At 46.9% G+C, this 250441-nt stretch overlaps 3 protein-coding genes and 2 long non-coding RNA genes across 17 annotated transcripts; 3 read left to right on the top strand and 2 right to left on the bottom strand.

Annotated features, from left to right (window-relative positions):
• The first annotated feature begins 14672 nt into the window (after window positions 1-14672).
• On the top strand, window positions 14673-77958 carry LOC120978736 (laminin subunit beta-2-like). Of its 2 annotated transcripts, none has more exons than XM_040407048.1 (35): window positions 14673-14879; window positions 28908-29011; window positions 40959-41134; window positions 42354-42477; window positions 44755-44828; window positions 44943-45131; window positions 45228-45291; window positions 45525-45727; window positions 46260-46380; window positions 46472-46660; window positions 46844-47023; window positions 47457-47569; window positions 47651-47730; window positions 47811-47967; window positions 50346-50498; window positions 53019-53180; window positions 55079-55200; window positions 55521-55641; window positions 58709-58901; window positions 59584-59727; window positions 60099-60330; window positions 60690-60853; window positions 62156-62380; window positions 62459-62673; window positions 63485-63581; window positions 64740-65118; window positions 66329-66513; window positions 67529-67770; window positions 68658-68861; window positions 68993-69137; window positions 69258-69465; window positions 71420-71561; window positions 72778-72954; window positions 75315-75471; window positions 76686-77958. In XM_040407048.1, exons 2-35 carry the CDS (start codon window positions 28957-28959, stop codon window positions 76817-76819), a joined length of 5526 nt encoding a protein of 1841 aa, XP_040262982.1. In that variant the 5' UTR covers window positions 14673-14879; window positions 28908-28956; the 3' UTR covers window positions 76820-77958. The 2 variants fall into 2 exon arrangements, with proteins under 2 accessions (XP_040262982.1, XP_040262981.1); XM_040407047.1 differs by lacking the exon at window positions 14673-14879 and adding an exon at window positions 25648-26081 and having other exon boundaries at window positions 76686-76825.
• Window positions 72715-120033, bottom strand: LOC120978741. The gene is made up of 3 exons (XR_005774181.1): window positions 119896-120033; window positions 116653-116781; window positions 72715-72840 (listed from the first exon to the last, which is right to left on the bottom strand). It is a non-coding gene; the product is annotated as an uncharacterized LOC120978741 (long non-coding RNA).
• LAMB2 (laminin subunit beta 2) lies at window positions 80648-151122 on the top strand. Of its 4 annotated transcripts, XM_040407050.1 has the most exons (36): window positions 80648-80951; window positions 83857-83994; window positions 95968-96140; window positions 98039-98174; window positions 104510-104583; window positions 104782-104970; window positions 105386-105449; window positions 115583-115785; window positions 116669-116789; window positions 118490-118678; window positions 119903-120082; window positions 121211-121323; window positions 122684-122763; window positions 123711-123846; window positions 124074-124232; window positions 125002-125129; window positions 125896-126016; window positions 126744-126936; window positions 127248-127391; window positions 127478-127709; window positions 128217-128380; window positions 130525-130554; window positions 132746-132811; window positions 133748-133972; window positions 135109-135326; window positions 136585-136681; window positions 137726-138098; window positions 138632-138816; window positions 138903-139144; window positions 141966-142169; window positions 142974-143118; window positions 143447-143654; window positions 144661-144802; window positions 145141-145317; window positions 148655-148814; window positions 150030-151122. In XM_040407050.1, exons 2-36 carry the CDS (start codon window positions 83967-83969, stop codon window positions 150164-150166), a joined length of 5436 nt encoding a protein of 1811 aa, XP_040262984.1. In that variant the 5' UTR covers window positions 80648-80951; window positions 83857-83966; the 3' UTR covers window positions 150167-151122. The 4 variants fall into 4 exon arrangements, with proteins under 4 accessions (XP_040262984.1, XP_040262985.1, XP_040262986.1 ...); XM_040407051.1 differs by lacking the exon at window positions 132746-132811; XM_040407052.1 differs by lacking the exons at window positions 130525-130554; window positions 132746-132811 and having other exon boundaries at window positions 80649-80951.
• A 24364-nt stretch (window positions 151123-175486) lies between these two features.
• On the top strand, window positions 175487-247580 carry USP19 (ubiquitin specific peptidase 19). Of its 9 annotated transcripts, none has more exons than XR_005774176.1 (28): window positions 175487-175746; window positions 179660-179937; window positions 201987-202115; window positions 202267-202403; window positions 204092-204556; window positions 208759-209077; window positions 211776-211932; window positions 212191-212262; window positions 212341-212456; window positions 216855-217069; window positions 217981-218170; window positions 218326-218459; window positions 219234-219392; window positions 219665-219775; window positions 225238-225348; window positions 225509-225610; window positions 227246-227386; window positions 228841-228959; window positions 229199-229336; window positions 230334-230695; window positions 231208-231318; window positions 231480-231696; window positions 232828-232980; window positions 233761-233924; window positions 234008-234186; window positions 236693-237999; window positions 238082-238155; window positions 239191-239427. XR_005774176.1 is itself a non-coding variant. In XM_040407055.1 (26 exons), exons 2-26 carry the CDS (start codon window positions 179796-179798, stop codon window positions 247085-247087), a joined length of 4281 nt encoding a protein of 1426 aa, XP_040262989.1. In that variant the 5' UTR covers window positions 175487-175746; window positions 179660-179795; the 3' UTR covers window positions 247088-247580. The 9 variants fall into 9 exon arrangements, 2 of the variants coding, with proteins under 2 accessions (XP_040262989.1, XP_040262988.1); XR_005774174.1 differs by lacking the exon at window positions 239191-239427 and adding an exon at window positions 238412-238791 and having other exon boundaries at window positions 238082-238196; XR_005774178.1 differs by lacking the exon at window positions 239191-239427 and adding an exon at window positions 238366-238483 and having other exon boundaries at window positions 216861-217069; window positions 238082-238196.
• On the bottom strand, window positions 238433-241026 carry LOC120978740. The gene is made up of 2 exons (XR_005774180.1): window positions 239732-241026; window positions 238433-239499 (listed from the first exon to the last, which is right to left on the bottom strand). It is a non-coding gene; the product is annotated as an uncharacterized LOC120978740 (long non-coding RNA).
• Window positions 247581-250441: the final 2861 nt, after the last annotated feature.

Genomic DNA, 250441 nt, shown 5'->3' with positions numbered 1-250441 from the left:
AAACACTGGAGCATGAAGGCCCCCATTTGCGCTAAACTGGAAGCGGTGGAGCGCCCTGGCTCCTGCTCATCGCCCAGGAGAATGTCGTCCTCGGTCTCCTCTCCCCAGCCACGGACAACACCAGGGATCCCCGAAATGTTTAAAGCCTGCACTTCTTGCTCCTCCTCCTCCACCCAGGCACCATCCTCCTCTGACTCCTCTTCAGACTCCTGCTGACTTGTCTCAGATGGAGTAGCCCCCCCCCCTGGGAATTCATTCAGCATTGCGACTTCCTCATCTTCCAGCTCCTGCTCCTCGACGGCTTGATCAATGACACGACGCTATGCACGCTCCAGAAAGAAGGCGTAAGGTACAATGTCACTGATGGCGCCCTGGCTGAGACTGACCAGTTTGGTGATCTCTTCAAATGGCCGCAGAAGTCTGCATGTGACGCGCATGAACAGCCACTGGCGCGGTGAAAAGAAACCAAGCTCCCCAGAACCTGTCCTGCCGCAGAGTTTGTACAGGTAGTCATTAATGGCACGTTTCTGCTGGAGCAGCCCATCAAGCATATACAAGGTGGAGTTCCAGCACATCGGGCTGTCACAAATCAGACGTCTGACGGGCAAGTGGTGTCGCCGATGAACGTCAGCAAGGCGAGCCATGGCCGTGTAAGATCTTCTAAAATGGGCAGAGATTATCCTGGCCTGCTGCAGGACGTCCTGGACCCCGGGGTATTTTGCAACGAATCGCTGGAAGGTGGAGTGGAGGACAAATGGGAGGACAAGGAGAAGAGGCAGGATGTGGAGCGCCGGGAGTGTGGCTTTGTGGGTTCTGACGGCGTTGCTCCCACTGGGCTCGGTGATGGGAGGCCAGGTGCCTTCTTAAGGCCATCGTCCCTAGGTGAGTGTTGTGCTTATCGCGACTTATGCGTTGACAGCACAGGCTGCAGATGGCAACACTATTGTCAGCAGCTGACACGTAAAAAAATGCCCGCACTGTGGAGCCATGTGCCGGCATCCTGGGAGCGCCAGAAGTGACCGTGCATGGTGGATGGCTCGCTCCAGATACATTTGCAGTCTGCTTTTTGCCTCCTGTGCCCTGCGAGCTCTGCCTGCTTCTCCTCCCTCTCTGCTGCTCCGTCTCTCCTTCTGAACTCCCCTCCTCTTCCTCACTTGGGGGCACCCACGTGACGTCCATCGACACGTCATCATCGTCACCTTCACGACTACTGACATTAGAGATCTCGGAGTAGGCAGCAACAGCGGGGACCACCCTCCTTGGGCTGATCTGGGTACTGCCGTCAGACCGCTGGGTGGCGGCCGTTGCTACCTCCTCTTCCTCATCCGATGCCAAGAATGGCTGCGCATCGGTAAGGCCTGGGAATGGATGGGAGAATAATTCCTCTGACTCGAGCGGAGGGGCTATGGTGGTGGTGGTGTCTTTGGGGGTGCACAGCAGAGAGTTTTTTGGGGGAGCAACTGGTAAATCACACCAGTAGAAATTATTTGTTCCAATAGCGTTTGTCCCTCTAAATAGCTGCGGTATCGCAGCAGAACCGCACACAACTGCTGCACAATACAAATGCACTATAATATACTTTCTATGTTAGAAAGTATATTATAAGTATATCGCACCCCTCAGTATATCACACCTATCGATAGCACACCTATACCAGTCCTTTAAAGGACTTTTGTGGCCCTATTAGCTAGCGTTTGGTGTCCCTAACAGTCTGTCCCTGCTCCACACAGCAACCTCTCCCTACACTGGCAAAAGACTGAATGTAAAATGGCGGCCAGATCGGGTTTATTTATAAGGTAGGGGGGTGTCCATGTGCTGAAACGTCTCAATTGGCTGTCCTGTCCCACCTGATGGATGCGTCATGGGTCAAAGTTCTTCACAATGTAAAAGAATATGGCGCCGGCAGACATTTCTATATGTTCGCCCGTTTGGCGAACCGCGAACGAGCAAAGTTCGCCGCGAAACGACCACCGGACGAACCGCAAAGCCATCTCTAGTCACTTGTTTCTTTGTTAAATCCTTGGCTTTGCTCTTTGTCCTGTGGTCATGATTGGGTTAATGCGTTGTGAAACCCTTGGGACATTTAATATGTTCACGCCATAATTAGGTCCTCACTGCAGGTACCTCCACGTTGTGCAATCCCGTAACATGTGATGAAACGCCTTTATGTGCGAGACCCGAGAAACTCCCATCTTTGTATCAGCCATTTATATGTAATGTGAGGCCGGAGTCCCTGGACTTCACATTCCTACACAGAGGAGTAATGGACGCTTAAGGTAGGTGCTGTCGACGGCCATGGTTCCCCAGCAGCATCCAACTTGCCCCCATTGCCAGGCACAGTACTAGCATCCAGTGCCCCCATTGCCAGGCACAGGTCCTCCAGCAGCATCTAAGTTGCCCCTATTGCCAGCCACAGTGCCCACATTGCCAGACACAGGTTCTCCAGTAGCATCCAGTGCCCCCATTGCATTTGCCAGACGCCAGACACAGGGCTGGCCTCCAGTGCCCCCACTGCCAGACAGGGCCTCCAGTAGCATCCAGTGCCCCCACTGCCAGACAGGGCCTCCAGTGGCATCCAGTGCCCCCACTGCCAGACAGGGCCTCCAGTGGCATCCGGTGCCCGCATTGCTAGCCCCAGTAGTACCAATAGTGCCCCCATTGCCAAACACAGGTCCTCCAGTAGCATCCAGTGCCCCCATTGCCAGACACGGGTTCTCCAGTAGCATTCAGTGCCCCCACTACCAGAAAGGTCCTCCAGCACCATCCAAATTGCCCCTATTGCCAGCCACAGTGCCCCCATTGCCAGACACAGGCCCCCAGTAGCATCCAGTGCCCCCATTGCCAGACACAGGTTCTGCCTCCAGTAGCATCTGGTTCCCTCGTTGCTAGCCCCATTAGCACCCATAGGGCCCTCATTGCCAGACACAGGGCTTCCAGTAGCACCCACAGTGCCCCCATTGCTAGCCACAGTGCCTTCATAGTGCCCCCACCAAAAGCCAGTGTTTCCTGTGACAGGGAAGATGATTTACCACGTAGCTTCCTCCTTCATTCTCTGATTCCCTTGTAACTGCCCGGCCCTGTGCCAGTCTGCATAGGAGGCCCATAGTAATGCAGGACACTTAGAGGTCCGTCCGTCTGATTATTTATTTATTTATTTCATTTTATTTTCCCCAAATAAGTAGGACCAAGTCCTTAAAGGGCTTGTCCAATTAAAAAGAAAATACGTTTGTTCACCCTATTCAGAAATTCCCAGTTAATAAGAGGGGCGCCCCTTTGTTCAGGATCCTCATCAAATGGCCAGAGCGGTTACAAAGAGCGTCTCTCGCTCTGGAGGACCCGTCCTGTCCTGCATTACACAGACAACCTACTGATGTGAATGGACACTGTGCAACTCTTCATTTCACCTGTGGTGGCGCTGCAGGGAGATGGAACACATAACGCCAGGTTTCTGCACAGATTACAGCTGATCGCTGGAGGACCCCTTTAAATAAAAAATAACCCCCCCCCCTTTCTTGTTGTAAGAGTCTTCCCAGCTCTTCCCACCAGGATAGAATATGGCGGCTTTCCTCGGGAATAGGCAACGCTGACACTTATTCAACAATGCAAATATAAAGCAGATAGATGGAGCCGGTCTCCATTCCCAGAGGACTTGTGGACGGTGATTTAGAGGGTGATGAATGGGGCTGATTTTACAGCTCACCTATGTCCCCTTCACCGACCCTCTCCATTATTAGTGTGCCCCCCCGGCTGCTTTCCAGCTCAGCGGGGCAGAGAGACGCTGCCCGCTCTTAGAGATTTTATGTATATTAATAATTACCAGGGGAAAATGGGAGAACCATCTGAAGACAGAGGTCACTATGACAACCCTCCCTGGACAATATAAAAGAAGCGCTGTGTACTGTGATAACCACTGCGGCGGCACGGGGAGGTACAGAGAGCACATGGGGAGGGAAATCAGCAGCGCACGGAGAAAATCGGGTTCATCCATGTTCTTCTGATGGAAGGTAGTCATGGCCGGTTGTCAGGACTGGAGGCTGAGCCCTAAGCGGAAGATGTCTGTCCAAAGAAGGGATTCTGACAATAGCCCGTTCTGCCGCAGCGTCTGCGAAATGTTGCCGGAATCATCCGAAGAGGAGGATGAGGGTGATGGGTCGGGTGGAAATCTGACCTACGTGCAGCAGCTGCATCGGTAAGTGTCCCAAAAAAATCAGCCGAATATATATCACCCCATACGCAATAAATCATAAAAGGAATGAGTGCAAAATTTCAAGAGTAAAGAGGAAAATTTGTGTCAAAAGTAAGGACTGTCCCTTTAAATGTCAGACTTGGGAGGTATTCAAGTATAGTATGTGTCTAACACAAGGAAATCCAAGTGCCCCATTCTCCACCCAACAGGTTACTTTTAAATTAGTTTCATAGCCATACAGCCCCTACTTCCCTTTACAAAGCAAAGTTATAAAGCTCCCCGCAGCCACCACTAGAGGGAGCTCAGTGCATTCAGAGTTACACAGCTGGTATTGAACTCAATGGAAGCTGTAAAATTCTCTACGCATTGAGCTCCCCCTAGTGGGGTTTGCGATAAAATGCCACAATGTGCTCGGTGACAGAGGCTCCATAGTAGTTGCATGGTCTGCCTCTATGGAGGATATGCCACTAGTTAAAAGGAAAGTATAACTTATTCCAATTTAAAGGGAATGTGTCAGAAAATTGCAAATAGTTTAAATCAAGGTTTTACATTATTAAATATATTTTTTAAAAATCCTGAAAGTTTTCCCTCTGATCGCTGAGCCTAATAGTAGACTGATATTTCCTGTTCTGTAGAGATCACTTCTCAGCAGTCATCTCAATAGCATTAGAGGCAGTGTTACAATGACAGATAACACCTATATATAGATAACACAGTATTCGCCATTCACAATAGGGGATGACACATCTCACCTCCTCCCCCTCCCCGCACAGTGGCCACTGACACTTCCTGTGCTGTGGAGATCACATCTAAGCAGTCATCTCATTATCATGACAGACAGAATTACAATGATAGATAACTCCTATATATGTGTATAAATAACACAGGATCCACCATTCTCAATAGGTCATATCACATCTCGCCTTCTCCCCGTCCCTGCACAGAGGCCACTGAGCCTCAGAATAGGCTGACACTTCCTGTGCTGTGGAGATCACCTCTAAGCAGTCATCTCATTATCATGACAGACAGGATTGCAATGATAGATAACTCCTATATATGTGTATAGATAACACAGGATCCACCATTCTCAATAGGTCATATCACATCTCTCCTTCTCCCCGTCCCTGCACAGAGGCCACTGAGCCTCAGAATAGGCTGACACTTCCTGTGCTGTGGAGATCACCTCTAAGCAGTCATCTCATTATCATGACAGACAGAATTACAATGATAGATAACTCCTATATATGTGTATAGATAACACAGGATCCACCATTCTCAATAGGTCATATCACATCTCGCCTTCTCCCCGTCCCTGCACAGAGGCCACTGAGCCTCAGAATAGGCTGACACTTCCTGTGCTGTGGAGATCACCTCTAAGCAGTCATCTCATTATCATGACAGACAGGATTGCAATGATAGATAACTCCTATATATGTGCATAGATAACACAGGATCCACCATTCTCAATAGGTGATGTCGTCACAGCTTATCTGCTCACTCTCCCTGCACAATGACCTCTGCACAGGTCACAGAGCATGCCCACAACACTCTCCCATAGAAAATCAATGAGACATCTCCCGTCTAGAGGTCCCTATGGACACATGCGGCTGCAGCTCGGGCAGGATGGCCGCCCTCATCATGTTTGTCTATTATCCAAAACCATGCGGCAGTAATAAATCGGCTTTAATTTCTTTCCAAAGGATTCTGGGCCATGAAACGGCCGAATACTTCCTGCATCCTCCACCGATGGAGTTTCACATCAGCCCCTCACTGCGAAGCATCCTGGACCAGATGGAAGGTAAATTACCACAGACAACTCAAATTGTAAAATGTGCGTCGGAGCGAGGGGTCCTACACCATGTGCCATTGATAATACTGGTGTCTTCATATGTGGCAGAGGGATCTTTGGGCCCCTTTAGGCACCAGGGCCCGGGTATGAACCCCCTATGGCTCTGGCGCTGACACGCTCCCTGCATTGTGCGCCGCTGATCATTCATACCATTGCACGGGTGTCAGACCGGGCAGGACGTTGCACTTGGAGAGCCTGCCGTTGCTCCTCAGCCCTAGTATTAACATACCCGTTGGGGAGATTTTGTATTGGGACCAAAGACCCGCGGCCTTCCATGGCTGGCTGGATCAGTGGCCCACGTTTGTCCAGCTCCTTCGTCTCTTTTGCAGACACACCCGGAGCAGAAGAACTATGGAGAATCCTGCAGGAGAAATCCAAGGAGAAGCTGAAGGAGGAGTATGGAGAACCAATGTCACTGGACAAGGTGACTAGCTGAGTCAGTAAGGACTTGCTTTTAGTTTCCAGGAGCTGCAGTACTCAGTTTGTCCACCAGGTGGCAACGCCTCCTTTCACAAATGTGATTCTATCCGCTACATGTAACATGTATGTGCTGCTACAATGTCTCCCGCCAGTCAGCAATACCAGACTGTCAAGGATACTTCAAAGTTTCCTTTGGAACAAATCATGGTCACCAGTAGCACACCTTGACCCTGCCTTGTGTTAATATAATTTCTGTCCTCTGAATGTGAAAAAAATCTCTTTCCATTCACTGACATCTAGCAAAGCTCTTAGGCATTGAGCATTTATATCAGTGGCATGCTTTTAATGGCGCAAGACCACGCTACTGATAATGGGGCAAAGGGAGGAAGGAGGCGCCCAACTCCTTCTGTTCCCAATGTGAAAATACTGCATTTTCACACAGCCGCCACTAGGGGGAGCCTAGTGCAAAGAGATAACAGACAATGATAACTGTATAAACTCCTATGCTCTGAGCTCCCCCTAGTGGTGGCTGCACTCAGACATTTTTACAATATGTGAAGAGAAGCAGATTTATCAATGTCTAATATTAAATACATTGAGAAATACAGAGTTCAGAATGATTGCCATCATTTTGAAACACCAGTTACGCTTTTTCAGACGGCGACTTTTTTTATTACAATTTTTTTTCAATCTTATTAAAAAGATCGTAAATTGGTTGAAATTCCATTATGTTGCACTTTGAATTCCGCATTGCCTGGGAGTGTTTGTCGCATGCATACTGGGAAATTGGAGGTGCAGGGGGCCCATACTAAGTTAGCTGTGGGGCTCTTTGAGATCTCTGTACTCCCCTGATTTACATATTGCAAAGTTTCAGTGATTGAGCGTAATAATAATTGTGCCTTTTTGTTTTTTAAGATAAATCTGCTCAGAAACTTTACCCAGCGCCCAGCGATGCAAAAGGTGTCCATAAAACGCCGCCAGCTCATCTACATCAGGCAACTGCTGGAGTCTCAACAAGACCAGACCGACCTGCTGCTATCCACTAACCCATTCCCAGATGTAAATGATAGCCAAGGGGTAGAGCGGTGCACAAGATTTCTTCACCAGACTAGAGAATCTGATATACCTTAAATATGGTTTCTTAATATTTTTATTGCTCAGGTCTCCAAACCTCCGATATTGACATAGAAGTAAATGATAAAAAACTGCTTTACCTGCAGCCACCACCAGAGGGAGCTACGGAGCTGACTGCATACTGGAGTTCTATGCATAAACAGTATTCAGTATGCTCCCTCTAGTGGTGGCTGCAGGTAGTGTGGAATTTATACTTTAGTTATGTTGTGTCAATGCAAGGGATTTGGAGCTCTGGCATAGAAAAACGCTATAAAAATGTAGTAATAAATTAATCAAGACAGAACGTGGACCGAAAAACAACATGATGTTAAAAACTGATTATTGGGTTGAATCCATTCTGATTACTGCGTCACAGGAGTTTACAGATCACTCCCTCCTGCAAAGTCATCACACTCCTGAAATACTCTGTGTTGCTGTCATGATTATCACCATTAGAGATGAGCGAATTTCCGCTTATGAAATTCGCTTGGTGGTAAAAGGTGAATTGCGTTATGGATTCCGTTACCACGGACCATAGCGCAGTTCTATGACGGAATGCAAAACGAAATGCCTTTAGAGGCATTCCGTTATTCATGCCGTCATAATAGAAGTCTATGGCTGCACAACGGATCCGTCCGGTTTCCATTATGCAGTGGAGTCCTCCCCTGCATAACGGAAACGGGACGGATCCTTTTGCAGCCCATAGACTTCTATTATGACGGCATGAATAACGGAATGCCTCTAAAGGCATTTCGTTTTGCATTCCGTCATAGAACTGCGCTATGGTCCGTGGTAACGGAATCCATAACGCAATTCACCTTTTACCACCAAGCGAAGTGTGAAAGAATTTCATAAGCGGAAATTCGCTCATCTCTAATCACCATCTGATTGGTTACTGAGTATTTATTTGGCTCCCATTACTAAACGGGTGACCTATGGATAAACCAAAGATATTAACTTAAGCCATAACTGTTCTCATCGTCTTATTGATGGAGTCACCTCCCTCCCCTTTCCTTAGCCTGTCCATTGCTGCAGGGTCTCTGTAGATGGTCAAAAATGCCCTTGGTCCCCAAAAAATCTTTTAATATAAAACCGTGTGTAAAAAATGTGGAAAGGGGAGGAGGAGGGAGATGCAGCTGCAGTGTGTTTGTGAGAATGGATGCTGTGAGAGGGGGGAGGGAGCAGCCTAATATCTCACAGTATACATAAGTGAGAGGGGAAAACCCCAAAACAGCAGGTTACACTCAGGCTTGTATCTCAGGAGCTCTGGATCCACTGAGAATACAGGTCTGGGTCTGGAGAACCATTCCCCCATACATATGCATGATGGCCCCTTTGCACCCTCTAATGCAGGCATCCTCAAACTGCGGCCCTCCAGCTGTTGCAAAAACTACAACTCCCAGCATGCCCGAACAGCCTACAGGTATCAGCCTACAGCAGGGCATTGTGGGAGTTGTAGTTTTACAACAGCTGGAGGGCCGCAGTTTGAGGCCGCCTGCGTCTAATGCCTGATCAATGCAATCCTACTAACTTGTGTGATACCTGCGATTGCCCTGCAGGTGGCAGTATAATTCCGGCTACAATGAGAGCACCCTGTCAGTAATCGGGCGGCTGTGATGTAGTTTATCACGCTCAGTGCACCAGGCGCCTCTGGATAAGAAATGTACCCAGGACATGCCCAGACACAGCAAGGATCCGGAATCATTAGTGTCATGGAGGGGCAGTACCCATATTCAATTTATATTAGTGAATGGCAGCAATTGAAGCTTGAATTTAAAGGGATTGTCCAGATTTATGTAAATAAAGCTTAAAGGGCTAGTCCATGAAGTGCTGACCAATGATGAGCTGATCACATGCTGTCCTGCTGCTGGGACTCCCAGCGATCAGCTGTTATCTGCAGAAGAATCCGGCAGTAAGTGTTCGATTTCCCTGCAGCGCCTCCCCAGGAGAAATGGGGTATTACACCTTTCAGAGTTTGCACAAGGGCCCCTGCAGAGAAGTCACCCCCTGTATTTACATTAAACATGAGTACATTTCCGCCATAGGTGCAGCGCGCGGATCTCCGGCAGATGTTGGTACAAGTCGTGTGTTTGTCTTACACTATGTGCTCTCCGCCTTCCGCCATTGACGAGCCTCAGCCTTTGACAGACGGCACAAAGGAGAAATCCGCCTCCTACCTATTTACTAAGAGTTTCCCCGGGAACCGTCCATGAGGAGACGTCCTGTTAACCCCACCTGTGCCAGTTATCACACCTGCTGGTGACCACAACCGCCAACAATTTAGGGGGACAGAACTGGGGAGTCATTTTTTTTGACATCCATGATGACAGTTCTGTGAAGGGGCTTTCTATGGGACACGGGAAAGGTTCTTCAAAAAATAGCGCCACTGTTGTTCTTGGCTGTGTCTGGTATTGCAGGACTCAAGTGTAAGGAGATGAGCTGCAATACGTGTCATAGCCTTTGGAGCAGGGTGGCGCTGTTTGGAAAAGAAAAAAATATATATTATTTTTAAATAAAAGTCAAATTGGAAGAGCGAGCACTCACACTATGGCATCTGCTAATATTTATTGGAATAAAATAGGATAAAAATAGTTCTGTCTATTGGCTAAAATAGACTAGCACATAAAAACATATAATATCATAGAATAAAATGTATAAGATTTGATCAAATCAAGGCTAAAATACAAGCAATAATAATATACAATAGACCGCAACAATATAAGCAATAGGAATATGCAATGGACCGCAACAAATTAGCAGCAAGTAGCAACAAAATAACTTCTGATGAATGGAAACAATTGATGGTATAATAGTAGCCAGTGGTGTGCGCCACCAATAGAGACTGTATCTATTATGGTGCAATGTGCTATTAAATAAAGATATAAATATAAAGATAAAAATATAAAGTGCTCAAAGTGTAAAAATAATGATGGTGTCACTCAATCCCGGAATCCAAATCAGATGAAAGTGTCTCGATAATAGTAAAGAAATAATGAAAAAAGTTTTTTTCTGTGAAACTTTGTGTCACTGTGATTTAACCAGTGATAAAAACCACATAAATAAGTGTAAAAACAGCCTCTTTTGCGGCTATAAAGGATTATCACACCACTTGAATTGTCCCGTTTTATCAATTCATCCACACAGGATGATGAATAAGCGCTGCTTGAAGGACTCGTGTTTTTTTTAGACAAGATCCCAATCAGCAGTCCATATCGGACAGTCGAGCTGAATACGTGGATTATATAGAGTCCTTGAATAGGAGAAAATTCTTACCTCCTTCCACGTTTGGTTCAGGGTAAAGCTTCTGGCTATATGCCGATAGTACTCTGGAGACGCCAATGCGGCCTCGTTGTTCGTGTTGTACACTGCTCTCACCTGGATCTCGCGGTGATACAAGCAGGATTTCCGTCCGGTAAGCCGAATCACTTGGCTCAATTTAATCAGTTGATTATATCCAGAATGTTCCGATTTAGTATATCCCAAATGTGGAGTCTAGCATGGCCATGCAAAAACTAGTTGTAGTGGAGGTTTTACCAGAGAGTCCAATGTCCCAGACGCGTTTCGGGATGATTCCACATCCCTTCCTCAGTGGTCAATGACCACTGAGGAAGGGATGTGGAATCATCCCGAAACGCGTCTGGGACATTGGACTCTCTGGTAAAACCTCCACTACAACTAGTTTTTGCATGGCCATGCTAGACTCCACATTTGGGATATACTAAATCGGAACATTCTGGATATAATCAACTGATTAAATTGAGCCAAGTGATTCGGCTTACCGGACGGAAATCCTGCTTGTATCACCGCGAGATCCAGGTGAGAGCAGTGTACAACACGAACAACGAGGCCGCATTGGCGTCTCCAGAGTACTATCGGCATATAGCCAGAAGCTTTACCCTGAACCAAACGTGGAAGGAGGTAAGAATTTTCTCCTATTCAAGGACTCTATATAATCCACGTATTCAGCTCGACTGTCCGATATGGACTGCTGATTGGGATCTTGTCTAAAAAAACCACGAGTCCTTCAAGCAGCGCTTATTCATCATCCTGTGTGGATGAATTGATAAAACGGGACAATTCAAGTGGTGTGATAATCCTTTATAGCCGCAAAAGAGGCTGTTTTTACACTTATTTATGTGGTTTTTATCACTGGTTAAATCACAGTGACACAAAGTTTCACAGAAAAAAACTTTTTTCATTATTTCTTTACTATTATCGAGACACTTTCATCTGATTTGGATTCCGGGATTGAGTGACACCATCATTATTTTTACACTTTGAGCACTTTATATTTTTATCTTTATATTTATATCTTTATTTAATAGCACATTGCACCATAATAGATACAGTCTCTATTGGTGGCGCACACCACTGGCTACTATTATACCATCAATTGTTTCCATTCATCAGAAGTTATTTTGTTGCTACTTGCTGCTAATTTGTTGCGGTCCATTGCATATTCCTATTGCTTATATTGTTGCGGTCTATTGTATATTATTATTGCTTGTATTTTAGCCTTGATTTGATCAAATCTTATACATTTTATTCTATGATATTATATGTTTTTATGTGCTAGTCTATTTTAGCCAATAGACAGAACTATTTTTATCCTATTTTATTCCAATAAATATTAGCAGATGCCATAGTGTGAGTGCTCGCTCTTCCAATTTGACTTTTATTTAACTTCATTAATTGAGGTTGGGTGTCCTCAATCTGAGTTTGCAGCACCTTACCACCCACAATCAGCAGTGAGCCACTCCATTCTATTGATTACTTACGATATATTATTTTTAATATCAGAAACCCCTTTAAGGGAAAACTTAGGTGGCTTCTATAGGGTGGTCACCCAACGTTCCCAGGCTCATGAATGGCAGATTTACCCGTGGCACAGCGACGCATCCCCTGCCCCTGAATAGACAGGATTACAGGAATGGGGGAGCTGCACTGGCGGACATATTGGCTGTTTTCTGAGTCTCACCAGGTAGAACCCACAAATCTAGAACCTGACAGTAGAGGACGATTCAAGGACACAGATACTATGGGGATTTTAGGGGAATTTGCCGTCTGTGCCCGCTGCCCAGAATGTCCGGGATTCTGGGGTCACTTTTGCTGTCACTGTTATGGGGGCTCTATAGATGTCAGTTATGGGGGCTCTATAGATTTCATTGAAATGGGGGCACTGTGGTTGTCACTGTTATGGGGGCTCTATAGATGTCACTGTAATGGGGCTCTATAGCTGTCACTGGTTTGGGGGCTCTATAGATGTCACTGTTATGGGGGCTCTATAGATGTCACTGTTATGGGGGCTCTATATATGTCACTGTTATGGGGGCTCTATAGATGTCACTGTTATGGGGGCTCTATAGATGTCACTGTTATGGGGGCTCTATAGATGTCACTGTTATGGGGGCTCTATAGATTTTACAGATATGGGGGCTCGGTGGCTGTCATTGTTATGGGGGCTCTATAGATTTTACAGATATGGTGGCACTGTGGTTGTCACTGTTATGGGAGCTCTATAGCTGTCACTGTTATGGGGGCTCTATGGCTGTCACCATTATTGAAGCTCTATGGATGTCACTGCTATGGGGGCTCTATAGATTTTAAAGATATGGGGGCTCGATGGCTGTCACTGTTATGGGGGCTCTATAGATTTAACAGATATGGGGGCTCTATAGATGTCACTGTTATGGGGGCTCTATAGATGTCACTGTTATGGGGGCTCTATAGATGTCACTGTTATGGGGGCTCTATAGCTGTCACTGTTATGGGGGCTCTATAGCTGTCACTGTTATGGGGGCTCTATAGCTGTCACTGTTATGGGGGCTCTATAGATGTCACTGTTATGGGGGCTCTATAGATGTCACTGTTATGGGGGCTCTATAGATGTCACTGTTATGGGGGCTCTATAGCTGTCACTGTTATGGGGGCTCTATAGCTGTCACTGTTATGGGGGCTCTATAGCTGTCACTGTTATGGGGGCTCTATAGATTTAACAGATATGGGGGTTCTATAGATTTAACAGATATGGGGGCTCTATAGATGTCACTGTCATGGGGGCTCTATAGATGTCACTGTTATGGGGGCTCTATGGCTGTCACATTATTAAAGCTGTATGGATGTCACTGTTATGGGGGCTCTATAGATTTCACAGATATGGGGGCACTGTGGCTGTCACTGTTATGGGGGCTCTATAGATGTCACTGTTATGGGGGCTCTATAGATGTCACTGTTATGGGGGCTCTATAGATGTCAGTTATGGGGGCTCTATAGATGTCACTGTTATGGGGGCTCTATAGATGTCACTATTATGGGGGCTCTATATATGTCACTATTATGGGGGCTCTATAGATTTTCACTGTTATGGGGGCTCTATAGATGTCACTGTTATGGGGGCTCTATAGATTTCACTGTTATGGGGGCTCTATAGATATCACTGTTATGGGGGCTCTATAGATGTCACTGTTATGGGGGCTCTATAGATGTCACTGTTATGGGGGCTCTATAGATGTCACTGTTATGGGGGCTCTATAGATGTCACTGTTATGGGGGCTCTATAGATGTCACTATTATGGGGGCTCTATAGATGTCACTGTTATGGGGGCTCTATAGATGTCACTGTTATGGGGGCTCTATAGATGTCACTATTATGGGGGCTCTATAGATGTCACTATTATGGGGGCTCTATAGATGTCACTGTTATGGGGGCTCTATAGATGTCACTGTTATGGGGGCTCTATAGATGTCACTATTATGGGGGCTCGGTGGCTGTCACCATTATGGGGCAGCAGTAAATGGGGCGTGCCACATATTTAAAGGGATGGAGTATACATGTAGTTCTCCCAGAAATAATCTCTCACAATTAGTACAGTGCGGAATATTCTCCGGTAATCCGTCCTGACAACCCTGCGCATTCATGTCACATGTGGGTGAAATATGAGCCTCGGGACAATGGCCGCAATATCAAAGGTTAGAACTTACAAAAGCCGAAACCATACACCCGTGTTTGACTCTACACCCTGCCAAAGCAGCTGCAAACCCATCTGCTCCCTCCCAGTGCCCGCTGCAATCCCTGCAGAGGGAAAAGCAAGGGGTGTGGGCGCACGGTAATCACTGCGAGGGAATCAGGTAGGAAGCAGGTAATAATAACCGCAGGCAAACACCCTGACAGGTCTCGCCCACTTCACTACTTGGCAGCGGAGCAGCGCGCAGGAAACACCCCACAGCCATGAAAAAAATACATCAGCAAGAAGATAATCCTCAAGACTGAGAGGAGACGTCTTATTCCGGCCCCAGCTCCCCAGGCAGCAGGTGAGACTCAAACTTCCTCATTTCTGGCTCCTTCAAGACTTTGTCCCGGATGATAGACGCCCAGGGAACAGGTCATTGTCACCGCCACCTGCCACTGAAACGTCGCCTGGTACAGACGTAGCAGAGCTGAATTTGTCATTTAGCTCTTTGGGGTTGCATGGTCTGTGCTTTGTGGTAGTTCTTGCCGGCAAGATAATGCAGTCGGTTTACCTGCAGTCCTATGTAAAACTATGGATAAAACATCTGCAGCTGTGCCTAGGGGCAAACTCAGCCCTGCTACATCTCTATGACAGATCTGTTGGTTTGGCTGTATAAGGACAGCAATATTATTTTTTTTTGGTGTGTTTTGTGGTATTCTTATGAGTCACGATAAAGATGTCAGTTTAACTGCAGTCCTATGTAAAACCACAGATAACCCATCTTAGGCTGTGCTTGCTGACAAACTCAGCACTGCTACATCGTGATTGTCTGTGTAAGGACAGCACTTTTTGTGTTTTGTGATATCCTTATAAGTCAAAATAAGGCATTTGGTTTACCAGCAGTCCTATGCAAAACCACAGATAATAACCCGTCTTGAGCTGTGCCTTCTGACAAACTCAGCTTTGCTACATCTGTATAGCAGATCTGTGGGTTTGGCTGTATAAGCACAGCATTTCTGTGTTTTGTAATATCCTTACGAGTCAAAATAATGCATTTGGTTTACTAGCAGTCCTATGTAAAACCACAAACAACCCATCTTGGGCTGGGCCTACCTACAAACGCAGCCCTGCTACATCTGTATATCATATCTGTGGGATAGGCTATTTGAGGGCAGCATTTTTTTTGTGTTTTGCAGTATATTTATGACTAAAGATAATACAGTTGATTTACCTGCAGTCCTATGTAAGACCACAGATAAAACATCTCCAGCTGGGCCTAATGACATACTCATTTGTAGTACGCCTGTGTCACAATTTTTATAATGATAGTCTATGGTGTCTCACTGCGACTGCGACACGACAGTCGCAAAAAATCCATTTGAAATGGATTTTTCTGCGACTGTCGCATTGCAGTCGCAGCATGTCGCATGTCGAGGTGCGACACCCTAGATTATGATTATAAAAATTGTCGCGCGACATTGGTGCGACATCAATGTCGCGAGACACGTGTTGCAGTGTAGTTGTGCCCTATGTGTCGCGCGACTTATTGTCGCCGTGTAGCCCTAGCCTAATACCCGCAGTTTTATGTAACCAGGCCTACTGACAAACTCAATTCTGCTACATCCGTATAATAGATCATTAGAGGTAATAATCTGTGTAAGGCTTCATGCACACGACCGTGCTGCTTTTTACGGACCGCAAACCGCTGATCCGCAAAAAAAAACGAAAGCCGTCCGCGTGCCTTCCGCAATTTGCGGAACGGAACGGGCGGCCCATTGTAGACATGCCTATATGGACGCTCCCATTGGTGTGAAGTTTCCCATTCATTTCCTACAAGAACAAAGTGCATATTTGCAGAGAATTGTAATAATTCCTCTCTCCGGTCCGGTCTTGCGTGTTACACTGAATTGTGGGAGATCCGACGGGTATGTGTGTGCCAGGCCTGCCGGGACATGTGGCTGAGCTTGGCAACACCTGCCTGTTTTCACATGTATGTTTATCCTGGACAAAACATGTTCCATTCACACAGCTTTAAAAATCTGAATCACCGCTTTGTCATTTTAGATTCAAAATTGTATGCAGATTGATTTTTCAGTATAGCGCCATGGCGTTCGAAGGTTATACAGGTGATACAGAGCTCCAAATCCCCTGCATGGACATAGAGATCCATGATAACATTCAGTCTAAAGGCAGCCGCCACTAGAGGGAGCCCACTGCATACGGATTTAGGAATGAGTTCAATGTATGCAGTGAGCTCCCCCTAGTGGTGGCTGCAGGTGGACAGCATTTATCATTCTGCTTTAGGTGATGGAGAAAAATTGAGCTTTGGCCGCTATAATGCTGAGAGATTGACGCCTGGCAAGCGGATGTGCTGTCCCCCATGGCGCGACCTAGCGACCCCTCGTACTGACACCGTCACTGTAATGCCTTTGTCCTTGTTATAGCTCATTGTAGGAATCATCAGGTTTTGTTCACGTTAAGAATTGCAGCTCATTTCTGAGTAAGGTTTCTATTTTCCCCACCTGCGCCATGTTTGACGGGAACAACAACCGCCCCATTGGGCCTGCGCCAGTTACGTTATTATATAATGCAGTGTATACGACACATAGGATCCAGCCTTCCCCATACTGGGCGTGGATTGTGGACAGTATACCTGTGAAAAAAAAAGAAATTGTCAGTAAAAAAATCAATGAATGGAGTCAGATTCTGGATTCTGTCACCAAAAAGGTAGACTGTACCAAAAAAATTGTATTCTGCGTCACAAAACCCTGTTATTCCTTTTGGAAAATTCTATTTTGTGTCACAAAAGTCTGTTTCGTGTCAGAAAAGTGTGTTGTGTGTCACAAAAGTCTATTCCGTGAAACAATTTTTTTTTGTTCTGTATCACAAAATTCTATTCTGTGAAACAACATTCTGTTATTTACCAAAAAGCTTTATTCCAAGTCACAAAATTCTATTTTGTGAAAAACTAAATTGCCATTCTGCATGACCATATTAAAGGGGGTTGTCTCATCGTGGACAATGGGGGCAGATCGCTAGGATATGACCCCAATGTCTTATAGGTGGGACCCGCACCTATATCGAGAACGGAGCCCCGCAGAGTGGTGACTGGAGGAGTCTGGTCCGGCCGCCACCAAGCGCTCTTCCCATAGAAGAGCATGACCGGCCACCGCTCCCATTCACTTCTATGGGCCCTACGGAAATAGCCGAGCTCAGCTATTTTCGGTGGCCCAATAGAAATGAATTGAAGGTGGCGGCGCATGCACAGTGCCCCCTCCATAACTTTCAGGGCTCCGTTCTCTATATAGCCCCCCGTTCTCACCTATAAGACAACGGGGGCATATCCTAGCGATGTACCCCCATTGTCTGAGATAACCCCTTTAAATTCTGTCCCAAAGCAACAAACTCCCAAAATAAAAAAAAACGTATTACGCTCGCTACTTCACTGCTATTTGCTTGACCGGTATCATACCTGCAAGACTTTCAGAATAATTTCCGCAGACTGCCCACCCCTCAGCTGGTGTATCTAAAAGCCCCTCATGGGTGGTACTCTCGCGGGGGCCACATAGCTCCATATCCCTCATCACCTCCAGCATAGCAATTATAACCCAATAGTGACCAAGCGACGTACATGTCTGTCACGTAGATGAGGGCTTTAATCCCGTCTCATTTTAAATGTACCTTGAGGGAATCTGGTAGGAGGCAGGTTGGGTGCATGGTTGTCAGACTGGTTGTCACAGAACGAAGATTGAAGTCCACACCAATACCAACTGTCGCCATCGCCGCTCCATTCATCCAAGATTATACGTATTATATATCAAAATGACTAAAACTAAATAGGAAACCCATCCTTTCTTTTAGTTCAAAAATAAATAAATCGCAAATTTAAAGAATAAAGAACTATAAATTTAAACACTTTTTGTACCTATTTTATTTTTTTTAAAAAGGTATAAAACAGGAAAAAGGTCCATAAAACTACCATCGCTGAAAAGTAGTATATATAGGGGTTAACTACCTACAAACTAAATCCGTGCAAAACACACAATATGTGCAAATAGGAAATACAATAATGGATAGAGGGGGGTATAACAAGGACACGGAGAGAACCACATCAAAGGAGACTATCCCTTTAAAAAGCACTGACTCATAAGTAGTCATTACAATCGAGCGTGACATTCCTCCCATTCAGATTCCTATTATTATTATTTTTATGAGGAATTCAATTTAGGTTTTTCTGAAGAAGAAAAAAAAAAAAAAGAAAAGTGACAACCAGTTTTCCTAAGCCACAAATGTGCACAGGTCAGTTGTCACTTCCCTTCCCCCACTCCAGCTTACAGAAAGTACTAGACAAAAACTGTTTGCTCATGGTATAGCTATGGTGGCCGCACCTACATGCATCACACAGCAGGGGGCGACAATGAGCACAGGAGAAAAGGCTCCTCCTACTGGAAAGAGGATATAAAGAGCTTTTCTCTGTCCTGGGGCATGATGGGAGAACAAAATGTAGTCACCATTAGTTATACGCTCTCGAGCAGAGATATACATGGGAAGGGCCCCATGGCAAATATTAAAATAAGGGCCCCTATCTATGATTGACGGCTTACACCCATCATTGCAGGCGTGAAGAGTTTGGCTCATTCGCTACTATTAAATACATTGTTGCAAAAGTTTTTGCACACCAATGCATATTCTAGTCTAAGCCTTAGAATGATAATAGTTCTCATCAATCCGAACTGGATTTCGGCTGCGGAATCTGGGTCACAGGTCAATCACACAGCGAGCAAACTGTGATCAGGCTTCATTTATTCTTTTGAATAGGAAACGGCCATCGTGCAGAGGACAATGTACCCGCAAACCCCTGGCAAGGCGGGCATGTCTAATAGACGCACAATAGAGGGGTCAAGACAAGGGGGTGTTTTTAATTGGCTAGTGGGAAAACCCTTAAGTGTTATCATTCCATAGTATGTGGCTTTAAGGGGTTCAGGGGTTGCAGTCATACCCGGCCACAGGTTCCTGAAGAGGTCCAAATGCCATCAGCTCTATGGTAACAATGTTACAGTATAGAAAAGAGGCATCCATGTTCTTTATTTTAAACAGTGTATTTTGTCATCTAAAAATTTCTCTATATAAAATGATACCGCCATGAGGTGCCTAAATTATAGCTCCATACAGAATGCACAAAATACCCTCAGAGCCCTTCCATATTCTGCCATTCGGTGTCGTGTCCACTACCATATAGTGTCCACATAACACAGCCTATAGAGCATGCATAATACTACCACATAGATCTCCTTTTATGATGAGGATGTCACCTAAAGTGAGATCCTAACCAATGACCGATCTTTTGTTGTTTGTGGTCATGGTCTATCATAGCTGGACCTCACTGTATCTCCTGAGCAAGGATATAAAACTTCTATATATAATGTCACACGATACTTATTACTGACCTCACGCTTACTATAGCAAAATAGGTGTGAGGATAGGCTGCCGTACCCATGGCGGTGCCCAATTTCCTAAATGTTCAATTCACCTAACTTTCCGGGTCTTTATGCTATGGTTGCCACCAGTAACTAGTGAGGCCTTATGTTACATACTTTAACTTGGCTGAAGATTTTCTTTGGGCACCATAACCATCATTCCTGTTTCTAGAATAAGGGTCTACAGACTCTACTCCCTCTTTATATACAGTGAGACCCCTATCCTTTCATTGCTTGTAGTGAGGGTCTTTCATAGCTGGATGTTAGTCTCTCTTGTGAATGAGGGTCTGCAGCTCTTTTATATGAGGATGTCCTCCTTGACGTATGGGCTTCCATTGCTTTTGTACGCATGGCGGTGCCCGTTTTCCTAAATGTTCAATCCATCTAGCTTAACAGGTCTTTATGTTATGGTTGTCATCTAATAAACCCACCAGCAACTAATAAGGTATCATGTCCCATACTTTAAATTGGCTGAAGATTTTCTTTGGGCACCATAACCATCACTCTGTCTCCAGAATAAGGGCTCATGCACACGAACGTATTTTCTTTCCATGTCCGTTGGCGGACCGCATGCGGAACAATTCATTTCATTGGGTCCGCAGAAAAAAACAGAAGTTACTCCGTGTGCATTCAGTTTCCGTATGTCCAGTCCGCAAATGGATAGAACATGTCCTATTATTGCCCGCATTACGGACAAGGATAGTACTTTTCTATTAGGGGCCAGCTGTTCCGTTCTGCAAAATACGGAACGCACACGGACGTCATCCGTATTTTTTGTGGATCCGTTTTATGAGGACCGCAAAATACATACGGTTGTGTGCATGAGCCCTAAGGGTCTACAACCTCTTTATTTAAAGTGAGACCCTATAACTGTGTGCTGACAATCCTTTCATTGCTTGGAGTGAGGGTCTATCATGATGTCATGATATATAGCTTGATGTCAATCTGTCTTCTGTATGAGGGTCTACAGCACTTATATATTATGATGTCCTCATAGATGTATGGGCTCCCAGGGCTGCCGTACCCATGGCGGTGCCCAAATTCCTAAATGTTCAATCTATCAAGTTTGTAGAGTCTTTGTACTATGGTTGTCACCTCATAAACCCACCAGCAACTAGTGAGGCATCATGTTGCATTCTTTACCTTGGCTGAAGATTTTCTTTGGACACCATAACCATCGCTCTGTTTCCAGAATAAAGATCTTAAATGTCTTTGTTTAAAGTTAGACCCCTATCACCGGGTGCTACCAAGCCTACGATTGCTTGTAGTGAGGGTCTTTCATAGCTGGACATCAGTCTGTCTTCTGAATCAGGGTCTACTGCATTTTTCTAAATGATGATGTCACTTACAAAGGTATGGGCTTCCATGTCGTACCCATGGCAGTGCCTAATTTCCTAAATGTTCAATCCATCTAGCTTTCAAGCTCCATAGGAGGCATCATGTTACTGTAACCTGGCTGAACATTTCCTTTGGGCATGAATAATGACCCATTTTGTGTTCTTCAGGCCCTTCTTCACCTTACTAATTATTGGCCTCCAGGTAAGAGAAATTTTGCGGCATGAACTTTCCTAACAGGGTCATGTGTTGCTATTGTCTGCAAGGAAATATGATCCCTCTGATGCTGCATAGAGGATTATGTCAACAGGAAATATGAAATGGGATTGATGTTCCTTTTTAGAAAGATGATGCTATAACACAAATATGCATCAACACCCCAAAAGTAGCATGGTAGATAAATAAATCCGACATAAGACATGGACTCTTTAACGATGCTCCATAGTAGAGCCCCATAGTGCAGTTGTATTACATGAACACTATATGACATTATTATTTACATGACACCATTATACTGTATATTCACTATATGACACTTTTATATAGGCAATGTACATAATTTGATTATTTTAAAGTAATTATTAGGCACTATGACATTATAATATGAGTACGGTACTCTATAGTAATTATTAGTCACCTTATAACACATTATTTGGGCATTGTACAGTAAATATTATGCACCTTATAGCACTATTGTTTGGGCACTTTTTGGTATTGGTATTATTTTGGCACTATTATTCGGGCACTGTATGGTAATTGTTAGGCAACTTTGGCACTATTATTTGAGCACTATAGTAATTGTTAGGCACTTACGGCACTATTATTTGAGCACTATATAGTACTGTTACTGGCAATGTATGGTAATTATTAGGTACCTTAAAGGTGGGCTTACATGGGCCGAGCTAAAGGCGATTTTGGGGAAGGAGGCATTCCTTCGCTAGTTCAGTGAAGGAGACCACATCATTTACATGCATCGATCTCCTCCACGGTATGAAAACGAGCGGTCGCTATTGAGATTGCTCGTCCTCATACAGGTGCATTGTTTCTGGGCAGCAGATCACTGTTTGGACCGCACGATCTGCTGCTCAGAAACAGTAATTTAGGTGCCTGCAATAACGACATGATCCCCCGATGTATGAGCGTTTCGTTCGTTCATCGGGTGATCGGCGGCACATTTAGATGGGGAGATTGTCGGGAACGAGCATTTGTAGGAACAGTCGTCCTCAATAATCTGCCTGAAAATCGGGCTGTGTAAATCCACCTTTAGGCAATATTAGTTGGGCACTGTATGGCAATTATTAGTCCCTTATGGCACTATTCAGTGGGTACTGTATAGTAATAGACATCTTATGGCACTATAATTTGGAAACTGTATGGCACTTTTATTTTAGAACTGTGTAGTATTTACTAGGCAATAGGGGTGAGCGAGTCTAGCTTCGGATCCAAGATCCAAAGTCGATTCGTCCCCCAAACTTCGTTTCAATGCTTCATTTTAAAGCATTAAAATGTATTTTCTGCGGTGAGGCAAAATTTGCTAAGTCCGAAGTTGCACAAGACTTCGCTGAATAACATAGGGCTTCGATTCTACGATTTTAAAAACATTTTAAAACAGGAATCCGAAGTTGGCTTCGGTACTGGCTGGTACCTCGGTACCAAAGCCGACGTTGGATTACAGTTTAAATATGTTTTTAAGGTCGTAGAATCGAAGCCCTATGTTATTCAGCGAAGTCTTGTGCAACTTCGGAATTCATGAATTTTGCCTCGACGCAGCACATACATTTTAATGCTTTAAAATTAAACATGGAAACAAAGTTTGGGGGACGAATCAACTTTGGATCTTGGATCTGAAGCTAGACTCGTTCCCCCTACTAGGCACTTTATGGCACTGTAATTTTGGGCACTGTGTGGTTCTATTCTTTGGGCACTGTATGGTAATTGTTAGACACCTCTGGCAGTATAATTTGGACGCTGTATGGTTCTATTCTTTGGGCACTGTATGGTAATTGTTAGACACCTCTGGCAGTATAATTTGGACGCTGTATGGTTCTATTCTTTGGGCACTGTATAGTAATTGTTAGACACCTCTGGCAGTATAATTTGGACGCTGTATGGTTCTATTCTTTGGGCACTGTATAGTAATTGTTAGACACCTCTGGCAGTATAATTTGGACGCTGTATGGTTCTATTCTTTGGGCACTGTATGGTAATTGTTAGACACCTCTGGCAGTATAATTTGGACGCTGTATGGTTCTATTCCTTGGGCACTGTATAGTAATTGTTAGACACCTCTGGCAGTATAATTTGGACGCTGTATGGTTCTATTCTTTGGGCACTGTATAGTAATTGTTAGACACCTCTGGCAGTATAATTTGGACGCTGTATGGTTCTATTCTTTGGACACTGTATGGTAATTGTTAGACACCTCTGGCAGTATAATTTGGACGCTGTATGGTTCTATTCTTTGGACACTGTATGGTAATTGCTAGACACCTCTGGCAGTATAATTTGGACGCTGTATGGTTCTATTGTTTGGGCACTGTACAGTAATTGCTAGACACCTCTGGCAGTATATTTTGGACGCTGTATGGTTCTGTTGTTTGGGCTCTGTATGGTAATTGTTAGACACCTCTGGCAGTATAATTTGGACGCTGTATGGTTCTATTCTTTGGGCACTGTATAGTAATTGTTAGACACCTCTGGCAGTATAATTTGGACGCTGTATGGTTCTATTCTTTGGGCACTGTATAGTAATTGTTAGACACCTCTGGCAGTATAATTTGGACGCTGTATGGTTCTATTCTTTGGGCACTGTATAGTAATTGTTAGACACCTCTGGCAGTATAATTTGGACGCTGTATGGTTCTATTCTTTGGGCACTGTATAGTAATTGTTAGACACCTCTGGCAGTATAATTTGGACGCTGTATGGTTCTGTTCTTTGGGCGCTGTATGGTAATCTTTAGGCACTTTATGACAGTAATGTTTGGTCAGCATGATGATGGTACTACTCCTTCCATGACACAAGGCTGGGGCTCCTGCACATGTTTTCGCCCAGGGGCCCCCACTAACCATGACACAGCTGTTCCCCTCCCCCTTCAGCGCATGCACCCGGTACTATAGGAGCATCAGGACAATAGAATAATATACTCTGCAATTAACCCGACAAATTATAACGCGTCCTATAAAGGTCTCATTTGGTCTAATTACGAGGTGGGTTAATGATTCGCCCGGACCCCCACACGTCTGCTCCTCCCCCGGGTGGGACACATTCCCCTCACCGCTAATTAGCCCCTCTACAAGACACTGACGAGGACTTGGCGTTTCCTCTCCTATTCATCCGCCAATTTGTGCACAGTACCCACTTATAGATGGGACCTCTTCCAGCCCAGCCAACTGCGCCACCAACTAAATGGGGGAGGGGGGCATTAATATATACATTGTCTATCACTGCTGCGTTACACTGGGGGGATGGGAGGTGACGACTCAACATTGCGGTTGTAGTCTTGGAGCGGACACTGTGGTACAGCTATAAGCCATCATTTTAGAAACCGCACCACACCTGACCTGAGGTTGTGTGTGGTATTGCAGCCCCGAGCTCAACTGCAGTACCAGGCACAACCCATGGACGGGGTGGTGCTGTTTTTATAAAAAAAAAAAGGCAGCCATGTTGTTCTGATAGCAGAGCTGAGTTTGTCCTTCAGCTCTCTGCAGCTGAGCAGGATTGAATACAGACACAAGTGCAACATTTTACTTGGTAAATTTGGGGCACTTAAGCCCCACCCCTACATTATCTGTGAACACCCACATCTGGGCGGGGTTTACAGAAACCCCGGGTGTGTCACGGGTGTGTCCTTTCTGCTTCAACTTAGGGATGTGTCCTTTCTGCTGCAGATCACGGGTGTGTCCTTTCTGCTGCAGATCACGAGTGTGTCCTTTCTGCTGCAGATCACGGGTGTGTCCTTTCTGCTGCAGCTCTGTCCTTATAGCAGGTCAGGAGCCAATTCAGGGATGGAACCGAGCATGTGTGTCCATCTCAGCAAGATGGACAGAGAAATTGGGAAACGAATAAACAGCAGGTGGCGCTGTACAGTTGCATTTTATCCAATAGTTCAGTGACTATACAAAAATTTTAATGACATGCAATCACAAAAGTATTCAGATCCAGGTGCAGGTTTGAAAAGTGCAGAATATTTTTTGTGGGACAACCCCCTTTAAGCATGGGTTCACCCCCAGTTCATTGCCTGGAGTTTATAAGTTTATAAGGAGGCAATGAATATATTTGCCAGTCCTGTAAAACTTTCCAGCCGGCCTGTTCCAGGGAGCGGTGCTCCGTACGGTCCGAAATAAAAAAGCGATGGAGACTGCAGGCTTAGTGTATGACCCACGGAGCAGAAAAAACCCTGTCCCTGCATTCCTGTAGCCTGGAGACCATGCGCTCCCCTTTCAGCCCGCGCTCACCAGTGACAGTACCAATTTGAATAAGAATCACTCCATTTAGGATCAGGGTCGGAGGGAGGGAGCGCTGCCCCATCAGTCCCGCTCGCTCGCTGCACTATTACTTGTTTGTTTTCACATTGCTAGTGTTCTCACGCTGCACGTCAGTATAACACCCCCCCCCCCCCCCCCCATGCATCATTGGGGGGCCGGACCCAGAGATAAGATACTGAATTTTTGTCATTTAAGTTTCTGACGACTTTTAGTCCTTGGCATCAAGTTGTAGAAGATACGAGTGACAGTGACGTCAACTTCAAGGTAACCGACTTCACCTCGTATTTTATCTAGAAATAGATTTAGGTTGTTGGAATCAGACGTCGGAATAAAGGGGGTCGGGGTCAAGAAGACAAAATCAGCTGGACTTGTTAAAAGACCTTTAAGACGTCTGGAAACTTATCTGTGAGGCTTCAAAGTGCTTTCTATAACCAGTAGATATATCTGAATGAGTGGATGGACACATTACTTAGATAGATAGATAGATAGATATGAGATAGATAGATAGATAGATATGGGATAGATAGATAGATAGATAGATAATAGATAGATAGATAGATAGATAGATAGATAGATAATAGATAGATAGAAAGATAGATAATAGATAAATAGATAGATAGATAGATAGATATGAGATAGATAGATAGATAGATATAATAGATATGAGATAGATAGATAGATAGATAGATAGATAGATAGATAGATAGATAGATAGATAGATATGAGATAGATAATAGATAGATAGATAGATAGATAGATAGATAGATAATAGATAGATATGAGATAGATAGATATGAGATAGATAGATAGATAGATAGATAGATAGATAGATGATAGATAGATAGATAGATAGATAGATAAATAGGTGATAGATAGATAGATAGATAGATAGATAGATAGATAAATAGGTGATAGATAGATAGATAAATAGATAGATAGATAAATAGGTGATAGATAGATAGATAAATAGATAGATAGATAGATAGATAGATAATAGATAGATAGATAGATAGATAGATAGATAAATATGGGATAGATAGATAGATAATTTCAGACAAAACAGCTCCAAGGCCAAAAAAATAATACTTTGGAGTGCTGCATCCTTTCTTAGAAGATGGATGGATGTATAGACAGAAAGAAAGATAGATCGATCATATCTAAGTATCTCTTTATTTGCATATATTTCGTAGTGTGTATTTTCATTTTCTAGTTATCTATTTGCATTATCAATTTAATTACATTGTTTTTTATTTACATTTCATTCCATGTATCTAACGTAAAGAACATGTCTTGATTTGATTTCAAGTATATGTTCCTTTAAAAATTTCTGAATGGGTAAAATATACAGTAGCATAATAAATATAGATACAACTATATAATACAGTAATATAACTATACATACACCTATATAATGCAGAATATGAGAACTATACATATAACGATATAATACAGTAATATAATAACTACATATTGTATGCCTATATAATAATAGAATAGCTATACATATAACTATATAATACAGTAATATAATTACTATACATACACCTATATAATAAATAATATAATAACTACATATTGTATGCCTATATAATAATAGAATAGGTTGGATCATTTTCCGGCATTAGAGATCTCCTCTCAGGTCTTATTCGGTTCAGATACATTGATTAGATACAGCGGGGCTCATAGTGGGTGACATTTTTGGAAATATCTGTCTCTCTGTATAAATATTTTTGCTATGATTGAAAACTTTTTGGGATTTGTAAGGTTGTCTATGTTTGGTCCATAAATTGAGTTCATCTAGGGATCGGTACCTTATATCAGGACTGGTATCTGTCATAAGTGGGGGCACTGGCTCCCTGTCCATAGGGGGTGTCCATTTAAAAAAAATAATAATAATTATTACCGGAATTTAATTCAATTAAGAAAAAAATTGAAGTAAATAATTTTTTAAACATGTTAAAAAATGTGAAAACTGTGATTGTGACAGAACAGATTGTGACAATCTGGAAATTTGAGAATTTCTAAAGTTAACTCTTAAAAGAGGTGTTGGTAAATGTGGACCTCGCTGCGGTGTCCAAGCCTCTCACTGGGACTGGTGTTTCCATAAATGTATCTTTTAAATAGAAATTGTCACAATGAGAAGAGCCATTACCACGAGGGGTCCATGACCGCACCCTGCTGGGGGGGGAGGGGCGTTTACTGCGTGTGTGGCAAAATCATTCATTCAACCCGTATGTGATGACTTCACTTCTGGATAGTGATTAGCACCATATATTACTGAGCTCCCATACTGTCGATGGGGCCCTCAGGCCAGAAATATGGGCCAAAACTGTACAGCATCCCAAAGCAACCCCAGGGTTTGTAGACATCAGTATATACCCACTTATATGACTGGTTTACATGGCCAGATATATATTAATTTGAATGAGGCCTTAGCTGCAATACCAGACACAACCTATAGACAAGAGTGGCGCTGTTTAAAAAAAAAAAAAGAGCAGAGACATTTTTTGCTAACCCCGGAACTCCACTCCGCTGATCGGTGGGTGGTGGTCCCTGGTGTCGGACCCCCACTGATCAGATATTGACAACAGGCCATCAATACTCTATTAAAGGGGTTGTGCCAAGATTTGATAGGGGATAACTAACAGATCCGTGGGGGCCTGACCAATTCCAAGAACCAGGGTCCCGTTTCCCCAATCTGATGGAGCGGCAGGTCAGGCACGCACACTGCCACTCCATTCATTCTCTATGGCACTGCCAGAGCTAGCTGAGTCCAGTGCTTGGCTTTTTTCCAGATCTCCCATAGAGGTGAATGGAGCTGCAGTGTGAATGCTCGACCTGCTCCTCTGTTAATTTCGAGGGGTAAGGGGTCCCAGTTCTCATGATCCATGGGACCCCCACCGATCTAATGGTCATCCTCTATCCTGTGGATACAGGATAACTTGTAACAACCCCTTTAAGACAATTTTAATCTTGTCTTCATTAATCTTGTCTTCTTTAATCTTGTCTTCTTTAATCTTGTCTTCCTTAATGTTGTCTTCTTTGTTTATCATTTTTATTTTTAACTTTTTTTTAAAAACATTTTTTCAGGAGGAATACACTAGAATTTGCCAAGAAATCCTGAGACATTGAATTGCAGATGACGCGTTGGAAAATTATATGGCGGCATGGATTTTTGCCTCTCCTGATTTTGGGTAAGACTCTTGTTTTCTTATCAGTGTGAGCAGGACGCGTGATTGACAGAATATATATTTCCTATTAGACAAGTCGTCATCAGTTTAGTCATTTATAATGAGAGGGGATGTGTGGGCAATGCTCCTCTCAATGTCATTGGCTATCAGGAAGACCTGAGGGAGGGAAGGGGTGGGATCTGCTGGGGGAAAAGTCTGGGTCATAAAAAGCTTATTGGAAAATGAAAGGACCTGACATGTCTGCTATAGAACTCTGCGCTGTCCCTCTGCTACTCCTTCTGGTAATCTATCAATCAATTGACGGGCATTACCGCACAGTTGTCTAAGGCCCCTTTCACACGGGCGAGTATTCTGCGCAGATGCGATGCGTGAGTTGAACGCATTGCACCCGCACTGAATACCGACCCATTCATTTCTATGGGGCTGTTCACATGAGCGGTGATTTTCACGCATCACTTGTGAGTTGCGTGAAAATCGCAGCATGCTCTATATTCTGCGTTTTTCACGCAACGCAGGCCCCATAGAAATGAATGGGGTTGCGTGAAAATCGCAAGCATCCGCAAGCAAGTGCGGTCATCACATGATCCATCACATGATCTTTTACCATGGTGATGACCGGAGTGACGTCACCACAGGTCCTGTTCAGCAAAGAAGGAGACAGAAGAGATGCCGGCAGCGCCAGCAAGTGGATTAAGGTGAGTTAAATTATTTTTATTTATTTTCTAACCCCTCCAGCCCTATTGTACTATGCATTCTGTATTCAGAATGCTATTATTTTCCCTTATAACCATGTTATAGGGGAAATAATACAATCTACACAACCCCGATCCCAAGCCCGAACTTCTGTTTGGGTACCAAACATGCGCGATTTTTCTCACGCGAGTGCAAAACTCATTACAATGTTTTGCACCCGCACATTTTCCCGCAACGCCCGTCTGAAAGAGGCCTAAGTGTATGGGGACACGCCCTATTTACAAGGGAAATGGCAACATTCAATTTTTCGATTCATACATTTCCAGGAGGAACAACAGAGGATCAGCACAAAATTTATATTTTATGGGTAATGCAAGATTTTAAGTTAAACAGAAATGTCAGGAGAAGCTACATCCTCTTTTAGATTCCATTAGAAAAAATAAAAAAATCTCTTCTTTTCAGGAAACGGTGCCCCTCCTGTCCATAGACCATGCCTGGTATTGCAGCTCTGCTCCATGTATTTGTAGAGTAGCTGAACTGTAATACCTGGCACAGTCAGTGGCGCTGTTTCTGGAGTGAGAAAAATATCTCAGCACAGATGGGGTTAATGGCATAGCCGGGCAGTCAGCGCACCAGCTGTATACTGCACGATGTGAAGCAGGGAATATGTCTTGTGACTCCTGTGCGGTGCAGTGGATGGGAAAAGAATGCAGGTTTCCTTCACTGCTTGCTTCAGGAACACAATGTTCTGCACATCAGCGTGACGTCTCGGCAGGACAGTGCGCTCACCCACCATGGTGATTGCCTCCATCCAGGGGCATAGCTATAGGGTACAGAGATCGCAGTTGTGCATCAAAATTTTTAAAAACTTCAACACTGCTTAAAAATCCCTTACCGTTTTGTGTATGCAGCCGCGACGCAGAACTATGCATTTCCATGCTCACAGACCACAAACATAAACTGCGTGTAGGTTTCTTCTCTTCCATCCCCCCAAACAGCTCAAGGAGTGGAGGAACACAGGGCTGCAGGATCAGACAACACAGGTTTGTAGTCTGTAACCATGGAGACGCATGGTTCTGCAGAGTGCTGGTATGCAGAAAATGGTCATTTAAATAAAATTTAAAAAAACAAGTCTGTGTACAAAGTTGCTCTTTTTGGATGTATCGGGAAAATAAAAAAGGGTCGAAATGGTGGAAGAATCCTTTAACATAACGGAAATGTTCCCTTCTGTTGAGCAGAGGCGAAAATTTCTACGGGGTGAGATTCGCCACTTTGCAGGTGGAATTTACATTTCGGTTAAAGGCGTATTCCCATCTGGGACATCAATGGCATCGCTAGGATATGCCATTAATGTCAGAAAGGTGCAGGTCCCACCCTTGGGGCCAACTCCTATCTCCAGACCGGGCCCCCCGAAGTGAAGGAGAGGGCACCGCACATGCGCAGCTTTCATCCCATTCACTGCTATGGGACTTCTGAAAATATCAGAGCGAGCTCGGCTATTTTCAGAAGTTCCATGGTAGGTAATGGAGAGAAAGCTCAACCACCGCCAGCTCTCCGCTCACCGCTATGGGACTGCTGGAAATCGACAAGCCAGCGCATGCGCAGCTGCTTTCCCTTCCCATCCGAGGGGACCTCTGGAGCTAGGACCAACACCTGACTGACTAGCGATATGCCATCAATGTCTCAGATGGTATTACCCCTTTAAAAACTAAGATTATAAGGACATTATTTTAATTTATTTATCATTTTATATTTTATTTTTTATTTATTTTTGTTATTTTTATTATTTTAGTTCATTATTTTGCATGTATTACATGAAATAAAATTGGACCATACAGCACAGGCCGCTTCAGAAAATGCCAATGGGGAGAGAGGGTCGGGAGCAGGCGTCGGCGGTATTACATCCTGCTTAATTATTATTATTAGGTTATTATAATTTTATTCATTTATGTGTTCTTAAAGGGGAAAGCCCACTTTTTATTCCCATTAATATTTTTGCACATTTTAAATCTTCATCCTTTGATTATGGCTAGAACTTGGCCAGACTGAGCCGGGGCTGTCACTGCCAGCTGGCAGACAGGCGAATATTTGACGCTTCGTAGGACACTGGGTTACCACGGCAACGTCATTGTGTCCATAGTATCAGATGCTGCGGAATGTCACAAATGCAGAACTTATCAGAGAAATATCAGCAAACAGAGACGCTGGAAGAAGAGATTCTTCTGGGTCAGTTCATTCCTCCATTGTGGGTGCCGGCAGGGGAGACGCTGCCTATGAGTATGGGATTTCTGGAACCATGCTTTACACTTCTGTTGTTCTCTCAGGTCCACCATTAATGGCCAGAGATTATCATCGTCCCTGTTAGATCGCCTTATAATGTTGCATTAGGCATCGTGTACTGATCTTAAAGGGGTTGTCCGATCTGAATATTTATGGCATATCGATAGGACATATGCCATAAATTTGCAGATGGCACAACGTTAAGGCCTCTTTCACACGAGTGTGACGGATTGGCTCCGGATGCGTTCAGTGAAACTCGCACCATTTTGCAAGCAAGTTCAGTCAGTTTTGTCTGCGAATGCGTTTTGATACGTTTTTCACGCGCGTGATAGAAAACTGAAGGTTTGCAAACAACATCTCTTAGCAACCATCAGTGAAAAACGCATTGCTTCCGGATGCGATGCGTTTTTTTTCACTGAAGCCCCATTCACCTCTATGGGGCCAGGGCTGCGTGAAAAACGCAGAATATAGAACGTGCTGCGTTTTTCACGCAACGCAGAAGTGATTGCGTGAAAAGAAACGCTCATTGAAATGAATGGGTCAGGATTCAGTGCGGGTGCTGTGCGTTCACGCCGCGCATTGCATCCGCGCTGAAAACTCGCTCGTGTGAAAGGGGCCCAAGTTCTTAAGTCACTATTCACAGCCAAATCTGCATCAAATTTCTGCTCGCTGTTACCTAGAATTAGTAACATCTGTACTGTACACTGCCTAATGTATGCACTACACCTCCCATAATGCAATGCATCCAGTTCGTGGGGTAGCATGCAAATTAGCATCCTGGTGCACCCTCGCCTGGTGCACTCTCGCCTGGCGCACCCTCGCCTGGCGCACCCTCGCCTGGCGCACCGGGATACATCTGGTGTCCTCTGCTGATATTAGGTGATGGGTCTGGTCCTACAGTAGATAGGGTCCTGTCCTTGAGATGAGGTCCACGATCTGGGAGTGATTAACCCCTGCAGGACCATAAAGCCTCCATTGTCACCCTCGCCTCTCCTTAGCGCCTGTGTTTGCTGCCGCTCCTAGTACAGGGTAATGTTTAGCCCGATGCTCTCCAGCTCTTAACATTCCTCCCATTCCACGGCTGTGATTAACATGTCACTAAACAGGTAAGATCGTATTAAGATTAACCCCTGAAATGTGCCGCCATGGTGCCCGGTTGCATTGGTGAGGCGCGTGCCATTTTCTAGCGCCGTCATCGGACGGGCACCAGCTGTTCTTCTGTTGGCTGGGGCCACATTATATGGCAATGAGGGGGCTAGACCTGATGCCCGATGGGGGTCTAAAGGCTCCTCTGTCCCCTGAGAAGAGACCGGTATTATAAGTGGCACATGGCAGGTGGGCGCCTGGCTACATATTCTGCATTAGGACCCAGGAGCCATATTTCTAAATGAATCTGTTCAATAATAATGACCCAGAGATGTGACTGGGCCCCAATGCAAATTCTGTAACAGGGGCCCCCATCTACCAGGTGCCACTTATAATACTGGTGTCTTCTTATGTGGCAGAGAGGTTTTTGTAACCCCTTGGGCACCAAGGCTCGGGTCACACCGCCACCTCTGCACCCCCTGTAGAACGGGGTCCTGTAAGGGATTTAGTAACCGCGCAGGACGCCGGGAATTCTAGCTGCTCCTTGGCATCCTGGCACACAGTCCATGCACATTGGCGCCACATCCCATTTTTAAAGCATAGAATATCATTCTGTGAAAGGTTAGGTTTATTATTTTGTCCTATAGAATGACACAGAATATCATTTTGTAACAGAGTAAGACGTGTTGTGACACACGGGGGACATTTATCAATAATTATCAAAAATAAGTATGAAAAAATACTAACATCACAAATCAAAAGTGGCGATTTGTTTCACCTCATATGAAAAGGCGCACGCCACTTTTAAAATGTGACTTTTTTTAAATATAAACTTGATTATCCGCCTATTTTTTCAATTTGCAGCATTTTAACGCCAATAGCACTAAAATGTGCCATTTCAGCCTTGCACCTTTTGAAGCGAATTTGCGACTTTTGAAGCATATTTGCGGCATTTCCAGTGGTAAATTGCGGCTTTTGTCTCAGACTCAGGACATTTTTGTTATTGTTTTGTTTTTGTTGAATGTCAATTAAGGCTGTGTTCACATCACGTTTTTTTCATCCATTTAACGCAGTGATGCCTAACCTGCGGCCCTGCAGCTGTTCTAAAACTACAATTCCCAGCATCCCTGGACAGCTATCAGCTTATAGCAGGGCATTGTGGGAGGAGCAGCTGCGTGACGTAGTGAGTGCTATAGTTTAACCAAGCGCCCATGCCTGCACGTTACATATGAATACTATAGCCAGCGGGGCCCGGTGTAATAGAATACATTGAATGCACCGGGCCCCGCTGCCATTCCAATATCAGTTGCCGGCCCCCAGCCCCTGTATTGGGGGTCATTCACTATTTACACAGGGACTCTGTTATGGGGGGCAGATCTGTGGATGACACTGTTATGGGGGGGGGGGGAATCTGTGGATGACACATATATAGCATAAGATGCTATACTGTATATGTGTCATCCACAGATCCCCCCATAGCAGTGTCATCCACAGATACCCCCCATAACAGTATCATCAACAGATCCACCATAAGAGTGTCATCCACAGATCCCCCATAACAGTGTCATCCACAGATCCCTCATAACAGTGTCATCCACAGATCCCCCATAACAGTGTCATCCACAGATCCCCCATAATAGTGTCATCCACAGATCCCCCATAATAGTGTCATCCACAGATCCCCCATAACAGTGTCATCCACAGATCCCCCATAACAGTGTCATCCACAGATCCCCCATAACAGTGTCATCAACAGATACCCCATAACAGTGTCATCCACAGATCCTCCATAATAGTGTCATCCAAAGATCCCCCATAACAGTGTCATCCACAGATCCCCCATAACAGTGTCATCCACAGATCCCCCATAACAATGTCATCCACAGATCCCTCATAACAGTGTTATCCACAGATCCCCCATAACAGTGTCATCCACAGATCCTCCATAATAGTGTCATCCAAAGATCCCCCATAACAGTGTCATCCACAGATCCCCCATAACAATGTCATCCACAGATCCCCCATAACAGTGTCATACACAGATCCCCCATAACCGTGTCATACACAGATCCCCCATAACCGTGTCATCCACAGATCCCCCATAACCGTGTCATCCACAGATCCCCATAACAGTGTCATCCACAGATCCCCCATAACCGTGTCATCCACAGATCCCCCATAATAGTGTCTTCCACAGACCACCATTAGTTCAAAACCCACCAAAAGCACACCTTTTGGTGCAAAATATTTTGTTCTTATTTTTCTCCTCAAAAACCTAGGTGCGTCTTATAGGGCGAAAAATACAGCATTCTTCCCACGATTAGTTGATTTTTCTTTTCAGAAATTAGACTTTTTACACAAAACACCACCACATAAGCTGGCTTTATTGTCCGCAACAATTTGATAGCCCCGCCCACTTATAACTAGTTTATGGTGTGATGCAGTCTTTATGGTGAAAATTCTGGAGAAAACAGTTGATATATTTGGCGCAAATCAAAACACCATTCTTTTTGGTGCATTTTACAACATAAGGCCTCTTGCACACGGCCGTTGTGCTCCCGTGGCCATATTGCGAGGCAATGGCCTTGTGCATTCCGCGTCACGGATGCGGACCCATTCACTTGAATGGGTCCGCAAATCCGGAGATGCGGTGCGGTGCGGAACGGAAGCATGGAACGGAACCCCACGGAAGCACTACGGAGTGCTTCCATGGGGTTCCGATCCGTGCTTCCGTTCCCCCCAAAAATTGATCTTTTTGCGGAAAGGCCGGATCACGGACCCATTCAATTTGAATGGCTCTGGATCTGTCCTTGCCGCTGCGCAGAACGGAACCACAACGGCCGTGTGCAAGAGGCCTAATTCTGGTGCAACATTCTTAGAAAATGTCCCCCATAATATCATCTTTTTAAGACAGAATGACATTTTGTAACGTTTTTTTCTTTTTTAACACAGGATGGTATTTTGTGACTCATATCTCATATCATTTTGTAATGCAGAATTATGTGATATTTTTTGACACTTTTTTTTATAGCACAGAATTAGATATCATTTTTTAACACAAAGTGACATTTCGTGACACAGAATATAACTTTGTAACATGGATTGATATTTTGCAACACATAATACAGTTTACTGAGATGTCGCATGGTTTGCTTTTCATTCACAAGGTCCACAATATTTTCCTGGGTTTTTCCTGGGATCACGGGCACAGGGCATAGGATAAGACATAGGATTAGGCCTGAGGAGAGAGAAGAATAGGACGGCAGCAGTGTGACGAGGGGCTTTTGTGCAGCACAATTCAGAATCAGTCAGATGCACCGATCCGGCCTGGACGGTTAACACAGAATTACTGCAAATATCTCCTGCTCAGTCTAGCGAACATTGTAATGCTTCATATACACGGGTTCATATGGAAAGGTGGTAGTTTTAGGCCTCTTTCACACGGGCGTGTCCGGATTAGGTCCGGATGCGTCCCGGTGCATTGCGGCAAACCCGCGCGAGTAGGTACCCAATTGCAGTCAGTTTTGACTGCGATAGCGTTCCGATGTTCAGTTTTTATTGCGCGGGTGCAATGCGTTTTGCACGCGCGTGATAAAAAACCCGACTGTGGTACCCAGACCCGAACTTCTTTACAGAAGTTCAGGTTTGGGTTGAAGGTTCTGTAGATTGTATTATTTCCCCTTATAACATGGTTATAAGGGGAAATAATAGCATTCTGAATACAGAATGCATAGTACAATAGCGCTGGAGGGGTTAAAAAAAATAATAATAATAATTTAACTCACCTTAATCCACTTGTTCGCGCAGCCGGCATCTCTTCTGTCTTCTTCTGTGAGCAATAGGACCTTTGATGACGTCACTGCATTCATCACATGGTCCATCACATGATCCATCACCATGGTGATGGATCATGTGATGAGCGTAGTGACGTCATCAGAGGTCCTATTGCTCACAGATAAAGACAGAAGAGATGCCGGGCTGCGCGAACAAGTGGATTAAGGTGAGTTAAATTATTTATTATATTTTTTTAACCCCTCCAGCCCTATTGTACTATGTATTCTGTATTCAGAATGCTATTATTTTCCCTTATAACCATGTTATAAGGGGAAATAATAATGATCGGGTCTCCATCCCAATCGTCACATAGCAACCGTGCGTGAAAATCGCACCGCATCTGCACTTGCTTGCGGATGCTTGCGATTTTCACGCAACCCCATTCATTTCTATGGGGCCTGCGTTACGTGAAAAACGCACAAAGAGGAGCATGCTGCGATTTTCACGCAACGCACAAGTGATGCGTGAAAATCACCGCTCGTGTGCACAGCCCCATAGAAATGAATGGGTCCGGATTCAGTGCGGGTGCAATGCGTTCACCTCACGCATCGCATCCGCGCGGAATACTCGCCCGTGTGAAAGGGGCCTTACTCTTAGCAACCAATCAGATTCCAGCTGGGTAGAAAATAATGGGAGTGATGTCACTGGAGAAGCAAGGAGGACGGGGGAACGAGCTGGCTGGAACTTGTAGTTACCTCCTGGAGTGATGTAGATGTCATAGAGTACAATGTCTGCACTGGTTTTGGGCCGTGGGGTTGCACCTTTCCCAAGCAATGAAGCTTTCTTTTAAAGGGATTGTATAAAACTAGGAAAACATGGCTTTTCCCCCCAAAAAACTGTGCCACACCAGAGTACAAGTCGTTTGTGCAGCTTAAAGTTCATGTCCACCATTCATGAAGTATCTTTATATGGTTTTCTTTCAGTCATAGAACCAAATGATAAGATTCGGGCCTCTGCTGCCACCACTAGAGGGAGCTCACTGAGCATGATTTTTGCAGGAAAGCACCGAACTCAGTGTAAAAGTCTCTGTATACAGTGAGCTCCCCCTAGTGGTGATTATCGGCCAATGCTATGACTTTGAAATGGGAAGGAGAAAAAGTTCAGCATCAGGCTCTCCTCTCACCACCTCTACTGTAGGTACCACACAAATCCCTATTGTCTTCTCTGGACCTCCACTGATCACTTCCATCAAGTCAGGCTTTATTGCTTTATTTTAGTTAAGGAGATTGTGTCATCAGAAAATGATTTATAGATTGAATCACGTTTTTACGCTAATAATATCAATTAAGAATTTTGGTGATTTCTTTTAGTATCCCATGTCACTATTTGTATTAAAAATATCCTGAAATCTTGCGGTTTTCACCATCAGTCGTATAATTGGCTGATATTTCTTGTTCTGTAGAGATAGTTTCTCAGCAGTCATCCCATTATCATCACAGGCAGGATTACAACCACAAATAACAAAGGATTCTCCATTCACAATAGGTGATGTCACAGCTTATCTTCTGCCCCTCCCTACACAATGACCTCTGCGCAAGTCACAGAGCATGCCCACATCACACTCCCATTGAAGTCAATGAGTCATCTCCAGCCTACCGGTTCCTATGGTCCATGTGGCTGCTGTAGGCCATCAATATCAGATCGGTGGGAGTCCGACTCTCAGTGCCCCATGCTGATCAGCTGTTTGAACAGGCTGCAGCGCTCACGGGAGCGCAATGACCTCATAGTTGTCGGTACGATAAACCGCACGCCATCTACTTGGTAGCTGCAGGTAGACGGCCTCTTGTGAGCAATGAAGAGGCCGCAGCACTTGCACTAACGCTGCAGCCCTTTCACACAAGTGATCAGTGAAGGTGCTGAGAGTCAGACTCCCACTGATCTGATATTGACGGTCTATCCATAAGATAGCCCATCAGTATCCTGATCCTAGAAAACTCCTTTAAGCTGCACAGTATTTGACAAATTAGAGCAGCAGTTTATGCTCCAGAGCTGCTCTTCCCACTGTCAGTGAGACAAGAGGTTACACTGATGGGTGCGTCATCTATAATACTAGGGTCATTCTGTGTGGCAGAGTGGCCTTTGGACTCCCTCAGGACCCAAGTGTGACCGCCGCCTCTGCACCCCTATAACTACACTACACCCCTGGTTTCGACCCAGCAGTTTTTCACCCATGGATATGAGGTAACTCGGTATATAACGTGCAGACTGGTTGTTGGAAAGCCAGAGCTTTGCCTGATCCTGGCGGTGCCTCCTACACTACACCCCTGGTTTCGACCCAGCATCTTCTCACCCATGGATATGAGGTTACTAGGTATATAACGTGCAGACTGGTTGTTGGGAAGCCAGAGCTCTGCCTGATCCTGGTGGTGCCTCCTACACTACACCCCTGGTTTCGACCCAGCATCTTCTCACCCATGGATATGAGGTTACTCGGTATATCACGTGCAGACTGGTTGTTGGAAAGCCAGAGCTCTGCCTGATCCTGGTGGTGCCTCCTACACTACACCCCTGGTTTCGACCCAGCAGTTTTTCACCCATGTATATGAGGCTACTAAGTATATCACGTGCAGACTGGTTGTTGGGAAGCCAGAGCTCTGCCTGATCCTGGTGGTGCCTCCTACACTACACCCCTGGTTTCGACCCAGCAGTTTTTCACCCATGTATATGAGGCTGCTAGGTATATCCCGTGCAGACTGGTTGTTGGAAAGCCAGAGCTCTGCCTGATCCTGGTGGTGCCTCCTACACTACACCCCTGGTTTCGACCCAGCAGTTTTTCACCCATGTATATGAGGCTGCTAGGTATATCCCGTGCAGACTGGTTGTTGGAAAGCCAGAGCTCTGCCTGATCCTGGTGGTGCCTCCTACACTACACTCCTGGTTGCAACCCAGAAGTTTTGCACCCATGGATATGAGGTTACTAGGTATATAAAATGCAGACTGGTTTTTGGGAAAGCTGGAGCTCTGCCTGATCCTGGCGGTGCCTCGTACATCAGCAGCGTGACCTCATATGACTGAAATATTCAGAGGGGTGAATAAAGGACAACCACAGGAGGAGCAGAACCTGTTTTCTATAGACGGGAAGTAATAATTATGCATTAATAATGTAAGGAAATACATTCAGGTGTGCAGTCTTGTACAGACCGAGAATGACACGGGAAATCGCGCTTATAGAACTGCGCATGATATTAACGGACTGTGGAAAGCTGGGTGACCTTTGGGGTTGCGACCTGGTCACATTTCCAGCTGAAGTTATTCATTTAAGTGATACCATTTCCTAGTTTACCCCTCTGTATCCATTCCTCCAGGATCTCTGCTGGAATATCCCTTTAAAAATGGCTGAATAGAATATTAAAAGGCCAAAGACCATAGGAGAACTCAAGGATCTACTTGAAGAATATGTTGGGGGCCAATGATTCTGTAGTCATGTGTTACTCCCTGCCCCCTCTAAGGCCTCTTGCACACAAACGTTGCGCATTCATTCCATGCATTGGGGACTGCAACGTCCGTGCGGCGGCCGGGACGGATCGAGACCCATTCAGCTTGAATGCGTCCGTGATCCGTCCACACAAGTTCTATTTTTTTACGGTGCGGAGGCACGGACAGAAACACCATGGAAGCACTCCGTGGGGTTCCGATCCGTGCTTCCGTTCCGTATCTCCGTGAAGTGAATGGGTCCGCCTCCATGATGCGGAGTGCACACGGGCCGGTGCCCGTGTATTGTGGACCCACCCTATGCGGGCCACAATGTTCGTCTGCCAGTGGCCTTATATTGGAGATTTGCAGGAAGAGGGGGGGGGGGTCAATACAGGCACACAGAGCTGCAGGATCAGACCACATAGGGTTTATTTGTAGTCTGTAACCATGGAGACACATAGGTCTGAATAGCAGCTGTGTATACAAAACAATTGGAGACTTTTTTTTTTAAATCAAGACTATTTCCAAATTTGCTTAATTTTTATTTATTTTTTTTAGATACTTTCGAGCAATAAAAATGGATGCAAAATTCTACACACCCTCTATATAAAATCTTTAAAATATTGCCCCTGTCTCATTGCAGTGAAAGTTCTGGGGGCAGCAGCTGAGGAACCGGACTTGATCCACCATGGATGTACAGAGGGAGGGTGTTATCCAGCTACGGGAAATCTTCTCATTGGACGGGCTCAGAGTCTTACCTCCACCTCCACCTGCGGAATGGAGACCTCTCAGGAGTACTGCATCGTCAGCCATCTTTCGGTAGGATCAAAAGAGCAACAAAATGTCTAAACTATACCTCTGATCCCTGCTAAGATCCCCAGCAATTGGCGGCGATCTACAGGGAAGTGCAGGAGCAAGTGTTCAACTTTCCCTGCAGCGCCACCAGAGGGGAGAAGAAGTATTACATGGTGGTCATTAAAATTAATAGAATGTCCATGTAAAGCAGGCATGCTCAACCTGCTGCCCTCCAGCTGTTGCAAAACTACAACTCCCAGCATGCCCTTAATAGCTGTAGGCTGTCCAGGCATGCTAGGAGTTGTAGTTTTGCAACAGCTGGAGGGCCACAGGTTGAGTATCCCTGATGTAAAGCAGGGATCTGCTGGGTCCTCCACAGAGAGACAGGCACTGTTTATAAGAACTCACTGCTCCAACTAGTGGCTGGAGGTCCTAAATACCTCGCTGCATAGACATAATGAATGCCCATTATCGGGGCACAAAAATGTGGTCTGAGGCCTCACCTCACTGCCCGCTGACTCACAGCTTCCCTCTCAAGGCTCCTGTCCAGTATCTCAGTATGAACACACAAACCTTATTATAGTCTTGTCCTTGAAGGCAAATTCTGGGGTTGACTGTAATCAGGGAGATAACAGAAAAATGCCAAGGAACTGGGCCAAGCCTTTATCCGGGCTGCAGGGCACGGAGTCTCAGCCCTAACAATATGGCTTTGTTGTTTCTGGTGATACCTGAAGAACGTCAGTGAATAAAACCTCCAGAGCTTTTTAAAAAGAGGTTGTTCAGGAGTAAAAAAACATGGATGCTTTTTTGTTTTAAGAAACAGCGCCACACCTCTCTACAGGTTGCCTGCGGTATTGCAGCTCAGCTCCACTTCAATGGAGTTAAGCTGCAATACCATACACAACCTTTAATTAAGGGTGGCGCTGTTCGTGAAAGAACGAGGCCATGTTTTTCTAATCTCAGACACCAGCTGGAACCTCTCGGTGGCCCAGACTCTAATATAGCAATAGGGTCCCAACCACTAAAATGCCCATGGGGTCCAGCAGCTGACAACCCCATATTGAGTTAGTCGCCTACTGAGGAGGTTGTCACAAATGACCTGTTATATCGTACCCTAGATATGAGGTGCGCGGGTAATGAGACCGCAGGTACGTGACTACAAATAGAGGCTGGGGGTGTGCTGAGAGTTGTAGTTTCAGGCCGAAGGTGCAGCCCCACCCATGAGGCTCATGTATCATTACAGGAGTCAGAGAAGTGCTTCATCTGTGACTCGCGTGTCCCGCACCAGAGGGGGAGCCAAAGAATTCAAAATGTCATTTACCTGACAGGACTGGATGGAGAGAAGACATGGTGGCAGTCGGAAAATGGTGAGGAAATGGCAGTTAGCTGCGCTCGTGAATGATTCTCTGTATTTCACAAGGAAGAGCAGAAGTTTATACTTCAGAGCTGCTTTTCCAGCTAAGTGGTAACCACATTTTTTGGTCAGTATACAGACAGAGGTGTAACTCAGGGGTGGGGCTTGAAGGGGCGGGGATACAGCAGTTACACTCCCTCGAGGGGCCTGAATGCAGTAAAATAAATGCCACATGGTAGTAGCATGTTACAGATTTTGCAATGGGGCCCAGGAGCATCAGGTTTCAGCTCCTGGGCCCCTGAACTATCACTGGTCATTTAGAAATTCTCCTCATTGTAGTAAGGGGACCTACACTACACCTTCTATAGTCACAGACACATCTCTGCTCATGTCCACCTCACCACCCCTCATGTCATCCCCACTCGGATAAGTTCTCTACTCCGACACTTAGGACCGTCCACATGACAGCCCCCAGGGGCCAGCAATGTAGTCTCCTTCTCCCTAGGTTTTCATTCTTTTCAATGGAGCTTACACAGTGTTAGAATCCTGCTCTTGATTGTAGGCTGTGGTTTTGGCTACTGCATGGGAGCACTAGGTAGATGCAGGGCATGCTTGGCCTTGTAGTTCCATAGCTGCCGGGTGGACAGTCTGTGTGTTTCACCAGCTCCTTCCACCAACGTAAGCCACGTGAATGTTCGAAAATCCAGCGTGACCCGGACATCACTTAGCATTGTTACATGTTGGACTTAATTGCACTAAATCTCCCTATTAAATCCTCATTTGCATATATTTACATATCGTTAAGCAGCTGCCAGCACAGGGATACACACAGATGAGGAGTGAATGAGCAGGCGGCCCGCTGGCCCTGGCCCTCCGTCATGTCTCTCACCAAGAATAGATCCTGGGGCCAGAACCGCAGTAAATTACACAGCGCCAGCAGAGCCTTAAAGGGGCACTCCATTTCAAAAATTCTATTCAGTGGTTTCTCAGCTGTCTGTTATTAGAAAAGCTGGGTAATAACCAATATGGCCACCATCACATTACTAATGCTGCAGAACCATAAGAAAGTTGAGTAACCTCTTGTTATGGGACTTGTAATGGTGGACATATTGAGCTAGTAATGGGGTCCTGTGGCTGTCACTTTTAGGGGGGTCCTGTGTCTTTAACTGTTATGGAGGTCCTGTGTCTTTAACTGCTATGGGGGGTGTCCTTTGGCTATCACTGTTATGAGGTCCTGTTGGTGTCATTGTTATGGGGGTCCTGTGAGTGTCACTAATTGAGGGGTCCTGTGGCTGACATTATCACGGGGCCCTTTGACTATCATTGTTATGGTGGTCCTGTGGCTGTCACTGTTATGGGGGTCCTGTGGCTGTCACTGTATGAGGGTCTTATTGAGGTATTGTGACTTTTATCCATTGCTAAGAGGGTCCTGTGGTTGTCACTGTTAGGGGGTTCTGTGTCTTTACTGTTATGGGGGCCCTGTGAGTGTCACTGTTGAGTAGGGGGTTCTTGTGGCTGACATTATCATGGGGTTCTTTGGCTATCACTGTTATGGAGGTCCTGTGGGTGTCACTGTTAGGTGGATCCTGCAGCTGTAACTGTTGGGGGGGGGGGGGGGGTCCTATGGATATCACTGTTAGGGAATCCTGTGCTGTCACTGTTATGGGCGTTCTGTGGCTGTCACTCTTAGGGGGTCCTTTGGGTGTCACTGTTATGAGGTCCTGTTGGTGTCATTGTTATGGGGGTCCTGCGAGTGTCACTGTTGGGAGGGGGGTCCTGTGGCTGACATTATCATGGGGTCCTTTGGCTGTCACTGTTAGGGGGATCTTGTGTGTCCACTTTTATTGAGGTATTGTGACTTTCATGCCATTGTTAAGGGGGTCCTGCGACTGGCACTGTTATGGGGGTTCTGTGGCTCTCACTTTTATAGGGTCCTTTGGCTATCACTGTTATGGGGGTCCTGTGGCTGTCAGTCTTAGGGGGTCCTTTGGGTGTCACTGTTATGAGGTTCTGTTGGTGTCACTGTTAGGGGGTCCTGTGCTGTCACTGTTATGAGGGTCTTGTGTGTCCACTTTTATTGAGGTATTGTGACTTTCATGCCATTGTTAAGGGGGTCCTGCGACTGGCACTGTTATGGGGGTCCTGTGTCAGGCTTTCATGCTGCACCCACATGGGGACAGAAAATTACTGTATCTGCTGTAAATTGTTTGCATTTGGTGTTATACAGACATACTTACGGTATATTCACCGGTGGTGTAAGGCGTTATTGTCCTTGTGTCCATGTTTCTAGGGGTGGAGATGGTCAGCGTACGGCTGGACCTGGAGGCAGAATTTCACTTCACTCATCTCATCCTGAAGTTTAAGGTAAATTTCCTTTTATTTCCGTCTCTCTGACTGTGACCGAACTCAATGTGGTAAATGCAGCCTTCTTAAAGGGACAGCAGCATGTTTCACCATCCTTTCCCCGTTATTCTCTAGACGTTCCGGCCGGCCGCCATGTTGATAGAAAGATCTTCAGATTTTGGGCGCACCTGGAAAGCCTACCGTTACTTCTCCTATAACTGCACCAAGATGTTCCCCGGCGTCCCGGTCAATGCCCTCCATAAGAGTGATGATGTCATCTGTGATCAGAGGTACTCGGACATCGAGCCGTCCACTGAAGGAGAGGTCAGTACGGGGTCGCGACCCCGGGAATATTATTGTCCCATATTGTGATTGGATGTTGAATAGGATTGATTTGAACCCTGGATCCTCTGTTTGTAGGTGATTTTCAAAGTTCTGGATCCAGCCATTAAAGTGGAAGATCCTTATAGTTTGGAGATTCAAGGTCTGTATGATGAGATGATGGTTGGGTGTACAGATGATAAGGGGCGCCACAACCGGATGGTATTTTCATGGCAGCAGCTTATTTTCCTATCCCCATTGACAGCATATGCATGCTCATCTGTGCCAAGTGTGCATGTGTCTGGGCAGGTCGGCCGAACGCTTGCTATCTAAGGGAGTCTGATGTTGTTCGATGGCACACTAACCATGAGATTTACCAGATGTTCTCCTTTTCAGAACTTCTTCAGATTACGAATTTAAGAATAAACTTCACCAAGCTGCACACCTTGGGAGACAACCTGTTGGATCAGCGGGCAGAGGTCCTGCAGAAGTACTACTATGCTGTGTATGAGCTGGTGGTCCGCGGGAGCTGCTTCTGCTATGGCCATGCCTCTGAATGTACTCCTGTAGAAGGCATCGAAGGAGGAGTGGAGGGAATGGTAAATGCAACTTGGGCCCCATAATGTCGCATCTCCATCATCAAATGTGAACTTGACTGGGCCTGTTTGCTCTCCTCCTCTCTTCTCTCTTTCTTAACAGCAGGGAGGGGGAGAATGTTGCTCAAGGCAGATCAGAGTGTGGGGAGGGGGAAAAGCATCTACAAAGGGCATCTCACACAGGCTGTAAATAGGGAGTATAGCACACACACAAGGCAGTTTGCAGGGCGAGAGAGCAGCATCCTGGACACAAAGATCCAAAATGTATTACTGGAAAGGACACGTCCACATGAGAAAAACCTGAAACTAGAAGCAAATGTATGAAGGAATGAAGATTCCAGACTTAAACTTAGTGCAGTGTTTTTACTCAGGGTAACCACTAACATGTAGAAATATATATATTTTTAAAGCCAAAACTGTATAGTTTTCTATGGGTATGCAAAGCATGATGGAGGTCTAAAGAAGTCTACCTGGCTTCATGTATGCCTTGCAGATCACAACCCTATGTCTGTCTGATAATCTATCCTCTGAACAGATCCATGGCCGATGTGTCTGCAAACATCACACAACTGGCCTGAACTGCGAGCACTGCCAGGACTTCTACCATGATCTTCCATGGAGGCCGGCAGAACACAACAACCCTCACTCCTGCAAACGTAAGATGTCCGATGGGGTCTACCAGGCCTCCAGTCGTACACAACGGCTCCATATTCACAATAGATGACACTTTCGTTGACTCTCTTCTAGAATGCAACTGCAACAACCATTCCAGGAAGTGCCACTTTGACATGGCGGTGTACCTGGCCACCGGAGGGGTGAGTGGAGGGGTGTGTGATGATTGCCAGCACAACACCATGGGGCGCAACTGTGAGCAGTGCAAACCTTTCTACTACCTGAACCCCTGGTCAGATATCCGGGCAGACACCGCCTGCATCCGTGAGTGAACTTTTGCTTCTGTGACCATGTTGCATCATGTGAGGTGGACATCTTCTACCGACGGCTCTCCAACTAAAATTTCCAGTATAGTTGTCATTGTTTGCTGGGAGTTGTACTTCCTCAAGAGCCATAGGTTGAAGACCTCTTGATGACTGTACTGAAGATTGGACTTTCCTCCTGCAGCTTGTGACTGTGACCCAGTGGGTTCTTCGGACGGTGGTGTCTGTGATAGTCACACGAATGTCAACCTGGGGATGATCGCGGGTCAGTGTCGTTGTAAGGAGAACGTCAAGGGGGAACGATGTGACAGCTGCAAAGAGAACTTCTATGGACTCAGCAGAAACGACCCTGAGGGCTGCCAACGTAAGGAATGATACCCAATGTGAAATCTGTACCGGGGCCCCCCATTATACGTCATTCAGGTGGTCTCCTTAGATAGGTCAGAAGGACCTTTTGGGCTCCTTAGGCTTCAGGGCCTAAAGTGTCTCCTCCTTCTGCTGCCCTCATAGTGAATTTTCATGGGCTGGTACAAAGGGTCAACGTTTACCATGGTGGGTCATAATTTCATTCAGGTTCATTCTCATCTAATCAGGGGCGTATACAGATAAGCAGGGGTGGGCCACAGGAAAATTTAAAAAGGAAACGGGTCATCCTCCAACCCCATCCACCCACTAGGAAGGTACCAGCCAGACCTAGGCCCTCACACACCGTGATGGACCCCATAGCCACCATGGTCTTTATGGCACTTAATCCCTTCCCTTCTTTACTTCTGATTTGTTTAATGTTCTACCCCTAGCGTGCCGATGCGACCCCCGGGGGATCATAGCGGGAAGCACACCATGTGACCATATTAGCGGCGACTGCTACTGTAAGCGGTTTGTGACGGGACGATACTGTAACCAGTGTCTGGTAAGTGATTCTGCATCATCTGTCACTTCAAGATTTACGTAGGAAGCGTTTTATTACGTTGTTTTATTTATTTGGTAACAGCCCGAGTTTTGGGGTCTCAGTAACGACATGATGGGTTGCCGACAGTGCAATTGCGATTTTGGCGGAGCGTACAATAATAGGTAAGTCCGATTTATTTTAGCCCAATAAATGCCAAACCTGCAATCTACCTAAGTTCAAACCGTCTCTCCCCCCCCTACAGGTGCTCCTTTGAGGATGGTCAGTGCGACTGTCGTGCTAACGTCATAGGTCGGCAGTGTGACGACGTACAGCCCGGCTATTTCTGCATGCCTCTGGATTATTACACATACGAAGCGGAAAACGCCAGGGGGCTTTCACCCACAGACCCTCAAACACCGGTATGTTAGGAGTAGGCTGATCTCAATACCATCCAATACCAGGGATCAATGCCATAAAATGTCAGGCATGACTAGGGCACCCCTAAAAAAAGGTCCTTCAAAGGTCCTTAGGTGAACCCTGTTGTCTTAGTCCATAGGGTTTGTACTAGATTAGAAAAACATGGCTGCTTTCTTCCAGAAACAGCGCCATTCTGGTCCATGGGTTGCGTTTGGCATTGCGGCTCTGTTGAAATAAATGGAGCTGAGCTGCAATACCACACACAACTGATGGACAGGTGTGGCGCTGTTTCTGGAAGAAAGCTGCCATCTTTTTTCTGATTCTATACAACCCCTTTAAGTGCCCTGCACCAGTGCAAACATGCTCAGTTTTTCAGAACTTCTATTGAGCCTTGGACAGTAAAATGCATCATTAGGCATTTCCAGCATTCAAAAAGTTAAAGTGAATATCCACCCTTCATGTCCTGATCTATTTTTAGTGCTCAGAGCTGATTTTTCTAATACAGAGCGCCAAATCCCCAGCATAGACATAAATGCAAAAATTCAGGCTATCTGTAGCCACCAGTAGAGGGAGCTCACTGAATGTATGTTCATACATGGAAACCACACAGCATGCAGTGAGCTCCCTCTAGTGGTGAATGCTGACATTTACCACTATGTCTATGGAGGTTATTTTTGGAGCTCTGAATCATAAAATGGGAGCTTCAATTGCTATAAAAAAAATATATAAAAAATTACTCAGCACAGGGCATTGAACCCAGAAATCAACATAGGGTTTAAAGGGGCAGAATCATTTGAAAGGTTGTTTGTTAATTACATAGAAGCTGTGAAAGCCTTTGGAGGCATTATTTTTTTATTATTGCATTTTACTCATTTTGGCCTAACAATCATTTTTTCATTTGGTCTTTATTCAAAATTTTCAACAGTTTTTCTTCTACAGGGTTTACGTTTCAGTCTATATGCAGAGTATCTTAGTTTCAGTTTCAAACTGAGCCGTCAGGTTGCTGCTCTGATGGCATCTGTGTTGGTCCAATGTTCCTATGTGCCCGCATTACTGAGAAAAATGAGTTTTTTATATATGCAAATGAGCCTCTAGGAGCAACCGGGGCGTTGCTATTACACCTAGAGGCTCAGCTCTCTCTGCAACTGCCGCACCCTCTGCACTTTGATTGGCAGGACCAGGCAGTGTAAACATCATCACACCTTGCCCTGTCAATCAAAGTGCGGAGGGGGTGTCAGCTGCAGAGAGAGCAAAGCCTCTAGGTGTAACGGCAACGCCCCCGTTGCTCCTAGAGGCTCATTTGCATATAGTAAAATATCATTTTTCTCAGCAATGCGGGCACATATGAACATGGGACCAACACAGATGCCTTCAGCTGCCAAGCGCACACGTAACAGGTCAGCCGGAGTCATAGGTACAAAACTGCTGACAGATGCCCTTTAAGTGAGTGTTTATGAGCTGTCAGGAGTTCAGAGATGAGGACTAGACATCCTGACTGTTCAGTGTGAAGCTACGAGCAAGATACTCTGCAGATAGGCTGAAACTTTACTCTGTAGGACAAAAACTGTAGAATTTTTTTAAATAAAGACTAATTGAAAAAAAGATTTTTAGCCCAAAATGAGTAAAATGCATTGATAAAAAAAATACCTCCCAAGATGTTCATAACCTTAATGTAATTAACAAACTCTACAGCTTACAAATTTGCATATAAGACAGAACGAGGACTGTGTTTACTACAATAGAAAATGGCGCCATTGTGTGGGGTAGTCTCAATCTTCCTTCTAAATTACCAGCTATGCCGCGTTGGCAGCTTAAATTTATCTCGCTGCCCAATTAGTGACATGAAGAAATTTCACCTGCCCTGGAATCCTAAAAGGGCCTTTGTTAGAGGAAAGAAATGTGACTAAATAGGTGGCGGGCTGCCAGGGAGCGTACCTTCCCTCCTGCCCTCTGTGCCCCATTCAAATTCCTCAGGCTGGATTTCGCCTCTGCATTCCTAGATCTGTGCTCTATGATAATATATGTACCGTATCCGCCATAGAATTGTCTATGTTCTGCAGTCTGCGCACTAATCCTCAGTGTTTCTTCTAAAATTCCAATGCAAAAAAAGGTAAATGTGCTAAAACTGCACTTTTCAGGTCAAAAAATACCAATGAAATCAAAGGGGTTGTCCAGGATCAGAAAAAAAAACGGATTTTTTTTTTTCCAGAAATAGCGCCACTCTTGTGTAAAGGTTGTGCCTGGTATTGCATCCCCCATTCAAGTGAATGATGACACGGTTTATGGGCAGACAGGGGTTCCTGGGAATATCTGTGCATTCTGAACGGTATTGTGGCTCCATAGAGATGTCCGATTCATCCGTGTTCCTCATGTACTGTAGGGCGACCTCAAACCGGAAGCTCCGACGGACTGTGTGGAATACTACAATGGTATTCAGAATGGAAAGAAAGTTAGACTGCGCCGTCACCGGAGGACGATCCGTTTTCTCCAGCAGAGGTCGTCACACCGCAGAGCTCGACAGCTACAGCAGAAGGTACTGAGTTATTGGACACCACTACACATGTCAACTGCAATCTACATAAAATGAGGAAACAATTTGTACACTCCAGAGCTGCACTCACTATTCTGCTGGTGCAGTCACTGTATACATACATTACTTATCCTGTACTGATCCTGAGTTACATCCTGTATTATACTCCAGAGCTGCACTCACTATTCTGCTGGTGCAGTCACTGTGTACATACAATACATTACTTATCCTGTACTGATCCTGAGTTACATCCTGTATTATACTCCAGAGCTGCACTCACTATTCTGCTGGTGGAGTCACTGTTTACATACATTACTTATCCTGTACTGATCCTGAGTTACATTACATTACTGATCCTGTACTGATCCTGAGTTACACCCTGCATTATACTCCACAGCTGCACTCACTATTCTGCTGGTGGAGTCACTCTGTACAAACATTACATTACTTATCCTGTACTGATCCTGAGTTACATGCTGTATTATACTCCAGAGCTGCACTCACTATTCTGCTGGTGCAGTCACTGTGTACATACATTACTTATCCTGTACTGATCCTGAGTTACATCCTGTATTATACTCCAGAGCTGCACTCACTATTCTGCTGGTGCAGTCACTGTGTACATACCTTACATTACTTATCCTGTACTGATCCTGAGTTACATCCTGTATTATACTCCAGAGCTGCACTCACTATTCTGCTCGTGCAGTGATGAAAAATAGTTGTAGAGCAGCACAAAATGGACCTTCTGACCGATCCGGAATGCATCAGCCGTGATGGGACCACCGATCCACAGCCGTCCCACGAATAGTAGTAGATAACAAAATGGTTCACAGCAGCATATCCAGTGTGACTTTTTATTGGGAACCAAGAGTGCACACACAAAGCAATATGGCGCTTTGGCTACGCAGTAGCCTTTCTCAAGTATGAGAAAGGCTACTGCGTAGCCGAAACGTCTTTTGCTTTGTGTGTGCACTCTTGGTTCCCAATAAAAAGTCACACTGGATATGCTGCTGTGAACCATTTTGTTATTTACTACTATTCTGCTGGTGCAGTCACTGTGTACATACATTACTTATCCTGTACTGATCCTGAGTTATATCCTGTATTATACTCCAGAGCTGCGCTCACTATTCTGCTGGTGCAGTCACTGTGTACATACATTACTTATCCTGTACTGATCCTGAGTTACATCCTGTATTATACTCCAGAGCTGCACTCACTATTCTGCTGGTGCAGTCACTGTGTACATACATTACATTACTTATCCTGTACTGATCCTGAGTTACATCCTGTATTATACTCCAGAGCTGCACTCACTATTTTGCTGGTGCAGTCACTGTGTACATACATTACATTACTTATCCTGCTCTGATCCTCAGTTACATCCTGTATTATACTCAGAGCTGCACTCACTATTCTGCTGGTGCAGTCACTGTGTACATACATTACTTATCCTGTACTGATCCTGAGTTACATCCTGTATTATACTCCAGAGCTGCACTCACTATTCTGCTGGTGCAGTCACTGTGTACATACATTACATTACTGATCCTGCTCTGATCCTCAGTTACATCCTGTATTATACTCCAGAGCTGCACTCACTATTCTGCTGGTGGAGTCACTGCATGCATACATTACTTATCCTTTTCTGATCCTGAATTTCATCATGTGTTATACTGCTGAACTGCATTCACAAGAGTGCAGCTCTAGATTATAATAACACGGGATCAGTACAGGATAAGTAATGTAATGTATGTACACAGTAACTCCACCAGCAGAATAGTGAGCGCAGCTCTGGAGTAACACTAAGGCTACTTTCATACTTGCGTTGTTATTTTCCGGTATTGATAGCCAGCAGATGATCTCAATACTGGAAAAAAAACATTTCCGTTTAGTCTTCATGCATTCTGAATGGAAAGAGACCCGTTCAGGATGCATCAGGACGTCTTCCGTTCCGGCAGCATTCAGTTTTATGACTGGACACAAAACCACTGCAAGCTGCGGTTTTGTGTCCAGTCATAAAAACGGAAAAAAACGGATCCGGCCCTGTAAACAATGTAAGTCAATGGTGACAGATCCGTTTATTTAGAAGCCTAAAAATCCCGGATCCGTCACCCATTGACTTTGAATGTATTTAGTGAGGGATCAGTTTTTTTTTCCGTTTTGATTTCACACAACCGCATCCTAACGGAACGGATGCATCCTTATGTGCAAAATCAAAACGGATCCGTTTAATTCCGGTATTGAGATCCTCTGCCGGATCTCATTACCGGAATTAACCACGCAAGTGTGCAACACTTGGTACATGAACTTCTTTATATCTTTGGTATAAAGAACTTGTTGAAGCCGCGGCGGTTCCTCCGCGAGATGCGGTGTGAAATCTTTGGCAGCCAGGTGTTCAGCCAACGCCCCGATCTAATTGCCTGTAAATCCTCCGTGTCTTATGCACACAGAATGTCAGACAGATCTAAGCTCGTGTCAGGAGGCGATGCCATCATCTCTCCTTCATGTCGCCTGCAGCCAGACACGGAGATAATCCGCCGCGAACACTCGCCAGATCACATGATCACCTGGACTGGACCGGGGTTTGCCAGAGTCAGAGATGGAGCCGGTCTCTCGTTTCATGTCGACAACATCCCGTACCCGATGGACTATGACATCATGATCCGATACGAGCCGGAGGTAATGCCAGGGGTGGTGGCACCACATGGAGCACAGATGTCATGTCCTCTCCTGAGCTCACCATCACCCCCTGCTGGGCACGAGCTGCCAAGACAAAAGGGGGAGGGGAAGTGACTACTGCTCAGAGCCTATTTCTGTCTCCCAAATGTGGTTGTCACTTTTCAAGATTCTATTTGCGCCAGAAAAAGGTCACACATTTTGGCTCACCCACAGTTTTTACTTTCTTGTTGAAATTATCACCTATTTTGAAAAGTGGGTGTGGACATGGGCGTGGTTAAGTATGTTAATTAGACACACTTGTTAATAGACGGATAACACAACGTAAGGCCTCTTTCACACGAGCGTGTCCGGATTAGATCCGGATGCGTCCCGGTGTATTGCAGCAAACCCGCGCGAGTAGGTACCCAATTGCGTTCCGATGTTCAGTTTTTATCGCGCGGGTGCAATGTGTTTTGCACGCGCGTGATAAAAAACCGACTGTGGTACCCAGACCCGAACTTCTTCACAGAAGTTCAGGTTTGGGTTAGGCCTCATGCACACGACCGTTTTCTTTTGCGGTCCGCAAAACAGATTTCCGTTGGTCCGTGAACGTTTTTTCTTCCGTTGGTCTTCCTTGATTTTTGGAGGATCCACGGACATGAAAAGTGAAAAAAAAAACTAAGTCAAGTTTGCATTGAAAATGATAGGAAAAACGGACACGGATCACGGACACGGATCATGGACGCGGATGACTATCTTGTGTGCATCTGTGATTTTTCACGGACCCATTGACTTGAATGGATCCGTGAACCGTTGTCAGTTGTCAGGACAGGTCATATTTTTTTCACGGACTGGAAAAACGGATCACGGACGCGGAAGCCAAATGGTGCATTTTCCGATTTTTCCACGGACCCATTGAAAGTCAATGGGTCCGCGAAAAAAGACGGAAAACGGAACAATGGCCGCGGATGCACACAACGGTCATGTGCATGAGGCCTTATAAGGGCAAATAATAGCATTCTGAATACAGAATGCCTAGTATAATAGCGCTGGAGGGGTTAAAAAAATATTTAAAATAATTTAACTCACCTTAATCCACTTGCTCGCGCAGCCCGGCATCTCTTCTGTCTCCTTCTTTGCTGTGTGCAGTAACAGGACCTGTGGTGACGTCACTCCGGTCATCACATGGTCCATCACCATGGTAAAAGATCATGTGACGGACCATGTGATGACCGGAGTGACGTCACCACAGGTCCTTTTCCTGCACACAGCAAAGATGAAGACAGAAGAGATGCCGGGCTGCGCGAACTAGTGGATTAAGATGAGTTAAATTATTTTATTTTTTAACCCCTTCAGCCCTATTGTACTAAGCATTCTGTATTCAGAATGCTATTATTTTCCCTTATAACCATGTTACAGAACCCCGATCCCAAGGCGGAACTTCTGTGAAGAAGTTCGGGTTTGGGTACCAAACATGCCGATTTTTCTCACGCGCGTGCAAAACGCATTACAATGTTTTGCACTCGCGCGGAAAAATCGCGCATGTTCCCGCAACGCACCCGCACCTTTTCCCGCAACGCCCGTGTGAACTCAGCCTAACAGATTTAATATGGGTGACTGCCGACCGAATTTATTAGAAATGTGCTAATCTGAGCGAGCAGAGCTGCAGTGTAAAGCATGAGGGATATGCAAAGAGGTATCTCCTGAGAAATAAGAACCATCTCACCGGCGCCACCTTGTGGAAGTGGCTCATAATCCGACTTTTTGACAGAAACAAAGCAGAAACCCGAGCCTCTAGCGAGACAGGAACTGGATCTCAGACCACCTCTGACTCCAACAGACAATGTAGCTAAGCCAGAGTCACTTATCCTAGCCCTGGACAAAGCTTATATATGTATATTTCTATGTGCATTTTTCAGTCTGCCGAGGACTGGGAGGCGGTTGTCAGCGTGACCTCACAGACGTTACCCATGAGCCCGCGCTGCGGAAACGTCCTGCCTTTTGAGCAGCGGTACAAGGAAAAATTGCCTCATTCTGAAAGGTAAGAGTCCGGGTTTGAAGCCCTACAAATAATAGGTGCAAACTGTCAGGAGCCCATTGGCCCATCGATAATTTTAGGGTATTATGATAGGACCCCCCCCCCCACCCCAAAAAAAATGCAAAAAACTCCACATTCTCTGCGATGACCTTACCCCCTAACGAGCATACAGAGAGGGGTTGTCTATAGTCATTGTTTAATAATGTTCTGTTTGTAACTGACTTTATATTTCCATTTTCGACCATTTTTCAAGATCTCTGCTTGCTTTCAGTGAGTAGACACGCCCCCGGTTTACACGAAGTGCATTTGTCTTTTACATCCAGGTATATCGTCCTGCCCAAAGCCTTCTGCTTTGAGTCAAACAACCAGTATGAGGTAACCATCCGCCTCCAGAGGTTTCAGGCTGCGAACCGGCATCCCGGCAACTTTATCCTCATTGACTCGGTAATTTTGCAGTGCGATCTGTAGGCTGGGAGTAAACTCTGCGGTCGTCTAGTCAGACTGTCACATGAGGGGTTAACTTGCATCTGATGATTATATTCAGTTCACTGCATAAGGGTTTATTTACAGATGGGGCAAAAGGACTTAAAGGGGTTGTTTTCCTAAAGCCGGCTGAGGTCGGCATAAAACAAAATAAATCGAGGGATGCTCACCTTACCGTTCCCCCGTTTCAGCGCTTACTGTGTCCTCCTACACACAGGAAATGCCTGTGCAACCAATCACTGTCTCAGTGGAGACCCGCCCCCAGCCAGTGATTGGCTGAGCAGTCACTTCCTGTGTGTCAAGACTGGGCCAGGAAGTAGAAAGCAGTGGGAACCTCGAACGGTAAGTTGAGTACGGCCTATTTTATAGTTTATGACAATCTGAGGTCTTTTAAAAAAAATGTCACTGGCGAGTCGTGTTGAGCGCGAATATTCGAATCGCGAATTTTAATTGCGAATATCGCCGCTTCGAGAATTTTTAGAATATAGTGCTATATAGTCGGGAATATTGTTGAATATTCTAATCGCGAATTTATCGCAAAAATATTGCATTGCCGATCTTTCGCAATCAAGGAAACAATGACTGGAGATCACAAATTCTCAAATTTGCTAATTTATGGCGAATATTCGGCCAAAAATTTGCGAAATATCGCGAATTTGAATATTGTCTATGCCGCTCATCGCTACTGGCGAGAGGCCCCCTTTAAAGGGTCAGGAGAGGCCGCAAGCGAATGAAATGAAATATCTGGTCAGGCCCAGTTGGCAGAGGGAGAGCACCTGTGAGTGAGGCCTCCTGCACACGACCATTGTTGTGTTCCGTTCCGCAAAATTGGGTTCCGTTGTTCCGTCATCCGTTTCCGTGTGTCTTCCTTTATTTTTGGAGGATCACCAGAGATCATCTAAGTCAAGTTTGCCATGCAAATGATAGGAAAAAAACGGACGCGGACGCGAATGACAATCTTGTGTGCCTCCGTGTTTTTTCACGGTCCCATTGACTTGAATGGGTCCGCGAACCGTTTTCCGTGAAAAAAATATATTTTTTTGACGGACTAAAAACACGGTTTACGGACGCGGATGACAAACGGTGCATTAGCCGAGTTTTCAACGGACCCATTGAAAGTCAATGGGTCTGCAGAAAGTCACGAAAAACGGAACAACGGACACGGAAAAAAAAACAACGGTCGTGTGCATGAGGCCTGATGGGGACTGTGAAGGACTGAGACCTCCATGATGTCCAAAAAGTCATGTGGAATCGGGCAAATACCTCACTCATGTTAATCTACTAGTATTCTCCAGTCACAGCCAAAGCTACATTTACAATTCTGCTGGTTTCCATTGTGGGAGCTCAGGTGACCTTTACACCTTTCCAGCCAAACTCTTTCCTGACGAGGAAGCGGGCATCTAAAGGCGGACCACTCCCATGGGCGATCAATAGCGTTTCGAAAGCAGCTTTGGATGTGACTGGAGTAGAGTATAAGATAAGTACAAAATGAAGCGTTGTCCACCATGCGTGAAAGGAAGCGGATGCGCAGTGCCTGTGACAACAGGAGCTATCCCCCTTCCGCCACCTTCCGTGTGAGCACGCCTCAGCTGCGCTCGCTGGTGTCTGATTTTAAACCATCAAAGGGAAGCAAAAACACAATATCACTTCTTCCGCTCGAATAAACTGAAAGAGAGATAAAGAGGTTTCCCACGATGGCCGCCCCCGCCCTGGAGCGTCCGGTTACAGCGCAGGCTGCAGTCAGAAAAGGGATTACGTTTACCGCTTTACGGTTCAGTCTCAGCTGCCGAGAATTTAAAAAATAAAATTAAATTTCAAACATTTTTTTATTTTTATTGTACATTTATTTCTTAAAACGTCTGTTTATGGGGGGGCGGTGAGAACCCTACCCAGGGTGGCAGCAGTGGTACCCGCACTGATCCAGACAGAGAGGGGGTATCTAATTCAGGGATGCCCAACCTGCGGCCCTCCAGCTGTAGCAAAACGACAACTCCCAACATGCCCAGGTAGCTGTAGGCCGTCCAGGCATGATGGGAGTTGTAGTTTTTCAACAGCTGGGCACTTGTTTAATGGCTCATGCACACGAACGTGTGCGCCCCGTGCCCGTATTGCGGACAGCGGGTCTGCAATACACGGGCACCGGCCGTGTGCGCTCCGGATCACGGATGCGAACCCGTTGACTTGTATGGGTCAGCAATCCGCAGGATACGGAGCGGAGGCACGGATCGGATGTCCGCGAAAAGCACTGTGGAGCGCTTCCGAGGGATTTCGGTTCGTGCCTCTGCACCGCAAAAAAAATATAGAACATGTTTTATTTTTTTCCGGTGCAGACCGTCTCTTGCGGATCGTGGACCCATTCAAGTGAATAGGGCCACATCTGCAAACGCAATTTGTGGTCCGCAGCACGGGGCACACGTGTTCGTTCCTAAGGGCTAGTCCATCATTAGAAAAACATGGCTACCTCACTCCAAAAACAGCGCCACGCCTGTCCGCAGGTCCCTTGAAGTACTGCAGCTCAGCCCTTTTCACTTCTGTGGAGCTGAGCAGCAATACCACAAACAGCCTGTAGATGGGTGCGGCGCTGTTTTTGGATTCCAGCAGACATTTTTTTTCCAGTCCTGTACAGCCTTCTTCAGGGTCCTTCACACGTACCGTAAACTTCTGCTACTAAATCCATCTCAAAATCAATGCAACAGGTGAAATCTTTTTGCAGTCGATTTGTCCATAACAGAAAATTATGATACATATGAAGGCGCCCTTAAAGGGGTTCTCTACCCACTGTAAAGGGGCATTCGCATCTTAACCCTATTCAGTGTCTGTTTACAGAAGTAATTCACTGAACAGCTAGAGGTTAACAGAGCAACACTGCCACCAGCTGGCGAGCACTGGTACTGCAGATGGAATTCACCATGCAGATTCATGACCTGAGATGCAATGTAGTCTATTGCTAAGTATATACAGTAATACAATATTTTTTTTTATATATATTATTATATTGCATTTACGTTGACGTTCACGTCCCCTACAGCTCGTCCTCCTGCCAAAGTTTTCGGAACTGCCCGGTTTCTTTGGAAACGACCCCGTGTCTGTGCATCACCGAGAGGAGATGGAAAACTACAGGTGTTTGGAGTCCTTCAAGATGGCGACCATGCCGACCCTGGCAGAAATGTGCGTGAAGTTGATCTGCAGCATCTCGGCCATCGTCCACGACGGAGCATTATGTGAGTTCCGGGAAGATCGGGCTGAAAAGATGCGATTCCTGCCCTTAATGTTCACCTGTCGGCAGTTCTGTCCCTATGACACCGGCTGACCTGTTACATGTGAAGGCATCTGTGTTGGTCCCATGTTCCTATGTGCCCGCATTGCTGAGAAAAATGATGCTTTAATATATGCAAATGAGCCTCTAAGAGCAACGGGGGCGTTACCATTACACCTAGAGGCTCCGCTCTCTCTGCAGCTGCCGCGCCCTCTGCACTTTGATTATCAGGACCAGACAGTGTAAACATCATCACACCTGGTCCGGTCATTTAAAGTGCAGGGGGCATAAGTTGCAGAGAGAGCAGAGCCTCTAGGTGTAATGGTAACGCCCCCATTGCTCCTAGAGGCTCATTTGCATACAGTAAAACATCATTTTTCTCAGCGATGCGGGCACATAGGAACATGGGACCAACACAGATGCCTTCAGCTGCCATGGGCACATGTAACAGGTCAGCCAGTGTCATAGGTACAAAACTGCTGACAGATGCCCTTTAAGTTTGCCAGAGAACGCTTTGTACCAGAATGCCACCTGTAAGCAGATGTGGATATGGATTTACTTGTGACCATGTAGTTTGTATATACCTTGTAATTGCACATCTCACCATCAGAGGGCACCATGGTCCATCTTCTTTTTTCTTTTTGCAGCGTGTAACTGTAACCTCCAGGGTTCCCTCAGCGCAGTCTGTGACAAAATAGGAGGACAGTGCATGTGCAAGCCGAACGTGATTGGTCAGCGCTGCGATCAGTGTGCTCCCGGAACCTATGGATTTGGCCCCTATGGATGCAGCAGTGAGTGAACATCTGTTTCTTTTTGGGAAACTCTGTTAGGATGAAATATTAAGCAGAAACTTATCGAAGAACAGATACATGCTTTCATTTTATTCCCCTTTAAAAACAGGGGGCTCAACCTATAGTTTCCCCCGCCCCCTGAGCAGGAAGCCCCTCCCCTGAGGAACTGCATTGTTAGAAAACAAGGGGGGGGGATGTCCTGACAGTAAAGGAAATGGGGTGCAGGGAGAAACAATCAGTAGACCCTTCTCTCTTGGGTGTCAAAACCCAGCACCATAAAGTGGAGCCCATTCTGACCTTTGCTGTGCGGTCCCGTCTCTTCTATGTAGGCCATTGAATATGGACAACGTTCTCGCCTTTAATTTCCACAGAATGTGACTGTCACCCTCAAGGCTCCGCATCTCGATTCTGCAACCCCCTAACCGGGCAATGTCGGTGCCATGGCAATGTGGCTGGCAGACAGTGCGATCAGTGCTTGCCCGGGCAGTGGGGCTTCCCTAATTGTAAGCCTTGCCAATGCAACGGGCACTCCGAAGAATGTGACCCCAAGACTGGAACCTGCATCGCGTGTAGAGACTTCACAAGCGGCCGACACTGTGATAAGTAAGTTGTAGGATAGTGGGAGGCGGGAGTGTGTCAATGAGGCACAAGGCACACAATAGTATCACTATCTCAGAATAATAGCTTCCACCATAAGTAGGTAACATTTTAATTTTCTTCAGATTTAATACCTTCTTAAGTGAGTGACTATAAACGAAGCAGCTTGGAATTTGTCCTGATACATAATTGCAATGAATGCAGTACCACTTTTCACCACTGCTTTCCATAAACACTTTCCATAGAAACCAATGCAACAGCGCCCCCAGCTGTCTTTTTTTAAATTTTTTTTACCTGAAATGCATTAACTTTGGAATTTGTTACAGCTTTGTCAGTGTAAATTTTGTTAACTACATTTCCTTTAGGTGTTTGGATGGTTATTATGGAGACCCTATTCTTGGAACTGGCCAGCAGTGTCGCCCCTGCCCTTGCCCTGGGTATCCTGGCACTAAGAATTACCATGGCAGCTCTTGTTACGCCGACCGTGATTCTGGGCACATTGTTTGCCTTTGTGCACCTGGTTATACCGGTAAGAAAGACAATCTCGTGGTGGATCAGGAAACTTTCAAAAGCCAAGGGTCGAAAATTTGTCCATTCAATGCAGGGCCCTAAAATGAATGACCTGCCCTAAAGGGGTCGAAGTCGAACCATCTGGGACATTGATGGCATATCGCTAGGATATGCCATCAAGGTCAGATAGGTGCAGGTCCCAATCTTATCTCCAGAACGGGGCCCCTAAAGTGAACAGAGAGTACATGTGCGGCCACCCTCCATTCACTGCTATGGGATTTCCGAAAACAGTCCCAAAAGCAGAAGAGTGCGCTCGCTCAGCAATTTTCAGAACTCCCATAACAATGAAAAGGAAACAAACCATGCAGGCGCCGTGTATTTTCCTTCACTTCGAAGGCCTTATTGTGGAGATAGGTGCAGGTCCCACAGGTAGGACCCTCACCTATCTGCCACAGGCTTTAAAGGGCATCAACAGATTTGTACCTATGACACCGGCTGACCTGTTACATGTGCACTCGGCAGCTGAAGACATCCGTGTTGGTCCCATGTTCCTATGTGCCCGCATTGCTGAGAAAAATTATGTTTTAATATATGCAAATGAGCCTCTAGGAGCAACGGGGGCGTTACCATTACACCTAGAGGCTCTGCTCTCTCTGCAAATGCCGCCTTGATGGACAGGGTAAAGTGTGATGGTGTTTACACTGCCTGGTCCTGTCAATCAAAGTGCAGAGGGCCTGGCAGTTGCAGAGAGAGCAGAGCCTCTAGGTGCAATGGCAATGGCCCCGTTGCTCCTAGCGTCTCATTTGCATATACTAAAATATCATTTATCTCAGCAATGCGGGCACATATGAACATGGGACCAACACAGATGCCTTCAGCTGCCAAGCGCACATGCAACAGCTCAGCCAGTGTCATAGGTACAAATCTGCTGACAGATGCCCTTTAAGCCCTCTTTTTTTAAAAAGAAATTTGAGCTAATTAGTTTATTAATATACCTTTATAGTGATCATAGCGCTGATTTTCTGATACATAAATACAAATCCCCTGCATAGCCATAGAATCCAAGATAATATTCTGGTAACTAAAGCCACCACTAGAGGGAGCTCACTGCAATAATAAACCAGCAGGCAGAGAGCTCCCTCTAGTGGTGACTGCACATAGTCAGCGTATTACCAGTTGAAGCTGCGTCTATGCTGGGAATTTGGAGCTCTGTGTCAAGGAAACAAAGCAACTGGACTGAAAACATATGTGATGACAAAGGGTGGCGATTGCTTTAGGGGAATATTCTAATGCACTTTATGCACACTATCTTGTTGATCAGGTTCGCGGTGTGATAGTTGCTCCCCTGGATACTTTGGGAACCCTGACCGAGATGGAGGCGAGTGTCGCCCCTGCCAGTGCAACAACAACATCGACCCCAGCGACCCTGAGTCATGTGACTCCCGGACGGGCATGTGCTTGAAATGCCTGTACAACACAGACGGGCAACACTGCGGAGAGTGCAAAGCCGGTTACTTTGGGAGCGCCATCCTGCGCAACTGCCGCCGTACGTAGCTAGATTAAACCTCCGTGGCATCCATTGTGCCTGCTACGTACCCGGACTGCACATCTTCTTTTATTACAGGCTGTACGTGCAATGAGCTGGGTACGCTGCAATCGCACTGCTCCAGAGACACCTGCTACTGCGACAGAGCGACCGGACACTGCCCCTGCCGGGCACACGTCATTGGCAAGAACTGCGACCAATGTGCATCTAACTTCTGGAACTTTGGAGCAGATTTAGGCTGCGAGTCTTGTTCCTGTGTTCCCAGCCATTCCTTGAGACAGGACTGCAATGTGGTGAGTCTCCATGGCACCGGATGGGCACTTAAAGGGGTTGTCTCATCATGACACCCCCTTTCCATGTGCCCTGGCACAACATATGGACCTCAAAGAGGGGGAGGGGGTCCTATGCGTTTGACCCTCTCTAAGGCAGAATGGTGGACTCAAGCTGCTCTTAAATTACAAGGACGGCCATTAATCTGACCACTGCTTCCCCCAGCAAAATCAGCTGTTTGCAGGTGCTCGAAGTAGGACATAGGGGCATCAGCTGATCTTCTCAGGGACTGCATGGGATTTTCTATGATGAGACATGCCTTTTAAAGGGGTCCTGTACTTTTGGAAAATGTGGGTCATTAATTCTTAAAAAATATTTTGAATGATCGCAAATTTGCATTGGAGGTATAACAAGTGCTATCAAATGGGCCCATCGCCTTTCAAATGTCCTACGTCTGGGACCCACACATATATTGAGATTTGAGAGCGTCCAGACTCTCCCTAGTGGGGTAGCTGCCGCATCCAGAAGGCAAATGAACGCTGAGGTGTCTTCAATTCTGTCTGCCTGCAGCCACCACTAGGGGGAGCTTAGGAGATTACTGCATACTGTTGATAAATTGAACTAAGCTCCCTCTAGTGGTGGCTTCAGGTAGGACCGAATGTTATCATTTATGTCAATGCAGGAGATTTGGAGCTCTGTATTAGAGAAACTGAGCTCCAACTTCTATAAACATGTACATTATTAAGAGTCCGCACAGAATTTACTTTACTATATATACACAAAGTGCATTTGTAAAACATTAGATTTTGAGCCTGTCTACTTTGCCTCCTTCAGTACACAGGCCAGTGTTATTGTCGGCCGGGTTTTGGAGGCAGAGTCTGCTCTCATTGCCAAGAAAATTACTGGGGAGACCCACAGCGGAAATGTGAAGGTACGATGACCGCGGGATATTTTATTGCAAGTCCTAACCCTAATCCCACTAATTTCATTAATGCAGCGCCCCCTACTGATAAGTCCTCTGCCGTGATTAGCTGCAAGGAGCAGAGGTGTACCTTAAAGGGGTTTTCTAGGATCTGGATACTGGTGGCCTATATTCAGGATAGGCTATCAGTATCAGAACGATGGGGGTCCGACTCTTGTGCATCGATATCCTGAGTCCAGAAAATCCCTTAAAGCTCCTGGGGACCCCTAAATGTCACATTGCAGTTATAGCAGTGCTGCCGTCTTTAACCAATGATAGACTATGTTGCTGCTGTAACCGCTAGAGTAAGGCTAGGTCTTCACGACGACATGTGTCGCGCGACAGATAGGGCACAACTACACTGCAACATTTGTCGCGCGACATTTTGCCGCACCAATGTCGCGCAACAATTTTTATAACGGCAGTCTATGGTGTCGCAATGCGACATGCTGCGACTGTGACGCGACAGTCGCAGAAAAATCCATCTCGAATGGATTTTTTGCAACTGTCGCGTCGCAGTCGCGGCATGTCGCGGCATGTCGCAGTGCGACACCATAGACTGCCATTATAAAAATTGTTGCATGACATTGGTGCGACAAATGTCGTCGTGTAGACCTAGCCTAAGGCTATGGACATCTTTGGGGCAATTTGTTTATAATTACATTTTACTCATTTTGGGCTAAAAATTTTTTTTTCAATTGCTCTTTATTAAAAATGTTAAGCCATTTTTTAGAAACAGGGGTTAAACAATCAGTCTCCTTCCAGAGTTCTCAGTCCTGTCAGATGAAGCCTTATCTTTGATCTCCTGACCTCGTAAAAATTTATTATCGCTAAACTCTTATCAAACTGATAAGAATGTGGCCTAAATAAGTGTTTATGAGGCAAAAAGACTGATTTTTTTTTAACCCCTGTAACTAAAAAATGGCTGAACATTTTTTTATAAAGACCAATTAAAAAAAGAAGATTTTTAGCCCAAAATGGGTAAAATGCTATCATAAAAAACTTTGTCCCAAAGGTGTACATAGCCTTTAAGGATATAGATACAGCAATGGGGGAGGGGAGGCATTACTCATTTACTTGCCACTTGTCCATAAGGTTGATGAGAGTCTTACCTGTTTTCCTCCTCAGCTTGTAACTGTGACGCATACGGCTCTGAGATCCAGCAGTGCGACCACCTGACCGGTGTGTGCCGATGCCGGAAAGGGTTCACCGGGCGGCGGTGCGACCAATGTGCCAGGGGTTTCCGGGACAACTTCCCCAGGTGCTCCGCCTGCCACCAGTGCTTCTATCAGTGGGACAGTATAATCAGCCAGCTCCAGAGCCAGCTCCGAGGCATCCAGAAGAAGGTGTCCGACCTGCAGGAAGGAGGAGAAGCTCCGGAGATCAGCCAGAGCCTCATCCGAGAACTGGACGATAAACTGCGGAGCGTGAAACAGATCATCGGAGACGGAGGCGTCGAGGGGACACGCATGCTGGAGCAGATGAACAAACTGGTGAACAAAATAAGGTACAACATTTCTAATATATTTTGCCATTTAATTCCTCACCATGTTCAAAATCTCTGCTTGCTGCCATTGAATGGCGACATTCGTGCTTTGTTTCAGAGGCTAAGAACTTGTACAGACCTAACGGCGGATTCACACACGGCAGATTTGATGCAGAAATTTCTGTGACTGATACATTTTACCTGCCTTCATACATTGTTGAAAACTGGAAAGAAAAGGAGTGAAATTCTTGATTCTGATCTGTTTGGATCACAGATATTCGTCTAGTCTGGATGCAATTGTAGCAAACCATCAGCTTTGAGAAGTATTAGTTCTATATGAGTTTAAGCCTAATTAACAATTACCGACAGCATGCAGAGATCTTGACAATGGTAATGGATTGAAACAGACGGAGAAACTTCTATCTGCATAAGAACTGTATGCACAAAATAGTAAAAAAAAAAAAAAAAAATACGCATATTGTATAAAGGGGTTTTCTGGAACTAAGATATCAATGACCTAACCTCACCCGGCACCCCCACCAATCAGCCGGTGCCAGGGACTGTACAGTTGACAGAACCGGAAGCAGAAGGTTCAAGCAAATGGAAGCCAATTCCATCCATTGTGTATTTTCCGATGCTGGTGGCTGTCGAAAACAGCTGATTAGTTGGTGTGCTGGATATCATCATGTCATTTTTAGGCCCCAAATTTTGTCCTGATTAATTTCTTACTATATCTTTATTGTGGTTGGAGCTTCATTTTTCTAATACAGAGCTCCAAACCCCCTGCCTAGTCAAAGTTAAATGATGAAATGCCCACAGTCACCACTAGGGGGAGCTCAAGAGCTTACTGCATACTGTGAATACATTGAACTCCATAATAAACCAGTACGCAGTAAGCATCCCCTCTTGTGGATTTGGATTTGAAGCTCCACATCAGAAAACCCCCCAATAAAGCTATGTTATGAAACAAATCAGCACACAACGTTGGGGCTAAAAAGTACGGAATTCACCCCTCCTATTCCAAGTTTAATAATGGCATCTAATCTGTGGGAGGCCATCATTAGTCATCCTCTCGGGGACAGGAAGGCTCAGCATGGCATTAGGACAGAGTTAAATATAGACGTCCTCTGTTTATAATGGCGGTGAGCGGCAGCACTATTTATAGCTGAGCGCTTGTGATGGCGGGGTGTTAATCCGGCCGTCTAACGCTTTGTTTTCCTCCTCTCTCCAGGACGGAGGTGGCTCAGCTCTCCTACCAGCTCCATTCTCAGGAGAAAAAAATGAACGAGACTCAAAGCAAAGACCGAAAGCAAAAAGGAAAACTGGAGAAGCTGACTCTGGACCTGATCCTGGTCAATGACACCGTGCACATTCTGAAAACTCAGATAGAAGCCATAGCATCTTCAGGCTTCAATGGTAAAGAGATGAGCATGTCAGGGGGTTCCCGAGACTATAGTACTTGGGATAGGTCATCAATATCAGATCAGGCCCCTACTGATTGGCCAAGCTCCACGTCCTCTTCGTTGCTTACCAGGAACAGCTCCAGACATTTGGTTGTGGAGGTTCTTGGTATTGCAGCTTACTGCAAATCAGCATGGGACTGAGCTGCAGTTCTAGGCACAACCACTACAAAAACACTGGCGCTAAGCCAGGTAAACAGTAGAGTTAGATGATCAGTGGAGGTACTAGGAGCCAGACCCCCACTGATCACATAGTGATGGCCTATCCGGAGAATAGCATGGCAGTTTTGCAGTCCCTGAAAACCATTTTAACCAAACCTTGCAGTGCCAACAACTCTATGGTTGCAACTTCCAGCGTGGGGCCTAACAACTCAGGGGCCCCGACTTTGTTGTTAAAGGAGACTTAGAACAGGAGAGGGATGTTGCCGATAGTGGTATGGAGACCACAAAAAGGGTGAAAGGAAACTAGAGAGGTTGAAATTCTTGAACACACTCACTTCTGATGGTGGCTTGTGGAGTGGGGCCCTTTTTTGTCATGCCCTATGGTTACTTCCCTGGATACCTGACTTCATAATACCATAAAAACAAAGAACAGATGTAAAATTAAGGCCTATGTGAGACCACTGATCATTTGATCAGAACATGTCCTGAAGACCACCCATGCCCAAGACCAAATATTTTCAATCCCCTATATACTCTCTATAGACATGAGAAAGGGTCAAGCCATTGTTATCTCCTACAAGAAAGAGAGAAAACAAGCTGCCCCCTCTATGCTTCAGACCCCACGTTGATGCTTGCCGTGGAGCTACCATCTTATATCTCCAAGGTGGTTCCACATGGGACGATCTGTGCCTTGGACAAACACGGTCAATAAAAACAGATTATTACACATTAGAAAGGTCTGTCTTCTCCATTCTTGCCTTGTACTGAACCGATAAGATCTGTGACCAGTTTGTTTCTCTAATTTGCAGAGACCTACAACAGTATCTTGAGGTCCTACCTACATTCTATAGATGCTGAGAAGGTGGTCAATGGTTCGGTATATGGAGATGGCAGCCCCGTATTCCAATCCAGAAAGACAAGGATGGAGACAGAGAGACTTTTAAAGGACAATCTGGAAAGCTACCGCAGGAATATGACCGCGCAGAGGACATCCCTCAAGGAAATTCAGAAGAAAGTTAAGGATCTAAATGTCTTCCAGATCAACGAGAAGGTAATGAGAACTGATGTACTGTACATGGTCCTAGGGTGGATTTGCTCTAGGTTCCTCACCACATACACTCATCAGACTTGACATTAAATTCACTGACGAGTGTCAGGAATAACAAATGATCAGTCAGGTCTTGAAGTTAAAGTGTTGGAAGCAGAAAAAATGAGCATAAGCGTAAGCACAAGGGCTCTGACAATGGCCAAATTGTGATCTCTTGACGACTAGGTCATTAAATCTCTGATATGTAGTGCTTAGTACCTACCAAAAGTATTCAAGGAAGGATAACCCATGATTGTGACGTGGTTATGGGCACCCAAGGCTCATTGATGCATGAGGAGTAAAGGCAAGCCCGCCTGGTCCGATTCCTCAGAAGAGCTACTATAGAGAAAACTGCAGAAAAAATGAATGCTGGACACCGGTATTATCTCAACAGGTCAGAGCTGTTAGGGAGGTATGACGAGGGCCTACACAATATTAGGCACGTGTTTTATTATATGGTTAATCTTTACATTAAAGGTTGGTCTTTGACCATAATACACCTTAGGCACCGTTTAAGGCTCTTCTACACTAGGCTGGTCTTCCAAGTGGAACTTATCTGAGCTCCACAAATGGTGTTCAGATAGGTTGTCTCTTTTAATTTATTATGGTTGTCCATGAATGAAGAGAAAGGACATAGGCCAAGCCTAGAAATTTAAAAAAGAGCTAAGCCAAACTGTGAACACCAAATTTATTGTCCAATATGCACAAACCATGCCAAGGGTGAGCCCGTTTCTGGTAGAACACTTTCCATTACAGTCACAAAAACCTATCTTGCAAAACTCGCGAACAGTCATAAGGAGCTGTGTCCTAATTAGGCTCACGTGACTAAATTTGGGTATCTTATTTGGAAGATTTGTGGTGCCCCTGGGGACAAACCCTGTGATGAGTCTCCCTGCGGTGGAGCAAACTGCAGAGATGACCAAGGCCTAAGGAAATGTGGTGGAGAAAACTGTAATGGAGCAGTGCCTATCTCAGCCAAGGCCCTAATGACCGCACAGGATGTAAAACAGGACCTGGAAACCATGGCGAATCAACTCAATGACATCTCGCAGAAGGTACGTGGACATTTTTACCCTTAATAATAATTCTAATGGTCATATGGAGACATTCAATGCTGCCTACTGGTGCTTTATGTGCTTCTGATTGGCATTGACCATGTAAGCTCCATATGTTTACGTCCCCACAGATTCAAGCTGTCCAGGGAATTGCGCAAGAAGCAAAGTTACAAAGTGAGTCCACACTGAGAAAAGCCAAGGACACAAAGAGACGGATTGAAGACTCCACCGAGAAATTACGAACTTTTATTGGCAAGATTAAAGACTTCCTGACTGGTAAGAATGCACCTTCAACAGACCGGTGGTTTTCTTGTATATGGAGATAAAAAAAAGTAGGAAAAGTAGGAGGCATCCAAATTAAAATTTTGTAGCTGATCACTTGGTTTCTGTCTTTAGAGGAAGGAGCCGACCCGGAGAGCATTGAGTACGTGGCCACACAGGTGCTGAAAATCTCTCTTCCCGCCAGCCCCAATGATATCGCCACACTACTCACGCAAATCAAGGAGACCATCGGTAACCTCAGTGGGGTGGATGCGATCATCAATACTACCTCTGAGGACCTAGCCAAAGCCAAAGACCTACTACAACAAGCCGACGAAGCCAGGTAAGTGATGTTGGATTACATGGTCGGCCTAGCCCTGCTGACAAATGTCCGAATTGCAAGCAATGGTGTATTTAGAACAAAAGGGGGTCCATTTCGAGGAGTAACGTAGGGCCCCCTGACTGGTGTTGGTTCATGACATCAAACTCCACCTTTCCAAAACTTGTGAGAAATCCCCAGTGGAGAGTTCAGTTTTGGAAAATACCTAGAATTTTTCCAGCAGTGGAGAAGTTTATTTATTAGACTCTGATGTACTTTTTTGGAATTTTTGATGAACCTTTTACCCAGGGAGTGTGTTGATCATTTTTACGGACTGCAAAATTAATTGAGAAGCCACTGGGTACAGAGGGCCTCGGCGTACGTTCCAGATGTAGACACACATGTTCCCTGAGTACTTACAGCACGAGCTGCTTATTATTTTACAGATTTGACAAACGCCGCGCTCGGGACACTTGTAACTGAGCTGAGAACAGGTCACACACTTCCCCCTGTAAACTCCTATTACTTATGTAACCAGGATTGGTTTTTTTATTTCTCCAAACCAAGATCAAGAATTTCCAAATTCAGGGATAATTTAATTAACCCCCTCACTGCCCTAGACCATCAGAGATACTGTAATTAGCCCTATTCACTGCCCTAGACCACTAGAGATACTGTAATCTACCCCTTCACTGCCATAGACTGCCATGCCTCACGCAGATCTTTACATTTACCCTTTCACTGCTTGGGATGATCAAAGATATTGGAATCGCCGTATTTTTTTTACCCTTTAAGATGCAACGGCCCATAAGACGATGCACCTAGGTTTTAGAGGAGGACAATAAGAATTTTCTTTTTTTTCATTAGACCTCAGGTCAGACCCCCAATGTTAATCAGAACTCAGCTGACAGCCCCAATCAGACCCCCAATGTTAATAAGACCCCAATAAGACCTCAGATCAGACTTCCAATCAGACCTCAGCTCAGACCCCAATGTGAATGACCCCCAATCAGACCTCAGATAAGAGCCCCAAAATAAATCGGACTCCAGATCAGAACTTATATCAGCCCCCATGCCTCTCATCATCAGCCCCCCAGCCTCATATCATATAAAATAAAAAAACACTTTCCTCTCCTGCTCCGGACGCCGCCGTTCCTCACCTCCAGCGATCTTCTTCCTTCTGCCGTCGGCTGTGCTGTGACCCGACGCGCATAGCGTGAGGTCATAGAGCGCCCTCATGCTGTGCGCTGCCACAGCACAGTCGACTGCAGAGGATCGGGAAGCAGTGAGTACAGAGTCTTCACCGCTTCCCGGTCCTTCAATACTAATGGAAGCGCTCATTAGTATTCGCTCCATAAGACGCTGGGACATTTTCCCCCCACTTTGGGGGGGGGGGAAATGCATCTTATGGGTGAAAAATACACTAATGCCTTGAAGTTCCTAGACGGCAAGGTATACTGATATTAACTCCTTTCACTGCCCTAGACCACCAGGAATATTAACATTATCCCTCTCACTGACATAGACCACCAGGCATATAGCCATTAAGCACTTTACCTTCCTAGACCATCAGGCATATACCCCTTCAAAACCCTAGACCTCTAGGGATACAGGTCCTAAAGGGTCCTGCTCACTAGCTAAAAGGCTTAGAGGGAAGTTGCGAACTTGACCATAAGGACCCTATTTGCAGTTGTATTACTAGAGACCAGTATATTTAGGTTACGCTTGCACTAGGTGTGGCCATCATGAAAAGCCCGGAATATATACAGCGCTGTCATCCAGCTTTCCCAGGCCCCTGAACAGTAGCTCTAGTTGTGTAATCACCCATCACATAAATTTGCTATTCAGAAGTCTTAGGTCCTAGAAACCATCAGTATTGCCATAAACCAGAATGTAAAGTGCTAGTCCTTACTGGTATCATATAAGCCCAGTACATATGGTTCCTTCCTGCCATTACTTCATCTTTCTATCCACACAGGGAACGGGCTGATGGGGTGAGCGAGAACATCGCTGAGGCCAAAATCCTTGTGGATGAAGCCGGGGACAAAGCAAAGGCCGCAGAGAAAGCTGTAAATGATGTCAAGCAGACGGTGAACAGGCTGAAGAACAGCGTGGAAAAGGTGACCATAGAAACATACAATGTGTCGGCAGATATGAACCATTTGGCCCATCTAGTCTGCCCAATATACTGAATACTATGGATAGCCCCTGGCCCTATCTTATATGAAGGATGGCCTTATGCCTATCCCATGCATGCTTAAACTCCTCCACTGTATTTGCAGCTACCACTTCTGCAGGAAGGCTATTCCATGCATCCACTACTCTCTCAGTAAAGTAATACTTCCTGATATTACTTTTAAACCTTTGCCCCTCTAATTTAAAACTATGTCCTCTTGTGGTAGTTTTTCTTCTTTTAAATCTTCTCTCCTCTTTTACCTTGTTGATTCCCTTTATGTATTTAGCAGTTTCTATCATATCCCCTCTGTCTCGTCTTTCTTCCAAGCTATACATGTTAAGGTCCTTTAATCTTTCCTGGTAAGTTTTATCCTATCTATCTATCTATCTATCTATCTATCTATCTATCTATCTATCTATCTATCTATCTATCTATCTATCTATCTATCTATCTATCTATCTATCTATCTATCTATCTATCTATCTATCTATCCCATATCTATCTATCTATCTATCTATCATCTATCTATCTCATATCTATCTATCTATCTATCTATCTATCTATCTATCTATCTATCTATCTATCTATCTATCTATCTATCTATCTATCTATCTATCTATCTATCTATCTATCTATCTATCTATCTATCTATCTATCTATCTTTCTTTCTTTCTTTCTTTCTTTCTTTCCATCTACATGGGGTCAGGTCTAGGAGCACAAGTATCTGTCTGGGGCTTAGTGTTGGATTCCCAGTTACTTGCAGTTGCTGGTTTGTTGTCATTGTACTGGTCTTGAGCAGAGACTAATAACAGACATATCTGCAGGTTGGACCTATCATCATGGTGCAATCATTTGGCTTCTTCTGACACTGGAATTTTAGTGCTACGTTGACAATACCCCCCCCCCCCCCCCAAAGTTTTCGGGGTATTACAGTAACATATTCTTTATATCATTATAAGTCGCTGCAGCAGGTTTTCCTCCCCGGTTTCTCTACGTACATTTATTTACTGCTCCAACAAAACAAAAATGAGGCAATTTTACCCATTGTGTCTACAGCTCCTCTGTAGATCTATGTGTCTCCATGGTTACAAGCGGCGTCTTCTGCCTAAAACGCATGACGCCATATGGTATAGTGATGCGTTACATGTTTCTGCTTTCAGTCCAAGAACAAAATGGCCGCAGTGGAGGAGAAGGAGATGTTCATCATGAATCGCTTGGGAAATCTGTCGAAGGAAGTGGAAGAATTAATTAAGAAAGTGGAGGCCAACAGAGGGTTGGCCACGGAAGCCAGCGAAATGGCGAACAAAGCGCTCACCACCACCGACGGACTTGAAGGGGTACAAACTCAATTTATAACACAAAGGTCTGAAAGTTCTGAGGGCACATACGTTGCTTTACCCATCTTGCGGTACATCATATCTTCTTCTCCAGTCACATCCAGAGCTGCATTCAGATGACCTCTGACTTCCACCCGCAACAAGCCTAAGGCCTCTTTCACACGGGCGTGTCCGAATTAGGTCCGGATGCATCCCGGGTGCATTGCGGCAAACCCGCGCGAGTAGGAACGCAATTGCAGTCAGTTTTGACTGCGATTGCGTTCCGATGTTCAGTTTTTATCGCAGGTGCAATGTGTTTTGCACGCGCGTGATAAAAACCGACTGTGGTACCCGGACCCGAACTTCTTCACTGAAGTTCAGGTTTGGGTTCAGTGTTGTGTAGATTGTATTATTTCCCCTTATAACACGGTTATAAGGGACAATAATAGCATTCTTAATACAGAATGTGCATAGTACAATAGCGCTGGAGGGGTTAAAAAAAATAAAAAAAAATTTAACTCACCTTAATCCACTTGTTCGCGTAGCCGGCATCTCTTCTGTCTTCTTTTGTGAGGATCATGTGATGAGCGTAGTGACGTCATCAAAGGTCCTATTGCTCACAGGTGAAGACAGAAGAGATGCTGGCTGCGCGAACAAGTGGATTAAGGTGAGTTAAAAATTTTTTATTTTTTTTTAACCCCTCCAGCGCTATTGTACTATGCATTCTGTATTCAGAATGCTATTATTTTCCCTTATAACCATGTTATAAGGGGAAATAATAATGATCGGGTCTCCATCCCGATCGTCTCCTAGCAACCGTGCGTGAAAATCGCACCGCATCCGCACTTGCTTGCTGATGCTTGCGATTTTCACGCAGCCCCATTCACTTCTATAGGGCCTGCGTTACGTGAAAAACGCACAAAGAGGAGCATGCTGCGATTTTCACGCAACGCACAAGTGATGAGTGAAAATCACCGCTCGTGTGCACAGCCCCATAGAAATGAATGGGTCCGGATTCAGTGCGGGTGAAAGGGGCCTAAGAGTTAAGTCATGGCCCTGTCATTCACTGTGTGGTGCCTGGACCAGAAGGATGTATTGGGATCCTGAACAGGTTTGGATGCAGCTTCGGGTGTGAATGGAGCATAAAGTATGATGTATCTGCTAAGGTATAAATATATAGCAAACTATGTGCAATATTACTTAATACTAATACATTTATTTAATATTATAGGGAGATTAAATCCCCAAAAAGTCACAGTCAAACGCCAAACTGTAGCCTGTTGCCAGCATGTTGTCTACGTGTGGTCCTGCGGATACAAGGCATATACTAGTCACAAGGGGTTAAAGGGGTTACCCCATGATTAATGTAAAAAATTAAAATCCGACATCATATATAGAGATGAGCGAATTTCCAGAATCCATAACGCAATTCACCTTTTACCAGTTAACGAAGCGTGAGCGAATTTCAGAACCGGAAATTCGCTCATCGCTAATAATATGGTACATGACAGTCACTTTATAACAAACTCAGAACCAACCCTCACATGGATCCAGAGATCTCCTCATTCATTAGATTTATTTCAAGCTGGCAGCTCAGCGGGCGTGCACTCTCAGGGGGCGTGTCCTCTCTCCTGCAGCTGGTGGCAGTTGAAGGATGGGACTGAGCATGCGCTTCCATCTCAGTGAGCAGCAGGTGGCGCTGTGCAGATAGCTTTCAGTGAATAACTCCGAGGCTACACTAATTTGTTAATTACATGCAAATACAAAAGTATTCAGGTGCTGGTTTTGAAAAATGTAGAATATTTTTGGGGGACAACCACGTTAAACTTGTCACTTCTAGGGGTCCCCTGGTTTGTACCACTTCAGATAGTGAGTTTCCCAAGGAAATCCGATTTATTAGGTCTCGCGTACACTGCACAGAGCGTGTACGGCGCCATCTATAGTTCCCGTGGCTTTATAGTACAGAGTTGTTGGCACTATGTGCCGCCCTATGGTCGCGAACTCTTAAAGGGGTAGTCCAGTATTAGAAAATCAAGGCTGTTTTTTTTTTTTCTAGAAACTAGTCTATGGGTTCTGTCTGATATTGCAGCTTGGCTCCATTGAAGTAAATGGAGCGGATCAGCAACACCAGTAACAACCTGTGCACAGGTGTGGCGCTGTTTTCGAAAAAATAAAATCAGTTATTTATTAAACCCCATTTAATGTGAGCTAGTCTGCTCATAGACCAGTGAACATAAAGATCCAATAACAGCTATAAGTGAGGTCCACCACTGTCCTCCATGGGTGGCCAGGACCTCAGGCATTGCCAAGATGTGAGAAGAGCCTGCAATGACCCGATCTGTCTTCTTCTGCCTAGTCATCCCTCCATTCTGATTTTCTAGGAGATGGATGAAGTTAAGAAGAAATATCAGGAGCTGAAGGACAAGGTTGGAGGAGTGGACACGTCATCGGGGACGGCCATGCAGAAGGTGAAGCGCATCACAGACGAAGCTCAGGATTTACTGAAGAAAGCAACTGATGCGAAGGAAAAGCTGGACGGTGAGTGACCACCATGGGGTTCCCAGGAGGCTTCCAGGGCCCAAGTGCAAAATCTGGAACAGGTTCTCACCTACCAAGTGCCATTTATGAAACTTAGGTGGCAGAGGAGACTTTAGGCCCCCTCAGACACCATGGCTCAAATGTGACTACAGCCTCTGCACCCGCTATAGCTACACCCCGATATGCCTGTTCCCTACCTGTAGGGCAGACTACAAGCAAAGGGCTCATGCACACAAACACATTTTCTTTCCGTGCCCGTTCCGTTCTTTTTGCGGATATTCATTTCAATGGATCCACACAAAAAACAACGGAAATTACATCCGGTTTTCGTATGTCCATTCCGCAAAGTAATAGAACATGTCCTATTATTGTGTGCATTACAGACAAGGATAGGACGGTCTTATTAGGGGCCAGCTGTTCCGTTCCGCAAAATCCGGAATGCAAAACGGACATCATCCGTATTTTTTGCAGGCGGCAAAATACATACGGCCGTGTGCATGAGCCCAAATCCTGTGTAGTCTGATCCTTCTTATCTGACCTAAAAACAGTAAGAGAGAGACTAGCGGAAGTAAAGTGACCCATAACTGCTGGATCAGACTACACAAGGTTTGTTTGTAGTCTGTAACCATGGCGACACATTGGTCTACAGAGTAGCTGTATACGCAAAGCAATAAGACATTTTCTATCAAATGGATCTGCAGATTTGCTTCATTTTAAATAAAGTGAGACAAGAAATAATTGATTGAAAAAGGTGAACATACCCTTTAAGAAGAAAGTTTTATAACAATCCAGGTTCAGTTTATCCAGCATCTCGGTCTCCATACATCCACAGATCACATTATCACTGGTCAGGTTGAGGACTGAATCTCGGTTATTAGTTGGACCCTAGGGTCCACCATCCTAGTAATTAGCTACAATCATGTCTGGAGGACCGAGTATGTCCATACATTACTCAGGAATCCAAGTGAAAAACGTGTAATACCTCATTTCTCCTGTGGAGGCACTGTAGAGAAATTGAACAATGGTGCCAGGTTCCACCACCGATCACAGCTGATCAATCCTGGTACAAGCTGCAGGACACCCTGGGAGCAGATTATTGTTGGCAACCCTTCTGATAACTTGTCCAAAGTGGAGAACCCCTTTAACAGGAAGTAACCATGGGGCCCCCGTAGTGTTAGCTCGCACTGACCTCATTTACTTCTTCTATGTTTCAGATCTGGAGGAAAAGTTTATATCTAATGAAGAAGAGATTAAGTCAAAAATATTACAACTTCAGGAGCTGGAGAATAAAACCTCCGGTCTTCTCGAGGACATCAGAGAAAGATCCGTCATATATTCGACTTGTTAACAACTACTCCCATCATCAGACACATCATTCACCCACCTCCCGGGATGGATAGATACAGTGGTGAGCCCTCAGAGGAACACCATGCCTCTTTCTTACGGTTGTTATACTTGTTCCCGGGAAAGCTGAGTGACAACCAATATGGCCGCCATTACCTCTCCCATAGGGGTCTGTGTGGGCAGCCATATTTATTGTCACCCAGCTTTCTCGGAGACAGATGTAACAGAAATCATGACTGTAAGATTATATAACACTAGGTATAGGCCTAGTAGTTACAAGTATGGAGAACGCAACGTCAAGATAAGTGTCCTTCATGGATAGAAGCGCTCCCATGTATCCTGACACACTGTAACGAACACCACAGCCCAAAACCTGACCTTCTAGTGGAGGTTTGCTATGTTTGTACACGTCATGCGGATGTATTAAAATATATCATGCAAAACTTCTCTCTGTGTGCTTTCCTTATGAACTGAACTTATGAACTAATTTCAATTATTTCCACCCAATATTCCCTGGAAAATAGGAGGTTGTGAGAAGCGTGTAATACCTCATTCTGCCTGTAGGGGAGCTGCAGGGGGAGCTGAACACTTCCAGGTTTCTCCGGCGATCACAGCCGATCACTAAAGGCTTCTGAAGCTGGATAGCTTTCATCTACTTATTTTTGTTGGACCCTTCAAACAAAAAAGGTATTCCCCAAATGTGTGACAACTTGTATGGAGACTAAAACAGGGGTCATATGGGTTGTCACTCTGTCCAGAAAAACACATAACTAAGGGTCGGCCTTTCTCACTGGAGTTTGAAAGTTAATGTGACAAGCTCCTATGTAAACTGAAGAGGAGCAACGTGGCCCCTTCATTGTGCTGATCGCCGGGGGGTCCCGAAACGTCGGACCGATCAAACATTCATGGTCTATCCTGAGGAATATTCCTTTAACAAGCGTGTCTCCTCCTGGCTCAGGTGTGTGTACTGCGAGCTCCTCGCCAGTAGGAGGCAGTATGTGCTCTGCTAATAATAGGCAGTAACACTGGGCGTTTACTGACACGGACGCTGCCGTTATTTCAGGCTGATCCCCAACAACACGTTGCAGTGCATTGTGGGGGATTTCTGCTCTATCCTGGACTAATGTACAGCACCTGAAATAAAAACACCACAGCAAAGACTGCGCTATAGATACAGCAGAGAAATGTGAGGCTCTGCAGCCCGGGAGCGATGAGCAGCAGGTCTGTAAATGCAGCTCAGGATGTAACTGGAGCATGAGACATCATGATATCACTAATCGATTATACAGAGAAAAGCGACGCCGGGTACTGCTGATCTCTTCCTGTAAAGGAAACATCAATACACATATCAGCTGCTGCAGAACCTCATAATACACACCTCAGCTGCTGGAGAACCTCATAATGCACACCTCAGCTGCTGCTCAACCTCATAATACACACCTCAGCTGCTGGAGAACCTCAAAATACACACCTCAGCAGCTGCAGAACCTCATAATACACACCTCAGCTGCTGCACAACCTCATAATACACACCTCAGCTGCTGGAGAACCTCATAATGCACACCTCAGCAGCTGCAGAACCTCATAATACACACCTCAGCTGCTGAAGAGCCTCATAATACACACCTCAGCTGCTTCAGAACCTCATAATACACACCTCAGCTACTGCAGAACCTCATAATACACACCTCAGCTGCTGGAGAACCTCATAATACACACCTCAGCTGCTGCACAACCTCATAATACACACCTCAGCTACTGCAGAACCTCATAATACACACCTCAGATGCTGGAGAACCTCATAATACACACCTCAGCTGCTGCAGAACCTCATAATACACACCTCAGCTGCTGGAGAATCTCATAATACACACCTCAGCAGCTGCAGAACATCATAATACACACCTCAGCTGCTGCAGAACCTCATAATACACACCTCAGCAGCTGCAGAACCTCATAACACACACCTCAGCTGCTACTCAACCTCATAATACACACCTCAGCTGCTACTCAACCTCATAATACACACCTCAGCTACTGCAGAACCTCATAATACACACCTCAGCTGCTGGAGAACCTCATAATACACACCTCAGCTGCTTCAGAACCTCATAATACACACCTCAGCTACTGCAGAACCTCATAATACACACCTCAGTTGCTGGAGAACCTCATAATACACACCTCAGCAGCTGCAGAACATCACAATACACACCTCAGTTGCTGCAGAACCTCATAATACACACCTCAGTTGCTGCAGAACCTCATAATACACACCTCAGCTGCTTCACAACCTCATAATACACACCTCAGCTGCTGCAGAACATCATGATATACACAACACTTGCTGCAGAACCTCATAATACACACCTCAGTTGCTGCAGAACCTCATAATACACACCTCAGCTGCTGCAGAACATCATGATATACACAACACTTGCTGCAGAATGTCTTCACCAAATCAGTTAGGGAGTTTTATATCATTCAATGCTGGACAGGAATCTCTATTGTATTTTTCAAAAAGAGGTTCTGCAGCAGCTAAGTTGTATACAAAGAAGAATAATGTGCCTCCTTCTATAAATTCTAAGAATATTGGTAGTCACTTTGGAGTCAGGTGACTGTGACTTGTATAAATGAATTGGACCTGTGATCAGGGAGCTGTCCCACAAAAAATATTCTACTCCAGCGCCTCCATCCGAATACTTTTGTAATTGCATGTAATTAAAAATTTAGCATAACTACTGAGTTATTCAATAAAATGTATCTGTATAGCGCCACCTGCTGTTTGTTTTTTTCTTTATTTCTCCATCCGCTTCCCAGAGGGGGTCGCACATGCTCAGTCTATCCTTCAACTGCCTACTGTTAGAAGCTGTGAGTTACAGGGGGAGAGCTGGAGCAGAAAGAGATGCCCCTGGGCTGTGTGAGAGAGAGAGAGAGAGAGAGCTGCAGCAGACAGGACACACCCCCCTGAAGTGTTATAGGGAGAGAGCTCCCTTGAGACTCTCCCTTGAGAAAGGACATATCCCCCGAGCTGTGACACAGGGACACAGGGAGAAAGCTGCAGCAGAAAGGATACAACCCCTAAGCTGTGATAGGGAGAGAGCTGCTGCAGAAAAGCCCCCCTCCCCGAAGATATGATTGGAAGAGAGCTGCAGCAGAAAGGACACATCCCCTGAGAAAGGGCAAACCCCCTGAGCTGTTATAGGGAGAGTTGCAACAGAAAGGACACACCCCTGAACTGTTACAGGGAGAGATCTGCAGCAGACCTAGGAGATGCCCCTGGGCTGTGTGAGATAGAGAGAGAGCTGCAGCAGACAGGACACACCCCCTGAAGTGTTATAGGGAGAGAGCTGCAGCAGACAGGACACCCCCCCCCCCTGAACTGTTATAGGGAGAGAGCTGCAGCAGAAAGGACAGACCCCTGAGAAAGGGAAACCCCCCTGAGCTGTTATAGGGAGAGCTGCAGCAGAAAGGACACACTCTCTGAGCAGCCAGCTCAGGGCTGGTTCTGGCTTTGTTAGAAAGAGATTGTCATGTACTGTGTGATGTCTGATTATCACTTTTCACATTAATCATGGGATAACCCCTTTAAATAAATCTTTTTATATGAGAGACCTGCAGCCAGGCACAATGATGAGGGTGATACATGCGGGCATCACACAACAACCACCACAAGGCGGCCCCTTTCATGGCAGATGAGTCTGTGCCCCTCCACCTTTATTATTGTTATAGTTTTCCCGGGGGGGGGGGGGGGGGGCATTACTATATATTGTATATATATATATATATATATATACACAGTATGCAGTCAGTGACATCAGTCCCGGGGGGCACCGCACAACATGCCAGTGTCATACCAGTGTGTATAATGGGAGTGTAACCCGAGTGCCTGCGGGATTAGTACCACCCTCACATCAGCGCTGGGAACACTCCGGCTTTGTATGTGCAGTTACTGGCGGTGTCTGCAGTCAGGGCCCAGTGTGTGGAAAATCTCCTCCTCCCCAATCACAGAACTTTCCTCTGACACAAGACTCTGGCTAGAAATAACTGACGACTCCGATGAAGCAGCCTGAAGGGAGCGAGCACATGGGGGGCTGCTGACAGCCGGGACCCCAAACCTGCCACACTGCGAGCTGGTAAGTGCCAGGACCCCCAGAGACATAGACAGCTTCCAGTAATCATCTATCTATCTTTATTACTATTAATTGATACAGAAAAATCATCTTTTTTCGCACTTTCCATAGCACTAAATTGGGGTAACACCTTGAAACTATTTCACGTAACATAGATACTCAGATAAACTTTGGTTGGAGCCCCAACAGTCTATCTATCTATCTATGTAATCTCTATCTATAGAATTATCTATCTATCCTCGAAAAATGATGCATCACTCCAAACTATTTTTTGGCGTTATAGCTAGCAAGACATTGGCCTCGTGTCTTGGGGTGATAGCACCCAATTCTGATCTATCTATCTATCTATCTATCTATCTATCTATCTATCTATCTATCTATCTATCTATCTATCTATCTATCTATCCATCTACCTACCTAATATCTGTATATCTAAACATCTAACTATTTACCTAGTTTGTATCTTTCATGGAATGTCCTGACAGGTGTTATTCACAGGTCGTAGACCCTGATACTTGTGCGGTTTATTCGGAATATTCTAGATATCCTCTTCCTCTCACCTGCTGTCTCCATGCTATATATTCTGATACATGAAATCGTGTGAGCGCAGATACTAGGGTATCCGCCAGCGAGGAGGGAAGTAGCATTCTGGAAGGAGAACTAGGATTCTTCTAGTGACACTGCCAGGGACAAACATTTTCCAAAGGAATTCTTGAAGACCCCCGAGGCGGTGATGAAAATTAGGAACAGTTGGTTGGCAGCTAAAAGTCAGAGACAGAACAGAAGATCGTGTCCCATGTCGGGGAACAACACATTAATATTTACTGCTGCCTGCAATAATTTCTCCAGACTTATGAATGATGAGTGTTAAAGGAGAACTCCACCTAAAAACCTCAGCCCCCCACCCATTACTACTGTCACTAATGCTCTGTTCACACTGACATTGCTCCCTTGCATTGCATTCCTGGGAATTGGAAACCCCCCTCTGAGTCCTCTATGAGAAGCAGAGTTTAATGATCATATTCATTCAGCCACTACTAGAGAGAGCTCACTGTACTGTAGGTGGAGTTTTTAATGCTTTTAATGGGAGCTCCCCCTAGTGGTGGTAGCAGGCAAACTGAATTTATTACCTGTTCTTGTTTCAGGTGACTTCAGGATTGGCTGTTATAACACTTTATCTGACCATTACATGACTTGTATTCGGCATTTTCACTCGTTTTTCTCTCTGCAGGCTCCATCTTTAATTGTGAGTCTTGCTTGAGCTGGTGGGTGTAGGCTAGCTGCTATGATGTCTCCTATACACTGCTCCCCTATCTCTTTGTAGCACCCCCATCTCCCCGGAAAAGCATGGAGAACATTATACAACAATACTGAGAAGGGTAGCGGTGAATCCAGCTCTGGGGTGCTATAGAATACTTGAAGAAACTGCACATTTGGGGTGGGTGCTTCTGCTGCAAATTCGGAAGCACATTTTACTGCATATCAGCAATACAATCCCAATTTCATCACTCTACACTTTAAGAGGAGAACTCTACAGTGAAAATCTGTAGCAGAACTTGACATGCTGTACTAAGCAGTGTAGCTGTGAATCCAGCACTGGGGTGTAGGCTAGCTTCTATGAAGTCTCCCATGCACTGCACAGAAAGGAGATCCTGCTCCCCTATCTCTTTGTTGCACCCCCATGTCCCAGGAGCAGCATGGAGAACATTATACAACAATACTATGAAGTGTAGCTGTGAATCCAGCTCTGGGGTGCTATAGAATACTTAAAGAACCTGCATATTTGGGGTGGGTGCTTCTGTTGCAAATCCAGCAGCACTTTTTACTGCATATCAGCAGTACAATCCCCATTTCATCACTCTACACTTAAAAGGGTGAACTCTACAGCGAAAATCTGTAGCAGAAATTGACATGCAGTGGATTTTAAAAAAATCAGCACCGCAGGTCAATTTCTACATAGCTTGTACGGTAACACACCTTGGAAAATCCACAGCAGACACACGACATGTTCAGGTAGCCTTACTAGAAGCAACTCCGCTTTTGCGCATTTCTCTGCCTCTAGCAGCTCCCACCTCCCCTCCCCTCCACAGACAGCAACTGCAACCTGATCTCTTAGCGAGCCTTAACCTGTCTTCATTGAGGACGGAAGTTAGTAGTGAATTGAGAGTGAGTGATCAGTCTAGATGGTGGTATGAGGGGATGATGTGACTGATAAGTGGAGAAAGAGGCATTTTTCTGCAATGAGATATATTACAAAGATTCTTATCTTCACTTTTTCTACTTATTTATAAAAAAAAGGACTAAAACAACAGTTAGTCCTTAAAAAAGCACCTGCCTTGGGAATTAGTGCAACTGATACAATACAGGTGTCATTTTAATCAGCAGGATCAACCTTACCAGGCAGTATGACTGGTGGTGTGATGGAGTTGATCATGCTGACAGGTGCCCCTCAAAGGGGTTTTCCCAAGACGAATACTGATGACCTATCCTCTGGTGGGCAACAATTTCCACGCTGATAAATTTAGGGGAATTGGCCTCACATATCCATATCCTTGTTGCCCATAGCAACCAATCAGAGTTTCGCTTTCATTTTCTAAACTGCACTAGTGAAATGTGTCCTGTTGCCAGGGCAACAGAGACATCATACATACAAGGCTTATAGTGGACGACAGGGCAGCGGTTGCCCGGGGAGATGGCAACCCATGCGATGACAATTTTCATTCTACTCCCCCCCCCCCCTAAAAAAAGATACTGCAACCTGATTGGCTGCTATGGGTGACAACTGCCTGTTTTTAGAGTTTATACCTGGGTCTCAGCCAGTACAAAAACAGCAACAGAAAAATATTTCCCTCGCAGACAGTGCCGGTCGCCGGAGCCAAATTTACAATTAATTCCATCCTTCTTTCAGCGCTGCCATATTTACTGAAGTGGACACGGCTTTTACAAACTCGTCCTGACTGAAATAACACGAAGCGTTCCCCTAGGCTGCCGCTGAGAACTGCACCCGTCCCGTCCGCCATGCTGCCCGCTGTCATTATAATAACCGGTAAGTTGTGCCTTTAACGCATTCAATTCATTTTCTCCGACTTAAAGGGTTTTTCCAGAAATTTGTGCAAGACTGTAACCGAATCCTACACAGGGCGGGACCGGGATCTGACGAGGAGCCCCTATTTTACCTCAGCCATATTGACCTAATATACTTACCAACGTTTCAGTTGGTAAAATCAGGACATATAAGTCCCACCTCTGGGAATGTCCCGACCCCACCCGCGAACACCCATTTATGGGCGGAGATTGTGCTAACTACGCCCGTTTTCGGCCCGGGACATTGTGAACTTGCCAAAAATCAGGGACAGTTCCGCCAAATTCGAGACAGTTGGCAACTATGACCTAAGCAGGTGGAGAAGCTAGCTACTTCCTCCCTCGCTGATGTCACCACCGATCTAGACTTCCCAGCATTCCTTGTTTTTAGGCAAAGATTCGAGAGGGAGGGGACTGTGTGATTGGACTGACAGGAAGAACTATGAGAGGAAAATGGAGGACACTGCGTATTGGGTGACAGGAAAGAAAGTCACGTGACCACCAATATGGCTGCCGGTGGGGGCGGCTACTTCCTTTCCAGAAACTAAAGGCACGCCCGAACCAGTAACTATATGTCCTCGAAAAGATGGCTGACCACCAATATGTCCATAGGGACTGTCATCAAGGTTTTCCACACACCTGAACGGCAAATATGTCCAATTCTACTGCAGGGTTAGCTCACTATATAATCCACAAATTTACCAGTCAGAGAAAGCTGGGTGACAACACTTTTGGGAGCTGAAATGGCAGCCATATTGGTTGTCACAGTCACCGCCTACTAAGTATTGCTTAAAGGGATAAACCAGGCACACTGCCGTATAGGGTAGCTCAGCTGAATGTAATGATGCCTTTCAATTAGCGATCCATTGCTTCATTCTGGAGAAAAACTGCTTTAAATCCATATGCAAATGAGCAGTTCCTCAGGGGTGGATCCAACCACTCTGTACAACCTTGTTCCTCCTGCTTCCTCTGTTAGCTCCTCCCTCTAATTCTTGATTAACGGAGTATGCGAGATGACCATGCAGGAACCTGGCCCTGTCCATCAAAAAGGAGAGGGAGGGGCTTTCAGAGGAAGCAGGAGGAGTAAGTGCACAGGTTGGCTTGGGCCCGCCCTCAGTGCACTTAACTGCTCATCTGCATATGAATGAAAAGTACTTTTTCTACAGAATAAATAAGTGAAAGGCATCATTACATTCAGCTGAGCTAGCCCTGCAAGACATTGGGGGTCTGCGATAGCCTCTTCGCTACTGGAGAACGAGCCTAATTAACGACAAGGCGCACACCTCGTCATACATTAGGCACATCCTCTGGCAGTCCGGGTGCCTGGGTTAATGGTGAATTTCCTGCTGACAGGCTCCCTTTAAAGGGATAGCTAAGAAGATATCATGGATGGGAGCACATAGGTTGACAGTCTCATTGACGTGGTGCACCCTAATGGGAAATAAGTGCAGAGAGTCAAGGTCTGCAGTAAACCAGTGTGCTTCTTTACTGGAGAAACTCAAGTGCAAAACAATACAGGCAGTGCACTGAGCTGGCTTCTCCAGTCTCTGACTTGGTAGAAGAAGGAAAGGCATGATCTAGCACAGAAGGCTGGTACCCTGGCCAAAGGCTGGTGGCCCAGAGTCTGTGATTGTCGTCCAGCTGGAGCTTTGGTCAATGGGTGAGTAACCCCGAGTTTGTGGCTCAGCATTCCCATCTCAGCGTCTTCTTCTGGTCACTCATGCAGCCTAGCAGAGTCTCTCCTACTAAACACGGGTCCCTATCTGCAGACAACTAGGGGCTCTACCTGCTCTCCTTGTATACAGCTGGTAGCTGAACTAAAACCTTCTAGTAGGAGGGGTGAAGTGGAGAACCACAGCCTAAACAGAAACAATGTTACAATTTCTGACTATCATAGACCTGTATAGAATTTTAATGCAAGACTATGGGAATGACTAAGCAGCTTTTCCAGACATAAACAATGTTACAATTTCTGTCTATCATAGACTTGTATACAGTTTTAATGCAAGACAATGGGAATGACTAAGCAGCTTTTCCAGACATAAACAAGTCTTCAAACATGAACAGAGCTAAACCACATGGAAAGTCCCAAAGTCTCTCAGTATTAGCTGGCTGTGGATTAACCCTTTCCACAGTGCAGCTACGGTGTAATCACAGCACAAATGAACAGGATATATTACAATATAAATATAAAATGCAACAATATGAAACAGTATAAGTGCACACAACAGCATAGTCACAGTGCAAGTTAACCCTTCAAAGTGCAATGGCTTTGCATAGTACCAATAAAGGCAAACGTCCATAGTCCGAAGCACCCTTACTCCAGGGCAGTACAGTAACAACCACAAGGCTAAACATACAAGAAAGAAGTGGGGCTGAAGAAGCATCCACCTCTACCATGTTGGTATAAGGGGCGCCATTTTTATTTACTCTATGCCCCTCCCCTGCCATTATCTTTGTACTGTTTCTTCTCCATTATTTCCAGTTTAGCTTTACCAAATACCAGTGAGACTAGCAGCCTTCTAGCCGCGGGGATGGGATATGCTCCAACACAACTTTCCTCTGTGTTTTTGCTTTCTGGACAATGGATAAAACATTGCAGGAAGCCGCCATGTATTTTCCTGACACAAGAAAAGGGTCTCGAAAAAGTGATTTATGTAATATTGTTCCCAGAAGTTTGGAAAGAAAACACATCATTAGTGAGGCACTTTCCACCCACAGACGTCTCCGACATCCGAGCATCTGCTTCTGGAGTTATGTGTCTTCACATGTGACTTCTGAAGGATAATTGTCCAGCAATGATCAGTAGGAGTAAAACCTCATCAGCTCCGTTTTATGCCTTTTTCTTTTTGTTGTTCTTATTGTAACCTTTCATGTTTAATTATATCCTACAAAAAAGTAACCAGTGGCAACCAATCAGAATTCATTACTCCACAGAATAGTGATGAAAGCTGACATTCGGTCGCTTGTAAAGGGTTCCAGCCGCCATTCTAAAGGGATATTACCAATGGTTAAAGGGGTTGACTCGTTTAGAACACTGTGTTAGGAAATTCCGGGTTTATAAGGTTGGCCGGGAGGGGGGGGGGGGGGGGGGGGGTAATGGGGGGTCAGAAGCCTTCTTTATTCATTGGAGTGCAGATTGGCTACAAAGAGCCGTTCTTGCTCTGGAGGACCCCATGTGTCGAGAACAGACCATTGGTTTCCATAGGCATTGTGTAATACTCCACTTGCCCTGCGGAGGAGCTGCAGGGAAACAGAAAATTTAAAAGTTGTTGCCCAGGTCAGCTAGAGATTAAATATAATCTCTGGGGTCCGTAGTGTGACCCCTTGTGATCACCTGATCACTGGGTGACCCTTTAAATGAAAAGATATTGCCCAAAGCAGAAACCCCCTTTAAGGATACTTGGCAAAATCCAAATCAGTGATGTATAGAACCATGAAATGAAGGTAACTCAATGGTTCTGTGACACAACCGGTACCAAAAATTGTAACTGACTGGCAACATACTACATAACAGTACCAGCCCATAGTTACTAGGGGCATGATATATGCTGACATAACACATTCACTGGACTCTATTACTTATTTGATACTGAATCTCATCAACAGCTGGCATTATACTCAGGAGCTGCATTCACAATTCTGCAAGCTTAAGAGATGAAATCACCAAGCTGAGTGCACCAAGGGTGCAGCTCTGGAGTATAATACAGGATGTAACTCAGGATCAGTACAGGATAAGTAATGTAATGTATGTACACAGTGACTGCACTAGCAGAATAGTGAGTACAGCTCTGGAGTATAATACAGGATGTAACTCGGAATCAGTACAGGATAAGTAATGTAATGTATGTACACAGTGACTGCACCAGCAGAATAGTGAGTGCAGCTCTGGAGTATAATACAGGATGTAACTCGGGATCAGTACAGGATAAGTAATGTATGTACACAGTGACTGCACCAGCAGAATAGTGAGTGCAGCTCTGGAGTATAATACAGGATCAGGATCAGAACACCCTAGGTAATATAGTTTATCTAGCCATTCCAGTTATAGATAAAACCTGATGCTCACATCCAGACCAGGGTACCTGTACCCAATGGGCCACAGAAGAGGCACAGGTATCGGCACATCCTTGTCTTTGATGGGAACTGGCACAGGTGTTTGAACGTCACTGGGAACCAGTTAAATGCCTCATTACAAGAGACAGAGAGATGGTTAGGGTGACGCTCCAGTCCAGGCATGCAGCTCTGCAGGGGGATATTCTGCAGATAGCAGCACATTGTATGCAGGACGTTTCTCGGTGCAGTTTTCTCAACATTGGAGGTTAGATGGAGATGGAAATCTGTAGAAGCAGGAGAATCCTCTGTTTTCCAGGCTGCTTGGAGAGAAACATGAGCACTGGATGATTTAACTTTGGCCGACTCTGCCAGGTTATGTTCTGAACTAAAAACGGCTGGATTCTAGGAATGAAACTGAGCGATGAATATTCAATTTCCATGAAATTAGTGCTGCAGACAACCACTTCTCATCTGTTAGTGTGGGGCAAACATAGCACCAGGTCTTTTCACCCAGGACAAAAGGGCCTGGCACATGGGTACGTGCCACCCAGGTGCACAAGGGAGAAAGCCGACTACCTCGCCCTACTGCAGGTCATATGGTCCCTCTCTATAGTTGGGATAATCCTTTGATTAATGTACAAAATGAAAATCATCATATAGTACATGACAGTCTCCTTCTAACCAGCCCTGTACCTCACATGGATCCAGAGATCTCTTTATTGCTCCAATTTCTCTTCTAGATTTCCTTTAGGCTGGCAGCTTAGGGTTGAGTCCTTTCTGCTGCAGCTCTCTCCCTATCACAGCTCAGGAGGCACGGATATAACGAGTACAGCTATATACATGCAGATAAGATCACAGACCCCGCCAGTACCATCCCCTGACATCTCAATGACACCTCGGATATGTGAAGGTAGATCAGGCTGGGTATAACAGATGAGTGGTCTGGAGCTGCCTCCAGACGTCTCTTATGCTCTGGTTGCTCCAGAGCTGCGGTCCTGAGAACAGGATCTCCTGCCGCTATATTAGGACACATAATCTATTAATGGCTCCTAAATGAGCCTGTTGTCATCGAACGATACAAGCAAAAGCTGGAGCAGCGCTCAGACCTAACAGACGTACAGCTAGAGCAGCGGTCAGCTGGTGTGAAACTACTACTCCCAGCATGTCCTGACAGCCGCAGGTGATGATTTTTTAAGCAGGTGAAATGAGATTAGAAATAATAGTCTGCCCATTAGCACAATTTTAAGAAATAGGGGGCACACCAATAATCCTAAGAGTGCAAAAGGGTGGTGAAAAAAGGGTACGAGATACACCTGACCCAAGAGAGAGTCACAAGAACCACCCATCAATGCACATCCAGCAATAACCAGATAATAACATATATGACGTTTATTAAACACACCAACAAACACACATTTTAAAATTGTATACAAAATTTCGGTATACAAATGAATATATGTAACTGACACATACAGAGTCCACTGAACGCCCACTGTATTTTGATTGACAGAGGACCAGGCAGTGTAAATATCATCACCCCTGGACCTGTCAATTAAAGTGTAGAGGGTGCAGAAGTTGCAGAGAGAGCAGAGCCTGTAGGTGTAATGGCAACGCCCCCGTTGCTCCTAGAGGCTCATTTGCATATAGTATAACATCATTTTTCTCAGCAATGCCGGCACATAGGAACATGGGATCAACACAGATGCCTTCAGCTGCCGAGCGCACATGTAACAGGTCAGCCGGTGTCATAGGTACAAAACTGCTGACAGATGCCCTTGAAGAAGGGGGATTACGGTCAGATGGGGAAGGTCCAACCGCTGGGTTACGAAAATGGGTCCTGAAGCTCCAAATGAATGGATCTCTGATCAAGCATTTCTTTCTCTATAGGACTGACGGAAATAGGTAAGTGCTGTACTCGGTTATCTCAGGCAGTCCCATAGAGAAGGACTGGAGCGGCGCATGCTTGACCAGAGCTCCATTCATTCGGGGGTTCACAATCCCAGTTCAGTAGTCGGACCCCCAGGATCTAATGGTTATCCTCTCTTCTGATTCCACCATAACCGTTGTAATAATAGGCCTCCGCTGATGAGTGACCCCCTATAGAAACGGCAGATGATAGAAAGCAGATTGTTCTGGGGGGGGGGGTCTGTAAACAGATGCTGCTCCGCCATGACGTAGCAGAAACGCGCTGGCACCGAGCGATCGACTTCTCTGGAAAGTCTTATACTTCCCATGGTATGGGGGCCATGAACAATCTCATCCCTGTTCTGCAGCCACCGCAGCTGTAATAGCGCGGAGCCAGGCGACATATTTGTGCTGTAACATAATTTTCTTGATATCACCCATTAGAATATTATTACGGCCAGATCGGGATTAGTCGGGAGGAATGTGCTGGGTTTGGACACATCTAGTCACAGGGCTGGCAGCCTCCGTCTGTACAGCTGCTGCTGGCTCCCGTGATGTCCAGCCGGCCGGCAGAGGGATGGCCTACAGGGGCACAGAACTGGAAGCGGCTGATCAGCAGTCACACGTGAGGACAGGACGTGGAGCTTCTTAGATAATCGACAAGCAGTAGTCATCATGGGGGGCAGGGATTGTTCTGGACTTGTAAAGAAAAATACAATTTTCCCATGATATGGCACCCGTCAGGGGGTAGGATCTCTCAGGCGGCGAGCGATCAGTCAGATCCTGAAGTTGATGCACTGGAAGCACGAAAAAAGGTGCAAGTGCAAGGATCTGACAAGGACCAACTTGTGATGTCCAGACAATGGAGTCGGAGCATCTCTACAACGGCAGGTCGTGTGGGGGGTGTTCCTGCTATGTAATGGTGGTTAGTAGTAGTACCTATCAAAAGTGGCCCAAGGGAGGTCATGGAAGCCCAAAGGCTCAATGTTGTGTGTGTGAGGGGTAAAGGCTAGTCCTTATGGTCCCATCCCACAGAAGAGGTGCCGTAGAGCAGCGGTTCCTCAACGCCAGTCCTCAGGACCCACCTGCTGGTCATGTTTTCAGGATTCCCTTAGTATTGAGCAGCTGATATAACTAGCGTCAATCCATCAGGGATCCATTCGGTGGGATATTCCCAAATCCTGACCGGCAGGTGGGCCCCGAGGACTGGAGTTGAGGAACCCTGCTGCTGTAGAGCAAATTGCTGAAAAACGTAAAGGATTTTTCTGTTTTACAATATTGAAGAACTATCCTCAGGACAACTTCTTTAATGCTCGACACCTTCAGAGGTTTAGTGGAGCCCACGCCTCAGCTGTTTTGGTGGCACCTAACAATATTTTAATGTTATGGCTGCTTGGTGTATATTATGGTATTGATAGCTGAACATTTACCTTATATATATATATATATATATCAAACTGGATCTTTACATGAATGTGAAACGACAACCTGAGACACAAGGACACGATGTGTGTATGGATCAGTCATCAGTCAGTGCGTCCTGCATGTATTATCTACAAGGTTTTCTGCATTATTTATGACCGCAGTGACAGCTCTATGAAAAGATTCTTCCACCGCACATCATTCTCCTGTACCGGCGGTCTAATATTCTTCATATATCCGACGCTTCATCACTTTGCTGTATCAGACATTTTCATCCAGCATGAGAATAACCTGAGGTAACCCATGGGTCGTTCCCATGCCACATTTCTCTTAGGGCTCGTGCATATGGCCCTTTGCATCTATAACATGCCACCTATGGGCCTACTGTGCCGCTATATGTGCTTCTGATTTTATCTAACATTATGGTATATTCCATTCCATCCCATACTATGGACATGCGCAGGAACCATTGCCAGTGGCGGACTGGGAATCTAAAGTGGCCCTGGGGAGGGAAAAAACAAAAAAATAAAAGTGCCCCTCGATGTTGTAGGCGAGTCCAAAATGACAGGGGGCAGGGCCAACACAAGTAGGCGGGGACAGCAATACCACATTGCAGCACAAAATACCGCCCCAGCAGAGCCAAATACTGCAATGCAGCGCAATAACCTGCCCCGGCAGCATCAAAAACCACAGTCCCTCTCTACGGTGGCGAGAGCCAGATGACAAGGTCTGTCCTCCTACAGTTGATTTCAGGAATAAGGAGGGCACCTGTGGTCGCCATCCAGGTACATAACTACTGAAGGCATCTGTGTTGGTCCCATGTTCATATGTGCCCGCATAGCTGAGAAAAATGAGGTTTTAATATATGCAAATGAGCCTCTAGGAGCAACGGGGGCGTTACCATTACACCTAGAGGCTCCGCTCGCTCTGCAACTGCCGCGCCCTCTGCACTTTGATTGACAGGGCCAGGTGTGATCACGTATACACTGCCTGGCCCTGTTACTCAGACAGAGTGCAGAGAGCGCGGCAGTTGCAGAGAGAGCTGAGCCTCTAGGTGTAATGGTAACGCCCCCGTTGCTCCTAGAGGTTAATTTGCATATATTAAAACATAATTTTTCTCAGCAATGCGGGCACATATGAACATGGGACCAACACAGATGTCATCAGCTGCCAAGCGCACATGTAACAGGTCAGCCAGTGTCATAGGTACAAAACTGCTGACAGATGCCCTTTGATATGTGATATGTGAGGAGGTGCGGTGACCTGATGAGATCTAAAAAATCGTGCAAATAAAATAATAGTCAAATATTCACTATAATAGCACGCTGACAAGTAAGAGAGCGCACAACCAGCACCAAATACGGGGCAGACGCCATATGTTTTGAAAGTCACCGTATTCAGCCGTTGATTAAATCTGTCGTGGGTCGACTGAAAGCGCAAGAGAACCCGGCAGGAAATCACCATTCAGGCCTATTATTTCAGATAACACTAACAAAAGATGTTATTAAAAGATAAGTAGGCAGGGGCGGGGGGCACTGCGGACCTCCATTGTGCTTCCCGTCACACTGCGCCATGAGAGACGACAGACACGGGATGGGTGCCAGGGCTTATGATGGAGGAAATGGGAGTTTTACGAGCAAAACATTAACCGTCTCGCTGCCTCCTGGTTGATGTGTCATCCACATCAGGGCTCACCAGCTGGGAGTTGTAGTTTCACAGGGACAGGTAGCAGGTTACTGATCCACAGGGTTCAACGCTGTATGAGACAAACTTTAATCATTCGCTTCTCGGCTGTGTGAATATGGCGTTCGGTTTGTAAAATTAGAGCACAGACCCCTATATAGGTCAGCTTTGGAAATTTCTTGCTAGATGTTTCTCCAAAAATAATCCCACGGTTGGAATTGGAAACCCCAGCCATCAGCGGTAATCGGGGAAAAACCTGATGAGATGTAAAAATTGTATTGTATTGCCCCACAGTGCCTCCGCAGGGCAAAGGAAGCACTACACACTGAAATCAATAGGCTGTGTAATTCATGGACGTGCTGGGTCCTCCAGAGCGAGAGACACTCTTTGTAGATGATCTCCAGTCCAGAAAATGGCTGAGGTCCTGAATAATGTCCCTCTTTCAGAATGTCCTCATAGGGTATTCAGGGAAATCTGAGCCTCAAAATCTTTCCTGTCGCCTCTTGCATGCCCAGCAACGGAGCACTGCCAGAAATGCCTGACAGATATGTGTCCTGCCCCGTGGACCGACCCCATCACCCCAGAACGCCCACAAAACGCCCCGTCATGGACCAGTTTGTAGGATTGTCCCTGCAAAATCAGGACTGTTGGCAAGTATGGCCTCATCTCTGGTACCTACCTCTACCTCCAGAACTTGTAATACCCATAGAAGCAAGTCATTCACCTGCAAGGCCACCTCTCCTTTAAGTCCATGCGGGGGAATGGGAGACGGGACCCTAGTTCTGGAGAGTGGTATGGTTCCCAAAGTCCCACATCTATCAGACATTTATGGCGTATATCCCGTGCCAAAGATTGGAATCTAAGAAAAATGGTGGCAGGTTCACGTTAGAAGACCTCCTAGAAGCTGACCTAGAACTGTAAGTGCCAGCTAGCAGCTATGGAGTCCGATACCGCGGCCAAGGGCGGGTTCTCATCAGCGTTCGTAATTCCGTTATAACGGAATATAAGGATGGAACGCAAAACGGAACCCTTTAAGAGGCTTTCCGTTTTGCTCCCTCCTAATACATTTCCGTGGGGACATTTTGGAGACGGAAAAGAACGGAACAAGACGGAACCGTTATTTGTCCTCATAGAAATGTATTAGGACGGAGCAAAATGGAAGGCCTCTTAAAGAGTTCCGTTTTGCATTCCGTTATATTCCATATGGCGAAACAGTATAACGGTATTACGAACGCTGATGCGAACCCGCCCTAAACCTGTCGTCCGTGAGTCAGGCGGTGGGAGCCCGCTGGCCACGTCCGCTCAGAGGGATCTCCCAGCTGGAATGTGGGAGGGATGACTCTGGAAAGTACAATACTGACAGGATGAAAAATTCTTCCTGTGGAACGATTAGATGGGAATTGCAACAAAAAGCAAATTGTCCTGGCAGGGATCTCGTCTTGCAGGGGCGGTGGCACAGGAATTTCGACATGGGAGAGACAAGGGGCCCGGGGCCCGACCTGGGGAGGGGGGTGCAGTCGTTAAATATACACACATTCTGCCGAGGTGTCGCTGGGTCTCTCGTCGCATGTATTTTGGGACGGACAGGAATGGACAGGGTTCATTTTTAAGAGACTGTTTTTCAGGACGCGTCATGTCTATTATGGGATGGAGCAGGTGTGCGGTGGATGGGGACACAGGGGGTCTTTCTGGGAGTTCATAGGAATAACATTTGCCAATCTCCATTAGTGAGGGGCAGCGTCGTCTTCCTCTCACCCCGCCGGCTGCAGAATCTCTGTAAACTTTCAGAATCCTCCTCAGCCCCCACAAAATCCTTCTAGTGTAAAACCGCAAAGGGAAGACAATGGAGGAGGGAGATGCAGCTGCAGTTTTTCTCCCTTAGGACCCATACAGACGGCCGTAGTGCTTTGCGGATCCGCAAAACACGGATACCGTCCGTGTTGCGTTCGGCAATTTGCGGACCGCACATGGCCACAACCATAATAGAAAATGCCTATTCTTGTCCGCATCTTTTGCGGCCCCTTTGAAATCAATGGGTCTGCACCCGTTCTGCAAAATTGCAGAACGGATGCGGACTCATTCAGACTGCCGTCTAAATTAGCCATTACGCTGCGAAAGGGGAAGAGAAGTAGCAGGAATTACGGTATATACTGTGTCAAGCTTCTACGCCAGGGTACAAAAGTCGCACATTTTGGCGCAAGTCTCATTTCGCGTCAAAATATGGTAATCTCCACCACCACCATTTTAAAAGTTTTTTAAGTGGGCCCACACCTGCTAGCTCTGCATTTGGCCTAATAAGATTATTATCCAAGCAATACATGGCAGCAGTACATTTCCAGTAGGAGCAACAGAGGGACAACGTAAAGCAGAGTTCAAAGAAAAGATGCTCCAGCTTTTTTTTTTTTTTTCTGTAAATGCCAAGTATTTAGTAAAACATAGAGATGGCGGGAGGGCGCCGACAGCCCCTCTAGGAAGCAAATCTTCGGGCTCACCCATTGCCGAGGCTCTTTTCCCTCAGTAGCGGTGTCCAAATTTGTTTAAAATCCTTGGTTTATAATTATTCTATCCTTTCAGTAATGGAAGTCATGACTCCATTCACTGATTCCTGGTGAACTTGTGCAGAACAGGCAGCACTGCAGTGTAAAGCATGGGGGTGGACGGTGCAGATTCTACCTTAGAGTGCCATTAGACAATGCAGCCAAGCTGGAGTCACCGATCATAGCTGTATCCTGAAAATCAGCCGGACCTGAAAAAGAAGGTACCATCAAAGTTTTAGGACCGCCATTGAACCAGACTTGTTGTAGGAGTCTTCTGTGTCCTACAAAATGGCAGAATCAGACATAACGGGCAATCTTGGTGCATTTTCCTGCAGCGCTGGCGGCTGGAGTATTTTCCCAGTATCCCGAGCATCCACACGGCTGTTCTCAAGGCAGCTGCTATCCTGCCACTGGGGACCTTCTCGTGGGCCGGGCCGATAAACTGAAGGCTACGTCAACCTGTGGACTGCAGAGAGCACAGACCTACTGTATCGTGAGTCACCTCCAGGTGAGTGAAGCCAAGAGGCTGCGAAAACAAAATGTGCAATTCATTTACGAGATGCAACGAGAGCCAGAAATATGGAAGGCTTTATGAGCCATGTCCTTCTTCTGCGTCATGCAGATTCCAGGGCAATAATCACTCGTATTGCTCATAACTGGCCCTCCTCAGAACATCCTATATGCAATATTTGGCTGGTTGGGCTTCATAGTGGATGGGGTCCACTTGGGCGAAGCACGAAAGCAAAGTGCGGGCTAAAACAGCAGCTCAGTGTGAACATGCATTAGGTGATCGCCCATTTTTTGGGTCTCCATGTAGTAGTAAAGTGGTGGGGTTTTCTATAGATGGTCACCAGGGGGTTGTGTTTAGGAAGTGGTTGTCTACATGGGACTTTTTTATCGTGTCATGATGCATAAAGGTTTCATACCTAGAGAAAGATCTTATCATGTCACTCATGTGACCCAGTGGAAGGGTTGATGCAACCTTGCACGGTAGTTTACATTAATGGAAGGGTTTATATCAGCTTTCCTGGTGGTCTAGGGTAGTGAGTAGTTTGGTGGTAGTTTGAAGTAGAGGATGGGTTCATGCTAGTTTTCTTGGCAGTCTATGGTACTGGTTAATGCCAACTTTACTGTGGTCTTATGTAATGAAAAGGTTAATACTAGGTTCCCTGGTGGTCCTGGAAACATTAATGTTAATGTCCCTGGTGGTCTAGGGTAGTGAGTAGTTTGGTGATGGTTTAGAGTAGTGGATGGGTTTATGCTAGCTTTCCTGGCAGTCTAGGGTAGTGGACTGGTTAATGTCTGCTCTCCTGGTGGGCTGCGATAGTGGGCAGGTTAATACCCGGTTCACTGGTGGTCTTGGCTAGTGTTAATGTCCCTGGTGGCCTAGGATAGTTTACGGGTTACTGCCAGCTTCCATGGTTAATGTCTGCTTTCCTGGTGGTCTAGGGTAGTGAGTACTTTGGTGATGGTTTAGAGTAGTGGATGGGTTTATGCTAGCTTTCTTGGCAGTCTAGGCTAGTGGACTGGTTAATGTCTGCTCTCCTGGTGGGCTAGGGTAGTGGGCAGGTTAGTGCCAACTTTCCTGTGGTCTTGTGTAATGGAAATTTTAACACTAGGTTCCCTGGTGGTCTTGGGTAGTGGCAAGCTTACAGTTAATGTCCCTGGTGGTCTAGGATAGTTGGGCAGGTTACTGACAGCTTCCCTGATGGGTTTAGAGTAGCAGATAGGTTAATGCTATCTTCCCTGGTGGTCTAGGATAGTAGATAGGATACTGCTGGATTTCCTGTGGTCTAGTCTAGTGGACAGAACATTGGACAATTTAATGCCTGGAATTAAACCGGTTCTAGGACAGTGGATAGGTTAAGGCCAGCTTTCCTGGTGATCCAGGGTACAGGACAGGCTACTGTCTGCTTCCCTGGTGGTCTAGTGCAGTGCAAGCTTCCCTTATGGTCTATGGTAGTGAAAGTGTTCATATCTGCTTCTCTAGTGGTCAAGCTTCCCTAGCGGTCCTAGGTACAGGACCAGTTAATATCTGCTTGCCTGGTGGTTTAGAGCAGTGGATGTGTAAGTATCTGCTTCCCTGGTGGTCTAGGGTGGTGGAGGGGTCCTGTGGTTTATCCCCCTCTTCAGGTTACAGCAGTGTCTCCTGTCTCGTGCTGCCCTTCAGATATATGCAGCTGTAGATACAGTTCTCCATACAGTTGGGTAGACCGTTCCATGAGCATTCTGCCCGATCACTAAGGCTCATGGGGCACCAGCAGTTAAAGGGCCAGCGCATAAAAAATAAAATAAAAAGTTGCATTACGGGATACAAGGATAAAACAATAATCTGTACTTCCCATGGATCTCTGTCATTTGATAACCTGCTAAGTAAATAAATGTGTTTTTCCTTGTGATCTCCAGGATGAGAAGAAATGCTTCGTCTGCGACTCGCGGAGACCTTACAACCGACTGACCAATCCCATCAGCCATCGCATCGAAAATTTGGTTACCACGTTTGCTGAAGATAGGAAGAAAGTCTGGTGGCAATCTGAGAACGGTAATCTAACCATAAGGTCTCTGCTGAAATACTCTGCGCTGCTGGAGACCCTACCCCTTCCGTTTGCCTTCTCTAGGGAGACGGTTTCTTTATTTTAAGTGCAAATCAAAACACACATAAAAAAAGTGAAACCAGTCTAAGAGTGCGACCAGATGCGGCCTAACTGGTCGTAGCATTATGGCTGTAATCCCCTGTAATCAGCAACCTCCGGCACTACAGCTGTTCAGAAACTACAACTCCCAGAGTGCTTCAGTCACTTCCATGGGAGATAGAAGAACAGATGCTGGGAGTTGTAGTTTCACAGCAGCTGGAGTGCCGAAGGTTGCTGATCCCTGCCCTACACCAACGATCTCCAACCTGTGGCCCTCCAGCTTTTGCAAAACTGCAACTCCCATCATGCCCTGACCGCCTGCGTCAAGCTGGGAGTTCTAGTTTTTTGCAATGGCGGGAGTTGTAGTTTTGCAAACGCTGGGGGTCATTTACAAAGACCGGCTCTTACTCCTCTTTGGCATTGGCTTTGTTGAAGGAAGATGCACCTAATCTTTGCCTCGTCATAAATCAGGTGCACCTGCAGCAGTCCGTGCACCTGACGGAAAAACAAAAGCAGCCCCTGACTGGAGTGTATTCTCGCCCTGGGCCATCCCTTGGCACGCCCCAGCTATACCCTCGGCACTCCTATGTGTTGAACATGGTGCAAAAATACCAAAAAGTTGCAAAAAGTTGGGTCATGCGACATTTTTACGAGTTAAAATTTTGTAAATGATCCCCACTGATCAATCCACATCCATCTTTTTTTTAACTGCGCTGGAAGGGAAATCTGTGTGCGGCGGCGGCGGCGTCTGTTGGGGACATTACCCACAATGCTCCGTAAACTGGCGCCCCCACGATCCCGCTAAGCCCCCCGTCTACTCCTTCTTTCCTCCATTTCCTCATTAAGGTCGCTTACTTTAATTACATATATTCTTCTCTGGGATTAAGGCTGTAAAAGGAGGGAAAAAAAACAAAAGAGGCAAAGTCTTTGAGGATTTCACCGGCTAATCCCAGCAGCGTTTTATCTGCAGCCCTATTAAAATTCCTCTATTTTCCTTGGAACAATTTACATCCCCCCCCCCCCCCTCCCCCAGCTCCCGGGAGAGGTCGTCCAAATAAATTAGGACTGTGGAAGAATTGATCAATCTTTCCACAAGAAACCCTGGCTCACGTCTCCAGATCGGCGGCCTATAACCTGCTCGGCTCAGGCAAAATATTGTTGCATCTGATTCTGGGAAAGCTGGGTGAGTATGGCCGCCATCAGAAATGCTACTCAGCTCTGCTAGAATCTGCAGTGCTGAGCTGGGGATGCATTATAAGTCTGTTCTTCCTCCAGGGCCACGAACGAAGACGAATTCTTCAGCTGGTCCATGTTACTAAATCACAGGACAAAAAGGCCGGCTCCATGTGTGGTCCACAGCCCTCCTATGCCTTGTAGTAATGTGACTATAGTACCAGAAGGTGGAGCTAGTGGGACGGTTCTCTTTCTCCGGGAGATACCACTTTGCATATTATTTTCCCATGAAGCATTTCCACTAAGTCTTCACACCGGTGGTCTCCTTAAGGAAAACCAGGACCTCCCCAAACTAAGTCTAAGGCATCTCACTCAGCCAGCCAGAAGGCTGCACCGTACTGATGAGGAGCAAACACCCCGGAACGGCCGCCTGCAGATGGATATCTGGCTTGGCTATTTTCCCTTATTATATTATTTTCCCATGGAGCATTGCCACTAAGTCTCCACACACGTCCAGTCTCCTTAAGAAGAGCCGGTCCCTCCTCTAAGATGAGTACCAGCGCTGAAAGCCTGATGGGACTGACACGGAAACCTCCTGAGAACAGAAAGACAACTTTTTTTTTTAGGTCAGGTGTTATGTAAGAGGCCATCCTGAAATACTGGTCATACCCAGTAAGGCCGGAGTGCCCCATTACCAGTGCCAGAGCATCTCCTAAACATCGACAGTATAGCCTCCCCTAAACAGTGCCAAAGTGCCTGCTAAACAATACAAGAGAGCCCCCAAACAGTACATGAGAGCACCCTATACAGTACATGAGAGCACCCTATACAGTACATGAGAGCACCCCAAACAGTACATGAGAGCACCCCAAACAGTACATGAGAGCACCCCAAACAGTACACGAGAGCACCCCAAACCGTACATGAGAGCACCCCAAACCGTACATGAGAGCACCCTAAACAGTACACGAGAGCACCCCAAACAGTACATGAGAGCACCCCAAACAGTACATGAGAGCACCCTATACAGTACATGAGAGCACCCCAAACAGTACATGAGAGCACCCTAAACAGTACATGAGAGCACCCCAAACCGTACACGAGAGCACCCCAAACCGTACACGAGAGCACCCCAAACCGTACATGAGAGCACCCCAAACCGTACATGAGAGCACCCCAAACCGTACATGAGAGCACCCCAAACCGTACAGGAGAGCACCCCAAACAGTACACGAGAGCACCCCAAACAGTACACGAGAGCACCCCAAACAGTACACGAGAGCACCCCAAACAGTACATGAGAGCACCCCAAACCGTAAATGAGAGCACCCTAAACAGTACATGAGAGTACCCCAAACCGTACATGAGAGCACCCCAAACCGTACATGAGAGCACCCTAAAAAGTACACGAGAGCACCCCAAACAGCACCTACTAAACAGTGCAAAAGAGCAACCTAAACAGTACATGAGAGCTCCCCAAACAGTACATGAGAGCTCCCCAAACAGTACATGAGAGCACCCCAAACCGTACATGAGAGCACCCCAAACAGCACCTACTAAACAGTACAAAGGAGCACCCTAAACAGTACATGAGAGCACTCCAAACCATACCTAAGAGCACCCCAAACCGTACATGAGAGCACCCCAAACAGTACATGAGAGCTCCCCAAACAGTACATGAGAGCTCCCCAAACCGTACATGAGAGCACCCCAAACCGTACATGAGAGCACCCTATACAGTACATGAGAGCACCCTATACAGTACATGAGAGCACCCTAAGCAGTACATGAGAGCACCCCAAACCGTACATGAGAGCACCCCAAACCGTACATGAGAGCACCCTAAGCAGTACACAGTACATGAGAGCACCCTAAACAATGCCAAAGTGCCTACTGAACAGTGCAAGAGAGCACCCTAAAAAGTGAAAAAAAAGCACCCTAAACAATACAAGTGAGCACCCTAAACAGTGCGAGATACCCCCTAATCGGTGCAAGAAAGATGCCTAAAAAGTGCAAAAGTTCTCTAGTCTAAACAGTGCAGCAGAGACTCCATAAACAGTGGCCACATAGAGAGCGTCCTAATGCTACAAGAGAGCGTCCTAATGCTACAAGAGAGCGCCCTAATGCTACAAGAGAGCGCCCTAATGCTACAAGAGAGCGCCCTAATGTTACAAGAGCCCCCATAAAACACACATTCACAGTCTCCTTACTTCAGTGGCTTAAAAATACCAGCCCCCCATAAACACTATCTGCGGTGCCCCCATTAAAGTGTCATCTGATTGGTAAATGACCTGATCCACTCCACTGCTTAACTGTGGCTGGGGGTCCCCTGAAGTTTGGGGGGGTGTAGCAGGTTGGAGATCTCCGGTCACCCCCAGGCCCCGGATGTGTCAGCGCGGATATAACACTTGTGTCTGGCTTTTTACCAAGCAGAAAGTTCAAGCAGAGAAAATCTTCTTATTACATGTGCGGGGGGAACAGGTGGAGATAACAGGACATTCCTGCTGGGTGGTGCCAGCGCATTGCCAGCTCTGCCCGCCACTGCTGTATGCACAGCTGCCTGACAGGTTGGGATGTAAGGAGCAGCTCAGTACATGCATCTGGTAACTGTCTGTATCACTGCGGCAATACAAATAGTCCTCAAGAGCTGAAATCTCCAGCCATACCCTGCTTGTTCAGTCGCTGCAGAGCATGCTCTGCTGATATACATGCCGGGAAGTGTTACCCTTATACCAGAAACCCCTGTACAGTAATCTGATGGAGGAAAATCTAACTGTCTATGAAGCATGAGTGCAGCTCTGGAGTATAATACAGGATGTAACTCAGGTTTAGTACAGGATAAGTAATGTATGTACACAGTGACTGCACCAGCAGAATAGTGAGTGCAGCTCTGGGGTATAATACAGGATGTAACTCAGGATCAGTACAGGATAATTAATGTAATGTATGTACACAGTGACTCCACCAGCAGAATAGTGAGTGCAGCTCTGGAGTATAATACAGGATGTAACTCAGGATCAGTACAGGATAAGTAATGTAATGTATGTACACAGTGACTGCACCAGCAGAATAGTGAGTGCAGCTCTGGAGTATAATACAGGATGTAACTCAGGATCAGTACAGGATAAGTAATGTAATGTATGTACACAGTGACTCCACCAGCAGAATAGTGAGTGCAGCTCTGGAGTATAATACAGGATGTAACTCAGGATCAGTACAGGATAAGTAATGTAATGTATGTATACAGTGACTCCACCAGCAGAATAGTGAGTGCAGCTCTGGAGTATAATACAGGATGTAACTCAGGATCAGTACAGGATATGTACTGTATGTACACAGTGACTGCACCAGCAGAATAGTGAGTGCAGCTCTGGAGTATAGTTCAGAATCAGTGCAGAATAAGTAATGTATTGAATGTAGATTATTTATAGTAATGTTAAAATTAAAAGATTTACATGAAGTATAGACAAATTTGACATTCTCTCTAGAATCTAGAAATGCTGGGTGACAGCCCCTGTGGGTATTGTTATGGTAGCCATACTGGTTACCTGTCCCAACAATAGATATAACCATCAAATGGCTGAACCAGGGAAGAGGACGATCATAGAATTTAAATTCATTGAAACTATTTTACAATGTTAGGAGTAATGCTCTGCAGTAGTCCTCTAGGTGCAACCATGCAAGTAAGTACGGCACATATCCCAGACACACCCTGCGGCTGCTGTGGGGTCCTACAAGGGGCCCAGGTCTATTTGGACCAATCCCTTTTGCTATTTGGTAGCTAGACCCTGTGCAGGAGGTGCCGCTTTGCTAAAAAAAAACAAGGGGAAGCGGATCTCGTCCAAGTGTGATGGACGGGAAAAACATACGGACCCCTCTACTCTGTGTACACCACTGAGGGCAGATGTACTAACTTCCCCAGAGCTGCAATCACTGCACCATCCTGCAGAAATACACATATTCGGACTCATTAATGAGGGTTTAAGCCGCTCCTGGAGAAGACTGAGACCAGCGGCACGTAATCCGTGCTCCTCATTCCTTCGTTATTATCAATTCAGCTTCAAAGGGGAAACACTTTGATGTATTTCTCATTCCCAGACGCATTCTGTCAGGCATCTGGGCACCACCATGTGCCAACCCAGGGCAGGTATGAGGGCCGTGCAGAACAGAGGGGGCCCCTACTATGGTGCCACCCAGGACAGAAGGACCTGATGATTGTTACCCTCTCTCCACCACCAGGGTGCTACTTCTCTCCCCTCTGTGTTGGGGGCAGGCGGTTTGGAGCAGTTTGACTTTGTGCTATCCTGGCAGGTGTGGCGCTATATTTTTTTTAAAGAAATAAGGCATATTTTTATAACCTTTACGTATATTAGAAATAGCGTTGAGCGAATCGAAGGAAAAATTTGATTCGCCGAAAACCAAATTTCCTCATGCTTCGTGGTAACAAATCGATTTTCCCTGAAATGGCGGTAAAAAAAAAAAATCATACTCGCCGCATCCATTCGAGCTCAAAGAGGCCGCGGCGGCCATCTTGCTTGAAGATCCTGCGCGAAATCTCATGCGCGGTGATGTATGACGTCACCACGCACCGGGGCGAAGATTCCTCGCTGGATGGCGGTCTCATTGCGATCAAATGGATGCGGTGAGTTGGATTTAAAATTATGATCAAAATGCTCTAATATGGCTCTCAGATGCCGCGATCAGTGATGAACGCGGCATCTGAGGGGTTCAATGATGGGGGCGGAGCAATCGCAATTTACATTTTTGCATCGAATGGAATTTTAGAGAACTTCGCTCATCTCTAATTATAAAGTTTATTATTAAATAAAGAGCATTTAAAAAAAAATATATATTCCGCCTCCGATGACGTCACAGAGGCGCGCAGATACCCTGGATTTCGAGGGCCATGGAGACCCTTGTCTGGGGGCCGCCTTTGTGGGACACATACATGGACTGGTCATTAATTACCTCCACTATTGTATCAAAGGCGCCGCTTATCTCACGTTATTGGGGGGTTGGGTAATCTAACATATATGGGATCGCCATATTAACCCTTTGTGTTGTCTTCCAGGCGTCCCAGATGTCAGCATTCAGCTAGACCTGGAAGCAGAATTTCACTTCACTCACCTCATCATGACTTTCAAGGTAAATACAACGGACACGGGCCCCAAAAAAACTAGATCGGGGCCCTCACCATACCTGACCAATCTCATAGACAGGACACCATTTTAAAGGGGGCTTTCTAACCTATCTATTACATTTCAAATTCATGACCTCTGCTTGCAGTCAACGAAAGGGTCCAGAACGTTGCGCAACTTAACGGTCCGTCACGCTTTTCCTTAGACCTTCAGACCGGCCGCCATGTTAGTGGAGCGTTCCGCGGATTTCGGACGGAGCTGGAAGGTTTACAGATACTTTGCCTATGACTGCGCGTCCGTCTACCCGAATATTTCACGCAGCATCCAAAGGCAGGTGGACGATCTGATCTGCGAATCTCGATATTCGGAAATCGAGCCATCCAATGAAGGAGAGGTGAGAATAAACTAAAAAAAAACAAAAACGCTGCGGCTAATTTTAGCGGTACATACGTAAAATATATCGGTATTACGCTCCGTGGGGCCATACCACTCATAGACTCTGCACTGCTTCTAAGGGAAAGTCATTCTGAAATGTGGTTTCCTATTGAGCACCATATGGCGGCACACTGAGTGCCTGCGGCTCTGGAGTGCACTGTCTTTTGCACATTGGGACAGCGCAGTTGTCCGTTTATATACACCTCTATACCGTCACTGACCTTACTGCCGCCCTTTACTTCTATATTTAAGTGCTGATGTTTTGAGGGAGACCCCCCCCCCCCTGCTCAGCCAAGCCTACGGGTCGTGACAAAAGGCAGCTTAAAGTCTAGTCTATATTTCGGTATATAATCCTCTTCTCCCTCTGTCTTTAGGTGATATTCAAAGTTCTGGATCCAGCTATTCACATCAGGGACCCGTACAGTCCTCGTATTCAGAGTAAGTTCTCAGATTAAACACACTATGTATGACGCCATAACAGTGCACTATGGGGCACTACTGTACTGCCATATGTCTCTGATTATATACAAGGGCACATGGAGGCTTTTCTGTGAGTGGTTGGAGAGCCCTAAGGGCCCATACAGGATAAGTAATGTATGTACACAGTGACTGCACCAGCAGAATAGTGAGTGCAGCTCTGGAGTATAATACAGGATGTAACTCAGGATCAGTACAGGATAAGTAATGTATGTACACAGTGACTGCACCAGCAGAATAGTGAGTGCAGCTCTGGAGTATAATACAGGATGTAACTCAGGATCAGTACAGGATAAATAATGTAATGTATGTACACAGTGACTGCACCAGCAGAATAGTGAATACAGCTCTGGAGTATAATACAGGATGTAACTCAGGATTAGTACAGGATATGTAATGTAATGTATGTACACAGTGACTCTCTCAGCAGAATAGTGAGTGCAGCTCTGGAGTATAATACAGGATGTAACTAAATTTTCCTATTTCATGACGTAAAGTCATAGTTTTATTAAAGACACGGAGGCGAGTATTGCTTTCTCCTTCTTTACTGTCCACCAATAGCAGCAAAGAGAAAAAATTTACATACAGGAAACCATAGCAACCAAGGTCCCTCCCCACTGGCCCCTATAATAGGCCGCTCTTCCTCTGGACCTTCCCCTTTGTTTGAAAACCTGGTGCTGACATCACGACCATCCCAACGATAACTCCGAACTGGAACTGGAACGGAAAATACAACGCCAACGAAGCGCCTTCAACTAGCCAACCTGGCTAAACTGTAAGAGACATCAACCGGGAACACGGCATCTTAGAATGGAAACTTTATCCTGAAAAAGAAAACAGACCATAGGCCTAGGTGAAACAAGCATGTCAGGACAGAATGTCCGGAAGCCATCTACTCAACAGACCCAATAGGTGTCAAGCGACTGAAGAACAATATAAATTGCAATAAATAACATGAAATACAATGGCAATTAAACAGACATTAGGATAATAAATACCTAAACAAAAGAACTTAAAAGGTTAATAATACATTGAGGCAATACTAAATGACCCCTGTAACAAAAGACCGCGAGGAGCCCCAAGGGAGGGAATAGGGCGGGCAATACTCGCCTCCGTGTCTTTAATAAAACTATGACTTTACGTCATGGAATAGGAAAATCATTTAGTTTTACAGCAAGACACGGAGGCTTCATATTGCAAGTTCAAAGCCTGTCTATAATAGAGGCAAACAAATTAGACGGAGGGCGAAAATAAAATTCTCTGAACGTGGTAACACTCGACCAATCAGCCAAACGCATGACATCCTCCAATCTGGCCCCCGAAACCGCCAAGGCAGTGGCAGAGGCACCCCGTGCAGAATGGGCCGTGAAGATAGAAGTGTCAATACCTGCTAGAGACATGACCCATTTAAGCCACCGCGCCAATGTAGGGCTAGAAACTGGACCAAAAGGATGTCTGATAGAAAGGAATAATTGAGAAACGCCGGAAGACCGATGTGCCAAAGTTCTAGATTCGTACTCCTTAAGGCAAGCCACAGGGCACAAAATAGGAGAGGAAGGAAAACTGGGATAGGAGACAGACCTGATGTTAGTCTTGGTTCGACGCGAAATGTTAAAGGTGACCCCATCCGGGGTAAATGAACGAGCGTCGTAGTCAAGGGCCCTCACATCCGAGACCCTTTTGCAAGAAACAAGGCAAAACAATGCCAACAATTTTGCGGACAATTGCCTAAGCGTAAGGGCAGAATTCTCGGGCCAAGAGGATAAAAAGGATAGGACCAGGGAGACGTCCCACGTAGTGGAAAAACGAGGTCGAGGAGGGCGAGCCAACCGTGACCCACGTAAAAGGCGGGACACAGAAGGATGTTGACCAGCCGGGACACCCTCGTACCCAGCATGGGAAGAAGAAATAGCGGACCTGAAAAGGTTGATGGTCCGATACGCCTTTCCCGCCTCGAAGAGAGAGGTGAGGAACTCCAGCAGGTGGGCTACAGGTGCCGAAATGGGATCCAAGTCCCGTTCCACGCACCAGTTAGCCCAAGTTCTCCAGGCTGCCCGGTAAGACTTTCTAGTTCCGGGAGCCCATGCGTTATCCAGTAACTGTCGAGTCGCTGTCGAAATGCCCTCGGCAGCTCCAGGTGTCCGGAGATCCGGCACGCCAACAGCCGTAGGGATCCGTCGAGGAGAAGTGGATGGTGTAGACCCTGAGGGTTACTCAGGAGATCCGGTCGGGACGGGAGAAGAAGAGGTACTTCCACTAGGATCCTCATCAACGAAGGGAACCAGACCTGAGACCCCCAGAACGGAACCACCAACACCACATCCGCCAGGTGACGTTGGACCTGAAGGAGAGTCCTCGGAATCATTGAGAAAGAAGGAAAAGCGTAGAGGCGGGATACCGACCAATCTTGGAGAAACGCATCCACCGCCACTGCTTCCGGATCTGGACGCCAGCTGAAAAACCGGACGAGTTGCCTGTTGAGTCGAGAGGCAAAGAGATCGACAGACATCGGACCCCATATCTCCGAGATTGCTGAGAAGATCTGTGGATCCAACTGCCAATCGCTGCCATCCGCTAGGTAGCGTGAGTTCCAGTCCGCACGAACGTTGCTCAGCCCCGGTAAGTATTCCGCCTGTACCATGATGTCCCTGGTCAGGCAAAACGACCAAAAATTCTTCGCTAACCGAGCCAAGGTTGCCGAGTGAGTACCTCCCAAACGGTTGACATACCGGACCGCCGATATATTGTCCATCCGTAGCCTGATGCACGCATTGGCGATCCCGTTGGAGAAGCTCCTCACCGCAAACAAACCGGCTAGTAGTTCCAAGGCATTGATATGGAGGAGGGCATCCTCCGCCGACCAGGCTCCCCCCGTCTCCAGATTGGCGATCCACCAACTCAACTCCTCTCGGGCCTCCGAGTCCAGAACCACCTCGTCCGCAAAGGAGGCACCGGACCGCAGATGGGCGATCTTCAGCCGCTGTAAAGCCCGGTAATGCCACGGGGCCGGAAACACAGCCTGAATCGATGAGGTCAACAAACCGATGATGCAAGCTAGGTGATGCAACGAGAGGCGGGGAATGAGAAGAGCATGCCTCAACTCCTTGCGGATGGCCCGCAACTTCACCGCCGGCAGACTGAGGGACTCCGAGAGCGAGTCCACCATGAATCCCAGGAACTCCATCCTCTGGGATGGGATGAGAGAAGACTTCTCCTTGTTGAGGAGGAAACCGAGATCCGACAGCAGGTTCGCTGTCCACTGGAGATGTTCCCGTAGTCCGACCCTGGACTCGTGCATCAGCAGGATGTCGTCCAGGTAGATGATGAGGCGTACGCCCCGTGTCCTCAACCATGACACGACCGGACTGAGCAACTTGGTGAAACACCAAGGAGCTGAAGACAGTCCGAATGGTAGACAGGTGAACCTCCAGATCTCTCCTCTCCACCGGAACCGGAGAAGATCCCTGGAATGCATGGCCACTGGGACCGTCAGGTACGCATCCTTCAAATCTAGCTTTACCATCCAGTCCCCGGGAACTAACAAGTCCCGAAGGAGGTGGATCCCCTCCATCTTGAAATGCCGGTAGCGTACTACCGAATTTAGAGCGCGAAGGTTGATGACAGGTCTCATCTGACCCCCTTTTTTCCGAACGAGGAAGATGTTGCTGACCACCCCTCCCCCATAAGGGGGCGCTCGCTCTATCGCCTGTTTTTGTCTGAGAGATACCAGTTCCGCATCCACAAGAGCGCAATCTGGGCGCGACAAAGGTATGGGTGGAGGGGAGGGGATTAGGGAGGGGGAACCCGTGAGTTCTATATGAAATCCCCTGACTGTGGTAAGTACCCATGGATCTGAGGTGATGAGACTCCAAGCATTCGAAAAAAGATGGAGTCTGCCCCCTACACAAGGTACCATAGAATCCCCAATTTGGGGAGGACTTACCCAAGGGTCTGCGGTAGCTTGGATTGCCTCTGAAGGAACGAGATCTCCATTGATGTCCTCTGGTGGAGAAGAAAGGTGACGGGTTGCGCTGGTCCTGGAATGAAGGTCGTTGACCACCTGAACCTCTGTTCGCGCCACGGGCCTGAAAGTTTGCATGGCCGGACAGGCGGCCCCTACTACTGCCGGCCCGATGAGAGACCCGTCCTTGGAATACCCTGCGCATATTGGCTTGGGCCTTGTCAAGTGCGGTAAAGGTACCCACAAATCTGCTCATATCTTTAATGAACGAGTCTCCGAAGAGGAGACCCTGGGCGTCTTTACCAGCCTCCGTGAGCGCCAAATTTGCCAACTTGGGGTCGATCTTAAACAAGATGGCCTTGCGCCTCTCGATTGCCAAGGAGGTATTGGCGTTACCGGCAATGCAAATTGCCCTCTGGGTCAAACCCCGCAGTTCTTCGGGGTCTATAGGGGAGCCCTCATTTCTAGCTGCCTCAGCTAATTCAAAAATCTTTGCCAGCGGGCCAAAGATATCCAAAACCTTGTCCTGGCAGCTGCGGAGAGCTGAATCCAGGCCCTTCTTAGGGTTCCAGCCAGTTTTGGCCAAGAATTGTGACATCTTGGGGTCCACTATGGGGGTGTCACACACTTTGTTGGGCACTAAAGGTCTGGGGCACTCGGCCCTAAGCTTGTTACGTGTCTCACGGCTCAGAGGGTGACGTACCCAGTGTTCTAAATAAGACCCCACATGTTCAGTGGGGAGTCACTCCGCCGAGCGCGGGTGATGCAGAGACTCAGGATCGAACATCGGTTCGCCTGACGCATCTAGCAAAACCTCTGAACGAAGAGGATGCCACATCTTTGGCAGAGGAGGCCGCAGTAGCGGATAGAGGGGGATCCTGAACTGGGGGGACGACATCCTCCTCTGACCCATAATCGAAGTCCGCAGTAGCCTCCTCGTCTGATGCTCTATCTGAGTCAGACATCTCCGGTGATTGTGCTCTAGCGCACTTCCAGGAGGGTCATTATAGGTAGGCTGCGGAGTAGTACTATGGTCTGGCAAAGACCTACTAGCTGGCTGGGCGGACAGAGCATGGGTAATGGTTTGCGACAAAATAGTCGACATGGAACCCATGGCCGCCATGATAGCGTCTGATACAGAGCGCTGTAGGGCCAGCGCCTGTGCATCCACATCTGTGGGATTGTGACCCTCAGGGGAGGAGGGGGGCATATTAGTCGCAGGAGGCGTAGGGGCAGACATAATCCCACACTAAGGCCTGAAGCACAAGTAACCTGGAGTAATATTAGCGCTGGCTAAAAACTGATGGCACCTGAATAAGCAGCAAACGCAGAGGCAGAGAGCAGGAGCCGCCGACCGCAGAGCGCAGGAGCAGGAGACACGCCAGGCCGGAAGTGACGGAGGAACCGGAAGCACTATTGCAAAGCCCGCGAAATGCGGTAAGCAAATACAGGACGGCCGCTGAGATCTCGCGGCCGGCTGGGTTACTGGAAGCATTTCCAAAATGGCCGCCGAGATCTCGCGGCCGCTTAGACCACCGAAGGCGCTCAGGAGAGGCGCCGCTAACCCTGGGAGAGGAGTCGCCGTCCCCCACACGTCACTGGACGAGAGGAGACTGCTCCGGTGGGTAAAACGGAGGGGGGGAAGGCGCCGCACCAGCGAGATGGATCGCCGCAGTGAGCGGCTGTCAGTAGTGAAGGGGGCGCAGGGAAGCGCAAGTGGAGGTATAATAAAGCGCAGGGAATAAGCGCAACGGCCCAAACAAAACTCAGCAGAGTAAAAGCGGGCAAATAAAGCGAAAGGGGGGGAGCGCTGCTAGCAAAACAGGGTTAGTCACCCTGGGTAAGAGCGCAAATACACAGCAAGACAAATAACTTATAAAATACAATCTCCGATAAGGAAATCTCACAAATGTACTTATCTGGTGGCAGCAGCAAAGAAAGAGGAAGGTCCAGAGGAAGAGCGGCCTATTATAGGGGCCAGTGGGGAGGGACCTTGGTTGCTATGGTTTCCTGTATGTAAATTTTTTCTCTTTGCTGCTATTGGTGGACAGTAAAGAAGGAGAAAGCAATATGAAGCCTCCGTGTCTTGCTGTAAAACTCAGGATCAGTGCAGGATAAGTAATGTAATGTATGTACACAGTGACTGCACCAGCAGAATAGTGAGTGCAGCTCTGGAGTATAATACAGGATATAACTGAGGATCAGTACAGGATAAGTAATGTATGTACACAGTGACTCCACCAGCAGAATAGTGAGTGCAGCTCTGGAGTATAACACAGGATGTAACTCAGGATCAGTACAGGATAAGTAATGTATGTACACAGTGACTCCACCAGCAGAATAGTGAGTGCAGCTCTGGAGTATAACACAGGATGTAACTCAGGATCAGTACAGGATAAGTAATGTATGTACACAGTGACTGCACCAGCAGAATAGTGAGTGCAGCTCTGAAGTATAATACAGGATATAACTGAGGATCAGTACAGGATAAGTAATGTATGTACACAGTGACTGCACCAGCAGAATAGTGAGTGCAGCTCTGGAGTATAATACAGGATGTAACTCAGGATCAGTACAGGATAGGTAATGAATGTACACAGTGACTGCACCAGCAGAACAGTGAGTGCAGCTCTGGAGTATAATACAGGAGGTAACTCAGGATCAGTACAGGATAAGTAATGAATGTACACAGTGACTGCACCAGCAGAATAGTGAGTGCAGCTCTGAAGTATAATACAGGATGTAACTCAGGATCAGTACAGGATAAGTAATGAATGTACACTGTGACTTCACCAGCAGAATAAGTGAATGCAGCTCTGGAGTATAATTCAGGATGTAAGGGATCGGTACAGGATAAGGCTACTTTCACACTTGCGTTGTGAGGATCCGGCAGGCAGTTCCGTCGCTGGAACTGCCTGCCGATCCGGAAATCCATATGCAAACGGATATCATTTGTAGACGGATCCGTCTGACAAATGCATTGAAATTTGATCCGTCTCTCCGGTGTCATCTGGAAAAACTGATCCGGTATTTCTTTTTTTCACATTGCGCAAACCGGGAAACCGGATCCGGTTTTCTGGAACACTTGTAACCGGATCCGGCATTAATACATTTCAATGGAAATTAAAACTGAAGCGGTTTTTTTTCCCGCTATTGAGCCCCCTGTGACGGAACTCAATATCGGAAAAGAATAACGCTAGTGTGAACGTGCCCTAAGTAATGTAATGATTGTGCAGAGACCCTCGGTTTTATATGGATTTTGTGCAATTATATTCTAGACACAGGGAACATTCTCCTTGATGATAGATTTTCAGCAGGAGCCTCGGATTTCGATGACATTTTTCCAGTAGCTGTGCGCAGATTGATATTGGAGCTTAGAGCAGAATTAACAGATCAGTCCTGAGTTATTTCCTAGCAGTTACGGGGACGTCGGTCTCCCCTTCTGAATGCTGCAGAGCTATTTGTGAGCGGAGGGAAGATGTCTGGGGCTGTTACTGATTTAGCCTGGTGCTTTGAGCACTTCCATACATGGCAGACTCCCTGTATAACGGATGATACTGGGTGTTGCTCTTGGCTCTTCTCCAGCCCCAGCCTTATGAAGAGTTTATAAAACTGATTACTGTAAAGTCCTGACAAGTCCCAGCTGGTAGAATAAGTGGAAGTGTCACCCTGCAGACCCCGGACGACAAGTGCATGTTATCAAACAATACAGAGATTACTTTCCCAAAGAGCCAAATCCTGCCCTGCTTCACAGTCTTTTATAACTTTCTAATAAAGTTGGTGTTTCAATTTCTCACCATTTGCAAGATCTAATCTTGCTGTCAGTGAATGAGGATGCTCTGGTTACATTCAGAGACATAACTAGTCCTGCTCTCAGCTCAGAGGTGGAAATTTACAAGTGTAACCAGTCTGGACAACGCTCTCTGGTAGTTTGCTACAATGTATCAGCATAGAATCTAGTATGTTTACAGAGCATTGTCTAGGCTGGATACAATAGTATCCCATTGATCCCCAGCTTCAGCTTTGAGTTTCGAGTTTCTGCAGCAGGTTCCCAGTTGCTTTGGGGCCCCACTCATTTGGAGTCATCTATTTGGAGTTATTATGGGATACAGCAGAATTTCTCATTATTAATAGTAAAAAAAAATTATTGTTCATTTGCTTCGTAAACTCAAAATAAAGCAACTTTCCAAGTAGTCTTCATTAAAAAATATCCTCCTATTTTACCTCTGCAGACTGTGTGTAAGTCCTTCACCGAGCTGCGGAATGCAACATAAATCCCTGAAAGCTCTGCTCCTGTTTCTGATGGCTCTCTCTGCTCTCCCCCTCCCTTCTCTCAGTATTAGAGATAAGCAGCAGAGAGGGGCAGGAGGCTGTAAATGGCAGATTTGAGTGTGAAGAGGAGGAAAGGCATCCAAGGAGGGCAGCTCACACAGACTGTAGATAGGGAGGAAAAGCACACACAAGGCAATTTCCCGGGGGAGAGATGAGGAATCACACACTCCTCAGAATCAGTGACAGGGAAGAGATCAATCATGGGCGGTAGAAAGAAAAAGCAAGTCCAGAAATCAAGCTGTACTGATACCTGAGAGCTAGTGACGACAGCAGCATCCTGGGCACACAAACATCTAATCCAGCCTCTATTACTGGGAGGGACATAGCCCCATGAGAAAAGTCTGAAACCTCTCTATCACAGCACAGGAGGTGTATCCGTTCTTCTACAACTCTCTCTCTATCACAGCTCAAGAGGTGTGTCCTTTCTGCTGCAGCTCTCTCCCTATCACAGCTCAGGAGGTGTGTCCTTTCTGCTGCAGCTCTCTCCCTATCACAGCTCAGGGGGTGTGTCCTTTCTGCTGCAGCTCTCTCCCTATCACAGCTCAGGGGGTATATTCTTTCTGCTGCAGCTCTAGGGACATATCTTTTTCTGCTGCAGCTCTCTCTCTATCACAGCTCAGGAGGCAGTTGAAGGATAGAACTGAGCATGTGCATCCATGCAGGAGGCACTATACAGATAAATTTTATTGCATAACTCAGTGGCTATAATACATTTGTAGGTACAAAAGTATTCAGATCCAGGTGCTGGTTTGAAAATGGCAAAATATTTTTAGTGGGACAACATGATTTTAAATATCAGTGGTCAATTGAATATCAGGGAGTGTGAAAATGAATAAAAACTTAGTGCAACTTCTTATTGTTTAAGGTGACCACTGATATTTAAAATCATGTTGTCCCACTAAAAATATTTTGCCATTTTCAAACCAGCACCTGGATCTGAATACTTTTGTACCTACAAATGTATTATAGCCACTGAGTTATGCAATAAGATTTATCTGTATAGCGCCTCCTGCTGTTTCTTCTACTTCTTATTTCTCTGTCCACCTTTGCTGAGGTGGACGCACATGCTCAGTTCTATCCTTCAACTGCCTCCTGAGCTGTGATAGAGAGAGACCTGCAGCAGAAAAAGATATGTCCCTAGAGCTGCAGCAGAAAGAATATACCCCCTGAGCTGTGATAGGGAGAGAGCTGCAGCAGAAAGGACACACCTCCTGAGCTGTGATAGGGAGAGAGCTACAGCAGAAAGGGCACACCTCCAGAGCTGTGATAGGGAGAGAGCTGCAGCAGAAAGGACACACCTCCTGAGCTGTGATAGGGAGAGAGCTGCAGCAGAAAGGACACACATCCTGAGCTGTGATAGGGAGAGAGCTGCAGAAGAAAGGACACACCTCTTGAGCTGTGATAGAGAGAGAGCTGCAGAAGAAAGGACACACCTCTTGAGCTGTGATAGAGAGAGAGCTGCAGCAGAAAGGACACACCTCCTGAGCTGTGATAGAGAGAGAGCTGCAGCAGAAAGGACACACCTCCTGAGCTGCAGCAGAAAGGACACACCTCCTGAGCTGTGATAGAGAGAGAGCTGCAGCCGAAAGGACATACCCCCTGAGCAGCCAGCTTGAAAACAAATTAGCAGAGCAATTTTCATATTTTACATTCATCATGGGATAATTCCTTTAAATGTGTCTTTAACCTTTAAACATATATCTTTTTATGTGGACAACACATCCACCTGACTGTCCACAAAAACTGCTCTTTCTAAGGTCCAACTTAATATACTGAGCGTTGCCCATGTTTTCCATTTCAGATCTTCTGAAGATCACCAACCTGAGGGTTAATTTCACCAGGCTGCACACGCTGGGCGATAATTTACTGGATTCTCGAGTGGAAATAAAGGAAAAGTATTATTACGCCCTGTACGAGCTGGTGGTGCGGGGTAACTGCTTCTGTTACGGTCACGCCTCCGAGTGTGCCCCCATCGAAGGCATCTCCAGGGACGTGGAGGGCATGGTAAGGGTCTTCAATAAGGTTTTTTTTTGGGTGTTCCTCAGGATAGGTCATCACTATCAGATCCGTCCGGGGGTCTGACACCCTATTTAAAGAGGCCGCAGCGCTCGCCGGAGCTTGCCAAGCACAGCTCCACCCACTGCGCAGTGGCCGTGCTTGGTATGGCACTTGTTATTCACTTTAATGGGACTGAGCTGTGCCTAGGCCAAGTGACCAATGAACATGACGTCACATGGCCTAGGAAGAGACCGCGGCGCTCTGTCATCAAAGAGCTGATTGGCTGGGGTGCCAGGCGTCAGACCCCCACCGTTTAAATACTGACGACCTATTCTGAGGACAGGTCATCAATACTAAACACCTGGAAAACCCCTTTAAATTTGATGCAAAAAAAAAAAAAAGAGTTCTTCCATTTTGCAATATTCTTTGTGTTTTAGTTCTTCACCATTTTCAAGATCTCTGCTTGCTGTCAGTGAAAGAAAACTTGTTTACATTCAGTTTCTGAAAAAAAAAAAAGCCCTGCGGTTGTCCAGTTGTTACAATGTATCAGTGAAGCCAACAGTAACTTGTGCTGCTGTTGGGCCGATACATTGCAACAAACTCTCAGCAGTGTACGCTAGACTAGGTCATGATGGGCATTTTGAGTGTAATTTAAGAATGTCTCCACTGACTGCAAGCAGAGGTCTTGAAAATGGTTCCGAATTGAAAAAAACTAACTATATAGAACTGCACGATGAACGACTGATTGCTACGGGGTCACCTTACCCCCCCCCCTCCACTTTGAACCCCCTCATTCTTCCACAGCTCGGTGCCCGGCCTTGAACATATATTTCACGCAGGACGAATAGACAAAGTCGTCCCGGGTTTTCTTACCTTTTCCACTCCTCAGGTCCACGGGAGATGCGTCTGTAAGCACAACACCAAGGGGCTGAACTGCGACCAGTGCGACAGCTTCTTCAACGACGTTCCCTGGAGGCCGGCCGAAGGGCGCAGCAGCAATGCCTGCAAAAGTGAGTGGAAATTTTGGGGGTTTCGCTTTTCTCTATGTCAGGCATGCTCAACCTGCAGCCCTCCAAGTGTTGCAAAACTACAACTCCCAGCATGCCCTAATAGCTGTAGGCTGCGCAGGCATGCTGGGAGTTGTAGTTTTGCAACAGCTGGAGGGCCGCAGGTTGGGGATCTCTGCTCTATGTCGACCAGTTACCGCTTCTGAACATTTTTAGTGGCTACGGAGCTATCATTCTGTCACTGCGTCACCCAGGCTTCCTGCGCGTGCATAGCCCCTGCTCTCCTCTCTCTATAGCGTCTTCTGTTTTACACTTAAAGGGGGTGTCTCACAGCAGCAAATTGCATTTATCATGTTAAAAATCGGGTGGACAAACCCATTTAAGGGGTTGTCTCACTTCAGCCACTAAGTGGCCGGGGCATGAGCTGCTGCGCATGCGTGCCTATGTGCGCTTCCACGGTCCTGGACACCACTTTTTCCTATAGTGGGCAAGCACGACCACCACTTCTGGATTTCAGGGTGGTCGTAACCACCCCTGCATATGAGCAGTGTATAATGTGATGGAAAAATGAATCCAGCCAGCAAAGGAGGCAATATGGACAATCACAATACATTAGTAAGGGCCCTGTATTAACTTTTGCATTAACTTTAAGCATTTGCTGAAGTGAGACAATCCCTTTAAGTTTAAAATAGAAGAAGCTATAGAGAAAGGAAAGCAGGGCTATGTACGTGTAGGAAGCCTGGGTGACCCAGTGACAACATGATAGTTCCATGTATTAACTTTCTCTACATGATAGAAGTCACTTGCTGAAATGAGACGACCCCTTTAATGGAGTAATAGAAAAAACAAGAATAGTGTAAAATAATTAAAGGGGTTGCGTCATCTCATCATACATTGGGGGCATGTCGCTAGCGCAATGTCTGATAGGTGTGGGTCTCAAGTTTTGGACCCGTACCTATCTCTAGAATGGAGCCCGCAAAGTGGAGGAGCATGTGCGGCCACCCGTCATTCATTTGAAAATAGCCGAGCAATATTTCCGTCAACCCCATAGAAGTAAATGGAGCGGTGGCCGCGCTTGCGCAGTGTGCAACCCATTCATTTCTATGGGACTTTCGGAAAAAAACGACTGCGCCACTTGGCTATTTTCACCACTCCCTTCTCTCGCAGGCTCCCGGTCCACTCTCCTTCTCTTGCAGGCTCCGTTTTAGAGATAGTTGTGAGTCCCAGAGGTGGGACCCCCACGGGCCCCACCCCGTCCTTTGCTGGCTGGATTCATTTTTCCATCGCATTATACACTGCTCATATCCAGGGGTTATGACCACCCTGAAATCCAGAAGTGGTGGTCGTGCGGGCTGCATTCTAGATATGCCCCCAATGTATGAGATGGACCAGCCCCTTTAAATATACAATACTTAGCTGCAAATCTGCCACCAATCCTCCAGTGGTCTCCAGTTCCTGACCCTCCTCAGACATTTCCTGTGTGTCCAGAGGGTCCAGGCAGAAGACACCAGCAGGGAACCTGGCGTCGTAATGGAAAGTTTTTGGATTGGTAGGTGAGTATGACTTATTTCATTATTTTAAATCATTGAAACTTTTTTTTTTTTCAAAATTTTTTGATCAGCTGGACAACCCCTTTAAATTCGGGGCACTGTCCAGCCCAGCTACACCGGAGGTTTTAACTGGAAATTCTCATTCATTTTCAGAATGCAACTGCAACAATCATTGCCGAAAGTGTCACTTTGACATGGCGGTGTACCTGTCCACCAGAAACACGAGCGGCGGCGTCTGTGACGACTGTCAGCATAATACAATGGGACGAAACTGCGAGCTCTGCAAGCCTTTCTACTACAAAGACCCCAGCAGGGATATTCGAGACAGCAACGTTTGCAAAGGTACAGTACCTACCTAGGCCGTGGATACTCTGCTGCCTATGGGGCAGTGAATGCTATTTTCGGAGGCAGTTACAAAAATAGCTGCAGGTCTGGGGTGTGTATACTTCTGCCGCCATTTTAGTTACTGCTCCAATGCACCCAAAATAAAATAAAACCATTGAAAATAGTCTTGATAAAAAAAAAAAATCCTCCTGCCTTATTGTGTATGCAGCTCCTGCATAGACCTATGTGTCTCCATGGTTACATCTATTGGTTATTGAGATCTGCACACCTTGTGTCTCCATGGTTACATCTATTGGTTATTGAGATCTGCACACCTTGTGTCTCCATGGTTACATCTATTGGTTATTGAGATCTGCACACCTTGTGTCTCCATGGTTACATCTATTGGTTATTGAGATCTGCACACCTTGTGTCTCCATGGTTACATCTATTGGTTATTGAGATCTGCACACCTTGTGTCTCCATGGTTACATCTATTGGTTATTGAGATCTGCACACCTTGTGTCTCCGTGGTTACAGACTACAAATTACTCCTGTTTAGGCCTCATGCACACGACCGTTGATTTGGTCCGCATCCGAGCCGCAATTTTTTGCGGCTCGGATGCAGACCCATTCACTTCAATGGGGCCGCAAAAGATGCGGACAGCACTCCGCGTGATGTCCGCATCCGTTGCTCTGTTCCGTGGTCCGCCAAGAAAATATAACCTGTCCTATTCTTGTCTGCGTTTTGCGGACAAGAATAGGCAGTTATAATAATGGCCGTCTGTGCCGTTCCACAAATTGCAGAACGCACACGGACGCCATCCGTGTTTTCCGGATCCGCGATTTGCGGACCGCAAAACACACAACGGTCGGGTGCATGAGGCTTTAAGTCTGATCCTAAATTACTTTTTCCCTTGTGACCCTCCTATTTTTCTGTCTGTACCAAAAATACAGCAATCGGATCAGGATCAGACTACACACGGGGTTTGCTTGTAGTCTGTAACCATGGCGATACATAAGTCTGTTTGGGAGCTGATCATGAAAAAAAATAAAAAAAACTTGCATGTGAGAGTAGTTGTACCTTCTAAATGATGAGAGATGTTCTAAAATACAGATGTCGCAGAGCTGAAATGTTTTAATTAGTAAAATAAAGAGTTGAGTAGCGAATTCAGCTCTGCTACATTGGCTCCCATCTTCACCCTGCTACTTCTGAACATCTCCCAATGATTTACCCGGCAGCCTGCGACTGTGACCCGGATGGCTCTCTGGACGGTGGACTCTGCGATACTCAGGACGACCCGGCTCTGGGGCTCATCGCCGGACAGTGCCGCTGTAAAGACTATGTGCAGGGCCCCAGATGTGACCGATGCAAGTCAGGCTTTTATGGGCTCAGTGCAAACATCATCCAAGGATGTAAACGTGAGGATCCCGAAAACGAATGAATTATTGTTATAAAGATTTACCGTCAATGCTGTAATTGACTGTTTATGTGGAACATTTTAGAGGGACCCAATTTTTTTAAAAAGAAATAACTACGGTAGGTTAGTAAAATCAGGCCACAAATAGTAGAAGAGTCACAAAAGTGGACTAATAATACTGCCATGAAGTCCTTACATAATACCACCGTGGACGGATAACCTGAATATAAGACTGACATTTGTGTTGTGTCTTTTTGATAGTTTGGAACAAATTGTTGAAAGAAATATCATCATATAGTGTCTAATACCTCTATATAATGCATAAATAATACCATCATACAGTCCCTAAATAATACTGTCATATAGTGCCTAAAATACCTCTATATAATGCTTAAATAATACCACCATATGGTGCCTAAAATACCTCTATATAATGCTTAAATATCATCATACAGTCCCTAAATAATACTGTCATATAGTGCCTAAAATACCTCTATATAATGCTTAAATAATACCACCATATGGTGCCTAAAATACCTCTATATGATACCATCATACAGTCCCTAAATAATACCATCATATAGTGCCTAAAATACCTCTATATAATGCTTAAATAATACCACCATATGGTGCCTAAAATACCTCTATATAATGCTTAAATATCATCATACAGTCCCTAAATAATACTGTCATATAGTGCCTAAAATACCTCTATATAATGCTTAAATAATACCACCATACTGTCCTCAAATAATACCATCATACAGTGCCTAAAATATCTCTACATAATGCTTCAATAATACCCCCATACTGTCCTTAAATAATACTATCATATAGTGCCTAAAATAATAATAATACTACCATACAGTGCTCAAGTAATGCTATCACATAGTGCCTATATAGCACCACAATACAGTGCTTGACCTGAGGAGGGTGGCAGGGGCTGCTAGACGTGGAGGCCTCAGGTCATCTGCACTAAATATACACATTTATGGCCATATCGCCCTTCTATTGTACCCGCCATGACAGTTAGGTGGTGAGATGGAGGTTATAATGCCTTCCATCCAATATTAATTTTCTTGCCTATGGAACAAGAACGTTGTCACCAGACTGGTTCGTCTTTTCCTAGGGTGCCAGTGCGACCCCAGGGGCACCATCTCCGATGGCTCCCATTGCGACCCCGTCAGTGGAGGCTGCTTCTGCAAGCGTTTTGTCACCGGACGAGGCTGTAACCAGTGTCTGGTAAGTATCATGGAGCCGGGCCAGACTGGGGTGAAAGTCTGAGATCAAGGGGAAACCTGCCCCATAACGCGGGAAGCTCCGCCTGGGGGGGGGGGGGGGGGGGGTCAGCCCTTATTGATAAATAAATAAAAATTTTGGGGGGGAAATTAATGGAATTCTAAATTAAATTTAACCCTTGCATCCCTGCGTATACAGACAACCCTGTTTGGCACGTTCAGTATGGGCTGGAGCGGGGTAGCATGGCCAAATATCTTCATCGGTGAATCCTGAGGGAGCGGCACCGTGGATAATAAACTATTAGGATCCATTCCGCACATACAAACACCTCCCGAGCTGCCACAGGAAATAACATTTCCCAGAGTGCGCGGCTCATATCCTCCGATGCATTCCGGACGCCAGCTGGCGGTAACCGTATCCCCTATGAGAAGGGAAATCTACGGGAATGTGCTGATTGAGGCCACCCTGTCCGCACTGACGGGCGCTTGTCACCTCTACCCGGGGTCTGGACAGGCAAATAAGTAATAATATGGGACCGCGATTGTCGAAAACAACCGGATTGTACTTTTACAGGGTTTTGCTCGAAAATACAAACATAAAATAAAATCTATAAAAATAAATAAATAAATATGGTATATACAGTATATATATATTTTTCTAACTAATGAAACAAACAACATCCCTAAGGGATTATAAATGTAATTATTTCTCAGTTCGGGAAGGCTGGGTGACCACCAACATGGCGGCTAGTCCTAGGTCAGTAGAGACCTGTCCGCCCTAAGATCCCATGCACATGGCCGTACGTCTGGTCCGCATTTTTTGTGGATCGGATCAGGACCCATTAATTTCAATGGAGCTACAAAAGATGCGGACGGCACACGGTGCACACGTTCCGCGGCCCTGTAAAAAAGATAAAACGTCCTATTCTTGTCCGTTTCGTGTACAAGGATACAGGGGTAAAAAAAAAAAAAAAGATGGCGTCGTTCATACGGCAGGGATCCGTTTTGTGGATCTGCAGTTTGCCGACTGCAAAACATATAGGGTTGTGTGCGTGAGCCCCGAGTCCTAGAAAATTCTCCCCCAGGGTCCAATATCAATCCAAATGATGGCGCCCTCTTGTGGCAGGCTGATGATGAGGGGGGGGGGGGTTGTGTTAAGGTCCCCCCTCTTTCTAAAGAAGAGAGCCATGGCCTCCATTCCATAGTCACGACCTACAAGATGTGTCCTTGACTAAAGTGGATTGTGAGGAGCTGGATCGGTCGGTTATAAGACAATATTCGGACCACTTGGGTCAATGCCCCATGACTTGTATGTGATGAATTCCGACTGAATTTCCAGTTTTTGTCTCTTTTTTTTCTACCAGCCGGAATACTGGGCTCTTAGCCACGACCTCCATGGGTGCCGGGCCTGCGACTGTGACGTCGGTGGCGCATGGGATAACCAGTAAGTCTGAATGGACTGGGTCATAGACCCCAAATAAACCCGCTCCCCGGACAGTATAAAATGGGCCTCGTTGTGCAACACTGCACACGCCCCACCTCTTTGGGGGACTCCTTCGCAGGGATATGACTATTGGAAGTTACAAGGACGTCCTCAGTGTTGGGATTAATGTAGCAGGCCTGGTCCTTGGGGTTGTGCCATAGACTGTGCATTAGCCTCCTTTGCAGATGGGGGCCGCCGCAGCGGGCCTGGAGTCCCGAAAATGTGTGACCATTGTGAATCTTACTATGAATTGTATAGCAGTATTATTTAGGCATTGTGTAGCACTCTTGTTAGTTTTATGTAGAGAGCTGCAATTTGGGGACTTTATGGCGATATGACGGGCACTATATGGCGGTATTTAAGCACTATAGATGTGGCACTGCTGCTTACTGTACGGTATATATTTTTCTGGGTGATGGCAGCACTCTATAGTTGTTGTTTAGGCAATGGTATGGAAGTATTATTACATTATTATTATACTATATGGCAATGTGGCACTGCTGCTTACTGTACGGTATATTTTTCTTGGTGACGGCAGCACTCTATAGTTGTTGTTTAGGCAATGGTATGGAAGAATTATTTTTATACTATATGGCGGTATATAAGCACTATAGCTGTGACACTGGTGCTGACTGTACGGTATATATTTTTCTTGGTGATGGCAGCACTCTATAGTTGTTGTTTAGGCAACGGTACGGAAGTATTATCTGGCTGTTATACAGACGCTATATGGCGCTTATAATTGGGCACTGTACAGTGTATTAGATTTACATTGCATACTGGTGACAGCACTGGACAGACAATATAGGTCATGCTCGGACAATGCCAAAGTCGTTAGATTTGTAAGATTTTGTAACCTGATCTGCTTTTATTTTTTTATTTTTTATGTACTTTTTTTTACTCATTAGCTGCGCAGCTGAGACGGGTCAGTGTCGGTGCAGAAATAACATGGTGGGCAGGCAGTGTAGCCTGGTCAAATCTGGCTATTATCGAATAGACTTGGACCATTACTCCTATGAGGCTGAGTCAGCTCTGCTACGACAGGTAACAAGACCCTGACGAGCTCATCGCTTACCACCATCCCACTGTCAAATACTGCCGCGTTACCTAACATGTGACTCTCAGCTACTGTGAAACTACAACTCTCAGCAAGCCCTGGCAGCTGCAGGCTCTCAGGGCATGATGGTAGTTGTAGTTTCACAATAGATTTAGAACGACAGGTTGGAGACCCCAGTTCTTTTCCATCATTCTGCTCCCTCTTTCCACCATAGGGTTGCTCAGTATCCGAGCGCGAGCGTCCAGCGGGTCAGCCTGCTACATGGACGGGTCCGGGATTTGCTCTCGTTCCTGAGGGTGGAGTTCTGGAGTTCCAGATCAGTAATATTCCCTACTCTATGGAGTACGAGGCAGTCCTCCGGTATGAGCCAAAGGTAATATTATTCCAGCAGCATGGACTATTTTTTAATACTGATGCCTTCTTATGTGGCAGAGAGGACCCCTAGGGCACCAGGGCCTTGGTGACATTGCTACCTCTCCACCTAAACCCCTGGCCCCGATGTAAGATTCATGCCAAACGTTCCAATAACATTATATACCGTCCATATGGCTGACATCCTCTTATCTGACAAGGGGGCCCCCTAGGGCACCAGGACCCAAGTTTGACTACTGCTACACCCTTTATAGATATATCCCTGCCACAGATCTAAGGTTTCTACCAACCGTACCAATAACATCACATGCCGTCAATATGTCTGATGTCCTCTTATCTGACAAGGGGGCCCCCTAGGGCACCAGGACCCAAGTTTGACTACTGCTACACCCTTTATAGATATATCCCTGCCACAGATCTAAGGTTTCTACCAATCCTATCAATAGTTTTACCTGACGTTAATATTTTTGATGCCCTGTTAGATGACAGAGGGTCCCCCTAGCCCACCAGGACGAGGGTGCGACAACTACCTCTGACCCTTGTTCATGCAACCCTGGGACTTATGTAAAATTCCTACCAACTCTACCAATATTGGTACATGCTCTTAACAGTAATGCTCTCCTGTTGTGTGGTCCCACTAGGACACCAGGACCTGGTTATTAATGCCCTGAAACCACCCAGGCCTGCAAAGCCCACATACTATGGCTGTGTATGGACAACTTGCCATGGAAGGGTTCTCACTGTGTCTACCTTTGTTGATTTACGAGCAGTTTCCTGAGAGGTGGCAGCAGGTGAAGATATCCATTATCAGACCGGGCCCTATTCCGTCCAGCAGTCCCTGCGGTAACACCATTCCTTCTGATGACCTGATGACTACTTCTCTTCCTACCACTACCAGGTGAGTTTAAAAGGAGAGAAACATGGCCGTTTTGTTTGAGAAACAGCATCACACCTGTCGATGGTTGTGTCTAGTACTGCAGCTCAATTCCATTGAAGTTAATGGGGTTGAACTGTAATACCATAAACAACCTGTAGATGGAAGTGTGGCGCTGTTTTTAGAAGAAACCAGCCCTATTTCACTACAGCCCACGCAGAGACAGTCACCATGAAGTGGTATAAAACTAATACAGATAATAGAATAAATACAGTGTCAGTATACACTGACCAGACGCTCTAAATATATTCAAACTCAGACCAAACCAGACCCCCATAATAATAATATAAATTATTTATTATTAAATTTATTACATTTTAATTATTAATAAATGTATTCAATTTAATTATAATTTAATTTCAGATTCCAGACTAAACCTATTTAGACCCCAGACCAGACTACAATATTAACGATCAGACCCAGACCCTCTAAATATATTCAGACCTCAGACCAAACCCCTATATTGCTATCATACCCAAGAACATAGCCCTAAATTAAGTTCAGACCCCAGACTACACCCCATAAATAATATCAGACCCCAAATGGGACATAAAGGAATAAACCCTCTGATCCAAAAACGCACCATGTGCTTAACCCGCGTTGCTCCTGCATCGGGTCCTGACACCATCCGGCGGTGATTTAGTCATAGGGACATGGGTGCAGTGCAGCGGCAAGCTGACAGGTGTAGTAGTTCTCCTTTAACCCCTCCTTTGATTATGATTTTTTGCAGACATGCTGTTCTGCCTCAGCCAATCTGCCTGGAGCGCGGGGTCAGTTACACCATTCGCCTTGAATTCACCAGATACAGCTCTCGGGAGAGAGTTAAAGGAGCCAGTATTCTGATCGACTCTGTGAGTATCACTGGAGCTCTACATAAACCGCTATATAGTGAGAACAAGCATGGAGATACCATAAAGGTGGGAAGTTAAAGTGAAAAAAATAAAACTAAAAGTGGCCCTAGATACCACATTACTGCCTAGAGAGTATCAGATCATTATGTACCCGGCTTTTGGCCAAGAGGACGGCTTAGGTGGCCCTCTGGGCATCGGCCCACCAGGAAATTTCCCTGTAGGGTCTCTGGCCGTTCCTGCCCCTGGTCCCGTCCTCTTATTGGCTAGAACCTGTGCAGAACTCCCCTCCCCTGAGGAGCCAAATTGTTAACAAGCATGGAATTTGAGGATTGAGTGGCAAACCCCAGCAACATAATGGGGGCCCACTTTGATCTTTGCTATGGGGCCCCTTTTCTTCTACATATGCCTCTTAGGCTACTTTCACAATAGCAGCAGCCTTGTTCGCCTGCCGGATCCATGCTAGTGCACACGTGCCGCTGGAGGTCCGCTCCAGCCCCAATGACTATAATGGGGTCGGGCCAGAGTTCCGGCAGCAGCACGGCAAACATTCCGAGAGGCGTCCGGAATAAAAACTACGACAATAGGGGCCGGAGCGGACCTCCAGCGGCACACGTGCACTAGCAGCATCACGGATCCGGCAGGCTGTTCACCCGCTGGAAAAGGTTGCCGCTAGTGTGAAAGTAGCCTTAGTGAGGTAGTCTTTATCATTTCCATCTTCTTCCCCCAGTTGGTTCTTGTCCCACGCTACTCCTCTCTGGAGATGTTTATCGGAGGAGACTCGGCTTCCATTCAGCGTAAGGATGCATTCGAGCGATTCCGCTGCCACAGCAATAGCGGCAGTGTCCAAAAATCATCGACCAATGAGGTGTGCTCCAAATTGATCACCAGTATGTCGGCCATCCTTCATGAGGGCGCCCTGGGTGAGTTGGCAGTACTAGCGTATATTGGATAATACTGACTGTTCACGGCCAGAAAATTTGCTCTTAGACTTTCAGCGCCCCCTAGTGGTGGATAAACAAACTGTCCATAGATGGGACAATAACGTAGTCAACTCAGTAGCTGCATGGAAAACACAGCGCCATACCTGTCCGCAGGTTGTATGTGGTATTGCAGCACAGCCCCGGGTTGAGCTGCAGTACCAGAAACAACCCACAGACAGGCGTGGCGCTGTTTGTGTACGAAAACGGACATGTTCTTCTAATTACGGACTAATCTCAATTACCTTCTCCAGCCTGCAACTGTGACCCTCAAGGATCACTGAGTTCAGAATGTGACCAAAATGGCGGCCAGTGTCGGTGTAAACCCAACGTCATTGGACGCCGCTGTGACCGATGCGCCCCTGGGACTTATGGATTTGGACCATCCGGCTGCAAAAGTAAAGACCCTTAATGGAAATGAATGCCAATTGTTTGCTACCTACCTGTGCTGTAGGTTATATGACGTCTTTATATTACGCCGCAGGCTGTGACTGCAATCTAGAGGGCGCCAGCCACAACTTCTGTGACCAGTATAATGGGCAATGCCCTTGTCGGACCGGTGCCTATGGATCAAAGTGTGATCGGTGCCAACCAGGCCACTGGGGCTTCCCTAACTGCAGGAAATGCCTGTGCAACGGGCATTCAGAAGAGTGCGACCAGAAGACGGGCGCCTGTCTGAACTGTCGGGATAGCACTACAGGAGACAGATGCGAGAGGTGACTATTAGACTGCTACCTGTTAATACTACAGATTAAAGGGGTTGTCCACCTGCGCATGGGTTGTGACTGATATTGGTTAGCTTAGCTCCATTGAAGTCAATGGGACTGAGCTGCAGTACCACGCACAACCTGTGGACAGGAGTGGCGCTGTTTATAGAAGATGGCAGCCATGTTTTTCAAATTCTCGACATCCCAGATCTAATCGAGGGAAGGAGATTTCTGAGGTATCTTTTTGGGATCTTTGCACTGTGCCGCCCCTCTGTTATTCCTCCTGGAAATGTATGCGTACATTTACGACTGGGTTTTACCATTCTCCGCGTTAATGAGCGGGTCAGCATCAGTGTCTACGGACTCGCCTTCCTGCAAGGGCAGCGCCCTATTTATCATACACTTCCAGGAGGAATAACAAAGGAACGGCACGTCGCAGAGTATTGAGAATCGCTATTTCATTGCATTTTCTAAATCAGAACCTGAAATATCCTAGAACTGTCTCTTTTTCTCCAGATGTTCGGCTGGATACTTCGGAAATCCCGTGCTGGGATCTGGTGATCACTGCCGGCCGTGTCCTTGCCCCGAGGGTCCCAACAGTGGGAGACACTTTGCTGTGTCCTGTCATCAAGACCCTCGATCGCGGCAGGTCATCTGTAACTGTAACCAGGGCTATACAGGTGAGTCTTCCCCTCCAGGGCAGGTGGAAGGTGGTCTCCATTACGACAGATGATATACACCCAGTAAGTAACACTTAGAAAACCGTTCACCAAGGAAATATCCACACAGATAGGGAGGAATATGTTCTCCTGACCCTGTCCCCCATGACAACTACTCTAGACCCTTCACACTAACAGTGCCTATAATCTTACAAGACTGCACTGCAAACTGGGCAGACCACCCTTGGCTGCCCAAAATGCCACGTCACACCTCAAACTGAGGAAGGGGCCACCCTAGGTAAAAGAGAACCGCACTGATATTTAGGGCTCATTCACATCTGCGCCGAACTTTCCGTTCTGATCTGTCAGAACAGAAAAATTTAAAATAACCGATCCGTCTTATTTTGAGCGTTAATTGTGATCAGTTTGTGTCAGATTGGCGGATCAGACTGCCGAGCGCAGACTGCCGGTTTTCTGCCGATCCGGCACTGCTGGTTTCAACTGACTATAATGGGGTCCAGCTGTGATCCGGTTGCTTTCTGGTATAGATGCCAGGTTTCGGCCAGAGAAAACTTGATGCGTGCAATGGTTTTTGTCCGGCGGAAACCCAGCATTCATGTCGGATCAGGCATGCAGCAGATGTGAACTTACCCTTAAAGGGGTATTCCCATCTCAGACAATGGGGGCATATCGCTAGGATATGCCCCCAATTGTTTGACCGGTGCAGGTTCCATCTCCGAGACCTGCACCTATCTCTAAAACAAAGCCAAACACAAGGCCGGCAAAGTGGTGGTGGCTGGCGATGCCGAGTCCGGCCACCACCAAGCCTTCCTATTGGCCTGCCGAAAATAGCCAACTGACACGCTCGGGTACTTTCAAACTCCCCATAGAGATGAATAGGAGCGCACAGCGCTTGTGCGGCCTCCGTTCCCATTCATTCCTATGGGGGTACGAGCTATTTTCAGCAGCCCCATAGAAATGGATGGAGGGCAGCCGCGCGCGGTGCACCCGCAAGGGCTTTGCCGGCTCCATTTATGAGATAGGTGCAGGTCCCAGCGGTGGGACCCACACCTATCAGACAATGAGGGCATATCCTAGCTATATGCCCCCATTGTCTGTCTGCGATGACACAACCCCTTTAAGGTATGTTCACACAATGGATTAAAAAAAATTTGCCAACAAAATTCAGCGCAGAATCCGCGCGTGTTTTTCTTTAGAGCGGTTTTTCGTCTGTTTTTTTAATGTGTGTTTTGTTTTTTTAACTATTCAGTATTCACATCAATACGAAACTGTAATTTCAGCTATTGGTTTTTGGTGCAGAAAATTCACAAAAACCGCGTGGACACAAATGGAGCTTTTTTTTGGATGTTTCCCATTCATTTCTATGGGAGATTCGGCGCGGATTCCGCCCCCAAGATGGGGCGCGCTACTTCTTATTTCCACGTAGAATAAAAAAGCAAGTGCTGCTTTCCAGTGAAATGAATTGGAGTCCGTTTTGAGGTGGAAACGCTCCTAAATCCCCGTGTAAACCGACCCTTAGGGGCCACGCATGGATTTTGCAGGCGGACTTTCAAAACTCATCACGAGAACGTACCCTCAAAGTTAAACGTTGGTGTGAACTGACCTTTATTTTTGACGGGAGAAAAAGTCCTGCATGCAAAAAACTTTTTCTCCTGCCAAAAATAACGGATCTCTCACGGAACTCGCACAAACCGATGCTGAAAAAAAAAGACGGATCCGTTATTTCTCATTTTTCTGGCGGATCAGAATGGAAAGCTCAGTGCAGATGTGAACTCGGCTTTAGCTGTATATTATGTGTGGGAGTAATATTTGAATACTTCAGATTATTTTGGCACTGTATGTCGGTATTATGTGGGATGTAGATAGCGGTATTACATGGACACTGTATGGCAGTACTATTCTATGATGAGAAAAAGCGAGGAAACCTTTGCCCAGGGCCCAATTATATTTTTTTTTATAAAACCAGGAAATCTTCCTTACAGGCTCCTGAGCTCTAACCTGCTGTATATACACACTATATGACGGTATGTTATGTCCTATTAATCCTGAAGGACTAATACCCCAATGAGCGTGTTCTGTGGGATACAGTATATCATCTGTGAACCTTCCGTGCAGTATATTTTTTTTATCGTTTCTCTTCTCAGGACTGGTAAAGAGGTCAGGAGGGGCCCGGCGTGAGTAAATGGCCTTGTCACCCACCCCAATGCATGGCTTTCCTTTACTGGTCTCCGCTACAAGCACAGATCATAGATCGCGCACCTTAACTAGTTTCATTAGATGAGGGAACAAACTCTAAAAAAATTTTGGGGTGGGGTAGTGACTACCACCTGTGAAAGGATACAACATGGGGCTACTACTGGAAGCTGCAATGAAAGGGGGGGGGGGGGGCATGGCGGTGTAAGCCTTAGCGCCTGGCCATATAGATATTTGGCCAGAGTATTAAAGGGAACCTGTCACCGGGATTTTGTGTACAGAGCTGAGGACATGGGTTGCTAGATGGCCGCTAGCACATCCGCAATACCCAGTCCCCATAGCTCTGTGTGCTTTTATTGTGTAAATAAACTGATTTGATACATATGCAAATTAACCTGAGATGAATCCTGTATGTGAGATGAGTCTGGGACAGGACTCATCTCAGGTTAATTTGCATATGTATCAAATCGTTTTTTTTACACAATAAAAGCACACAGAGCTATGGGGATTGGATATTGCGGATGTGCTAGCGGCCATCTAGCAACCCATGACCTCAGCTCTATACACAAAGTCCCGGTGACAGGTTCCCTTTAAAGGTATATCTGCACACACTGGCTTGGTGTAACCCCATCTGCTTCTTCCTCTGGAGTTGTCCTCACACTAAATCGTAATCATTGTGTCGTAATTGCTGTACTAAAGCTTCTCAACCACACGTCGCGAATACTTCATCACTGACGTTCTTCCTCAGGATGATGAATCCTCTCCTTAAGGTGGCCATACACATTAGCTTACCAAAGATCAGATTTTGGCGGGGAGCGGTCACCTATCTCATGTCTATGGGGAGGTCTCGACTCTCCAGATGGCAGATATCGGGATAGATAAGGATCGGGCAGACAGATTTCAACATGCCCGATTCTTTTGTTCACAAGGAGATGTCCGACAGCGCTCTTACTCCCCTCTCCCTATTGAGAACACACGCACGCTCTGCTGAGCCAAGTGTGCATGTGTAATGGGGGGTTTCAGGAGGAATACCCGGTGGCCAAATGAGCGTTCTAAAATGTATGGGCAGCTTAAAGGGGATGTCCACTGAGATGTAAAATATTGGGAAAGAGCTCAGAGTAGGATAAAAAAAAAAAGAAATCAAACTCACCTTACCGATCCCTTGCTGATCCTGTATCGACGCTTACTGGGCCCCCGATGGTCTCTACTTCCTGGCCCCTTATGGAAATGCCTGCTCAGCCTACCACTAGACACAGTGGTGACCTGCCTCAGCCGGTGATTGGCTGCTCAGGCATTTCCTGTGGGTTGAGAGACGGGACCAGGAAGTAGAGTCCGCCAGGGACTCGGTAAGTGTTGGAAAAGGGTGGCAAAGAATGGGTCAGGTGAGTAGTTCTTATTGTATTTTTTTTACCCTTTCCCAATATTTTTTTACCCCTGTTGAAAAATCACTTTAATTTAATCTCTAGGGCAGGCCCCTTACAGGACAGGGTGTCCTACAGAAGCCCTATCCATAGCTGATTTAGCAATTGCAGTGGTACCCATAAATGCCTTCCCACCCCTATGATGATCCAATGAAGATCGAAAATTGGGCCACATGAATAACAGAGACTGACGGTACAATAGAGGAATATCATGTGGCAGTAGTGTGGCCCTTGTAGAGTCAGGGGCCTAGCCCCGATGATCCCATCCTCTTTGATACTGGGTGTTGAGAAAATGTGCAGGGCTTCCGTCGGGGGCGGGGAATTGGCCTAATGGGTGGAGAGAAAGTGTTCAGGGTTCTCCTCAGGGGCGGGGAATTGGCCTAATGGGTGGAGAGAAAGTGTTCAGGGTTCTCCTCAGGGGCGGGATATTTAATGGTCATCAATTGGAACCAAAAAGGAGAGAGGAGGAAGCCTGAGTGACTCAGTGACAAACGTAGCTCCACACCTGCTACAAATGGCTGATGTACTTCCTGGACCCAGCTACCAGAAGATGAAAAGTTAACAAAAATATCTGAAACACCCACAGAAGTCCACATCACATTTGGCTGAACGATGTACAGATCACAGTTGGCTCCGCACATTTCACCGATTATGTCCACAGCTCATATCTGGCTGAACCATGAGCACAATTCCCCAGCCTGATCCTACACTCACCTCTACCTGAACTATAGACCCGTTATTTTATCCCTAGTAACTACCGGATCCAAATGCTGCCTGAATAAGCCAAAATGCAGACAGGTCCCGTGGACCATAAGAGGTATATATCTAAGGGTCCTGGTGAGCAATGACCAAGGACTCAAACCATTGCTTGGACTATTATAACCATTTATGCTAAGCTGTACCCACCATTGATGCCCATTGATAGTGTTGTGAGGCTCGAGTCACATTTCGTATAATACTTGTTTCAAATCCTTTCTTTCCTTGCGTAAGTTTTTTCTATGGAGTTGGGCAATGTCCAGTCACACAAAATGCAACTTTTTTTTGGCACACATGTATGGTGAGGCATAGTAGTACATAGGGCTCTTGGCCTCAGTCACAGTTGTTATGAACCTGTTGCCAGTCATGGCTCCCATCTCTAGAATGTGGTTCATGACGTTGCTGTAGGACCAGGACCCTAAGGAGCTATGAGGTGGGTTGACGTGAGGCTTTAAGGTCTGCTGTCCCAAGAACTGGACAAGGATCTTTACAGGTTTATGGCCGTTGGGGTCTTCTGACCACTCAAAGAGAGAACACGTCGCTCACCGACAGTGTAAATAGAAGTCCAACCCTTGGTGTCTTCAATCATGCCTTCTAAACCAGCCCTGGTCATACCTTCTAGAAAATAGTACCATAGTGCCAGTCAGCTGACAGGAAGTTACAAGAGACCATCCAATCAGAGATTGATCCATGTCACCTCCCCTTCCTGTACCGTTCTTGGCCTAGAAGAAGGAAGTCTGTGTGAAAGGAGAGCACTATTATCCTCGGCGGGGCCTAGCAGGGGATAAATGCCAATATGCCCCCCCCCAGCCCGCTGAGCGCTGTCTACTGCCAAGTGTCCCCCTTACCTGAGGGATGCTGCTTCATCCCATATTACAATACATAGGATATTTCGGTGTTTAGGTAGCGGCCTTCACATTCATTACTCATCACGTTTATTGGTTTAATTTTAACCCTTGCCTACGTGCCCTCAATAACAAGCAGTTGTCACCGCCAGGTTCCCGATGTGACGAGTGCGCCCCCGGCTTCTATGGGAATCCCTTTCAAGTTGGAGGACGGTGCCTTCCCTGCCAGTGCAACAACAACATCGACATGACGGACACGGGGTCCTGCGACCGTCGTACCGGACAGTGCCTCAAGTGCCTGTATAACACAGAAGGGAGGTTCTGCGAGCAGTGCCGGGTCGGCTACTACGGCGACGCCTCGAGACGCAACTGTAATAGTGAGTAACAAAGTATCAGAGCAAAACACTGACTTTACTGTCGGTGTTAGCGGGATTTTCCCATGCTATCGATATGCCAAAAATGTCCACTAGGTGCAGTCCCCCCATTAAGACCTGATCGTATCTGAAGAACGGGGTACCTGTCGTGAAGGAAGAACATGCTGTGCATGCGCAGCTTTCTCCATTCACTGCTATGGGTCTACTGAAGATAGCACAGGCATGGCTATTTTGGAAAGTCCTATAGCAGTGAGTGGATAGGACACTGCGCATGTGCGAGAGCTCCTCCATTCACTGCTATGGGAAGTCCGAAAATAGACGAGCCTGTGCTATCTTCAGCAAACCAACAGCGATGTATGGAAAACGCTGCGCATGTGCAGCATGGTGCCCTGTTCTTCGGATAGGAACAGGTCCCAAAGGTGGGACCAGCACCTATAGGACATTTTTGGCATATCCTATGAATATGCCATAAATGTCCAGATGAGAATACCTCTTTAACCTCTGCATATTATAGAAAGGTAATTAAAACGTGAAAACCAATCTGTTAATTAGATTGATTCGCCAAAATATCCTCCCTTTTTCTGAGCTCCAAATCCGCAGCGCGGACGTAGATTTAAAAATATAACTCCCTGTCTGCCTGAAGTCCCCACCAGAGGGAGCTCACTGTATACTGATCTATTATTTAAGTTCATTTTTAACCCCTTAATGACCTCCAATAAATATTTTTACAGCGCTGTAGCACAAGTTCTGTACAGGTACAGGTGTGTGATAACGCCGAAGATCCTACTAACAGCTGGGATCAGAGGGGCCCCCCCCCATCCTGGCTGTTTAACCCTTTAGATATCACAGCCACATGCGACTGCGGTACCTAGCGCTTTACAGAGGGAAGGATTTCTCATCACCCCCATGATGTGATCCAATTAGGATCGCTTACCATGGCAGCCGGAGATCTTTGGGCAAAATGGGAGTCCCATAATAGGACTAAAAAAAAATTGTAAAATCAAAAAAATATACAGAACAAAAAAAAAAAAAAAAAAGCTTTCTTAGCCCCCTCTAGTGGAGGTTGAAATAATTACATCATATCACTTCTAGATCTCTAGAAAGAAATATTATCCGGGCTTTTCTTCTCCCCGTTACAGAGTGTGTATGTAATCACCTGGGGGAGGACCGCAGCCAGTGCAGCTCCAGGGAGGAGTGCGTGTGTGACAGAACAGGCGGGCAGTGCCAGTGCCTTCCTAACGTCAAGGGTCAAAGCTGTGACCGCTGTAGTCCCAACTTTTGGAACCTGGCAAGTGGAAAGGGGTGTGTCCCCTGCAACTGCGACCCCCACAACTCTTTCGGCTTAAGCTGTAACGAGGTGAGTCAAAATAGAAGAAAAATATATCCTTCCCAAATAACTGCGCCAAAAGGAGGGCAGCAGATGGTTCGGCGGAGTACCCAAGTAACAGTGCCCAAATAGGACCCCAGGCGTCACCTAATATCAGTATGAGCTGAATTGTAAGGATGGACGATGAGATGGTGGAGACCCCAGGGCATTGACTCCTTCGCTATTTCTGGCCGTCCCATAGAGTGAATAGGGCAGGGCACATGGTCGACCTGTCACTCCATTAGGACCTCCGTTCTCCGGATCGGTGAGGGTCCCAGCAGTTGGACCAATGACAATCTAATGGCTAGCAGATACCTTGTAGCAAGAGGACCCGTCACCTTTCCGGACATGCCAGCCAATAATACATATTTTTTTTATCTCATCTGTTTTTATTTCCCCGATGGTCATTTTTTTAAATTCTGTTTTCTGTCTATGATTACGGGGACAGCCATGGTTCCTGAGCTGTTAACAGCATTCAGAGATTTGCTTTACAGCAGCCACATGGACCATTGAAACCTGTAGACTGGCTGAATAGTGTTGTGAGCATGCTCTGTGACCGGTGCAGAGGTCATTGTGCAGGGAGGGGGAGGAAGTGAGTTATGAAACAGTGCTGCAGCCCCAGCTATGTAGGAAAATGCAGCTGCCAGCACAGATCCATTGATTTGAATGTGCCAGCAATGCAGTTCCCTGCAGAAGCCTGGAAAAACAGACAGGGGCCAGCACTGCGCCCCCTTTAGGGTTCATGCACACGGCCGTTCCGTGCACTAGGGACCGCAATTTGCGTTCCCCAGTGCACGGCAACATCTGTGCAGATTCCACAGACGGATCCCCCTGTTTGTGGGCCGCAATACGGGCCTGGCCGACACACGGCTGTTTGCATGAGCCCTTAGTCTGAGGATCGTCCTCATCCTCTTATAAATATCAGCAAAGAATTATTTTAAGCCGGAATGGCCGAGGGGTTAAAAAATATGAACAGATCTGTTATAGAAGGAAGAGCCGCCCCTATGCAGGGGAAATGATTAGGTCTCCCTGGACATAGGATTGTTCTTGCTGGTTCCATGGGTTGGGTAAATTGTGGTATTTTATATTAAATATGTGGACATTTTTTGGATTGGAATTCTTGTAAAATAGATTTTAATGTATTTAGATTTTTTTTTAATATTCAGTAAAATAAGAAAAAAAAAAAGGAAATGCCGGACACATAAATATTGTGACGTCGCCTACTGATTTCTTATCCGCTCTCCCTCAGTTCACAGGAAGGTGTCAGTGCAGACCCGGATTTGGGGGCTCCACATGCACAGAATGTCAGGAGAACTATTGGGGGAACCCAAACATTCAGTGCAGAGGTAACATGCCCTTCCATATATCACACTATGACCTCCATTTCTTTCCCTTTACTTAGTGCATAACTTTTTACTTCCTTTACATTGCAACGTTTTGGTGAATTATTTTTAATTTAAAGGAGTATTCCACCCCAGAAACCCCCTCCGAACTTCTAGCATGTGCCTCACTGCTCTACTTAGGACCATGGAAATTATCGAAAAGCAGCTGGATATGAGCACACTCTTGAGCGTCGCCTCATACATAATTCTCCTCAACGTGGTCATGCTAGTTGAGGGGCTTGTAGCTCAGACCCTCACTTATCTAACATGGTCCATTCACACGTCCGCAAGTTGGGTCCGGATCCATTCCGCAATTTTGCGGAACGGGTGCAGACCCATTCATTTTCAATGGGGCCGGAACGGATGCGGACAGCACACTATGTGCTGTCCGCACCTGCACTTCCGGATCCGCAATTCCGTTCCCGGAAAAAATAGAACATGTCCTATTCTTGTCCACAACTGCGGACAAGAAAAGGCGTTTTCTATTATAGTGTCGACGATGTGCGGTCCGCAGCCATGTTTTCTTAATCCTGGTCAATCCTTTACCTACAGCCTCTACGGCCCTAAGGCTTATTGCATACGAACGTGGCGGTATTGCGGACCGCATAACACGGGCACCGTTCCGTGTGCATTCCGCATCACGGATGCGGACCCATTCTCTTCAATGGGTCCGCAAATCCAGAGATGCGGAATGGTGCGGAACGGAAGCACGGAGCGGAACCCTACGGAGTGCTTCCGTGGAGTTTCGTCCCATACTTCTGTTCTGCAAATAGATAGAACATGTCCTATCTTTTTGCGGAACAGCCGAATCGCGGACCCATTAAAGTGAATGGGTCCGCGATCCGCTGCGGCTGCCCCAGGGTGGGTGTTCGTGCATTGCGGCCCGCGGCCTAAATGTCACATGGAGCATCAGAAATATGAGCTTCATCTGTCCCAGAGCCATGTACTGATGTCTGAATGTCGTCCAGTCCGAACACCGTATCCACCATGTTCATTTTCTGTTGACAGCTTGCGACTGCGACCGTCGAGGCATTCAGTCACCACAGTGTAACCGCGCCACCGGCCACTGCACTTGTCGCCAAGGAGTTTCGGGTGTGCGCTGTGATCAGTGCGCCCGGGGGTTTGCCGGACAGTTCCCTGACTGTCAGCCCTGCCACGAATGCTTCGGAGACTGGGACCGTATCGTTCAGGATTTGGCGACCCACAGCCGAGACTTGATACGTCGAGCTAAGGATATCCATCTGACAGGCGTGGATGGAACCTACAAGAAGAACTTTAAGGAGATCCAAGAGAAGCTTTCCAGAGCCCGCAAAATCATAAAGGCCCGCAACGCCACCGTGGAGTCAGTGACCAACCTGATGAAGATCATGGATGACCTACGGTCAGTGGAAACTAATGGCATCACTTTATATAGACTATGAGGGGGAGCCCTTGGATGAACCATCAGTGGTGGTCCGACTCAAGTCAATGTGACTGAGCTGCAATACCAGGCACAACCACTATCAAATGTAGAGCGCTAAGGGGCATCACGGCTCCTCCTGTCAGTTGATCAGACCCTCACCAATCAGATGGCCTCTCCTAACTTATTACAGTCCCTTGACTCAGTTCCCCCATTGTATCCTATGGATGGGAAAATCAAACATGGGGCAGATCAATTCACTCCTCTCCTTGGGTTTGGACTATCCTTTTTTCGGAAACCGGATATCTCACCCAGAACTTGACCTTCAGAAGTCTTAGTGCTGGTAGACACTCTCTTACACCTGTTCCACCTCAATAAATGGCACAACTGGTGGAGGTCCATGATGTCAAAGGATCATGGAGGACAACTTTCAGGTTCTCCAGTGCCATGATGCGTCTTGGGTCTCCAAGGAATTTGTTAAACATCCCTTAACGTACATATATTTTCCATTTTAGAAATAAAATTAACGAATCCACCGAGACCTTGACCCAACTGGAAGGAGAACTCACCAGCGTACAAGATGAGAATTTCGATGCCAACCATGACCTGGCCGAGCTGGAAAGGGAAGTTCGGAGCCTAAACATGACGGCCAAAGAGAGGGCTCATCAGCTGGACGTACTAAAGAACTCCAACTTTTTAGGTATTTGCATTATAGAATAGAGTATATCTGGGATCACACTCGCCTGCGGCTACACCCATGACATATCTTGTCTTATCTCAATACAGGAGCGTACGACAGCATCCACCAGTCCTTCGCGCGGTCCAGAGGGGCCGAGCAGCTAGTAAATGCCTCCGTGATAAGTGTCCCCAGCCATGTCAGCGATTCTGCCAAAACCAGAGACAAAACGGAGCAGCTCATGGTTCACAAACGAGACGACTTCAACCGGAGGAACGCAGCCAACCGCCGGGCCCTAAATGATCTCAAGGCGAAAACGGACACGTTAGACCTGAAGAACATCAACGAGAAGGTTTGATTTCATATATATGGTGATATTTAAAAATATAGGTGTGTCTCCTTTACATACGCTCTATTGGGTCTCATTGGGGGACAACAGGGAGATTCCAAAGATGGGAACAAAAAGTGCCACACGTAGCTCAAAAAATTTCCTTAAGCCCCACCCATTTATATAGGATTCTCCCCAAGCTACGGGGTATCACTTACAGTACATCTGACCCCCTTCAGAAAACCCCAAAATAAATACAGACCACACATAAAGATATAGACCCTAGCCCAGTCCTAGGGTCCACACTAGACCCAATCTATATTCAGATCCCAGGCCAGACTCACGTGGTATACAGACTCCACCCCAGACTTCCCCCTCATGAATAGAGACCCCAGACTATACCCTTCATATACATACTCCAGACTATACCCTCCATATACATACCCCAGACAATAACCTCCATATAAATACCCCAGACAATAACCTCCATATACATACCCAGGACTATACCCTCCATATAAAGAACCCAGACCGCCCCCATACACAAACCCCAGATCCCCTCTCGTTAACAGACCCCAGACAAACTCCCATTTATAGACCAGAACCCTCTCATTTACAGACTCCAGACCACAACCCACTTGTTTAAAGACCCCAGACTAGACTGCCTCTGTATACAGACCCCAGACCATACCCCCCTCCATATACAAGTCCCTAATCGACTCTTGGTTACAGACCCCTGACAAACCCCCTTATTTATAGAGCGCAGACCAGAACCCTCCCATTTACAGACCCCAGACCACACCTCTCTTGTTTACAGACCTCAGACCTGACTCTCCCGGTATACAGACCTGAGACCATACCCCCTATACATAAACCCCAGATCCCCTCTTACTTACAGACCCCAGACCTGACTCTCCCGGTATACAGACCCGAGACCATACCCCCTATACATAAACCCCAGATCCCCTCTTACTTACAGACCCCAGACCTGACTCTCCCTGTATACAGACCCGAGACCATACCCCCTATACATAAACCCCAGATCCCCTCTTACTTACAGACCCCAGACCTGACTCTCCCTGTATACAGACCCGAGACCATACCCCCTATACATAAACCCCAGATCCCCTCTTACTTACAGACCCCAGACCTGACTCTCCCTGTATACAGACCCGAGACCATACCCCCTATACATAAACCCCAGATCCCCTCTTACTTACAGACCCCAGACCTGACTCTCCCGGTATACAGACCCGAGACCATACCCCCTATACATAGATCCCAGATCCCCTCTTACTTACAGACCCCAGACCTGACTCTCCCGGTATACAGACCCGAGACCATACCCTCACATACATAAACCCCAGATCCCCTCTTACTTACAGACCCCAGACCTGACTCTCCCGGTATACAGACCCGAGACCATACCCCCTATACATAAACCCCAGATCCCCTCTTACTTACAGACCCCAGACCTGACTCTCCCTGTATACAGACCCGAGACCATACCCCCTATACATAAACCCCAGATCCCCTCTTACTTACAGACCCCAGACCTGACTCTCCCTGTATACAGACCCGAGACCATACCCTCACATACATAAACCCCAGATCCCCTCTTACTTACAGACCCCAGACCTGACTCTCCCGGTATACAGACCCGAGACCATACCCCCTATACATAGATCCCAGATCCCCTCTTACTTACAGACCCCAGACCTGACTCTCCCTGTATACAGACCCGAGACCATACCCTCACATACATAAACCCCAGATCCCCTCTTACTTACAGACCCCAGACCTGACTCTCCCGGTATACAGACCCGAGACCATACCCCCTATACATAAACCCCAGATCCCCTCTTACTTACAGACCCCAGACCTGACTCTCCCTGTATACAGACCCGAGACCATACCCCCTATACATAAACCCCAGATCCCCTCTTACTTACAGACCCCAGACCTGACTCTCCCTGTATACAGACCCGAGACCATACCCTCACATACATAAACCCCAGATCCCCTCTTACTTACAGACCCCAGACCTGACTCTCCCGGTATACAGACCCGAGACCATACCCCCTATACATAAACCCCAGATCCCCTCTTACTTACAGACCCCAGACCTGACTCTCCCTGTATACAGACCCGAGACCATACCCTCACATACATAAACCCCAGATCCCCTCTTACTTACAGACCCCAGACCTGACTCTCCCGGTATACAAACCCGAGACCATACCCCCTATACATAAACCCCAGATCCCCTCTTACTTACAGACCCCAGACCTGACTCTCCCTGTATACAGACCCGAGACCATACCCTCCCATACATAAACCCCAGATCCCCTCTTACTTACAGACCCCAGACCAGAACTCTCTCATTTACAGACCCCAGACCACACCCCCTAAATAACCCTTTACAGACCACACGTTCAGCTACTCACCTCTCCACATTCCTCCTCTTCCCGCTGAACAGTCTGCTGCAAAGCTGTTTTCCACGCCCAAAGCACAGGAGAGGCGAGTAGGTGAAGCTTCTGAGTGATCTCCCCATTTTTCAGCAGTATTTTGGACAATCCAGGAGAGTTGGCCACTAGTGGGGGGGGGGGGGGGGGGGGGGGGGGGGGGGGGGGGGGGGGGGGGGGGGGGGGGGGGGGGGGGGGGGGGGGGGGGGGGGGGGGGGGGGGGGGGGGGGGGGGGGGGGGGGGGGGGGTGGGGGGGGGGGGGGGGGGAGGTGTTGTTCCTAAATCAGTTCCACCTCTTTTAGCCAGAAAGAGAGCTGCTGCAAAAAAAAAACAGTCTAGGAGATGTAATTGGGTGAGGGATACATTTTGCTATTTTACAGGTCTGTGGGGCCCCTGGAGATGTCCCCTGCGCAGAGAACCCCTGTGGTGGTGCTGGCTGCCGTGATGATGAAGGTAAAAGGCACTGTGGCGGCCTGAGCTGTAACGGCGCGGCTGCAACTGCTGATAATGCACTGGATCGGGCCAAGCACGCAGAGGAGGAGCTACAGGAGGCGCTACGAGACGTGGACGTCCTATTCCGAAAGGTAGAAAGCCACAACTGTTAAATATCCCATTCAGCTCCCTTTTACTAATCCCCTTTGTAGGGAAGCCAAACGACAATCAGTATGGACGCCCACAAGGTTTGTCACTGAGCATGCCCACATCCGCTAAAGGGACGTGCGCCTGTATACGCAGAATTATGAAACAGGAATCACTGACGTCACTAGACTGAAGCCTAAGAAAACTGGGTGACGATTTCTTTAGGCGCTCTAAGGCGGCCATTTTGGTTGTCAATCAGCTTTCCTGGAAACAGATATAGCTAAGAAACACCAGAATAGGGTTTTTGGGGGAACAAACTGATGTTGGTTCTCAATTTGCCAGAAGGCTGACGGGCTCGTTGGTGATTCAGTGCCGCATGCGGTGCCTTTAAGAAGCATCCAGACATTGGATTTGTAATAAATGACGCGAGAGTCACGTAATATAAGCCCCGCCCTGGACACACCCACATCTGGGCATGGCTTGCATAGGTCCCACCCGTTTTCTATATGGGACAAGATTGTCTCTGCCAATTAGGGACTGTTGGCAACTGTGTGTAACACAGACGAGCAGCGGCATTGGAATCCCAAAAACAGTGGTGTTCACTGCGCATGCTTGTCCTGTGCAGTGGGGATAGGGAGGCTGCGCATGCCCGCTGCACAGCGAGTGCAACCAATCCAGATAACCAGTCCCATGCTGATCCTATGAAGTATTTTGAGGGGGGGGTTCTTTAAGAAAATGGATATTTGCAAACTTTATTTATTTTATTGGGAATGCCCCTTTAATTATTTTGCCCTTTATTCACAATGCAGGTGGCGGAGGCGAAGGCGAATGCGGACAGAGCTAAACAGAGGGCGCAGGCGACTCTGGAACGAGCCAGTGAGACCAAGGGAAGGGTAGAGCAATCCAATAAAGAACTGCAGCAGCTGATCCAGCAGATCAAAGACTTCCTGAACCGTAAGCGACCCCTACATTATGTGTTTGCAGGGCGCCGATCCCTCTGCTGACACCCCCAGTGATAGTCTGTTATCGCCAGGGGAGAATGTGTGCAGTCACACAAAGTTCCTAGAAAACCAAAGGCCTCCTTTTGAACGAGATTATCAAGGGAAACCATCAGCAGATCTTCATGCTGATGGTTTCCATACATAGTGGAAAAGATTTAGAGGGTGGAAATTCACAAATGAGCAACAGGCATCGCAGGAATTGCAATTCTGTGGATTCTATGATGTCTTCATGTTCACCCCATTGTGTACTGTCGCTCCCATATTCTTTATTGATCGAGCAGAAGAGGGAGCAGACCCAGACAGCATCGAGATGGTGGCAAGCCGCGTCCTGGACCTTTCCATTCCTGCAACTCCGCAACAGATCCAACGCCTCGCAGAGGAGATCAAGGAGAGGGTGAGCGCCCTCGCCAACGTAGACGCCATTTTGGACCACACGGCAGCTGATGTCCGCAGGGCTGAGCAACTGCTGAACGAGGCCAAGCGAGCAAAGTACGTGTCGTCGTGTGTTCTGCTGACATATTGTCAGGGTCAATGGTCAGAGATGAAGAACATATTGCTATAATTTAATGACAGATGGAACCGCCATTAACCCCCTGATGAGTGTGGTCATGACACAATCAGGGATGGGGGACCCCCTAAGCAAACAGCCCTAGTGTGGCCGTAGTGAAGTATGCCGATACGCTATGTTAACATTACGTAAAATGTAAGAAACAATTAATAAAAATTATAATTAAAAAATGTCTGAAAAAAATTAATTTTATGAACCTGCTGTGGATATAAATGATCCTTTTAAAGGGTATGTATACTTTTGCAACCATTTCGTGTTGCTCTACACGCAGGGATGCTCAACCTGCGGCCCTCCAGCTGTTGCAAAACTACAACTCCCAGCATGCCTGAACAGCCTACAGCTACCAGCCTTCAGCAGGGCATGGTGGGAGTTGTAGTTTTACAACAGCTGGAGGGCCGCAGTTTGAGGGTGCCTCCTCTACAGCATGCAAAGTATTAAATATTTGTGTAGCAAAAAAAGACACAATAATTACCAATAGCCCCAAACAGTGCAGGAAATAAATAAATAACATAACAATAATAATATTAGTATTATATAATATATATTAAATAAATAACATAATAATAATAATATTAGTATTACATAATATATAATAAATAAAAAATAATAACAATAAAAGTTCTCCTGTTTAAAAGGAGGCCTCATACTGCCACATTGTTAAGATATTTTTTTTTTTTTTTTTTTTTTAAATGCTCAAAGGTGAGACAGGGCCCAACAAAACAACTTCCATCACACCATTATAGCATTTGCATGCATCTGCCACTAGAGGGAGCTCACGGAACACAGATGCTCCCATAGAGTTTGATACTATCCATTAAGCTCCCCCTAGTGGTGGCTGCAGGCTACTTCCATCCCTACGAAGCTTTCATTTACATTAGAAAGCAGGGATTGCCCTTTAAATATAGAACCTAACCTTCTTTTTTTCAGGAACCGTGCTGAGAATGTAAAAAACGCTGCAGAGTCTGTGAAGAAAGCTCTGGAAGATGCCAGAAGAGCCCAGAACGCTGCAGAGGGCGCCATCCAAAGTGCCAATGACGATATAGCAAACACCGAGACGAAGTTAACTGCGGTAAGGCAATCACCTGTAACCAAAGGCCGCTGCTGACAATTCATAAATCATTAAACAGCACCGATATGGGCGGCCGTTTTGTGTACACAGCTCCTGTGCAGACCTATGCGTCTCTGTGCCACCGACTACATAACCTGTGCAGTCTGCTCCTGCAGTCATGCATTAAATCTTTCTATCTGTTCTGCTGTCTGAGCAAAGGAAAGGGGACAGAGGGGAGCCCCATAGGTCCGCAGAGGAGCTGCATACACAAAACGGTATTATTTACAGGGCTGCCGCCCTCTCATATACAGTACGTCTGGTATCTGGTTCACCTTTGTCGCTGCATTTTTGCACTGTAGATCCAGTCAGAAACATCCAGTGCCGAGAGTCGCCTCAATGACGCCATGGATCGGGTCGGCCTCCTGGATAAACAGATCGACGCGCTCAAAGTGAAACGGGCCGGGAACAGCCTGGCAGCGACGCGCGCAGAGGAATCGGCCAGCGCAGCCCTGGACAAAGCCAACGATGCAAAGAAGGTTAGGATGGGGCCTATGACTATTAAAGGGGAGCGTTACCTTAAAGGGGTATTTTCACGTTAGACATTTGCGGCATATCGATGGGACCTGCACAGGAACAGGGGTCCCCTGACCCATTAGGTAGTGACTGGCTGCCACATCCACTTCTATGGGGGCCAAGGAAACAGTGGAGTGAGAGTGCATCTAGTGGGCATGCCATCACTGTCCGTTATAAAGGGCATGTATACATTTGCAACAATTTTTTTTATTGTTCTATGGCAGGGCCGCGGTCCAAATCCAGACTGTGGTAGCAGGGCCGTCTGGGCGCCTCCATGACTTACACTCAACTGTATCTGCGTCCTAATACATCACTGTGAAGGAGCCACTTATGGCAGCATCACCCTGTGAGGGGGTCACTTAAGTGGCATCACTGTGTGGGGGCAGCTTAACGGCATATAATACTGTGTGGGGACACTTGGGAGGGCATCATACTGTGTGGGAGCAACTTAAGGGGATACAATACTGTGAGGGGACACTTAAGGGGCATCATACTGCGTGGTGGACACTCATGGGGGCATCACTGTGTGGGGGCCTCTGTAGGGGACATAATACTGTGTGGTGGACCACTTAAAGATGCCTCATTCAGTGTGTAGGCACTTAATAGATTATCCTGCAGTGTAGAGGGTCACTAAAGGGGCATCATACTGGGGGTTCAAACACTAAGGGGGGCATCATACTGTGTGGAGAGGCACTAAGGGGGCATCATATTGGGAGTTGAGGCACTAAGCGGGTATCATACAGTGAAGGGAAGTACAAACCGGATTCCAAAAAAGTTGGGACACTATACAAATCGTGAATAAAAACTGAATGCAATGATGTGGAGGTGCCAACTTCTAATATTTTATTCAGAATAGAACATAAATCACGGAACAAAAGTTTAAACTGAGAAAATGTACCATTTTAAGGGAAAAATATGTTGAATCAGAATTTCATGGTGTCAACAAATCCCCAAAAAGTTGGGACAAGGCCATTTTCACCACTGTGTGGCATCTCCCCTTCTTCTTACAACACTCAACAGACGTCTGGGGACCGAGGAGACCAGTTTCGCAAGTTTAGAAATAGGAATGCTCTCCCATTCTTGTCTAATACAGGCCTCTAACTGTTCAATCGTCTTGGGCCTTCTTTGTTGCACCTTCCTCTTTATGATGCGCCAAATGTTCTCTATAGGTGACAGATCTGGACTGCAGACTGGCCATTCCAGTACCCGGATCCTTCTCCTACGCAGCCATGATGTTGTGAGTGATGCAGAATGTGGTCTGGCATTATCTTGTTGAACAATGCAGGGTCTTCCCTGAAAGAGATGACGTCTGGATGGGAGCAGATGTTGTTCTAGAACCTGAATATATTTTTCTGCATTGATGGTGCCTTTCCAGACATGCAAGCTGCCCATGCCACACGCACTCATGCAACCCCATACCATCAGAGATGCAGGCTTCTGAACTGAGCGTTGATAACAACTTGGGTTGTCCTTGTCCTCTTTGGTCCGGATGACATGGCGTCCCAGATTTCCAAAAAGAACTTCGAATCGTGACTCGTCTGACCACAGAACAGTCTCCCATTTTGCCACACTCCATTTTAAATGATCCCTGGCCCAGTGAAAACGCCTGAGCTTGTGGATCTTGCTTAGAGATGGCTTCTTCTTTGCACTGTAGAGTTTCAGCTGGCAATGGCGGATGGCACAGTGGATTGTGTTCACTGACAATGGTTTCTGGAAGTATTCCTGAGCCCATTCTGGGATTTCCTTTACAGTATCATTCCTGTTTGTGGTGCAGTGTCGTTTAAGGGCCCGGAGATCACGGGCATCCAGTATGGTTTTACGGCCTTGACCCTTACGCACAGAGATTGTTCCAGATTCTCTGAATCTTCGGATGATGTTATGCACAGTTGATGATGATGGATGCAAAGTCTTTGCAATGTTTCGCTGGGTAACACCTTTCTGATATTGCTCCACTATCTTTCTGCGCAACATTGTGGGAATTGGTGATCCTCTACCCATCTTGGCTTCTGAGAGACACTGCCACTCTGAGAAGCTCTTTTTATACCCAATCATGTTGCCAATTGACCTAATTAGTGTTAATTGGTCTTCCCGCTCTTCGTTATGCTCAAATTTACTTTTTCCAGCCTCTTATTGCTACTTGTCCCAACTTTTTTGGGATTTGTTGACATCGTGAAATTTTGAATCAACGTATTTTTCCTTTAAAATGATACATTTACTCGGATTAAACGTTTGATCTGTCATCTACGTTCTATTACTAATACAATATTGACATTTGCCATCTCCACATCATTGCATTCAGTTTTTATTCACAATTTGTTTAGTGTCCCAACTTTTTCGGAATCCGGTTTGTACTAAAGGGGCATCATATTGGGAGTTGAGGCACTAAGGGGGTATCATATTGTGAAAGGAGGCACTAAGGGGGCATCATACATGTTGGGGGCACTAAAGGATCATTATACTGTCTGAAGGGCACTAGGGGGCATCATTACTGTCTAAAGGGGGCACTAAGGGGACATTCTTATTGTATTGGGGCCCTAATGGGGTTTTGGTGGAATTAGAGGCGCAGAGTGCTACACGTCAGTAGTGTTGTCCCTCCTTCAATATTTTTTTTTTTTTTTTGTGTGGTTCGAATCTTCACACGATGGCAGACACAGGTATGTAGACTTTTACAAAAAGTACTTGAGTACCCCCGCTCTGTAGCATTTAAGGTACAAAATGAAGCAACTTTGAAAATTGTCTTGACAAAAAAATTCTCCTGTCATTTTATGTACACAGCACCTATGCAGACCTATGTGTCTCCATGGTTACAGACTACAAACAAGCTCTGTGTGTAGTCTGATCCTGCAGTTGGGTGATATGTTCTTTGCTCCCTGATTTTTGCTAACCTACAGACAGTGGAAGAAGGGACAAATGGGAGTGACAGATGACTGCAGGATCAGACTACACAGGGTTTGCTTTGTAGTCTGTAACGATGGAGACACATAAGGAAGGATCTGGCACCGCGTCATGGTTTACATTATAGAAACATAAACTGTAAGGGCTCATGCACATGAACGTATTTTTTACACCATGTGCATTCCCTGTTCGCATGGCTGTTCCGCAAAAAAATAGAACATGTCCTATTATTGTCCACATTACGGACAAGGATAGGACTGTTCTATTATGGCCCGGACGCACCGTTACCCAACACGCGGAATGCACATGGCCGGTATCCGTGTATCCAACGGTCGTGTGCATGAGCCTGAAATGTGAACAGAGCCTTACAGATACTAACAGTAGTGGCGCTTGGTTTCTTTTAAGGTGCTGGACGGACAGCTCGGAGATCGATATAAAACCGTCCAGAATTTTGTAGAACACAAGGCGAAAAACATAAAGGACGCAAAGAATAAAGCAGATCAGCTACGGGACGAAGCGAAGCAGCTGCTGAACAACGCACAGAATAAGCTGGAACGGCTTCAAGGTAAAGTCCTACAGATCAGGGCGTTATAGCAATGGCTGTAAGTCTACTCCTGCCTCTAGAGGTCGCTCCTGGGGTGAATCTGAGCATTGTGTGATCTACAGATCATTTGGCATCCTGGGGACTATAATCTAGTGTCACGTCGGCTAAGGCTACTTTAACACTAGCGGCAGCCTTCTCCGGCAGGTTGTTCACCTGCATCAGAGGTATACATCAGGACGCATGCGCCGAGGCAATACGGCAAACAGACACTGCAAATGCAGTGTGAATGTAACCTTACTTTAAAGAAGCACTCCCACAAAAAAATGTATTCTCTGACCCGTTAGAAAGGTGCATGATGTAAACTGTAGTGCAGGTAATCTTCTTATTAGTGACTGTATAACCTCCCTTCTGATCCTCAGCTGTGTCATGTGAATATCCAAATAACGCAGCATCTTATGTGTGGACATGTATTCCTGTGGGAGCCTCAATGTCAGGAATGAATAGAGAAGTAATTGACTTCCTGTCCTGTGTCAGTTGGATATCGAAGTGCTGGTCACATGACACAGATGAGGATCAGGAGGGAGGTTATAACTCAAATACAGTTGTAAAAAATTACATTCACTACAGCTTACATCATGTACCTTTTATAACAGGTCAGAAATTTATTTTTATTTTTTTGTGGAGGGGGCTTCTTTTGTGCAAGTAAAAAACAATGACAACTACTCCCTAAAGTTGTCAGAAACCCACCTGCGCAGCCTTTTTTTTTAAATTGTTCCCATAAATCTAAAATGAAAAATGAAGCCTTTTTGAACTAGGTCTTTATTAAAAATTCTCCATTGTTTTCTTTCTACAGCTCCTATGAAGACTAGATGTCTCCATGGTAACAGACAACAAAACAATTCTGTGTAGTCTGATCCTGATCTCATACTTTCCTCCTGCTTTGTGCTAATGTGCATTCGGTAGACGACAGACAGAAGGAAGTATGACTTCAGGATCAGACTACACAGGGTTTGTTGTCTGTTACCATGGAGACGCATTGTCTGCATAGAAGTTTGGAGAGACAAAACGATAGGAAACTTTTACCCAACACTTATTGTTGCTTTGTTTTTGATTTTACATGTATAGAAAAAATTTAAAGGAACTGTCTTGTGAAGGTCGACATCGCCTTTAAGATGTCCCTGTAATCCCACGCAGCTAAGAGTGTGAATTCACTAACGTCACTGTTACCGATTACAGAATTAGAGGCGTCGTATGAGAAGAACGAGGTTATCCTCCAAGAGAAAGCAAAGCAGCTGGACGGCCTGGAAGACAAGATGAAGAGGATCCTCGAAGCCATAAACCATCAGATTCAGATATACAACACCTGTCAATAAAGAAAATCACCAGTGAAGGACCAAACGCAAAGACACGAAGCGACAAATCACTTAAGGGGGTTCTAAAAATTAGGCAGCAGATATACTCTGCTTAAAGGGGGCTGTGAAGGATGGCAAAAACATGGCTTCTTTCTTACAACAGCGCCACACGGGACACAGATGGTGTGTGGTATTGCATTTACATTCATTTCAATGGAGCTGAACTGCAGTACCTGTTACCACCAGTAGACATGTGTGGCGCTGTGTGTAGAGTAAAAAGCAGCCATGTTTTTCTAATCTTGTGAGGTATGCAGCCACATCCATCCTAAGGGCTGAGGCAGGACACAGTCTTATCCTCCTCTCTATCCTTGCACTGCCATAGAGGCAAATACTTGACCACTGTAATGTGTCTGCTATTCATTTATCACCCCTTTAAAGGGATTGTCCGAATTGGTCCAAAAATTACCTAAGGGTAAAACAATAAAAGATGCGTTACTTGCCCGTCTATTCTCCCACCATTCCAGCACCGCTGGTGATGTACCCACATATCCAGAGGACCGTTGCGGTCACTGGCCTCGTCGGTATAAAGTACGAGACCACTGAAGACAGTTTATTGGCTGCAGCATTTCCGTAGATACAGCATGTCACTGCTGCAGCCACGTAAACAGGGACTGGCGGGGAGGATCAGAGCACCGGCGCTGAAATGGAGGAGCAATTACAGGATATTTCTTTCTTATTTTATTGTTTTATCACATTTTCCCTCCCCTGGGGGCGATTTTTTGGTCCAGCTTAGACAATCCCTTTAAATTATCATCCAGCGTGCTGTATGGAGTTGTCACAGATATTTCACTTATTGTAACCCAAGGCTCTTTCTGATGGTCAACTTATAATAAAACTGACCTGAGTGTCCATGTTACATGCAGACTGCCTTTGAGCTTTGTATTATTTAAAGGGGTTGTCCAGGGCTAGAAAAAAAATGGCTGCTTTCTCCCAAAAACAGCCTCACACCTGTCCGCAGCTCAGCCCTATTCCTTGGGGACCCGCACCTATTTCTACAATGGGGCCCCCAAAACTAAGAAGAGCCCTCCATTCACTTCTAGGGGAGATGTGGCCAACCCCTTTAAGGCTACATCCACTTTTGCAACCACATATTATTATTTTTTATTGCCTCAGTAACATGAAAATAAAAAATTAAGCAACTTTGCCATAGGTTTTCATAAAAAATTTCCTGTTGTTTTCTTTCTACAGCTCCTAGGCAGACAATGCGTCTCCATGGCAACAGACTACAGACCTTGTAGAGTCTGATCTTGCAGCTATATTTCCCTCCATTTGTTCTCTATTTTGTGCTCATGCACCTTTTGAAGGTTAGCAAGCAGTAAAGGACAGACAGAAGGGAGTATGACTGCAGGGTCAGACTACACAGGATTTGTCATAACCTTTAACAAAGCCCAAGCAATGGTGCTAGCGGAGCAACGTGAGCAAAGGGCACAAACGGAGGGTCATAACTGAAACAGAGGCATTAGGGTCACCTGAGGCAGGGTAATAGTGGGGATCCTGGAGCAGAGGTATTAGGGGGGCAACTGGAGAAGAGGCAGTATTAGGGGTGCATTCAGAGTGGGGGCATCTGGAGCTGTGGCACTAATGGGGGTGCACCTAAAGTGGAGGCATTGGGGGGACCTAGGGCAGAGTCCCCCCAATGCCACTCTGAACTCTGCAGATCTGAGTCTACTATAAACAAATCCCCTATTTCCCCCTTACAGTCTCCTACAGCCCACTACTGTCCCACACCTGAGAAATCAGCCCAGCACCGCAGAGGAGTCCTTCTCTCCAGCAACCACAGTTTTCTGACAGCTGGGAGGGCAGGAGGATGGCCAGACATGTTCTCTCCTCCTTCACTGCCAGCAGCCCGGGAAGTTTAGAAGATACTGCGGGGCCTCCTGTACAGTGTGCGATACTGCCACCAAGTGGCTACAATGATTATCTCTCCTGTGAAAGGAGAAATACAAACCGGATTCCAAAAAAGTTGGGACACTAAACAAACTGTGAATAAAAACTGAATGCAATGATGTGGAGATGGCAAATGTCAATATTTTATTTGTAATAGAACGTAGATGACAGATCAAACGTTTAATCCGAGTAAATGAATCATTTTAAAGGAAAAATACGTTGATTCCAATTTTCACGGTGTCAACAAATCCCAAAAAAGTTGGGACAAGTAGCAATAAGAGGCTGGAAAAAGTAAATTTGAGCATAACGAAGAGCTGGAAGACCAATTAACACTAATTAGGTCAATTGGCAACATGATTGGGTATAAAAAGAGCTTCTCAGAGTGGCAGTGTCTCTCAGAAGCCAAGATGGGTAGAGGATCACCAATTCCCACAATGTTGCGCAGAAAGATAGTGGAGCAATATCAGAAAGGTGTTACCCAGCGAAAAATTGCAAAGACTTTGCATCTATCATCATCAACTGTGCATAACATCATCCGAAGATTCAGAGAATCTGGAACAATCTTTGTGTGTAAGGGTCAAGGCGGTAAAACCATACTGGATGCCCGTGATCTCCGGGCCCTTAAACGACACTGCACCACAAACAGGAATGCTACTGTAAAGGAAATCACAGAATGGGCTCAGGAATACTTCCAGAAACCATTGTCAGTGAACACAATCCACCGTGCCATCCGCCGCTGCCAGCTGAAACTCTACAGTGCAAAGAAGAAGACATTTCTAAGCAAGATCCACAAGCTCAGGCGTTTTCACTGGGCCAGGGATCATTTACAATGGAGTGTGGCAAAATGGAAGACTGTTCTGTGGTCAGACGAGTCACGATTCAAAGTTCTTTTTGGAAATCTGGGACGCCATGTCATCCGGACCAAAGAGGACAAGGACAACCCAAGTTGTTATCAACGCTCAGTTCAGAAGCCTGCATCTCTGATGGTATGGGGTTGCATGAGTGCGTGTGGCATGGGCAGCTTGCATGTCTGGAAAGGCACCATCAATGCAGAAAAATATATTCAGGTTCTAGAACAACATAAGCTCCTATCCAGACGTCATCTCTTTCAGGGAAGACCCTGCATTTTTCATCAAGATAATGCCAGACCACATTCTGCATCAATCCCAACATCATGGCTGCGTAGGAGAAGGATCCGGGTACTGAAATGGCCAGTCTGCAGTCCAGATCTGTCACCTATAGAGAACATTTGGCGCATCATAAAGAGGAAGGTGCAACAAAGAAGGCCCAAGACGATGGAACAGTTAGAGGCCTGTATTAGACAAGAATGGGAGAGCATTCCTATTTCTAAACTTGAGAAACTGGTCTCCTCGGTCCCCAGACGTCTGTTGAGTGTTGTAAGAAGAAGGGGAGATGCCACACAGTGGTGGAAATGGCCTTGTCCCAACTTTTTGGGGATTTGTTGACACCATGAAATTCTGATTCAACATATTTTTCCCTTAAAATGGTAAATTTTCTCAGTTTAAACTTTTGTTCCGTGATTTATGTTCTATTCTGAATAAAATATTAGAAGTTGGCACCTCCACATCATTGCATTCAGTTTTTATTCACGATTTGTATAGTGTCCCAACTTTTTTGGAATCCGGTTTGTACTCTCTTTCTAATAGAACAGCATTTCCCCCTTTGTCCGAGGGTTTTATTACTAGGTTGTCACTTTCGGTTAGATCTCTCATGGCTCCCTGTTCTTGTATTTTCTGTAAGTCCCTAGTCACCGCATCCACAAAGGTTTGTATATTTGCGTATTTTCCAAATGGAGGAGTAAATTTTGACTTTGGGGTCAGTGAACTGAACGTTGGGGTAGGAGCTATCATTTCTCCTTCATTTTCCCTCTAAAGGAGTTCCAGAGTATGGACGGCTTCTCTCTCACATTTCTGTAAGCTTTCTATTTCATGTTCCCTAGAGTTGAATTCCTTGTGTAATGCTAGTTTCCGGGCAAACAGATTGATGTCCTTAACCCACAGAAAGCAATTAAACTGTGGTGCTGGAGTACAAGATGGGCCTTTTTGTATCAGGCTTATGTGCTCAGGTTTATAATAATCTGCATCGCTCCCCAGTAGTTCCATCCTGTAGTCGATTCATTCCCAGGTTACCATCTATCAGCTGTGTTGTTATAGGGTTTAGATCTTTTGGTTGTAGCCCCATTTGTTCCTGTCTCTCCGCTGTATTCCCATGCCTAAAAAAATCTCCATATTTGGAGATACTTGAGGTACTTGAGTAGTATTGGTTACTGTAGCTGAGGAGGATAATTGTGGAGATTGTGAGTAGTGTACTGGCATATGTGATACTGGTCCTTGATTCATTAAACATGTTGGATTCACACTAGAGTTCGGATTGATATTAGAAGGGGGATTTTATATATTTTTTTTTATTTCCAAGAAATGCTTACATAAAGCATACAATAAAGCAAGAAAGACAGACAGGCTGGATTTGCTGGCAGGCAGAACTAATAAGGGAAGTGAGAAAATGATACGATGTATAGGAACGTATGACACCGAACATAGTGTCATAAAACAAGTCCTGAGGCGACATTGATATACAGAAAGTAATACCAAAATATCCAGAAGAGGCAGAAATCTAAGAGAGATGTTAGTCCACAGTCACTATCAACCCCACAATAAAAATAAAAAAGATGACTTGGTTGAACCTCATGGGATCGTACCCATGTGGGGACTGTATTTTTTGTGGCCGAATGAAGGTGACAAAAACATTTGTGAATCCGGTGGATGGAAAGAACTATCAAATAAGAGACTACATCAACTGCAAAACAAAGGGAGTAGTATATATCATCCAATGTGACTGTCCCAAACTGTACGTGGGGAAAACCACCCAAGAGTTAAGAAGAAGGATTTCTAGGCACCTGAGCGGCATCAACACAGGAGAAGATACCAGCCTAGCCAGGCATAGGAGAGAAAAACATAGAGGAAAAAGTACAGACTTTACGTTTTGGGGACTGATGAAAGTAAAATCCGGCCTACGTAAAGGAGGTATAGACAGAAAACTCCAACAGGAGGAGACTAAATGGATTTACCTGCTGAATAGTCTGTCTCCGAGAGGACTCAATGAAGGGTTCACATATCCGTCCTTCCTGTAGTCTGGACCCCCTCCTAGGAGAAAAAAACACAAGATATAAGTAAGGAATCTGATATAATAAATAAGATAGATACAAAACTGAGTAATTAACTCGGCAAGGAATAAACTAAAGAGAAGATAAATGCAACGGCCCCAATAGACCCAGTGGGAATATGACCATCAGGCCTGGAGAAGCGGAATAGTCAGGACAAGTAGTCCTATCATAGGCAATAAAAATAACGTGCACTTGTTGACTAGTGGAATGCAGTGGTGAAAATGTGGGTTCTGGAAACATACAACTGAGCCTCACTACCAAGTAATAATAATAATAAAAAACATATTGGTAGGAACATCTGTACCAGCAGTAATTGCAAAAGCAACCAGAGCCATCAGTGGGTACTGACAGTATATCAATACCAGCGGTTGTTAAGGATAAATCCTATAAATATATATCTAAGGTCAGGTACATCCATTGAAGAAATGCATAGTGAATCCCGGTATCCATGCAGTAACACAGTATGGATCCTGTGATGCACATAGTGGTGAAAAAATATTCGACTAGGAGACAAGCCATGGAGCAAAGTCACCAAAGTAAATAACAACACAACATCTAGATACCTCCACCACTAAGCATCATGAATGGAATTGAGATCGTAGGCTATATTGATGAATATTCAGTATAAGCCAAGCGAAAAGTAGGATATCCATACATCTATTTCACCTTTAGAACATAGAAATGCAGATCATGATATGCATTACAGGGAGTGCAGAATTATTAGGCAAGTTGTATTTTTGAGGATTAATTTTATTATTGAACAACAACCATGTTCTCAATGAACCCAAAAAACTCATTAATATCAAAGCTGAATATTTTTGGAAGTAGTTTATAGTTTGTTTTTAGTTTTAGCTATTTTAGGGGGATATCTGTGTGTGCAGGTGACTATTACTGTGCATAATTATTAGGCAACTTAACAAAAAACAAATATATACCCATTTCAATTATTTATTTTTACCAGTGAAACCAATATAACATCTCAACATTCACAAATATACATTTCTGACATTCAAAAACAAAACAAAAACAAATCAGTGACCAATATAGCCACCTTTCTTTGCAAGGACACTCAAAAGCCTGCCATCCATGGATTCTGTCAGTGTTTTGATCTGTTCACCATCAACATTGCGTGCGGCAGCAACCACAGCCTCCCAGACACTGTTCAGAGAGGTGTACTGTTTTCCCTCCTTGTAAATCTCACATTTGATGATGGACCACAGGTTCTCAATGGGGTTCAGATCAGGTGAACAAGGAGGCCATGTCATTAGATTTTCTTATTTTATACCCTTTCTTGCCAGCCACGCTGTGGAGTACTTGGACGCGTGTGATGGAGCATTGTCCTGCATGAAAATCATGTTTTTCTTGAAGGATGCAGACTTCTTCCTGTACCACTGCTTGAAGAAGGTGTCTTCCAGAAACTGGCAGTAGGACTGGGAGTTGAGCTTGACTCCATCCTCAACCCGAAAAGGCCCCACAAGCTCATCTTTGATAATACCAGCCCAAACAGGGGCGTAACTAGAAGTGACTGGGCCCCACAGCAAATATTTGTAAGGGCCCCCCCAGCGCGCTTCGCACCTCCCTCCTCCTGTGTAAACCCCACTCCTTTGGCACAGTGTAGCGGTATACTGTATATTGTGTGGCACAGTGTAGGCTATATGTGTATAACATAAACATATTTCACATGAAAACTTACAGTTACTTTACCCTTGGGGATCTCGGAAACCACTTCAACACTTTGGCCGGGGGCTCGGCGGAGCTGATGTTGTGCTTTATCCTAATGAGAAAGATTTCATAATAAGGATTTGGAGAAGGGGCAGAGGGATAGCAGAGCAGGGAGAGGCTGGTGCTGCTACTAGGGGGTCATACCATGGGGGAGTAATAAAGCCCACCATAATGCCCCCCCCCCAGTAGTAATGATTCTCCTTATAATGTGACAGTGCAAAAATACCCCCTTGTAATGCCCCCAGTTGAGCTAATGTCCCCATAGTGCCCCCATAATGTCCCAGTATAAAATACCCCTATATAGTGCCCCCAGTAAATGCCTCCATAGTGCTCCTCTCCCCCCTTCCTGCTAGTGCCCCCCATAATGTACCAGTATAAAATGCCCCATATATAGTGCCCCAGTAGATTCCCCTCAGTGTCCGGCCTCTGATAGGCTGCCGGCCTAGTGTCCCCCATAATGCCCCCCCATCATGTGCCAGTATCAAGTGCCTCTCTCCTCCCCCCCCACATGTCCCAGTATCATAGTGCCACCCCCCCCCACAAAAAAAGTGCCAGTATCAAGTGCCTCTCTCTCCCCCCCCCCCATGTGCCAGTATCAGGTGCCAACCCCCCCTCCCCCCCAGGTGCCAGTATCAGGTGCCAACCCCTCTCCCCCCCCCCCCAAGTGCCAGTATCAGGTGCCTCCCTCCCCCCCCCATGTGCCAGTATCAGGTGCCAACCCCCCCTCCCCCCCCCCCAGGTGCTAGTATCAGGTGCCTCCCCCCATGTGCCAGTATCAGGTGCCTCCCGCCCCCCATGTGCCAGTATCAGGTGCCAACCCCCCCAGGTGCCAGTATCAGGTGCCAACCCCTCTCCCCCCATGTGCCAGTATCAGGTGCCTCTCTCCCCCCCCAGGTGCCAGTATCAGGTGCCTCCCCCCATGTGCCAGTATCAGGTGCCTCTCTTCCCCCCCCCATGTGCCAGTATCAGGTGCCAACCCCCCCCCCAGGTGCCAGTATCAGGTGCCTCCCCCCATGTGCCAGTATCAGGTGCCAACCCCCCCCCCCCAGGTGCCAGTATCAGGTGCCAACCCCTCTCCCCCCCAGGTGCCAGTATCAGGTGCCTCTCTCCCCCCCATGTGCCAGTATCAGGTGCCAACCCCCCCCCCCCAGGTGCCAGTATCAGGTGCCAACCCCTCTCTCCCCCCATGTGCCAGTATCAGGTGCCTCTCTCCCCCCCCCCCATGTGCCAGTATCAAGTGCCAACCCCCCCTCCCCCCCAGGTGCCAGTATCAGGTGCCAACCCCTCTCCCCCCCATGTGCCAGTATCAAGTGCTTCCCCCCATGTGCCAATATCAGGTGCCTCTCCCCCCCCCCCCATGTGCCAGTATCAGGTGCCTCCCCCCATGTGCCAGTATCAGGTGCCTCCCCCCCCCCCCATGTGCCAGTATCAGGTGCCAACCCCCCTCCCCCCCAGGTGCCAGTATCAGGTGCCAACCCCTCTCCCACCCATGTGCCAGTATCAGGAGCCTCTCTCTCCCCCCCCCCCATGTGCCAGTATCAGGTGCCTCCCCCCATGTGCCAGTATCAAGTGCCCCCCGCTCCCCCCATGGCAGCCAGTAACAGTCGGGTATTAAAAAAAAACAAAAAAAAAAAACACTTCTACTTACCTCCATGTCAGCGATGCGATGCAGCCTCTTCCTGTGTCCCGCCCTGTATGTCCATATATGGAGTCAGTGCTTGTATTTCAGAAAAGGTTTCTGCTGGGATTCGAACCCACGACCTTCTGTATCAGAGGCAAAGCACCTAACCACAAGACCATAAGAGAAGCCATGCTGCTGACTGAAAAATTATGAGACTTCTACTGTTATAGCTGGCTAAGTGTACATCTATACACATGACAGCTGCTTATATATAGAGATATAGCAGAGCTGAGTGTGCTGGGACAGCTGTCATATAGAGATATAGCTGTGCTGGGTGTGTTGGGGCAGCTGTCATGTGTATAGCAGCTGCTCCCCCTGCTTCCCCGGTAGTTACGCCACTGAGCCCAAACCAGTACTCCACCTCCACCTTGCTGGCGTCTGAGTCGGACTGGAGCTCTCTGCCCTTTACCAATCCAGCCACGGGCCCATCCATCTGGCCCATCAAGACTCACTCTCATTTCATCAGTCCATAAAACCTTAGAAAAATCAGTCTTGAGATATTTCTGTCACGGCTGTATGTGAGCAACAATAGTATACACAGTAAAAGAGCTACTGACCGGACCCAAACTAGGGAGGATAAAGGGTGACCCCTGTCAGACCCTCAAAGCTCTCCCTATGCTGCTAAAGCACATGCCCGGATCCAAATGGCGGAACGAGGCATGCCCACGTGCCTAAGACTGATGACCACTGTAACCCCTACAATAGTGGAAGGGGCACGGCCACCGGTGCCCTACTCAGTATATGGAGGGAACCGTGGCCACCTCAGATCCAGTCAGAAAATAATCAGGTACACAACAATGTCAGTACACTTAGCTGAAGGTGTTGCAGCCGCAGAGAAGACGGATCCAAGGACAGCTGGCAATATCCGGAGTGCTTGCTGCAGCAGAACACAGGTCCAGTGAACAAGTGAAGATACTAAAGCAAGAGCTACAACTGAAATGAGAACTATAATCCACGCCCTACAATAGGAGGAGGGGTGATATAAAGAGAGGGAAATCAAACGCATGAGGAACAGCTGGGAGGAAGGAAACCAAAAGTAAACAGAGCAGTGAGAACTCCTCCCAGCTCTAGTAGTGACATCATCACAGGGGTGGAGAAACAGAGCTGTGGGAACGTCCCAAAGCTCTGGTAGTGACAGTACCCCCCCCTCTACGGGTGGACTCCGGACACCCAGGACCCACCTTCTCAGGATGAGCCCTATGAAATGCCCTGATGAGGCGAGTGGCTTTAATGTCCGACACCGGAACCCACATCCTCTCCTCAGGACCATAACCCTTCCAATGAACGAGGTACTGAAGAGAACCGCGGACAATGCGAGAGTCCACAATTCTGGAAACCTCAAACTCCAGATTGCCATCAACCAAAATCGGAGGAGGAGGCAAAGAGGAGGTTACCGTGGGCTGGACATATGGTTTTAAGAGAGATCTGTGAAATACATTATGTATCTTCCAAACCCGTGGAAGATCAAGACGGAAGGCAACAGGATTGATGACTGACAAGATTTTATAAGGCCCAATAAACTTGGGACCCAATTTCCAGGAGGGAACCTTCAGTTTAATATTTCTTGTAGACAACCACACCAGATCACCCACATTCAGGTCCGGACCAGGCACACGTCTCTTATCAGCCACACGCCTATACCTCTCACTCATCTTTTTAAGATTACTCTGAATCTTTTGCCAAATGGTAGACAAAGACGAGGAAAATCTCTCCTCCTCAGGTAAACCAGAAAGAGCCCCTCCCGAGAATGTCCCAAACTGCGGATGGAACCCATATGCACCAAAGAATGGTGACTTATCAGAAGATTCCTGACGACGGTTGTTCAGAGCAAACTCAGCAAGAGGGAGAAATGAACACCAATCCTCCTGGTTCTCTGCCACAAAACAGCGCAAATATGTCTCCAGATTCTGATTGAGGCGCTCAGTCTGACCATTCGACTGCGGGTGAAAAGCAGAAGAGAAGGACAGCCGAACCCCCAGGCGAGAACAGAAAGCCTTCCAGAACCTGGACACAAACTGCGTGCCTCTATCGGAAACAATATCAGAGGGAATGCCGTGCAATTTAACAATATGGTCGACAAAAGCTTGCGCCAACGTTTTAGCATTGGGTAAACCAGGGAAAGGTACGAAATGAGCCATCTTGCTAAAACGGTCCACCACCACCAGGATCACCGACTTCCCCGAGGAACAAGGAAGATCCGTGATAAAGTCCATGGACAGGTGTGTCCAAGGACGGGAAGGTATGGGTAACGGGAGAAGGGAACCTGAAGGCCGTGAACGAGGGACCTTAGCGCGAGCGCACGTCTCACAAGCAGCCACAAAACCCTCCACCAACTTACGAAGAGCCGGCCACCAAAATCTCAGAGCAATGAGATCTACCGTGGCTCTACTCCCGGGGTGACCAGCAAGAACCGTATCATGATGCTCCTTAAAGAGTTTGTGACGTAGCTCAGGAGGCACGAACAACTTCCCAGAAGGACAACGGGCAGGTGCCTCAGTCTGGGCAGCCTGGACCTCGGCCTCCAAATCGGAATATAGAGCAGAAACAACTACCCCCTCCGCCAAAATGGGACCCGGGTCCTCAGAGTTTCCTCCTCCCGGAAAACAGCGAGAGAGAGCATCAGCCTTCACATTTTTTATCCCAGGTCGGAATGTAACAACAAAATTGAATCTGGAGAAGAACAGAGACCATCTGGCCTGTCTCGGATTCATACGCCTGGCCGACTCCAAGTATGCCAGATTCTTATGGTCGGTAAAAACGGTGATAGGGTGCCTGGCCCCCTCCAACCAATGGCGCCATTCCTCGAAAGCCAACTTGATGGCCAACAACTCCCTATCTCCCACATCATAGTTTCTCTCTGCCGGGGAGAGTTTTTTAGAGAAAAAGGCACAGGGTCGCCATTTGGCAGGAGAAGGGCCCTGGGACAAAACCGCACCCACACCCACCTCGGAAGCATCCACCTCAACAATAAAAGGTAAGGAAACATCGGGATGCACCAAGACGGGAGCAGACGCAAAACTCTCTTTATTCTTAGAAAAGGCTGCAAGCGCCTCCTCCGACCAAGAGGAAAAATCCGCCCCCTTTTTTGTCATGTCAGTAAGGGGTTTGACAACAGAGGAATAATTCAAAATGAAGACGCCGGTACATGGCGAAACATGTCGGGGGGCAGCGTGGATCTCACGTTTTAATACAGCACTATTCCGCCACCAATATACATAGGGGACAGGTGATACATAGTGCCGGCAGCGCGCAGCCAGAAAGGCAACAAAGTATCATCCTAGATAGCTGATCACTAATAGGAAGACTAGTTTAATACTTAGGTGGTGGAGATGTACTGTAAATTTTTATAATAGTTATTATAGTAGTTATTAAAAGCATTACCAATTAAAGGTTACGTTTTAGGAATAGGAAGTGTAGGACAATAGGTGTAAGGCAGTCCTAGGGACATTAATAGACAGGTTTATTTGATAAAACACCACATCCTAACACTATAAGGGAAAATGTAAGCATTTGAAATACTATGTAAGTAACTGAACACCAGGGAGAGCCATACTATGTAAGTAACAGAACACCAGGTGGAGCCATACTATGTAAGTAACTGAACACCAGGTGGAGTCATAATATGTAAGTAACTGAACACCAGGTGGAGCCATACTATGTAAGTAACTGAGCACCAGGTGGAGCCATACTATGTAAGTAACTGAACACCAGGGGGAGCCATACTATGCAAGTAACTGAACACCAGGTGGAGCCATACTATGTAAGTAACTGAACACCAGGTGGAGCCATACTATGTAAGTAACTGAACACCAGGTGGAGCCATAATATGTAAGTAACTGAACACCAGGTGGAGCTATACTATGTAAGTAACTGAACACCAGGGGGAGCCATACAATGTAAGTAACTGAACACCAGGTGGTGCCATACTATGTAAGTTAATGACCACCAGGTGGTGCCATAATATGTAAGTAACTGAACACCAGGTGGAGCCATACTATGTAAGTGACTGATCACCAGGTGGAGCCATACTATGTAAGTAACTGAACACCAGGTGGAGCCACACTATGTAAGTAACTGAACACCAGGTGGAGCCATACTATGTAAGTAACTGAACACCAGGTGGAGCCATACTATGTAAGTAACTGAACACCAGGTGGAGCCATACTATGTAAGTAACTGAACACCATGTGGAGCCATACTATGTAAGTACCTGAACACCAGGTGGAGCCATACTATGTAAGTAACTGAACACCAGGGGGAGCCATACTATGTAAGTAACTGAACACCAGGTGGAGCCATACTATGTAAGTAACTAAACACCAGCTGGAGCCATACTATGTAAGTAACTGAACACCATGTGGAGCCATACTATGTAAGTAACTGAACACCAGGTGGAGCCATACTATGTAAGTAACTGAACACCAGGTGGAGCCATACTATGTAAGTAACTGAACACCAGGTGAAGCCATACTATGTAAGTAACTGAACATCAGGGGGAGCCATACTATGTAAGTAACTGAACACCAGCTGGAGCCATACTATGTAAGTAACTGAACACCAGGTGGTGCCATACTATGTAAGTAACTGAACACCAGGGGGAGCCACACTATGTAAGTAACTGAACACCAGGGGGAGCCACACTATGTAAGTAACTGAACACCAGGGGGAGCCATACTATGTAAGTAACTGAACACCAGGGGGAGCCATACTATGTAAGTAACAGAACACCAGGTGAAGCCATACTATGTAAGTAACTGAACACCAGGTGGAGCCATACTATGTAAGTAACTGAACACCAGGTGGAGTCATACTATGTAAGTAACTGGACACCAGGTGGAGCTATACTATGTAAGTAACTGAACACCAGGTGGAGCCATACTATGTAAGTAGCTGAACACCAGGTGGAGCCATACTATGTAAGTAACTGAACACCAGGGGGAGCCATACTATGTAAGTACCTGAACACCAGGTGGTGCCATACTATGTAAGTAACTGAACACCAGGGGGAGCCATACTATGTAAGCAAATGAACACTAGGTGGAGCCATACTATGTAAGTAACTGAACACCAGCTGGAGCCATACTATGTAAGTAACTGAACACCAGGTGGTGCCATACTATGTAAGTAACTGAACACCAGGGGGAGCCATACTATGTAAGTAACTGAACACCAGGGGGAGCCATACTATGTAAGTAACTGAACACCAGGTGGAGCCATACTATGTAAGTACCTGAACACCAGGTGGAGCCATACTATGTAAGTAACTGAACACCAGGTGGAGCCATACTATGTAAGTAACTGAACACCAGGTGGAGCCATACTATGTAAGTAACTGAACACCAGGTGGAGCCATACTATGTTAGTGAATATTACAGCATTACTGGATCTAACAGCATGGAACATATGCTTATTTTTTATGATCTGATTCTGCATCATGACTGATATTAAGGCTGGGTTTACACATGAGGGTAATTTATCATCATGGGAATATCTGAAGTCAGCTTTGCTTGAATCTGCATTGTCGTACTTTATGCCACATTTATCATATGTCTTATGCTGTTTGATAAATTTGTCCTTAAAGGGATTCTGTCACCTCGTTTTAGCTTATAGAGCTGCGGACATGCACGGCTAGATCGCCGCTAGCATGTCCGCAATATACCTGTCCTATAAAGCGGTGTCCTTTTATTGTGTTTAAAAAATGATTTTAGAGATATGTAAATGAGCCCGGTAAGGTGCCCAAGGGGCTGTACTCATCTTCTTGGTGCCCAGCCATGCCCCCTGTAAAGGGGCCCAGCACCGCCTGCGTCCTCCGAATCTCCTACTTTCTTCAGATTGCCGTAATCTCGCAATGCGCAGTTCCTTCCCTGGGGCTGATGCCAGCACAGGGAAGGAACACTATACCGGCACTGCGCATGCGCGATCACGGAAATCTAACTGTGAAGAAAGTAGGAGATTCGGAGGACGCAGGCGGTGCTGAGCTCCTTCACAGGGGGCATGGCTGGGCTCCAAGAAGGTTCGTAAAGCCCCTTGGGCTCCTTACCAGGGTCATTTACATATCTCTAAAATCATTTTTTAAACACAATAAAAGGACACCACTTTATGGGACAGGTATATTGCAGACATGCTAGCGGCGATCTTGCCGTGCATGTCCACAGCTCTATAAGCTAAAACGAGGTGACAGAATCCCTTTAAACACTTTTCTCTAGAGGAGCTCCTCCAGTTTTCCTCCACCACCCTCCTCCTGGAGTGAGATTGTGGCTTTTTTGCCTGATCTGATTCAACATTTTCTACGCCTGTTTCTGGTGTCGAAAATTACCTAAAGCAGGGCTCCAGATGGCGACCACAATGGTCGCCAATGCGACTTAGAATTGCTAAATGGCGACTATTAAAGGGGTTATCCCATCATAATGATCACTGTTAAATCTGTTAATGATTTGACAGAGATCATTTTTGTAAATATATTTGATTAACAAATTCCCACCGTTTAGGATAAAATTCATCCCCACTTACCTCATTGTTGTCATTCGGTCTCCCCTGGTTACGGCCACCAATCTTCTCCGGAATCCCGGTGGCCGCGCTTGCGCAGAAGACTCCTTCTTTTCTCCCGGCCGGGCCGCACGCTGTCCTGAACGCGCACGCCGCCGTGCATGCGCCATGGTGACTTCTTCCTGGCCAGAATAGTACAGAGCCGCGAACACGCACGCCGGCTCTGTACTATACTGGCCAGGAATAAGTCACCATGGCGGCACTATGCACAGGGCAGCAGGGAGAGTGTGAAGTCCTATTCACCCTGATAGAGCTCTATTAGGGTGAATAGGACAAGGGATGAAAGATCCCAGGTTCTGGACCCTAAGGGGGAAAATAGTAATTAAGTAAAGGTTAAAAAAAAATAAAAAAATATTAAGTTTAAATCACCCCCTTGCCCAATTTTACACTTATAAACAATAAAAAAATATTACATATCGCAACGCCCGAAAAAGTGCGAACTATTAAAATATCTCCTATGCGGTGAACACCGTAACAGAAATTTTTTTTTTTAAAAATTGCAATTTGCCTTTCGGGCTGTTCTATTATGCTGCAGACGTTCCATAAAATGTGGAATGCACGCGGCTTTTTTGGTGTTTTATTTTTTTCACATGGTATCGAGTATCGCAATACTTTTTTATGGTATCGAAATCAAGTCAAAATTTGGGTATCGTGACAACCCTAGGTAAGACATGTGTTTGTTTGTTTTTTTAATTATACCGTAATTATATGTATTTTAAATTTGGCTCCTAAATTTTTCAGGTTAGGAGCCAATGACTCCTTGATATTTTTTTTTAGTCTGGAGCCCTGTAACGGGAGTCTGTCACCTAATCGGAGTGTTTTAGACCTTTATTTGTGCTATCCCTGTTTCTCTGCCCATTATGGGCAGAGGAGCAGGGATTTGCACTGCGCATGCACCACCCCTTCTTTGGCTTCATTGCAGTCCTCTGCTGCAGCTGGTTACTTCCGCCGGCTGGATTTCCAGGTACGGACCGGCGCATGCGCAGTGCGACTCCCTGTTCCTCTGCCCATAATGGGCACAGCAGTGCGCAGGTACGGGACAAGTGTGGAGCCGCACAGGCGCGAGATTTATGAGGGAGAGGAGGAGGTAATAGGAAACAAGAGCGGGCCAGAGGGGTGAAAGAGGTGTGGTTTTCTGGGCACATCGCCGAGGGGCCCGGGCACTTGCTGCAGTTACGCCGCCCATGGGCACTTGCCGAACCTCATTAGCATAAGTTTAAGAGTCTTTTTACGGAAGATCTCGGCGATGGGACAGCACAAATAAAGGTACCACTGTAATGTGGGCAAAGGAGTCTATAACCTGAACTGAGCGGTCTAAAATGCTCAGATTAGGTGACAGACTCCCTTTAAATCTACGCCAGCAAGGGAGCTGGTGTAGATTTAAGCAAGTCGCACGGCTGCCGGTAAAGTGCCTTAGTTATGTAGTGGCGGGCACCCCTACATAAGTGGCAGCGGACATGGACTAAAACCCCCACAGACTTTTATTATGGGTTAAATGTGGAAGAAAAAAAATATCTGAAGAAAAAAACATGAAAGTCTCTCCCAGGATTCAAACCTGGGATCTCTACATGCAAATCCACTTACTTACCACTAAGCTACAGACTGTCCAGGGATGCTGGGAGTTGTAGTTTTTGCAACAGCTGGAGGGCCCCAGGTTGGGCATCCCTGGAATATATACACAGCTCTGCCCTCAGCATGTCTAGCCCTGTCAATCAAGGGGAGGGCGGAGTGTGCAGAGCACAGGGGGTGTTACAAAGGATTCAGCCCCGCCTCCTGGTGCTCCAACTTGCTCATTTGCGTATGCATAAAATATTTATATGCAGCTGTTTAGCATACAGACAAAAGAAAGGTATTGTTTTAATCAGCATGATCAGCCCTACCCGCCAGTATGTCTGGTTTAATAGGGTTGATCCTGGTGACAGAGCCGCTTTAAAACCTCATGGCTAGTATAAAACGGTACAAAAACACTTCTATTGGACTTCCGGCTCTGGCGCGCACATGTAAGGGGTGACAGAGACGGCGCTCTGTGCCTTCGGGCCCTAACATCGGGGATCCTGCATCATAAAGGGGTTCATCACCCCTGTATTCCTACAATACCCTCATAGGAGTGATAGTGGATGGATAAATACCTGGTACGGAGTGGATCCCCTAGAGAGAGGAATAGCAGACACGAGGCAAGATGGCGGCGGCGGCTGCTACTGAAAACCCCCACAGACTTACGAGATCCTCCTCGCAACCTCCACAGTGACGACATCTATAAATGGTGAGATGGAGGAGGGGGAAACCTTCCAGACTCAAAGCCAAGATCTGCAAATCCCATGCCGAACTATGGCGATAGAAATGGCAAAATGACTGGCTCCCGACATTAAGGCTACCCTGGAAGCCACAGTGTCCTCAGCGCATCAGGAGCTACAAAGGGAAGCGGCCCAGCATAGTACCCAGCTATCGGACCTGGAACAAAGCTTGGGCCTGATGGAAGAGGAGCTGGAAAAAGCACAGGCCCAGGTGCGTGAAGAGCTCAGAACTAATCAAACTCGGAGAGACAAGGAGGAGGATCTTGGAATTCGCTCCAGACGGAGCAACGTAAGAATAATTGGCCGGCCGGATTCCATTCCACCGAGCCAGCTTGTTCGGATCTGTGCAACTGAAATCCCGCAAGCGCTGGGACTGCAGAGAACTTTCACCGTGGAGAGGGCTCATCGCCTTGGGCCTCCGAGAGATGGACGACAGGAGACGGGAACAACAAGGCCGAGACCAGCCATAGCAAAATACTTGAACTACTCGGAGAAGTACAGACGCAGGGCACAACCGATTCTGGTTAGAGGACAGAAAAGATTACTCTTCAGAGGTTGCCAGACGCAGAAGAGACTTTTCCGAATCCAACATATGCTCCACGCTGGTTCGGAGAAAAACCAAATGTGCTTTAATATACCCAGCTATACTGGGAGTATTTCAGCCCGATGGCTGTATCGACGCTTATCTCACTCCAAAAGAAGCGGCGGAAGCTATGGGGATGGATCATGACCTTCCCCCTGGTCAAGGAAGCCCACCGCGACGTGAAGGTTCATTGCCAAGAGGAGGTCGTGGAATCGGAGGAATGAAAGGCAGACACCAGGGATCCCATCTTGCCCGGAATGGACAAGAAGACCCTCACGATCCTGGACATAATTGGGGCTGAGAAGCTGCGCTAGACCACTCGGGTCATACGTGAGGTCTCGTGATAGACTCGGTTTTATGACCGTTTCACTTTTTGTGCCTGAGGTTGTGGGGACTCAAGATAGTCCAGTTATGTAGAATTATACAAGAACCAATGTCAGGGACAGATGAGAATCCATTAAAGCGGGGGAAGGGATAATAGATGTGAGAAAAAACAGAAAGGGCTAAAGGTGGGGAAGCGTGCCAAGTTCTAAGAAGACAGCGTTAGATTACTTTAAGATGGGGGGGAAGGGTGACAACGGTGCGGAAAAAGAGAAGTCAACCAAGACTTTATCGTTGTTTTTGGATTTGCTTTTAACAGTTTTGCATTTCAGTTTGATGCCTGAGGGGGGGGCGTTTGATGAGAGGACGTGCACATTTTATACGACTGTTGTTTTATGGATCTTGTGAGTAGAATAAACCCTTGTATCCTCAGTTGGCCGTACTTCACTATGTCGGCCTTTTCTTCTGTTCTCTAGGAGGTTAGAGCATCGACTTTTGTGATAATCCACGCAGGATACTGAGGAATAACATCGCAGAGACGCTCCTTTTTTACTCTTAAATGTGAACTTACACCTAGTCTGAGCAGCGCGGTTTTCTCTTTTTGTTTGTGTTGAGGAAGGGTTGAGACGTATGCATATATATCAATACCTGCATGCAAACACGTGCATGCATGTATGGTATATAGGCATACATTGACTGCTATATCATGGGATGATGTGCGCAGATGTGCCCTGCATCTGCGCACATCTGGCCTTGGTGGCCCACAGGGGCTCATTGTGGCCCCTGTGGGAAATATGTGGTCCCTGGAAGCTGTGCCCCCTTGTAAGGGCTGTGCCCCCTTATAATATATATGCCCCCTATGTGTCTAGATATCCCCCCATATCCATAGGCTCCAATATCTGAAACCAGGTGCATCGGTGTGAATGTGCCCCAAGCATTCACCCTGATGCAATCTGGCTGATTGCATCAGAATGACCGGACAAGGGTCCGGTCATCCTGATGGCTACAAAGGACTCAGGTTCAACAGAATCTGAGTCCTTTGTTCTTATTATCTCCAGCGCCGCTGGAGATAATTATGCATGATAGAAGGGAGGGAGAAACCTCCCCTCCTTCTATTATGCACATTCTATTATTGCGCTGCCCGGAATGCTAAAGGCTACAGGCGGGAGATCAAAGGCTTCTCCCGCCTGTTAGCATATGGCGCGGCCCCGATGTGCGCGTTCGGGGACGCGCGGGCTGGTGCAGTGACGTCATATCACTGCGCCGGCCCACGTGTCTCCGATGGTGGCGCACGTGTCTCCGGCGGCCCCTGCACTGAGGAAGACGGAGCACACCCCCCCCCGCTGGAAGAGGATCAACCCCTGGACGAACGAGCAATAACGCTGAGTATCCCCCCCTTATTAACCCTTATACCGCTACCCCACCAATGATTTCCCCTACCGCTTCCCCTTATTAACCCTTATCTACCGCTACCCCACCAACGATTTCCCCTACCACTATCCCACCAACGATTTCCCCCTGATTAACCCTTAACTACCCTGTCCCACCAACGATACCCACACCCCTTGCCCATAACCACTCACCCTCACCACTATCCCTCTCCCTGTTATCCACCCCCACTATTCCTCTGTACCCCAACATTCACTTGCAAGGTATTAACCCTTGCATTGCTGGATCCCTACCCTTCAGTTCCCCTACCCTAATCCTATAGGAGCATCCCTGCTCCCTATACTGTACCCCTGTAATGTCTGTGGCCTGCATTCACCCCTGCAGTGCCACCATTAACCCTTCGTCGTCCTACTGTTAGTGTATTGCGTGCGTAGTATATTTTGGTATTAATAAATACTGTGTTTTATATATAACTATCTGTGTAATGTGTGTTATTATTATAAAGGTATAAATAGGCGGAGTCATCAATAGACGGCTCCTCCTATTTATGAATATTAATTATCGATATTTGCATAAATATTGGTGATTAATATTCCCCCTTTACATTGGCGAGCCAGGCCCACTGCTTAGATTTTGAAATCTGTGTTTGGTTTTGAGTTCATTGTGAAAGGTGCCCCCCTCACAACAAAGACCACAGCGCAATTAGTGAACATTGATTCAGGACTGCAATTTTGTTGCAGATTGTGTGTTAGGGCTCGTTCACACGAACGTCTGATGCCCGTTGCCGTATTGCGGACCGCATTTGCGGATCCGCAATACACGGGCGCCGTTCCGTGGCCATTCCGCATCACGGATGCAGACCCATTCATTTCAATGGGTCCGCAAATCCGGAGACGCGGAACGGAAGCACGGAACGGAACACTTCGGAGTGTTTTCTGGGGTTCCGTTCCGGAACGGTCCACAGAACAGTTCCGTTTGCGGTCCACAGCACGGGCTTCACACGTTCATGTGAACGAGCCCTTAGTTGTTCTTTTTTATTATTATTTTTATTTAAGTTTTTGTTTATTTAGTTAGGATTGGGTGTATTTGTTTATTTGTCACTGTATTTTATTTGTATATAAGTTACCAATTTACTTATCCCCCAAACTACCATTATGGTCTTTGCCAGCCGTTCCACAAGGCCAGCAGAATAAAATGTACCGGGCTTGGAGAGAAAAAGGGATAAAATCACGACAGGATATACTGACCACATCAGGACCAGTGATGGCGAATATATGCGGGCTGCCATCTTTTTTCACAAGTCCGGCGAGGCACAGGTAAGTCCTTACCTGTGCCGCGAGCTGGTCTGAAAACAAATGCGGTCACCAGGAGCAGGCAGTTCCGAAAACAGCCCGATAAAGGCCCCCAGTGGCTGTTCTCGGAACTGCCTGCTCCCGCTGACCGCACTTGTTTTCAGACAGGCTCGTGCACAGGCACAGGTAAGGGCTTACCTGTGCCTCGCCGGACTGGTGAAAAAAGATGGCAACCCGCATATGTTCGCGGGTGAACAATGCGAACTGGCCATCACTAATCAGGACATCAGATCATGTCCTGGAAAGACCAATTAGCACCGCCACACTATCTCCCATTTTAACAAATAAAATAATTTTGCAAATCACAGTCGGTGGAGATGGAAGAGCAAGATAGACTGACAGGGTTGGCGGCCCTGTTGGGCACTGACGATAGTATTGTGGCGCTCTCAGAATTATATAGGAAGATTCAAAACATACACTCCTTAGGCTTAGTGAAGGGAGCCTTTGACTAAAAGGGAACTGGGAGATAGAGAGCGAGCAAGAAAAATGAGAGACGGTATGGATCTGATACGACGGGCGATCTCTAATGAACAATGGCGAGAGACACAACTGAGAATAATGCACAAGGCAACATATGCATTTGACCTTACCTATAGGGAGGCCCCAGAGCACTATATTAGACAGCGTCCCAAGAGCGAGGCTTCTGCGTGGTCCATTTACCTGCCCAGATCTGCACAAGCCATACAGTATATAGAGGCGGTGCGGGGAATATCGGTCCGGCAAAACCCGCAGCAATGCATCGTCCACTATACAATGGGAGACCAAGGCGTATGCCTTGGTGGCAGAAGGAGGGATACATCTGTTACTTATGGTGGTGAAAAAATGTATATTAAGGTCCCTTTTACACGAGGAAGTTTTCCGCGTGGGTGCAATGCGTGACGTGAACGCATAGCACCCGCACTGAATCCGGACCCATTTATTTCAATGGTTCTGTGTACATGAGCGTTTTTTTTTTCAAGCATCAGTTCTGCGTTGCGTGAAAAACGCAGCATGTTCTATATTCTGCCTTTTTCACTCAGGGAATGGAGCTTTAGTGAAAAACGCATTGCATCCGAATGTAACCTGGACGCGGTCAGGGTTCGATGCGTTTTTCACTGATGGTTTCTAGGAGATGTTGTTTGTAAACCTTCCATTTTTTATCATGCGTGTGAAAGACTGACTGAACTTTCTTGCGAAATGGTGCAAGTTTCACTGAACGCATCCGTGTGAAAGAGGCTTAAGGGCACCGGATGCGGACCAATTCACTTAAATGGGTCCGCAAACCCGGAGATGTGGTGTGGAAGCACGGATTGGAACCCCACAGAAGCACTACGGAGTGCTTCCGTGGTGTTTCTAGCCGTGCCTCCGCACTGCAAAAAAGTAGTGAATGTATTACTTTTATGCGGTGTGGACCGTCGGATACGGATCCCCTTCAAGTGAATGGGTCCGCAATCCACATGCGGCTGCCCCACGTTCGGTTCCCTGTGCATTGCGGACCGCAATTTGTGGTCCGCAGAACGGGCACGGAGCCCTTACATTCGTGGGCATGAGCCCTAAGGCACTGGTTACAACCAGAGACCCCCTCATGGGAAGAAGTAATAGGGGCTATGAAACAATTAGAGACTGAATACTAAGTGTGATAAAGAAAAAGCCACAGACAGACAGATAGATTTTAAAAAAATGGAGAACGGTTATTGAATTCGCTTTGACAGATGTGGAAATAAAGAAATTGATGTTCCCCTTTAAGCAAACACAGTGGTATGCGGAGGCCCAAACGAGAGGAACGCTGGGTGAACTAGATCCATAGATAAGACGATCGAGTTATTATTATTTATTATTAAAGCGCCATTCATTCCATAGCGCTGTACATATGATAAGCGGTGCACATACATAATACAGACAATTGCACTAATCATAAACAAGACGAGTTACAGACTGGTACAGAAGGAGAGAGGGCCCTGCCCGCGAGGGCTTACAATCTACATGGTATGGGAGAAGGACACAGTAGGTGCGGGTGAAGCTGGTCATGGCGGTATGGAGGCAGCAGGGTCACTGGTTGTAGGCTTGTCTGAAGAGGTGGGTTTTCAGGTTTCTTTTGAAGGATTTCACTGTAGGGGAGAGTCTGATATGTTGGGGTAGAGGGTTCCATAGTGTGGGGGAAGCGCGGGAGAAATCTTGGAAGCGATTGTGGGAAGAGGTGATAGGAGGAGAGGAGAGAAGGAGGTCGTGTGAGGATCGGAGAGTGCGTGTGGGGGTGTATCGGGAAAGTAGCTCAGAGATGTAGGGAGGGGACAGGTTATGGACAACCTTGTATGTATTTGTTAGTACTTTGAAGTGAATTCGCTGGGCAATGAGGAGCCAGTGAAGGGAGAGGCAGAGGAGTAACAGGGTGAGAGGGGGATTAGTCGGGCAGCAGAGTTGAGGATAGATTGGAGGGGTGCGAGAGTGCTAGATGGAAGGCCACAGAGGAGAGTGTTGCAGTAGTCCAGGCGGGAGATGATGAGGGCATGTACAAGCATTTTCGCAGATTCAAAGTTGAGGAAAGCGCGGATGCGGGAGATGTTTTTGAGTTGGAGGCGGCAGGTGGTGGAAAGGGCTTGGATGTGCGGTCGGAAGGAGAGGGCAGAATCCAAGGTCACTGCAAGGCAGCGGACTTGGTTGACCAGGGAGAGTGTGCAGCCATTAATAGTGATAGATAGGTCTGTTGGGGAAGGGGGCGGGTGAGCAAGATGGGGGAAAGAGGATGAGTTCTGTTTTATCCATGTTAAGTTTTAGAAAGAGAGAGGAGAAGAAGGAGGATATAGCAGATAGACATTGTGGGATTCGTGATAGTAAGGTGGTGATGTCTGGACCAGAGAGGTAGATTTGTGTGTCGTCAGCGTAGGAGTGATACTGAAAGCCATGGGACTCTATGAGATGTCTCAGGCCAAAAGTGTAGATAGAGAAGAGCGGGGGTCCTAGGACAGAGCCTTGCGGGACACCAACAGAGAGGGAATGAGACGAGGAGGTGGTGCGGGAGTGGGAGACGCTAAACGTCCGCTCTGTGAGGTATGATGTGATCCAGGAGAGGGCCAGGTCAGTGATGCTAAGAGATGAGCGTTTGTAACAGAAGGGAGTGGTCAACAGTGTCAAAGGCAGAGCACAGGTCAAGGAGAAGGAGGACAGAGTAATGGAGAAGGCAGAGGACAGGTCAAGGAGAAGGAGGACAGAGTAATGGAGAAGGCAGAGGACAGGTCAAGGAGAAGGAGGACAGAGTAATGGAGAAGGCAGAGCACAGGTCAAGGAGAAGGAGGACAGAGTATTGTTTTTTGGTTTTGGCTGTTAGTAGGTCATTGGTGATTTTGGTAAAAAATAAAAAAAATTGATCTGGTGACTGAGAAGATCACGTGGCACAGTCATGGCTGAAGATATTGTAATGATACACAGTTTTTTTACTGTATTATTTTTTTTATTATATTATAATAAAAAAGAAATTACATTTTTTAAAAAAAAACTTGTATTAAAACCAAATTTGTCCTCACAGGTCGGAGAGCCCCTTAAATGCTGGGTTCGGTGGGACCAGCCGACCATCTAATGTGTATGGGGGGGGGGATTTCTACATGCCCAGTCCTATTGTTGGCGCCTGGCACCAGTGTATTCCTCGCTGCCTTCACAGGACATGCACACTTGGCCGGGCTCAGCATGCATGTGTCTGGGGGCACTGGGGCTATGGCTGCTAGACAAACCATCATTCAGCAAACAGATATCTAGAACATACGGCCAACGTTATACCCAACCCCGCCCAATCCAGCCGTATTCCCTGACATAAGCGTCGCCCCAGCACTGCTTATCTCCCGCTCACTAACGCGTTTTGCGTTTTCTTCCTTCTACACATTTCTGTGCCGTCTGATAATCCGGAATATTTGATAATCTGGCACCTATCAGCTCCAACAGTGACTGATAAAAGGAATCACCTGGAAAGTCCTGCACTGGCCACGTGTCAGCTCCAAGAGGTCTGCTGAGAGACTGGAACGGACCTTCAGCTGTGACAAACATTAGGTCTTTAGTCTAGGGAATGAAACAAGAAAGTCTCCAGTCACTGACAGCAAGCAGGTGACCTATTGAAACTGAAATGATACTCGAAGCCTAAATCTAGACAAGCCCTTGAAGGGCAGCTCCGACCTCCTCCTCACCTCCTGCTTTCCCATAAAAGGGGGGCGGCGGAGAGATAAACAAGAAAAGCGGTCACGTGACCAAAACAAACCGTTGACGTCACCCAGCCCCTGAGGAGGAAGGAGTTGGTCACGTGCCCCAGCCCCAACGTCTCCTCCCACCCCCTGACCGCGTCACATGACCCCGGGAGAGCCCCGGTCACGTGTTGGGACTGTGCTCGGCTTCAGGAAGTGCGGGCGGCGGGGGCTGCGGATGGTTGTCAGGCTGAGGCTCTGGAGGAGGAGGGGCGCGCTGCACGGCGACTAGCGGCCCGGCCACGGCCTGTGGTACCACAGCTGGCCGCTCAGGGGGAGCCGCTACACGGGCTGCCGACGGGGACTGACCTCGTCACGGGGAGAGGCCTCCTGCGGCCTTACTGCCGCTCAGCTGTGGTGACTGGAGGAGGCTCGGGGTGAGTCAGCGCCGGCCACAGATGTGTGTGTGTAACCTGTAGAGAAGTATGGCTGGACTGTGCTGTATTATAGACAGTTATTACAGTATGTGTATCTGTACGGCGCACGGTATGGCGGTATAAATACTAGCTGTGTGTAAATAATGTTTCTATCCTGTAGTGTAAAGTTGAGCTAAACTGTATACACTTGGGGGTCATTTATTAAACTGGTGTAAAGTAGAGCTGGGTCCGTTGCCCATAGCAACCAATCAGATTCCACCTTTCATTTCGCAAAGGAGCTGCCAAAAATGAAAGGTGACATCTGATTGGTTGCTAGGGGCAACTGACCCAGCTCTACTTTACACCAGTGTAATAAATGACCCCAAGTGTTTCTAGGATCCATTGCTGTCTGCCCCTTCTCTTCTGTAGTGTCATATATGGTGTATGCACTTTGTGCTGAAACTGACTACTGCATTCGTTCTCCAGTGTGTCTGTCGTGTTACAGCAGGACAACATGTGGCCAGTGTATGCCACGGGGAATGTATAACACTGTGTAAGATAAGAGGATGACATGAAATGCAGGGAAAACCGCTGCTCATGTACAAAACAGTTAAATCGTATTCTGTGAGCACTTTGTTACATACTGTACAGAAACACATATTATACTCCACAGCTGCACTCTCTATTCTGCTGGTGCAGTCACTGTGTACATACATTACATTACTTATCCTGTACCAATCCCAAGTTACATCCTGTATTATACTCCAGAGCTGCACTCACTATTCTGCTGGTGGAGTCGCTGTGTACATACATTACTTATCCTGTAACGATCCCAAGTTACATCCTGTATTATACTCCAGAGCTGCACTCACTATTCTGCTGGTGCAGTCACTGTGTACATACATTACTTATCCTGTAGTGATCCTGAGTTGCATCCTGTATTATACTCCAGAGCAGCACTCACTATTCTGCTGGCGCAGTCACTGTGTACATACATTACTTATCCTGTACTGATCCTGAGTTACATCCTGTATTATACTCAGAGCTGCACTCACTTTTCTGCTGGTGCAGTCACTGTGTACATACATTACATTACTTATCCTGTAGTGATCCTGAGTTACATCCTGTATTATACTCCAGAGCTGCACTCACTATTCTGCTGGTGCAGTCACTGAGTACATACATTACTTATCCTGTAGTGATCCTGAGTTGCATCCTGTATTATACTCCAGAGCAGCACTCACTATTCTGCTGGTGCAGTCACTGAGTACATATATTACTTATCCTGTACTGATCCTGAGTTACATCCTGTATTATACTCCAGAGCAGCACTCACTATTCTGCTGGTGGAGTCACTGTGTACATACATTACTTATCCTGTACTGATCCTGAGTTACATCCTGTATTCTACTCCAGAGCTGCACTCCCTATTCTGCTGGTGCAGTCACTGTGTACATACATTACATTACTTATCCTGTACCGATCCCAAGTTACATCCTGTATTATACTCCAGAGCTGCACTCACTGTTCTGCTGGTGCAGTCACTGTGTACATACATTACTTATCCTGTACTGATCCTGAGTTACATCCTGTGTTATACTCCAGAGCTGCACTCACCGTTCTGCTAGTGGAGTCACTGTGTACATACATTATTTATCCTGTACTACTAGTATACATATGACCAGAGCAAACCCTGTGCGATCTGCGAAAAAGCAGGGGATGCTGGGAGATCTCGGCACTAGCATCAGCAGAATTGTGAAAACTGTTGAGTGTAAGGACTGATTCACACAACTGCGATCCGTCTCGGAAACACACAGCCTGTGTGTCGGCTGCTTCTTCCTGACTGTATTATAGCGATTCATGGTGTAATCACACCTGGCCCTGTCAAAGTGTAGAGGGTGCGGCAGTTGCAGAGAGAGCAATGGCAACGCCCCTGTTGCTCCTAGATGCTCATTTGCATATATTAAAACATATTTTTTCTCAGCATTGTGTGCACATATGAACATGGGACCAACACAGTTGCCTTTAGCTGCCAAGCGCACATGTAACAGGTCAGCCAGGTACAAAACTGCTGACAGATGCCTTTTCAGTTCCGACGAAGTACAAAACCATAAGAAAAAGCAGCTAAAATCGGTGTGGCCACCTTCATAGGGAATGAAGTAGTCTGCAGAAATACTGTTCGGCATCTCGGACCATTTCCACTGCCCTCTCTGACATCCGGATTACCAGGCCGGGCTCACGCCCCCTGCACGGGCTGGCTGCTGCCTTCATTGTGCTGTCAGCCTATTATTCGGCTGTAATCTAATTCTCTGTGTGCGCAGACAGCGGGCCAAGGCTTTCAGCTGAGGTCTCCCTCCTTACTTCACTGCACAGATGGCGCCCGAGTAATCCTCCAGCCCACATCTGCGCCTCTCGCGATTAGAGGCCAAATTAATACGAGCGGCTCCGTTCACCAGTCACCGAATCTGTTTTGCTGGAGGCAGGTCACGGAGGGCGCGGATCTCTTCTGTAGCATTTTCATTCCTATGGTATCATTATATGGCTTTTGTAGATTGTTGCTACCAGTTTGTTTTATTACTCCTCTGTTTTGTGTTTGCAGCTCCTCTGCAGAGCCATTTGTCTCCATTAATCCCACACAACATTTGCAGCCATGTCTTATTTTCTTTCCCTCCCGGTGGCCTTTACAGGTTTTTCCTTTGGTAGACCTCCACCCTTTGATGTATTTCCATCTTATAAAGTAATGGCATGTTGCTAGGATACACCGTTGATTAGAATCAGTGAGTGTCCACTTTCTGGGATCCCTACCGATCCTAGTTTAACGCTTCGTTTTTCCGGTAAAGCTGCAGTTCCTTGCACGGCCGGTGGACCATGAGCACAGCTCTGCACCAGCTCAGCGTCCCTTTAATTTTAGGACTTGTTGGAGGTCTCAGTGGTTAGACCCCCAACCATCATAAAGTGATTGATTTCTTAGCAATATACCATCCGTTAAGGGGGTTCCCCGGCTGTTTCCAATATTTTCTTCATCCCTATAGAAGAAAGATCACTTGGTTAATACTTACCCATCCCTGGCTCTGCCGATGTCACCGCTCCCATGGGCCGCAGGCTCTTTCGCCTCGGTCCGGACCAGATGTGTGGCTTCTTTTCCTGTCAGCTGCATAATAGTAAATGCAGCTGAACTGAAAAACAAGCCACGCATCCCTCAGACAGAAGAGCCCGCAGCCCAAGTGAGCGCAGCGGTGACTGCGACATTGGCAGAGCGATGGGACGGGTAAGTACTACCCAAGCGATCTTTCTTCCACAGGGATTAAGAAAACATTGGGTTTTGAAAAGCCTGGAGAAACCCTTTAAGGTGAGAATATTCTTTTAAGTAGCATGGTTGAATTAGGCCCTATGCACAACGCCGTGTCCGGTTTGCAGTCAGCAAAATACGGATGTGGTCTGTGTGCCATCTGCATTTTTTGCGGACCTTTTGACTTCAATAGGTCTGTGGTCTGCGTTATTCGGACATATATCTTTTTGTGGAACAGACCTATGAATGATCCATGTGCTTTCTGCATCCGTTTAAGATACATGTCTTATATTTGGCTACAAAATACGGAACCATTAAAGTCAGTAGTCTTAAAAAAAAAAAAAAAAAAAAGTGGATGCAACTCGGATGGCGTTAATGTTTTGCGCAATTTGGGGACCGCAAAATACATACAGCGCTTTGTTTGAGTCCTTAGTTGGTTGCTTGCATCCTATCCAACTCGTACAGATGCTGCGCGCTGGCAGAGCTTAATAATAAGGGAGTCAATAGGGCATCCTAAGGTGTCCTGTTATTTCCCCCCCCCCCCCCCCCCCCGGTCACATGGGGCTCAGTAATTGGCTCTTTGGGTCCACGCCCCATTGACTGAATTGAGATTCTTACTATTTTCTCTTTTCTATATCATTTCAGACCGTTTCTTCCTTGACGAACAGTTTAACCACAGAGAGTCGCCAAGATAGCTGGCCCAGGTAGAAAGCGTCGAACCCCTGACCCAGACACCATTACAGACCCCGGGGGCCCAGTTGTTTCCACCAAGCGGCAGAAGATGTCCCATTCTGCCGAGGGCACGGGGCAGAGGAGGGTGACTCGAGGAAGCGAAGATGCCATCAATAAAAAGAAGCAAAAAGATCGAGTCAACCAGGAAAGCAAAGAAGGCAAGATGGTGTCCGGCGGTGAGCCAAGGAAAGGTTGGTTTTGTGACCACTTTTAACTTTCATCTCATCCGGTCCTGCTGATCGATTTTGCAGTTTTTGCTCTTTATGTTTGGCACTGCATTGTTTTTGTTTTTGTATTTTTTGCACAGATGTTTGTAGGTGTCCTCCACTAGATGGGGTTTTGCACAAAATTCATGCATGTGTCTGCTGACAAGGTATACAGGAGCGCCAATCGGCATCACCCCCGCAGTGCCTCTGTTTGTTGCTCACTGTGGTGCACATGCCTAGCTTCGGGGCAAGGAGGAGGATAAGGGAGTTTCTAGGCACGAGGCCCAGCTTTGGATATGAGTCTCTCTGTAATGTGCGTTTCACCTCCCTGGCCACGCTCCTGCCACAGGCTTCAGCTTTAGAGGGGGAAACCTGATCTGGAGCACAAGATCTGTGTTTGGGTAAGGACGTGCACTGGGGTCATCCACCTGAAGCCATTGGCCTCTGGTTCATTCTGCAGTATGTGCCCCTACCCTTCTAATTTTGCATTGATGTACCCAGGGCAATTCTTAAAAGGGTTGTTCAAGAATGACAGGAGGGGAGGCTTGGCTGGACCTGTAAAGGAAAGCTTGCTTGGCTGCCTCCTGACGCTGGATCCTCTGCTCCTTCTCTTCCAGGCCTGGGCTGCTCCGCTCGGCTCTTTTGCTGAAAACATCCAGTTTGACATTGCCGCAGCCAATCACTGGGCACAGTGGTGACCGGATTCCCTTGTGTCATGCGACCATTCATCATGACAGAAGGGAAGCCAGTCACCGTGGCGGCCAGTGATTGGCTGCAGGCGATGTGAAACTGGATTACAACGCAGGAGCCCTGCGGAGCATCGTAGGCCGGAGACGGAGCGAGGCGTCAGTGCCGGCATGTCAGTAAGCTTCCCTTTAAAGGTCCGGCCATGTTGTGTGGGGAGTTTGTTGACCGCCTCCCTCTTCATTCTTTTTTTTTAATAGTATCTTTTTATTTATTAATTTAGCAAAAAGCATAACAAACACATCAAATACAGACAATCATCAATTGAGTCCAGTACAAATCAAATACATGGGATCAATCATAACAGTTCCTCATGACCCAAGTTTGGGACAGAAGAAAAAGATATCACTTTCAGGATGAACAGTACCCAACATATCAATCCTAAGGAAGATTAAAAGTACTGCACACACATTCACACACGCCTTCATTGGTCAGAACAGTCTTTCAGTCATCTATGGTACTAGAGTCTGGGCTCCAATCCAGGGGTCCCATATCTTCATGAAGCGATCAGGGGTCCCTCGTCTCTCATACACAAACTTGTATAATTCAAGATCAGCATTAACTAGATGTACCCATTGTTGCACAGTAGGATTCTTAGGAGGTTTCCAGTTGAGAAGGATAGTTTTCCTAGCATAATATAAGAGTATTCTATACAGCTTCCTGCCAAATTTGGTGGGAACAATCTCATTGACTACTCCCAACAGACTAGTGAGTTCAGTGCAGACGTTAGGAAAGCCTAGTTTGTCATTAAAATATTTATGGATCTCTTCCCAGAAGCCATGAATAATCGGACACTGCCAAACCATGTGTATAAGACAACCGTTTTCATGTCCACATCTTGTACAATGAGGGTTCGGCAATTTACCCATTTTAAATAGTCTCACAGGAGTATAATAAATCCTATGAAGCCATTTAACTTGAATCAACTGATCCCTAGCACTTACCACTGTAGATCTCCATGTACAGCTAGATTCTTTAACATGAACATCTTCCAAACCTTCAATGTCCCTTTTCCACCTAACAAATGCCCTGTCTAGGGGGGAGTCCTGCAACGCCATCAACGACGCATACAGGGTCGACACTGGTTTGACCAACGGAACCCTCCTAATCGCTGCCTCAACTGTACCACACTCCAGCTTTAAAGGTTCTCTACCAAACTGAGCCTGACAGGCATGCCTGAGTTGAAGATATCTATACAAACAACGCTGGGGCAAATTAAACTCCTGTTTCAAACTATTAAAGGTTTTAAATAGGCCCTTATCATATAGTTGGGTAAGGTAGCGCACCCCCCTCTGAGGCCAAAATTCAAACTCCAGTAATGAGAACAGCTCCGGAAGTACTCTGTTTCTCCACAAAGGCAAATATGGCGACCAAGTAATATCATTCTCATCAGGGTTTCATTTCTGACCCCATTTGACCCACATCTGTACTGCAGCAGCCATCGATTGGGTGTAGTGTATTGTAGACCTAGCCCCCCTCCTATACGCCAAGTTCGTAAGTGCCTCATAGGACCCCAATAAAGCTGCCTCCGACACTACCGCCGGGTTACCTGCGTCAGCCCGTACCCACCACGCCACATAGCTCAGCTGCACCGCTACATAGTACATGTACAGGTTTGGCAAGGCAAGACCCCCCCGCAGGTAAGACGCCTGGAGGGTGGATCTCGCTATTCTGGGAGAAGACTTATTCCACTCCCTCTTCATTCTTGAACAGTCCCGTTAATGGGGTGGTATACTACTGCCAGTGCCAAACTAACCAACAACGAGGGATGCTTGCTACATGGGATTGTACCCTTAACAGATTGCCCACCTTTCACAATGTGTCACCCAGCTCCCCAACCACAACGGCCGAGAGGGAACATTGCCGACCGTTTATTGCACGTCATGTTGTCCACCTGCTGCTTTACAGGGAGTAGTCCCACCAGTGTGAACATGGTTTTGTAATTTTTTCATACCTTAATACCTTAGTGGAAAGGTTCCTTCAGGACAGGTCTGCTTCCGATCTGTGTCAGGGCTCAGCATCTTACCTTTATATCGTTGCCTTGTGATAATCATGATAATAGAACAGGTGTGGGGCAAAAAATATACATAAACCTCTCATATGTATGTATACTAATGCCAGAAGCCTGACTATTAAAACTGGTGAACTGGAATTAGTGATGTGTGAGGAGGACTATGACATAGTGGGAATAACTAAGACATGGCTGGATGATAGCTATGACGGTGGGAATAACTGAGACATGGCTGGATGATGGCTATGACCGTGGGAATAACTGAGACACGGCTGGATGATAGCTATGACGGTGGGAATAACTGAGACACTGCTGGATGATAGCTATGACGGTGGGAATAACTGAGACACTGCTGGATGATGGCTATGACAGTGGGTATAACTGAGACACTGCTGGATGATAGCTATGACGGTGGGAATAACTGAGACACTGCTGGATGATGGCTATGACGGTGGGAATAACTGAGACACTGCTGGATGATGGCTATGACCGTGGGAATAACTGAGACACGGCTGGATGATGGCTATGACAGTGGGAATAACTGAGACACGGCTGGATGATGGCTATGACAGTGGGAATAACTGAGACACTGCTGGATAATGGCTATGACCGTGGGAATAACTGAGACACTGCTGGATGATGGCTATGACCGTGGGAATAACTGAGACACGGCTGGATGATAGCTATGACTGGGCGGTTAATGTACAGGGTTACAATCTGTTTAGAAAGGATCGCCAAAACCGGATGCCTGTTATAAAGTAATGGCATGTTGCTAGGATACACCGTTGATTAGAATCGGTGAGTGTCCACTTTCTGGGATCCCTACCGATCCTAGTTTAACGCCGTGTTCCCTACTTTGTTTTTACCGGTCACCCATTTTGCAGAGGGGAACTCTAGCCCAGTGAACTGTCCGGGACCAGCTGCAGTTCCTTGCACGGCCGGTGAACCATGAGCACAGCTCTGCACCAGAGAGGGGGTGGGGTCTGCCTTTATGTAAAGTCCTGTCTAAAGCCCAGAGTCCGGGAAGATATAAGTGAGGGACATGAACATGTGGAGTCACTGTGGGTAGAAATACATGGAGGCAAAAACAATAATAAATTATTAATTGGAGTTTATTATAAACCACCTAATATACCAGAGTCCACAGAAAATCTACTACTAAACGAGATAGACGAGGCGGCAAATCATAATGAGGTGATTATTATGGAGGACTTCAACTACCCAGATATAGACTGGGAAACTGAAAGCTGTACATCTCATAAAGGAAACAGGTTCTTGGCAATAACCAAAGACAATTACCTTTCCCAACTGGTTCAGGACCCGACTAGAGGAACGGCCATACTGGACTTAGTATTAACCAATAGACCTGACAGAACAACAGACGTGCAGGTCGGGGGACACCTGGGAAATAGTGACCATAAAGTAATAACCTTCCAATTATCATTCAAAAGAGCGTTTCTACAGGGAGGAACAAAAATACCAAACTTCAAAAAAGCTAAATTTAGCTGAGAGGCCATAGGCATAACTAACTGGGGGCAAATTCCTCAAAAATAAAAATACAGCCACAAAATGGAATATAAAAAAATAATCTAATTGTGAGAGGTAGATACCTTTTTTTTTTTTTTTATAGGTATAAAAGGTTAAGGAACAAGAAAAAAAAACTATGTAGTTAAATAAAACTGTAAAGAAAGCAATAAATGACAAAAATAAAGCATTTAAATCATTAAACCAGGAGGGGGAGCTAGGAAGCACGGAAAAACTATAAGGAAAAAAAAAATATGTAAAAAAAAAACAAATAAAAGCTGCCAAAGAGAGCAAAACTAACCCTTAAATGTTCAAGTATATAAGTGGTAAAAAGTATAAATCTGAAGGTGTCGGCCCCTTTAAAGAGTAATGAGGGGGGAGTTGCAGAGAGTTATGAGGAGAAAGCAAAGCTATTAAATATATATTTTTTTTTTTCTCCTATGTATTCACTGAAGAAAATAAACTGTCAGATGAAATGCAGAATGTAAAAGTAAATTCCCCATTAAAAGTGCCCTGTCTGACCCAGGAAGAAGTACAGTGGCGTCTTAAAAGATTAAAATAGACAAATCGCCGGGACCAGATGGCATATACCCCATATCCTAAGATAATTAAGTAACATCATAGCCAGACCCTTATTTCTGATATTTAACCCCTTAAGGACACATGACGTACCGGTACGTCATGGCTTTAAATAGCGATGCCGGCGCCGCGGGGGTTAATCGGAACGGGATGCCGGCTGAAATCATTCAGCCGGCATCCTGTAACAATGCAGGGGGGGGTCATTTGACCCCCCCCCCCGCATCGACGATCGCAGAAAACCGCAGGTCAATTCAGACCTGCGGTTTTCTGCGTTTCTGGTCCTTTCGGGTGTCCTGTGACCCGATGAACCGGAAAAAGACTGCGATCGGTGGCGTAATTATACACCACCTATCGCAGTCCGAGGATTTGGAGAGGCGGTGCTGGCTCTGGTGCTGAATGCCGCTGTCCAGGGTGCTGATTGGTGCAGGGGAGAGAGGCGCGAGATTCAAACTTCCTGCGCTCCTCTCTCCCCTCCTCTTCCTGTCCAGCACCCTGACCGTGCAGCATTGTCCAGCACCAGCTCCTGTGTCCCCCTAATCGCCATCCATCACCCTCCTGCACCCATCGCCACCCAGGTAGGTTAGGGTCAGTGAGGGAGAGGCACCGTTAGGCAGGGAAAGAAGGGAAAAGTTAGAAAGAAAAAAAAGCACATTTATTCTAAACTTTTTTGTTTCAGCTTTCAGACCCCAGACCCCCCCCTGCCACTTGCCCCCCCACCCCACCCACCAACCCCCCAACCCCCCCCCCCCCCCCCTAGGCCCTTCCCCCACCACCACTTTTTTTTTTTTTCTGCGTGCGCTGACTGTCCGGCAGTCTTAGCGTCCGGCCACTGTTAGCGCATCGCCCGCCCCACCACCCCACCGACCGCTGATCAGCAAGTTTGAACTTTTTTTTTTTTTTTTTTCCTAACACTTGCCCATTTTTTTTTGCCTGGACTTTTTAGTACGTGAACACCCGTTGCCCCCACACACAAGCACATAGAATAAAGGTTTACACGCACGCACATACACACGCACACACCCATGGCCCGCCGGATGTTCTCGGTGGAGGAGGCATACGCCCAGATTGCCTCCGACTCCGAGAGCCCCAGTGAGGATGAGGATGACCCCACGTTCCTTTTGTCATCCGCATCCTCCTCATCATCATCGGATGACGATGAGCCACCAAGGCAGCGGAGACGCCGCCAGGCGGAGCCAGGGGCCCCACATGCTAGGGATCCTGTGGCCCACCCTAGTACGAGCCGCCCTGGGGTTCGTACTGGTTTTCCGGCCCACCAAATAAGCCCACTGGAGCCCCCTGCCGATGAACTTAGCTGGTGTCCCCCAGTGGACTTTGAGCCCGAGATTCCAGATTTTGCTGGCAATCCAGGAATCCAGATTCCCACAGTGGGGTTTACTGAAATTGACTTTTTTAGTTTTTTTTTTTCAGTAACCCACTGGTGAATCTGATGGTGGAGCAGACGAATCTGTACGCCCAACAGTTCGTCGCTCAAAACCCAGGCTCATTTTTGGCTAGACCCGGTGGCTGGACGCCGGTCAGTGCAGCCGAGATGAGGACATTTTGGGGCCTCGTGCTGCATATGGGTCTAGTGCAAAAACCCAGTGTCAGGCAATACTGGAGTGGGGACGTCCTCTACCAGACCCCACTGTACAGTACGGCCATGACACGCTCCCGGTTTGAGGCCATCCGGAAATGTCTGCATTATTCCGATAATGCAGCATGTCCCCCCCCGAAGTGATCCTGCCTATGACCGGCTGTATAAGATACGGCCGGTCATCGATCACTTTGGGGCCACATTTCAGCAGGCCTACGTACCTGGAAGGGAGGTCCCGGTTGATGAGTCTCTCGTTGCGTTCAAGGGGAGACTCAGTTTCCGCCAATACATTCCCACAAAGCGGGCGAGGTATGGCGTGAAGCTATACAAAATTTGTGAGAGTACCTCAGGGTACACTTACAAATTTCGTGTGTACGAGGGGCGAGATTCCCGGATTCAACCACCAGAATGTCCCCCCACTCTGGATGTTACCGGGAAACTCGTGTGGGACCTTATGTACCCACTGCTGGATAAGGGTTACCACCTGTACGTGGATAACTTTTATATTAGTATCCCCTTGTTTCAGTCCCTCGCCGCCAGATCCACGTTCGCTTGTGGGACCGTGCGGAAAAATCAACGCGGCCTCCCTGCCCACCCCCTCCAGGTACCTATCCCCAGGGGTGAGACCCGTGCCCTTACCAGTGGAAGCCTGTTGCTGGTCAGGTATAAGGACAAGAGGGATGTCCTTGTACTGTCCACAATCCACGGTAACAGCACCACCCCCGTCCCTGTGCGAGGTACCGCGGCAACGGTCCTCAAGCCCGATTGTATCGTCGCCTACAATCGGTATATGGGAGGAGTTGATCTCTCTGATCAAGTCCTCAAGCCATATAATGCCATGCGCAAAACCCGGGCATGGTACAAAAAAGTTGCGGTCTACTTGGTACAGGTTGCCATGTACAACTCTTTTGTACTATCCCGAAGCGCTGGCAGCACAGGGACATTCCTCCAGTTCTATGAGGCAGTCCTCAAGGCCCTGATCTTTTCGGACCGGGAAAGAGCAGGCCGGAGTACCTCGGGAACTGGAGTATGGTCCCCCATACTGGAAAGAAGGGACGGACCCAAAAAAAGTGCAGAGTGTGTCACAAGAGGGGGATACGGAAGGACACCACCACTCAGTGCGACACTTGCCCCGATCATCCGGGCCTCTGCGTTATTGGTTGCTTCAGGGAGTATCACACTTCCATGGAGTACTAAATTTTTATAATCTCCAACAGTCCACTAGAGAACATAAAACACTATGGCTCTCAGACTTTGGAGACACAAACAATTTTTTTCCCCCCAAAAAATATTAGTTTTAGTGCAGGCATCCTCAAACTGCGGCCCTCCAGATGTTGTAAAACTATAACTCCCAGCATGCCCAGACAACCTACAGCCATCAGCAGGGCATGGTGGGAATTGTAGTTTTACAACATCTGGAGGGCCGCAGTTTTTAGGATGCCTGCTTAGTGTCTCCAAAGTCTGAGAGCCATACATATTGGGCATCGTCGCGTGCGTAAAAGTCGTCGCTATAAAAATAACTTTTGACCAAACGCCTCGGATGAACGGTGTTAAAAATATAAAATAAAAACGGTGCCAAAACACCCATTTTTGGGCAAAATTTCCATTTGAATCCTTTTTGCCGGTAATAAAGCAAGGGTTAACAGCCAAAAAAAGCTCAATATTTATGGCCCTGATTCTGTAGTTTGCAGAAACACCCCATATGTGGTCGTAAATGGCTATATAGCCGCACGGCAGGGCATAGAACGAAGGGAACTCCATATGGTGTCTGGAAGGCAGATTTTGATGGACAGTTTTTTTTTTTTGACACCATGTCCCATTAGAAGCCCCCCCCTGATGTAGCCTAGACTAGAAACTCCAAAAAAGTGACCCCATCTAAGAAACTACACCCCTCAAGGTATTCAAAAGTTACTTTATAAACTTTGTTAACCCCTTAGGTGTTCCACAAAACTAAATAGCAAATGTAGAAAAATTTTAGAATTTAATTTTTTTTGTTACCTTGCCTCAAAAAAGTGTAATATAGAGCAACCAAAAATCATATTTACCCCTAAAATAGTCCCAAAACAACAACCACCTTATCCCATAGTTTCCTAGATGGGGTCACTTTTATGGAGTTTCTACTCTAGGGGTGCATCAGGGGGCTTGAAAGGGTACATGGTGTAAATAAACCAGTCCAGCAAAATCTGCCTTCCAAAAACCGTATGGCGTTCCCCTTCTTCTATGTCCTGCCGTTTATCCAAATAGTAGTTTACGACCACATTTGGGGTGTTTCTGCAAACTACAGAATCAGGGCAACCCATTTTGAGTTTTGTTTGGCTGTTAACCCATTTTTTTCAGTAATAAAGTAAGGGTTAAAATGGAAAATTTTCCAAAAAATAGAAATTTCTAAATTGTTTCTCCATCTGCCATTAACTCTTGTGGAACACCTAAAGGGTTAACAAAGTTTGTAAACCCAGTTTTGAATACCTTGAGGGGTGTACTTTCTTAGATGGAGTCACTTTTTTTGGAATTTCTATTCTAGGGGTGCAAGGGGGGGCTTAAAATGGGACATGGTATAAACAAAACCAGTCCTGCCAAATCTGCCTTCCAAAACCCAAATGGCGTTCCCCTCCTTCTATGTCCTCCCGTTTGGCCAAACAGTAGTTTACGACCACATATGGGGTGTTTCTGCAAACTACAGAATCAGGGCAACCCATTTTGAGTTTTGTTTGGCAGTTAACCCTTGTTTTTTTCCTGGAAAAAATTGATTATATTGGAAAATTTTCCAAAAAATCTAAATTCTAAAAATTTATGTCCATTTGCCATGAAGTGTTGTGGAAGACCTAAAGGGTTAACAAAGTTTGTAAACAGTTTTGAATACCTTGAGGGGTGTAGTTTCTAGAATGGGGTCATTTTTGGGTGGTTTCTATTATGTAAGCCTCACAAAGTGACTTCAAACCTGAACTGGTCCATAAAAAGTGGGATTTTGAAGATTTCTGAAAATTTCAAAATTTGCTTCTAAGCCTTGTAACATCCCCAAAAAATAAAATATCATTCCCAAAATGCTACAAACATGAAGTAGACATATGGGGAATGTAAAGTCATCACAATTTTTGGGGGTATTACTATGTATTACAGAAGTAGAGAAACAAACTTTGAAATTTGCTAATTTTTCAAACTTTTTGGAAAATATGGTGTTTTTTTATGCAAAAATTTTTAGCAGTGTCATGAAGTACAATATGTGACGAAAAAACAATCTCAGAACGGCCTGGGTAAGTCAAAGCGTTTTAAAGTTATCAGCACTTAAAGTGACAGTGGTCAGATTTGCAAAAAATGGCCTGGTCCTTAAGGTGAAATAGGGCTGTGTCCTTAAGGGGTTAAGGACTCTATACTGACAGGGAAATTTTTTCCACTAAAGTGAGGAAAATTGGCTTCTACCTCCAGTTTTTTTTTTTTGTTTTTTTTTTTTGCCTTTCTCTTGATCAACTTTCAGGATAACAGGCCGAACTGGATGGACGGAGGGCTTTTTTCGGCCTTTATATACAGTCGTGGCCAAAAGTTTGGAGAATGACACAAATATTAGTTTTCACAAAGTTTGCTGCTAAGGCCTCTTTCACACTTGCGTTGTTGGGATCCGGCATGCACTTCCGTTGCCGGAGGTGCCTGCCGGATCCGTAACAACGCAAGTGTACTGAAAGCATTTGAAGACGGAACCGTCTTCCAAATGCTTTCAGTGTTACTATGGCACCCAGGACGCTATTAAAGTCCTGGTTGCCATAGTAGGAGCGGGGAGCGGGGGAGCGGTATACTTACAGTCCGTGCGGCTCCCCGGGCGCTCCAGAATGACGTCAGAGCGCCCCATGCGCATGGATGACGTGATCCATGCGCTTGGGGCGCCCTGACGTCACTCTGGAGCGCCCGGGGAGCCGCACGGACGGTAAGTATGCTGCTCCCCTGCTCCCCGCTACACTTACCATGGCTGTCAGGACTTTAGCGTCCCGGCAGCCATGGTAACTATTCAGAAAAAGCTAAACGTCGGGTCCGGCAATGCGCCGAAACGACGTTTAGCTTAAGGCCGGATCCGGATCAATGCCTTTCAATGGGCATTGATCCCGTATCCGGCCTTGCGGCAAGTCTTCAGGATTTTTGGCCGGAGCAAAAAGCGCAGCATGCTGCGGTATTTTCTCCGGCCAAAAAACGTTCCGTACCGGAACTGAAGACATCCTGATGCATCCTGAACGGATTACTCTCCATTCAGAATGCATTAGGATAATCCTGATCAGTATTCTTCCGGCATAGAGTCCCGACGACGGAACTCTATGCCGGAAGACAATAACGCAAGTGTGAAAGAGCCCTAAACTGCTTTTAGATCTTTGTTTCAGTTGTGTCTGTGATGTAGTGAAATATAATTACACGCACTTCATACGTTTCAAAGGCTTTTATCGACAATTACATGACATTTATGCAAAGAGTCAGTATTTGCAGTGTTGGCCCTTCTTTTTCAGGACCTCTGCAATTCGACTGGGCATGCTCTCAATCAACTTCTGGGCCAATTCCTGACTGATAGCAACCCATTCTTTCATAATCACTTCTTGGAGTTTGTCAGAATTAGTGGGTTTTTGTTTGTCCACCCGCCTCTTGAGGATTGACCACAAGTTCTCAATGGGATTAAGATCTGGGGAGTTTCCAGGCCATGGACCCAAAATGTTAACGTTTTGGTCCCCGAGCCACTTAGTTATCACTTTTGCCTTATGGCACGGTGCTCCATCGTGCTGGAAAATGCATTGTTCTTCACCAAACTGTTGTTGGATTGTTGGAAGAAGTTGCTGTTGGAAGGTATTTTGGTGCCATTCTTTATTCATGGCTGTGTTTTTGGGCAAAATTGTGAGTGAGCCCACTCCCTTGGATGAGAAGCAACCCCACACATGAATGGTCTCAGGATGCTTTACTGTTGGCATGACACAGGACTGATGGCAGCGCTCACCTTTTCTTCTCCGGACAAGCCTTTTTCCAGATGCCCCAAACAATCGGAAAGAGGCTTCATCGGAGAATATGACTTTGCCCCAGTCCTCAGCAGTCCATTCACCATACTTTCTGCAGAAGATCAATCTGTCCCTGGCTTCTTTGCTGCCCTTCTTGACACCAGGCCATCTTCCAAAAGTCTTCACCTCACTGCGTGCAGACGCGCTCACACCTGCCTGCTGCCATTCCTGAGCAAGCTCTGCACTGGTGGCACTCCGATCCCGCAGCTGAATCCTCTTTAGGAGACGATCCTGGCGCTTGCTGGACTTTCTTGGACGCCCTGAAGCCTTCTTAACAAGAATTGAACCTCTTTCCTTGAAGTTCTTGATGATCCTATAAATTGTTGATTGAGGTACAATCTTAGTAGCCACAATATCCTTGCCTGTGAAGCCATTTTTATGCAACGCAATGATGGCTGCACGCGTTTCTTTGCAGGTCACCATGGTTAACAATGGAAGAACAATGATTTCAAGCATCACCCTCCTTTTAACATGTCAAGTCTGCCATTTTAACCCAATCAGCCTGACATAATGATCTCCAGCCTTGTGCTCGTCAACATTCTCACCTGAATTAACAAGACGATTACTGAAATGATCTCAGCAGGTCCTTTAATGACAGCAATGAAATGCAGTGGAAAGTTTTTTTGGGGATTGTTCATTTTCATGGCAAAGAAGGACTATGCAATTCATCTGATCGCTCTTCATAACATTCTGGAGTATATGCAAATTGGTATTATAAAAACTTAAGCAGCAACTTTTCCAATTTCCAATATTTATCTAACTCTCAAAACTTTTGGCCACGACTGTACTATGTTACTATGTTAGATGGCCGGCACGTCCAATTAGCCTGTGAATTAATCTGCTCAAAAAAATAAAGGGAACACAAAAATAACACATCCTAGATCTGAATTAATTAAATATTCTTCTGAAATACTTTGTTCTTTACATAGTTGAATGTGCTGACATCAAAATCACACAAAAATTTAAAAATAGAAATCAAATTTTTCAACCCATGGAGGTCTGGATTTGGAGTCACACTCAAAATTAAAGTGGAAAAACACACTACAGGCTGATCCAACTTTGATGTAATGTCCTTAAAACAAGTCAAAATGAGGCTCAGTAGTGTGTGTGGCCTCCACGTGCCTGTATGACCTCCCTACAACGCCTGTGCATGCTCCTGATGAGGTGGCGGACGGTCTCCTGAGGGATCTCCTCCCAGACCTGGACTAAAGCACCTGCCAACTCCTGGACAGTCTGTGGTGCAACGTGACGTTGGTGGATAGAGCGAGACATGATGTCCCAGATGTGCGCAATTGGATTCAGGTCTGGGGAACGGGCGGGCCAGTCCATAGCATCAATGCCTTCGTCTTGCAGGAACTGCTGACACACTCCAGCCACATGAGGTCTAGCATTGTCTTGCATTAGGAGGAACCCAGGGCCAACCGCACCAGCATATGGTCTCACAAGGGGTCTGAGGATCTCATCTTGGTACCGAATGGCAGTCAGGCTACCTCTGGCGAGCACATGGAGGGCTGTGCGGCCCTCCAAAGAAATGCCACCCCACACCATTACTGACCCAATGCCAAACCGGTCATGCTGGAGGATGTTGCAGGCAGCAGAACGTTCTCTACGGTGTCTCCAGACTCTGTCACGTCTGTCACATGTGCTCAGTGTGAACCTGCTTTCATCTGTGAAGAGCACAGGGCGCCAGTGGCGAATTTGCCAATCTTGGTGTTCTCTGGCAAATGCCAAACGTCCTGCACGGTGTTGGGCTGTAAGCACAACCCCCACCTGTGGACGTCAGGCCCTCATATCACCCTCATGGAGTCTGTTTCTGACCGTTTGAGCAGACACATGCACATTTGTGGCCTGCTGGAGGTCATTTTGCCAGGCTCTGGCAGTGCTCCTCCTGTTCCTCCTTGCACAAAGGCGGAGGTAGCGGTCCTGCTGCTGGGTTGTTGCCCTCCTACGGCCTCCTCCACGTCTCCTGATGTACTGGCCTGTCTCCTGGTAGCGCCTCCATGCTCTGGACACTACGCTGACAGACACAGCAAACCTTGCCACAGCTCACATTGATGTGCCATCCTGGATAAGCTGCACTACCTGAGCCACTTGTGTGGGTTGTAGACTCCGTCTCATGCTACCACTAGAGTGAAAGCACCGCCAGCATTCAAAAGTGACCAAAACATCAGCCAGGAAGCATAGGAACCGAGAAGTGGTCTGTGGTCCCCACCTGCAGAACCACTCCTTTATTGGGGGTGTCTTGCTAATTGCCCATAATTTCCACCTGTTGTCTATCCCATTTGCACAACAGCATGTGAAATTGATTGTCACTCAGTGTTGCTTCCTAAGTGGACAGTTTGATTTCACAGAAGTGTGATTGACTTGGAGTTACATTGTGTTGTTTAAGTGTTCCCTTTATTTTTTTGAGCAGTGTACCTGCAGCAACGCTCTGTAGATCTCTCTTCATTACCTCCCTCGTCACCGCACATTCTTAATTGTTTGCATTTACTTTAAGCATGTGGAGCCAATGAAAAAGCGCTAAAAATAATGTATACTTAAGATCTTCCTGAAATTTATAATAAGGAAGTTCCTAGGAGTGACTTGGTAATAATTCAGCACAAAGCACATGGCTGATTTTAGTGTTACAGGTAGGCACTGCTTACAGTGTACATACATTACTGATCCTGAGTTACATCCTGTATTATACTCCAGAGCTGCACTCACTATTCTGCTGGTGCAGTCACTGTGTGCATACATTACTTATCCTGTACGGATCCTGTATTATACTTCAGAGCTGCACTCACTATTCTGCAAGTTTTTTACAGCCTAGAATTAACAGTAATAATTAATCAGTAATTATTCTACTGATCTTCATTGTGTCTTTTGACTAAAGCAGTGATGCCCAACCTACGGCCCGCGAAGCTGTGTCATGCGGTCCGTGCGACTCTCTGGAACAAGTCTAAGGTGTATTGGTACATCAGCGCAGTGAGTGCTGTGAACGGCGCAGGCAGCGCAGCGATGCTGCCTGTGCCTGAAATAACCAATAGCAAAGCAAGGAGCTTTGTTATTGGTTGGTATAGGCGCGCGCCGGAGTGATACAGGTTCTAAAGCAGGGGAAGCCGTCGGGAGCTGGAAGGAGGAGCGGGCGTGCTGCCCGAGGACCTTGGGAAACATGACAGGGCCGCTGGAGAGGTAAGGAGACGCGGACTCCTGTGACTGGTCACCGGTGACCCTGCTTCCCCCCCCTCCTCCTGTCACCCCACTAGTGACCCTGCTCCCCCCTCCTTTTGTCATCCCCCACTAGTGACCCTGCTCCCCCCTCCTTTTGTCATCCTTCACTAGTGACCCTGCTCCCCCCTCCTCCTGTCATCCCCCACTAGTGACCCTGCTTCCCCGCCTCCTCCTGTCATCCCCCACAGTGAAGAAGCTGAACAGACTCCACCGACTATGATGGGATCCTTTCAGTTTCCGTTCGGGATCCTTTTTACCGGACACAGAAGTGCTGCATACAAGACTTTTTTTGTCTGGTCTTTCGACAGAATCTGCAACGCAGCCTCCAACGCAGATTTGAAGGCCTACGTATTATGTATTTTAGTAATACTCACACGTGCCCCCTCACAGTGTTTGCATTTCTTTCTGGCAAAGCTACCTGGTTCTGGCCCGCAAAATTTATACCATGTCTAGTGCAGCCCTCAGACGGAAAATGGTTGGGCACCACTGGACTAAACGATCTGTCCCATAAATCAGTTATAGTATCTGATAAATCTTATTATCGGGTATTTTCTGTCCACATCCCTTAACATGCAAAAATAAAATTGCGGACAAGAATAGGACATGTTCTATTTGTTTCGGGAACGGAAATGCGGACCCGGAAGTGCTGCCCCATATCGCGGAAATGCGGAGCCGGGCCGCACATCATGCGGCCCCATAGAAATGAATGGGTCCGCATTTCCGTTCCACAAAATGTGGAACGAAATTGCGGACATGTGAATGGGGCCTTAAAAAGATTGATCCAATTAAGTATTGTCAGAATTGTCTTCAGATTTAGGGTAAATTCATTCAGTTCAGTCTGATACCCCGGGGGCGTCATGAAGAAGAGGGAGGGATGATGCTGTACCGGCATACTTCATATCGTGCAAGATGTACAGCGGAACTGTAGAAACTATGGGGTTAACTAAAATCCAATGGGAACTGCAGCATGGCTCCACTGACATTCTGCAGAAGATTGCACTTGTGAACAGTAATTTTTGGGACTGGCATCTTTGGAAGCTGGCGCTGCCATGGTAGCAAGGCTCCTCTACATACGAACACGTCACGAGGCCGTCTCTAAGGAGCTGTAAACAGATGAGGATCTTGTACTCGCCAGAGACTCCATATAAGAGAACAGCGCATAAACTGACACCAAGAAACTGGACAGCGCCCCCGAGTGGAGATTCTAGGCTCCACACCAACAAGGGCTCCAGCCAGTCACCGTAAAATCACTGTGTTAATACAGTTTTAGTGTTCTCCTATGGGGTGAAAAGTACTCTGACGTTTGGTCTGTGACTTTTCCTCTCTCTGAGGTTAGAAGTCACAATTTTGGAACGATTCACAGGTTCACAGCCTTACCTGAACTTTGTGCTCACAGTTGTACTTATTGCCGCATATTTGCCGTCACCTTGTGTCAGATCTGTTTGTTACGTTTGAGTGGATTGTGGCAGAAAATGCTGAAAGTCAAAGTAAGGGTCCATTCACACGTCCGTGTGTGTGGATCCGCAAAACACGGACATCGCCGATGTGCGGTCCGCATTTTGCGGACCGCACATCGCCGGCACTTAATAGAAAATGCCTATTCTTGTCCGCACTTGCGGACAAGAATAGGACATGTTCTATATTTTTCGAGATCGGAATTGCGGACCCGGAAGTGCGGATCCGCAATTCCGGATCCTAGAAATAAATGGGTCCGCAATTTGCGGAACGAAATTGCGGACGTGTGAATGGACCCTAAAGGATCAAATATATGTTTTTCCTCTTACAGACAGGTGCCTAAAATATAACTGGTAATTAGGCTGCTGTAAAAAGTGGTTCTAAAGTAGTTACTCAAATTGTGCAAATATGTAAAATTATTGCAATGTAGTTGCTTTGTATAAATTGAGGCTACAGCATGACTTTCAACATGAGACATGGAGGCAGTACTATCTGTGACAACATCATTTACAGGGAGGCAGTACTATCTGTAACTACATCATTTACAGGGAGAGAAAGAGAGGCAGTACTATCTGTGCCTACATCATTTACAGGGAGGCAGTACAGGGAGAGAAAGAGAGGCAGTACTATCTGTACCTAGGTCATTTACAGGGAGGCAGTACTATCTGTACCTACATCATTTACAGGGAAAGACAGGGAGGCAGTGCTATCTGTAACTACATCATTTACAGGGAGGCAGTACCATCTGTACCCATGTCATTTACAGGGAGGCAGTGCTATCTGTGCCTACATCATTTAGCGCAAACAACTGAATAATGGGTAACAGGCATATTTTAATCTTTTATGAATGTACATTCTGATAAGATTTCACGTAGTTGTGCAGTGTTTCAGGCAGGGTGTGTTTTTAGGGTGCACTGTTCCCTGTTGCTCTAATTCTGGGGATTTCAGAGTAATGATCTCATGCATACATAGGCAGATTGTTGCTTTAGGGCTCATGCACACAAACCTATTTTCTCATCCGTATCATTGGGGGACACAGGGTTGACCATGGGTATAGCTGTTGCCACTAGGAGGCGGACACCAAGGACAAAAGTGTGAGCTCTTCCCCTTCAGCTATACCCTTCCTACAGGGATGAAGCTAAATCAGTTTTAGCTTAGCGCTGTTTTTCCCCTTCCTACATCCTCCTCCATGTCACTGCAGGGTTGTCATTATGTCCGAGCCCAGGTTTCTGTGCGCCATTTTGCTTGTGCGTCGTGTCGCACAAAATTTCCATCCGGTCAATCCGATCCCCTCTGCTCTGCGTGTGCGGCTACAACGTCAAGTGGCTTGGCCCCGGACCCAATTGCCCCTACTGCCCAGCCTATGGTAGAGCCGGAGTGGGCGCGTTTCCTATCAAGGATGGTACAGAAAGTCTCCAAAACCAACAAAGCTATTGTGGAAATATTGGGGCGTTTGTCAGCAAGACAGTCCTCTGACCAGTCCGACTCTGCGGATCATGGGGCTCATGCCGATTGTGGCTGTCCCGCAAAATGGGCCAGAACATCCCCCCCCCCCAAAGGGTGTCTGTCTCCCGTTTCCTCGGCCTCTCCTTCTCCGATCAGAGAGTCACGAGTCACACTCCTCCGTGGAAGAGGCAAGTTCTGAGGAGAGGGGATCAGATAAGGATGGTGTCTCTGGAGGGTCAGTCGTCCAAACTGTCCACCATGGAGGACAATCTTATTACAGCGGTTATTGAGACGTTGAAGACCCCGCACCTTCATAGGCCAGCTTAGGTTTTTCCTTTAGAAGGTCCCGTCGCTCGCAGTGTTTCCTCAACCACCAGGATTTTGATTCCTCTCTTTCCAAGGAGTGGGGTTTCCCTGATAGACGTTTTGCCTTGCCAAAACGCTTAAACGTACTTTATCCATTTCCAGGGGAATTGGCTAGGAAATGGTCGTCCTCACCCATAATGGACCCGCCAGTTTCGCGCTTGGCTAAACATACTACCTTGCCAATGGCGGATGGGGCTTCTTTCTCTGATATCAGGGATAAGAAACTGGAAGCTTTTGCAAAATCTTCCTTTTGAAGTAGTGGGCACAGCAATGTAGCCGGTGTTTGCCTCTACATGGGTGAGCAAAGCTATGGGGGAGTGGGCAAATAATTTACGTCGGGGGGGTCCCCTCTGGGGAACTGGCCGATATGGCCCTGCAGCTCTCTCATGCCAGTGTGTTTATTTGTGAGCACTCTTTGGACGCAGCCAGGCTTGTGGCCCGCTCGTCAGCCCTGTGGGTGGCTATTCGCCGTTACCTATGGCTCTCCTGCTGGGCGGCAAATAATGCTTCAAAGTGGACCCTGACGGCCTTCCCCTTTACTGGCGGCAGACTTTTTGGTAAGCGGCTGGATGAGATCATTTCTGATGCTACAATTTGGTTGTAAGAGCACTCATTTACCACAGAACAGGGGGCGGTTTAATAAGTAAAAAAAGCAGTAGCCTCTTTTTCGTCCCTTTCAGAGTTTTTCCAGCCCTAAGGGGTCGGCCCACAAGTTTGCCCGGATCAGAAGTGCAAGCCTTTCTTCGAGCCTCGCCATTCCTGGCGTCCCCGTCAACAGGGCTCCAAGTCCTATAACCCCAAGACCTCCTGCATGACGGGCGGCTTCCGGCATCCTCTGATCGGGTGGGCGGCCGGCTTCATTTGTTTCCACGTGTCTGGCTGGAGCACGTCTCAGATAGCTGGGTGAGAGAGGTCATTGCAGAGGACTGCAAGCTGGAATTTTGGTCCTCCCCTCTGTCCAGACCTCTCCCTCGGCTGCAAATTCCTTTTTTCAGCCTTTTCACATACACCTGCGGCAGAGAGTGATCTTTCCGGTTCCTGTGCAAGACCGTTTTCGAGGGTTTTACTTCAATCTCTGTGATCCCCAAAAAAGAGGGGACGGTCCGTCCCATTCTGGACCTCAAGGCACTCAACTGCTTCCTTCAGATCCGCAGTTTCCGGGTGGACTCCCTGAGGTCAGTCATTGCGTCCATGGGACCGGAGTACTTGTCCCCGATAGACTCTGGCGGCGGTCATGGCCCTGCTCCATGCCAGGGGGATTGTGGCGATCCCTTACTTAGACGATATCCTGATTTAAAGGCTCCGGCATTCCGGGCGACGGCGGACAGCCTGCGCATAGTCCTGGACACCCTGGAACGCTTCGGATGGATCCTGAACAGGCAGAAGTCCTGTCTTTATCCATCGCAGCAGCTGACCTATCTGGGCATGGTGCTCGACACATTTCAGGCCAAGGTACTCTTGCCGCCGGAGAAACTATCCCCTCTGTCTTCAGATTCTCCCATTGTTGCGGCCCGTCCTATTCCCATTCGTCACTGCATGCGGGCTCTGGCTCACATGGTCTCTGCCATCGAAGCAGTTCCCTATGATCCCAGAACTCTTCAGCGAGCCATTCTGTCCAGCTGGGACCGTTCCCCAGCCTCCCTGGATTGGCCCATACGTCTCTGCACGGACCCGCCAGGCCCTCAAGTAGTGGTTGGTCTCTCCGATGCTGACGTCGGGCCGCTTGTTCCTTCCTCTCCGGTGGATGGTGTTGACAACTGATGCAAGCCTCAGGGGTTTGGGGGGGGGAAGTGTTGTGAAATCTCTCCGTTCAAGGCGTATGGTCATGTGAGGAACACTCCCTCCCAATCAACGTTCTTGAGTTGAGAGCGATTAGTCTCTCTGCGGCATTGGACTGACCATCTCAGGGGATGTCAGAGTTGGGTTCAGTCTGACAACTCCATGGCGGTGGCGTACCTCAATCACCAGGCACCTGGAGCCTGGCAGCCATGGCAGAAACAGCTCTGATCCTCAGATGGGCGGAGAACCATGTTCACATCCCTGGCGTCAACAACTGGATCGCCGATTTCCTCGGCGAATGGGCGTATGGGCTGTTCACCCGCCGGTTTTTCAGGCCATCTGCGAGTGATGCGGTCGGCCAGATGTGGATCGATTCGGCCTCCCACTTCAACAACAAGGTCAAGGACTAGTTGTCGCGGTCCAGGGATCCCATGGATCTGGCGTGCAACGCGCTGGTAATTCCATGGAGTCGGTTCACGTTTCCTTACATGTTCCCTCCTCTTCCTCTCATTCCGTGTTTCCTCCAGAAGATCAGGTCAGAAGGACTGCCCGTCATTCTCGTGGCCCCTGATTGGCCACGCAGAGTGCTGCTTGCATCTCTAGTCACCCTTCTCACCGTCTAACCCTGTAGTCTTCTTCAGGAGGACGTCTTGTCGCAGGGGCCGATCTTCCACTCAAATTTAGGGTCGTTACATTTAATGGCATGGCTGTTGAAACTGCCGTACTAAGGCTCGGGGTTTCTCGGATGCCGTGGTCCAGACCATGATTCGTGCCAGAAAGCTGTCGTCTTCCCGAATCTACCACCGGACCTGGAAGTCCTACTTTTAGTTGGTGTGAGTGGCATCAGCTATCTCCCGTTCGGTTCTCTTTGCCGCAACTCTTGTCTTTTTCCTGCAGTCGGGCATTGACTTGGGACTGGCTCTCAGCTCCCTCAAAGGGCAAATTTCAGCTCTCTCCATTCTTTTTAAGTGGAACTTGGCTTGTCTTTCGGCAGTTCTGACTTTTCTGCAGGGGGTGGTGCATGCTGCGCCCCCTTTCCGTCCTCCGTTGGATTTTCGGGATCTTTTAATCTAGTGCTCAACGCTCTCCAGTCTTCACCGTTTAAGCCTTTGCAGCAGGTGTCTCTTCGCTTCGTGTCTTACAAGGTGGCAGTTTTGGTTGCAATCACTTCCATCCGTAGGGTGTCAGAACTCGCGTCTTTCATGTCTGTCTCCTTTCCTGATCCTCCCATCAGGATAAAGTAGTCCTTCACCCTGTTCAGTCCTTCCTTCCGAAGGTCGGTGTCTGCTTTCCATCTAAATTAGATTATTCTCCCTTCATGATGTCCTGACCAGTCTCCTCTTCGAGAGCAGTCGCTCCACACTCTGGGTTTGCTACAAGCTGTTCAAATCTCTGTCCCAGACGTCATCCTTCCGGAGGACTGATTCCCTGTTCGTGATTCCGGAGGGGCTGAGACGAGGGCTGGCGGCATTTAAGACTTCCATTTCACGATGGATTTGTTTGGCCATTGTCGAAGCGTACCGCGTTAATGACCGGGCGCCACCCTTCCTGGTGACTGCTCATTCGGCTTGGGCAGTGCATCTTGGGGCTTCGGCCCTTCAGGTATGCAAGGCAGCTACCTTTGCACACTTTTTTTTCTAAGTTTTACAGAGTGCACACCTTTTGCGTCTTCTGTCGCTTCTCTGGTGCATAGAGTTTTGCAGACTGTGGTTCTCTGATTGGCGGGAGGGTTTCTTGTTCTTGCTCTGTAACGTCCCATGGTCAAGCCTGTGTCCCCCCAATGATACGGATTTAGCTTAGTCCCTGTAGGAAGGGTATAGCTGAAGGGAGGAGATCACACCTTTTGTGCTTAGTGTCCGCCTCCTAGTGGCAACAGCTATACCCATGGTCAAGCCTGTGTCGTCATCCCCCCCCCCCAATGAACGGAAGAGAAACCAATTTTACGGTAAGGACAAAAATCTAGTTTTTTTGCTGTTCTGTGTCCATTCCGTTTTTTTGGCAGCTCGTATGAGGAACCCTTCACTTCAATGGGGCCGCAAAAAACGAAAATGACTCCATGTGGATTCCATGTCTGTATGTCCGCATGACCGTTCCGCATAAAAATAGAACATGTCCTATTGTCTGCATTATGGACATGGATAGGACTGGTCTATTAGGGGCCGGACATTCCTTTAAGCCAACGGCGGAATGCACATGGCCGGTATCCGTATTTTGCGGGCCGCAAAACATCCAACGGTCGTGTGCATGAGCCCTTATTGTGGTATACACAGGCAGGTGTTTTAGCTGTTTTTCCTGATTTCAGACATGATGATCGACTGGAAGCAGAACTCAGAAGAAGTGATTGTAAAACTGAACCCCGGGCCGGGAGCTGTAAATGTGGACGACCTGAAGATGGAGTTCACCGATACGGACTGCGTGATCAACTTCCCAGGTATCTATATTATTATTTATTTTTTTATGACGTTGTTACTGCAGCTTCCAGCAGAGGAAAGTAGATGAAAACCTCCCAGTGTAACAAGCTGCTTTCCTCCTCTGTCTCATTATACCGTTACACCCATATTTTACTTTGTCTTTTTTTGTAGAGGGCAATCAGTGGAACTGCCGTTTCCATGAAGAAATCGAAGGCTCTTGCAGTAAAATTCAATATAAAGAAAAAGGCAACTTCCTGCAACTAATTTTACAGAAGAAAATTCCAATGAATAAATGGCCGAGCCTCCAGGTAAAAGTAGTGACGTCTTCCTCCTGTGTTTTTTTTTTTTTTTTTTTTTTTTACATTTTTTTTTTTTTATTTCTAAAGAGGTTTTCTCTAGATATGTCAGATTTTTATAGAGGTCATACCTATAGGATTGCCAGATTCAAAGTATCCGGAAAAGTGCCTTGTAATCTCCTTTCAGCTCTGCTTAAAGTGGTTGTCTCATCTAAGACCTCTGGGACCCATCTCCAGTACAGGATCCCCAAAATGAAACAGTGGCCGTGCATGCATGGTATGCTCTGCATTCATTTCTATGGGATTCCTGAAAATGGCCAAATGCGCAGTCTATTTTCGGAACTCCCCTAGAAATGAATAGAGAACACGCTGCGCATGTACTGTGCGCGCTTGTTCATTTTCAGGGGGCTTGTTTTAAAGGTAGGTGCGGGTCTCAGAGGTGAGACCCTCCACTATCTAATTTTGATATATCCTAGCGATACGCCATCTAAGTCCCAGATGGAACAACCCCTTTAGTTATTTCCAGATGGCTGAATAGACAAGCCACTTTCTTAGCACCAATAACACTTTTTGTTCGCATCAGTGGGAGCCGCAAAAGTCAAAAGCTCACCTGTGGACGTTGCTACATCCTGAGGCCATCCCCTTTAATGACTTGCAAATGTCACAACACTTCAAAGGGGTTGTCCCGGACTTAAATATTGATGTCCATTACTCAGGATAGGTCATCAATATCTAAGTAGTGGGGGTCCGACACTTAGCGCGCACACCAGTCAGCTGTTGAAAATGGTCGCGGTGTGACATCTTATTAGCCATATGGCCTTTGTGCAGCTCAGTCCCATTCAAGTGAATGGGTTTGAGCTGCATTAAAAAGCACGGCCGCTATACAATGTACAGCACTGTGCTTGGTATTCCTTGAAAAGGTCGCAGTGCTTTTTCAAGTATCGCGGCCGCTTCTTTGGGGGTGCCTGAAGTCTCACTCTTACTCATCAGATATTGATGACTTCACCTGAGAATAAATCAGTTTTTTAAACTGCGTCTGTCAGCAGTTTTGTACCTATGACACTGGCTGACCTGTTACATGTGTGGTTGGCAGCTGAAGACATTTGTGTTGGTCTCATGTTCATATGTGCCCGCATTGCTGAGACAAATTAAGTTTTAATATATGCAAATGAACCTCTAGGAGCAACGGGGGCGTCGCTATTACACCTAGAGGCTCTGCTCTCTCTGCAGCTGCCGCGTCCTCTGCACTTTGATTGGCAGGACCAGGTGTGATGATGATTTCAGTGCTTGACCCTTTCCATCAAAGTGGAGAGAGCGCAGCAGTTGCAGAGAGCAAATGAGCCTCTAGGAGCAACGGGGGCGTTGCTGTTACACCGAGAGGCTCTCCTCTTATATTAAAACATCATTTTCCTCAGCAATGCGGGCACATATGAACATGGGACCAACACAGGTGCCTTCAGCTGCCAAGCGCACATGCAACAGGTCATATGTACAAAGCTGCTGACAGATGCCTTAGGTCAGCCAGTGTCATAGGTACAAAACTGCTGACAGATGCCGTTTAACCCCTTAAATCCAGTTTTCTATTTTGTTGGTGATGTGCCTTGAACGTCATACAGTATACAGACTACTAATGACGTTGAGACATGTGAAACCAGTTCATATCAATCAATTAAGAATTTCTCTCGCACCTTCCTGCGCAGAAAAAGAAGAAAGACGTAGGGAAAGAAGCGGCAAAGCCTGTCACAGTGACAGAGAATGGAAAGCCAAAAGCCCCTTTGAAATTGCCTGTATCGGACATCCATCACGCTCAATCCAATGGGAACCAAGAAATGAGAAAGATTAAACCTGATCTTAAAAATGCCAAACGGCGGCAGGAATCTGACGAACCAAAAGCAAGTCCCAGGAGTCCCCTCATAAAGAAGTCTGCCTCTTGCTCTGTCCCTCAAGGCGGGACACAGGTGAGGAAAGGCTCGCCCCATAAGCTCGCCTCTGCACGAGACGCCAGTCCTAGGAGCCCGAAAACGGCCAACTCTGAGGACGGTGCGAAGTGTGTGAGCGCTAAAGGGAAAATCAAATTTACTGATCACAACCGAGTCAAGGATTGCATGGGGACACCAAAACCTGCGAGTCCCAGAGTGGAGACGTCGGATGTCATGGGAGAAAAGGTGAGACTGTGTAGTTTAAGTGCTTCTATATGTTATGGGTTCAGTATATTCAGTTCAGATACTGTAATAACCCCCCCTCCTATTAATTTATCAGAATCTCTTCATTTAAAGGGGTCGTCTGATGTGAGGCTGAAACCAGACAACCCCTCGAATCAAGCTGCATTGAAGAATGTCCTAAGTACTTACCTGCCAGATCCCACACAACCTCTCCGGTTTTCCCAGCCGTGCTCTGTTTACCCAACTGTAGCAGTGATGTCACATCGAACACATGACCTCTGCAGCCAGTGGACTGCTGAAGCCAGTGATTGGCTGCAACGGTCACGTATTGTCAACTTGATGTCACTGTTGCAGCCAGGTAAATAGTCTGGCCATTGGAACTGGGATCTGGCAGATAAGTACTTACCCGTTCTTCACTGCAGCTTGATTCGAGGAGGAGGGGGGGGGGGGGTGTTATGATTATAACCTGCAAAGGTACCGGCAGGTTGTCCACAAATTATTTAAGTGCAACATATTTCTTCCTAGAGGACGAAACTCTCTTCTGTGCATAACAAATAGCCCAAGGAGAATAGTGTAATGCTTCATGTCTTCCGGGGTGTCGCTGTAACTGTCCTATTCGGAAGTTCCCGTTAGAGGACCTGCCCCCTCTCCTGACCTGTCTGTTTTAGTAACTACTTGCATCCCCCTTGTAGTAATTCTGGAGCATCTATTTTTATGGCTGTTTGCCATTCCTCTAATATGACTACTAGAAGTTTGAGTGTATTGCCAGCAGTCTGGGTGTTACCATTTTAGGTTGTGTCTCTGCTTTGTCGGACACTATCCAATCAGTGCTGCCAGTGTCAGACTATGCAGGGACCCCCCCGCCCACGGGTAAGGCCTCATTCACATTTCCACTTTTCACTGACGTGTGCTGTCCGCATTTTCCACGGACAGCACACATACCCATTCATTTTAATGTCTGTTCACACATCACTGGTTTGATCCGTGATGTGGACCAAACACGACCATTAAAGTCTATGGGTCTGTGGAAAAAAGGGACGCACCACGGATGCCATCGCTGTTGTATCGGTTTGTCGTTGTCCACTTATAGGAGATGCTTTGGAAATTAATTTTCATCTGAGAAGTGTCTGTGGAATACAAATGACATATGGAGGGTAAAAAAAAAAAACGGACGCACGAACCAAATGTGGATCGTTCACAGATGGACGGACCTCCAACTTACATGGAAATGTGAACAAGGCCTAATGCCCAGCTGGATCTTTATCGGAGACTAATAGCAACTCGTTCATAGACTTCTAGTAGGTATAACAGATGAATGTCGCAGCATAAAGTCATAAGAATAGTTGCTTATGAATTGCTGTTACATGAGGAATGCAAGACGTTAATAAAACTGAGATTTCAAGGGTCTTCACACACTTTAAGAAATTGATTCCACCTCCCTTGAGTAGAACTCCCTTTTCCCCAGTCGTCTCCATGACACCAAGTCCTGAGATTGACTTCGTGTCATGGAGACTTCCAGTAAACCGGATTACCGGTGAGTGTAATACTCTTTTCTACACCTTTTGCCGCCTCTCCAAACAAACCGCCATATTGGTCGGGCTACCTGTACACACTGTGCAGGAAATCTGCATCAAAAATGCGTAGAAAAAAACACAACCTAAATTCAAATTTATCGCTGTTTTTATTTAGATTGTTGTACAGATTTTCTGTTAAACAACCCCATTGAAGTCAATGGGGAAAACCACTCGACTGTTTTTTTTTTTTTTTTTGTCGTGCACCTTGCTGTCTCCATGTGTAGTAAAAAGCTGCAGCCTCTCCCTTGTGATATCTTTCTAGTCGTGGAGGCCTTTTTAATTGATCTGAACGATATTAAAGGGTTTGGCAAGGATTAGAAAAAACATGGCTGTTTCCGGGAACAGCGCCACACGGGCAGTAAGTGTACACGGGAACAGCGCCAGCCCCAGTCAGTGTACACGTCATGTACAGGTGTGGTGCTGTTCCTCTAAGTAAGCAGCCGTGTTTCATGTGTTTTTATTTTTTTTATTTTATTTTTTTATTTAAACAAGGCACTTAGGGCCCCTGTTCTGGTGATTGCCAGTGGTGGGACCCAGAGCAATCGAATGCTTGTTATGGAGGAAGGCATTGTGCATCACTAGAGATTAAGTTAATAGCGTGTACCGGAGGATGACTGTCCATTTCTAAAATTATACCTCTGTAGGCCGCGTCCTGGGTCAGGTTACCAAATGTAGCGTAGAGAAGGTTCTAAGAATAGTCTGTGCTGATCCTGAATGAGGAGCAATAGTTATGTGGCCGAGCGACTGGCCATGTGAGTGCAGAATGCCAGCCCTGAAAACCAGCCTGAAGTTTTGTAGTCCAGTATTATACTCCAGAGCTGCACTCACTATTCTGCTGGTGCAGTCACTGTGTACATACGTTACTTATCCTGTACTGATCCTGAGTTACATCCTGTATTGTACTTCAGAGCTGCACTCACTATACTGCTGGTGCAGTCACTGTGTACATTACTTATCCTGTACTGATCCTGAGTTACATATCTATGTAATAACAGGTGGGACCTGCAACTATCGGACATTTACGGAATATCCTGTGGATACCCCTGTAACCTTCTTCAGATGGAGGTGGTGAAGTGCAGCTTGACTCTTCACAGGCCACCAACAACCTGCTGATAGTACAATGACATGTTTCCTACTGCAGAGTCCACTCTGTGCAGTGGGATTATAATGCTGAGCGATGATCACCAGGTCTTATATTGTCATATAGTAAAGTAGCTTTCTTCTGTGGCAGCGGTGACCTGTGAGCAGAGCCGGCTTCCCTTCACCGGGGCTAAGATTCTGTTCATTCCCCTCACCCTGCATCTAACCTCTCTGGCCCAGGCAAAGTGCCTTGTTGCCCCCCTGACGACCAGAATGGAGAGCACATGCCCTATTTGCCCTCCTCCTGTCTCTGATCCTGCAGAAAACCAACCACAAGATATTGATTCAAACAGACCTGTGTCTAAGGTTGGGGTGCCCTGACACATGGAAAGCCTGCAGGATCACCGCTTAGATGCCGGTGCTTCCCAGCAGGATGAGGAGGCGGCGCACAGGCTGTCCCTGGTTCACGATTACAATCGCCTGAGAGCCGGACATGGCCACGCCGTTCTGGGACGGTTGGGAGGTATGCACTTACTGTCAGCATTGATTGCTAAGGCCCCTTTCACATGAGCGAGTTTTCTGCACGGGTGCGATGTGTGAAGTAAATGCATAGCACCCGCACTGAATCTGGACCCATTCATTTCAATGGGTCTGTGTACATGAGCATTTTATTTTATTTTTTCACGCATCGTTCTATATTCTGGGTTTTTCACGCAGCCCTGGCCCCATAGAAGTGAATGGGGCTTCAGTGAAAAACGCATCGCATCCGGCGTTTTTCACTGATGTTTGCTAGGAGATGTTGTTTGTAAACCTTCAGGTTTTTTATCACTTGCGTGAAAAATGCATCAAAACGCATTGCACCTGTGCAGAAAAAACTGACTGAACTTGCTTGCAAAATGGTGTGAATTTCACTGCACGCATCCGGAGCCAATCCGTCACACTCGTGTGAAAGAGGCCTAAGGCCTTATTCACACGTCCGTTGTTTCTTTCCTGATCTGTTCCGTTTTTTGCTGAACAGATCTGGACCAGATCTGGACCCATTCATTTTCAATGGGTCCTGAAAAAAACGGACAGCTCAATGTCTGCTTTTTTTTCAGGACCCATTGAAAATGAATGGGTCCAGATCTGGTCCGAATCTGTTCAGCAAAAAACGGAACAGATCAGGAAAGAAACAACGGACGTGTGAATGGACCCTAAGTGTACTACATTCCTGTATATACCGATTGCTGCAGCCGCTCTCCTATCCTAATGCTGAAAGGGGTATTCCCAGTTCACTCCTTGACGGCTTATATCTAGGATATGCCATCAATGTCCGATAGCTGTGGATAGCCACCTCTGGGACCCGCTCCTATTTCCAGATTTCCTATTTGGATCTCCCATAGTGGTGAATGGAGAGTGGTTGCACATGCGCAGCTGCTCTCACCTCTGGGAGTGATATTGGATGATGAGAATACCCCTTCTAAGACGGATTCTACTTAGCAATGCTCAGTTTGGGGAGATTTTACAGTTTTATAGAATTACGATATGTATTGACCATTTTTCGTCTTCCAGGTTGTTACTGCTGACGCAGAGAAGAATCCTCTTCCCACTCAGGGGACGTTACACCAGTCCGCCACATCAGCCGTACAGCCCGTATGTGATCAGTCACCCGGCCTACCCGGGGATTTGACTTTGGATCTGCTGGTGCCGTCTAACGGGATGTCCCAACTGTCATCGGAGCAAGCTGCAGATACCCGGGAGAAGCTGTCGTCAAATAAGCAACTGGTGCCAGATGGAACAAGGGCTGCTGCTGGTTCATCACACGGTGAAGTCGTCATGGCCGACAAACAAACTTCTTCTCAAGATGACAGTCTAGAAGACGCATCGGAAGGTAATCGCTAATCGGGCAATCAATGGTCGCCACGTAATATTACATTTCTTCTGCAGTGGCCGTTCTAAACAGATTAGTTTGTAGCATTTGCATGTCAGTGCGCATTGGAGCGCGGCCTCTGTGTAAGGCTTGTTTAGAGACCGGTGCCGTGCACTTCAACTAGGCCATGTGATGTCGGTGTACATCTGTCAAATGACCTAATTGCATAGAAGTTGATGCAGATGTACTATGTACGGCGCTGTCCTTGGAGAGATGCCGGGAGCCGGCTGCGCTCCGCTGAGCGTGGCCGCTCCTTGTAACAGCTGATCGGAGGTGCCGGGGCTCAGACCCCTGCCGATGTGATAATGATGACCTATTCCTGGATGACCCCTTTTTAAAGGGGTTATATCATATGCCTATTGGGGCATATGAACGTCATAGAGTTGGGGGTCCTGTGCACCCCTCTGGGTCTGAAAATGGGCCCCTTTAAGAGCAGCCCTTTTCCAGCAAAAACAACTGTTAATGGAGGGAGTGGGGGGGGGGGGGGGGGGATGTTGCCTGGTGCTGGACCCGGGATGTTCAGCTGATCGCCCAGGTGGCTGCTCATTTAAAGGGGTCCTCTCTGATTAAACAGCCCCTTTAAATAGCAATTGGTAAGTATTCAGGTGGCCTCTATAGCGCCGGCTGCTCGGTCACCAGTCATGACCCACTTTATACCTCAGTCCTGGCTTGTGAGGAAAGGTTACGTTATCCCAGCCCCCAGCAGTCCTCCTCCTTCTAGATTATATTATTAGCTGCGTAGTCCTCTTGGAGACGGCGGGAGGATTCTGCCCCTTCCCCAATACCTTCAGCTGTTTGTTCTTTTCATCTGCGCGTCTTCTAGTAACTGGGTCTGAGGGTTACCGGCTCCAGCTCTGCTGCATCTCGTCTACTGGTGTTCTGGATATCATGTCTGGTCTCTCGAACAACAGTATCTCGCTCTACTGTGAAGGTAACCGAAGCCAAGTGCATAGCTGTGTTGTACGAGCGCGGACCCTGCTGTGCCATGTAGTAGTGTCCTGAAAGTCATATTTAAAGGTTATATATTAAAATGGAATGTGTCATCAACAATAACCTAGTTTTTTTTTTTAATCACATTTTTATTTTTAACCTATTTTAAAGAAGTTTTTAATATTTTTATTTTTCCATGTCAATATCTATATTTAAACAAAACTAACATCCTGCAGTTTTTCGCACTGACCACTAAGCCAAATAGGCACCACTTCTTAGTCTGTACAGATCACTTTTCTGCAGTTATCTGCTTATCTATCATTCTAATCCTGCCTGTAATGATATCACCTTTGTGTATAAGACCAGATCCTCCATTCACAATAGGTGATTGTCAAAGTCTTCCTTGCACAGGTCCCGGAGCATGTCTAGAAAACTCTCCAATAGAAGTCAATAGGGTCCCCTCCTGACTGTTGTGTCTATGGACCATGGGGCTGCCGTAAAGCAATTTTCTAAATGCTGTTAAAAACATCTGACAAGATGGCCGCCCCCATAATCCTGTTCAGGAAATAGAATAAATCTGCAATCAGAAAATAAAAACAGATTAGAAAAACACAGAGATGCGCTACTATCTGATTTTTAACTGACAGATAAAAATTTTGCTGACACGTTTTCTTTAAGAACATATATTTTTGTTGAAATGTTCCTGTAATCGGATTAGTGTCACATTACAGTGAGCAGCTGGAAGTGCCATTCACACTGCAGATACGATAGTCGGCATGGTCGAGCAGTAACAAAGCGTGAGCAAACAATGCCGCGCTGACCGCTATCACAGGAGCCGCCATGGACCGGGCGACTGAAGAGGAGAATGAGCGTATCGAGGACTATGCAAAGGATTCCTAACGCTGACTGCCGCAGTAACCTCTGAGTTACTCAATGGATGCTTTTTGGTGGAAATGTTCTTAATCAGTCTCCTAATTCATAGTCCGTACCATCTGCTCCCCTTTTGCTTGTATGTAAGATATTTAGAATTTATATAAAGGAGAATTAGAAGGCACCAAGGAGATCAGTGACCATATGAAAGCCAAGATGCCGAGCAGTCGCCAAGCTGTACAGTAACGTCTGATATCCTTATTTACAGTAGGGCGTATGTAATTCCTCAGCTGCTGCAGAACCTCATTTTATAAGTTATGGTTAGATTCCTGCCCAGCATTGAATGAACACCCTCAGAGCATATTGACTGCAGCCGGCGTATCGGGAGGATCTGCCGCAGCAGCCGGGGTGGGGGGCGTCAGCGTATCGGGAGGTTCTGCCACAGCAGCCGGGGGGGGGGGGGGGGGTATTGGGAGGTTCTGCCCCAGCAGCTGGAGGGGGGGTGGCAGCAGCTGAGTTGTGTATCTTGCAGTTCTGGCACAAAATGATAAAATACACCGTGCAGCTGCAGAAGGACATCTTTTTAAAAAAAAAAAAATTATCACGACATATGAGGTCATTAACGGTTGACATAGGATGAAGAATTGCGTGCAAAAGTAATTAGTAACACGGTGGGCACTGCCCATGTGATGCCACTTATCTCTATAGGTTTAGCAGAATGTGACGGTTATGCAGATATGGTTTACAGAGAGGACATTGGAAAATTTCTGTGGATGTGTATTATTAATATTTAAGGTCATTTTGATGAGAAATTATTATTTTCTGAATATTTCCTTTTTACTCTTTCCCTGCCTTGTAGATGTCGAGCCTTATGTGAATCTCACCTTTATGAAGAATGACTATTATGAGAAGGGTAATGACGTGGTGGTCGTACACGTGTATGTGAAAGAAATCTGTAAGCAGACGTCCCGGGTTTTGTTTCGGGAGCAGGATTTCACGCTGATCTTTCAGACGAGGTAAGGACCGGGATTGTACCTAATGACCAATGTGGCTGAAAGACTGTGGGAACTTGGGCTCTGTGCACTCCGAGCCTGAGGTATACATTGAGATGATTTCCGGACACCTGCCTCGGACAGAAGGCTCTGACATATGCCACTCTCCAGCCATATGTCACCCACTGACTCCACTTCCAGTGAATACGCCAAATGTAGTGTATCCATTACAAAGTTGACAATTCTTACTAGCTTCTTTTCCCCCCCCACCCCTATCTCTAGAGACCTAAACTTTCTTCGGCTCCATCCTGGTTGTGGCCCCGATACTGTGTTCAGGTGGCAAGTAAAGCTCAGGTAAGAAATCATCCTGCTCAGGTATTTTTTGTCTAATTTGTCGCACATTTTCCGCTATTCACATTTCCCTCTCTGTAGGAACCTTATCGAGCCAGATTTGTGCAAATACAACTTCACAGGGGTTCACATTGATATCTCTCTCCAGAAGAAGCAGTGTCAGAGGTGGGGTGGTCTAGAGGCGCCCGCCGCACAAGGTCAGTACCCTGAATTCTTCCTTTGCATTCCTAATTGACTAATTCCTCCTGTTCCGCTTCTTAGGCTCTTCACCTTTCATCTTCTGCGCATTGCCAGGGTGGAACTGTCAGTGGCATTAGAAGACCATACTTATCCGTTATGGTGACCTATGAGTATTTCCATTCAGCTGGCCATAGTTGTTTTGGCAGTATTTGGCAGGCTTTTTCACAGTGTATGCATTATTTAGCATTTTCTTAAACTGTCCAGTGGTCAAAAAATATGAGAAGCTGATTGTGTCTCCTTGTCGAAATTTTCCTGGAAAATATAACTGACTCTTTTATGACCTAGGCATTTGTTTCCATACAGGGAAGTAGGACTCGCAGGCTTTCCCTGAGTGGTTGGGGCGAAGCGGGGCTCGCAGGCTTTCCCTGAGTGGTTGGGGCGAAGCGGGGCTCGCAGGCTTTCCCTGAGCGGTTGGGGCGAAGCGGGGCTCGCAAGCTTTCCCTGAGCGGTTGGGGCGAAGCGGGGCTCGCAGGCTTTCCCTGGGCGGTTGGGGCGAAGCGGGGCTCGCAGGCTTTCCCTGGGCGGTTGGGGCGAAGCGGGGCTCGCAGGCTTTCCCTGGGCGGTTGGGGCGAAGCGGGGCTCGCAGGCTTTCCCTGGGCGGTTGGGGCGAAGCGGGGCTCGCAGGCTTTCCCTGGGCGGTTGGGGCGAAGCGGGGCTCGCAGGCTTTCCCTGGGCGGTTGGGGCGAAGCGGGGCTCGCAGGCTTTCCCTGGGCGGTTGGGGCGAAGCGGGGCTCGCAGGCTTTCCCTGGGCGGTTGGGGCGAAGCGGGGCTCGCAGGCTTTCCCTGGGCGGTTGGGGCGAAGCGGGGCTCGCAGGCTTTCCCTGGGCGGTTGGGGCGAAGCGGGGCTCTTTCTCTGCACTCTTTCTGTGCACTTTAGGCTATTGTTGTGGGGGTACAGTGTAGGCTACTGCTTTTTTTTTTTTTTTTATACGTGTAGTAGAGCATAACACGGCACTCACCCGGGAGTAAAAATCTTGCTCTATTGCTTTCTGCAGGTTACCTAAACATGGACATGAATCTAGGCGATGACCGTTTTGTGCATACCTGCCCTTCGCCTGGCCTTCCCACACAAACTGTGGCACGGCCCTTAAAGGCACCTAATGAACCACTTTATACAGCACAGGATACAAATCATAGCACTAAAAATGTGTACCTGAGAGACCGGGAATTTCACCAAAGCCTTACAGTATTGCGCTCCCTTAGGAGATATTTCATCAAAACACAGGTCATTCCTGTCGTTTAACCCTAGAGGGCCCAACGCGCCCAGGTTTTTTTTGATCATTTCTGCCTCCTTTTGCAATAGCATATATATTTTTTCTCCATCTCATTCGTTTGTTACCTGTTGTAAATGGAATAAACCACAATCAGCCAAATGTGGTTCATTAGGCGCCTTTAAGGGGCGTGCCACAGTTTGTGTGGGAAGGCCAGACGAAGTGCAGGTACGCACGAAATGGCCGTCTCCTAGATGTTCGCGTCGGAAAGCAATAAAGCAAGAAGATTTTTTACTCCCCGGTGAGTGCCGTGTTATGCTCTACTCCTCATTGTATATGGGTTCTTTAACGACACAGAGCACCACTAAGGAGTATGTGGGATTAGAGATCCAAGCACTGACAGCAGCATATGCAAAGCAGTCCCAGTAGGGCCAGTCTGCTTTTTGGTTGTTTTTATTTTATTTTATGCTGGCACTCATTAGCTGCTAAACAAAGCCCTACTTTCCCTCTTTTGCCCATGTGATGCCACTTATCTCTATAGGTTTAGCAGAATGTGACGGTTATGCAGATATGGTTTACAGAGAGGACATTGGAAAATTTCTGTGGATGTGTATTATTAATATTTAAGGTCATTTTGATGAGAAATTATTATTTTCTGAATATTTCCTTTTTACTCTTTCCCTGCCTTGTAGATGTCGAGCCTTATGTGAATCTCACCTTTATGAAGAATGACTATTATGAGAAGGGTAATGACGTGGTGGTCGTACACGTGTATGTGAAAGAAATCTGTAAGCAGACGTCCCGGGTTTTGTTTCGGGAGCAGGATTTCACGCTGATCTTTCAGACGAGGTAAGGACCGGGATTGTACCTAATGACCAATGTGGCTGAAAGACTGTGGGAACTTGGGCTCTGTGCACTCCGAGCCTGAGGTATACATTGAGATGATTTCCGGACACCTGCCTCGGACAGAAGGCTCTGACATATGCCACTCTCCAGCCATATGTCACCCACTGACTCCACTTCCAGTGAATACGCCAAATGTAGTGTATCCATTACAAAGTTGACAATTCTTACTAGCTTCTTTTCCCCCCCCACCCCTATCTCTAGAGACCTAAACTTTCTTCGGCTCCATCCTGGTTGTGGCCCCGATACTGTGTTCAGGTGGCAAGTAAAGCTCAGGTAAGAAATCATCCTGCTCAGGTATTTTTTGTCTAATTTGTCGCACATTTTCCGCTATTCACATTTCCCTCTCTGTAGGAACCTTATCGAGCCAGATTTGTGCAAATACAACTTCACAGGGGTTCACATTGATATCTCTCTCCAGAAGAAGCAGTGTCAGAGGTGGGGTGGTCTAGAGGCGCCCGCCGCACAAGGTCAGTACCCTGAATTCTTCCTTTGCATTCCTAATTGACTAATTCCTCCTGTTCCGCTTCTTAGGCTCTTCACCTTTCATCTTCTGCGCATTGCCAGGGTGGAACTGTCAGTGGCATTAGAAGACCATACTTATCCGTTATGGTGACCTATGAGTATTTCCATTCAGCTGGCCATAGTTGTTTTGGCAGTATTTGGCAGGCTTTTTCACAGTGTATGCATTATTTAGCATTTTCTTAAACTGTCCAGTGGTCAAAAAATATGAGAAGCTGATTGTGTCTCCTTGTCGAAATTTTCCTGGAAAATATAACTGACTCTTTTATGACCTAGGCATTTGTTTCCATACAGGGAAGTAGGACTCGCAGGCTTTCCCTGAGTGGTTGGGGCGAAGCGGGGCTCGCAGGCTTTCCCTGAGTGGTTGGGGCGAAGCGGGGCTCGCAGGCTTTCCCTGAGCGGTTGGGGCGAAGCGGGGCTCGCAAGCTTTCCCTGAGCGGTTGGGGCGAAGCGGGGCTCGCAGGCTTTCCCTGGGCGGTTGGGGCGAAGCGGGGCTCGCAGGCTTTCCCTGGGCGGTTGGGGCGAAGCGGGGCTCGCAGGCTTTCCCTGGGCGGTTGGGGCGAAGCGGGGCTCGCAGGCTTTCCCTGGGCGGTTGGGGCGAAGCGGGGCTCGCAGGCTTTCCCTGGGCGGTTGGGGCGAAGCGGGGCTCGCAGGCTTTCCCTGGGCGGTTGGGGCGAAGCGGGGCTCGCAGGCTTTCCCTGGGCGGTTGGGGCGAAGCGGGGCTCGCAGGCTTTCCCTGGGCGGTTGGGGCGAAGCGGGGCTCGCAGGCTTTCCCTGGGCGGTTGGGGCGAAGCGGGGCTCGCAGGCTTTCCCTGGGCGGTTGGGGCGAAGCGGGGCTCTTTCTCTGCACTCTTTCTGTGCACTTTAGGCTATTGTTGTGGGGGTACAGTGTAGGCTACTGCTTTTTTTTTTTTTTTTATACGTGTAGTAGAGCATAACACGGCACTCACCCGGGAGTAAAAATCTTGCTCTATTGCTTTCTGCAGGTTACCTAAACATGGACATGAATCTAGGCGATGACCGTTTTGTGCATACCTGCCCTTCGCCTGGCCTTCCCACACAAACTGTGGCACGGCCCTTAAAGGCACCTAATGAACCACTTTATACAGCACAGGATACAAATCATAGCACTAAAAATGTGTACCTGAGAGACCGGGAATTTCACCAAAGCCTTACAGTATTGCGCTCCCTTAGGAGATATTTCATCAAAACACAGGTCATTCCTGTCGTTTAACCCTAGAGGGCCCAACGCGCCCAGGTTTTTTTTGATCATTTCTGCCTCCTTTTGCAATAGCATATATATTTTTTCTCCATCTCATTCGTTTGTTACCTGTTGTAAATGGAATAAACCACAATCAGCCAAATGTGGTTCATTAGGCGCCTTTAAGGGGCGTGCCACAGTTTGTGTGGGAAGGCCAGACGAAGTGCAGGTACGCACGAAATGGCCGTCTCCTAGATGTTCGCGTCGGAAAGCAATAAAGCAAGAAGATTTTTTACTCCCCGGTGAGTGCCGTGTTATGCTCTACTCCTCATTGTATATGGGTTCTTTAACGACACAGAGCACCACTAAGGAGTATGTGGGATTAGAGATCCAAGCACTGACAGCAGCATATGCAAAGCAGTCCCAGTAGGGCCAGTCTGCTTTTTGGTTGTTTTTATTTTATTTTATGCTGGCACTCATTAGCTGCTAAACAAAGCCCTACTTTCCCTCTTTTTAAGGTGCAGTGGGTGGTGCAAAAGTCGCGATGCCTGCAAGTCCTGCCCCTCTCGACAAAACTCAGTCCGGAAGTAACCAGCTCTCGCTGTCCAGCAAAGAAGAACCCAGAGCTGTGGAAAAGGAGAAGCCGCGAGCCGAGGAGGTCAGTCTGGATAAAGTGTCCCCCAGGGCAGCGGCTGATCACGTCCCTGTAAAACCAGAGCAACTCCTGGCTTCGGTTGGTATCTAAGGTTTCCATCCTATATTATGTATTAGCGGCGACATTAAACTGCTTATTGCTCGTCAGTGTACTCTTCTATTAAACCTCTAGCCATTCTGATTTACCATCCCTAAAGACAGAAGGTAGCACGGAATCTACACCTGCTTGTGGAAAGCGCAGATTTTATTTTCTTTAACAAATTTGGTTCATTTTGCTCTAATGAACATCAGGTTAAGACAGGCATATAAAAAGCCAGTCTAAGGCCCCTTTCACACGAGTGAGTTTTCCGTGCTGGTGCAATCCGTGATGTGAACGCATACCACCCACACTGAATCCTCACCCATTCATTTCAATGGGTCTGTGTACGTGAACATTTTTTTTATTATTATTTTCACGCATCAGTTCTGCGTTGCGTGAAAAAAGCAGCATGTTCTATATTCTGCGTTTTTCACGCAGCCCTGGCCCCATAGAAGTGAATGGGGCTTCAGTAAAAAAAACGCATTGCATCCGCACTTGCTTGCGTTTTTCACTGATGGTTGCTAAGAGATGTTTGTGAACTTTCAGTTTTTTATCACGTAAAACGCATTGCACCCGCGTGAAAAAAACTGAACGCAATCGCTGGCAAAACTGACTGAACTTGCTTGCAAAATGGTGCGAGTTTCACTGAACGCATCCGGACCTAATCAGTCACGCTCGTGTGAAAGAGGCCTAAGAGGGGGTCTGCTATCGTGCAAAGTTATACCCTATCCACAGGATAGGACATAACTAACTGATGGAATGGGGTTTGACCAATTAGCCCCCATTTATTCCGGGAAGGGGGTGGGGTTGAAGCATTTGTACTGCAGCTGCATTCTTCCTTTATTGGACTAATGTAGATTCCCAGATGCATTCCCCCCCCCCCAGATCCTTATTTTCTTTCTTTGTTTTAGCCTAAGCCGACTTGCATGGTGCCCCCGATGACGCACAGTGCAATTAGCAGCGACAGTGCCCAGGAGGAAGAGGAGAAGAGAGTGTGTCTGCCCGGCTTCACCGGTCTGGTCAACCTGGGAAACACCTGCTTCATGAACAGCGTCATCCAGTCCTTGTCTAACACGCGGGAGCTGAGAGATTATTTCCAGGGTTAGTGGCTGTGTGTTTTGTTCATGACTTTGCGTGGCGTTCCGAAGAGGTCGGCTAGAACACCATCTTCTCCAGTTTCATTAATTGGTTTCTGCTGTTGTCCACTGTGCCTATGTCCCTTTTTTTAACTTTTTCTCATTTCTGTTTCTTAAAAGATCACTCTTTTGAGTCTGAGATCAATTGCAACAACCCTTTGGGGACCGGAGGGCGTCTTGCCGTTAGTTTTGCTGTCTTGTTAAGGGCTCTTTGGAAAGGAACTCATCACGCCTTCCAGCCATCGAAACTCAAGGTGAGACATAACCAAAAACAACTAAATGCAAGTTTTCATCTTGTAAATTGATTGCATTTCACTAGGATACACCATCACTTGATGATTCATGGGGGGTCTGACGTCAGGGACGGACACCAGTCCTATATTTGAAGAGGATGCAGTGCTGATTTACTGTCCTCCTCTGATTCTTGCCTATACAGCGACGCTCTCAGCCACCCAGCTGTGCAGGCAAATAGACCAGTAACACAACTCCCTGCACTGCGGGCGGCTTGGACTCTATTCATGGGTGTCAGAGATTGGACCCCACAGGTTAAATGATAATATATCCTAGCGATACGCCATCAGTGTTCCAGATGACATATGTATGGCACGATGTCCCTTTAAGATTCTAGAGCTCTTGAATGTGTTGGGATGGGTTCAAACTGACTCTGTCAGGGGTTATATATTTGAAAACTATTCCGATGTATACTGCAATGGATCCATTCACTTCATTAAGACAAACGGAGTCCAAAGGATTACTATTTGGGCTCTATTGGATCTGCTTTTTGTTCGCTTCTGTCTTATTTCCTGGACAGAATAGCCGTCTACAATACTATTGCCATATTATTTGGACTTCGTAGCCTCATTGAAGTGAATGGATCAGTCAAAGGCCAGTGAAGGGTCAAAATAGTCATGCATAAGTGCACATCTACGGTACACGTATGGTATTGCCGCTCATACTTATTTATTGAGGATGAAATGGCAAACGTCAATTTTCGAGATGGCGCATAATGTATATCTGCATTTTTCCAGGCAATTGTTGCCAGCAAAGCCAGCCAGTTCACTGGTTATGCTCAGCATGATGCCCAGGAGTTCATGGCTTTCCTGCTGGACGGACTCCATGAAGATCTGAACCGGATTCAGAATAAGCCATACACGGAGACCGTGGATTCGGATGGAAGGCCAGATGAGGTACGTGGAGGCTCCCTTTATTTACCTGCCATATAATAAGCTTCAAGTATTTGTGCTGTAGATGCTTTTGCAGTTTTGCTTTAATCAATTTAACATTTTGATAAGATTCCATCTGCCTAAATTACCAGCATTAAAAATAAATGTCCCTGAGAATTGTCTGTAGATGTTTGCATCAAAGTAGCCGATAGAAAGTACATTACCCCCCCCCCCCCCCCTCCCTTGGGCTGGAGAAGGCATTAAATGTCTATTATTTTCTTGTCCTCTTCTTACAGGAAGTTGCCGATGAAGCGTGGCTGCGCCACAAGATGAGGAATGACTCCTTTGTGGTCGATTTGTTCCAAGGCCAATACAAGTCAAAGTTGGTTTGTCCAGTCTGTGCTAAGGTATGTCTCCTATAGAGTCCATAGGATTAGTCTGTATTGGGGTGGTGTCGCACACAGCTTTTTCAGAACAAGCCATTGCAGTTTTTGATGCGCTTTTATGAGCTAAAGCCAGAAATGGATCCAGCAGGATGAAAAAATAATTTCTCATCCGTATCATTGGGGGACGCACAGGCTTGACCATGGGTATAGCTGTTGCCACTAGGAGGCGCACACTAAGCACAAAGTTTGAGCACCTTCCTTCAGCTATACCCTTCCTACAGGGACTAAGCTAAAGCCGTTTTAGCTTAGTGTCTGTAGGAGGCAGACCTCCCTGCTTTGCAGGTCTGCTATTTTTTTCCCTTTTTTTTTTTTTTTTTTTTTTTTTTTTTTTGATGGAGCTTCTTTCTCTGATATCAGGGATAAAAAATTGGAAGCTTTTGCTAAATCTTCCTTTAAAGCAGTGGGCACAGCACTGCAACCGGTGTTTGCCTCTACATGGGTAAGCAAAGCTATGGGTGAGTGGGCAAATAATGTAAGTCAGGGTCCCCTCTGGGGAACTGGCCGATATTGCCTTGCAGCTCTCCCATGCCAGTACATATACTTGCGAAGCCTCCCTGGATGTGGCCAGGCTTATGGCCCGCTCGTCAGCCCTTTTGGTGGCTATTTACCGTACCCTATGGCTCTCCTGCTGGGCGGCAGATAATGCTGACGGCCCTCCACTTTACCAGAAGCAGACTTTTTGGTAAGCGCCTGGATGAGATCATTTCTGATGCTAAGAGCACTCATTTACCACAGAGCAGGGTTCGCTTCAACAAGTCAAAAAAGCGTAAGCCGTTTTTTAACCCCTTTCAGAGTTTTTCCAGTCCCAAGCGGCCAACCGACAAGTCTGGTCCGGATCAGAAGCGCAAGCCTTCCTTCAAGCCTCGACCCTCCTGGCGTCCCCGTCAACAGGGCTCCAAGTCCTATAACCCCAAGACCTCCTCTGCATGACGTGCAGCTTCCGGCACCCTCCGATCGGGTGGGCGGCTGGCTTCCTCTGTTTCGGCATGTTTGGCTGGCTCACGTCTCGGATGCTTGGGTGAGAGAGGTCATTGCAGAGGGTTACAAGCTGGAGTTCAGGTCCGCCCTCCATCCCGTTTTTTTCGCTTTTCTCCTCCGACCTCTCCCTCTGCCGCAAATTCCCTTTCACTACCAGTTTGTGGCCCTTCCGTTCGGCCTGGCCACAGCTCCCAAAGTCTTTACGAAGGTTCTGGCGGCGGTCATGGCCCTGCTCCATGCCAGGGGTATAGTGGCGATCCCTTACTTAGACGATATCCTGATAAAGGGTCCATCATTCTGGGCGACGGCGGACAGCCTGCGCATAGTCCTGGACACTCTGGAACGCTTAGGATGGATCCTGAACCGGCAAAAGTCCTGTCTTTATCCATCACAGCGGCTAACCTTTCTGGGCATGTTATTCGACACCTTTCAGGCCAAGGTACTCTTGCCCCCGGAGAAGCTATCCACTCTCCGTCTTCAGATTCTCCCATTGTTGCGGCCCTGTCCTCTTCCCATTCGTAACTGCATGTGGGCTCTGGGTCACATGGTCTCTGCCTTCGAAGCAGTTCCCGATGCTCAGTTCCATTCCAGGACTCTTCAGCGAGCCATTCCGACCAATTAGGACTGTTCCCCAGCCTCCCTGGATCGGCCCATACGTCTCTCTGCCCCAATCCGCCGGGCCCACGGGTGGTGCATGGTTTACCCGATGCTAACGTCGGGCCGCTCATTCCTTCCTCTCCGTTGGACGGTGTTGACAACGGTTGCAAGCCTCCTGTGTTGGGGGGAGAGTGTTGGGAAATGTATCCGTTCAAGGCGTGTGGTCACGCAAGGAGCGCTCCCTCCCAATCAACATTCTGGATTAGAGAGCTATTCATCTCTGTGGCATTAGACCGACCATTTCCGGAGACGTCCGGTTCGAGTTCAGTCCAGGAACTCCACGGCTGTGGAGTACCTCAATCACCAGGGCAGCACCCGGCAGCCATGGCAGAAGCAGCTCTGATCCTCAGCTGGGCGGAGAACCATGTTCCGGCGCTGTCGGCAGTTCACATCCCCGGAGTCGACAACTGGGTCACCGACTGGGTTTTTCTAGCGATCTGCCAGCGATGGGGTTGGCCGGACGTGGATCTCATGGCCTCCCGCTTCAACCACAAGGTCGAGGACTTCGTTGCACGGTCTAGTGATTCCATGGAGTCAGTTCACGTCTCCTTACGTGTTCCCTCCTCTTCCTCTCATTCCGCGGCTCCTCCGGAAGATCAGGTCTAAAGGTCTGCCAGTCATTCTTGTGGCCCCGGATTGGCCACTCCGAGTGTGGCATGCATCTCTAGTCACCCTCCTCGCCAACGAACCCTTGTGTCTTCCTCTTCGGGAGGACCTCTTGTCGCAGGGACCGATCTTCCACCCGAATTTAGGGTCACCTACATTTAACGGCATGGCTGTTGAAGCCGCCATACTAAGGGCTCGAGGTTTCTCGGATGCCGTTGTCCAGTCCATGATTCGTGCCAGAAAGCCGCCGTCTTCCCGAGTCTACCACTGGACCTGGAAGTCCTACTTTAGTTGGTGCCAGTCGGTTCTCTTTGCCGCGACTCTTGTCTTTCATACAGTTGGGCATCGACTTGGGGCTGGCTCTCAGCTCCCTCAAAGGGCAAGTTTCTGCTCTCTCCATTCTTTTTCATAGGAACTTGGCTTCGCTTTCTGCGGTTCAGACTTTTCTGCAGGCGGTGGCGCATGCTGTGCCCCCTTTCCGTCCTTCGTTGAATCCTCGGGATCTTAATCTAGTGCTCAACGCTCTCCAGTCTTCATTGTTTAAGCCTTTGCAGCAGGTGTCGCTTCGCTTCCTGTCCTACAGGTGGCCTTTTTGGTGGCAATCTCTTCCATCCGTAGGGTGTCGGAACTCGCGGCTCTTTCAAGTCTGTCGCCTTTCCTGATCCTCCATCAGGACAAAGTATTCCTTCGCCCAGTTCAGTCCTTCTTTCCGACGGTTGTCAGCATTCCATTTAAATTAAGAGATTATTCTCCCTTCATTTTGTCCTGACCCGTCTCTTCCTCGGGAGCAGTCGCTCCACACTCTCTTCAGAGTTTTGTAGACGGCGGTTCTCTGGCGGGAGGGTTTCTTGTTATGCCCACCCTTGGGACTGCTCTGTAACGTCCCATGGTCAAGCCTGTGTCCCCCAATGATACGGATGAGAACTAGATTTTTGTATTTACCGTAAAATCTGTTTCTTTTCCGTTCATTGGGGGTCACAGCTCCCACCCGTTCTCTTGTTTACGGGCCTTTTCTGGCCTGTGGGGTTCTGGGTTTGTACATAGTTCAGTTTTCCTGTTTTTGTCTGGCTTCTCCTACTGCTTTTGCACTAAGTGATTTAGCTTAGTCCCTGTAGGAAATGTATAGCTGGAGGGGGGAGCTCACACCTTTTGTGCTTAGTGTGCGCCTCCTAGTGGCAACAGCTATACCCATGGTCAAGCCTATCCCCCCCTTTTCATGAACGGAAGAGAAACCGATTTTACGGTAAGGACAAAAATCTAGTTATGTCCTCTTATATTTCATCTTCCCATTAAATCCACTCCTGTCTTCGGCTCAAAAGATTGCCAAAAACTTGCATTACATGACCTGTAACTTTTACAGTGGCTAAAGGAAGTCTGTCAGCAGTTCTGACTTATTAAAACGTTGTTGAGTTCTCATGCTTCTTGCGCTTTGATGCAACTACAGGTGCCATGAAGGCCTTCCATCTATATGTAGTGTCCCACGATTTCTGCACTTACTTATCCCCAACACCACCTTTAAAGTTTTTTTTTTTTTTTTCTTTTCGGGATTTTAATATTGATGCTCTATCCTTAGCACAGAACCAGAAAGTAAAACTGTTCCTCTTACTTCCCAATATCAGATCAGTGCTGCAGCCCATATTGATTATCATCCTTTGCAATTAAAGGGTTAAGGATTCACTATGACACAAGCTTTGGGCGCACATTTGGATACGCTGCTCCAAAATACTGACCCTGCAGATAGGCAGTAACCTCTCCTAGACGTAATATTTTAATAATGATGCGAGGGAGGTTATTACTGTAAGTCTTATGCTGGTATTGGACTGATTGGACCTTATATCTACTTGCTTTGGTGAGAGTCCAAATTTTCATATGGTCAGTGGTGAGTTGTACTCGCTCTCTGCAAATAAACTGGCTTATAGTTTCTCTGCCCAGAAAAGTGAACTTTCATCAGGGCTTTAGTTTTTAAACCCTATTAATTAACAGCTGGAGCAGGACTAGACTGTATGGCCATGCTGTATGATCACTATGAAGGTATTTAAAGGCTTTGCACACCATTTGGGGTAATTCCTTTTGATTTAAGTTTTTAGTTTATTTGGAGAGCAGAGAGAGGTGCTACAGGCTAAGGCTACTTTCACACGAGCGAGTCCATTGCGGGAATCGCGCTCCGTGTGCGAGTGTGATCCTCCGCTCTGGACTTGCAGGAGCGCACGGCATTATCATGATTTATAATGCCATGTGCCTCTGCTTGACCTTATTTCTACACAATCATACTGACCGCTTTATGTCAGTATGATTCTGTGGAAAAAAGGCCATGCAGAGACACCGCATTATAAATCATGATAATGCCGTGCGCTCCTGCAAGTCCAGAGCGGAGGATCACACTCGCACACGGAGCGCGATTCCCGCAATGGACTCGCTCGTGTGAAACAGCCCTAAGGCTACTTTCAAACTTGCGGCAGAGTGATCCGGCAAGCAGTTCCGTCGCCGGGACTGCCTACCGGATCCGGCAATCTGCATGCAAACGGACAGCATTTGTAGACTGATGCGGATCCGTATCACAAATGCATTGCAAGAACGGATCTGTCTGTCTGTTTGTCATATGGACAAACTGATCTGTTTTCTATTTTTTTTTTATTTTTTCAAATTTTTTAAAGGTCTGCGCATTGCGGTATTTTGAATGCCAGATCCGGCACTAATACATTCCTATGGAAAAAAATGCCGGAGATAAAACCATAGCATGCTGCGGTATTATCTCCGTCCTGAACAGTCAAAAAGACTGAACTGAAGACATCCTGAACGGATTGCTCTCCATTCAGAATGCATGGGGATAAAACTGATCAGTTCTTTTTCGGTATAGAGCCCGTAGGATGGAACTCTATGCCAGAAAAGAAAAAACGCAAGTGTGAAAGTACCCTGAGCCATCAGAGCCCTCATCTAACAGATTTCACACCAAACGGGACTGACAACATTTCTAATAGAGGAGGCGTCTCCATAACGTATATTTGACCTATTAGGGACAGGAGCTGAGCTGTCATCATGTAGTCCCTTTAGCTTGGTGTCCAGTGAAGTCGCTTTATATTTACCGGTGCACCGAGCTTGTCATCGAAACGAATGCTGCTTCCGGCCTGGCCTTCCTCTCGTCTCTTATCCCGTCATTTCCTTATTAACTTCCTGTCTTGCAGGTTTCCATTACATTTGATCCGTTCCTGTATTTACCGGTTCCCTTACCACAGAAGCAGAAGGTTCTCACGGTCTATTATTTTGCAAGAGAACCACATAAGAAGCCTGTAAAGGTGAGCCTCCTCAGAGCTGTCTCTCTGCGTTTCAGTGCTGCAGAATGTGTTGATTTGTAAGCACAATTTAATGGAAATGCTGCTGCTTTTCTAAGAAAGTTTTATGTAATATTATTATAATATTTATAAGTTTCACTAAAAGATAATCTCTCCTTTCTAGTTCTTGGTCAGTATCAGTAAGGAAAACTCCAGTGCTGCAGACGTCCTTGAGTCCATTTCTCAGAGTGTCCGAGTGAAAACTGAAAATCTAAAGCTAGCAGAGGTATCGATTGCTTTCATTAAATATAGTGTGGCTGAGGTTCATTACTTGTTTCATTAATGTTTTAATGGCTGCGCACAGGCCGGATCATAAAGGAATTGCCTCACTTCAGCAAATGGCATTTATCATGTAGAGAAAGTTAATACAAGACCCTTACTAATGTATTGTGATTCTCCATATTGCCTCTCTTGCTGGTTTGATTTTTTTTTTAATCACGTTATACACTGCTCAATTCCAGGGGTTATGCCCACTCTGCAATCCATCAGCGGTGGCTATTGGAGAAAGCGCCGGCCGCTCTGGTGGGTTGGGATCATGGGAGTGAGCATAGGCACGCAGGGAGTGAGCATAGGCACGCAGGGAGTGAGCATAGGCACGCATGGAGTGAGCATAGGCACGCATGGAGTGAGCATAGGCACGTACCTGTGCTGCAGCAATGGCTGTAAGCCCTGGAAGCGAGCAGTATGTAATGCAATGGAAAAGTGAATGAAGCCAGAAAAGGAGGCAATATGGAGAATCGCAATACATTAGTAAGTGCTTTGTATTAACTTTCTCTACATGATTAATCTTATTTGAAGTGAGACAACCCATTTTAAATTAGTTTTCATTGTAAGCAATTTAAATCATATTCTAACTACATGTAGTGCGGAGGACAGAACCGCATCCCAGGTCAGAGTAAGGAATTTTTCCCATTATACAGTGGAAACTTTTGTGAAACTTTTCGCTGTTTGGTCCTGATTCCGTTCTTGGGTACTGACCTCTTAAAGAACAATCCAGCTACCATAACCCGGTCCATAAATCATCGTTGACCAGAAAAGGTAATGTGTGTCTGATCGCGTGAGGGACTGACTGCTCGGATTCCATCCGGTCCCTAAAGGAGGGTTTCTGTGCTGATGTGGAGTGCAGAGCTCCGGCATAGAGATAAGTAAAGTGGCTGCACACATGCTCGAATGCTGCACTGTTCATATGGGGTGGGGTATATAAAAGACCCCTGTTCTTGTCAGTGGTGTGGATTCCAGCAGTCGGTCACCCAATGATCAGACACTTACCCCCTATTCTGTGGCACAAGCCTTTTAAACATGTGCCAATATGTATTTAAACTGGCTGCTATATGATCAGCATCTGAATGAGGGTACCCAGCAATCATGAGACTGGACACAAGAGCCTCTTGGTCCCAGTGATTGCGTGGCTGATCCCTTGATCTTTAGGATGCCATAAGTAGCACCCTATTGCTATAGTGACACTAGAACGGCAAAATCATGTTGATAGCTCAACAACAAAAAGTTGTTAAAGTAACGTTCTAAAACAGCCAAACTGTGCCTGGTCCTAATGGCCCAAATACCCTGGGTCTGAACCAGTTAAACATAGGGTGTAAGATTAGAAAACATGGTTATTCCAGAAACGGCACCACTTTTGTCGTTGGGCTATGTATGTGTTTGCAGCACAATTCAAGTGAATAGGGCTGAGCTGAAAATCGGACACAAGCATGAACGAAAGTGACCGTTGTGTCCCATAAATATGGCTCCTATATGCAGCCTTTCACACCATCCTTGGCACATTCAGTGGCACTTAGTAAATCTGGTGAAGCTCTGGTAATAGTGTATTTCAGCTTCTTTACATGCTCTTGTGTTTTCTTTATAGGTGGTGAAGAACCGCTTCAACCGCATCTTTACGCCCTCCTGTTCTGTGGATTTGGTCTCCCCCTCCGATCAGCTATTTTGCTTTGAGATTTTGTCTCCTGAACTCACTAAGGAACGTGTAGTTGTGCTACAAGTCCAGCAGGTAATTGGTGCCGATTCAGCTTCAACCCAAGAACACGGGCCCTTTATTTAATTGCCTTCAGCGGGGGAGAGTTACCAAAACTGGCTAACTAACGAAAGCCAGAAAAACTGGCTTGGATGCCCACAGCAACTAATCAGATTCCACCTTTCATTTTCCAAAAGAGCTCTGAAAGATGAAACGTGGAATCTGGTTGCTATCGGCAACTAAGCCAGTTATCCTTTGCACCAGTTTTGATAAATCTCCCCCGTGTGTCTTTTCAAAAGTACCTGTGGCCACACGGTAATGGATTAAATGATGGTGATCCTCTTAAAAGGGTTTTCAGTTCAATAAGTTACCTTTACTGATGCAGCAAGCTTTCTGGTCCTGTGTCATCAAGGAGTTGGGGTACCCGCACACGATATGGATAACTCGTGTGTTTTTTTTTTTTGTTTTGTTTTTTTCTGGAAAAAAATGCAGTGTAATAAAGTACCGGCAAAGTGAATGAGATAAAAAAAAAAAAATCTCATGTACACTTTGCTTCTTTTTTTTCCATACACAAATTGACCTGCTGTGCGAATGTAGAAATCTGCAGCATGTCATTTGTGTTTGCGGATCTTTTGTGGTTTTCACCCCTTTTCAATGGTTATGTATTGCAGTTTTGTTTTTGCGCAGAAGCGCACAAATTCATGCAGATCTTTAACCTGCACCTGTGTTAAAGGGTATACCACAATTTTTTTAAATGTTGATTCCTCAGGATGGCCCATCAATATCAGATCGGCGGCAGTCCTATCCCTTACACCCCTGCGATCAGCTGTGTCCGAGAATCTGCGGCACATGAAGCTGCTGCTGGAACTGCATGGCTCTGTCAATTGTGTAGTGGATGGAGCTGGTAACCGCAACTCTGCACCAACTTCTGGAGCTACTCTGATACAGCTGATCTGCGAGAGTGTGGTGTGTTAGTCCCGTCTCGCCCCCCCCCCATTGATCAAGTGTTGATGGCCTATCCTGAGGATAGACCATGAATAGTAAAATCCTAGACAAGTGTTTAAAGTGGTTACCACATCACAGAACTTTTATGGCAGGGATCAGCAACCTCCGGCACTCCAGCTGTTCTGAAACTACAACTCCCAGGATCCTCCTTTTCGCTTCTGTGGGAGTTACAAGAAAAGTGGCGTAAGTGTGCATGATGGGAGATGTAGTTTCACAGCAGCTGGAGTGCTGAAGGTTGCTGATCCCTGATTTATGGTATAGTGGTGGGATTTGCCATAAATGTACCTGGTCCTCAGTCATGAAGTGGCTGCACACGCATGTTCACATACCTCCGTAAAAGGTCTGGAAACGGTTATGCACGTTCACTTGGCTATTTCTGTTATCTCCTGTTGATTTTAAATGGGCTGTCACATGCATGTGCAAAATATACATCTCGCTGTATTTTTTCAATAAACTACTCATGTTATCTGTTCCACTCTTTACAGCGTCCCCAAATACCAAGCATCCCAGTTACCAAATGTTCAGCATGTCAGAAAAAACAGCTTTCGGAAGAGGAGAAACTGAAGCGCTGTACCCGATGCTATCGGGCTGGATACTGCAACCAGTGAGTATGCCTCAACTAAAATACACCAGTCGCCTGCCATTTGATATATGAGCAGTGAAACTGCTGACGTCCCTGGAGCTCCAGAACTCCAAACTTGTCATGTTTTACCTTTTGCATTGTGTTGTGAGTTTGCCGTGTGATCATCTTGAGTTCTTCCAGTGACGCGTCTCTGACCTCCTGGATAGACTTTGGCATGATGCCTTTTTCTGTCAGTCAATTCTGCTCCTTTTCCTCCTCAGGGTTTGCCAGAAAACACACTGGCCTGAGCACAAATTATCCTGCCGACCTGAAAATATCGGATATCCCTTCTTTATTAGCGTCCCAGAGTCACGGTTGACATACTCTCGCCTTGCACAGTTGTTGGAGGGTTACGCAAGGTAAGTGTTACATCAAAGTGATTGTGGGATTCCTCCTAATCCTACCAAACCATTCTCCAGCCTGCGACTGCATGAGAATAGGTTGCGGTCATAGACTTTCCTATAGAGGAGAGCTTCTCGTGGACAAGTACTAACAGCATAGCACTTTGCCCAGTCGGCTCTATCGCAGCGTTTTCTATGTCTCCCGAGTAAAGCTTCTGGTAAAATCAAAGAGACTTTAATATGTATGAGCATTACTGTTTGGCTTCATTTGAAGCATGACCTCGGAGACACTCTGCTCATGTACCCACCATTGACCTCTTCAGTATATGGTTGTGGGTTCAGCCGCAGGGGTATGGCCTGGATTGCCAGCAATATCTCCTGTATTAAACTCTAGTCCCAGCCATTTAACCCCTCAAACATCACAGTTCGTACTGATGCAGGCAAAGGGAGGAGGTGCCTTTTGACATGTCCCTTGCAACGTGATCAAGAGGACTCACTGGAAAATTGTAACTGTCCTGGGTCTGATGAAGTCCCCCAGGGCTGTCTAGTCACATCTTCTGTTAGTCCCTAAGGAGTCTTATAAGAATCTGTCCTAAGAGGAAACGTTCTTTAAAGAGCAATGAAGCTGTAAGGCCCCTTGCAGACGAGCGTTTGTCACGCTGCGGACTCGCAGCGCAGCTCCCGGCCTGACCTCCCAGCACTGACCGGGTCACATAGCATTATATTGATTTATGATGCTATGTAAACCTTGCAGTTCTGGAATGTATTGGATAACACTGGCAGCATTATGTCAATGTTATCCAATACATTCCAGAACTATAAGGGTTACATAGCATCATAACTCAATGAAATGCTATGTGACCCTGGGAGCTGCGCTGCGGACTCGCAGCGTGACAAATGCTCGTCTGCAAGGGGTCTAAGACTGCAGCGAGTTCCTGGAGGAGCACCTCCCTGCCCTGATTATACAAAGATATTCACTTCTTACTAATAAAGACCTTTTGTTTCTTCCCCCTAGGTATTCGGTAAATGTTTTCCAGCCTCCCTTTGTACCTGGAAGAACTTCCCCAGAGCAGCCCCCACAACCACTAAGCCCAGAGAAGCCAGACTCCCTGTCCCAGCCCAGCGGCACCTTTTTAGAAGAAGCTTTTGATGATGTCAGAGACTCTCATTCTGCACAACCAGCCCTCGGACCTTCTCAAGGTCTCTCACTACAGCCGGAGCTGGGCGACTCCAACGTACAGGGAAAGACCTGTGTGGACCGGCACTCATTGGTCAGCACAGACTCTGGTTTCTCTGAACAGTCTTCAGACGCCTTAAGGGAGTTTGATTCTGGGGGCGAGAAAGAGACGTCGGTCGAAAAATCGGTCAAACCCGAAGGTACGTTTTTTGTTATTGTTTATGGGCCACAGATAATGCATGCTTGTTCAAACCACATACGGTGCAATTTAGGCGTGTCAATGGTTTGCTATGCAGCATTATAAAAAAAGAAAAAGTAAACTTGCTGTGTCCTTTAAAGGGGTTGTCTCACCTCAGACGTTGGTGTATTGCTAGAATATGCCACTATTGTCAGGTGGAGGTCCCACCTTTATTGGGGCCGTGTTCTTGAGATAGGTGCAAGTCCCAGACGTGCCTCAACACCTTTACGTGCTTAATTGCCCTACATTTTCCCAGTCCGTGCACAACATATTTTTTTTAATTCCTGCCTATTAGATAATTGCATTCGTGTTTTATTGGGTGCTTGCCAAATCCACAGACATTCCAGACCAATGTATTCCAGTTTATTGCTAGTCCAACCCCAGTATTTGTGAGCGATCTGCATATTGCTGTACAATCAATGCAGATGTGATTCAGTTTTTTTTTTTGTTTTTGTTTTTTTTCTTCATTTTTAGCTGCAGTCCCAGGATACCAGCAGTCTGTGGAGTCCTTAAGTTCCCATGCTTCCCTGTTTAATATCATCCTGATTGATTCCACCAGTAGAGAGGTGAAGCTGGAAGATAAAGGTTTGTTTTATTTGTAATGCACAAAATGGGGCTCTGAAATCCTGAGTGATCACATTAGCTTAGTGTGAACAGAGCCTTGGAGACCTTGACTACAGTATAAAAGATTCAATAAAATCCAATGCATTTTTCCCCGTGTTCATTGCTTATTTCGTCTGGTGCAGGGGATACGGTGCTGGACCTGTCGGATGAATACTCGCTTGCTCTGGTCTGGAAGAACAATGAGAGAATGAAGGAGTTTGTATTGGTAGAGTCAAAAGAGCTGGAATTCGAAGAGGACCCGGGGTCTGCGAGCGAAGCAGCTCGAGTCGGCTTGTTCACCCTGGAGCAGTGTCTCAATCTCTTTACCAAGCCCGAGGTCCTGGCTCCAGAAGAAGCATGGTGAGTGCAATGCAACGATCTGCAGCGAATGGATCTTGTCCAGCTGTTGCCAAAATCCAAGATGTGCCATCACTTTATGATTGCGGTTCTACAACTACTGAACTCCACTGATCCTGAGAATGTAGGAGAAACATTGCTGGTTTAGCGCTACATTCTGAGTTTTCCCTGCACCCTAGCCACACATCTGTGCTGGAAAACTGCTGCCAGTCACCTGAACGGTACCATGCTGCAGTTCCTTGTGCAGACGCTTGCTGTGCAGTAGCATTATCACCATCAAGCGAATGCAGTGCTAGACAAACGCTGTACCCGCTTCATTTGCAGGATGGGTAGGGGTCCCAGAGGTCAAACCCCCCCCACAGATCATAAAGTGATGGCTTATCCTAACAATGCACCGTACCATCACTTTACAGATTGGGGACATATCCCTTTAAAGAGATTTTCCCAAAGTCAAGTGCGGGTCTGGGAGCCGCACATATCTCCATAACGGGGCCCTCAAAGTGAACAAGAATGCACCGTGCATGCATGGTGTGCTCTGCGTTCACTTCTAGCTTGGCTATTTTCAGAAATTCTATAGAAATGAATTGAGAGTGCACTGCCCAAGTGCTCCTTTCACTTCCATGGGACTGCCTGAAATAGCGGAGTTAGTGGTTGCTTGGCTATGTCCAGAGCGTCCATAGAAATTAATGAAGGGCGGCTACACTCGCACGGTGTGCTCTCCGTTCATTTCTATGGGACTTCCAAAAATAGCCAAGGGTGTTTGCGGCCCGCCTCTGGGATGCACTCCTATCCGACAATGGTGGCATATGGCTCCAATGTCTAATGCGAGACAACCCCTTTAAGAACATTTCCTCAACAAAAAAGAAAATTTAACAGAAACCCTCACTAGCTGAAAGCCTTTTGAGATGTCTGGGGAACGATCTGCTATACTCCTAGGAGAGGTCTGCAGCATTAGTGAAATGAATTACCATCCAAGATGTGGCTATAAAAAAACAACCGAATACAGTTTTAAGACTTCTATGCAAGTTTGTAGTTGATAATGTTGGGTATATATAATTATCTGATAGCAGACATCATCGCCATCTTCGGTTTCATGTACAGTATTTCACCAGGGTTTTCTTTCATTTCCTCCAGGTACTGCCCCAAGTGTAACCAACACCGAGAAGCTTCCAAGCAGCTGATGCTGTGGAGGCTGCCGAACATCCTGATCATCCAGCTGAAACGTTTCTCCTTCCGCACATTTATCTGGAGAGACAAAATAAATGACCTGGTGGACTTCCCTGTCAGGTAAGGTTCCCGACACCAGTGACACTCGATTCAAAACTTCTAAAATATCTTGAGCTGAAGAGCACTTTTAGAAGGAAATGGTTCTTCTTGTGGAGATCCAGCTGATGGAGGAAGTCTAAGGGTAGGTTCGGACTGAAGTGTTTAGTTTTTTTTTGGGGGGGGGGGGGGGTTTAAGGGGGTTTTGAGGCAAATTTTCCTTTTGGGTTCTTCATCCAAAGCCAGAAGTGGATTTGGAAATATAAAAGAAGGACTTGTACATCACCTACCTGCTGGATCCACTTCTGGCTTTGCCTGGAAGACATGAAGGAAAATCATCTTCAAAAACCTTCCACAAAAATTTCTGTGTGAACCTACCCTTACAGGCAAAGCTCCCTGGGAAATGTATGCAAATTGGCTCTCCTCTAAAAGGAGGACGTCTATATTGCCACCTGCGAGTAGTTACCCTGTGAGTCAATGTGTGGCCGGTTTACAGGGTGGGTTTCCTGATTTTTAAATACTAATGACCTACCTTCATGATAGGTGATTAGTATCTGATTGGTGGGGGTTCAGCGCCTGTTATCACTGCCTTTTTCTAGGCCTGTGATGTTACATGGCCCTTGTGTAGTTCAGTCCTATTCAGATGAACAGTCACTGTGCTTGGTCTAGCACTTGTCCTAGCGTGGTCACTCACCAATCTGATATTGATCACCTATCCCTGAGGGTAGATGATCAATAGTTAATCCCAGAAAACACCTTCACACTAGCACTCTAAATGATGTGTAATTCACTTCCTTCCCACAGGGGGCTTGACCTCACTACATTCTGCATCGGTCAGAAGGAAGACCACCAGAGGCCGATCTATGACCTGTATGCAGTGATAAACCATTACGGGGGTATGATCGGCGGTCACTACACTGCCTATGCCAGGCTTCCTAATGAGAAGAACAGTCAGCGGAGTGACGTGGGTGCGTATTTTGGTTTGAGCATCGTGTGGTGTACCTTTCGGGAACCTCACAGTCTTTCATAAATTCCCTCTCTCTTTTTTTAGGCTGGAGATTGTTTGATGACAGCACAGTGACCACAGTCGACGAGAGCCAAGTGGTGACGAGATATGCATATGTGCTCTTCTACCGACGGCGTAACTCTCCTGTGGAGAGACCAGTGCGGGGGCATCCGGCTGATCACAGGCCTGAAACAGGAGCATCTGCTGAAGGGGCTGCTAGTCAGGTGAGAGAGCTGAGAAGCACGCACACTGAGGGGTACCAGACTGCCATATGCCTGGTCAGCACCAATGGCTGGCGAGGCACCTGCCTGTCCAAGGACCATCAGTAATTCGCTACAAAGATCATTATGTTTCTTATCATTGGTGCATGACTGGTTCTCTTCCTTTATAATATCACTGGGAAAATGATGCCGTATGACCAGCCTTAAAGGGTTTGTATACTAGCTGCTTTCTTCCATAAACAGCGCCACACCTGTGCACAGGTTGTGTGTTGTATTGCAGCTCGGCCCCATTAATGTCATTGAAGATTAATTGCAATACCATACAAAGCCCATGGATAGGCGTGGTGCTGTTTTGGCAATAAAGCAACAATAATTTTTTTTAAACCAGCATAATGTTAGGTGACCCAGCAATAGAATAGGTTACAAAGGAGTCATTTGGGATGCAACATCTGACCCTCCCTACTAGCCGATGTTGGAGCCAACTTTAGTCCAGTTTGCCAGGAGTCAACTGGTCACTTCTAACCCACTGTAAATAAGGCAATGGCAATGCTCCCCCCCCCCCGCCTCACACCGGATGTTTTTTTATCCGCGCACGGGGAGAAGCCGCAGTGGCAGTGTGGGGACCCAGGTAAGTATATTCATTGTGAGGGGCCCGGCATATGGGGGGGGGGGGGCATTTTAAAGTCTTGGATAACCCCTTTAATCTCCTACGCTGGTTGATTCTCTACCAAAAAGAGTAATTACAGCTATTTTTGTCCTGTCCTTTCTGGGTGTCTGACAGGCTATCAGAGATCTTATCAGCTGCGTTGGGTTTTTATCAGTCATTAGTCAGTTGCAACCTAAAACGTACGGCACAAGCAGCCTACATCTGGCTGACATTATGATACAGCATATGTACGTCTTGTATTGTATGTATGTCAGGTGGATGGGCATGTGGGCTGATACTGTACAGTCTGACACTGTGTAAGCCCTGATTGGATAGTGTAAGGACACACGCCATTGACCAGAGGAATGGTAATAGCCATGTGTCAATTGTTATATGCGTTTTCACTAGGAATAACAGGAACGGAACGTTTTTCTCAAAAACTAGTATTTACTAAAAATGGATTTGTTAGGACACCGGACCGGTGCTTCAGCTGATAAACATCAGTGCAACTCACGTCAGCCAGTCCCAATTTAACCCATAGAAATCTAGCGTGCGCTGCTCTGCACTTATTGCCGTTATTTAGCCTTAGACTGGAATCACGCATGCAGTTTTGTTGCGCCAAAACCAGAAGTAGTTCTAGCATAAAGGGAACATATTGGCGCTCTCTCGGTCTCATTGCTTCTGTATCCACTTCGGACTTTGGGTGTAAAAGCTGCACCAAAATCTCTGTGCGATTCCAGTCGCCATGTGAATGTCCATATGTTAGTTCACGGAGGCGACCAATGTTCGTGCAGTTCCTGTATAGGGTGGCCATACAGTCTTATCCAGGGAACGATCATTGCGCTAAAGCTGCGGTGCAAATTTTAGTCCAGTCATTCAGAAAGGGCATGCGCGTTCATTGACATCAGGCGACTGATAAATGATCTTTCCGTGAACGCCTTTTTACAGAGCAATAGTTTGTGGCCTAGTGAAAAACTCCAACCTGCCAGATGACGGCGCTCTGTCACCGGTCGGCTAAATGTTTGAGTTCCATCTGGCCACCACCACGCAAACGGCACATGGACTTGTAGAAAAGCGATACTTGTGTTAGACATCAGAGGCTTCTGTCTGACGTATACATTGATGCGCACCTCTGACAAGACGTGTGGATCCATCATTTTGCCATTCAGATCTTCATATTGAAGACGTTGAATAGCTCAAAGATGAGTTTCTTGCCCCCTACCCAGAATCTCTCTTCGTAGAAACACTGATTCCTTTGGAGGACTTGACCCAACCATCTATGCAGCGGTCGGATTTTTATATAATTTTTTTCTCTATGTTGTCAGTTTGTCTGGAGACTTATATAAAAAACTAAAGTAGTGGTAATGCCTGTAAAGCGCTGCAGAATAATGTAATATATATTAAAGTGGTATTCCCCTCTTGTGACTTGATCGCTTAATGTTAGTATATGCATCACTTTATGATAAGTGGGGGTCTGACCTCTAAGACCCTCACAGTCCTTGCGAATGAGAGTGTACATGCATTGCATCCCCCCCTTTGTTTGTTTTTTTTCCTGCACAGCGGCGCCCCAGCCGTCCCCTTTGCAGCTGATCTTCAGCACAGCTCCATTCTGTTGAACGGGGCCAGCTGCAGTTTCCTGCACCGCCGGGCGTGCGGGGGGTCTGCTGTGCAGGAAAATGTAGAAAGAGGTCAGGTCTTCCTTAAGATTATGTGCGTCCTCCATGCATATCCTGGGGAATACCCCTTTAAACGTCCTGTTGGCTGTGTCTGTGCTTGGCAGATGTGGATGTTGTGCGTCTCTAGAAGCTTTGTGCTCCTATATGTCGTCCCCCCAGCTCTGACACAGGTTTCCGCACACCGCAGGCTTCTCTGATCTGGCAAGCACTGGAGGCCGAAGAGGAGGAACTCCACCATGACGCGGACTTACAGCGACGCCACAGAGCCCCCACCACTCACGATCCCGTCCAGCTCTCGGACTACTCTGACGAAGCCCGTATCCGTTACTTTGTCCTTGGCACCATGGCAGCCATTGTTGCCTTCTTCTTGAATATATTCTATCCCTTTATGTACCAGTCCCAGGGGAGGTAGAGGCCTCTGATACGACTGTCAGACTTGGTTTACCATGCAGGATTACCATGTCCTACGGTTGGCCAATGAATGTCACTGTTTATTTGCAATACTTCAATGTACACGCATATCGTGGCGGGCCGATGCGGCAAGGATCTGTAGCCCAGGGGGGGGGGGTCAGTTCACACGGATGTTGAGTAAACAAGGACCGCAGGAGATTTTATGGAAAAATATGCATCCCGTCCAGTAGAAACAGGAATATTATATATTATATTGAAATAACACGGAGAATGAGTCACATATGGCCACCAGGATAACATCAAATATTTTAAAAATAAAACACCAACATACAGCCTGCTGGTAAAATATGATCGTCTTCAATTTATGTAGATTCTTCACATATTTCTATTCCCTCCGCTCCCCAGGAAGGCAGAGGTGTTTTTCGTGGAATGGTTGACGTGTTTAATGGTGTGGCCACTAGAGGGAGCTAAGCATTGCACTGAGTATTAGCTTTAGCCTGGACAGTGTGATCGTGGAGGATCACTGCTTGTAAGATGCACCTTAAGACTTGCCAAGGTGAGTGGGTCGCTCTACCATAAAGGGGTTGCCTTGTGGACATCACGCCTCTCCCTATGCGCTTTCAGAGCATATGGATATTATAAGGGGGGGGGGTCTCACATTTTGTACCGGGCAGCTCTCGTTTTGATGGACTCTAACCATCCATTTAATACATGGGTATATATTCATATGAATGGCCGCTGCAGGGGGAAGTGCTGCAGAGGCCGCTGCAGGGGGAAGTGCCTGGCTATTAGTAGTTTCCCCAGTAAAATTAGTCAGGATCGGCACATTTTGAGTTGGGTTGTCTCTTATTAGACAGCTCCTTTAACTAAGCAGAGAAGCCAAAACTTTAACCCCATTCCTGATGATCTGTTTAACCCTGTGGATATCATCAGGCATTCCTAAAATGTGGCCAAATCTGTACGGCTGGTGTCTATTCCCACAGCAGGATATCATGGGGGGTAGTAGTGAGTTAGGTGCCTTAGGTCAGATTATAGCAGTGGTACTAGTGAGTCAAGTTCTAATGCAGGGTAGTAGTGAGTCAGGTCCCTAAGGTTAGATTACAATGGGGGTAGTAGCGAGTCAGGTCCCTAAGGTTAGATTACAATGGGGGTAGTAGCGAGTCAGGTCCCTAAGGTTAGATTACAATGGGGGTAGTAGCTCCCTCAGGTCAGGTTATAATGGGGGTAGTAGCGAGTCAGGTCCACCACATCTGGTTATAATGGGGGTAGTAGCGAGTCAGGTCCACCACGTCATGTTTTAATGGAGGTAGTAGTGAGGTCCCTCAGGTCAAGTTATAATGTGGGGTAGTAGTGAGTCAGGTCCATCATGTCCAGTTATAGTGGGGGTTATAGTAAGTTAAGTTCCACAGGTCAGGTTATAATTGGGAGGGGTGGGTAGTAGCGAGTCAGGTCCGTCACATCTGGTTATACTGTAATGGGGATAGTAGCGAGTCAGGTCCATCACGTCTGGTTATAATGGAGGTAGTAGTGAGTCGGGTCCATCACGTCTGGTTATAATGGAGGTAGTAGCGAGTCAGGTCCATCACGTCTGATTATAATGGAGGTAGTAGTGAGTCAGGTTCATCACGTCTGGTTATAATGGAGGTAGTGGTGAGTCAGGTTCATCACGTCTGGTTATAATGGGGGTAGTAGTGAGTCAGGTCCATCACGTCTGGTTATAATGGGGGTAGTAGTGAGTCGGGTCCATCACATCTGATTATAATGGAGGTAGTAGTGAGTCAGGTTCATCACGTCTGGTTATAATGGAGGTAGTGGTGAGTCAGGTTCATCACGTCTGGTTATAATGGGGGTAGTAGTGAGTCAGGTCCATCACGTCTGGTTATAATGGGGGTAGTGGTGAATCAGGTCCATCACATCCGATTATAATGGAGGTAGTAGTGAGTCAGGTTCATCACGTCTGGTTATAATGGAGGTAGTGGTGAGTCAGGTTCATCACGTCTGGTTATAATGGGGGTAGTAGTGAGTCAGGTCCATCACGTCTGGTTATAATGGGGGTAGTAGTGAGTCGGGTCCATCACATCTGATTATAATGGAGGTAGTAGTGAGTCAGGTTCATCACGTCTGGTTATAATGGAGGTAGTGGTGAGTCAGGTTCATCACGTCTGGTTATAATGGGGGTAGTAGTGAGTCAGGTCCATCACGTCTGGTTATAATGGGGGTAGTGGTGAATCAGGTCCATCACATCCGATTATAATGGGGGTAGTAGTGAGTCAGGTCCATCACATCCGATTATAATGGGGGTAGCAGAGCGGTTATGTTGCAGATTATTTTCTTAGTTCTTTGCAGCCGGTGATTACAATGAACGTTTCTTTATTCGTTAAAGAACAAGGAGCTCGTAGTCACTTGTTGTTCTAATATATCATAAGACGCCTCTACTTTGGGTCGTTTTAGAGCATCTAGTAGAAAACTGCACAAACAGCAATTCTTTAAAGGGCTGTTCCTATGTTGGGCATACTTGCCATACATTTCTGATAGAGCCGGTCCCAGAGGTGTGACCCACGTCTTTCTCCAGAGACCGCCATCCTGACAGCTGAGGCCACCACTGGCTGCAGAGGAGGCTGCACATGTCCAGATCTCTCCATTCGCTTCTATAGGGGGTAGCTGAGCAAGCGTGACTGTCTGCTTCCACGACCGCAATAGAAGTGACTGGATAGCGGTGTGCACATCCGCAGCCTCCGCTTTTCTTTCTTCACCAGTCAGGATGGCGGTTCTTGGCACCCTCCTTCTAGATGCTGGTCTAAGAGGTGGGACCCACAGCTATCGGGTAGATATGGAACACCCCTTTATCTGGGTTGTCTCGTCGCCATGTCCAGAGGGGCGCTGATCCTAATCTCGCACAGTCCCTGTAAAGAATTCAGTCCTGTTATCGGAGCAGCAGAGGTGGTTGGTAGCTTGTTAAAGCCATGGGGGGAATTCAAAAATTCCTTCATCGTCTTCCATTTTCATAGAAGGGCTTTTCTTCATCCTGTATGATGAAGAGACCCCCTAATCTTCGTATTAAAGAGTCATACGGTTTAGAAGACCCTGAAATTCACACTTAGGGACTTGGTAGTAGGGCTCTGGAGGACCGTGCATTACATGGACAGCCCCTTCAATATGGCAGCTGTGTAATGCTGCGTTTCTCCTGCGGTGGCGCTTCAGGGAACGGAGACGATTACTGCCGATCAAAGGGAGTGTCTGCAGCGGAACCTCCTGTGATCAGCTTCTAACCAAAGGGAATTGTCCAGAGTAGACGACCCCTCGAAGTCCGGGACCTCCACAGGCAGGAGTATTTATCTTTAATAAACCCCCGTTGCCTCTAGACTTAATTCATACATTCATCAAATTCCACTCTTTATCCCCATCATTACTACAATTGCTGGAACTATTTACACAAGTGTGAACGATACGAGACCCCCATCTGACGGCTTTAGGGTTCCTTTAAGTGAAAATGTCTCCAGTAGAGAGAGAGAGGGGGGTTTACGGCAATAAGCCGGCCTTTACTGATCTTCTCTCATTCCATACCCCCCCCCCCTCCCCCCCAAAACCCTTAAATACTTTGATTTGACCTACGATAATCCAGTGAAATCCCGAACAAATGCACTAAGCAGTGTTAGGAATGTTGAAGAATGCTGCGAGGGATGTAGGGGATTGGTATAAACGCCCAGATATATTCTGGAGGACCCAGCGTGTCCACATTACACAGACGGCCTATTGATTTCAATGACATCTGTGTAATGCCTCATTTCCCCTGCGGAGGCGCTAGAGGAATTAAACGCTTGCTGCTAGATTACTGCTGATCCTAGTGTATATTTGGGGGAACCCTTCTGAATGAATCTCTTCATCCAGGAATTTATATTGATGACCTATCTTCTGGATAGGTCATCCGTATCTGATCGGTGGGGGTCCGACACCCAAGACGCCAGCTCTTCCTAGGCCAGCGATGTCGCGTTCATTGGTCACATGTCCTAGGCACAGCTCAGCCCCATAGAAGTGAATGGGGCTGAGCTGCATTACCAAGCATGGCCACTATACAATGTATGGCGCTGTGCTTGGAAATCCTCCAGGAGCCCTCAGTACTCACTAGTGGTGGGTCCCACGAAACAGCTGATCAGCAGGGATGCTGGGAATTGGACGCCACCGATGTGATAATGACGACCTATCCTGTGGATAGGTCATCATTATCAATTCCTGGATATAAACCCTTTAATATTAGAACAGCTGACTGGCGAGGGTCCAGGGTGTTTGCCTATCCTGAGGATGGGTCACCGATATAAAAGGAGTGGACATCCCCTTTAAGACATTACATTTCTCCAAGACTAGAGCAGAACCACTGTGGCGCTGTATAGCAGGAGTCTGTAACTACAACTCCCAGCATGTTTTGAGATGGAGCGTGAGGGCATATTGCTATGTTGAGTATCATATTGAGTATGATCATGCGGTGGGGACCTCCGCAGATCCTGAGAAGGAAGGGGATGCAGTGGTAGATGCCAGCAGTTTCTCTGCTCAGTGGCGCCACACCTGCCTGTTCAGGGAACTGTAGCGTGTGACAAAAGTGCGCATCGTAATATACTAAATACTTGTTTTTCCTGCTTTTTGACCATTTCTGTAAACGGTTAGGAACCTCCTATGATGTAAGCCGCCCCCATTACCATGTAGCGGGTCCGTGTCTGCAGGCGGTTAGCGTGTCTAAGGATCCTGCATGGTTAATAAATGGCATTTGCAATAATCTTGTTAATCCTCGTGGGCATTAAGCGGCGGGTAATACTCAGACGTGTATTTTTGTACTTTTTACAGAGCTCGACTTCAGATTGACCATTTATGTGTCCATAACTTATATTGTCTATTTATATTCTGAGATATTTTTATGAAATCTAGGTTTAAAAAAAAAAAAATAACTATCTAGTGTTAAAGTGGTTTATGTTTGGAATGTTTAACCTGAATAAAGTTGTTTCACTTTGAATGCATCAGAGCGGTAGCTTGAGTTTTTATATATGTACAATGTATGGGAAACAAAGATATTTAATAAATGTGTATAATATGTATCTGGCTTTTTTTTTTTTTTTTTTATACATTTTTTTTTTTTTTTATACATTTTTCTTGCTTTCATGCCCATCAGTTAAAGGGGTTTTCCCATCACAGATGATGGGGGCATATCACTAGGATATGCCCCCATTGTCTGATATGTGTGGGTCCTATCTCTGGGACCCGCACCTACACTGAGAACAGAGCGGGGAAGGTGGCGGAGGACGCACGGCGCATGCGCAGCCGCCTTCCATTCATTTCTATAGGGCTGCCGAAAATAGCTGAACGCTGTCTGGGCTATTTCCGTCGGCCCCATTGAAATGAATGGGAGCGGTGGCCGCACAAGCGCGGTGCGCTCCCATTCACTTGTATGGGGAGAGCGCTTGGCGGTGGCTGTACCCCCCAGCCACCGCTCTCCCCGCTCCGTTCTTAGCGTAGGTCCGGGTCCCAGAGATGGGACCCCCACTGATCAGACAATGGGGGCATATCCTAGCGAAATGCCCCTGTTGTCTGTGATGAGAAAACCCTTTTAAAGATTAAAGCTAATGATAGATGATAAGCATCTGTTGGGTGGCGGTCCATGGAGATACGTTTTTAAAGAAGTTGTCCAGGATTTTGATATGGATTGCCTAGCCTCAGGATAGGCGATCAGTATCTGATCGTGGGGGTCCGTCTCCAAGGAGTCCCGCTGATCAGCTGTTTGAAGAGGCCGTGGTGCTCAGGTAAGTGCCACAGCCTCTTAGGCCAGTGTTTCCCAACCAGTGTGCCTCCAGCTGTTGCAAAACTACAACTCCCAGCATGCCCGGACAGCCTTTGGCTGTGCGGGCATGCTGGGAGTTGTAGTTTTGCAACAGCTGGAGGCACACTGGTTGGGAAACACTGTCTTAGGCCACTGACGTCTCATTTATCAGTCATATGACTTAGGCGCACCTCAGGCCCGTTCAAGTGAATGAGCCTGGGCTGCAATACCAGGCTCAGCCACTATACATTGGACGGCGCTGTGCTTGGTAAGCTGTAAGGAGGCGGCAGCTCTCACCAGAGTACTGCGGCCTCTTCAAACCGCTAATCGGCAGGAGTAGCAGGAAAGTCGGACCCCAATCAAATACTGATGACCCATCCTGAGGATAGGAAATCAATATAAAAATTCTGGAAAACCCCTGTACTCTTGGTACAAACCCTTTACGCTTCCAAAGTGTTGTATATACAAGTTTGTTAAATTTTTTTTTTTTTTTTTTTTTTTTGTAATCTTTGCTTTTCAGGTGTTTTTCTGGTTTCATACAATTATGCACAGTCAGGGGTAAATGAAAAGTTCTACAACTTTTTAATAGAGCAGGGATCAGCAACCTCCGACACTCCAGCTGTTCTAGAACTACAACTCCCAGAATGCTCCATTCAGTTCTAGGGAGTTCAAAGATCAGCGATGCAAGTGTGCATGCTGGGAGTTGCAGTTTCACAGCAGCTGGAGTGTCGAAGGGTTGCTGACCCCTGTAATAGACATTCTTTCGCTTCCTCACTTTCTCCAGGATATTTTCTTGCTGTCAGTGAATGAGAACACTCGGTTACATTCAGAGGCCACATACCTGTCGGTAGCTTGGCCTGCTGTCTGCAGGGGGGGGGGGGGGGGGGGATACAAGTGTATCCGGTGTAGACAATGCTCTGTGAGCTCAGCACATCAGCAACTGCACAGCTCTCTCTGCTAGTTTGTTACAATGTGTCAGATGGGAGTCCAGGCTGTTTAGAACATAGCCCAGCGATGGCTAACCTGCGGCTCTCCAGCTGTTGCAAAACTACAACTCCCAGCATGCCCAGACTGCCTACAGCAGGGCATGGTGGGAATTGTAGTTTTACAACAGCTGGAGAGCCACAGGTTGGACATCCCAGACATAGCCTAAGGCCTCATGCACACGCCATTTTTAGCACCACTGAAAGTCTATGGGGCTATTCACATGGCCGTTCTTTTAACGGCCAGTGAATAGCGTCCGTCCAAAAATAGGACGTCCTATTTTTGGCCGTTTTCACGGTCAGACGGACCCCTTTAAATCAACGGGACCGTTTTTAACGGCCGATTTGACAGGAGTGCACCCGTCTAACGACCGTTAAAAACGGGTACACTTTACCCAGGAGGGGTTAAAAAAAAACTCGCCTCATCCACTTGCTTGCAGTGCGGCAGTCTTTTCTCTCTTCATTGAGCAGGACCTGCTATTTGCGTGGTAACATAACCACGTGCTAGCGCGCAGTGAGGTCATCGCGCACCTTCGGCAGGTCCCGTTCAGTGAAGCGAGAAGAGACTGCTGCAGCGCCAGCAAGTGGTTGAGATGAGGGTTTTTTTTTCATTTTTTTTATTCCCACCCCCCCCCCCCCCCCCCCCCCCCCCGTAAAATCAGAAACGACAAAAAAAAAGTGGTGGGCAATAATGGGGGCATTATTTAAACCATGGGGGAAATTATTTAAGATGGGGCCCTACATTGGGGGCATTATTAAAGCTGGGGACAATAAAAAAATAATTCCTACACTATGGAGGACATTATTTTAGCTGGGGGCCTACCGTCCTGCGGGGGTTCTCAGAAGGGTGGGTCTAGAAATAACTGCCAATCAAATTGTTCCATTTTTCATGCAGTTTTTAACAGACATAAAAAAAACTGATGAAAAACGGACACATGGCCAGAAAATGGATGCACACACTCTGACAACTGACAGTGTGTTAGTTTTTAATGGACATTTTATTTTTCACTGTCGTCTGCATGTAGCCTAATAGCTCTACCTGCACTGATACATTGTAACAAACCCTCATCGTCTGATTTAGTATTTGATGCGTTCTTGGCCTCCTGAATGTAAGGAGTTCCCGTTATCATTGGAACACAGTGTATGAATGTATCAAGTCTTTTCATTATACAGTGGTTAAGCTGATGGCAGTGTTCAAAAATGTGCTTTTTCTATATAAAAAAAAGTGAATGGAAAAATGTCTGCACGGAATCTGTCAGATGACCAGAACAAATGCTCCCTGACGGGCCACATTGATTCCAGAGAGCGCGGCATTTACCGGACAGATGAGCAATCTGCGGATGTTCAATGTGAACTATGCCCTACTTTTATTATGTGAAAAGCCTAAAATTGTGCATAAAGGTACCCTCTGGACAGGTCTGATTCTGTGCTATGCCTGGTGCATGGCCTCCTCAGGGGGGCGGAGCATGACACAGGAATTGTCTCCAGTAGGTATAAGCCCCCCTCCTAGTACACACGCACTGCCGGCTGACGCCCCCCCCCTCCTAGTACACACGCACTGCCGGCTGACGCCCCCCCCCCCCTCCTAGTACACACGCACTGCCGGCTGACGCCCCCCCCCCCTCCTAGTACACACGCACTGCCGGCTGACGCCCCCCCCTCCTAGTACACACGCACTGCCGGCTGACGCCCCCCCCCCCTCCTAGTACGCACGCACTGCCGGCTGACGCCCCCCCCTCCTAGTACGCACGCACTGCCGGCTGACGCCCCCCCCCCCCTCCTAGTACGCACGCACTGCCGGCTGACGCCCCCCCCCCCTCCTAGTACGCACGCACTGCCGGCTGACGCCCCCCCCCCCCCCCTCCTAGTACACACGCACTGCCGGCTGACGCCCCCCCCCCCCTCCTAGTACGCACGCACTGCCGCTGACGCCCCCCCCCCCCCTCCTGTACGCTCGCACTGCCGGCTGACGCCCCCCCCCCCTCCCCTCCTAGTACGCACGCACTGCCGGCTGACGCCCCCCCCCCCCCCCCCCCTCCTAGTACGCACGCACTGCGGCTGACGCCCCCCCCCCCCCCCCTCCTAGTACGCACGCACTGCCGGCTGACGCCCCCCCCCCCTCCTAGTACGCACGCACTGCCGGCTGACGCCCCCCCCCCCCTCCTAGTACGCACGCACTGCCGGCTGACGCCCCCCCCCCCCCCTCCTAGTACACACGCACTGCCGGCTGACGCCCCCCCCCCCCCCCCTCCTCTAGTACGCACGCACTGCCGGCTGACGCCCCCCCCCCCCCCCCCCTCCTAGTACGCACGCACTGCCGGCTGACGCGCCCCCCCCCCCCCCCCCCCCCCCACCCCCCCCCCCCCCCCCCCCCCCCCCCCCCCCCCCTCCAACGCACCCCCCCCGCCCCCCCCCCCCCCCCCCCCCCCCCCCCCCCTCCCTAGTACGCACGCACTGCCGGCTGACGCCCCCCCCCCCCGCCCCCCCCCCCCCTCCCTAGTACGCCGCACTGCCGGCTGACGCCCCCCCCCCCCCCTCCTAGTACGCACGCACTGCCGGCTGACGCCCCCCCCCCCCCCTCCTAGTACACACGCACTGCCGGCTGACGCCCCCCCCCCCCCCCCCCCTAGTACGCACGCACTGCCGGCTGACGCCCCCCCCCCCCCCCTCCTAGTACGCACGCACTGCCGGCTGACGCCCCCCCCCCCCCCCCCCCCCCCCCCCCTCCTAGTACGCACGCACTGCCGGCTGACGCCCCCCCCCCCCCCCCCCCCTCCTAGTACGCACGCACTGCCGGCTGACGCCCCCCCCCCCTCCTAGTACGCACGCCCTGCCGGCTGACGCCCCCCCCCCCCCTCCTAGTACGCACGCACTGCCGGCTGACGCCCCCCCCCTCCTAGTACGCACGCACTGCCGGCTGACGCCCCCCCCCTCCTAGTACACACATGTTGTGAACAGGGAGAGACAGGAGCTAGACTCCTGTAGGTGACTTACCTCTCAGAGAACAAAAAGATCAGCCATGCTAAAATCCAACAGCCCGATCCTCACCGCCCAGACATCTGCCCCCATACTTAGTTGGTCAGCTAGTCCGGCTGATATCAGCGTGTTTATCTAATGTGTATGGCCAGCTTAAAGGGGTAAAGACATGGAAACCCCTGTTCTGTGATCCATCCGTAGTCTGGATACAACCCCTTTAAGTCCCTGTCTGCGTGGTTTTTAACACTTTTTTTGTTCTATCTGTCCGTAGGGGGTCAGCCAAATGACCTATGGGCCAAACGTAACTTCAGAGGACGCCCCCCAGGTGGCAGCTGGAGCCGTCTCGGATCTCTTCCCCCACCCATCAGAGCCCGCTCCATCTTACAGTAACATGGAAGACGTGGACTAAGGCGGAGGAAGACTTTTTTTTTTTTTCCCCCCTCCTTTCTGTCTTTGTATCCTGAAGCCCCACGCTGTTTGTACATAGCTGTTGAATATTTTTGTGTTTTGGGAATTATTTTTTTTTTCGGTGGGGGTAAGCGTTGCCGTGGTTTTTTGGCGTCCATGTAAGTAATTCTCACGTCAGTTTATTGGAACCCTACAGTTTCAGAAGCTTGAGTCAGTTCTCCGCGCCACTGCTTAGGGACTGTGCACCGAGAAACCCTTTTTATCCCCCACCCTAATATCTGTTAGATATATATATATATATTTTTTTTTTTTTTGGGGGGGGGGGGGGGGATTTCGCTTGCAATATGTACAGCTTCCTGCAATGGTTGTATGATGACCTCCCTGAAAGCCACGCTCACATGTACACGTGGATCGGGGCTCGGTGGTATTAAGAATAAAGTGCTGCGTTTTACATTATTCCCTATGTATTATATTAAACAAGGAAATCCAGCAGACGTGGCTGCGTCTGGAGACGGTTGATTGCGTTGTCTGTGCTGCTGCCGGTCCAGTCCTTTTAGGCAGTACACCCATAGCGACCAGACAAGGAGTCCAAGCAGATCGTGGACCAGACCCAGTCATCAGATCTCTGCAATTGTTTAAAGGCATTCAGGCTTAAAAAAAAAAACAGCGCCACACCTGTCTATAGGCTGTGTGGGGTATTGCAGCTCAGCCACATTCACTTCCATGCAGCCAGGCTACACTAAGGCTACTTTCACACTGGCGTTTTGGTTTCCGTTTCTGAGATCCGCTCAGGGCTCTCACAAGCGCTCCAAAACGGATCAGTTTTTCCCTAATGCATTCTGAATGGTAAAGGAGTTTGCCTCCATTCCGCTCTGGAGGGGGACATCAAAACGCTGCTTGCAGGGTTTTGGTGTCCACCTGACGATGCAGCGGCCGACGTTTTCACGAACACAATATGGCCCAATAGAAGACGGATCCGTCTTGGCTATGTTACAGATAATGCAAACAAATCCGTTCCTAACGGATGCATGCGGTTGTATTATCTGAACGGAAGCGTTTGTGCAGATCCATGGCAGATCCGCACCAAACACGAGTGTGAAAGTAGCCTTACCAGACAGAACCCATAGATGGGTGGAAAAAAAGGCTTCCGTGTTTTTCTAACCTTAAAGGGGTATTCCCATCTTGCTACTTCATCCTCACCTGCTGCCAGCTAGCTGTTCACTTCCTGGTTTTTCTGCAGCTAAGGCTGGGGGTGGGCTTAGGCAGCTAGAGTGAAGGCCGGCCACGCCTCCTTATGACATCACACTGAGAGCTGAGTCCTGCGTGCTCGTTCATGTGAGAAGTATGACTCATCAGTCTGGCAGCCTGCAGTGTCTGTGAGGGGAATGGTCACTCAGAGCCATGGGAAGTGAACTCGGTGCACAGTTTTACACATAAAATATCTGTCTGATCTTTTACAAACCCATTCTGTGCATCAAAAACTATAATAACATATTAGACATTAGCCCAAAAGTTTGCCCAACCCCCACCCACCAGCACTGATGCAGATTTGTTTCCATTACAGCTGTACTCCAGTTGTGTATAAACCTCACACTATGTATCTTTATAGATGCATATACAGCTCAGCTACATGTGTCTTCTCCAGTCCCCTAACATCACTTTGGCTGAATGGCTTCCTATACAGCCCTGCTACATCTTTATTCTACTCCCCCACTAGCACTGTGTCTGAAAAGCTTCATATACAGCTCTGCTACATCTGTCTGTTTATCTCTTCAACCAGCACTGTATCAGAACAGCCGCATATTCAGCTCTGCTACATCTGTTTCTCTTTCACCAGCATTGATGCTGACCTGCCACATATACAGCGCTACTACATTTGTCTGTTTTTATCTTCAACCAGCACTGTCAGAACAGCCGCATATTCAGCACTGCTACATCTGTTTCTCTTTCACCAGCATTGATGCTGACCTGCCACATATACAGCCTGCTACATCTGTTTTTATCTTCAACCAGCATTGTCAGAACACCCGCATATACAGCTCTGCTACATCTGTCTATTCCCTTCCCCATTAGAACTGTGTCTGAACAGCAGCGTATTCAGCTCTGCTACATTAGTTTCTCTCTTCCACCAGCATTGATGCTGACCCGCCACATATACAGCTCTGCTACATCTGTCTATTCCCTTCCCCGCTAGAACTATCCATCAGCCCCCCATGTGCCTCCATCATGGCCGGCACAGTTATACACAGCAGCGCATGCCCGATCTCACCATTCACTGAGGAGATCCGGGCTGAACGCTGAAAGCCTGGACCGCTCCCCTCCTCCTCCGCTGATAGGACAACATCCACTCCCCCCCCCCCCCCCCCCCCCCCCCCCGTAAGCCTCCTCCTTCTGGCGACGTGCGCGCTCACAGAATGAGAGGCTGGCCACAGGGAAACATCTGCGCAAGCGCGGCCCATGGATGCGGCAGGCAAGCGGTGGCCGTATCCATCAATGGAGTAGGAGAATTGAATTTTAGAGAGAACAGTAGTGGTTTTTTTTATGCAATATAATTAGTCAAATGTTCACTGGGGGGTGTATAATTAAATACAATATGATCATGAAGATTGGAATACCCCTTTAACCCCTCTACTATAGAAAATCTGTAACTAAGGGCTCATACACACAAATGTGTGCGCCCCGTGCTAGTGCTGCGGACCGCAAATAGCAATCCGCAAGGCACGGGCACCAGCCGTATGGCCGCCTTTTGCTGATGCGGACCTATTCACCTGAATGGGTCTGCGATTTGCAAGATTCAGTCTGCACCATAAAAAAGTATAACATATGCTATTTCTTTTGCAGAGCGAAAGCACGGATCGAAATCCATGTAAGCGCTCTGTAGTGCTTCCGCTCCTTATCTTGCGGATTGCACCCCTCAAGTGAATGGGTCTGCATCTGCAATATGGAGCGCACACTGCCGGTGCACGTATATTGCGGGCCACAGTATGGGCATAGGCCACATATGTTCTGGTGCATAAGCCCTAAGGCAGATATTTTTGTAAGCGACTACCCTCATGAATGCCGCCATCAGTGGCATTTTATTGGGACTGCGGCCATTTTGTGGTCAGATGCAAACATATGGAGGAAGATCACAAAATGGCCACCTTTATGGTTTTCATTCATGTGAGGGATGGCCATCTGTCACTGCCGAGTGTAACTTGTAAACGGCTTTTGTTTGGTAATGTGTGACTTTAAATGAAATGCAAGAAAAGGAAGAATAGCCGCTTATCTGGGCGCCGCTTCATCCGGGGATCCGTCCTTGTTATCCACTGTTTCCAATTTTACTTTTGCCTGCTTAGAGATTTCCTCTGTGAAA

Source organism: Bufo bufo, chromosome 9 (genome assembly GCF_905171765.1).
Source record: "Bufo bufo chromosome 9, aBufBuf1.1, whole genome shotgun sequence".
Lineage (NCBI taxonomy): Eukaryota > Metazoa > Chordata > Amphibia > Anura > Bufonidae > Bufo > Bufo bufo.
Note: the sequence above shows the minus strand (reverse complement) of the source record. Positions and strands in the feature narration are given on the sequence as shown.

What these genes read in the sequence shown, in the direction of transcription:
- LOC120978736 (XM_040407048.1), top strand. Translation starts at nt 28,957, where the DNA reads ATGACGCGTTGGAAAATTATATGGCGGCATGGATTTTTGCCTCTCCTG. An exon ending in AAACTGGTGAACAAAATAAG is followed by an intron (nt 65,119 to 66,328) that starts GTACAACATTTC and finishes TCCTCTCTCCAG; the next exon opens with GACGGAGGTGGCTCAGCTCT. An exon ending in AGCATCTTCAGGCTTCAATG is followed by an intron (nt 66,514 to 67,528) that starts GTAAAGAGATGA and finishes TCTAATTTGCAG; the next exon opens with AGACCTACAACAGTATCTTG.
- LAMB2 (XM_040407050.1), top strand. Translation starts at nt 83,967, where the DNA reads ATGCTGCCCGCTGTCATTATAATAACCG. An exon ending in CCAGTATTCTGATCGACTCT is followed by an intron (nt 126,017 to 126,743) that starts GTGAGTATCACT and finishes TTCTTCCCCCAG; the next exon opens with TTGGTTCTTGTCCCACGCTA. An exon ending in CTCGAGACGCAACTGTAATA is followed by an intron (nt 133,973 to 135,108) that starts GTGAGTAACAAA and finishes TCCCCGTTACAG; the next exon opens with AGTGTGTATGTAATCACCTG.
- USP19 (XM_040407054.1), top strand. Translation starts at nt 179,796, where the DNA reads ATGTCCCATTCTGCCGAGGGCACGGGGCAGAGGAGGGTGACTCGAGGA. An exon ending in TCTAGAAGACGCATCGGAAG is followed by an intron (nt 209,078 to 211,775) that starts GTAATCGCTAAT and finishes CCTGCCTTGTAG; the next exon opens with ATGTCGAGCCTTATGTGAAT. An exon ending in AGGTGGCAAGTAAAGCTCAG is followed by an intron (nt 212,263 to 212,340) that starts GTAAGAAATCAT and finishes CCCTCTCTGTAG; the next exon opens with GAACCTTATCGAGCCAGATT.